This window comes from Apteryx mantelli, chromosome 16, assembly GCF_036417845.1.
Source record: "Apteryx mantelli isolate bAptMan1 chromosome 16, bAptMan1.hap1, whole genome shotgun sequence".
In the NCBI taxonomy this organism is placed as follows: Eukaryota; Metazoa; Chordata; class Aves; order Apterygiformes; family Apterygidae; genus Apteryx; species Apteryx mantelli.
In genome coordinates this window covers 20,774,739-21,058,667 of record NC_089993.1, presented here as the reverse complement: position 1 = coordinate 21,058,667, position 283,929 = coordinate 20,774,739, and the positions used below count along the sequence as shown (strand labels likewise).

Sequence of the window (283,929 nt, the reverse complement as noted above, 5' to 3'; positions counted from 1 at the left end):
TTTTGCTGTTTGCAAACACGGCAAGCGCTTGTGTTCGAAGCCCAGCGCTCCGGTGCCCTCGCCCGCACTGCCGCGCGCAGCCGAGCAGCCCCTCCGGCTTTCCTCAGCCTGGCGCCTGCTGCACGATTCAGGTCTTGATTCCTCGGCTGGTTTGCCTGGAACGGGCTTCCCCCCGCGTTGCTCTCCGACCTCCGGCTCTCGCGGGAGAGCAGGGCGGCGCGGCGCGCGGGAAGCGGCGTTCCGGGGGAGCGGCAGTTTTGGGGTCTGGGGGAGCCCTGGGACCAAACCGCCGTGCCGAAGCAGCACGCCGCGCGGGGCGAGGCGGCCCAGGGGGGTCAAAGCAAAGCCCGATGTTCCCGAATGCTGCTCTGCTCCCAGCCGGAAAGCAGGAGATCGGGACGTTACTGCATTGCACCCCTGGGAAAGGGGGAGCGAGTAAATCCCAGCTGGACACCATCACCCCCGATGCACCTCCAGGGCCAGCAGCAATCCCTAGGGACTCCCCGGGACACGCGGCAACGACAGCAGCACCGGGAATCCCGCAGCCGGACCGACACGCTCCCCCGCAGGACCCGAACCCCAGCGGTGTCCCGTGGGGAGAGGAAGCGCCGTTATGTGACGCCGAGTCAACCAAACGCTCCGGCTTCGTTTCGTTTCTCACCAGGCGAAGGGCCAGGTTGACGCGCTCCGGAGACAAACGAACGAGGCTTCCTAATTTATCAGGCCATTGTTCCCTTCCTTACGGAACAGGAAAAATAATTCCTGACCCTCATAGTCAATCAGTTTATGCCCTGAAGCATGAGATTTGATTACTTCACGTTATTATCTCAGCAGGCAGACCTAGACATTTCATTAATGGGAATAAAATTATCTATTCATTTAAAAAAACAAAATGCTTCTGCTTTGACCTTAAGTAACTTTCTGATTTTTCAAGCAGAAATCAACAATTAAGTGAAAGAAAATAAAAACCTTAAAAAGTGTAATAGCGGTATCTCATGTGTCAGAGGAAACATGCTTTCTCCAACAGTTTATGGCATTTCTTTGACTGTTAAATTTGATGTAAAATATTTTTACATCTCATATTATGACAGTTCTGTGCATCATTAAGAAGCAGCAATATCACTATTAATAGTTATGAGTAAGAATATTATGATCTCATTCAAAGTAGCTGTTCTTAAATCACTTTGGGCAGCAGCCATCAGCTAACACATTTGGTGCCCACTGAGAAAAAGCAGCCTCGGCTGGAGGCTGCGCTTCAGGATGATGCATCCGTGGGTCTGAAACTTGCTCGGAGCGGGATGGGATGGGATGGGGTGGGAATACGTTATCGCTGCCGGCACCAGGCAGAGGCTGAACCACGGCTGATGCCACGTGAACCCCCCCGCGGCTCCCGGGGGCTCCTTAACCAAATACAAGGAAACTGCAGCCAAAACGGCAGGCTCCTGCCGGGAGGCCGGCAGCCCGCGGAGGAGCCGCCGAGCGCGCGGCGGCGGCGGGAGCTGGGAGAAGCGCAGGGACGAGGAGCAAAGCGCGTGGGAAGAGCGAGCGTGGGCAGGGAAGGGGGGAAGCCGAGCGGGCGCACGGGCAGCCCTCGGCGCAGAAAAACCTCCTGACAGCGCCGGGGCCGAGGCGAGACGGGGACGGGAATAGCAGCGAGCAGCAGCCGCGTCCACCCCGGCGCGCTCCGAGGGACGGGGCCGGCGTGGGCGGGCGCGCGTGCCTGCGTGCGTGCAGGGGAACATTTGGCTCAGCCTTCGGCTGGCTGCGAGTCAGCGCCGCTCCGCCGACGGCCCGGCCGGTGCCCCCGCGCGCAGTCACGCGCCGCGCGCCCTTCCCCAGCCCTGCACCGGGGCTGCTCGGGCACCGCGGCAGAATAAGCCTGGTTTTACCCCGATCCTCCCCCGTTTCTCCCTGCTCCGTCTCTGGATGCATTTGCGGAACGCGCCACCTCCACCCCAGCGACCTGGTTAAACCTCAGGAAACCGAGACAAGCTCCGTCGGCCGGATGCTCAGCTCAGCTTTTCCCGGGGTATCGGAGCATCCCGGGATTTGAGGGAGAGCTGCTCTCCTGCCCCGGCAGGGAAGGGCAATCCCGGGCTGGGGACACCACCGCTGCCACGGGAGTGGGAATGGGAACGGGACGTCACCCACTCTGCCCGGCAGAGCCAGGGCAGGTAGAGCTGCTTGAACGACATCTGAATAATTTATTCCACAAAACTTGCAATAGTTTTCAAATAAATTATTCAGACAACATCTTTTAATTACTCAGCCAGCCATAACAGCCAGCAGGAACAGGCTTGGGAAGAGACGCTCACTTCAGACGCTCACGTCTCCAAGAGCAAAACACGGGAAGAAATACCACTGCGAAGCCCAAAGCGGGAGGCGACGAAGCCTTTTCAAGCGGCTTCTTCCACCCCTGGAAGTCCTGGCCGAAAGCTCGCCGCTGCTGGCAGAGCTGGGCAGGGCCCTTCCTCCGGCTCGGGTAAGCGGCGCATCCATGAGAAACGGGCCAGGCGGCTCGGAAAGGGCCGAGCGCACGGCGAGGGGCCGGATCGGGAGCAACGCAGCGCCCGGGGACGCGCGGGCTCTCCGCCGGGACAGCCAGCCCGGAGCCGGTTCACGGCAAGCCCCAGCGCCGCGTGGGGCTTGCTCGCGGCTGCTACCCGGGTTTCCGTGGGAAGGCAGAATGAACACGCTAGATGAATTAAGACCAGAAAGTTCTTTGCTAAATATGCAATACCATATGGGGGTTCGCTTTTTTGTTAAAAGAAAGAAAAAAAAAAGGCAACAACAAAACCCACTCCTACCCAGCTCTTAAAGGCAACCTCTAGGGGCTGCCAAGCCTTCACCTTCGTGCGTGGGTGAGCGGGGCCATTACGACGCCTTGAGCGCACTCAGAGCTGCTTCCCGTCGCCCAGCGCGCAGCAAAGGCTCCCAAAAACCCTGCTCGCCGCGAGGGAAGGGCAGAGCTCGGCAGCCCGCTCCCAGGCCCGTCCCATCGCGGCGAAACGCAGCCGGCTCCCCCGATTTCCCAGCCCTCCTCGGGCAGGGCTTCGGAGAGGGGGCAGGCTCCCGCGCCGAGCGAGCGCAGCCCCGCGCCGGCCTCCCTCCGGCAGCGCTCGCCATCCCCGTCTCAGAGCAGCCACCTCCCAGCGAGCAGCCGGCACGCGGATTAACACCCTTGTGCGTGCGCTAAAACATTTCATTAATACTCTGCAGAAGAATATATTTGCACATGCTTATATAATAGAGAAGGCACAGGACTCATTACGGTGCATCTTCCTGGGCTGGTGATTATTAATTAATGCACTTCCAGCTCGTTTATCTAATCACAGCATAATTGGTTTCAGTTTTGGTCAATGTTTTATTTCCTCAGCTTGGTAAATAGCGAGGATCCGGCCCCAGCAGCCCGTGCCAGCTCTGCGGGCGCAGCAAGGGGCACCGGCTCCGGGCTGGCGCTGACCCAGCTGCAGGGGAAAACCCGGCTCCGCTCGGACGCGGAAACCTTCCCAGGGGAAAGGGCCAGGGACTGCACAGCACCCGGCAGCGCGGAGGCAGCCACAACGGCCCCGTGCCCGGTTTCACAGCATCTCCCTCCATCAATAGGCGTCAGCCAGGTAGGAGATCCATCGCTCCGGTGGCCGAGCGACGTCGGAGCCGCTGCCGAGGGCACGGGGAGCGTGCTCGGCCGCTCAGCTCACCGGTGCCGGGCGATCCCGGGCGATCCCGGGCTCCGCGCCCTGCCCTCCGCCCGGCCGCTTCTCCGCAAGCTCGCTTAGAAACGGGAACTTTGTGCAGCTTTCTCTAAGGAGGGGAACAGCAGTTGGTTACCCAAGCATGCCAAGGATTCTCCATATCCCACGTACGCACCAGAACAGGTTCCCGGCAGCATGAACCGCTCCCATCCCTCCTGCCTGTTAGTCCATCTGGACTGCCGCTTCCCCGGGAAGAGGGAACAGCAACCGCCGGACCCACAGCTCTGCGCTCCGAGTCCCCCCCGGGAAACTCTTTGCACGAGCAAGATCCAGCTCCAACAGGGCAGCGGGGAAACCTAGCTCTGACCAGGTCAGCGGCAGGACGGGGAGCCGATATGCGGAGCCCTTCGCGCCACTGACACGGAACGGATCTCCGCGACAAAGCTCCGTGCAGCTTATGGGCGTCATTATCTCATCGTCTCCGGAAAGCGCGAGCTGAGAAGCAACAGCTTTAACGGACCCCAAGCCTCATCCGCGACTTGAGCAGCTCCTCCGCTCCCCAGACTCAGATATTCACATCTCTTAATACGACAGACTCAAAATAATCTGCACTGGGAAGCGTTTCTATTATGGAAGCAAAAAAATGTGCAACGCCTTGATGACATTTTAATTTGCTACAATTTCCCACTTTATTCAGCAGTCTTTTCCCTCTAATAAGATACTTGATCAAAGCCCAGAACAGAACACAGACTGCGACTATACGTTTGCTCTTGTCCAACATTAGCCAAATTACGCCCTGTCACACTCCATCACTTCTGCCTTCCGCATCAGGCGACGCGTATAAATACACCCACCGCGTCGCTCCCGCCCAGCAGCCGCTTGACGCCGCACCTCAGCCAGGCCCCGCGCCTCGGCCGGCGCGCGCACGGCATCCCACGGGCTGCGATCCGGCCGCGTTTGCAAGGCTCTTTCCTCTTGTTCTCTTCCGAGCAAACCGCATGTTAATACCGACTCCCGGGGCCCTTCCCGTTACGCTGCTGCCCCCAAAGCTAACGAGACCAGACCCACGGACACGGACGGGACAGCGCTGACCTGCTCCAGGGAATCCTCTCCTTGTGTTTAAGGCAAAACAAGGGGCTACAACAAGCCCTGAGACCAGGGGAGAACAACGGCAAGTATCGGGAGATTGGCTGGGCGTAAAGGGCCAGGTTCGCTAAGCCGTTGGGGTAAAAACCGCCCAAGTCACTTAAGCATCTTTAAGTGACTTTCAAAGGGAATTAAGAGCTTAATCTGCTTTGGCAACTTTGCAAGTCTTATAAAACACTTCTGGGTACCGAAACACTTTGTTTACCAGGCCCAAAGAATCACTTTTATTTCATCAAGCAGTTCAAGCCAGATCAATCCAACCCACACTACCTACTTAGCATGACGAAGCCGCAAGTGCGAGTTTGCTGTGGTTTATATGGTGGGTGAGAGAAACAGGGATCTCATTTTGCCATTAAAGGAGAAGCAAACCGAACGGAGCCGTTCCCGACTAGAGCGCAGCGGAGCGATCGCTCCTCAGCTGCCGACATTTCCGTCACCTCCTGATACTCTCGAGCTGCTTAGCACCACGAATTTAACTTTTCCAGGCTCTCAAAACTTCAGCTGGAAAATTCCATGCAACTTGCAGCTGTCTTTCTCAAAGTGAAAAAAATTCCAACTAACGTATTAGCAAAAGACTGGCATTGATGTAGGGAAGCGCTAGAGAGATTTATCTCCTGCAACTCTCCTTGAATCGCTTTCCACGGGGCTGAGTAGATGGAGGGTGGGAGGGTTTGGGGCTCAGGTCAGCGGCTTTCGAGGACGCTGTGAACTGAGAAGGGCAGGGAGCAACGACTGATGCTAATTTGGCACAGCAGGGACTGCTGCAAGAAGGCTTTATCATGCTTTAAAATAATGCACTTAGCAAGCAGAGCTGCTAACACAATTCGCCATTTCTAGCCAGTTGCTTGTGGTTTAATACACCTGCAAGAAGACACGTTTTCCCGTCACATGCATCCATTCCCTAAGCCTGGTCTTTGCAAAGCTGCAGAGAAGTACTTTAAACTCCAACCAGGCTAAATGCACAGAAATGCTGGACATTCAAAGGCATTTCTACTTCTGCTCAAATTCATCTTGTCTAATTAGGCATTGAGCCAAAGCCTGCTGCCTACCGCGACGCCATGCAGGAGGCCTCGCACAGCTGCGCTCCGCGCTCTCGGAGCGGGGACCAGCCAAGGAGAACGCCACTGTTTTATGAAACCACGCAGAGCTGATGCAAACCGAGCCCGATCCAGAGCCCACCGGGGGCATCCGATGCATATTTTGTGGCTTTTGAGATATCTGGGATGTCGGCTACCGAATTCGATCCCCCGCCTCCTCTACCCAAAGCTCCGCAGGAACGCTCCCGCAACGGCAGCGAGGGCGGACGCAGGTGCGCTCTCCCGTCTCCCACCCTACTGCTTTACGTCTCATCCCAGTTCTTCAGAGCTGAGAATGGGTTAAAACATTGAAGTTCAGCTTTTTCTTGAATTATTATCATAATTTTTACAATCTTAAGTGTCTGGCAGGCCGGGCTGTAGGCAGGACCTCACTGAGCCAGGGGCTGCAAAAGGGCAAAATGGGAAGAGAGTCCCGGCTTGAAGGAAACTCGGCACGACACCGGGACTTCTTGCTCTCTGCAAAACACCCGTCCCTTCTCTACGCCTTACCAAGTTCTGTGGTTAAAACCACACCTTGAAGCAGTGAGTTTCACAGTGGGAGTTTGCGTTAAGCTTAAAAATATTTTCTTTCATTGGTCTTCATTTTGTGAGATCAAGTTTGTGGGTATTCACAACGCTGATGGCAGCAGCCAGCATCGCAGCTGCTGCCTTAAAACCGAGACCGCCTCGGTGCTGCGAGCAAGGGACGCTCTTCAGTCTGGGGCAGATCAAGGTCATCTTTAGAAAGGGGGTTCAAATAGATGCAATTTTTTGGGTCACTGGTTAAACGAACAAGTCATTTTAAGCTGAACACCGCATTCTGTTTAACCAAAGAGCTGTGTTTTCCGTTGGGAGGAGAAGGTTGGCTCTACCAAGAAAAGGATTCACAGGAACACGGAGGAAAAAAGGAAAACATGCTGCCTAAAAGCATTTTGTAGGTGCGTGTCAAATGCTCAAAGCTGATGCAAACCACACAAGCGTTCAGTGCGGTAAGGAGCTCCTCGCTCGCCGTGCCGTGCCGGCGGTGCCACCTGCAGGCGCTCGCCCGGCTCGCGACGCCCGCTGCAGCAAAGCGCGCTGCAACCCCGGGCAGCAAGGAGGGGAGACCCGTCCCCGGCGCTGGGGAGGGCTCCCAGGCACGGGAAAGGGCTCCCGGGAAGGGGAAACCCTATCCACAAACCGGACAAGATCCATCCTTAAATTAGCTTCTTATCGCACTGCTCAGACCCGGGTCAAGGGGGGACCCGGACCGCCTTGCTCTGCAGAAACCTCGTCCCGCTTCCCTGCTCATCTCCACACTCATCCGGGCTTTGACAGTGCTCCCCTTCCTTCCCGCAGGCTGTCTCCATCCCTAAGGGATTAGCACCCAGTGGTGCCGGACGGACAGGGAGGGCCGCCGGGATTTTCCCCTGCAATCCCAGAGATGGGACATGCCCAGCCCAAGCCACGCTCCGGGCTCCAGGCGCTGCCGGCACAAGTCGCCGCCACTTCCCAGGCTGCTCCGCACTCGGTGCTGCCCTCGCCTCGCCAGCATCCCCGGGCAGCCCGTCCCCGGTGCGGGGATGGTGCCATGAGAGCTGCTCCCCAGCAGCAGAGCCAGGATCAAACCTTCGGAGTCGGCTCACGGGGATGTGCTGACATCTAGCGTCCGGCTTTCCGCGCGTTCCCGCGCCTGAACCACCGTGTTCCCAGGCCTCGGGCGTTGGAGCGGGCTCCTGGCTGGGGCTGCGCGCTCGGAGCACGCAGCAAATGAGCAAAGGGCATTTTCCAGCAAAGATTCGTTGCAAGTGAGAACTTCCTTCATTGCAAGTGAGAACTTCCAGCCAGGGCAACTCAGTTCTGCCTGTGCCCGTGCCGGTGCTCTGGTTCCCCAGAGAAGCCGCGCTCTTGCTGTTCCCATGGAGGAAACCGGTGGCCTTTTTGGCACACCCAGGCAGTGGCACAGACCCTTGTCACCAGCCCAACGCCCTGCGCTTGGCCGCAGCTGCAAAGCAGCTGCCTCCAGGCACAGGCATCGTCCCAGAGGGGCCGTGACTTTCCCAGAGCCGGGTTTGCCCCCGGCCGCGGGCGCAGGGCAGCCCAGAACTGAAACCCTCACGCCAGCTTTTTGCATGGACCTCAGCCAGGGCGTTTCAGGGCAGAGGCTGCTCGCCATCCCAGACCGCCCCTCCGTCCTGCTTTGCGCTACCTCTAAAACCAGCCCTGGCCGTACCCAAAGGGCCACTTTTCCAGGATCTGGCCTCTCCCAGCCAAAAACACGACAACACAAACCCACCAGTTATTTGGGGGCTGCGCCTCCGCGAGGCACCCGGTTGCTGGGGGAATGGAAATCTCTGCCGAGCTGCTGGAGGCGAGCCAGAGCGAGCAGCGGCAGCGGGAAGCGCCGTGCCCGCCCCGCGGTCGGCACGGCAAACGGCTTGCTTCGCCCCCCAAACGCCGGGCGGCCGAGCTCGCTTCGGGTCTGAGCGGGCGTTTCTGCCTCCCCTCCAAACTGTGAAACGGGAAGAGCCCCCCAAGCCCGCAGCTGCCGGCAGGGGCGGGGGGACGTCCGGCGCTCGCAACCTCCACGATAAGCGCACCAAGCTCTCCGCTCTCGAAACGCTCCCACTCCTTCATTAGCTATGCAGCAGAACTGGAGAGCACAGTACTTTTCCCTGCCGTTCTGGAAGAGCCAACAGATGACATGTTTTCACCAACACCTCCATAAAGGGCCAGAAATAAAACAGTCTTTCAAACGCAGCTGAAGGAAGAAAAGAAAATCCAGCTGCACAGAAAGAGGCTACGGGAGTTTCTCCCCCTGCCGTCGCAGCAATGCGGATGATGCTGGTGCCAAGACGCCTTCTGCGGTGGGGGGACTGGGGCTTTGCATGCCCATCCGCCCTAGCCTTGCACTGCGATGGCAGATTAGATACCAGCCCTGCCTCCTCCACCCAATGATAGGTACCTGGAAAGCAACACTCGTGTCAAAGAAAATGCTGTGCGTTTCACCAAAAATCTCCATTAAGAAAAATAACACATACTCTTTTCAAATTGTCACTGATATTTCCAATAACTTGATATTCTTCTTGAAGACGTTTCCGGCAGTGCTGTAGGCTGAAAGAGATGCTGCACTTACGTAATCTGGCCTTCTGCACGGCACGGTCAGACCACACCAGCCAGCAATTTTGGGCTGCCTCTTTCTGAAGCCATGGAAAAAATTTCCTTAGGCACAGCTGAAAAACCTGACTTTTATTTCTGCCAGCAATCCCCATTTCAGCATGCATCCACTGCATTTCGTTGTGCCTTTGCTGGCGAGGCTGCGAACCCCCTGCCTTCGGACGCGCTTCCCCTTGCAGAGGTTTCTGAACTAGGACTAAATAAACAGGTGGGATTCAGTGCGTCTTGCCGTAAAACACATTTTTCCTCACCTCACCTCATTCCTGCAGCCATTATCTCTTTCCAATTAATATCTATCTTCCACACGCCCATGGTCACGCACACACTGCTCCTTCAGAGTATTCCTGATGACATAAACCCCTGCGTGATGCAGCGGTGCAGGCACAAAGCGCGGCACTTCTCTGCACTCACCCAGCACACTCCAAACACACCCAAACGTCCTCTTCTGCAAGGCTGAAGTCACTTGTGGCTCTCCCGGGCTCTTCTCAGGCATGGCCAAAATGCACGGCAGCTGCTGCGAGCTAAGGACCAACGCTCCACTCTGTCCCCCATCATCCCGGACAGACCGGGCTCGGGCCACGCACCACTAAAACCATGTGCAAGCAGAGAAGGGGCAGGTGGGGCTGGCCAGGGAGGGCTAAAGCCCCCTGCTTTGGGATCACACACTTTACAGCCGTCCTTCCAGATCCCCTCTGCCAACCCTGTGCTCCCCAAGCGAGAGCGATTTGGACCAGAGCGGCGAGACCTCCACTGCCCGACAGCCCAAACGCCCGCTGCCTTGGGAATAAAACACTCGTTAGAGGGTCAACGAGCAGGCAGGACGGCTCGGAGCTAACCTCACCCAGTTAAAGCCAACCCACCGGACACGGTGGTGTATCCGCATCTCCTGCCATGAGCTGAGCCACCGCACAGGATGCCGGAGACCAGACTTCTCCGGGAAGAGCCAGGCAGGGCTACGCGGAAGGATTCGGTCCTCGCTGTCGAAGTCCTCAGGGCGACACGCGCAGGGGCCCGCTCAGGAGCAAGGCCGACCTTTTAAGCGTGGGCAGGTAGGTGGTATTTTGAGCCCCACAGTCTTGACTCATCCTGTGGGTAAACTTTCACAGCTGCGCAGCCCCCCCGTAGAGACCGTACCCACGCCGAGCTGCCCAGGTACCCCTAAGAGCTCCACGAGCAGGAACAGCAGCCACAGATCTCCTGCCCAGCTCAGCACCGGGCTCAGGCTTCGTGAGAAAAACCCCATGTGTTCGGCAAGCTGCATCCCCCCCCCCCGCCGGAGAGGATCCCTTCCCCTTCGCACAGGCGGCCGCTCATCAGCACGACGAGACATCTGCCACCAGCCCTGGCCCAAGAGGTCCAAGCTTCAACCTGATCTCTCCACACAGAGGACACGAGTGGCTTTGCAAGAATACAGCTTACGCTTTAAGAGATGCTTATGGGTCGGGGGGGGGGGGGAGGCGACACTTCCTGGGAACCCAAAATTTGGGTGGCAAAAGCCTTTTGAGAAGGTGCAACCCTCTCCCCTGCCACAAAGTGAGAACGGACAAGTTCTCAAGGTAAGAGGACAGGAAACAGGCATCTGGGACAAGGGCTTTTTCCCCAGAGACGGCATTCAGGATACCGGGACATTTATGGCTTATCGGGAGCCTCTGCTGATCGAGGTGTCTAATCGTCTGACTGCAAACCCTCCTTTCATCCCCCCCCGAACTTCTTGCGGGCAGGCGCCACGAGAGGGCACTGGCACTCCGCGTTTCTCCTGGCGATGCCCAAGCACGGGGAAGGTTTGGTTTCTCCTGCTCGGCATTCATCAGACGCGATCAGTCTGATCGCCCCCGGCGTGTGCATCAGCAAGAGGCAGCCAGCAGCCGCCCAGCTCGGCTCGCGGCGCTCTGCGCATCACCGCTGCGGATGCTTCTGGGGCCCCACGCGCCGCACGAGCTGCCCGCTAGGGCCCTGAGAAATAACGAGCAAATCCAGCGAGCGACAGCTATCCTCACCCGTCAGCGTAGCAGGGGGGGCTGACACCCACCGTTCCCGCTCTGGAAATAGGAAATACGCATCACAGTGACGGCCCCGGCCCCAAACAGCCTCAGCCCCAAGCGTTGCAGGGGATGACGGTACCCACCTCAGACGCTGGGGAAGGCCTTGGGCTCCCATTTCGTTAAATCAGTGGAAGAAGACTGCAAAGCTAAAGCAGTCAGATAAAAGGACTCTCCTAAGCTCAGACCAAGACCCGTATGGGTCCAGCTACCACTGGAGGCATAGAAAGACCAACAGGAAACAAGCGTTCACGCTCGCACGGACAGCGCAGAACAAACATTATTCTTTTTCACGCAGCACGGTTAAACTGAAAAGCTTTCTGCCTTCCCTTCCTGGGATGCTCCAGATACTGAAATTTTACATGATTCAACAAGCGATTAGAAAAATTTGCGATTGAAAAAAATCTAGGAAGGGCTAATTAACACAGATATTGCTGTGGCTCTAGAACGCCCTGAGCCACTGATTGCCGGAGACGAGAAGCGTGGTCTGGAGAAGGCTCGGAGCGTTGTCCTGCCTCACCGGGCACCGCTCTTGTCCCCAGCCAGGCAGCGGGTGCCGGATGAGCCGGGCCTCCGGCATGACCCGTCTCTGCTGTCCCTATGGGCACACACAGCAACTAGAAGACCCCTCGCGTAGTGTTTGTACTTCAGTCACACACACCTACCTACAACGGTTAGAACATCTTTTTCGATGTCAGCCCTGATGAATATCCGGCCCCGACGCTCGGTGTGGTCCGTTCCACATAAACTCGGGACGTTCATCACGCAGCGCTTGTGCACGTTCATCATACAGGCTGCAGGGGTGGAGGAAAAGAAAGATTCGCTCAGCACCTTCTAGCGTTTCCATCACTGCTCACACAGATGCTCGGAGCGGACTGGGAGGAGGAATTCGGCCTCCTTTCAATGGAGCACATCTGCGGGGGATTCTGGGGTAAACATATAGCAAACGGACCTTCAAACCCAGCTGGAGGCCTGGGGCTCCTGCAGAGCCCTGCACAGACACAGGGACCTACCGCTACCAGCACTTTGGTTGCAGGATCTTGCCTAAAGAGATGACTAGCCCTTTGTCTAATTACTCAGAATTTTAATGACTGATCAGACTTCTCTTCCATAACGCCCATGGCGCAACGCTAGGAGTTCAGCGGGATTCACCAGGGCCTACGAAGGGGTACCAACCCCCCCCCCACACCATGTTTTTACCTTTAGATATATTTTAAACGAATTCGTTTCTTCTTGGTAACATTTTAAAGGTGCTAATGAATACACTGTTCCCATAACAGTCAGGAAGCTTCTATATTTATGAGGAAGTCAGCACATGGTGAGCACCAGCGTATGCTGTTCCCCACAGACGGCGTAAGCATGTAAGCAGACGCTGTATATTCGCAGTCAGTTTAAATAGGAATGCACTAGATGAATTTGGAAAATAACTTCTCTCTCCATCTCCTCCTCTTCCTTCACCCACCCCTGTATAATAATTCCCCCCACCCCCCGCTACTCCTGTGCCCGAGGTCAGGCTTCCGCAGACCGAAGCGCTTTCTAGAAAGGCTGGGGCGCTCGCAGAAGACGGCAGGCACCCGCGCGGCCACAGGGTGTCAGTCGGAGCCGGAGCTGCGGGTGAAGCTGCGCTGGGGGAGGCAGGCAGGATCCCAACTGCTCCCCATCCCTGCCCCGGAGGGGTCGCTGGGGGCTTCCCCACCGGAGCAGGGACGTGCCTGCTCGTGCACGGTCCCCGGGGCACCAGGGAGCCTCGCAGCGTGGCGCGCGCCAACGGCCGGCCAGCAGCCAAAGGGAAGAAGCTTTCAGCACATCCCAGGTGGGCTGGGAGCCTCTGCCCAGGCTCTCCACGGTGCCGGAGCCTCCCTCCAGGCTCTGGCTCCAGCAAGCGTGCCAAGCCGCCAGCCACTCGCTCTGCTTCCTTTACTGCAACAACGGCCACCGATTACAACACTTACTGTCGCATTTCATCCCCTGGTGGATGAGCCCGTACAGTAACGACCCGCAGTGGTCACAGAAGGTGGGACTGGAATACGTGTGGATTTTAAATTTGTGTTTGCTCCGGGGATCCTAAGGGAAAAATAAAAGATAATATAGATTATAAACTTGCATCAAATATTGGCAGGTAACCAACATCCTTTGCATTTCACGTGCCAGCTGGCTTTGGAGGTACGGTTAATGGACTTCAGTCAACTGCCACCGACTGCTGTGGACCTTATCCAACAGCCACCAAGATCCGGTTTTATTGCTCTATGGATTGCTACAAGAATAAGAGAGGAATGCATTGGTTTGTTTGGAGATTTATTTTTTCCAACTTGGTCTTAGCATAGAAAACACCAGGTAAAATTGGTATGTAAAAAACCAACATAAGGCCTGGACACTACTCAAGTTCCACGTCAACCCAGTGGGGTAAGACAGGAAAAAATACCCATGATTTCCATACCCAATAAACATCTTTGTGCTCTGATGCCAACCACTTCGCAGCCTGCTCCTAGGGAAACAAGCTGCTTAAGGTACACTTCTAATATTAGGAGCTTTCTTAAAACCAACTGCAGACTTTACTGCAATCGCACAGTATGCAGTACGCTGGGAGAGCCCTGTTTCTTCTGGACACCATCTGCGGTTGTGTACAGACAGCACTGCAAACAGAGCTCTTAACTTCTAAGAAGAATCCATGGAAATTAAAGCCAAATCAGTTCAAATGAGAAACATGACAGTTTCTCAGAAGGGGGGTAGATTAACTATTGGAACAACCTACCGAGGCAGACCAAGGATTTGGTATTTCTTAATAAATTCCAGGGAAGACAAAACAATTCTGGAAGCCCTGACCAAGCCTCAGTTGCCCTGCAACTCTAAGACCCCTCTAGGCCGGTACTATGCAGGAGGCAGGACTGACCAATATGACTCCTTCTGGACTCGCAACGGTGAAGGAAGCGTCCATCCGAGTTACTGCGGTTACCGCAGGGAGCCGCGGCAGCGAACGCGGAGCCCTGGCAGCAGCGTGCTGCTTTCCGCCCTGCCCTGCGAAGGGAGAAGCCCCCCGGGAGGCCGGAGATGCCGACGCGAGCCAGGAGCCGCGCTGGGCAGAGCAAGCTTCAGCGTGGACGGAGAGCCCGAAGCAAGGAGGCTGGCAGACAGCAGGGCGCAGCCCCACGTCCCCCGGCGTTCGGCACGCTCGCGGGCGGCACACGCCGGCGGGTACGTGCTCGGGAGGCTCTGCCTGCCTGATCGCAGCCCTGCCGCGGATCCCGGGGAGCACCGCGCGGGACTGCCCAAACGCTGCCATCCCAACGGAGGGGACGCCCGCCCCAGCCGCTGCGGCAGACCGCGCTCCTGCGCCCGGGCAAGGCGAGGCGTCCGGGGGGGATGCTCCCTGGAGGCGCAGCGCTCCCAGCACGTCTGGAGAGAGCAGAGGGACGCAAACGGTCACGGGACACGGGCAGAAACCTAGAGGCCAGGGCCGAAGCAGGAGGGAACGTGTTGCGGCATCCCCCATGCAACGGCTTGGCTGGCAGGCGGCTTCACAAGCCACGAGCGGTTCCAGAGCCGCACGCTTGGGCTGAGCCAGGGATGCACCTGGGTCCAACCCTCTGGCACCAGGTACTCGGACACAGAGACAAAGAGCAACCTCAAAAGCCCAACAGACCTCGCTGGCTAATGTTCCTCAGGAATCCCAAATCTAATTCCGTGTCAGACCTCGCTGGTAGCAGCAATTGCATCCTAGCTGTGCCATGTCAACAGAAGGAGGACCAGAAAAGGCACCAAGGAGCAAGGGGAACCTCTCAGGAGGAGTGGAGTCAGGCCATTGCTAGCTGATGGACACCTCCGGGCTCTGCAGGCAGCAGCTCCCGTCGAACACACCACCTCTCTCTGTGCCGTTCTCTGCAGCCCCATGCAAAGCTCAAGACCAGCCCTTCGCCACCAGGAGCTGCGGCACCGCTCCGCGTGCAAACCCCCGGAGCTTGCTGCCACGGGCCCGGCCAGCCCAGGCTCTCACGTCGGATGGATTTCCAAGTGCCCCATCGCTGCCCACCCCCAGCCAGCCTGTGGTTAGGCACCTCCTGGCCCAGCTACTCTTAATGCAAGGGTGAGGGACAGGAGGAGGGTCACAGCTTTCCACACAGCACGTCCAGAGACACTTTCTCTGCTTCACTGCACCCTCCACGCCTCCTGACCCTCCACTGGCCAATCTGCTGAATTTGCTGGAAATAATTTCTCTGTCTCCCTCCAGGGAAGATAGATGGATGCAGCTGCCAAGTCCCAGTCCAAATATCATCAGTTGTTTTCTGACCTTCCCTCTTATTCCCAGGGACTCCTCGCTTAAACCAGAACTTGAAGCATACTCTGGCACCTGATCTTACACTATCACTTCTCATACCTTGGTGAAGCTCAGCAGCAACTGCTCTGTTTCCATTTTCTGGTGGGCAACCCTGTCTCCCTTCTCCTTCCTCCAGTCCCACTGCTCTTCTGTCATTGTAGCAAGAAGAAAAATCAGTGACACTGCTCCAGAGGTCAACAAAAACAGCAAAGGGGTGTAACATCTGGCTTAGTTTCTATAGCACCCTAAAAACCTACTTGTTATGAGCTTGGGCTACCGGTGGTGGCCTCCCAACCTCCAGACGCTCAGCTGGCTTTCGGTCCAATTCCCCTCAGCCTAGAGCTCACCAGACATGCAGTGAGGGGCCGTGATTTTGAAATCTCATGTAAAACCAGGGTCCTGAACTAGATCAAGCTTGTTCATGAGAGCTGTTGAGGGCTCTGAAGAACACCAACCCACTCATGTGCGCACATGACAATGTATTTAGGACTCCAGGTTCAGGTTCTTGCTCCTGAAAGCTTCATTTGCCCTCTTGTGCATTCCTTGTTGCTTTGCAAAGCACTCACCTGAGCAGACCAGGAAGCCAGGAGAGCAAGCACCACACCAGCAAACCACCAGCCGGGATATTCAGAGGGTGGGACTTCTCATGCTGGCATCCATTTCTGACAAGCACTCGTGTCCTTGCTCAGACAGGACACGTTCTTTCACAGTGCTTTTAAAAACCAGGATTCCCCCACCCCCTGCCATTCACTGGGGCTTTGTGCTTTGCTGCTGGCTGGGCAGTTGAGAGCAGCAACGTCCACACCGCTGCCGCAGCATCATCCTCCCGACTCGGCCTGCGCTGCCCGCAGGGGTCCTTGGCTTTCAAAGCAGCAATTCCTGGTTGCTCCGAGCCGGCACAGCCTGATGACCTCCCCGCCTTTCCTCCTTGTTGCTCTGCCGTAAGGAGGGCCCTTGAAGACAAGTTGCTCTCGGCAAGCCTCGCTTTTAACTTGAGCAGGGTTCAAGTTCCAAAAATCTCTCTCCTGAGATTCTGGAAGCAGGACTGAAGCAAGGGCTGAAGCCAATGCCAAGTATCTGCTGGCTTAGTTTCATCTCGGGTTAATTGTTTAAAGGTTAGGGATGAGGCATAGCTCCTGGCTCAGCCATTTGAGCTGACTAGCTTTTTAATGGTCTGGAAAGGCGCCCAGGCATTAGGAAAGACACCTTTTCAGGGCACTGTAAGCTAAATAAATAAAGAGTGGAGTCAGAACACAGCTAGGCTTAGCTGCCTTCCCCTTAAATTATTTTTCCCACCATTACCGCATTAAAGCTTTCAGTTAATCACGTTAACATGCTATGCGTTCTTTCACAACACTCCATCTCGCAAGATGCCTCCTTCTAGCAGCGCATTTGTCAGCTGGATAATGAGAAGCCTGAGAGGATGAGGGTTAACAATTAACCTGTCTTCTGGAAACCTCAGCTACCAAAAAGACAGTTCATTAAGTAATACCGTACTTTTGAAAGCCTTTTGCATTCCACAGAGACATGAGAGAGCAGAGAAAAGTTAAACGTGGATTTTAGGCTGCGAGAGGGAGGTGGAGGGAAATTTGCCCCACTATGAAAACTTCAGAAAATGAAAGCTCGAGGAGCTGGTCTCGCCGGCACGCTCTTCGCACTGGGGCTTCAGAGCCTGCGTCTTGCCCCAGCTCAGTCACTGCCAGAGCTGCCCGCAGAGCCAGCGGTGGGATGAGAGAGGGGCCGGTTAGTGCACGAGCCCCGGCCGGGAGCTGCGGCCACCACGCAGACTGCAGAGGCTGCAGCCCAGCGGGAGTTATGAGCTGGACACCGTACGGCGTGCAAGGAGCCGGCGAGCGTGACTCTGCGGGCAGCTTAACCCCGAGCACCGCTGATCAAAACACGAAAGGACGCCGCACTGATAAACCCACGCACCTCGTGAAGAGGCTTACAGGTTTGGCCAAGCCCTTGCAGAGGAAATGCTGTAAGCCGTCAAAAAGTCACCCTATTTGATTTTCTAATCTGAACTCTGTTTGCACAGCAGCTCAGGACTAGCTCCCTAATCAGCTTTGGCCTGTACAACAAGGAGCCCTTTAATTGGCACGAACCAACTACACGCACCTCCGTATCTCCTGGGACCGACTCTGACAGCCAAATGCATCAGGGCACGGGGCAGCGCTTACGAGTCCAAATGTCAAAATCAGCCACGGAAGGCATGCAAACGCCTCCACCCCTCAGATCGATCTGTTCTCTGCGTACGTGTCGGCGCGCTCCACGACAGCGCGGCTCCCGCTCCTCCCTGCTCGCATCCCGACGCAGGAAGCCGTGCAGACAGGCTCGGCACCGGAGCAGACGCTGGCAGGGGTCACGTTTCGGAAGACTTTCCAGGGAGACGATGCTGGGGACGCTACACGGGAAGCGTTATAGCAGCAAGACACAATTGCTAATTAAAGGGTTATTTGCACCCCCAGAGCATTAAAAGCCTCGTTCATCCGTTCACAGCACGTGCCAAGCCTAGGGACTGTCGTTAGGGCCCCTTTATTTAGGGAAGCCGCGTTGAGCTAGTACCGCATCACATAACCCGGAGAAGCGATGCCAGGCTGGTGCGCCCGGGCGGCTCGAGGCTCTCCGACGCTCCGTGCTGGAATGAGGAATGAGGATGCTGGGGAACATGTGCCGGAATGGCTCAGAGCATCTCCCAGGGACAAGGCGCCCGGGAAAATAAGGAGCCTCCTCTTGGCAGCATCCTGGGAGGATGTAGGCCCGCGGTCAGCCAGCTGGACACCGAAACACGCAGCGCATGCGTCCTGCGGAGCCGGGGCACGGCGCGGGCCGGGGGGACCCTCGCGGACGCGGATGCAGGGGGGCGGCGCAGCGTCTCCCTGCGCCGGACCTGGGGGAACCCTCCGGCCACCTGCGAGCAGCCCGGGCCGGTTGCTGTACCTCTGTCCTAGGCTTAATCCTTTAAATGAGCTTAAAGCAACGAAAACTGACATTGCTGGGAGCTGTGCAGAGGGAAGCAGCGCGGGGAGCGAGGAGGGTCCGAGGGTCCAGCGCCCCGCGAGCCGCCGCTCCGGAGCACCGCAGCTGCCTGGAGCCACCACGCCGGGCACCTCCCCGGCAAGGAGGGATTCTCCGCTCCGAGGAGGCACCATCCGTCCCTGGGGCAGTCCAGGCCTCGGAGGGTCGGTTTTGGAGAGACCTGGCACCCAGGGGCGGCCGAGGGCTAGAGCAACACAGACGAGCCGGAGCCCAGAGCTGTGCGAGGGTGACGGAGGAGCCCAGGCTTGGTGACGGCGCGGCTGCTTCTTTCAATACAAGGGAGCAGGAGGGACCTGTCTCATCTTGACTGTTGCTTTAGAAGATGCCAGAAACTCTGGAAATTCTGGATTTCATTTCTGAACAAGGCTGAAGTCTTTGTGCAAAGAGGCTATTTTGGTACTGCAGAGACAGTTAGAGATGACTAGATCACTGCTTATGCAGATGCTGAGAGACGTAAAACAAGAATGGTTAAAAAGAAGTTTGCCAAGAAAAGCAAATCTGCTCTTTCCTCCATCCTACCAGAGCAGAATGGTCTCCTAAAGAACAGAGCAGAAAAAGCTGTCTTTGGAGCAGACCTGAAAACCGCCATTAAGAGCGTTTTACTGCACTGAGAGGCTCAGACCTTTATGAACGGAGCTGCTGCATCTGTCACCGCGGGTGGAGGGATGCGCGCACGTCCTGAGGATGTGAGCTGAAATGAGTGACTCAAAGCGTTAGCCAGGGAGCAAGGGGAGCAAGTGCTGACCTCGAACTGGTCCCCTGCAAGTCCCCGCCGGTCGGAGGAGGCTGGCATTCGCGTCCGAACGCGACAGCGGGTGTCCAGGTCTGACGCGGGCTATTGCAATATTGCACCTCCGATTTGCGGAGCAAGCCTTGCAGCTTTCCACCAGACCCGCACGCGTTGCCTTCCACTCTCACCTCAGCTTGCCCCGGCCTCTCGCGGCGCGCGGGGCGACATGCACGACGATGCCGCGTGCGCCCTCGGCTCCGGGGGCCGAGCGCTCAGGCCTGCTCCACGAGGAATGCAAGAAATTTGATTCAGAAGCGAGCAATGGACTCACGGCCTTCAAGGTACTTTGGGTGCAGCCCAGCCGGACCCGCGTCTATGCTGGGGCTCAGCCCCTTTCTCCAGGGCCGCAGCACCACTGCGCCTGCTGAACGCCCGCATCGATGCAGCGCCGCTTTCCGCAGCCCTCGGACAGCCGTGCCGATACAGGAGCCTCTGCTCACCGATCGCTTGCGGCACGGCAGCATCGATTAGACCGGCAGTTCCCTCGCAGCTCCTAGCAGCCAGATGCCCGTTCGCTCCCTCCGTCCAGAGGATGCTACAGCAGACTCGTCGGACAGCAATGAGTAAAGGCAGGAGAGCAGCGGCACGGCGTCCCGCTCCGCCTGCGTCCCGTGCAAAGTCTGCGTCCCCGTGTCCTAGCCAGGCTTGGAAATGCTGCGCTGGACGCGGCTTGCGTTTTTATCTGCTTCTGCAGCAAACGCAGCTTTGCTTGGCGAAGAGAAGACGCAGATCGAGAAACGGCTTTGCCTTGCGAAAGGAGAAGGCGAGAGGCGGAGCGGGAGGACCAGACCTTCCTCAGGCCTCGCAGTCTAAACGAGGAAACGTTTTTAAAACGTGCCCAGCTCACTCGGGTACTTATTTAAAATAAGCACTGATGTTTCTTCGGTTTCCTTATGCTGGTAAAACAGTGTGGGCCCCCGCTCCCATCGCTTCCTCCCACACCACCGCAGCATTTGTCCTTGGCCAAAGCCATCCTTCATCCCTTGGGGCAAGCGGGCAGGCCCGAACTACACGGAGGGTCGAGGCTATTTTCATCTTTCGGACTTTCAAGATTTGCTGGACTCTACAGAGCAGCCACAGAAGTTTGCATCAAAATTATGCATCCATACTTTCCCTATCCCGTGGCAGGGAAAGCCTTAAATTATCTCTTTTGAAGAAGAATTAATACAGTTCACGTGAAGAGACTATTTTAAAGCAAATTTCATAGCACTTTAAGCAACATAATAGCAAAGCAAGTGCAGTCAGCTGTCATTATCTTGTACCTAATGAAATGCATCCAACGGACTTGCAAAAAAATCAAACCGCTTGCATCTTGCTCTCACGTTTCCTCTGGGGAAAATCCCTCGTGGTAGGCAGCGACGTGGCCGCACTGCTTCCTCCATCTATCCGGTGCCGGGAGCAGGCACCAAGCGCATCAGCGTGCAAGGGCGCATCGCTGAACGGCCTACGGACGTGGTTTGCTTTTGCTCACAACTCTTCAAATCCTAACATTCACCAGCAAAATTCACCCGACGGTATCGGGGGGTCACCTGCAAAACCAGCTGCTCCGGGGCACGAAAAGCTCTGCCGAGGTCGGCTCACTTGCCCCACAGTGCCCGCAGCCGGTGCCGCAAGCCGAACGCAGCCTGCCACCGGCAGCTGCTTCCCTGCCCCGAGTCCCAAGCTTGTGGTGCATTTGCAGTGCAGGAGAACAGCGTGATCCTTCCACATTTTTTTTTAAAGATAGACGGAAAGATTCACTCGCTCTTCCCCTCTTAGCTACGTTTCCCGTTTCAAGGACGCTTCCTGCTGTCCTAAACCCTTTCCCTTAAGCAACTCTCCAAGTTAATAAAAAAGCGGTGCCATAATCCAACGCAAAGGTCGCACATTCACCGCGACGCTGCCCGATCTCAGACGAGGCTCCCGGCCCGCAGACGGGCACCGCAGCCGCGACGTACCGCAGCCGCCGGGTACCGCCTGGGGGTGCCTTCGGCGGGAAACAGCTCCAAGAACTAGCAAGGAAACTAAGGAACGATTGAGCAAGAGTAACGCGGCTTTGCTTCAAAGGTGAGAGCAATCATAAATCATGCCTAGCATTAACGGATTCCACTGAAAGAAAGTTAGACAGTGCAGAGGACTACACAGCTCCTGTTGATGGCAAGGTTTGGGGCACAGGCATCGCGGCACCTCTTCCATCCGTATCCTGACTCCTTGGAAACCTGCTTCACTGCGCCACATTTTAAGAACGTTTTAACACTGTTATACCAATAAATGACATCAAAAATCCGCTGTTTAGTGTACGGCAGCTGGATACAACCTGAAGCAGGAGCGAGGCCAACGGTGCAGCGGCGGGTGGACGCGAGGTGCCACCCACGTGCAGAAGGCTGGACGGAGAAGGGCGAGCGGCGCGCGAGCGCGGTTAGCAGCACACAGCAGCCACCGCGCGCGTGGGCACAGGCCTCGCGGCCGCGATGCCACAACACCGCCCGCGCTGCTCGGTATCAAACACGCGGCCGCAGATAAAGCCCGCCCTCGACAGCTCTCCCTGACAGCTTCCAGCAAGCTAATATATTTTTATTGACAAGGGATCTCATCCGCTAGTCACACTGCTACAACAGCAGGGAGATGACAGTTATTCTCTTCTTGCTTCTGCCAACACCGAATAAAATAATACACTTCACCTCGGAACAGCAGAGGAGAGGAACTCGGCGCTTTCCCTGAACGGCGTTAGCATCTCAGCGTTGGCTAGAAGTGTTTATTGCATTTCACATGCCTTGAGAGCCTGAAGTCACTTTATTATTGTGCAAACTTTTTGCAAGAAACGGGTTTGCACAGCCGCCTTTGTGCACGCTCCAATAACCGACTTTGTGCGGCAGGGTGCACGGAGACCTTCCTGGCCGCCCCTCGCCGCGCGGGACGCTCGGCTTTCCACCTTCCCCGCCAACGACGGGCGCGCACACGCAGTGCCACCCGCCCTCTTGCCTCCGGGCTGCCAGGCTTCAGGCTCCCCGGCTTCCCCTCCGCTCACCGGGCTCCTGAGCTACTGGCCGGGTGCAGACCCAGCCCAGCTCTCCAACCCGCTCATCTAACCAGAGGCGAGAGAGGATGCAAACTTAACAGACCTAACGTGATATCAAGACACAGAGATGGATAGATAAGTCTCTTGCACACACTCACAGAGAGGAGGAGAAAGAGGGAAAGCAATTACAGGGCTTAAGAGATGTGCGAACCCGACAGGTGAAAGAAATTAGCTCCGGAGGAGCTGGGGAAGCCACCTTGCAGCAGAAGGGGCTGGGAGGCAGCAGCAACCACGTACATCTTCATCCCGCCGGAGCGGCCGGCTGTCCCTACTGGCACAGCGCGCGGTGGGAGTTAGCACGGGCACTAGCACAAGAGGCAGATGGCGAGCAACGAGACCTGGAGAAGTTAATTAGCAAGACGAGAGCAAGCAGCAAGTGTCAGCAAGGCACTGAAGCCCTGCGCGTGCAACCAGGCATTTGGCATCCCGGAGGTATACGGCTGCCGTGGGAGATCGGGGCTCCTGGTCTCTAAGGCAGGACCTAGATAACAGGGTGCTTAACTGAGCCTTCAGGAGGGCCCTGGTTTGACCGGCGCAGCTAGAGAGAAAGTGAAGCGAGCTGTGAACCAGACCTCTGCCCAGCACACGTGCAGATGCTGCCGATACCCCCCCAACGCTCTACCGTGCAAAGCAACTAGAGTCACTTCTTGCCAAGAGAGACCCGGAAAAGCAGAAACTTGCAGAAGCTGCTAATTTTCAGAAAGTACAAACGGTGCATTTATTTGCTCTGCTTCTGAAATCACACCGTGAGCTGTTACCACCCCACGCTTGCCCAAACGCTCTAGAGAACAAACCAGACTACGTTGCCACCTTTCATCTCGGAACATGCGCTCTTGTCTGCTAGTAGCTCCACAGGGCTCTGTTAGGACTCTGAGGACAGTAAGGCATTCGACCAAGCTGTCGAGACTTCTTCTGCAGTGCCTCCTCCGCGGCACAAGCCGTAGGGTTTGCTGGAGCGGAGCTATCCTCGTCGCATGCTGCCACGAGCGTCCATCTGGGACTGGTGACCCCATGCAGAAACGGGCAGGCGCATGCAGGAGAGGGAGTATGTACCGACTTGCTGCAAAGACAGCTTTTGACTCTGAAAATACTTGTATGTTCCATAGCTCTAACACATTCTCTATGAAATTTCTCTTTTGTTCTAAAAGAGAATGACATCGACGCAATATTTTCTTCAGTACAAACACACAATTCTAGAGCTTTTCAAGAAAGGAGGCGTTCAAGACAAAGAAAATGGTTCTGCCTCCAGCAAGCAGAGAGCATGGAAATACCAAAGGCGGCATGGTGATAGCATTACTGCCCTACAGCAAGCCCTTCCTAAAGCCGCAAATGCTGGAAAAAATTAAATGCAAAATGAAAATGAAGCTACACCAGCCTGTTACCTTCCTGGAGCCACTCAGGTGTTTATTGATACATCTTGATTAGCTGACCTTTAACAGGATAATGCAAAGAAGGTCATTTTAATGATTATTTTGCCTACAATTTAAATAATTATGCATTCTACTAATAGCTCCGACTATAATTAGGTTTGCCAACTGCATTACATTATACATGCCTGATTTCAGTTCCTGAAGACCTTGCTATATTTCAGAAAACTTCAGCTTGAATGGTCATGTTAACTCTGCCTCTTGCAAACAGGAGAGCTCAGGAGCATCAGAGCTCATAATAAACATTAGAATAGTTTAATATTGGAAAATGGTCTGTTTTGGCTGGCCATGCTCTCCAGAACAGCTCACCGGTTTTGACTTTGGGGGTGAACAGGAGAGAACACGACTCAGTAAGCATAACCAGAACCAGCAGCATTTGTTTTTGCCCCAAAACATCTGCCCTGATGTGCGTGGCTATCCCACTCAAGGGTTACAGAAGAATTGCTCCCAATTTCTCCTAACATCTGCTACCTGCAGAGCGTTTATCCCACCAAACTCAGTGTGCTCCCATCTCCGTCCCGCTGAAGCTTTTCAAGCCATTGCCTACCTGCAACTCTCACTCCATTTCTTGCACGACTTGCTGGCTTACAGCCAGCCAGGCCTGTGTAACAGACTGCCCTCAGCAAGCCCATTGCCCGAAACACAGACCGACTATAACGCCGTCAGTCATCAAAAATAAATAATAAAAAAAATCCAGTGATGACTTAAAAGCAATCTACAGTGAAGGCAGCAACAGCCCCAGTGTCTCCAGTACCAGCATTTATATTTAGAGCTTCATTCTCTGTTGTATGAGGCAATTAATTCTTACTTACAGACCTTATCATCTCTGTATAATTAGTCCTCCTTTCCTGGACAGAAGATTCATATTTGGTAGGCTTTTGCAAGGTTAAACATGCATACACATTCTGTTCAAGGAGGTTCAAACACAAGCAGATCAAACAGAAAACTGTTCCAAAGTAGGGCTATTTAATGATAACAGAAAGAGACTTCGACATTTCTCTGCTCTCCAGTTATTTTGTTATGCTCTGAAAAGTGTAAAATGTCAGCTTCCCCCCAAGGTTATATGCTGGATACACACACAAGCTACTCTTTCATAAAGCACTTAAGCATATACTTAGCTTTAAACACACAATAGTTTCATTTTGGTCAGCAGAATTACTCAGGTGCTTAAAATTAAGCATCCGTACACCATAAGCACTTTACAGGATGCAAAAAAGTTTTTCCCTTGACTCTCAAGTAACTGTGAAGTACTAAAAGACACAGAGAGAGATCAAGGGCCAAGGTTAATTTTTTTTTTTTCTCTAATATAATACTTTTTCTTGGCGGGCTCTGTCACTGGGAATCCCGGACACCAGCAGCCAGCTAGACTGAAAAGCCCCAGAGCAGCCTGGAGCGTGGCTGGAATTGCAGCACCTCTTATCCGCGGCTGCAGCCAAAGCAGCCCGCTGCAGCTCCTGCTCTGCTCTGCCCCTGCGGATGCCAAGGATGCGGTCGCCATCCCAGCAGAAGTCACATGGCCCGTCGTAATGAAGAACGTTGTAAGGTTTAAACAAACGCAATAAATTAAACTCATTCTTTCTGCAAGATTTAATTGGATTTTAATACTTGCGAAGGGAAAGACACTTACCAGATTGCTGCACTTACATAAAAAAAAACCCCATAGCTAAAATTGTTACAACCTAGATCCTATCGGCATTTGACATAATTATAGGTCGCTCTGGATTCATGCCGTGGTTATTAACGACAACAGAGCAGAGGAAAACTCAGACTTTGCACCAGTTCAAAACGAAGCCTGTGTCCTCGGTAGACAGGGCACTGCTATTTGCTGAAGCGGTTTTTCATCTCCCGATTCAAAGCTCCTTAAGGATTATATAGCTGTCAGAAGCTTCATTCCCAGCGCAGAAGGAACAAGTCTGCCCTGCGCGCGTCCCCCAACTCTCCCAGCTGGCGGTTCCCAAGGGGTTCCTAGTCTCCTAGAGGGTTTTCCCAAACGGCATAAAAATCCAGCTGCAAAAGGGCCAGTTTTGTTCCCTGTTCTAAATCCCGAGCATCTGCCTTCCTCTCTTCGTTTTCAGAAATAATGTATGAAAAATTAATTAACACCAGCTGGGCAGCCTTTACCTGCCAGCTGCACGAGCCACGGTGGCGACTCTTACCCAGCCCCAGCCAGCAGCAAGAGCAGGCAAGAGACAATTCGATCAAGGGCTTTTTTTTACTCTTGCCCTGGTATCAAGCGGTGCCTCTTAAAACGTGACAATTTTGTTTTAATTTAGACCTTTCCTTTGCCAGGCAGAGGCTACCCAAAGGGAAGCTACGACCTGCCGGACAGCCACGAGGCAGGACGAAACCCCCGCGGAGGGAAGTCACTCGCGATCAGCTCCCGCCGGGTGCGTGCTCCCCGTTTCTCCCTGCTCCGGTTTGGACAGGGTTAGCGGGGGAAAAGCAGTGTATGAGCCTTTATATGAGCCAAAGCTCTGTGCAGAGTCGGGCAAAGCACCTCCCAGGTACCTGCTGCCTTCCCCGCCTGCTGCGAGCTGCTATCCGAACGATGAGCAAGGACGCGGAAGCGGTGCCCGGGTGGGCAGGCAGCCCAGCTCATGAGCAAAGCCCAGGAGGTGGCATTTGGATCACAGCTTCCCCTGCTCTCTGCCTGCCAAACCTCATTTTCCTTGAGCAAGGTTAAGCGGTTTCAGCATTTCAGGATCCTTCATTCCAGCTCCCTCTGCTGCAATTGCACTCGCTGGCACCTTTCTGCTATTTTTGCATCGCAACAGGAACCGCTGCTTTCGGCTCCGCCACCCGCGAGCCGGGCACCGCGCTCCAGCGCACCCACCGCACCGCTGTGCGCACGACTGCCGCGGCGGCAAGAGGCCAGCAAAACCGCGGGTGCAGCACGCTGCTCCCAGGAGGGCCCCAGGCGCTCGGCTTCGATCCGCGGCTGTGCAAGCCTCGAACAAAGAGGCCGAAACGCAGCACCCGGAGCCAGGCAGGGCTCAGCCTCTGCTTACAAGGAGGGAAGCACGCGGATTCCCGCCCGGGCGCGCTGGAGCGCGTGACGGTGCAACGCTGGTGCTCCGAGCGCTTCCAGATCACTGAAAATAAACACGCTGATGCGGAGAACCCCCCGTCTGCACAACGCCCTCCAGGCTCCGGGGAGCCCGGCTCCCTCCTCGCCCTGCTGCAGCCACCCTCGCTCCTTGCCCAAAGCCACCCAACACCCTCCGCAGCTCCAGCGCGCCTCCTTCCCAGCACTAACGCGGGCAGGGAGGGGAGCCTGGAGGGCTCTGCTCAGGCAACATCTCCTCCTTTAGCTATGCATCCGCTAGAGCAACCTTATAAATAAGATTTCATCTCTGCATGCACAAACATATATATATATATATAAATGCATAGACATGTGTGTATCTTGTAGCCTGAATTAAGTCTGCAGGCTGCTGGACCTGCAAGAGGGTCTTGCTGCCATTTTCTTTATGAGTTTTAGATGATGGAGAGAACAGAGGAGGGAAGGTGGCAGCGCTAGAGCTAAATCTATGTGGCTAGAAGGAATTTCACAGCGTGATGTGACTTAGCAGGAAAGGTCACCGCGAAGCCTCCGACAAAGCCGGCTGCACGACGAGAGGCAGCGCAGACGCGCACCCCGCCGCCCCGGGAGCGCAGGGCGGGCGGTAATTGGACGGACGGTGGCAGGGCGCTCTGCCACTTAATCTACATGCTTAATTTCGGCCTTGTGCAGAGCAACCTGGACACGTGCGCGCGCAGGAGAGCTCGTTAGCTTGCCTGGGTGACCCAACTCAATTAGGAGGCACTTTCACACGGGGGCGGAGGGGAGTAAAATGTCACCTTTTATTGCTCTTGCTTCCTCTCCCTGTGCTTTCTTCACTTTTCCTTGCCTCGCTATGCCAGGCTCTGGCTTTGCAGGAGCAACACCAGAGGGAGGGAGGAAGGGAAACTCCCCAGGAAAAGCAAAAGCATCAAGTTGCACCGTGCAAAGCCACCTCTTCCCTCTCGGGCAACTTCACACCCCTGGACAACCCGACCGGGAGAAGCCCTGCAGCGATAAGGGCGGCGTGGTTGGGTTGGTTGTGTGCATGCACGCACGGGTGGGTGTGCACACACACACACACACACACCGACCCTGCTCCGGAGCACCCAGGATTTATTCCCTGTGAGCAACGCGGAGCGGGCAGCAGCTCCCGCTTGCACCTCCACGAGAAGACCCGGTTGTCCCACACACGGCGCAGACCCTGCGGGCTTGAGTCCCACCGCGGGGTCGTCCCACCCTTTGCAGGGTCCCCGCAGCCCTTGGCGCACCGGTGAGAAAAGGCCACCGGCGCCACAGCCACTCCCTGCGGAGGTTGTCCACGAGAGCCTGAGCTGGGAACGGCGCCTGCTGGGCGATCCGGGCCGGCCGGCCGCCTGGACCTCGCCGGAGGCACCTCCGTCGCACGGCGTGCAACCTGACAACGTCCCGAACTAGTTCGGCTCGGCGTGCTCCCGTTAGCTTCGGGAGAGGTTAGCCTCCGTTATCCTCCGCACCCGAGGAATTGCTCGCAGGGAGAGAGGAGAAGCTTGACCTGCCTCTTCTCTGACTCAACTCGTCCCACTGTTTGGGCTCCTGAATTTTTCCCCATTTCTAGGAAATCAGCATGGGGGGAAGAAACGCTCCTACGCTGGAATGAGAAGGTTTCTCCTGCTTATAAACAGACTATTAAAAAAGTAAATTTTAAAGATCACAAAGGAAAAAAAAGGTGTTGGGTGTCTTGAGCAGAAAGCCCGTCCCGTGCTTTTGCCACTGTTCCGGGACCTGGGGAACATCCCTGCTCCTCCGCAGCCTGCGAGCTCCTCCAAGCAGGCGAGGGAGGGATGCTGCCCTGCGCTCGAGGAGGTTCCCGAAACCCCTCGGTGAGGACACTGAGACCCCTGGGCAGGGCGAGGGGAGATGGGGAGGAGCAGGGGGAGCTTATTCACATGCATTATTTTAAGCACAAAACTTCAACACTATTCAAAAGAGGAACAGTTCAGAGCCCAAACCGCGGATGCAGCTGGTGCCTCCGAGGGGTGATTCAGAGCCCCCCGAGGTCGCCCGCCCGCCCGCCACAGCCTGCGTTCGCCCCCTGCCTCCTCCTTCCCGCTCTGCCCTGACTCAGGCTTTGCAGACGCGGAGGAACCCCAGCAAACCGGAGCAACTCCCGTGCAAAGGCGGCAGACCTCTCCCGCCTGCTCGTCACCGTGCGTTTAATAGCAGTGTGCTGCAGGGAAATTGCACGCTGCAAGGCTTATTTTAGAGCTGCCACAGCACGGGCTGAGGGTGCCGATCACCCGGGCCCAGGAACAAACCGCCCACCGACTGCTTCGAACATGGTCAACCTGTTAAACCAGCATCACGGTGGCCGATTCTGGCCTTCAGGTTCGTGAAGCAGTGTCACAGACTAACAGTCCACAGGATCAGAGCATTTTGGGATGCGTTAATCTCTCCTGGGTTGGCATCTCTATTGCATTTCCTTTTCCCCTCCAGTAACTGATTTTTAAGGTTCAATAGCTACCAATTCACTCTAATTAGCAGAAATCCCTGGGGAGAAGAAAGCCTTTAGTGAGGAAAGCAACAGTCATAGGCAAAGTGCCCAGGGGAAAATAACAAAACAAAAAAAATGAGAGCAAGAGAGAGAGAAGACAGTATATCTTGACTAATTGCCTGATGGGAAGTGGAAATAAAACCGGGCTTATCGAACTGTGCATAAACCAAACCGCAGTCCGTGAGACCAGAGAGCACCTCGGCCCCAGAAGGAAAGCTGGCAAGCGGCATTTGGCAACGCGCTTCTGCATCAGGAGAGCCTGGCTAAAATTCACTGGAAGAGAAGTCGTGGGAGAACAGCTTGCTCCGCGCACGGGTTCAGGATATCGCCCATTCCCAAGGCACACTCACCACCGCCCTTTGCAGGGCGGTTCCAAGGCAGCGGTTTTCCAAGGCTGTTCCTGCAGCACATCCAGCAGTTGCGCTCCCAGTATCCACGGAGCGGTTAGCGCAGGGCAGCACGGGCGCAAACCAGCCTGCTTTAAAAGAGACACCCGGGCAGGGCAGCTCTCGTGCCGCCAGTCTGCTGGGAACGTGCGAAAGCTTCACTTGCCTCATCCGCGCGCAGCCCTTCGTTAGCGCCTCGTTAGAGCTAGCGCTGCGCCAAGCGCCCTCTCGGCGGGCGAAGGAGCCTGCCAAGCAGGCAGGAGCGCGCTTGAGGGCACTGCGTTACGCAGCCTGAAGCGGGAGCGCTGAGGAGCAGCAAACACACGTGCTCCAAGTTTCCCAGGAAAAGCTTACGGCGCCTTTCTTTACCCCCATTTGGAAACGCGGAAGCACAGTCGGACCTGCAAGACTTTACGCAGCAGCAGCGGCTAGAAAGCTGGTCTGAGAGCGCCTGGCATTTCACACCGACGTTCATCCTGGATGAAGACGGATGAGTCGCCTCTTGGAAAGAGCCTCACCACGTTTGCCGCACCCCCGCGAGCGGCGGGTCAGGCTCTGCAAAGGAAGCAGCAGTTTCCTCCAACGGCAGCTCGCGCCAACGCGGGAAGGGCAGGGGACGCGGGAAGGGAAGCGGGCACCTCGGGGTGGAAACAGCGGTTCTCACGGGCAGGGCCCTCGGCTGAGCGCAGACAAGCTGGACGCCACGGGCTGTCCGATGCCTGGGTGCTACAAGACGCTTCCAGCGAAGCATCCTTGAGACCCCGTGGATTCAGCAGGGTTTAGGAGAACCTCCTCCCAGCCGGGGGCTCGGCACGTCCCCACCTTCACCACCGCCAGCACGCGGCACTCCGACTGCACCACGCTGTCACCCTGGGCTCGTACCGGAAAGGTGCCGAAACCCCCTCAGATCTGCCCTTCCCTGCGAGGCCCCTCCTCAGTCCCCGAGAGCCACCGTTAACCCAACGTCACGGCACGCAACCTCCACGCGGGCAGGGCGACTGACAACGTGTATTTAGCCTCCACCTTCGGCTCTGCGTTAGACTTCCTGCTCCCACTGCTTCTATTTTTAAGGGCGAGAGTTCTGGTGCGCTGTAGTTTCCCCCAATTCGATCTCCTTTCTCCTAGCTGTTCCCCGAATTAGCCAGTTTCCACGGTAAAACACAAAACCTGCCAGACAGACCTGAAACGCCCTGGCAGAACCATGCAGAGAAGCTTAAGCGAGCTGTGCCTCGCTACTCCATCTCTGTCACTCGCCCCCAAAAGCGCTGCGAGTCACCAGAAAATTAAGTCCTTGTGAAAATGAGGATGGGGAATTAAAGTCAGCTGGCTTTTTTCCAGGGTTTTTTTTTTGTTTTTTAAAGAAATCAGTAGGTACCTGTTATAATTCCTTCAGGTATCTCTCTTGTGACAAGAGGAATCGATCAGGACATAGATTCAAGTCTTGCCAGGAGAAAGAGGCAAGCCCGGGGAAGCTGGCCAAAATCTTCTGCTGGAAGACTAAAATAGCTCTTTAGCACTTAGCACTTTTATGTATGAAATTAACCCCAAATCCAAAAGGTTAATTCACATGGCAGACCCTTCAAACATAAGCAGAATTTTATTGATTGATAGGGAAACTGAGGCTGTGACTCAAGGGACAAGCGGGAGATGGGGCAAAGCTATGGACTGTCAGCCCCAAACTGAGGCGTCTCTGGATACCAGCACAGTCTCTCTGCTTTACTGAGAGCAAGTTATGGGATGATTTGAAAGTACTTTAGGTGTCTCAGAATCTGAGAGCCCACATCACTATGAATAGCAATGAGTTACAGGTGCATGTGAAATAACAGAAGTGTTATCAGCCCAAACAGCTAGAGCGATGTCTTCTCCACAGCGCTGGGAAGCAAAGAACGACCAACAGGCACAAGTGCTGAAGAGGGATTCACAAAACCCCAGGTCGCATTTCTGCTAGAGACGACGAGAGCAGTTACTTACATCAGAAGCAGGGCCTTTATCAGCGCCGGGGCAGGAGAACGTAACAAATTCATGGCACCGCTTGTGTACGACGAAGCAGCAAACTGCAAAGAGAAGACAGCAAAGGCGTCAGAGGTGAGTCGAGGGACCCGCACACGAAACCCGAACTTGAGGCTCCTTCACAGACATGCACTTTGTATGTGGGAGCATGCTAAAGCATTAAATATAATCTTCTGTTGCTTTATATAACATGGTTAATTAGCACCTGATTCAGGCCTTACTTCAAAACTGTGTTTTATGTTATAAACAACATAAATGCTATTAACTCCAATTTATCGGAAGAGGCGTCTCGGACGCTAAGACGGTTTCTATAAATAAATCTGTGGCAGTTTTTAAAATCTGATTGAATACTATCAGCTGGACCAGACGTTTCAGCAAAACTAAGCAGAAGCAGCGTTGAACGAACGTCAAGCGAGGGCTGGGAACCCACACAGTCCCCGCGAGCCCCCCGCCGCTCGCCGTAACGCTCTGCAGCAATCCTCGTGGATAGAAAGAGGAAGTCAGCTGGCGCACGGGGACATCTGAGCCGAAAAACACTTGCGTCCAAAAATGGACGATTGCGCTGATGCAAACACGCGCACAGTTTTCCTCCCACCACTCTGCTGTTCTCCAGCGCTGCCACAGCCGCGAGTTGGCAGTTCGGGAAGGCTCACACCTCTGCCTCTCCTCGCACACGGTGACGACGGAGTCGTCCTTCTGGAGGAGCACGGGAAAATTAATCCTAAAGTGCCATTACCGAGACTTGCAAGCGCGAGCATCCAGAGGGAAATCCCTACACCTTAAAGCAGCAAACACTTCCAGCGCACGCGGAGCCGAAGCTGCTGGCAGCATCTCTGCCGAGGTCTGCGCTCAAAGGCCAGACTGCTCCCCTAAACGTCGAGCGAGCACCCAACCCTCGGCCCTCGGCCTTCGGCCCAACTCGTTCTCCGAGACTCGACCCAGCCCGACCCACAGCATTTCTCCGGCGAGAAGCCGGGTATTTGGGTCTGGGGAACAGAGAGGCACCGCAGCGACCGCCTGCTGCGGCCGCCTCGAGCCCACGTTATCGGGACAGGGCATCACCTCCAAGGCAGCAGCATGAGCGGCCAGAGCCCCGTCGGGCCGGTGCTAACAGCTTGGCTCGAGCTGGACCAGGAACAGAGCAGCCGTTAATTTTATTAACAAAGCAAGGGCCATGCAGAAGTTGGGTTTTGGTTGGGGCAAGCCTGGACATCAAGCTTGGCTGGCTGGCTGGCTGTCTCGGGGGTCTCTTGAATGCTTTGCTACATCCTTTTCCCACGAGCACCAGTTACAGTAAGTGGAAGAGCAATTAAAAGATAAGATGCATAGTTTAAAGCATTTTAAAGAAATCAAACAGATAAAACAAATGGAGCAGTGCAGAAATGAGACTCAAGTTTCAGTTGCATGAATATAGGACTTCTGAGGAACAAGGCAAGTGACATTTGCCATCAAACTCACAATTCCCTTATTGCGACCTGCTACATCCAGCTTCAAATTTATTTTGCTTTCCAAACTTTTCATTATTATAAAAGAAAAAAAAACGGGGGGAAAAAAAAAACAGACTGTTTGAGAGCTGCCAAGACCGTTTTCCTCCTAGGGCCTCTCACTTGCTTTTCTGTGTCTAGCAACTAAATATTTTCTTGAAAACATTGTTCACCATTGCTATCATTTGTATACGGCGACAAGCATCTGGGAAGCAGGAAGGAAGAAATCAGAACTCTATTAGCAAAGATTTGCTCTGAAGTGCGTGTACAAATTTAATATGCTTCCAAGCCGCATTCACTGTCTGGAGGCTCCATGCTGATGCCTAAATCCAGACTGCAACAAGGGAAGTTTCCATCGGAGCTGGCATAATTTTAGCTTGACTAAAGAAATAAGATTATTATTAGGCTGAGCAGCCCTTCCTAGTGCCGCTCCTCCACCCATAAACATACAAACCGCAGCGTCCCCACGCCGTGGCCGGCGGCCCCCACGACGGCCAGGCCAGCCCGTTTTGGACCTCCAGCGAGGGCCCGGGAAGAAACAAGCCCCGAGGTGCTGCAGAAGATGCAGGTGTTGAGAAGAGCATCTGGCATAGACTGACTTTTTTTTCCCCTCCTCTGCTTTTTTAATATTTTGGTCTTCCTATAGGGAGCGTGCGGCACAGCCCAGTCTGACCGGGAAGATGTCACCAGCGCCTTACGACGGCTTTTCTTGCCGAGCTCACCCCACCTGGTACCGCCACGAGCTGCACGCCACGAGCAGCGTCCCGCAACGCCCTTGTCCGTGCAAGGAAGCGGCATCCCCGGCTGCCGCCGACGGCGTCGCCCGGCGCGCACGAGGTTTGAAAAGGTTCGCCTCCGTCCCCCCTGCAACGCCGGGCTAGGGGAGAACCTTGCCAAAGCAGCCATTTCTAGGTATACTCACCGTTTTACTTCTCACATAAGCCTCCCTCGAAGAGGAAAAGAGCAGGCTGTCAGTTTGGCTTTAGCTTACGGAAAGTCAGAAATCTGACCTTTCTGTTTTTTAGCTCTAGCAGGAACCCGCGGTGCTCTGGTTTCAGCAGCAAACGCCGCTGGATCCCGGGGCACCGGGCGGACGAGACGGGGGCCCCGCTGCCCCGGGCGCGTGGGCAGGGACGGGGCAGCCCCAAAGCGCTCGCGCTCCGCGGGCAGGAGACACAACGCACCACGCAGAGCCGTGGGGTGCAAAGACGTTCGATAAAAATACGCCACAAAACCTTAGGTTCTGCTGTGCGCGAGAAGAGTCTACAGTAGCTTTTTATGCTCTGTGTAACAGACGCTTAATTTGTTAGGCAGAGGTTAGGTGAGGGGGAGAAACAAGGAGGGAATACTGCAAAAGTAAGGGAAAGATGAAAACCGAGCTAAGTGATTGATGCGTACAGACATCAGAGAGGAGGACTGAAGCAGAAGCGAAGCACACGTGTGTGTGCACGCACAAACCCTGGACTAGCTCCTCGCTCTTGCCTTTCTCTAAAAAAGCTACAAAAACAGAAAACGCTTTAATTTTATGTTTTCACTTGCATGAGCAGAAGAGATGAAATGCCCATTTCTAATGGCAAGAGAGACTAGAAAGCCAAGGTCTGCGAGGCTCGAAACCATCCCAGGTTTTTATTACAACCTCTTCCCCATACTCTTTTAAGGTTACACTGGAGAGTTTAATAATTAAAGAAGGCATTAAATATACACACCCCGTTAACACCTCCTACCCTTTGAGCAGGGACCTAAAGAATACATTAGGAATGCAGCATTTTCTCTTCAGTGGAAAAATAATTGCAGTGTCTTCGAAACGTTACATATTACAGTTCAATTAAGCGATATCCAAGTCATTGTAAGTCATCTTTGGGACCACCGAATGTTTAGCAGGAGTAGCAGGTTCTTCAGCAATCAATATTAATACAGATTGTAATGAAAATCCATTTGGAGATGATGAAGCATAACCCTTGCCTATTTATCCAAAGTAAACAAGAAGCCTTCTGCTGATTGCAGTGGTGCGGGCTTTACATCCAAAACTTAGAATAAAATTTGGCAGGCCTTGAAAAGACCCATTCCAAACATCCACACGCATGCTTAGGTGAATACTCGATCTGTGCAAAAAAGCCAGCCAATAGAATTATTCAGGTATAGGGGCTTATGCAAGTAATCCTCCTGCCTTAATTCTTAAATGTGCATGCTTCCCAACAGATGCAAGAAGATTTAATAGATCTTTTCTCCTGTGACTAATCCAGTGCATTATACCGTAAAGAGATTGCTCAGTTTCCACTCTGCCGAGCAGGAGCCAAGCTCTGGCTTTCCACATAGATGTTCCGCAAGTGCATTACTGAGACAGGCAACTAGACATCTCTATACACGCACGTGGCAGGACTGCGGGGACGCACGCTGCTGTGCCACTGTGGTAGTTTCATTACACTTAAGGATTTTAAGACTGTATCTCTGTCAGTTTAGAAACTACAGTACAAGCAGCAGCTTTCCCAGGTTGCTAATTAGACAGTTAATTTGTAAATCTTATTATATGGATAATAAAGTTATCAAATTCCACTGACGAACTACAAGCGTCCTGAGTCATTTATATACAACAAAAACAAAACATTAACCTTTATCATTTATTATTGCATAACGCAAGACTGTTTACTGGCCCTAAATTCTCCTTTAGTGCTATCCCTATTACAGATATCTGGGGAGAAACCACTGTCCTGGGAGTGAAAAAACCAAAACCCTACAAAAGAGAAGAGGCAGAGTCCTTAAGCTCAGTTACTCTCTGCAGGCTCATGAGACTTGCTGGAATGCAGATTTTTTAATAGTAGCCCCAGTACAGTTCCTCAGACATGGGGAGACTTGCACCAACGCTTCACAGCAGGATCAAGCATCTCCATCTCAAACACAAACAGCTGGACACCAGCGTGAAGACAGAATTGAGAAGAGGAACACTCTTTTTTGGCCATGGCTTGACCAGTTTAAATGTGAAGTCTAACATTCAACACCATCTACCATTTATGTTATCCTACAAAAGAGTCAGGAGGGTCAACCGGAGGCTCAGAAGTCCCACACTCAGTCAGCCCCCTCTGCAACCACCACGTACTGGGTGCACATTTAGCCACGCAGGTTGGATCCATTTCAGCCATCCCTTGTGATCCTGGTTAAGTTTCAGGAGAGAACTTCTTACTGAAGAAGCTTCAGCCCTAGCAAGCAGAAATCTGCTCCCGCTTGGTCTCAGGAGATGACTAAAGGAGTACTATGGAAGTTGACTGCATCTTCATTACAGTTTCAAGCTTGGGGTTCAGAGCACCTGGCAGCAGTGGTCCTCCGTCACTGCACAGCGACACCAACGTATCGCAGCAGCGGAAGGTCTGCAAGAGTGACAGTCCAACCCAGTTCAGAATAAAAGGTTAATGCACAAAGGAAGGCCACGAAAACGGCAGTGTGACGCCAAGGCAGTACTGCGTCCACCAGAAGCCTGCTGGTAAGGGATGGGACTTCCCGCTCACCCAGAAAGGCCCAACGCTGCTCCCAGCAGAGCACAGTGACACAAACGCACCTCCAGTTTGCGAGTAAGTTTTATAATTGGTTCAAGCACTTCCCTGGAAGAAAGGTTTCCTGAAAGGCTGGTTTTCAGAGCTAAAACATCACAATAGCTACAGGGCACCAGGGTATTTTCAAACCCTAGAAACTAGCCTTATTTTGAAGGACGGAAAGAGAGAAATGCTGAAAGGTATGGTTTAAAAAAAGATACTTAGAGGTTTCTCGGCCTAGACCACAACTCAAAAATCCCCAATAAAGCTATAAAGCAGTTTCCCAAACTAATCACAGAACCTAACACTTAGAAAAACCTGTCAAAACATGTTTCAAGACTATAAACATTACAAAGTACATGTCCAGCTGCACCTCCAGCATTAGAAGGGAACTCCTGGGGACAAAAACGAGGGTTGCTAGCACAGCTCTGCAGTAGGCAGAACATCCATCAGCTCCAGGATACTGATAGCCAGCCAAACTGGGCCGTTTAACACTGGGAGAGAGTCAGCTGCCAAATTAAAGCTTAATTCAACAGCATGTGGTTGGAAGCAGCTGCATGATTGCATGGTTTGCAGCAATGCCACCAATTATTGCAGCAGTCAGAAGGCCCGTGGTAAGTCCTCAATAACAGCAGGTAGGACAAATTCAGCATTTGATGTCAGTGGATGGAAGTATTGCCGCAAGGAGCAGGGTAGAACCACCCTAACTGTTGAGGATTTGTCATCACAGACCCAAGCCAGGTGGCTAAGATGAGCTGCAAAGTGAATGCTAACCTCTGAGATGACTTCCGTCCACCTCTCTCCGCCTCTTTGTTACTGTGTTTTTCAGGGCAGACTGCCTCTGATGTAGTAGACAAGTCTCATCTCTACCTGGTTCGCAGCAGTCGTCCTTTCGGGTCAACAGGACAGAGTTAATAATGAAATCTTCAGTGAAAGAAAGAGAGAACAGAGCCTGACACCAAGCAAAGCGCAATTAGAGAAGCGTGCAAACTGCCCGGTGAATGCTGGCAGCAAGCTTCTGTAACCTTGAAGCAGCTCTAAGAGAAGACGGTCAGTCACAATTTAAGGTACGGTGACCCCCAACGCGTGGGAAAGCTGAAGCAAATGCAAGCTCCAGACACAGAGCTCTTGGAGAGCTGCGCGGCGCTCTGACACACGGGATTATCAGCGCAAGCCTAGCTTAACACATACGGGCCCATCACAGCTGTTAACGTTGGTAAGGTACCAAAGCGAATAGCTATTAACAAGGAATTTTCTTGCAGCTGTCACAGACTATTATTTACGGCACAGCTAGTCCTGCCTCACTGCTGCTTGGGGGAACAGGAGAGTCCTCCGGGCTTCTTCAAGCACATCCGCTAAATGCAAGAAAAGAGCCAGCCTGGCGCGACGCTGCAGCGGGACGGGCCAGCATCCGCGCCAGGCAGCGCCGGCTTTCGGGGAGCAGAGCAGCGAGCAGCCGCACGGGCCGAGGCCGCTGCATCGCGGGCTGCTGCTGGCGCGCTCCCACGCGGCAGCGCGGGGAAGACCAGAAGCAGCCCTGGCAATTGCTAACTTTACCCGGTCTAACGAGCACCGCAGGCAGCGCCGCCTTTGTCTGCCCGGATTTGCCGATAGCGAAGGGAGCGTTCGCTTGCTCGCTGGTGCCTGCGTGCACACCTTCCTTCCCATTCAGAGCATTCTCTTCCGTTTGCAAAACGTAAACAAATGAAAAAGAATCTCCCCGCCATATGCAACATACCTCACCTCACACGCTCCGACTCCGCTCGGATGCTTTTCCAAAAGCAGACAGTCGGGCAACTTGCCCAAAGACAGAACAATGCTGCAAGATTTGCTCTTCGAATACAAAACCCCTTCGATTCCAATGGCTTCTGCCCAGGAAAAGCCCTTTACCAAAGCACTAATTTGCTTATACTGGCACTCAGACTACTCGGGGAGCCAGCCTGGACTGTAGCACAGGTGTTCCCGGGAATATGAAAACCCAGAAAAGCCTCAAGGTTAGTGTTTTATTTGCAAAAAGCTTCCAAATGCCTGAGGCTGCCAAGTCCACCCAGGACGGCAGCACAGAATGGAGAGCAGCAAACACCCAAGCTTTGGAGGGGAATCTCTAACTGCGCTGTTACTGCCAACACGGACATTTGCCCAAAGCCGTGGCCAGTGCTGCGCAGAGCAGGTCTGGAGCTCAAGCAGCAAACAAGCTGGAGCTCCATCTGTCAGTGCTTCTTCCAGGGCTACCACACGGATGGAGCGGCGACCGCGGCGCAAGGCTCAGGGAGCTTCCCCTCAATACAAAGACGCGCAGCAAGGACCAAGAGGAAGAGTTTTTCTAGCCTGCAGGAGAGAAAGGTCCTTCAGGACCTTCCACAAGAGAAAGGCATTGGAGGCTGGGGGTGAGAGAGGGAGATCTCCTGCCAGCTTCTGGCAAGGAGCTTCCATTTCCAGGGGATGTTTGGTGCATTCTGGAGATCCCAGGCTTCTATTCTCATCCCGGTTTGTGATCTTGGAAGAGTTATTCTGTAGTCCGTTTCTCAGTCATACCTTGATCTTGCTCCGAATCAGCTCCTCAGGATGCTAGAAGCATGCTCCAGAGGGAAAACTGCCTTGCCCCATGCCCTGGGCTCAACGTCATGCTGCACCGATCTGCTCTGCGTCAGGGGCTGGAGGGCTGGGAGGGCAGATCACCGCCCAGGGTGATGAGCCACAAGTTCCGAAGGAAAAAAAGTAAGGTTCTGCCACCCGAAGTGCCACCATCTCCACACAGCCCAGAAAAGCACGGGGAGCCCCAAAGCCGTCTCCAAGAAGCAGCAAATCTCTAGCACAGGCTCTGGGCACCAGCCCCCAGCGGAGGGCTCCCAAACGCCAGGAGAGAGCGCAGACCTGCGACGCACCTGGCAAGCAGAGCGAGGCTGGCTCTAGATGATAAACCACTTCCTGACCCCCGCACGCTATCAGCTTGGAGCCTGCCACATGAGATTCGATTAGCCTCATCTCCCATACCAAATGCAGTTAGCCAGCAGGAAGGTATCCAGCCCTCCTCAAAAACTCAGACGCTATGACGAACGACTTCCTGCAAGAATGAACCCTGCCTAGCAACTGAACGCCGCAAAAAGCAGCGCTGCCTTTTATTTGATCTCCATTTGTTGCTCTAATTTCATTGTACGAACTCCTTGTTCTGATGCTCTGAAGAAGGGGCTAATCAATTTTCCCTAAGTCCTTCATGAAATGAATAATTCAGGGGAGTCACCTCTAATTCTTCCCTCCGAGTACATCTTTTCCCAGAATATACGGTCCCATTTAAAAGAAGCCCTTTGTCATTCTCCGTCGGGCAACAGAAAGTTTTGAAGGCATCGTGAACAGACGTAGCATATCAAATAAGGCAGAGGATCATTTGTTATCACTGATGGAGAGTTAACTGAGATACAATAAGGATCAACCAAGAATCCTCTAAAAATCAAACCCAGTGAAGAGTTAAAACCTCCCCAGAGAGTTGACAGATCCATAACTCAGCAGATGGCTCTAATAGCATGAAACTCCAAGATTACTTCAGACACGTATCAGTGCACAGCTACAATTCTGGGGAATTTTTCATTTGGATAATGTTTCCGCTTTCTAAATAACAAGATATTCAGCAAATAGATTGGAACTCTGATTATCAAAACTGGAGAAAAAAACAACAAAAACCGAAAAGATGATTTTTGAAGAAGCTTTACATTTATCCACCTACGCTGGGCAAACCTCTCAGGTCAGATGCATTAGTCCAGCTTTACCCCAGATGCACCGAAATGCACCACAGCCAACAGTAGCCCACAATTTTCCATTCCCACATTAAAAATATAAGATTTGCTACATCAAAGCCAGTGAAGCATGATAATCATAAAATAAGGGGAAAGAAGGTTTCCAGGAGGGGAAGTCCTAGATTTCTGACAGCACTTTGCAGCTTTTAATCATTTACAGCACATGCAGAAAAGCTGGGCTAAAATTTGTGCTATTTGGATTTAATCCCCAGCTTTGGGTAAAAGCATTCTGGAGCTTTTACAATGCAACAAACACCTTTAACTTCACATCAAACTTCAGTGTTTTTTCAGTTGTCAGCTCCAGAGACACAGGAGAAAAGAATGTGCTTTATCTGCAATTTTTGGACTTGAACAGTTCTTTTCTATATAAACCTACCAGGAAATAACTCCGACGGATCCGGATGATTTTGCAAGGTGAAGGGTTAGTCAAGGCTGACCCATGTCAGTCTTGTGCTTGTTTACTCCTTACATTTGAGCATGAAGCAAGACGTGCAGTGTGAGCTGGAAGACGCTCCCGAGGAGCTTGGCAGGCCACGAGCCGCTGGGGAGGGCAACGCCGTGGTGCTGCCGCGGGAGCGAGCTAGCTCCTGTGCAAGACGAAAGGGCCCCACTTTCCCCAGCACCGTCTCACCTAATTCCCAGGTTTGAATCTCCTCCTAGTTCCGCACTGAGATCCGTGTGAATTACAGGGCAAGGATGCCAAGCTGGTGATTGCATCTGAGCATTTCGTATTTTAAGCAATTATCTTTTAATTTCCAATTTATTTCTAATTATCTTTTTGTTTGGCAGTAAACTCCATGCTTACATTTTTATTTTTCTGACCCAATACTTCCCTTGGTTTGCAAGAGGAGCTACACAAGTCGAATCTTTCTGCCAATACGCTCCTACCTCCATCCTGGAAGGGCAGTAAATTCAGTACAAAAAAAATCTGGCCTTACTTTTCAGGTTTATGCCTGCCTTCACCATGGAGAAGCAATCTCAAGTCACAAAGAGCAACTCTCTCTCCTTCAAAAGACATTAGGCTTTCTGCTCATCTGCAGCATTTGGAGCGCAGCCCTGCCAAGGCAGCTTGCACAGCAGCATCTCCGGAGCAATGCAGAGCGTAAAAGTTATTATCGGCAACGGAGCTCACCGGTGAACGGGGGCAAGCGGAGAAGCGAGGAGCTGTCACTCTATTTTAGCAAAAGATAAGGAGGAGCTGCAGGAGGCAGAGTATGCAAAAAGGCATTTCTGTACTGTTTTGTTTCTTACAGGAAAGGCAAGAGCTTTTTTCTCCCTTCCCTAAAGGGAAAGGGAAAGGACAGCGGGCCTCTCTTCTCTTCCAAGAAGTCTCACCAGCCTTATTTCCCTTTAAGATAGTGATTGCCTGAACAGCTACAAAAATTTTTGAATCCAAAAAAGTGATTTTTATTTAGATCAGTTAGTTCTTCTCTGAAGAGAAGCCTTCATTACTGATTTGGAGAGGCCCTGCCTGTCAAACTAGTGCCAAGAAAGCTGTCATTCGGTGCCAGGAAGATAAAACTGCATTTCCTGGTATTTCTGATGAAAAAGCAATACGTATATATATATTTTTTAATCTACACTATCGTCTGGCCGTTACAAAAGCATCAGGCACTCTGTCCACCTTGCTCCCCAACAGCTGCCAGCAGCAGCTGCCGAAGCAGGACCAAGCACCACGGCACGCGCCGAAGCCTGCCACGTGCTCTGCCTCCTCCGGCCCCGGGGACGTCCTGCCCCAAGAGCCCCTCGGCTGCTGCCGCGGGTTCGCGGCCTTTTTTGGTGCCGGTTTCCCCTTTTCTGCCTGCCATCGCTGGTGGCCCAGGGGCTTCCCCATCGCCGCCCCGGGGACGCGGCTGCAACACCCGGAGCGGGGCTTAGCCTTTCGGGTGAGGAGTTCAGGGACAGGGGATTAAATGCCTGAAGAACAGGGATCCTGTCTGTCATGCAAAGACCCGTTAAGGGAAAGGCAAGACCGAAGCACATGCTAATTTACTGCGGCTCCTCAGCTGCTCATGCACCTGGTGCTAGTTCTGGGCTTTCTGCACGTCTTACTCATTCCACGGGAAGATACCTCCCAGGCTGCTGAGACGACTGACCTGCTCTTCTGCTTGCTTTTCCCTTTGGGAGGGAGGGAAAAAGAGGGGGAAAATTAGAAAAACTAGCTTTGGAAGGAGGTTGCGTCTGAAAAGTTTGAGGCTCCTGAAGGAGCAGCCCGTCTCCAAGAGGGGCATCTCTTCCAAAGCCGGCGACGCGGACCGGCCAAGGACGAGCCAGGGCCGGCCGGCACAGCGGCGCGCTCTGCAACGGGCACGTCCAGGCTGACAGCTATATTCAGAGACACCAAGACATTAATTTTACATTAGAAAGCCTCGGCCCTGCTCGGAGAAAAATGGTTCCGAATTTAAATACTTCATCAGCATTTCTCACATACCGAGCTGTAACAGAGATTCTTTCAGACTGAATAATTCAGAGCCACGTAAGCTCCTGGCCTGCACCACGCGCAAAGCGGCTGCCTTCCGGCGTGTGCCAAGGTGACCAGACGTCGCTCTGCCAGCCGTGATGACCAGAAACCACCGTTTCCCCGCGCCAGTTCAGCCAGTCGAGCATTTCAAGACCAGCTACAAATCCAGAACTGGAGGCTGCTGCGCTGGGGCAACGCAGCCTGGAGGAGCGGCGCTTCCCGGCCGCGGCGTCTAGCAGGAGCGAGCAGCTCACCGGCCCGCGCGGGGTCTGCAGGGAGGCACCAGGACTTGCCGCAACCACCAAAAGCCACCCAGAGAAGGACAGAGGACTCATGGGGGCTCTGCAGAGCGGCACCGGTGCCCAGCTGTGTCAGCCTGGCTCTACCACGGTCTCAGATCCCTCCATGAATTATGAGAGTCTGAGGACTCCAGCGAGAACGTTTCCCATGGTACCGATGGCCCAAGGATGGGGAGACAAGACACCTTTGGATACGGAGGAGTTTTGCGGGTGGGATCTAGGCTGTTGTTCTGCTGCCTCAAGCTGGGTATCTAGAGGGCTCCGGTTAAGGCTAGGGTCTCTTCTCCTCTCTCACCCTTCCGTTCACGGGCGACGGAGCCAAGCGGAGCCTTTCAGCTCGTGCCGCCTTCGTGGCCGGTGCTTGGCTGCATTTCCACAGCACCTCCCGCCCAGGGAGGCAGCGCCTGCTCAGTTTCTGAGATCAGCTGTGGTTACAACCGGCTTGAACGCAACAGCCGAACCCTTCGCAGCCCCCCAGGCGACAAGCCTCGCTGCTCCCTATAGCCCTCGCTCTACCGCCGCTCCGTCACAGCCACCCTCGCGGAAAGCAGGCGGGACACCCCAGAGAGCTCCAGACACGCTCATGCAAGAGCGTAACCACCCCCACCTCTCACACGTACACACGTATTCGCTGCACGGCTATCACTTAATCTGCGCTCTTTCCTCGTAAGGCGGTTATGACTTGTTGACTCTTTGAGCCCCTCCAGTTTCTCATGACCTTTTTCTGAAGCCAACAGCCGGATGAACTCGACACTTCCCACGGTTATGTCATGGCCCTAAGCGGTGGCTACCCGTCCTTGGGCATCAAGGAGGGGAAGGACGGCGTAGGAGACGTGGGAGTTCAAAGCGTCCTCGGTCACCCACGGCCTTCCGAGGAACAGCACAAGGCGTCCCGTCCTCGGTTCTCACCTCCCAGACGTGCAGGGTCCCACGGCAATCGCGCAAGCGCTTCCCTTGAGCAGCTGGTTTGTTCTGGATGCTCCGCTTCCACCTGCCGCAAGTGCCTTCCTTGCGATACTGCTGCGTTCAGGTTCATCCCAGAGGAGAACTGTCATTGCTGGCGTTGTTTCCCCCGCTGTCGCCTGTCGCTCCGCTCAGCGCAAGCGGTTCTTTTCGTACTAACTTCCCCACACAACTAGAGCACTTAAGAAAACACAAAGAAGGGGACAGTTTTGCAGAACCGTAAAAGGAAGAGCTGCTGCTCCCTTTTCACCTGGGGGGCACAGAGACCCTGCAGGAGACACGGGGTCAGGTCCCTCCTCTGCGGTGGCCGAGCCGCTCTTCCCTCCCGACTGCTGGCCGCTCCGCGGGAAGCCGCGTGCCGGCGGCCATCGAGGGAGCGCGGGAGAGCGCGCTTCCAGCCTCGCGTCCGTGCAGCCGCGCTCAGGTGCTAAAGCTGGGGGGCGGCAGCGACACGTTCGGCTTCTAGGGGTGACGCTCTGCCAGCAAAATTAGGCGAGTCCAGTACCTGCGGTGTGAAACGTGCACAACGAGCTCCCCACAACAGCTGTGCTGAAGAGCAGGGGGAGGAAGGCTACTCTGCGGTTCGCTTCTAAAAATGGCATCTTTATTATTCACTTTTCTTTTTTTTTTTAAGGGTTAAATATTTTGAGCCCAGCCATGCACTGTATTAGCAGCATTTGAGTACATATGAACAAAACATTCAAAAAATAGTCCATGGCTTTTATACGAAATACCAGCAATGAATTGACAACACGCTCTGCATGACAATGAAGGCGTCAAAGCCAGGCGGGATGGGGAACGTCAGTCATTCCGGGCGATATAATAGGTGTGGGCGGGGAAGGGGCCGCTGACAGCACGGGAGCTCGGCTGGGGGAAAAGATCCCGGCTCTCCCGCTGCAGGCGGCACGAACGCCCGGAGCCCCCTCGGGGCCGCGGGGAAAGACAAGCCGCGAGAACGGAGCTGCCAACGTGCCTCCCCGGGATTTTTGTGCAGTTTCTACAGACACCTCTTTCCTGCTTGCTCCTTTCTGTGCTCTCTGTGCCGGGTGCCGTTTCAGAGACCCACGCACAGAACCGAGGGGAACTGAACCAGCAGCGAAACTACCCACACAAGGGCCCCGACGGATGCCCTGAATGCACAGGAGGAAAACGCGCTGTTCTCTAATCTTTAATTATAGCCAGGTGACATGTTGCAGCAACACTAACAGGTAATTTCTCAAGCTGCAATGTGTTTCTTTCAACGTTAACGTCGCCTCTGACCTGTTTCTTGAAAGCCCAAATTACGAGCCGCACGATATCGCACGCAGAGAACCTCGTCACAGCCTCAGCCGACGGGAAAGACCCACGCTCGCTCCCGAGCGGGGCTGCCTCGGCTCTCAGATCGCGGATGCTGCTCCGGGAAGGCCGCGTGAACCCGGGGGACGTGGACCTTTGAGCTGCTCCGGTGGGGCCGCTTGCAGGTGTCGGTGGAAAAGCAGCCAGGTGCTGAGGCCGAGCCGACGAGAGGCTGCGAGAGGTGCCGGACTGGTGGACGAACTCACATTATTACCTTAAGCAAACAGCACGGACCGCGTTGAGGAAGTTCCATCTGCAGCACGCTGCGGCCCCGCTCCGAGCCGGCTCTCTTTGCACGGGGATGGGAGCTCGGTCCCCGCGGGCCTCCCTGCTGCACCCAGGTGCCGAGAGGCCACCTCTGCCCGCGAACGTGCCAGCTCCGAGATCAGACCCACCTTCCACGGGGCTCGCTCCGCAGGAGGCATGGCGGGACGCAGCACGCCTGCTTCAAGAAACCCCCAGCTGCACCCTCAGCATCTTCACTAGCAAGAGGTGAAAACCAAACGCTCTCTGGTTGATAAGGCATCTTGGGACCAGACTAACAGTCTTGGAAATCAGTTCTGGATTCTTACAAAGGCACTGGAAGGCAACAGGAAGCCGTGGCGGTCCCCGGGGAACTAACGCCGAGTCCTCCCAAAATCCTGGCTTGACTGCACCAGTTACACAACTCACCCGCTTGCTCATTTCGTGGGCTCGTTGTTGCGATGTGTTAAATTACAGATGGTCTCAATTAAAATCTAATAGATGGAAAGGAGGCTCGGGGAAAAAAAAAAAGAAAAAAGCAAGAAAAAAAGCACACATGACAAGAAAGAGAAGATCATTAAAAACTTGGCAGCCTACTTTAACTCTGGTGACCTGGTAATTTAATATTGTAATTGAAACTCAAGGTTGACCTCTTGAGATGAGGTAGAAATATGGGAAGGTATCCCTGCAGGATCGGTCCTGCCCAGAGAACAAGCCAAACATCAGGAAGAGGGCAGTTCCAGATGCAGATAACCCACCTCCATCCCAGTTACTGTATCTGCATCTCAGAGTCCCAGAAGATGGCTGCTAACTTGCTTTGAAGGCTCATTTCTTTTTGTTACAGCATATTAATCCTATTCAAGGAAGATAAAAACCCAGTCCCCAAAGCACTAATAACACAATCCAGTTAAAGCTGAATTTTGCCACTTATCTCCAAGGCAGAAAAGGGAATTTCACTCCATTTTTCTTCCTCTTATGCCCCCTTAAACGTAGATATTCGGAACATTCTCCTGTCTCCAAAGCCAAAGACCTGGGTAATTAAGTAGCAATGCTCAGATAACATTACCTTCCCCTTCAAATAAGCAAAGAGGCTTCAGACACATCTAGCTGGTTAAGGAATCTCCAATATTTAAACGATTTGCTACCCACACGTCATCCAGCCAACGACCGCCACGCGACCACGTACCACCACTTTCCCCTCACTTGCCCCATCCCGTCTCTGTTTTCAGCTTTGCTTTAAGCCTGGTGCACACATGGCTTTCCCGAAGCTTTGATGATGCTCAGCACAACAGGCTTAACATTCGGTACTCGGCCCCTCCTAACCTGAGGTTAATTTGGCGGTTATTTTAAAATCCCTGCATTTGATGGCAATATTTTGTCTCTCTGCCCTACCAGCATTTCAAAACACTCAACCCAGCAGGAGATTTGTCAGGCTTGTCTGACATAACCAGGGTAACCTTCAGTGATGCTTTCATAGATGTGATTTAAAATTAATGACAGTTTCTCAAAAGATGTCTCTCAAATGCGACAGACCTGGGATTAGCCTGTTACAAGTAACACGGTGTCAGACTAAGGAGAGGATCAAGAGACTCCCACAGCTACTGTAGGGAGATGTAGGCTGCTTTCTGCAAGTCCCTTTCATGAATCTTAGAAGGATCTGCAGAGGCAGCTGCTACCCAAAGTCCCATGAAAGCAACGGGATCTGCACAAATCTGTTTTAGGATTAGCGTGGTTTTATCTGCCTAGAAGAGCTGGTGTTGTGCAAGTGGCTGGTGCACCAGAAGCCACGGGTGAGCAACCATACGGGTGGCTCCAGCTTGACAACAGGGACACGCATCTCACTAAAGCAGGCAGATTAAGGAGACTTTTTGAGAAGGGGCAAACAGATCTGATTTGTCAAAATCATTTTCCTATATACATTACGTACTTTGCATGCATTCAGTGCTTCTCAGGATGATGAGATCAGGTGTCAGCCACATGCTTCCATTGAAGCATGTTTAAGTAGCTGACCTGTTACCACTCCTTTCTCACCTGCGTACCCATCATACTAACTGCACTAGGGCACCATTGGGCTCCAAGCAGACTGCACTGTCTCCTTGAACCTGGAGCACATTTGAAATCTACAGTTGGAAGTCAAAGTAGAGACTTGCATCATGCTCATAGATCTCTGGTCAACAGGCTTCATAATTCTGATATTAAAATTCATTCTCCAGGATGTTGGGGATCCAGAGACTGAACTACTTGTTCCTGAAGACTAAAGTGAGAGGAATTTATGCTGAGCGCATGTTGCAAGACAAAGTAGTCATTTCCTTTAGATATTCTATTTATGGTATGGAGCTGAGAAGATACATGAATGAGAAATTCCCCAAGCACTCTTGGCAAGAAGTGTCATTTCTTATTTCCTAGTTACCTTCTAGGAGCACTTCTAGTTACCTTCACAAGCACTTAGGTTTACCCTCCAGTAACTTACAACCAGGTGGGTAAAGGACTGGAGTTTTAAATTGGCCCTATCAATGTGAAGAATTTAAAGTCTTCAACCAACACAACATCAAGACTAGGTCATGAGCACAGAGCTACTGTAGAGCAAAGTTTGGGATGTTAATATATTGCTAGGAAGGCAGCATGGTATGTAATCTTGCTCCTCTCAGTCCCTTTGGATTTCTAAAAAACATCTTAAATACATGAGAATAATCCCAACTTGAGAAAATTATTAAAGTAAATCTATTCAAAACAATACAACAATGCAGGTGTTTATTGTATTCCACCTCATTTAAGGAGCACATTTTCCCTATATTAATAGCACATACACCGGTTAGCATCTAGATCCTATACGAGTCCCGCGGTATGCGGCAATATTTACTCCAGGGGTCAGATTCATCTCACTGTTCATTTGTGTATCCTGTCAAACCAACAGATCTGCTGCCCCATACTGTATTTCAGAAGGAAGTTGTACCAGACTCGATCTGTCTGTTTTACATTAAGTCCTGTGCCAATGTAACACAACCATATATTGGTACCACCACGCCAGCAAGCTCCCGCCTGGACTGCCCAGGAACGTTTTTAAATCTCTATCATTAAGTGGTTTTAAGTACAGACCTCCAGCAGGGACAGCTCAGATACAATGGCCTGGCCGTGGGGCAGAGCGTGCACCACTCCGGTCTCCTGAGGCCCGTTCCAGAGCCATTTTCTGTGATCACCAGCATTTCTGCACGAAAAGAGCAAGGTTCTCTTCTCCCCTGCATGTGCTAATTTCAAGAACAAGATTTTCCTCGGTGTCAGTCTCTGGGTGATTAATGCCATGTCATCTGGCTGCTATATTTCTTAAAGGCCTGAGCAGTCCTTCCTGGAGAAATTTTAGAGGCTCTCCAGAACAATTTTGATAAATACATGGCTGAGGCACCAGGATGACCCCTATGACTTGCTCTGAAGCGTCAGAGCTGCTGCACAGTCCTTTTGCTTTTCAGGAAATGCAGAAACAGAAGTCATGAGAATAACAGCAAAATATTTTTTCAGATGATATAAGAACTAATGACTTCCCTGCTGCTGCCTTTGCCTTATTTCTAAAATACTGCATCTTAGGAGTTTTTGATCTGTATATACAAAGTGATGGTTGAAGAGTTTCTTGAACACCCAGAAGAGGTAACAGATCAGTTTAAGCTCAACTGAAAGCAGCAGTTAGCCAGGGTCGTCTTAACGTGAAACTTCCTACATAAAATTTATTCAATATCGCAATTGTGCCGTGTAACTGTGCCATGATCCTAGGTTTCCTGTAACAAAATTCCGAACGTTTCTCTGATCTGACCTCAGCTCGCTGCTGGTTCTCCACCAGCAAAACATTTCCCCAAATAACTGAATGTTCTCCAACATCAGTCCGTTCCAGAAGGCAAGCACCCAAGGCACTAATTTGCCCTGACAGCACCGTTAAATGCAGGCTAATGACTCCTGACATTAACATACCTCCTATGCATGCAACCTATCAAAAAACTGACAGGGGCGTTCAGGGCAATTTCAAGATACTTTTCAGTTTCCCTCTGGCATTTCTGTCCAGCAAACTTACGCAAGCGTGAGACATGCTCTGCTCCAGCTGTGCGAGCCACCAGCACGGTGCTGAGCACCGCTGGTTTGTGCCTCTGGCTAGCAAGGGTCAGGCCACAGAGTGAGGAGGAGGAGGGAGAGGACGACTGCTATAAGCATTGAATACAAATATTTCCTTTTCCACTTCTACCCAACCAAAACGCAGGTCTCCCCACCAACTCATCCAGACTAACGAGCCTATCAGCCAGCGTGTGTTGGAGCTTAAAAGCCCACGAAACAGGCACAGGACGTGCCAGATGGCAGGAGGTGAAGGTCCACCTGCTCGAGCCCTGCTCGCGCACGGTGGCAGGTCGGGTTTCCAGCCCGGTTGCAGGGCGCTGGCCCATGGCACGACGATGCTCTCCCCAGTCCGGCCGGCATTGCCCAAGCAGCGTCCTGGCACCGCCCAGAGCAAGCTCGGAGCCCAAACACGGACATGCGTGATCCCTCCGCTCCGCCCCCCTCCCAAACCGGAGCGGAGAGCAGCGTACTGGACTTTATCTTGCTGTTTCAACCACTTCCTCTTGCAATGCTCCGGCAGAAGGCAGGTTCGTCTTCAGCAGCTCCGAAGCGCAGCAGGTGTTTCCTTTAGTTTCCAACTCGCCGGCTCCGGCAACGCCAGCCTTGCCCGTCGGCGGAGCGCGGCCCCAACCTCCGCTGCCGACGGCGAGCGGGGCGCCGGACGGAGGGTTCCCGGGACCCCGGGCGCAGCCGCGTGCCCCGGCCCCTGCGCCGGCTGCCGAGCCTGCGGCGGTGTTATCGAGGCAATAGCTCCCGTGGTGACTCACGCGTTTCCCCTCGCGCCCCACGCCGTCCCCACCGCAGCACCACAAAAGCACCATTACGCGACCGGGGAAGGGAAGGGAAGGGAAGGGAGGGGAGGGGAGGGAGGGCAACGGAGGGGCTGGATGGGTCTCATCACCCAGCAGCCGCCTTCAGCAACCCACAGGCTCGTCCAGAAGTTACACGTTCATTAAGTCTATTTTAAAATAAGGAAAAAAATAATAAAGCATTCTTTGGTCCTTAAAAAGATTATTATTTCCCTCGAGCAGAAGTGCCCCAGCAAACCGCAGGCATGGGCAGGGCATCCCTGGAGAGCAGGGACCAGCTATCCGGCAGCAGTTCCCGCCGAGGACAGAAGGTCCACGGCTGCCAGCGAGGAGCCAGCGCCTCGCGCCGCAGCACGCGGGGAGAGCAAACGCACGCCTCTGAGCACGAGCAGCTCCAGGAGACGTTTATCCACAGCCTTGGCTCCGCGGGAGAGAAGCAGTGGCCCGGTTCTTCGCACCGTAACGAAGAGGAGAGGAACGCCGGAGGAACCCGCCGCAACGCTCACGCAAAGCTGCGCCTCTCCGCGCGGAGCTTCATCCTAATACGACTGGCACTGCGGGGACGCCCTGGGGTAGCCCCGCTGCCGGAGCGCTTATCTGCAGATGCACCACACTGTTGCAAGATTAAAGACTGACAAAAAAAAACCTGGAGGAAGCGTGCTCCTGCCCTACGCCCGCACCCAAGGTTTTAGGGTGGCAAAGGAGACGCCCCAGAAGTGACACGGGGCAAGTGACGGCTCCGGTCGCTGATAACCAGGAGCAGCCTCGCCAAGCAGCTCCACCTGCGCTTTCAGCCTCAACCTGTCCTCCAGCAGAGGAAAAACGTACCTGCAGTTCACACTCGACGGCGTGGCGGGCCAGGAAGCCCCTGCCCGGTTTCCTCTCCGGATGGGGCCATGTCCCTCGGGTCCGCACCGAGCACAGCTGCCCGGGAGCTCGCAACGTAACCTAAGACCACCAGAGCTTGAACCAGCACACACCACCACCAGAACTTGCTTCTGCTCACGCTCGTACAGAGTCTTGGATTATTTCTTGTCTGGAGACCTGAGTATTCTCAGCCAATGCGGAAACCGTGTTTAATACCCTTTCAGAGAGCGTTTTCTTGAGGGTTATCCCCCCCCAAGCAAGGGGAGGAGGAAGCGGCATCGCCTCGGACCAGTTAACGTACATAAGGGACCAAGGAGCGCGTATTTCTACGGAAAAGGTGGTATCGGACCTGCCACCTCTGCCCGGCACGCCAGGGCGGACGTCTGGCCGGGCACGGTGGGGACGGCACGCGCCTGAACGCGCGCGAGGACGGGCTGCTGCCAGCCCTGCCTCGGAGGCACTTCCCCGCTTTCCCTTCCTGGGGAAGGGACCCGTCCCAGGTCACGCGCCAGGTCCGTGGCCAAGCGGGAACCAGCCCCAAGCCGTCCCGAGGACCCGCTCGCGGTGCGGCACGCTGCGAACGCACGCAGGTAACCTGCAATCCTGCAGAGCCGGAGGCATTTTTTTTTTTTTTCCCCCCAGAATCTGCTGGGGATTCGTTTACGGAACAAGTTGTTCTTATTTTTTTTAAATCCTGTTCAAGCCTACAGTTGTTCTCAGAGCTGCCTACCACATCCATAGGCTCGTAACGGCGATGCCTCCGCTGCACGCGAACGCATTGCAAAGGAAGGGCTCCCCTCGCCCGTGCGGCATGGCACGTGGCGTCGGCCCCGGCCGGTACCTGCATCGCGTCCCGGGGGGCTCGTGCAAAACCAGGAGTCTGCCAACAGCCCCCTATCGCAAACCCTTCGCGTCTCAGAGCGGGGAGGAAAGGACGTGAAAAAGCACCACGTAAATAAAGGACGCAGCCACCAGCCAGCACCCAAAAACAAGAGCCAGCAGCCCCAGCAGACCTCAAGCTCTTCTGAAGCAGTGAGCACCTCCGACTTTGCACAAGGGACACGGAAACTGGATGTTAGCAACATCCTGGGGTAAGAGACGCTGCGGACAAGATTCCCGCGGAAGCCGTCTGCCTGCGAGCCGAGCCGCTGCATAGAAGGGATCCAAGCTGCACCAGCCATCGCTCCGGAGACCCCTCCGGCTAGATGGACTCCCCATCCTCAGCCCGCTCACCCTTTAAGAGGGGGAGATCCCACCAGAGGCACCGCACTGGGGAACGTTCAAAACATTACCACGTTTCCCTGCTTTGCCCGTAGGAACGGGAAACGACAATCCACCTCCTTACCCAAGTTACAGCATCCCCCCACTGCTTTTCCCTCGTTTTCGGGCCTGCTGCTGCCGTTCTTGCTGCATTACTTCTCGTCGAATCTCATATTGTTAATTGAAGAAACTCCCACGCGTTCTGTACTTGGACAGCTGATTTCCTTGGAAAGTCTCACAGAGCGCTGCCGCCATTAAACCCTTTCCTCCCACCAGGAGGCAAGAGGGAGGCTGGCGGGGGGGGGGGGGGGGGGGGGGGCAAAAAAAAGAAAAAAAAAGAAAAAAAAATCCCTTGACGCAGAAAATTTCCAATCAGGGAAAACAGGCATTTATTAAAAGCAGGACTTTTCACAAGAGCGCGCGCAGCGGCGTCACGGGTCAAGGACGGCCTGAACAGACGCGGAGTCCGGAGACGGACACCGAGGCTCCCGGGCCACCAGCGCTACGCATGCCCCCAGCAAAGTCTCAGCTGCAGAACGATCCAGCTTTGCTCCAGAGATTAAGACTAAGAGTGCAAATGATTTGCCCAGGTCTGGAATAAACCAGACACTGACAGAGCTGGACACAAAGCTGCAAGATCCCAGCTCCGCTCCAGCAACTGAGTCACATTCGCTATCGCCAAACCTCCTGAAAATGCTCCGTCTCCATCCCCGCGCGCCCCGAGGGTGGGAGACTTGCGCTGACGGCTGCAGGGAACAGAGACCCCGAGCGACCGACGGCTCCCGGAACAGTGTTTGGATCAACTTTAGCCTGCTCTGTCTTATTTTAATTTTGCTAAATCCCAGACTCCACAGGGGAATTCTGGAAGGTCTCGTGGGTTTCCTGCTCAGGAGCCTGGACAACCCCACCCCAGCCAGGGGCATCCTGATAAGGAATCCAGCAACTTCCTATGCAAAAAAAAAAAACAGAGTTTAGTGAAACAACCCTTACAGCATAGCAGCTCCTGCAAGACTCTGGGTTGGTGGGGAGAACATGTTTCACCGCTCCGCTCTTCTAGACTCCGCTTTCCTTTGCCACCTCTCGTGCATGATGTTGCAGGTGAGCTAGACCCAGGCAGGGCCGAAGGCAGCAGGAGCACTGATGGGCTCAGCGATGGAGCCTCGGTGGTGGGCACCAGGGCTTCACCCTCTCTCCAAGAGCTTAGCTACAGCCAGGATGCGAGTGTTCACTCCTTAGGAGAGAGGCTTAGAAACAGGAAAACCCTCCAGCGCTGACCCTCGTAAGACAAGTGCTACCACACTTCAACCCCCACATGCCACGGCTACGTCGCTGCAGGAAAGGATGCAGATTACATGGAGGTTTTCGTTGTTTTTCTTCCCTTGAAAACAGGCCATTATCTCATGACAGTTTGGAGCACTATATGTTATTATACAGCAACATTACTGCCTTTAAAACATTCAAAGGGCTGCAGCTGGCAACATCTCTAGTGTACTTGGCATTCCTTCTGAGGCTATACAGATAAGATATTAAAACAACATTTCCAACATGCAGATTTATGGTGTCTACTTGCTCCTCTCCCTCCAGCCAAAGCCGTTGAGAAGGGGATGGTCACTGATGCTGCGAGACAGGCGGCACGCGGACACGGAGCGCGGTGGCACCGTCACCCTCAGGAGAGGGGCAGGCAGCTCCGTGCTGGGGATTTAGCTTCCCTCTCCCAGGTTTTCCTGAGGGGAAGGCCAGGATTTTGCACTTGGGTAAAATTCTCTCGCTCAGGGACCTGGCTCACTGAGCAGAGGGTACCAGAGCGCTCGACCCAGGTCGGAGGAGAGAGCGGGAATCAGACACAACCTGCAGTATCATATTAAGGGAAGCATCTTAAAAGACATTCGGGGGAGGAGGGATGAAAGGAAATCAGGCCTGCTTAGTATTTTTGAAGCAATTACTGTTTAGGTGAATTTTGCTTTAGCTCTTTCCAAGCGTCCAGTACGTTTGGCTTCTGCTTCACCTACAAAACTTCATTACGGTATGAATTAGATTTACTCTTCTTGGGCAATGGTCCTGTGCAATTACATGCCACTGTGCTCAATTAAAACATTATCTAGGCTGCCAGCTTTCAGAGGAGAAGAAGAGAGAAAGAGAGAAGAGTCATTTTATTTACATGGAGCTCTGCAAAGAGCTTTCTTGGCTCGCTTTCCACATTCATGTCCCTGCTGGCCAATACGACTTTATTAATGTTTATGATATGGCCTACTTTTTAATGCAACTCTGTCCCAGTGAAAGAATCCATTTGCATTTTTAATGAAATTTGGACAAGCAATTTAGCCTATCCCCCAGCACACTGGCCTCCGTAACCCTTGCTCAAAGCCCATGTATGTCAGCACCTCTAAGCGGAGGGCCACGGCTCGTCTTCCAGAAGTCCAGAGGTGTTTTACAGGGCAGCCTATCCCCCACCGAGGGACGTAATTTTGTCTAAAGTGTGGATTGCTGTAGCTGGCACAGGATCCACCCCATCCGCAGCACAATAAATGCAGGCTGTCACCAGCCAGCCCAAAGGCAGCTTTACGTTCAGTTTGCTTTATTAAAATAAAGCAACAAAGAAAAAAGCCACATATAAGATCCTAAAGGGAAAAATAAAAAAAAAAAAAAATTAAGCTTGCCTGAAATTTCTTGCTGGCTGTTATGTGGTGCTCTATATAAATGAAATAGGGCAAGTTTCAGAAATACTGAGTTCTATTTTGTTTGTATATCCATGGCAAGTCTCCTCAATCCACACAGGCCTATTCTCCCAATGTCCCTTTTGCTAGGCAAGATAAGAGAGAGAAACTTCTCCGCTAAGCCATGAAAAGTTGTCTGCTCAGCTAAGGGGAGAATTAGCAGAAGCTTCTAGTAACTCATTTCAATTTGCAGCATCAAATCATGTAGCAAGCAGCAACTCCATCAGTCTGCATGTCCGCCTTCGCCAGGCTTGATATGCGCACGTCTGCTTGCTTTGACATGCCATTCCTGCTGATTTCTCAGCTGCACGCGTTCGGTGGACGTTTTCAAAGCGGCTGCGCGCCGAGATCTGCACTGCAGTCCTCCCGCTTGGGTTTTAAGTAAAAATTTGATCCCCAGCTGAAGAAGAGGTGATCACCCTTTAACGGCGACACAGTTAAGGCCAGATAATCTCGCCAGAGCAGGAAAGCGAGCTCCAACAGCTGGATCTAAAAATCCATCCCGTCCCTCCAGATGTATTCACCTGAAGTCATCGGCGTTTCATTGCTCTCCTTACACGAGAGCGCAGCGCAGCATCACACCAACACGAGCCCCATCAGAGCCATCAGCGACAGCCTACAGTGCTCCCCAGGCCCAAGGAAAACCACAGAAGCGTCCCCAAAACAACTGCTTTGCACGCAGCTTCTTGCATATCCTCGCAGGAGGAATAACGTGCCTGCGAGCTAGAAGGATCCAAGGAATTGTCGGTGCTTTCAGAACGAGAAGGACCCGCATGCGCATACGTAAAGCCCCCTCCTTACAGTCAGGTATACGGCTGGGCTGAAAACAGACCTTTAGGGTAAAAAAAAGGGCGATTAAGCAAGACGACAGGAACTGTTGCACACTGCCCTGCAAGCTACTGGGCGCTCCTCGCCGTGAGGGAGCAACTCTTCTACCACGCTGCATTTGAAGTTCCCTGCAAAGCCACCAAAACGCTATTGCAAACAGCTCCGTGTTCACTCGAAGCGTTCAGTGGGTGGGGGCGGAGGGGAACAGCCTTTCTAACGAGAACTCATTTTAAAGCCCTCTCTTCTCACCGTCTTCCCGTGCTCCCCCTTGCCAAGCAGGCATGCCCGTACCCTGCAGAGGGATCGGATCCTCCGCTGCCACGCCGAGACGCCGGGGCCGGAGGAGCACCAGCGGAGCCGGGTTCGCCTCCCTGCCCGCCGCGGCTCCGCAGGGCAGCGGCGCTCACCGGCTCGCAGCTGCGGGCACCGCTCAGATCGAGCCTCAGCGGAGATTGGCAGCTGCTTGGGGGCGGCTTTCCATTTCTGAACGCGCTGCACCCGCTCCTCAGCGCATGATATAGTAATAAATATTTGGAAAGATTTGTTATTTTTACATAAACAGTAACAACACATTGCAGAGGCTCAGCTGAAGAGCCTGCTCCCTGCTGCAAGCTCCCCAGGAGCCTGCAAGGCTGCTCCGACCCCTGCCCCAACACCAGCCCGCGGGCCACCCCCGGGGACGTGCCTCCGCGCCGCATCCCGAGGGATGCTGCGAGGGACGCCAGGTGCGAGACTCATCCCAAGCTGTCGGAGCTCCCGATTCTTTGCTACAAAACCCGCAGCTATAAAAAGTCTCTCCGAGGTCTCCCCCCCTAAGTTCTGCCAGGGTGCGGTGTGAGGACCTTCCTCCAGCCATCTCTCCATCATCCATCTCTCCCAGCTCCGTTTTCCCAGCCCAGCCACCGCATCATGGGAGCTTTCTCACATGGGAGACCTCCGCCTCATCTGCAGCACCACGCCGCGCTCGCAACTCCTTCCCGATGTCCTACGTGTTCCCACCTCCCAACACCGGGGGATCCTGTCAGTTTTGCAAGAAAAACCTAGACGCTCTGGCACATAGCTTTCCAAGCTAGAATAAATATGGTCCCCCAGTACAACACTGCATACCACACAGGCTATTTATCTTGGAATTTATGTAGACTGAAGCCACAGAAAAGGAAACAGGTTCAACGTAGGACACTCTCACTTGCCAACCACCCCCAGTGAAGTGTTTCTCTGCCCCTCAGACTCAGGGAGCATAAAACACACTCCCACGAAAGGTGTTTTCCATAAAATTCGTCTGTTTTAGACCCTACCAGGATTCTAATTCGCTGCAGACGCAGTTTCCAACAGAGCATATTTAGATGGCTGAATCTCCTTCTTTATTGCATATTTTTCTGCATTACATCATGGTTCCTCCTTTAGCAGTTCCAGGATCTTGCTCTTCTTTCATCATTCCTGGGGCGCTGCCGTTCCGCAGTGGCCCAAAATGACACTTCTGTCTCCATCAACCCATTCCAACTTGAGTAGAATTATAATTAATGGCACTGCATTATGGTATTTTTTTGTACGGCAAAGGATGAATCCAGCATATTCACATTACCAATGGAATTATTTCCCCTTTGGACCTCCAAGTACTCTGGGAGCAGGTGGACAAGTAAGTGGGAACTAAGTGCTCCTCTAGTGCAAAAAAAGCCCTCCTGCTTTCAACTGCTAGATCTTCCCCTTCATGAACCACAGGGAAAGAGGAACAAGGGGCTTTGGAGACAGGAGCAGCACCTCTAAGCCTTCCTCTTTGCTGAGCAAGAACCACCCTATTCCCATATGCACCAGCTCACTCCAGGCTCCTAACGGCAACCCGCACATGTGCTTTCCCAAGCCGGCGTGCTGCGTGAGCTCACCATGGACCGGGCAGGGAACACACAGGGGAAACTCTCTCGTGCCAACCTAGAGACCCGTGCTGCAAGCTGCCCTCCGCGCTGGTGCAACCCGAATCAGACATGTTGCAATAGGAAGGCTCCTCACGGCTAACGGAATAGCAAAGCAATAACGCTACTGTAAGAGCGCACAGCAACGAGGCACCGCAGCTGCTTGACAAATATTTAATTACCCATCAATCCCCCAGGAGAAAGGCTACGGCCTCAGAGAGCAATAGAGTTACGAGAAGACCCAGCAGCACCCAAAAGTAAAAGGGAACTAACTAGAACTTGTGTTGCCCGTCTCGCACAGCATGCAGCCAGCCTCATCCCTTCCCTGAGGCCCTCCAGCAAGCCCACCGAGGCCCATGTGCAAACAGGGTACTGCAAGCAGAGGGTGGCTGCTAGCACACTTCCCAGAAAGGCAGCAGTGCTCCCGTCCTCCATCCACCCAGCATCTTCCTCCCTGCCAAGGCTCACTGCTGCTGCAAACAGCTGAAATTCAGTGATGCCTGAGCTTTATCTCCTCTCTGAAATCAGTATTTAGATGCCCACAGCCTCTCCGTTCACAGCCAGACCCCTTGCCTCCTACAACAGCATCCCCCTTTCTTACCATAGTCCCAATTTGGAGCCTAAGAACTGCACGGAAAATGTCAGCACGTAGGGGCTGTCATTTAGAAGAAGCTCTTTCCCACAAAGTTGTAATTCAACAGAAATGTTTTTTGCTGCTTTTATTTTTAATGCTGCTGAATAACTTCCCAAAGCAGGCAGAGCAAGTGGCTAAGACCCTCCAACCAAAGCGCACCACAGCGCAGGACTCTGGCCATCGTCCCAACACACATGCATGATTTCTATCACCAGCAAAACAAGTCACAGTCACTAATAGGGGATTTTAGGAAGCCAGAGAGAGCAAGCAAACTCCTAAAAGCATTTAAAAAAAAAAAAAAAAAAAAAAAAAAGCTACTTCCCAGCACTGAAGATTAATTCCTGTTACAGCAATATTCTTCTGAAGTCAGAATGCCCACTAAAGTGTGCCAAATTGAAGAGGCCAAATTATTTTCAGTTAGGCTGATGTAACCGAGGAGCAATTCCTCTGAAGTTGCTTGCTTTGTAAGACCAGAATTTGGCCTGCATCACACCCCGTCGCTCCTTGAACGCGCTGCTGACAGTCTCTCTAGGAAGCAAGGAACATTCAGGATGATGTTTGTTGAAACCCTCAAACCGTACAGAGTACCCAGCGTTTTGCTCCTCTTCTCCATTTTCATTCATCCCTAGACCTAACAATGAATCATTTTGGGTTTTTTTGTGAGAAGCTGTGCCGACTTTCCTACAGAAACAAGGCACTGTCCCAGATGCAACAATAACAAGAAAAGCTACAGATTTCTCTACCTACCATATCCACCCACCTGTACCATTGCCAGATTTAAAACGCACCACTTGCTAGAACGCCTTGCCTGAAGTTACGCTTTTCGAGTGAAATAATATTAAAGGAGCGCTTACTGAGTCAGGCTCCAGGCAGAGCAAACCACCACGAGCCTTTCCACCCGCACAGCGCTCAGGCCGCAGAAATAAGAAGAGCCAGACTTGTACTTTTTTGCTTTGCCCAATCTAAAGCATTCCTAGCGCTGGGAGCAAGGTCAGCCTTGCAGCGTGCACAAGGCGTCTTCGAGTGCTGCAGCAGCAGCCGTTCGGTGCCGGCGCGCCGGCACAGCGGCAGCAGACCAAGGTGCACATCGGCGCCGGCATCAGCACACCCTGCTGTGTGTGGAAAAACCTCCGCTTCTATACCTGCAACCTGTGCATGCCACAGAGACAACGTTCCCAACCCCTACGGTTTCGAAGAAAAACATCCCAAGTGCCAGTTGATGCAATTATCGGAAGCCAAACCACTCTGTGGCAACCTGAGAGGTCTAAATTATCCACGCAGGTGGCAGAGAGCTGCCCTGAAGCACCGAGAGCTTGTAAACTTTGCTTTTGGTAGTCGGTATTGGGGGGGGGGGGAAAAAGAAAAATCTCACTCAACCCCTTGAGAGTTTAGGCAGCTCTTTCATTAATTTAATGAAAGATATTCTTGAATTCCCTGCACAATCTGAAAGACTATTATATTCACAACCAAAAATCCACCCGAGTGTCTTAACTAGTAGAGAGAGGGGAGAAGAAAGAATTCAATCAGCATTCAAACACAAGAAAATCTGCTCCCATGGCAACAGCAGAGTTTGCGGGTGACTCTCGCATAGGTGCATAGGTATCGCACGCACGGATTTCTGCTAACATCCTGCCACCTAGAAGATGTGGCAAGTACCGGGAAGAGGAGAAGCCCGGCCGCGGCAGGGAGACGGCGTCCAGCAGGGATGGTGCACGCCGCGTGGCTCCTCGAGCGTGCACGGAAATAGCAGCACCCGACGCCACGCCACCGTGGCCTCGGGCAGGCCAAGGATTAACAGAGCTTCCCAAGAAAAAGCACACGGTCCAAGTCCTGCAAAAGTCCCGGGAATCCAGGTATAGAAGTGAGCTAGTTTTAAAAAGTGTTGTTCTGTCAGCATGGAATAGAGGGGCCGCTGCCATCTGCAAACAAGAAAGCGTTTAAACACCACTGAACTGATAATTTCTCTAGGGGAAAAAAGCATTTAATTGGACTTACAAGAAGCAAAAGTTCTCGGCATACAAGTATTTTGTCTTGGGAATGACAAGCAGCTCTCTCCAGTGAATTCCTGATTAGCCGGTAATACAATATTCAGATATCATCATTTCTATAAAGATTGGAAAAACCCATGACTAATTTTCAGCGGAATCAGTCTGAAGTCAACTTTCAGGTCAAATTTGCTAGGCGACTACTATTTTGTTTAATCAAAAAGTAGTCATGATAATGAAACGTAACTCCTGTTTCACCACTCCTATCAGATTAAGGTATTTATTTTTCAGCTGGCTCAGTAATGAGAGTGACCCGGTGCTACCACGGAACAACACTGAGGAAGCACAAATGAGCTCTCATAATACTTGCTCTTTCAAAGCTCGCCACACAAATAAGCTAATTTGGCTCTTTTTCCTCTCAGTCATATGGAGTAGATCTGGTAAAACAAACAAAAAAAAGCTCCTAACAATGTTAAGACAGAGAAGAGCTCAATTGTCCCCACATACTAAAGGCTGAGCGATAGGGAGGTTTACAGCAACGTCCATATGGCACAGTTGAGTTATTTGCATCTGAGAAGACAGACTGCTGCACACACAACGAGGGCAGGAGCTTGCCGTAATTTTAGCACACGCTGCCGAAACTCAGTCACAGGAGTTTCACCTTCACATGTTTGCAGAGCAAAAACTACATTGCCTACCAGCAAAGAGCCCGGCGGGCACAGCGCAGCGGCTGTTTAAGAGCACAAAGCAGCGCTGTCCCGGTCCATGTTCTAAAGAGTGGCGGTGCCAACAGCTCCCCCTTCCACACTGGCCACGACCACATCCACCCCTGGACCCACAAGCACCGAGGCTGATGTGCCAATGTCCCACTAGAGTCATCGGGAGCTGGTGCCTGCCTAAAAAGCGTCAAAAGTTATTGACTGCCTGATCTCCAATGACTCGGTAGCATTACTTCCCGAAGCACCTGTGTTCTTCAGAGAGATTTTCCACCTAAGTGCGGACCAAGCTTATTGAATGAAACTCAAAGGTTGCATCATAAAAGTTTGACTTTCAGCATGCCTGCCTGCAAAGCTACAAGAACATTAGTTCTGCGGTGCTAGCGGTGACAGGTGAAGTTACAGCTGAGCTAAGACAACACATCCCCGGAGACACGAAACCTCACCATCCAGCTTTAACTACTAGAAACGCCACTGAAGCTTTGCTTCAAGGAACAACTTCAATAGATTCGGGACTTCAGGTTCATACCAATAAGAACAAGGCAGCTCCAATCAGCCCAGCATGCTAGACAGGAAAGATGTAACATGTTTTAAGAGCTACAAGCAGGTTCGTTAACGGTGATTTTGATAGCACTGACCCAGCTTCCGCATGCAACCGCATCATGCTAACAGTGCCACCACCTTCACCTCCCTCCACAGACATGTTCTCTCTGCAGGAGTACTTGTGCACGGCCAGAGATGCGCCCATGGAAAGCCCTTGCTGCGTCATACCAGTCCGAGGCCTTATAAAGCCTCGTCACTAGCAAAGTTCACTTTAGTTTACATGCTGCTACGCTGCTCTGCTACAGGGCTGCCTCTAACCACTGCCCCAGGGAAATCAGGGCTTTCATCTCCGCGTCTAGTCTGCAGGACTACAGCGAAAGAGACTTCATGCAACCTCAGATCAAGCGAAACAACCCACGCAAATCAAGAGAGCACTTCCTGCCCACCCCCTTCACACCTTCTATCAGAAAAACCTTCTGCAAATGTTATTACCAGTTTCTGGTAGCAAGTCTGGAGCAAGGATTCTTTTAAGCATAAGAAATACTCGAAAGAGCAAGCAATAGTCAATGAAGCCATCTTCCCGCAGGCTGCAGCAGAAACCTCCCCTCGACAACAGCATTTTGACCTTGCCTGCCTAAAAAAGGTTCACCAAACTAGGGTTTAGCTGACATAGAGGCCCTAGAAAAGTAACTTCTCTAACCTAGTATTGACAGTTATTTTATCTTCAGCACTTGAAATTTTGGCTGCTACATGAGATTTTTGTTTGAAAAACGCCTCACAGGAACACAGACAAACCCAGAGCAGCTGAGAAAAACAGGTACAAGTGCAGAAAAGCCAGCACAGATCAAAAATAGCTCAGCCACCAGGAGACAGCTCCAGTCTCTTCTCGTGAGGAGGCTGCGATTAGGGGCATCAGTTCCTCAACACCTAGGGGTTGCATTTGCAAAGCGTTTGCTCAGCACCAAAAGCAAGAGAAAAAAATGACTGGGGCTTCCCACTGAGCGTGGTGGAGCTGAGCAGACCTGGCCAGGAGGTGACAGCATGGCCAGAAGGCTGCAGTAAGGATGGAGAGGTGAGTTACCCTCTCTCAGGACTAGAGCCAGGCTATACAAAATAGAGCAAATTGGCTGCGTCCGTCTCAACCGATGCCACGAGCCCCCTCGCTGCAGGACATGGCCGTGGTGGTCAGTCCGGACCCCTGCAATGGAGGGACCTGATGTCTGGGCCCATGTCCTGCTCTTGCATAAACTCGTTATAAAGTACCGATGGGGTCAGTCCCGGAGAACTTCTACACCCCCAGTCAGGAGGTTTTTCTACACCCTTTCATCCAAGGGCAGATGGATTGCTCTCCCACGTCAAAGGAGAGCTGGACTGAGTCAACACAGAGACAGGATGCATTTCCAGTTGACCAGCTATCGGGGGAGAGTCCCCAGCGCAGCTATCAGAGCGTGACAGAACAAGGCAGCATCCCCAGGGACACAGCTCAAGAAAGCTCTCTGCTAACTCGAGTACAGAAGTGGGAGAGCAATTAGGAGGAACAGCAACGAGCTTCTCCCCCTTCAAAGCCTTCCCACTCGTGAACACCTTCCATTGTGCCGCAGTGCCGGAGAGCCGCTCCAAGGCCTCACCCACTCATCCCGGTGCTCGCAGCCCCCGTTTTCTGCCTCCCACCCGCGTGGCCACCACTCGGGCTGCCCAAGCCTTCCACACCAGAGCCAGCTCGGAGAGACTCGTCCCTTTACAGGCCGCTTCAGACAGCTTGCAAAGAGAGCCGATAAAGATGTCATGAGGTTGCAGAAGGGCTGCGGATACAGGGGCTGCCCGTTCTTGCTGACGGCCAGAGATGGGCTATAGGAGAGCTGCCACTGCCAACAGAAAAGCAACTGAGCAAGCACCAGTGAAGGACATTTCCAGTCCTGGTCATAAACTGGGGGGGGTGTCACCACTGAAAACAACATTTTTAAACTGAGAAAGCATAGAGCAAAGAAGAAAAGATGTACAGCGGACTGATGAGCAAGAGATCTGCACAAGGGTACGTGTGGAGCTCCTCAAGGCTACCAAAGCCAAAGGTGGAGACTCACTCCCACGGTGCCAGCCATCACTAGGTCCTTAGGGGGATGTACAGTTTTCACTTACAAATCCTGAACTGCTCTCATAGAAAGCTTTATCACAACTGAATAAATCTAATTAACACAAACCATCATTTCATTGCTGCAGCTGTCTTGACGCGCCCAGTTCTGAAACCAAAAGCAGGCTAAATCCCACAGCACCAGCATGGAAAATATGCTCAGAAAAACAACAGTCCAGCCCTAAAGGGAGAAGAACAGCACAACGCGGGCCCAGAAACGGACCGTGCGGCAGCAACGAGATGCCGAGCGCAGCACAGAGGTAACTCTGCAAAGGGAAGAGTCCCGGCGGCTCTGCGTCCGCAAGCCTCAGGCAAAACCCCAAAGGCTGAGCACGCGCCAGCCACTTCCCCGCTTACTGTAGGGTCTGCAGGAACAAGACCAGAGAGCAGCTGGGTCCAGAGCGTCTAGGCTTCACTTCCCTCACCGACCACAGCTGTCTGACATCCTACCCGCTACCCCCCAGCACAGGCACTAATCCCACCCTGGGGAACTCGTCCTCGATGCAAGGGCGAGGAGGACGCTGCAAAAGCGAGCACTGGTCACACCGTGGCTTTGAGATGCTCTCAGAGACTGGGCAGGCAGGACACAGTTCAATCCTGGTCTCAAGACCGACCTGGAGATCAACCGTAGACTGGCTAGATTTTAGCTCTAGCCGCGCCAGATGCCAAGCGAGACTAAAGTCCAAACCAATCAGTGACAGCATCCAAGCTTCAGAAACAACTTTGGGGAAGCGATACTGCAGCTCATGCTTCAAGCCCAGAACGGGACTTCACAGAGCAACGCCTGGCCCTGCTCTGCTACTGCAGCTTCCGTCTCTCCCACGGGCAGAGAGGACTCCCGGGTCCTGGATCCGGGACGGCCTCGCACCGCATACATTCAAACACAAACTCAGCGTCTCAGGCACTGGCGTTGCCAAGCCACAGACCTGCATTTTTGTCTGTGGTTCGGAGGAACCGGGGGAGAACGAGGAGCAAACTGAACGCTTCAATTCTGTACGCGGTCAACGCTCAAGGCCTTTTTTTCTACTGCTGTGCAAGTCTGAGGAGCAGAAGCCTGCTGCCTTCGGGTCTTCCTCACACTCAGTCTGGTCCTGCTTACCCTCTGCCCCAAGTACAGCCAGACCTAGGCTTCCCCAAAGCCGTTACTCTATAATTAAACACAGATGCTACGTGAGTAAACACTGCACCAAGCTGGTACACTACCACCTCACCTCGTTTTCATTTCTGTTCTTCTCCTTTGATATGAAGTCATGTGTTCAAGTTATCAGAGAGCTGGAAGTGAGTCAGCACAGTAAACCACAGCCCAAGACTGTAACTAATTAAAACTATTCACTCAAACCAGCACGTTCCAAAATATTCAGGGCTCTAAGCAAAACCAATTTTGCATCGGTGGGACATGGCGAATAACCCGAAGACATCGGCTCCTCTTTGCTGCAGTAGATTGTACCAAGAATCAGCCGTACACCAACGCAAAACAGCCAGGGTTCAGGTGTCAGGGGACTGACTGCCTCAGCAGAGGCTGGGAGATGAATTTTGAAAAAGGTTTACTCCAGCGCTGAAGACTGCAGAAGTGGCGCTTCAGCTGGGGGAACACCTGAAGTCATTACACACGCACGGAGGGGCAACGGGGAAAGAGCGGGGTTTATACAAGGCCGAACAAACTGGTGGCCTCGGTGCTGCAAGTCAAGCCGGCACCACAAATGAACGGTAGTCCCATGCTGGTCTGTCCAAGAAGGGCAAGGAGGAGCAGGCGAGGCGAACGCCTTGCTGGCTTTATCCTCCCTGCCCAGTTTTCAAGAGGTAGGAGCGTTATGTGGTCAACGAGACTGAGACGTGGGTCACACAAGCAGGCTACGGCAGCAGAGGGAACTGAGCCCTCGTTGCTTCCCAAGACCCAAACCAGAGGTCTGCTGCAGCTCCCGGTGACCGGGGAGGACCCGAGCGCTTCACTCGGCGTTACTGAACAGCACCACTGTTGCGCATGGAAATGCTATGCAAATAAATGCTGGGGCACCCATTTGCAAAGCGATACCCGCAGGGACGGGTCTTAAAGCCTACGAGGAGAAGGGTGCATGGTTTTAAACGTTCCTGGGGAACTCCGCTTGCACGGCAGCCGGTAGGAAGAAGGCTCCCTTAGTCCTCCTTCCAGACACGCAACCCCACAGCCCTGGGAGACACCCACCACCCGGAAACATCACGTGACGACTGGAGCAAGCCCCTTCCCTACGCCTGCCAAAGTCCACACAGGTTAACCAGAACCGCAAGCTGCTGTCAGAAGTCTGGTTACTCAAAACAGGACACCAAATACACCTTTGGCGGAGCATGGGAGCAGGGAAAAACATCGGCTTTTTTATTCACCAACCTCCATGAATAGAAAGCATTTAAAGACCTCTCTACTGCAGTGAATGTTTCCTTTATGGAACGGAGATCAACTGTGAGAACATGAAGTCACATCCATTAAGTGCAACAGAGACGAAACAGGTCAAGGATGATAGCAGGGCTCACCAGCAGCTGCAAGAGTCCTTCAGCGCAGCCGCCACAGGACAGAGATGCTATTTGAACTCATCACTGCACAGATGAGAAGGTGTTGAGAAGAGCAGATAACTGATTTACAAGCATGTAGCATTTCTTTGGCATTGTTTAAGAAACACAGATGCTGAGTGCTTTGTCACACACATGTCCCTCCCAACCAAGGAAGTGAAAGCATAAAAGATGCAGGAACCCTATAAATAGATCTTTATTAAATAAATACAAACATGCAATAAGACCTGGGGTTTTTAATAAATGTTGACAGAAAATAACTAACCATCCAGCTACAAGTGCTGCAAAAATAACATCAGACAATTAGATAGCACTTCTAAAAATAGACTAGCTGACCTGTTACCACTTCTGACCATCAACCCCAGCATTCCCTGCAGAGAAGCTGCTAAAGTTGTGTCAAACCTCAAAATATTTGTCTTGCATCCAAAACACTGCTGTTTCCGTAAGCAACCCACCCCTCCTTCAATCTAGATCGTACAGAAATCTTCACAGAAGGAAAAATCGCTACATGTCAGAAACGCAGATAGATGAGTATTGATTGCAGTAACAGCAAAGGCTGTGGGAAGGTTGCAGAAGCGTGGCTGCAGTCAGCTGGGGACCTGCATAGCAAGAGGCATTGGCAACAGCCTCCCCTTTGAGAAGCCAGCAAGCAGGAAGGAGCAGGTAGCACTCAACACGCAGCGGCTCACGAATTTGAGAAGCCCCTCAGAAAAAAAAGCTGTTCAAAAATGAGGAATCAGGAGCCTTTGAAATTAGTCTATTGTTGCTTTACATTGGGTTTTTTTTTTTCAGCCAGCCAACAGCAATGCGTGCAAACACCACGCAGCCCCCGGTGCAGCCCCGGCCCCTGGCCGCACAGCGCGCGCTGGCTCCCCGGACAGCACGGGGGCTTTGCTGGGCACACCACGCAGCTCCCGCGGATCCTCCCTCACAGCTCCCACCTTCACTTTGCCTATTTTGAGCGCTGTGCTTCACATTCACATGAGTTGCATTGCTCTTGTTTTTTCAGGATGCTGAGAAGTTAGATTTGCTTTATGACTCTGTGCTACGAGTGCTGCTGGTGTCTTGGGTTTTGTAATTTCCGTGCTGCGTTGCTGGAGCCAGAACGCTGCACACATCCTTGTCTTCCAGCTTTCATAAAGACAAAGGTTAACTCTGCCTGAAGGAAAGCATACGCTCCTGACTTACGAAGGACCAACCGAAGCACTGCAGGAAGGCAGGTATGTGACTGTACCGAATTAGAACAGACTGATATGAACTAGCAAGTCCACTACTGTGCAGAAGGGCACAGGAATACACAGAAGTGATATAGACTATGTAGAGATCTAGACTATGTTTTTATCTGGGCATAATGACACCACATGGCTGAATGTTAACGCCTCTCGAAACACAGATGAGCCTACTCCATGCCCAGATTGGCAGAGCAGACTCTTGAGTTGGTTGCATCCATGCAGATAAATTTAAAAAGACATTTTAGACACATATGCGTACACATAACACATGCAAACACCTAGAAGCGTGTGGTTTGATTCTTCGCTTAAGCCTTTGGACTGTTTCAAAGACTTTGCTCTACAACCTAAAGGAGTAAAAAGTAAAAGTGAAAATTGAGGTTCTTAATATGACTCAGAGCATAACAATGTCGCAAGGTCCAAGCCTTCAGCCATCACTACCTAGAGCACAAATTTCAATAGCTCCCAGGTCACCTGTTACAACGGGAACGCGCTGATGGAATTAGAAGCGTGCAGCTGGACCACAGCTGAATTTTCAGTGCCTGGCCAAGGTCAGGTTTCTGTTGTGCAAAGCACTGCTCAACCTCACTTCAGCTAGTTTCACGCTCCCGGTTCTTTGATATCACAGGGCTAAATACGAAGGCTCCAGCGTCTGGCGCTGGTGCACTCCACACTGCACGTGACTGCAAGGCAACAAGGCTAACACCAGAAAGCTGAGCAAGGAACACGGAAAAGGGAAATGACCCAAGTTACGGATCACCTGGAATGCCTGTAGTTGTTGTGCTTGGTTAAAAGAGCAAGGCCTTGCATTGCACCCAAGAGCGGAGCGGAATATGAGCAACAAATGAATATTTTGCTGGTGCATTAAGTGGCCAAAGTACTCCAACTGTCCTTCCACCAGTAGCCCAAGAGCCACAAGCAACAACATGCCACATTCATGCATGTTGGTAGCTCTGAAGGCCCAGACAAACCACAAAGTGCTGTTCACAGGGTCGGAGAGAAACTAGCAGGAGACAAACCTTTTCCAGACAAACTAGACAGGTAACAACCCAGTTCTGCAGACAGACTTTTAAGCAAAGCGTAAGCAACTTATCCAAGGCTATTCTGGCAGAGGTATTCATTGCATCCAAAGCTCTGTCCTAGTCCCATTCTTTAACCTTCTGCTAATAAGTTTCATTCCCCTACTGATGAGGAAGAGTCATTTGCAGAAAGTTGCACTATTATTTCCACGTTACTTCGATACAGCCCTACTTGTGAAACACGGTGCCTGGGCCAGAGACTCTAAAATACACTCAAGGGAAGGGCTGATGCCACTAAAATCGTCCTGCCAGGATTTGCCATGTGCTGTCCAGTTTGAAAGCATCCCACAAGGCCTGTATTATAATTTCCAGTATTGATATTAGATGAGGCCATATAAAGGAGCCCCCAGACCAGCTATATCACACAGCAGCTATGTCTGTACATTCCCTCAGTGGACAACATCACTCAGCAACTGTTTTAAAGGCACCTTTCAGAAGGACCTTTTAGAAGTAGTGACACTGACCATAGAAATAAGAGAAAGCTGAGAATATTTCCCCCCTCGTAAGAGCTGTGCTTCCCCAGCACAGCCCCCTATGCAAAGCTTAATCAAAAAGAAGAATGAATCAACTTTCGCTTCCTTTTGAGGTGAGAAGAGGGGCCTAGCACCGAAGTTTGGTGAAAGGAGACAGGATATCAAATCATGCAGTGCACCAGGGAGGCAATGGCTGCCAGGACAGGCAGGGAGGCAGGAGTAGCCTGCGGTAATCCTTATGGACCAGAGTGAAAAACAGCACTGCCCGAGCTCGCCGTGCTGCTGAGGCTTTGCAACGAGAACACGCAACATACGAAGCAGCTGTAGCGCACAGCGTGCCGATGGCAGCCCACGCATCTGCTCACACGCGATGGATGCTGCGTGGGTTTGCACCACCGCTGCAGCAGCTCGGGTGCCCAGGAAAAGGGAGCAGAGAGCAAGGCGGGTGCCGCCGCCGCGGGGGACGGAGGGCAGCCGAGCTCGTGCTCGGAGGAGACCCTGCTCCCGTCAGCCGTTCCCGCCGGTTCTCGCCCCCAGCACACGCTTCAGGGAAGAGGCATCTCCATCCCACCCCCGCTGCCGTGGGGGAAACGGGCTGGGAGCTGCGGAAGAACAGGCATGTGCTACAACAGATCAGGAGACAGACTTAGCGCGGAACAAGCAGCATCCTGCATTTCTCCCTCAGCTCTTCCGCACGGAGCAGGGTAATTATCACGTCCTTTTCTCCCCTGCAAGAACAGCTATAAGGCAACTGTGGGATGTTATTTGACAGCATAGCTGAGCCCTGGACCTCAGAAGGGCAGACATAAACAGCATCCCGGGCTCTAGGCAGCGCGCAGCACCACGTAACAGTGGAGGAGCTGTAATTCTGCACAGAGCCACACAGAGCCCAGAGCTTCCAACAAGTTTGCTCAAGCACAGCTTGCTAAAGTTCATGCTTTGGCTTTTTATTCATCCAGCTCTGCTGTCTAAGCAGATTCTCTCATCTGCTACAACCTGTCCTTAAAAAGCAGCAGCCAGGCAGCAGGTCAACCCCTCCGGCCAAGCTCCGGGCAGCGTTTCCGCGCAGAGCTCCCACGCGAGCACTCACAGCCACGTGGGTCTCCTACTCGTGCCGCTTCTCTTCCCTGCTGTAGAGAGGGGACCACTAGCCACACACCCAGAGATTAACAACTTCAGTAACAAGGAAAGCAAAAAGCGAGTTTTTCAGGCATTTCAAGCCATCGCTTTCCGCAGCTATTTAAATACGAGTTTTTTATGCTGTCTCGTGTACATGCACCTCTCCCAGCAGCAGCGGCACACGCAGCCATACAGACGTTCCCGTTGTCACAGGCTCATCCCGCCCTGCTGCAGGGTGCAAGCAGCTTCCGGCAGCTGTCGCTCCCGACCCAAGGGCCGGCGGCGCGATCAGCAATGCCGAGCCACAAGCCTTCTCAATTAAGCTGCTCATTCCTGTGTAATAGCTTGGCAGCTCATATGCAGCAGGGCCCGGACACCAAATAAAACCTAAATAGAACAAGAGCTGAATGTGTAATAACCCAACCAAACTGGAACAGCTGTCCTAATAGGCAGCAACCTCCAGAAGGCCACTGCAGAGCAATTAGGAGCCCAGTGGTCTCCAAAGCGATGGAAAGATGAGATATGACTCCTTTATTAGGCATCCATCAGCCCTCATTTATTAGAGGAAAGACTCATCAAAACCAATAGGCAATAAAATTTAAGTACCAACACCAGGGGTCCATTTACACACACCTCCGTCACCATAAAACGTACAATTAGGCAGCCACTGCCCCAGAGTTTCCAGCACCCAGGCACACACTTGTGAACTCTTCTACATTTTGGGGTCATTTACTAGCCCCAGAAATTTTGTGAATAATCGGTGTTAAAAGAACCTGTTTGACCCTAGCCCTCCTGAGGGTTCAGTTTCGGCCTTGTTAATAATGGATGGGTAATAACGGCCCCTCAAAAAAAGCAAGGGGTATTCCAATGATTAGAAGTTCACGGTCTTGAAAGCGACCGTCTCGAAGCGCATCCCCGTGGAATAAAGATATACACACTTCAGGTCTGGCTAGAGACAATCAGCATTTTTCAACTGCTAACTGTCATTCCTAAAGCCAAAAGCTTTAGCACCCCATACAACTCAGCAGTGAGCTGACAGCTATTATTTTAGGAGTCTCCATATGGACCTATTGCAGCATCTTGCAGCTCTAATTTAGGGCACACGATGGCTTGGCGTGGATGGTTACGCTTCCATCCCACAGGTTCATTAAACAACGGAGTGTTTTCTCGCCAGCTTTGCAGCGGCACAGCGTTGCAAGAGCTCCGAGCTCTGCGCATCCCGCTCATTAAACACAAGTGGCTGCAGGAGAAAATATGAAAACAAAAACACTGCCTAAGAACACAAGCCTCAAAAGCATACCCAAAGGGTTAGTTTCTGTAGAGAGAGGGAAAAAAAGTACTCCGCTTCGTGCTGCTGAGGGGTGCTGGCTTGACCACACCGGGAGAACGGGTGCTCTTACAGGAGGAGAGGGCGCTTCTCGCTCCGAAGACGCGGCTTGCACAGTCACAGGCGTCTCCCGCCCCGAGTGCAAGACGTGCAAGAGAAAGGGCGCTGCCACCGCACGGCAAGCGCTCTGTTTGCAGACAAAACCCGCCGTTCAGCGGCAGCGATGCCCTGCAACTTCCCGTGCGCCTCGTCCTCCCACCTCAGCCACGCACGTGCTCCCCGGCGCTGCGGAGGCATGCCTGCTGCGCGGGAGGCGCCGCCGAGCAGACTGGCACCTTCGAGCCCGGAGAGCCGTTCTGCCGTACGCGCGTTCACGTGCAACGCGGAGGTGTGGATGCAGTATGCGGATGCAACCACAGCTCTGAAAGCAGCGGATGCCTCTCGGGCTGGGAGCGCCGCTGGACAGGCGCACGTCAGGCATCCTACAACGAGCAAGTGGGTCAGCAAGGGACAAGCATCGCTGCCGCTTGGTTTCAAGAAGGGATTCTCCTCCAAAGAGGGTGATGGCTACTCAGGCAACCAACACCTCCAAGGAAGCAGAGGATCCCTCATCAGCAGCGCTGTCAAATGCAGCCAGACATCCGAGCAGACGCACGGCACAACATCGGCGCTGAGCAGCAAGCGGTTCACGCTAGCCTGAGGAGGAGAGGGGCACGGGGGCAGAGCCGGGCAGGACCAGTCGCATCGGGACCTCCGTCACTCAGCCGTCTGCATGATTCAACACTCCTCTATCGGCGCCCAAGCTCGCTCCGCTTCTGCGGAAGTCCATCTGGCCCTGCAGGAAGGCTGCCTCCAGGCTCAAAGCCGTGAGGACTGCGCCCGTAAGCGGGAGGCACTGAGATGCCGCGGGGAGCGTGTGCCGCTTCTGCTGCCAACCAACCCGTTAGCACGTTTGCTGGCTCCGTGGAAGCCACCGGTGGAAAGGAGCACCGCTCTCCGCTCCCCTCTCCCCCCCGTTGCTTTCTTCACTAACCAGTCAACACCACCATCTCAGGTTTTCCAAGCGTTCCAGGGCTTGGCTGAGGAGGGTGAAGCCACCTCCCACCCCTTTGCTTCCCCCTTCAGAAGTTACCAGATCAGCCACATTATTTTGAACCGTCTCTAAATGCTGACATACCACTAGTTACTCACATGATTTTCCTCTCGCTTTTTAAAGAAGTATTTTTGTTTCACTCTGACATGGTGGAAGAAAAATTACGCCCAATCAGCTTGCGATAAGGGAGGAACTTGCAGCAGAACTGTGCAGTCTGAAGCACACAGCAGCCAAGGCACCAGATTCAGGAATAAGATAAGTCGGTATACCCCAGAGCTAGGAGGTGGCCCCAATTGCTGCCAGACGTAGTCTATTTGCAGCGTTACACCAACGTACAGAGACTGAATGGAGGGAAGCGTTACCAATCAAGTTTGGGAAAAGGAGTACTCCATTCAAATCTCCATGGTCTGGGACCTGGAAAAGGTCCAGAAAGGGAAAAAAAAAAGATCAAAGATATGAAATTGCACGTGGGGAATTACTGAGTGGGCAGAACCCTTCAACCTGAAGGAGGGACAACTTAGGGAGCCCAAGATAAAGCCTACAACAGCATGCCTGGTGAGAAGGGGGCAGTAAGGACTGGTAGCTTATTGTCTCTTCCAATACAAGAGCTAGAGGCCATCAAATGAAGCTAGTGACAGCAAGGCCCAAAAGCAAACGAAAGAGGGCAATTGCTCAGGCTATGAGAGACCCAGAGAGCTCCTCGCTCATGCGAGTCCGTGCAGACTTTGGGTCAGGTAGGTAGCACAGTCAAACCATGAGAAGCATCAAGACACCAAAACTCAAGCTATGTTGTATAAAGTTCATTTTACTGGTTCTAAAGTAAAGTATCTGAAAGGCAATTCATAGGTAACTATTGGATTCAGTATTTCTTTACAAGAATTGCAGCCTTATAATTTCTGCAATTAGAAAGGGAGTTCTTCTACAGTGATCTAAAATAGAAGTTTTTGTCATAAATTACTAGCTTTCACTCCCTTCATACCTGAGCTTAAACTGAAACTTAAATGGAAATTTACAGGAGAACTAGAAAGTGAGTCAGTCTGCCCTTCGCAACAGTTCATTTATTCTCATCCTCTTGGACTCAGTTAACAGTAACACTAGAGAAAATAAGTTTCTTCAAAATTTCCAAAACCCAGAACTGGGGGAGTTAGTTCTGAAAAGAAACTTGTCTGTGTCTTTGAAGCATCAGCAACACCTGCAGGAGGAATCGCCGGGCAGGGACGCTCTGCTCCGATTTCTGTTCCTGTTCAGTCAGCCGCTCCGGGAGGCAGGGATATCCTCCAGCTCTGTCCTGCACTGCTCAGGACATACTTTCCCATCCAATGTCAAGGAGGTATAGTCAGCACATTATGTCACACAGCTACTACCCCGTTTTTTCCTACCCACACAAGGGAATGATTCCCGTACCAGCCTGGGGAAACGGTTAAGACAGATCTAAAATATAAACATCTTGCCTAGTAATTTTGTTACTTGGGCCAAACTGTAGCCTTGCTGAAGGCAAAATAAATTTTGTCTTCTGAAGTTTGCACATTGTGAGGCAAAATGGCTGGAGATTTAACTTGCATTTGGGACAGGAACTGCAACCACTTGCAGCTGAGCTTTAGCAGATATTCAAAGGGGGGGGGGGGAGGAAAATCAGTGATACAGATTAGATCCTTTCAGAAAGTTTCCCAAGCAAGCTGAAGAGTTTGTCATGAGAAAAAAAACAGCCTCAGGTTCTCGAAAGCCCATCCGAGCAGAGTCCCCACGAGAGCCTGCAACCCCCCTGCCAAGCCCTGCCGAGGAGCGGGCAACACCTCGCTGCAGAGGCAGCTGGGTCCGTCCTGCAACCATCTGTTCTCACATAAACCCTTGGTGATAAAGCAATGGCCTTCAACTACTGAACATGTGAGAGTCAGCTGGCTGTCCTCGTCTGTTGGGGAGCACAGATGCGGAAAGTCCAGGGCAACACCCAGTCCAAGGTTACGGAGGCGCTCTCTCTTTTTGCGCTGGTGATGCTCAGCATCAGCTCGTGCGAGCTGACAACAGAGGCAGAAACAAAAGTTTGGAGGATGTGTTTCAAAGCGACTTATTTTCAAGCACCAGCAGAACTCGGATTCAGAAAACATGCTGCAAAGCCTCCCATGCAGATACATGTTTTCCGAGTATTCAGGTCAATAGAGAGACTGCTGTTAGACACAAAAAAATTTCTTTTTAGGTATCTAATAGGGGAGAATTTAATTCTGCTGCAATGTTAAGAAAAGCAAGCCATTTCTCATACAGTATTTGATGACAGTTCTTGTCCACAGCTGGCAGACAAGTATTCTCTTCCCTTACAGCAGAGTTAGAAGAGCAAAACATAGAAGAACTCAAACTCTAAACCGTTCTGCATTAAGGCAGATATTCATATAGTTCAGGGAAGGAAGAAATTTGAACTGCATAGTTTGAAGTTACTTCAGAAAGATTAAATGTCTACAAGGATTTAGTACTCAACGCAAATGCAAATCACCATAATGGTTTCCCAAGCAAACGAGCTATCGTTACATTTTTTCCAGTCCAGCAGTATCTTACTCTGAAGATCTAATAGCAGCCCTACTGAGCAGCTGCTAATTAAAGCCTCCCCTCCTGCCAAAACCCCAGATTCGGAGTCTCTAAATGACCCAGTAAGTGAGACTTTTTTCCACCTCGAAGCCCTAGGAGACACTAGGTCACCGAAGATGCGCTTTTCACCACCGCGCGTGGTTGTACATTCGCCCACGCTCTACGCAGCGACGGTGTCTAGGTGGCCAGGACGGAGGGGTAACGCGGACCGATACCCTTGGTACCTCCCTCCGCTACGCGACACGAAAGCGTTCAAGGGTTCAAAGACGCGGCACCGCAGCGCATCCCGCCCGGGCACGGGTCCCCCCCATCCCTCCGCATCGCCTCCAGGCCACCGCCGGTCCTGACGCAGAGCCGCACGGTCAGCGAGCCCCTTCCTTCCTTCCTTCCTTCCAGGCTCCCCGTTTCCGCTTTCCTTTCGCCAGGTGCCCTTACAGCCGCGGCCATCGGGGTCGGCGTTGGAGGCGCCCGCTCCCCAGGCTGACGCGCGTCCTCCAGCTCGCCCCTACCGCGCGGCGACACGGAGCGGCTCCGGGGGCCTGGAAGGACTTGGAAGACGAGACACGGCCCCAGCACGCTCGCCGGCAAGACGCCCAGAAGCGAGACCTTCGCTTGTTTCAGCACGAGCGCCCTCCTTCCACCCCGCTAAGGAGTCGCTGTTGAGGGCGTCAGGGCTGCGGGGCAGGACACCAGCTTTCTCCCTGTGACTCGGGGTCCCATCCCCAAGGATGATAACTCAACATGATGGCAGAAGGCTCCTGGGACAAAGCAGCGCCAACCTCCGAGACGGACGGCTCGCAGGACAAGCCGCCAGACCGCAGAGGCGCGGACGCTGACGTCCGAGGCAGGGAAGACGCCCAGAAGCGTACCCTCCACGTCAGCTCGGCCGCCACGAGCACCGCCGCTCTACTCGCAGAATAACTCGCTACTGCTGGAGACCCACAAGCCTCATTTCCAGAAGGCTTTGGCCCTAAGGCCGAGGCAAACAAACAAAAATTTGGAAGTTAATGGTCTGAGCTATCGAGATGGCATTTAGACGCATGACCACACAAACATGAATTAGTTCCGTTTTATGCCAATTCCTAGAGCAGAAACAGAAAAGCAGCAGAATCTTCTGTGGCACACTAAAAAAAAAATGGAGGGCAAAGCGGTCCGGTCTGGTCCTCTACTCCCCTCAGAGTTGTCCCCTCTTGCCAGCTCTACGATTCTCCACGTTCAATTACAGCTATGGCAGGAGAGACCACTTGGCTCTGATCAGTCCAGGAAGAGCCAGTTATTCCATCAACCTCTTCAGAAACTAATTGAACATGGAGCAGCTGATAATCTTTCCCTCAAAAGCTGTTTTCGTGAAGAAGCCCATGCAAAGATTGAAGGAGGCAAGGATAAAATTAAGCTCGTAGCAAAGTTAATCTCAACGATGACGACATAGCAAAGGGTGTTCCACAGTAAAAACGGCTCCTGGAGCTCAACACCAGGCTATAAATAACAGTTCGGAGGATTATTTCAAGCTGTGCATAAATCTCCCATCAGTATGAGAAAGGGGACAATATAGTGACTTAGCCTGAAGGCACCGGAGGGATAGGAATTGCCGGAGACACAGCGGCTCCAGCACCGTACCCCGAGATTCAAGGCGGCGAGCTTCGCGGGGACCACGCCGCCCCTCTTGGAAGCTCGCTGGCGCGACTGCGGCTACGCTCTGCTGTTTGGTGGGAAAGCCGCATTTCTCTCTCTCGGGAGAGCCTGGCGATGCAGGTTGTGCCGTTTTTATTGCTTTGTTAAACCTTTTCATCTTGGCTAGGTTAACGGCAAGTTACGGAGTATTTCTAAATCTTTGCCCCCCAAACCAAGTTAAAGCGCTTGGTGTGATGAATGCAAAGAAAAAGAAAAAAAATAAAATAAAAACAGATCACTGCCTCTTCAGGGTGGGCACAATATTAACCACCTGGACAAGCAGCCTCGTTTCGCTTGCAAGGCAAGTGTGACGGTCCCCCGCCGAGTAAAACACCAAGAGGTAACGATCTCTGAATCAGCCTCTCCCCAAACCGTCGCGCTCACAAAGGCAACAGATCCTGAGACGTGGTAAATAATGACTTTGCACTGCGTCAGGAGCTAATCCACTCAGTGATGCAAATTGAATTCGTGGGCCACTTCCCCCTCACTCCAGCTTCTCTCTGATATTATAAAACAACGTTAGTACCGACTCCCCTGACTTCACAGCTTTGTCACCGAACAAAGTTGCATTAAGCCATTCACAACACCAGGAAGACTTTCGCTTCTCTTCACAACCTCTCTTCTTCATTCTTCTATAATTGGAAATCATGAAAATGCATTTGTTCATGTGCTAAGTGTCAACTATGACATGTGCTTGCTGTTCAGGCCAGAATAAAGGTATTTAGCTGTTCCCTCTAAAGGTGAAGCTATTACCGCGACATCGTTTCACATGGCAACCCGAGCTGACAAGGAATCCACCGGCATGATCGGCTGAAACGCACCGACGTCACGGGTTAGGAGGAAGGGGAGCGTCTGGAGGCCGTGATTCAGGCATTACAATCTTTGTGAGCCTCCCCGTCGCCGACTACGTACCAAACGTAGGCAGACCGCAGCAAGAGGCAAGAGACGGGACTACGGAAAACTGAGGTTTTTAAATAAGATGCCCAACTGATGGCAAACAGGGCTGTCCCAAGCAACTAGCTGTTTCCATCACCCCCAAGGGAGCACGCACGCTTGCCTAAACTCACCTTGCGATCCCCGCACGTGTCTCGGGTGAGCCTGGCCGCGCCGGCGACCGCGAGCCCTGCTCCAGCCCAGTCGCTCCCACGACTTACCTGCAAAGCCCCGTTTCCCCCCCGTTTCCCTATCCACCCCGGAATTCACCGCTTCTGCATCCTGCTTGGAGCTAGTACGATTTTCTTGCTTAGAATATTTTTTCTGAGGACTTGGCACTTCCACCCAAGCAGGAAAGTTCACAAGCAGTCACTCTCTGGAAAAGTGCAGATTTAGCCGGATACACAAGAGCCAACGTAGCTGGAAGCGTACCGTAATGCACCCCGGGTTAACAGCTCCAGTAACTTGCGTGCACTACAGCCTGTTACTGTCGGGTCTTTTGGCAGCACTGCCTGTACAGCTAGGATTAGCAGTAAGTATATTCTGTTTGTAGTATTTACACAAGATGCATAAATCTGGCACAAAAGCGAGATTTAAAAATGGAAACAAATTATTTAAAATGAAAAGATGTAGCTCAGACGCATTAAATACTTAACACTTGATGCACTTCAGCTGCGGCAGGAAGAATTTAGCCATGGTGGCACGTGCGCTCGCAGAAATTAAACTCCAAAACCACGAGGTTAATAAGGTTGCAGGTGTTCACCCCAGAACACTTGTCAGAGCTGCTTTTCCTACACGACGGGAAAAAGCAGGACAGCTATAAACAGCTGAGGAAGCCAGCCCAAACCCCTCAAACACAAACAGTTTGAGTGGAGCCACAATTATGCCTCAGGTCAACTACGAGCCACAAAGAACCGGCCAGATAACACACGCGCTTTCTGACGGCGCACGCCATCCACAGCGGCTTGCGAGCAACCCTCTCGGCTAACACGTGCCAGCAGATACACTGTGCAGGCTACCGAAGGACGCAGGAGCAGCAGCAAGGAAAAATCACGTCTTAGTTAATAGCATTTATCAACACATAACAGGAGAGTAACTATTGCTATACTCCAAGTCTGCCAAGCTCTGGAAAGTCACCAAAAGAGAGGCACTTTGTAAAAAAGGACAGAAAGCGACTGGCTTCCATAGCACAAGGAAGAGTAACCTCTTCTCAGGAAGAGGACGATGAGCCCTATTCCGCCTCACACCGAGCGTTAAACTGCAGCTGACGCGGCTGCAGGGGAACCGTCCCGAGTGATTTATGCATTGCAGATCAGCATGCAGCCAGCAGGCAATACCCATCGCTGCCAGCAGATCCTAAGCTGAAGGATACTGGCAGCGCGCAGCTTAATCTGCACAGTGGAGCTGCACGAATACATCTGCCACGGTTTCACAAAATGCATTTCCTTTTAAAGAGAAACGGGAGCCACGCTGGAAGCAATGGCGCGAGTTGAGTTACTGTAGGATGTACGACCCCCCTATGGATTGGTCTTGCCTCCTCCCATATCTACTAACAGCTAAATAATCCTCAAAAGGAAAAGGAGGACTACTGCTTTCAAATTACCCGTTTATTTAATTATACACAATTCAGGCGGCCTGCTCGTAAGGAGAACATTTTTGTTTATTTTATTTTTCCAACGGAGGCTGGTCTAACAGCAGGGCTAATAAACCACTCGCAGCCTGTACTGAGGCAACCAGAAAAGAGAGGACGGAGTTCCAGCAAGAGTCGCAAGCCGCGGAGATCCTCCTCTGCTTGAGGCATGACCCACACCAGCCCCGGCAGCGGGAGCCCCTCTCCAGCGCCAGGCATCCCGCCGGCTCCTGCTGCTCCCCCGAGCAAGCGCAGGGCTTTGCTCGTTCTCCCCTTACAAACCTGCAGAAATATTTCTTAGGGGACAGCAGCTGTTTTAGGAGGCAACAGCCTCTGAGCATCTCATGGTGCATGGCACCGACCACCACCAGGACCCAAGCCAAACGGGCGACCTCAAAACAGGAGAAAGCTCCTTGGCTGGAGTCATCTCTTCGCTTCAGCCGTTCCAGTCAAGCCCCGAGCGCTTGCACCACGCGGACCCTGCACAAGGAGCAAGCGTTCAGGCTCTTCAGCACACCAAAGCCAGCTTTGGCTCAGCTCCCCCATCCAGCTCTCGACAGTCACTGCTGGAAACTGCGGCAGCAGCTTGCTGCAGTCTAAGCCGTTTGCTGCCCATCAGGGCTCCGCTCTTTGGGATGAGACACGATGGAGTGGGCTGACTAAACCCCCCGGGGAGAGGCCCCCACGGCTGCTTCTCTGCGTGCTGCCGGAGGAGCCCTCGCCGCTCCGGTAAACGCAGCCAAGCACTCGACTGCTTGTGCCCTTGCACAGCGTCGGGCGCGACGGCGAGCAGAGCACAGCTCGCCGGCCGGGAACGCTGCCTTCCCGGGAAGAGCTGCAGCCAGAAGAGCTACTTGTGGGAATTGCTTCTGTTTAATGCAAAGAATTTGGCTGCTGCAGAGCGACACACAACTGAAGCTTTCTTCCTCTCTTTCCCCCCCCCCCCATCCCTCCCACAGCTTTTGTGGAAAACTGACTCTTTGCCGACGGCTATTCCAGCCTGGCAGGACAGGGCCGGCCGGAGTGAAGTCTCCCCCCGCCCCAAAAGCGCTTTCTTTCCTGGGTGCATCGACAATAGTCCCAGTGTTCGGGAAACACTCCCTAACATTAGCTCCGATGGGAGCGAACAGCTTTGGGGAGACCTTCATCTTCATTCACTGGGTCCTTGTTTGGAGGACAACAACATTTATTGAACCCGTTTTACATCTCTGCTGGTAACCTAGCCCCTCTCCCTCCGCCCGCCCCCCATCTGCTTTGCCCCAGGGGACACCTGGCCAAGCCACAGCAATCCCCAACACCCACCAACCCTGGCTGGGTGGACCGTGGGGTGGGAAAAGCGGTCTCGAGCCGACACGCTCTTTCCTGCCTCCCCTGAAGCAACCCATTTCCACGGCTTGGAGGCAGGGAAGCAGCAGCCCACGGATATTCCTTCCCAGAGGGGACGGTGAAACCCAAGGGACAGTCTTCATTTCTTACTGCACTTGTGCCTGGACACCCTGGCCCCATTTCTCTGTTCGGACACAACATTTCAGTGCAATAGTTGAATTCTGGGGAGTCATTGCAAGGCTCCCGCCCTGAGGAGCGCAGTAGCTTTGGCTCCAGCAAGAGTTTCTGCCACCGTTCGAGGTCCAGGCTTATGCTGACACGCAGGATGAACAAGCGATCTGCCTCACCTTGTTTATCACGGCATCACGCGCAGAACGAGGAGGGTCTGCGGAGCGCTGCACGCTCTCTCCTCCCTCTCCCCTTCGCCTGGCTCTCAGAGACAAGGTGCGCAGCCGTCATAGGCAATGCGAGGGACACTGGTGACTGCAACGCAGGACAACACAAAGACATCGCAGCGGAGACCTCAGGCAGCACCCAGGGTCACGGTGCAAGGAGCCCTGCTTCTGCGGTGATGTTTGTCACCTCTGTTAAGAGCGAGCCCTGTGCAGATCTGCCTTGCATTTGCAACTCTTGAACAAAATGAGGAACACGCTGCCCTCAAGACCTACAGTCACACCTCTCCTACAGAGAGCTTGTTACTCACCTTCTCTAAACGGCTCTACTTTATGGACTTTCAGAATAATGATTCACGAAGCAAGACGAGAGGAATTAATCGCGCAGCACTTCAAACACCCTCCACTGCTGTTCTGCGTTGTCCTTCACGCCGGAGCCTTATCACATGCACAGAAAGGCTACCAGCCCACGGCCAGACTCTGGCAGGTCCAGAGCTCTGTTTATGTTAATGTGTAGCACTAATCCTCTGCACAGCTGGCTTCTGCAGGAAAAAATCCACCCAAACATTTCTCTTGGGCAAAATCCCATCCCACCCACCATCATATCCCTTCTCATTACCACGCACATTCGAATCAGAACAGGAGACAGCACTTTAACATTTCCCTTCTGATTGTACACTTTTTAATTACATGTTCCAAGCAGTTCTGCCCTGAACTATATTAGGGGCACAGTTAGAAGTGAATTTCTTAGTCACAGCGATCATGAGACTTATTTGCTGATAAATCCAAAGCAGGACTGGATAGCATTGATGAATGTTTCAAGCATTTTTACTGATTTTTTTTTTTTTCTTTTCAAATGAACTTAGAGCAACGATGAGCTATGCTGGCCAGTTGGGGGAAGGACTGCGACACACCAGACAGGCCAAACTCCTCTAGCCTGAGCTTCTAGATAAACCCCAGTAAGTTAACAGAATTCGGGCCAGATTTTAAGAAGAGATTCAAACCCATCTCCTGTTTTGCACCAGGAATCAAATATGCATGGTCTTGTCCTGTTTTGCAGCCCCAGCACCTTCCGCCAGAGCCGAGACAGGCAAGCGCGCAGGCACAGATCAGAGTGCCAAGACAAGGGCCAAGGTAGGCACGACCAGATCTGCTGCGCGGTCAGTCAGACGCCCGCGGTCACGGCAGCATGGAGCTCGAGCCGGGCAGCACGGAGCCGGCACCGCGTTGGCACAGCCTCGCTGCCTCCAGCATCCACGCTAGCTAGTTTAAGACACGATCTGAAGGCTTGTCACTCGTTGCAGCGCAGATGTACCCACTCCTCAGGCACCCAGGACTACTGGGTGCAAAACTGCAAGGAGAACACAAGCGTGGCCTGCTCTGTATTCTAGCATGGGTTTGGAAGAGCGATCTTTGCAGGCCTGGCTGCAGCAGTGGTCAGCACCGGCCCTGGAGCAAGGAGCCAACCACTGCCCCATCCAACCAGCCACGTGCTCATGGCCACCGCTTGGGTGCCTGGCGCCCTTCGTGCAGTGCCCTGAGCCACAGCGCTGGAGAAGGAAGAACACAAGCTTCCTGCTCGTGTAAGGATGCCCCGCCACCCTTGCAGGAGCCCCGGGTGCAATAAGCATCCGTAGGATTGCGTGCAACTTCAGCCGAACGTCCCTGCTCTCGATTAGCATGCATCCAGAAAAGCCTGTATCATTTGCTCAAAGGTCTCCTTAGGGACAGCCCAGGCATTAGATTTCACTGGAAGGCTCGATGACTTGAGAATAATAATCACGGAGGCTCAGCTACCGGGCTGGTTTAGACCCTGCAAGTGGCAGGCACCAGCGAGACTCGGCGCGCGCCCACCCGCTGCCCCCGCGGCGCAGGAGCCCCGCGCGGGGCCAGCCCAGGCAAACCCGCTTTTCCCAGCTTCCTATTTCTGATGGCGGCCAGCAACGCGCACCGAGGGAAGGAAGCGGACCGCTCAGTTATCAAAGCCTAAGATCATTTTAGCATGGCAGCTATCACAGCAGATGAGAGAGAAAAATCCACCAAGCTAAACTGCAAAGGCGGAAGGGAAAGAGAAACCACGTCCACCAAGAAACTTTAAATGGACTGTTCTGCGCTGTAAGGAGATACGAAGAGGGCTTAACATATCAAGTGATCCCTGCTGAACCTGATAGCCACAGACCCTACGCAGCGAAAGGTTGCTGCAATTTCAGATTTCCTTTCAAGGCATACCTCCTTCCTCAGTTGCTTTTCTGAACTGCTAGTATTAGAGCAGGAAAGAGCAGCATTAGGGAAACCACCTCAGGGTACAGGCTTTGAAAGAAACTTAACCATTTGACCAAAACATAAAGGGGTACATCTTCCCATTTTCCCCATCAGCTCTCTTTTTATTCATAATTCTGCAGAACCACAGGCCATCTGGTGCAGCGAGCAGGGGACCAGACCGACTTCCCCTTTCTATTTCTACCTGCTCCAAAGCACCACCACTGGCAGCCAAAGAATCAGGTTCCTCGTGCCCAGAGACTCCACTGTGAGAATACTGGCGATTGTATTACCACTGCAAGGCACACAAAAAAAAATCTCCAAAATTATGTTTCCAATTTCTGCAGCATTATATAATTAGCATCATTTGTGTTGCAAAAGTAATTGCAGTAACATTTTTAATTAGTCTATTTGAACACTAACGTTTCTCTAGTGTGCATAATATGTTGACACTAAATTACTGGGTTTGAGGCAACTCTGAATGATTGGAGTTTGTTTTGCTTTTGTTTCTCACTTGCTTAATACAGTCAATAAAGAGGCACATTGAAAGCCTGCATGGAGTTAATGGCGACAAACAAAACAACCTAGCATCAGTATGAGCTGCAGCTTAAGAGACCAGAACTGTTATGGGTTTCACTTCCGCCTGGAGGGCAGCAAAGATGTGGGGGAAGGAAGGGTGGGTTTTGAAGGCAGATAGCGAGAGAAATACTTGCTTAAAACCTAAGTCCTGCCTGACTTTCTCTAGCTGCTTAGTTTTTGCATCAAATGTTGAAACGAAAACACAAAATGAATGAGTACACTGGATTTGGAGGGGAGGAAGAAAACCTAGAAGAGGGAAGTATATTTTTTTTATGAAGTTTAGAAAGAGAAATGTTTGAGGAGTATCGTTGCTTACCCAGTCATAACTAGAGATAAGAAGAAAACATTTTTCCCAGAAAAGTTACTGCGCAAGATCTGAGCATCTGTTATTAAATGATGCTTTGCTCTCCCCCTCTCTCTCCAAAGGAACCAAAATCTTCTTTCCAAGATCTTTTCTGATTACTCTGCACATGTGAAAACAGTAACAGATGCAAGTTATTTTTTGCTCGTTGGTGAGAATCACATTACATGGCTCTTCACCTCTAGGTGAGCATTTCTTCCCCCTGCTCCTCCCAAATTCCTAAGGTGAAAATGCAGCCTAGCAGCTCTGACAGTGATTCCAGGTTAAGTAAATTTGGTTCTCGGTGCCTGTGCTCTCACCACAAAACCTGTAACACAACCAATACCTTGATCTGCAGCATCGGCAAGGAGACCGAGCGCTGCATGGACAGTAGGAGAAAGAGACCCCAAGGATGGCATGTAGGGAATATTAGCAGAAAAGACGGAGAGAGCTGTCAGTTCCCAGAATCTGCACATTCTGAGAATAAGACGGAAGAACGTCATTCTCTTGGGCTTCCAAACTAGCTCGTTTTCCTTTATCATTCTTAAAGCACTGCTTAGGAGAACTGAGACAGCAAAGCCATCAGCTGCAGCTTAAAGGCCACACATCATTCTTTCATGACAGTCCGCTGACAACAAGATGCTTCTCTCCCTCCTCACATTTTCCCCGGTGATGGCATCAGGCAGCCGGACCTCAAAATACAGGAAGGCGGAAGGGCAGAACACACGGATACCCCTTTCTCTTTGTCGTACGCGAGGTCACATCGCAGCCTGCGTACCTCCCAGGTCTGACAGGTCACGAGAGCATCGCCAGGAAGCCCCATCTGCACCTCGGGCTGACACGCAGCCAGCGCGTGCAGAGCTCCCTCCCAAAACGAGTTCACATTCCCGGCAGCTCCGGGCACACCCACAGCACTCCGGCGAAATCTGCATCTTCCGATGCTGCTGCGCCTGGCAGCGCAGTGATATTATATTATTCCGCAAGAATCCGCCCTGCTCCTCGGGACAGCGTGCACATAGACCTCCGGCTGCCCAGCAAAGACGTGCTTCCTCCCTTTAAGGGGGTAGTAGCCCAATAAGTTTTAAGATTTATGCAGGGAAAAGGAGATTAGCAAGCAGTTAAGTGGCATTTGCGGTACCCATTAGTATTTCAAGCTACAAAGAGCCAGCTTCTCCAAACTTCCTGCCGAAAGTCACAAGTAATGAGCTAATTAACAATCTAATTAGTGAAAATGTCCTAGAAAGAAATCAGGGCATAAGCGAAAACCTACTTAAGCAAACATGGCAATAGAAAACAGCTCAGAAATGAGACGGGCATATGTTTTAGCTACGTTTCCAGGCATCCCCTCTAAACAACGGAATAAAATAGTTGGGGAAGTTGTTAAAGTTCAACTAATCGGTATTCAATAAAGGGAGAGTTAAAAACTACAATTAAAGGCTTACTGTAAGCCACTTAGAGTTGAAGAAACAGAACCCCTAAACAAAAGTTAGTCCTGAGGTTTCTTCGTAGATATAACTTATTTATCAAATGCAACAGCAGTCGCAGCACAACACGCAGAACAACCCGAACAGTCTAGTGTTTGATGCCAGCAGAGCCTCATGAAATAGGATTCATATACGGCATGACCAACTGGTGCAAAGGATCCCAGTTTAATAGCTTGATCAACTTTGGGAGAAGGAGTAATGCCACGCACAGTGCCAGGCTTGGCACTCCTAGCTCTTTCTCCTGCCATAAAAGAAATTAAATCCCTCCTGGAGCTTTCCTTGGGTAGCTGTGATTTCAAAGCAGATGGCATGCAGTAGCGAGTTATAGCTCATGCTTGACTTTCTAACCTGGAAACGTTCTACATAGAGACACCGTGTGCCTTCCACCGTGGGATACCAACTGCAAGATGCTTTCGCGCTAATGAAGATCACACCCACAGTTTAAGTTACAGCAATCTCACTATTAAGAGCACTTTACAACGAGAGATCTCAAAACCTCACAGAAGGGGACATATGTAAAAACCCACAGAAGTTCATTGATTTAGGAAGGTATTCAAGGTAAAACTGGTCTACTCTATGTACTGCAGCCTGCAAAATTTCAGGATGCTATTGCAATACACAGTAATGTGCTTCTCGTGTTTGTAATAGCAGAATAACTTTGAAAGTGGTTTCTTAAGGCAGAAATATACGTCACAGACCAGTCGCACACCTTTGGAAAGATCACTGAGCACAGCATACTAGTGGGAATCCTACCGGTGTTACTTCAGCCTCTTAAAGACTCCTACTTCAAGGAACCGCAGGACAGAATTGCTTTGTTTAATATGGGGGGGGGGGGGTAGGTCTCTACGTTTGGAGGGCAATTGCCATGCATTAGCAAGTCTGGGACTATCCTTCCAAGTCCCATTTACTGACCTCATATGGAAGACTGATTTAATACTGGTTAAAAAATTTTAAACCTTGAAGCAAGTGCACAATTACAGGTTTGGACAATACTTCTTAATGGCTTGAAGAAAAACTTTTAAAAGGCACAAATTATCTGATACTGAACACTATAGGTAGAACTGAGCAAAGCACCAGAAATTAGACAGAAAGAGAGAACCCTGCTCCAGCAGCAGATGATCCCAGCTAGCCTTTTCTAGCACACTTCAAACTTCAGGGATGTTACATTTGTGTAAACATGCCCGGCATGATGCTGCATGCCCCATAAGGAAACTCAAGAAATGAATGGCTGTATAAACATAGGAAGACCCGCAACAAGAGACCTAAACTACACAAAGTTCTTCTGAGTAACAGGATTAAACTGCCCATTTAAAAAAACTCAGCATCTGCAGCAGGTACCAGAGGTAACCATAAGCTTGAATAACACCACTAGGACATGTTTTAGCCTTCGTATCTGCTTTTTCTCTCCTTGCCATCAGTCAAGGCCTTTAGCTGAAGGTTTGGGATCGGTGATAGGGATGTTTTTGGTATTTTAAGGTATACTCTTAAGGCAGGTGGCAAGTGCTATGGATGAGTAGCAGCATGATTCAGAGATGATTTGATTGGGCTGGATTTTACTGCCTGTAAGAGCATCTGCAGGGATGCTCCCGAGAGCACCGAAGACAAGAACCGGTCCCTCCCAGCGTCTCAGCACTGCCGCCGTGTCGCGGATGCGGGCCGCAGTAACAACCCCCGTGCCCGCGCCTGCCCCAGATTCCAGGTGCAAGGCGGGCAGAGTTCGCACCTGGAGACTTGGATCCTCTGCAACACCTCACAGCTCGGCTTTTGATTCTGTGCCACGCTATAATCCAATGGGGTTTGTTTTCTGGTTCAGATACAAATGAAGTCTGCCAAGACTAGCAGCTCTTGTGATATTACAGTTATACAGGGGTTTTATTCTCATGCAAAATACCTCGTCTTGGGATTCGGCTACTCGCCAAAATGAAACTTTACCCCAAATATTCTTAAGAGCAAGATTTCAGTGCCAGCAACTACAGGTGTCAGCCGTGACAATCTCGAGCCCAGACCTTAACCTCACACAGCTGAGGCCCACGCCATCGTAGCTAGGATTAGCTGTGCTGCCTGCAGCAGACACGACCTACAGCGTTAGGCTAGCAAAAAGAGCGCTGAGCACCCAGATAAAGTCAGGTTAGCTCATCTTAATTTCATGAGGGCACATCGTAAGTCCCTAAAAAGCCCTTCCAGAATAAAAACAAAGAATTCCGGTTGTAGTAACCTAGAAGCTGTTGCAACATATTTTGTTACAAAGCCTCACTTTTCCCCAGCAACACAACTAAGCCATTCAAGTTCTTCCAGACGGCACACCACGCCAGCGTGTACCGTTTGCCGTTAGAGCACATGTTTTCATATTAAGTACATCTAAAATGATAAACTTCCCTTTGCCTTTTTTGGGTGGACTCATCTGAGGTCTTCACCACTTATCTCCGGTAACAAAACCTGACCAGCAAGCGGCTTAAAAGCACCGACCAGTCGCTCGGTCGGTTACAAAAATGACTAAGCTGCTTCCCCGGTTTGGGCACGGCGATTCCCGTGCGGATGCCGACCGGACTCCTCTCCCTCTCCCTCGGCCGCGGCAGCGACGCTCCCCGCGGCCCCTTCCGCACCGGGCTGGAAGCGTAGGGAGGCCACGGGGGATGCGGGGTCCCGGGAGACGGGGCCAGACCCTGCCGCCCGCCCCGGGGGGGGGGGCAGGAGAGGGGCCGCAGAGGGCGGCGATCCCGGCCCGGCGGGAAGCACCCCCGGCCCCCCGCGGCGCGGCACTCACCTTGACACTGGAAGCCCTGCTTCCCGAAGCCCCTGCGGAGAGAGAGGCACCGCGTGAGCGCCACCGCCACCGGCACCGAGACCGGGACCGGACCCTGCCCGGCGCCGGCCCGCCGCTGCCCGGGACGGGGGTCCGGGGACCGCTGAGGGAGGGGGGGGGCCCCGCGGGGCCAGGGCAAGGGGGGGGGTCTGGGGCAAGCTGGGGGGATCCTGCAGGGCTGGGGGGGCCCCACGGGGCCAGGACGGCTACGGGGGTGGGGGGTCCCGGACAGGCTGGGGGGGGCCCCGCGGGGCCGGGGAGGGGGGCGTGTGTGTGTACCGGGGGCGACTGAGGCAGGTCCCGCGGGGGGTCCTCGGGGCGACGTTGGGGGGCGGGGGGGGGCACCGCCAAGGCGGGCTGAGGGGCGCGGGGGGAGCCGCCGGGCAGGGCCGGGGGGGCGCGGGGAGGAGGGGGGGGGGGTCCCGCGGGGCCGGGGCGGGGGTGCGCGGGGAAGGGGGGGGGGGGTCCCGCGGGAAGGTGGGCGGGGGCGGCGCTCACCAGATGAAGTCGGTGCAGTGGCTGCAGAAGGTGGGCTGCTTGAAGAAGCGCGCCGTGAACTTGTGGTTCTTCACCTCATGCACGTTCTTCTGCCGCAGGGCGCCCTTGCGGGCGAAGCGCACCGGGCCCTCCTCGCCCTCGGGGCCCGGCGCCGCCGGTGGCTCGGCCATGCTGCGCGCGGGCTCCCGAGCGCCGCCTCCGCCGGTTCGGCTCGGCCCGGCCCGGTTCGGCTCAGCTCGGCCCGGTTCGCTCCGCTCCGCTGCAGCTGGGGCCGCGGCTCGGGCTGCGCTCGGCACCTCTGGCTGCAGCTGGCAGCAGGCACCGACACACACCCGGCGCCGCCCCGCCCCCTCATCTACATAAAGGCGAGGCCCCGCCCCCTCGTCTGCATAACAGGCCCCGCCTCCCTCCCTCGTCTGCATGGCAGGCCCCGCCCCGCCGCTTCTCCGCGCGGCAGGCCCCGCCCCCTCCCTGCTGCTGCAGCGCGGGCCCCGCCCCGCCGCGCGCGCGGCTCGGCCCTAGCCCCGCCCACCCCCGCCGCAGGGGCGCGCCTTCGCCCCGCCCCGCTGCTTTGCATGCTCATTTGCATGGTGGGGGGAGGGAAGGTCAACCGCTCACCCCCTTCCCGGGCGGTGGGAGGGGGCGTGGCCGGGCGAGGCTCCACCCTCGCATCTCATTTGCATACATCACCCCCATCCCTAGGGCTGGCGGCGCCCAGGTGCATGGGGCTTTCAGGGCTCCTGGGCCCTCGCTCCCCGCCACCACCGCCCTCGCGGGGGGGGGGACATGCGGTGGCCCCCAGGTCGTGCATGAATAGTAATAAAAAACAGGGAAAATCCTGCCTTAAGTCAGTCGGAGGCAGCATCTGCGCTGGGCTGGGTGCGACCCCTGCCCGCTGTAAGGGAACGGCCTTTTCCTTTTGCCTGAACTCTGGGGAACAACTTTAACTGGAAAATAGTAACGAAAATATTTCCATGAGCAACAAGGATTTCTAAATTCCAGCTTGCGCTGCTGGATTTCGGCCACGCGATCGTTTTCCATCCGTGGACCAGGACCGTCCCCGCTCTGCTGCGATCCGGCCCCCCCATCCCACGAGCGCTTTACCCCCCAAATGCCCGGCGCCCCCTCTGGAATTACATGCCCAGGAGGTTTACCAGAAATAGGCCCAAAGCTGTGATGACGCGGTTGCTTTAACGGGCTCATTACAGCGATAAAGCGTAGCTGACCTGCCCCGCTGGTGCCGCCTTCCCCAAAACAGCCGGGCTTGCTGCTAACACCAGGCACCATGTGATTTGAATGCTAAGGCGGAGGAATTAATTGCAGGCATCCCTCCTCGCGCCGTGGTTTTGCCGTGGGACAACGGCGGGGAGCCTTCCCGAGGCCTCCCGCCGGGGGCGAGGGGAAGCGGCGGCCGCGGGGCGTCTTCTGCTTTGGGTGCGAGGCCCTGTTCGCTCGCGGCTCGCGCATAGAAATCGTGGCGCCAGAAATAACTCTTTGTGCGCGCAAAGGAGCGAGAGTAATAATGAAAATAATAACGGGTCATTTTGATTCCTTTCCCGTGCGCTTTCGTGAAAGAAAGTGGCCCATTAGCCTAAGTGCGCACCGCACTGAGCGGGTAGCCGTGCTAGGCTGAAGCCTTCTCATTTTAATTGTAAACTGTGTGGTTTGCTTATTCCTTTTTTTTTGTTGTTGTTCTTTTAATGCATGTACCCATTTCCAAACACAGCCCGCCTGGCTGCTGCATGTGAAACAAAGCTGCAGCGGAAACCGCTGCGAAGATGGTTTTAATTTCCCCGAATAAGTATTGATAACCGTGTTGGTATTCATGCGCGAGCTGTCTTTACTCTGCTGGGTCAAGAGGTATAAAAGCAGGTACAGTTCTGCTCTCAGGAGGATAGGTTTTTTTTTTCCCCCTTATTTTATCGTTTTCATTATTTAGCACGCTTAGAGTCACATTGTATGAAAGGCAGGATTTTTCAAGACCAAGTGAATTTTCATGGGCGTTGGGTATCCAGATCCCCTTGGCGCTTTGAAATGTCGGGCTGAACTTCCAAGCAGCTCCTTCCCCAAGGAAACGGCCATCGCTGCCGATGCAAGCGGAGTCCCCACGGGAGGAACGTGCAAAGTGGCTCCGAAGCCGCGCTCCCGCGGGACCCGCCGTGTGCGGAGCGGGGGGGGGCAGGCGGCCCACTTCGCTGCTGCTCCCGTGAAACTGCGGCGCACGTCCCGCGTTCTCCCCTCCGTCGGCTCCCGCCGTGCGGATGGAGCCGGGCGCTGGATGCAAACCCCGCGGTGGGCACCGGACCCCCCCCCCCCCCCCCCCCCGGCTCAGCCTCTGCCGCCGCAGGAGCAAAAGCGAACATTGCACCGACCCGGCATCCCGGCTGGCAAGCGCACACCCGGTTTTAGCGCTAGGAAATGAAATAACGCTTTTTTTTTTAAAAAAAAAAAGCAGCAATCAGCACATAGCTAACAGCTCCAGCGCTCTGAGGGGGGGGGCTGGCGTCATCCCTGCTTCCAGCTGGGGAAAGCGAGGGAAAAGGGAGCTTTGCCGCGTGGCCCCGTCGGGCGCGGAGCTGCGAGCCCAGCTCTCCGCGCGGGCAGAAGCGGCTCGCGTCCCCGGAACGGGCGGGAAGCGCAGGGGAGATCCCGTCCCGGAGCCGCGACTCCGGCGAGGGGGCAGGCGCCGTGCGGGCAGCCAGCGGCAGCCGGGCTACGTGGCCGAGTGCCCCCATCGACACGACCCGACGCGACGGCGCTGCTCCTTCGGGTCCAGGGAGGCGCCGGCTCGGCTGCTCCCCGCGACGCTTGGGAAGCGTTGGCCTTGCCGGGAAAGGGCGGCTTCCCCCCAACGCGCGGCCGCAGCCCCCTCGGACCCTGATGGTCCGTTTTCTGCTCCCGGCGCCACCGAGGACGGAGGGGCCCGAGCGGCGGCTCCCGCTCACCCCGGCCTTGGGGCTTTCCTGCCCTCTCGGCTTTCGCGCTTTTTTGCATATTTCAGCGCGCAGAGGAGAGAAAAAAGGAAGCAAGAGAGAATCTGCACTGGGGCGAGGAGAGACCTAGTTACACACCCACTGGAGCGAGCACATCCTTCGCAGCCGGCTCTTCGGCAAAGCGGAGCAGCCGAGCGCGGGAGCGCGAGCGTTACGTCAACCCTCGGAGCGCCGGGTGCCGGCGGGAGCAGCCGCCGCTCCCTCGGCCGGCGAGAAGAGCCGTCGCTTCTCGCAGGGCTCCCGCCAGCCGGGCGAGGAAGAGGAAGCCGGAGGAGGCCGGCGGCACTTCCCGGCTGGAGCTCCCCGGCCGCTGGGAGAGGCGCTGCAGGATCCGGGGCAGCTTTGCGGCTGGGAAGGCCGGGGCTCGTGCAAGAGCGCTGCTGGTTTCCAGCGGCCCCGGGGCGAGGGAAGCGCCGTCGCACCTCGCACACGCGCTGGGGCTGGCTGAACGTTTCCTGCTGCAGCCCGCTGGGTTTGCAGGGAGAACGGATTAATTCTGTTCCCTGCCCCCCAGAAACGGCCCACGCCAAACCCGCTCCCTGCGCGGCTGATTAAACAAAGTTTCAGCGGCGAAATCCTTGAGTTTTTGCCGCTGCTTCCCCGGCGCGTTCCGTCAATAGGCGGCTTTCACGCCCCGGGGCGGCGGCTGGGGCTGGGATTTTCCAGGGTCGGAGCACAAGGGGAGCTTTGTGCGGCAGTGGCGGCGGCGACAGCCTCGCACTCGCTTTGCTCAGCGCCGGGGCCCCTCTCCCTGCGGATTAGCTCGATCCGAGGAGTCAGCCCAGCTCCGGAGGCGGCGGAGGGCCAGTCCTCCACCCCGGCACCAGCCACCGTCGGGGGGGCCACCGGGCTCCTGCAACCCGCTCCCTGCTTTCCGGGCAGGGTCTGTGGCTGGTGCCGCGTCTCGGATGCAAAATCATTCCGCCGGGGCCGGGGCAAACTCCAGCGGCCGTTCCCCAGGGAACCGCGCTTCCCGCTCCTCCTGCCGAGGGCCGCCTGCTTCTCCGCACGCGGCTCATGGCATTGCTCAGAAAATCGTCTCGTCATTAAGTTATTCACCCTGCGAGGAGCCCGATTTAAATAACAAGGAGGCGCCGCTGGAGGAGGCAGGTCTGATCCCAGCGCTCCGCGGCGCCTTCCCGGAGCTCTGCACCGCCAGGGCTTTCCTCGCCACTCGGCCGGGAACCTGGGCGGCTGCAGCTGCTCGCTCCTGCCGGACGCAGAGCCTGCAGATGGAAACACTGAGCTGGAGGCTCCGGCGATGCCCTTGGCCTTTGCCCATCCCAGCTGGCCACGGCCAGGAAAAAGCTCAGATTTTCCTTCACCGCAGGATGGGATTTGCCTTTTCTTGCTGCTTTTATCACGTGCCGTTTTCCCCAGAGATGATTTTAAGACACGGGCAGGCGAGACGCCGCACCTTGCCGTGCACCGGAGGGGTCCCGCTGCCGGCGGCCCCCGCTCCGGGCACGGAGCCTGCCGGAGCCGCAGCAGCCCCAGCCCCGGAGCAGGGCGCTGCCTCCGCCAGCCTCGCCGGGGCTTCGCGTCTCCGCAGCCCGCTCCCCCCCGCCGGCCGCCTTGCACCCAGCAGGGCGCCCGCTCCGGGCCGGGAGCGCCTCCGCCGCGAGCCGCTTCCCGCGGGCTCATTCCGGGGCCTGGCCGGCTCCTGCCTCCCCCACGGGCAGCAGGGAGCTGATCCCGCTGCTCTCGGCAGCTGCGAAACGGGGCGGTGCAAAGGGAAGAGCCTCCCCGGTCCCGCACGGTTTGCCCATGAGCGCGGCGTGCCGCGTTGCCGGAGCTCGCGGGAACGCGCGGACCGCGAGCGCTTGGAGTGGGACAAAAGCCGGGGAGGGAAAAGCGATGAGAAGATTCTTGGAAAACAGAGAGCAACCTACACATCGATGAATTGCCAGAGATATTTGAAAATATTGCACCAAAGAGATTGAAAAAAAACAAAAAATCCCCAAAATATTCGCTGCTGTAGTGATTTAGAAATAGAAAGAACTTTTAAATGGAAAACGCTGGTAGGAAATTTTTCTCTCCGTTCTAACCAAGTGACGCATTTTGGCCAGGAGCTGTGACACTTATCGGGAATGCCACCGGCTGCCGGCAGGTCCCACGGCCGCGCAGAGCCGCGCTGCCCGGCAGCATCCCCATGCCGACAGGCACGGCCGGGGCCGATGCCGTAGGATCCACCCCACGGCCCGGCGCAGCATGGCCCGGGCTCCGCAGCAGCCGCGGGGGTTTCCGCCGGGAACGGCAGCGGGTCGTCCCGCTCCCGGCACGGCGAGGTTTATTTATCTCCCCCGTACTCCGGCGCATCTGTGTTTGTTAGTCAGATCGGCTCGGTTGCCATCTGGAGGAAGCTGTAAATTGTTTTCTGGCTTTTCCCGACCAACCACAGCTCCGGCGGCTCCTTCCTGCCCCTGCGCGAGCTGGGAGCTCCCGGCCCCGCAGCAGCCCGGGAGCCCCGGGAGCGAGCAGTCCAGGGCGGGCGAAGCCCTGGCGCTTGGACGCATCCCGCCGGTGCTCGGCTCCCAGCGGGGGCTGCAGGCTCGGGGGATTTTCCCTCCTTTCTGCTTTGTGGCCGATGCCCCCGTTGCTCCCGGCCCGGCAGCTCCTCCGCTGCTCCCAGGGGAGAATAATCCCTGCGATTCGCAGCGGTCACCGACGCCGGAGGAAGGTTTGTCTTCGTGAGCAGCTCCTGAGCCAGCTGCTTTCCCCAGCTAAACTACTTCTCCCGCCGAACTATTTCTCCTCTCGACCCTTCCGCAAAATCCAGTGGCTCCTGCCAGCCCCGGGGGCCTGAGGACGGCCAGGCATTCCCAAGCATCCTTCCCGCAGGCTGCCGCGCCGGGAGACGCAGCAGAGGCAAAATCCTTGGCAGTCCCAGCGCTTCCCGTCGGGGTCCCGCCTGCTCCTTCCTAAACAAACGTTCGGCAGGTTAAGTGCCATCCGGACGTCTTTTCCCCTGATTCATTCAAGGTGGAATCTCCTCCCCTGAAATGACCCGCAAGACTGTCAGCAGGTACCTGAACATAATTAAATCCTGCTGCTTTTCTGAATGTCCTTGGAAGTCTCCGGCCTGACCCATTTTGCTGCGGCTCCGTGAGCACAGTGCGCGCGACGGGCCCTGCCTGTTTTCTAACTCCAGCCGGCCGGGCGGTAAACAAACATTTCCCTGCCAGGGCAGCGTTGCAGCTCGATGTTCTCTCGGGTTTAACGATCAGACAATAAAAGCTATTGACACAGACTGTAATTAATACGCCGCAGGGAAAGGGAAAGGACAGTCCTGCGTGCCTCGGGGGCTGCTGCCTGGGGAGGCCCGCGAGGAGCTGGCCACCGCGGCTCCCGCCCGCCCGCCCGAACCTGCGGCCCCGTGGGTGCAATGTGCATCCCTGCAGCCCCACGGGTGCAATGTGCATCCCCCCGGCCCCGTGGGTGCGATGTGCATCCCTGCAGGTGCAATGTGCATCCCCTGTGGCCCTGCATGTGTAGTGTGCATCTCTGCAGGTGCAATGTGCATCTCCATGGGTGCAATGTGCATCCCCACAGCCCCGTGGGTGCAATATGCATCCCCATGGCCCCGTGGGTGCAATGTGCATCCCTGCAGCCCCACGGGTGCAATGTGCATCCCCCACGGCCCCACGGGTGCAAAGTGCATGCCCAAGGCCCTGCAGGCGCAACGTGCATCTCCGCAGCCCTTTGCTCACAGAATGGCCAGCGGTGCCTGCGACCCTGGTGCCTTTGCACGGGGCAGAGCCACGCGGCTCTGCCAGCACAGCCGTGGCGCCCCAAAGGCAGGCGCGCGCAGGAGCCGTGGCGCGGGACGAGGCCGGTGCCCGGGCGCCGCCACATGCCGCCGGGTCTGGCTGCGGCCACCCGCTCGCCGGCCCCAGGGTCGTCCGGCCCCGTTACATAAACGGACTTTGTGCTGCGCTCATCAATGTCGCCAGGCTCCACCCCGGCGCCTGATATCACCATTCCCATAGCAACGGAAGCCCTGCAAAAAAAGGAAGAAAGAGGGAAAGGAGATTAATGGAGGTGGCGGAAGGGGGGATGGGAAGGGGCGGCGGGGTGCAGCGCCGGGGCTCCCGCGGCACGTTTCCCCCCCAGCCTGGGCCGGCGCGGTGCTGCCGGGCCACGGAGGCTGCCTTGCCGGCACCGGGGCCGAGGGCTTTTCCATTAGCAGCCGGTGCGCGTGCTCGCCAGCCCCGCGCCTCCCCGTGCAACGCCGATCGTTTCGATGGAGCATTTGTTTTAATTTCCCAAATGAGGAAGCAATCTCGTAAATATTGTGCGGTAATTAAAATGGCTATTTATTGCGCAGCCTCCTGGCTGCTGCCAGCGCGGGAGCCGCTTGGCGCCGCACGCGGGGCTGCACCGCCGGGCTTCGGCTGCAAGCGCCGGCGAGAGCGTGCCGAGACGGGACGGGATGGGACGGGATGGGATGGGATGGGATGGGGCATGCAGCCGTGCACGCCGCTCTGCACCCCGGCACTGCAGGGGGGGACAGCACTGCACCGCGCAGCACTGCACCCGCGACGGGAGGAGGGGAATCCCGCGTGCTGTGCAAGATGGGGATTTCTGAGATTTCCCCAAGACGGTTCAAAATCCTCCTCCCGGGTCGCCATGGTGACCGGCGCGGGCGCTGGCCGAGCGGGTGCTCTCGGCCCCGGCGCCGCAGCCGCGTGCAGTGCGTGTGGCTCCCGGTGGCCGCGCTGCGGTGGGCTGCGAGGTGCCGGGCGCCGCTGCCGGCTCTGGGTTTCCGCCCTCATCACGTTTGCATAAACACAAATTAGTATCCGAGGCTTTGCACCGTTTGGTTTCTGTTTATTATTTTCCTCCCCGCAAACATTCAAACTGGCAGAAGCTGAAAAAAACACTTGGAAATAAGCACCCGTCTAAATCCGTTAAAAAAAAAAATCCGTAAAAATGTAAATTTTTCTAACTCTCTCTGTGCCGAATGAAGAAATGCTCCGGCTGGGAGACCCGCGCGGCTCAACGTCGCCCACAGGCGCATCCAGCCCAGCCGGAGCTGCAGCAATGGCGCGGGCAGAGTGTGGCCGAGGCGGCCCTGGAGCCGCTACCAGGCCCAGTGCCGGGGAGGCGCTGATCCGGCAGGACCTGGCCCCGGCACGGTGCTCCAGAGGGACCCAGCCCCGGCACGGTGCTCCAGCACGGACACCCCCTGCCCCCTGCTTGCTCCCAGCCCCAGCGTCCCTCCCTGGAGGCACCTTCCTGTCCTGCGTCCTTCCCCGGGGAGCCCGAGCCGGCTGATGACACAAAGCGGGAGGTCAGTGGACTAAGGAGGAAAAGCGAAGGCGGGGTGCGGGATGCGGAGACACCCCGGCTCCCTGCTCAGCCCGTCTGCGCTTTGCTCCGCACAGGAGCCAGCCCCACCGCGGGGCTGGGGCACCCAGTCCAGCTGGGGAGCCCCCCGGGTGGCAGAGGCCCCAGAGACGGGCGCGTGGTGCTGCTGGCTGTTCGTGCTCTTTGCACGTGCGCTACCGAGCAGGGAGGCTGCGCTGGCATTTGCGCCTGGCACTTGGGCTGCCGGGTAGCTAGAGCAGCGCAGGCTGTCGCTGTGCTCTGGGGCAGCGCAGCACGGTGCAGCAGGGCACAGCGCAGCAGGGCACAGCGCAGCGGGGCATGGTACAGCATGGCACAGCACGGCACAGCGCAGCATGGCACGGCACGGCACGGTGCAGCATGGCACGGTGCAGCATGGTGCAGCACAGCACAGTGCAGCATGGTGCATGGTGCAGCATGGCACAGCACAGCATGGCATGGCACGGCACGGTGCAGCATGGCATGGCATGGCATGGTGCAGCATGGCATGGCACGGTGCAGCACGGCACTGCAGCATGGTGCAGCACAGCACAGCATGGCATGGCACGGCACAGGGTGACACGGCACAGGGTGACAAAGCACAGGGTGGCACGGCACGATGCAGCACGGTGCAGCAATCCTGGCTCGCAGCTGCCACCTGGGGCACAGTGCCCGGCCCCGGACAGCGCCGGCAGCACGCAGGGAGCATCACCCGGTGCCCGGTGCCCCGTGGCCCGGCGCAGCCCACGGCACGGGGAGCGTCGCCCATCAGCACGCCCGTCCCGAGCTCATGGCGTGATTTTGAACACTTCCTGGGAACACATCCGAGACTCCCACTCCGTTCGCAGCTCCTCACTCCCGGCTCCTACGTGCACACGGCAGTTCCTGCACGCCGCCAGCTCCGCACGTCATCGCCCACCTCCACCGGGCCCTGGGCGGCTCCTGCCCGCCGCCCGGGACCAGGACCAGGACCAGGACCAGGACCAGGACCAGGACCAGCCCTGGCGCCCGTGTCCCGGTGGGCAGCGGCACCCTGTGGCCTCCCCGGAGGAGCGGACGGGGCAGCCTGGTGATGGGAGTCCCGCCAGCAGGCCAGGGCGGGCAGAGGCAGTGGAGGATGGACTAATTCCTGCTAGGAAATTCGGGCAGCTGGAGGCACCGAGGGTGACGTCGCAGCGGGGGGGGGGGGAACGTCACTGCAACGTGGCGCCCGGCAGCGTGCGAAATCTTCCCCCCGTTGCTTAATTCCCCTTTGCAAGCGCTGCCCGTGCAGCCTCTTCCCCTGGTGCGGACACTAATCTTTGGAACGAGGCTTCCAGCCGGAGCGGGATCCAGCCCTGCGCGGCCGTGGCACCGGGGCGGAGGGGCTGTGGGAGCCAGCGGAGGAGCCGGCGGGAGCTGCGAGCGGCCGCTCTCCGCGCAAACACCGGTGCTGGGGTGGGCCGGGTCCTGGCCGACGCCGGAGCAAAGACACGGATGCAGCCTGGTCCGACTCCAGCCGGCGATTGCCACCGTCCCGCCGTCTCTCGGCTACATGCCGATCTGCCGCACGAGCGACAGCACCGGGGACGGGGGTTTCCGCAGCTGCAAAGCCCCATTTCTGCAGGAATTCACGGCCGGCGCCGGCGTTCCCATGCGGAAGCACAGGCTCAGCCCCTATCTTATCTGGCAGAGGGAACCTGCGGAGACGGGCTGCCTGGGGCAAGGGCTCCGGCACAGGCAGATGGACAAAACAGGCTAAAATTAAACCACCTCTTATTTTTAAGGCTGCGATTTTTCCAGCTGCAGACTGGCAAAGAAAGCGGTAACAGAAGAGCAGAGCGCAAATTCCCAGATGCTTTCACAGGGTGGAAAAAAACCGGGGCTGGGCATGCTCCGAAAAGCCTTCATCCCGCGCTCCCACTGCAGCCGCGCTCCCGGCCTCACTGTGCGGCCGCTGCACAGGGGCACTGGGATTTTCGGGCCCATCTTTGGGGGAGCCTATTGCAAAAACCCGCCACCCTGCCGAGGGGACAACGCGAAAGGAAACATTTTGGGGACGGCTCCTTCCCCGGCGCCGGGGCCAGCGGTGGCGCAGGAGCGGGGCCGGCGGGGAAGGGCTCTGCCGGCTGGCAAAACGCCCTTTGCAAGCGGAGCCCGGCGGAGCGGGCGGATAAATGTCACCGAGCGCAAACACACCACTGAGCAAATAACCACCGCCGGGGAGGCCGCGCCGGGGCGTCGCGCTGCCATCACGGCCCTGCGACTGCTTCTTGGCGCAAGTGCCACTCGCTAATTACTGTTAGCAATTAGTAAATGCATTTTTCCAGCCTGTTTTCCATGCACTGCCACCGCATGCCCATCGCTCTGCAACGGGCACAGAGGAGCGCAGCGTCCCACCACGATCCGGGGTCAGGTCCGCTCCGGTGGGGACCGGGCGCCCCATGCTGAGCCCGTGCCCTGCGTGCCGGCTTCGCTCTCTCTGCCAGGGCTTCCCTCGGAGCCTCCCACTGCAAACAAATCGGGAAATATTCCCAGTGCTCAGGATGCCACCCCCCCTCGGAGAGAGCCTGAGCACAGGGCGACAGAGCTGCAGGAAACGCGCCTTGCTGGAAAATGCAGCGCAGCCCCAAGCCACCTCCGTCCTGCGGGGACGGACAGACAGACGGGAAGGCACCGCCTCCGCAGGGCCATCGCGTGGCTCTGCCGCAAGAGGAGCCGCCCTGGGCGCCTGCTCCAAGCGTCCCGCAGCAGCTGGGATGTGAGTGCTGGTGTCGTGGCCAACTCCAAGCGGCAGCAAGTAGGGACTCCTTGCATAGAGACGCCCGCAGCATTGCCATCGGAGCGCCCCGGGCTGCACGGCTGAGCGCCCGGCAGCACCGTCGGAGCACCTGGCATTGCCGTCGGAGCGCCCCGGGCTGCACAGCTGGGTGCCTGGCGGCACCATCGGAGCACCCGGCATTGCCGTCGGAGCGCCCTGGGCTGCACGGCTGAGCGCCCGGCAGCACCATCGGAGCACCCGGCATTGCCGTCGGAGCGCCCTGGGCTGCACGGCTGAGCGCCCGGCAGCACCGTCGGAGCACCTGGCATTGCCGTCGGAGCGCCCCGGGCTGCACAGCTGGGCGCCCGGCAGCACCGTCGGAGCACCCCACGGCCCCACACCCGGCATCGCCCGGGACACCCGGCCCAGTGGCAACTGCTTTCCAATGGCAGACGGAGCAGTGCCAGATGGCTGGCAATTAGCTGGGAGAAGAAAGGACCAATAAAAAAAATAACAAGCGACGTCTGCCAGGAGCACCAGGGAGCGGAGCGGAGCAGAGCGGCCGCCCTCCCTGCCGCGTGCAGGGATGCCGGCGAGGAGCGCTCCCTCGCCGAGCCGAAAGCGCCCGCTGGGGACGGTGCCCTTGCCCTGCAGCCGCAGGAAAGCGGCTTCGCTGTGTCCCCTGCAGCCCCCGGCTCCCGCGCCGCCTTCCCGCCCCGGCGGAGAGCGGGGAAGAGCCAGGCAAGCCCCGGCGCTGCGGCAGAGCCACGTGCCGATACCAACCCGGTTCAGACCCACGGCCAGGCCTGATGCAAATTTAACTGCATGGGAATGAGCTGTATTTTATGTCCTTAAAGCACGTTAAGTGCTTGGAAGTTAATTGGTATTTAATTAGCATAAATTAAGCTCTTCAATAATACTTGGGGAAAAACAACACAGTTTTACAGACGCTTTATTAAAAGTCGCCCGGACAAATTAAAAATGAGCGTGCCAAACGCCTCACCAGCGAAGCAGGGAGGTGCAGGCACAGCCGCGGGGCTGCCGGAGCCCCCGGCCACGGCCAAGCTGGGAGCACCGCCGCGCTCGCAGGGCACCAGGGCCACGGGTGCAAGGGCAGCCCAGGATCCCTGTGAAGCTGCGGCTCCAAACGCGCTTCCCGCGGGCCCCGCTGCCTCTCGGAAAGGGAAGACGGGCACCCAGGGTTCCCGCGGAGGTGGCTGCCTGCGCCTCGCTCCGGCTCCGTTTGCGCCCCCCGCTCGCGCCGCAGCGGCTCCCGGGGAGGAAGAAGCTGCTCCGCCGTTGTTCGGTTTGGCATTTTTGTGCTGTTGCCACGGCAACCGCCCTGGTGACATCGTCATGGCACGCGGCCCCTCGGGGGGGCTGCAGCCTTTTGCTCGGTGCAGGAGCAGCTGCTTCGGCCCCGCTCGCCCGGGGCAGGGCACCGCGGCCAGGGCTGCGCTCAGGCACCTTCCCACCCGGCTCCTGATATTCCGTTCGGGCACCGCCTCGCTTCAGTGCCTGCAGAGCCCCGGGCTTTTTAGACAAATACGTCTTTTCCCCTGCCCGCTTTGCTCCCGGCCTCAGCTCCAGCAGGGATGCTGCTGGAGCCCCAGCACTCATTCCTGGCGCTGGGCTCAGTGGGGCAGCACAAAGTCCTGCCCGCGGCGCGTCTTTCCCAAGGACAACCTCTTCCCTACATCCAGGTGGCAGGGCCACCACAGCTCATGAGAGCCGGGAGAAACACCAGGCATTTCCATTAACCTCAGCAAATCCCGCCGAGCCTTGCCGAATGGGGACGTGCTCCCGGGACGCGCTCAGAAATTTTTACCCAAGAAGCTAAAGTTTGCAAAATTACAAGCGACTGAAGCCAGACGACGTCAGGCGGTCGGTGCTCTGCCCGTGAACGCTTGCAAGGACGGGGCTGCGTTAGCTAACGAACCTCAGAGAACAGGTCACTGTTAACACGCAGCCTGCACAGCACGAACCGGGAGGTTCCCGTGGGGGATCCCGCGCGTGCCGTATCCGCATCCCGCCGTGCTGGGCCACGGGGCTCCCCGCGGGCCAGGCGACGGGAAGGCAACGCCGGCAGATGCGGAGACAAAACGGGGAGACCAAAAGCTGGAGCAGGGCAGAGCCCCGCAGCAGCCAGCCTGTGCCTGGCGCTGGCAGCTCCCGGCAGGCGCACGCATGCACACGGCAGCTAAGCGCGCCGGGCTTCTTAATTAATACCACCATTAAGAATTTAGACATCTAATAGCTTCGGCGCTCGTGAGTTATGCTGCACAGTCCCCAGGCGTTTCTACTCGACTCGGCTTTTCGTCGCCTTCTTGCGATTGCAGCAGGCTCCAGGCACGGCGTTCGGCACCCCGCGACCACGGCGAGGGATTCCCGGAGAGCAGCCGAGCCCCAGGCTGCCGGCAGGGCTGCGCTCGGAGCAGTGCGGGAACATCCCTGGCAGGACGGAGGCGGCGCACATCTGATCCCAGGGGACTGGCTGTCCTGGACCGTCAGGATGGGGGGTGCTGGACGGGGATGGTCATCGCGGAAGTGCCTCATCCTGAGCAGCTGTCGGCAATGCTGCAGCAGCAGGAGGGGCCGGGATCGCGGCTGCTCCTCCGGCCGCACAGGCCTTTCCAGCACCACCAGAACAACAGATGCTCGTTTGGGTTCAGTCGCTTTCTGTGGTTTCGGTAGTTTCAGGTGAACGGTCTCCCCCAGTGCTCACGACCGGGGAAAAGCAGAGGGGATCCCGGAGGAGCCGCTCCCGCAGCGCACGGAGGTGGAGGCAGGCAGGATGGGCTTTGCACGGAGCTGTCCCGGCTGCCCGCGGCATGCCGGAGCACAGCGCGCGCTCCAGCGCCCGGCCTCACAGCAGCAGCAGGCGGGTTTTCCGGTCACCGAGCAGGAGCCTTTGGGGAGGTAAAAGAGAAAAATCGGGATCAACGTCTCCACCTTTGCAGGCGTTGGAAACACGGAGATTGCGACCGCCCAGCTGCCCCCAGGCCTGGGTTTGCCCCGCGAGACGATGAAGAGGGAGCAGTGAAACTGCTGCGTTTGGGGACGGCTTGAATTGCCGTTTTCTCCTCCTCCTGGGGCAGAGGAGGCAAAGGAGCCTCAGACCCTTCTCCAGCCCTCTGGAAAAATCCACGACTGCAGCCGTCATCCACGGAGCAGGGAAACAGCGAGGGGAGCGCACGGGCCGGGCAGCACGGTTGGCGAGGCTCAGCCGAGGAGAACCCAGGAAAGCGGGAATTGCCCTGCACGGGGCCCCCCCGCCAACGCCACGTACCTCACCAGGGCGCCGACGACGAGGCCGCCGATCACGGGCCCTACCCAGTAAACCCAGTGATAGTCCCAGTAGTTTGCCACCAGCGCCGGCCCAAAGGCTCTGGCTGGATTCATGCAGGCTCCCGACACGGCACCTCTGAAAGAGAGCGCAGTTGCAGCCAGCGCGGTGCGGCACGGCACTGCTCGCCCCCAAGCACCTGCGCTTGCTCCCGGATGACCGAAAGCCAAGAGGGGAAATGCAGCCCGTGGGGTGGAAACGAGACACCCGAAAGCTAAGGGGGAAACCCAGCCCACGGGGCGGAAGCGAGAGCGCCGAGTTTATTTTGGGGCTTGGCTCTCAAGCAGTGAAAGCCCAGCGGCACGATGGCATTTACGGATTAAAGAAAACTGCAACAGATAAATATTTGCACACGAGGCTTGTGCAATGTTTGAATAGGAGCTCTGAATCCCGCTAGAGGGGGCGCTGCCTTAACTAAACAAGCCATTAACATTCATAATCGCGCGCGCGCTCGTTATCCGATCGCGGCGACATGAGAGGCAGCCCGCTCGCCCGCAACGCACGCACGCCCGTCCGTCCGTCCCGCGGCCGAGCTTGGCAGCGTTTCCCGGAGGCGGCAGGACACGCAGCGAGGAAGCGGCTCCGAACAAGCCGGCTCCTGTTTGCTTAGGGCTCCCGACCGCAAACAGCAGCCCCGCTCCGCTTTTATCAGCCCGGAACGGCTCATTGGGAAGATCGGCCTGGCCGGGAAGCTCCGCGCGCCGGGGAAGGACCCGGGATCTCACCCCGCCAGGATGTCGGCCGTGACGGTGAAGCCGATGCAGAAGGGCGCCAGCGGGGTCCTGGTCTTCTCGTTGAGGGCCCCCATGCAGACGGCGAGGACCAGGAAGGCGGTCATGACGATCTCGCCCGCCAGCGCGGCGGGGACCTGCCCGTCGGCGGCGATGCTGCCCACGGCTCCTCCGCTGGCGTTGGCGTACCTCTCGCCGGCTGTCGCCGCCTGCACGGGGGGGGGGGGAAGCGCCGCCTGCGTGAGCCGCTCTCCAGATTGCGGCCTTTACCAGGCATATGCGCGCGCCGCCGGGACAGCGTGGGCGGACGGAGCAGCGGGTTAAAGAGGAGCTAATCTGATCGCTTTCCTCCTGAAAGCCAGCCCTAAGCGCCTGGCAAATATAAACTCATTAGTAACGGGCTCTCAGCTTGCCCCGAGATAATGAGCTAGCGACCGCTCGCCCCGGCGGCTCCGCGGGAATCGACCTGCCGCGGCCGCGGCGGCGTGCAAGCAGCACCACGCTGCTCAGCGCCAGCCGCCTCGCGCTCCCGAAAGGGGCAACATCAGATAGAAACTCGTGTTATAGAACAGCGCAGTCAGTGGAAATGGCAGACAGCTGCGGTGCCTGCAAAAAGCTGAAGCTGCAGCAGCAAGGTGCATCGGCCTGCGCCTCGTTAGCAGCGATTGCAATCCCCCACAGAGCAGCTGCCATCAGGAATTAATCAGCCAAGCCCCACGGCGCTGCGGGGGCAGCACCCCCACGCTGGCAGACGAGCAGTGCATGGACCACGAGGGACTCGGGAGCAGACCCCAGGCGTCCGCCTCGCTGCACCGCCACGGGAAACATCAGTGCTCTTAACCGCAGGCAGCGGCGATGCCTCGACTCCCCCTCGCTTGCCCATCGCGCACCCCGGGGCGGAGCGGGAGGGGAGCCCCCGCGCCCCGGCCCTTCACCCGCGAGACCTTCCCCAAGTCCGTACCTTCGCCAGGGCGGCTCCTATCACCCCGCCGCAGAGCTGGGACACCCAGTAGGGAAGGAGCATGGTGATGTGCAGGGCGCCGACCAGCCAGGCGCCCAAGGACACGGCGGGGTTGAAGTGGCCTCCGCTGCAACGGAGAGGGGAAAGGAGCGTCAGCACGGGATTCGGCCGCTGCCTGCCCCCTTCCCTCTGCGGGGCGGCCGGTCAGGCACACACTCGCCATGGGCTGGAGCCACAAAGGCTTTTTAGCCCTTCCTGTGAGAGGGACTGTGCCAGAGAGCAGGATCTGGCTGGTCCTTTTCTCTGCTTGGAAGCAGCAGTGTTTTCGTACTGACAACAGAGCTCATAAGCCGCACTCCTAAAGCACGTGCAGGAGCTTCCTAATGCACTTGGAAGCACAGGTCTCAGGAGACCTCCAGGTACTTCCAGCTCTGCCAGGCGAGGTGCGAGGGGGAAGGGGTCTCTCCCAGCCTTGCACCGCGTTGCAATCCCTGCGCAAGGACCTGGGTGCTGCCGGCATTACACTGCTGCCTCCGCTCTTCAGCTGGAGCTTTGCTTGGTGCAGCAGCACATCCATCAGCGCTCGCTTCAGAGCAGCTGCTTGGAGAGCAAAGGCTCAGGGAGGAAAGCAATTCCCTCTTACATCCCTCCCCACGGTGCCCCTGCCTGCAGCTCCAAGGAAGCCCCGAGCTGGCCACGGCCGGAGAGCTGCTGCACGAGGAGACGCAGGGCAGGGTGGTGGAGCCGAGCGACCTCGGGCAAGCAGGATCCGCCAAGGCAGGAACTGCTGCTGACAGCATTCAAACGAGGAGGCAGCAGGGACCTTCTTCCTTCCTCACTCTGGTTCGTAAAGCCAGAGAAATCCAGGAGGGAAGCAAAGATGCTCTGAGGTCTCACATCTGCCTCCCATGCCGGAGCAGACGGCTCCTGCAGGACCCCGACAGCTCTCTGGTCCCCCCCGCCTTGCGGCAGCAGCCCCCAGGGCAAAGCGTGGCAGCGCCCGAGATGGTTCTCGCCTGTCGACAGGGGCCAGGGAGGCTGCAAGCAGCATTGCAGCCCTGCCAGCGGCGCATCCGAGCCTTTCCGACAGAGGCCGGAGCGCGATCGGACAGCCCTGCCCCGGCGAGGGGTCTGCGCTGCGCCCAGGGCTCGCCGGCTCCTGCAGCAGCAACCCCCCGCCTGGCGACAGGGCCAAAACCGTCCGTCCCCGAGAGCACGTGCAAGATGAACTCTGATACCTTTTAATTAAAACAGATTACCACGGGACACTCGTTAATGAACAAATTTCGTAACCAATCAGCCCTAATAATAATTGCTGTTGAAGCTGATGAGTCAGAGTGTCTAGGAACTATAATTATATCTTATTCTTCAGCTGTAATTAAAGAGCTATCATACGAGGGTAAAAACTTGTGGTGTTTAGCCTAGTAAACCTCTCAGCCGGAAGGAGATCTAGCTGCTGGCTGCAAATACTCTCGGGAAAAGCAGGAGCTAAAGGAGCTAAAGGAAAACGTCCTCGCGGATAGATGTAGGCTGGAGCAAGCTGGCAGCGAATGTGCACAGCCAGGCTGGCTCGTCTCCCATCTCCCGCTGAGGATGAGCATGGCAAAGCCGCCTCTGCGAGAGGCAGGCCAGCGGGGAGGGAGGCCAAGCAGAGCCCGTGCACCCGCTCGGTGTGCAAACCGCAGAGCCTGCAACCGTCCCTTGCAGCCCAGCTACTTCTCAGCAACTGCTGAAGCCCCACGGAAAGGTTTGCACAGGATCCCATGGGAAAGGGGGAGGCCACGGGACACCCATCACTCCCTCCCTTCGTCCTGGAGGACAAAGCACAGAGGCGGTCAGACTGAAGCAACGAAAAGCAACGCTTTTCATGCCGAGGGAGGCCTGAAGCCCTGGGTCTGCAAGGAATCACCGGCATGGGGCAAGCCGGCAACCCCGGCCGGGCTTCTCATCATGAAGCCACTTTGTGCCACCTCCTTCCCCTGCAGCTTTGTGGCCGCTTGGGCTGCAATGAGCATTCGAGTCCACCCTGGCGCAGGGACAAATCGCCAGCTCCTCACATGTCATTGCACAAGCGTCAGCCAAGGGTGTTATTCCCTCCTAATCAGGCGCTGATATAATATCAGTCACTTGGATCTGGGCTCGGGTGATTGCACGCAATCCTTAACCACCAGCCCTTTCCAACCCAGGAGCAGGCTCGTATCCAGGGCCAGCGCCCTGCCGAGGGGGGACAGCTCGGAGACGCCGTTTCCCACCCAAGCTGCGCAGATCCCATCAGGAGACCCTCAGAGAAGGGTATGAAATTCCACAGGGGCTATTTTAGCATCACTGTTCAGAGTAAATCTATATCTTCATTAGAGTCAAACAACACCTTCTTCAACTAGCAGGTTTGTCTAAGTGTTGCTTTAGAGAGCTGGAAACTATTTGTAAACAGAATCCAAAATTTCCACCTGAAGATAGGAGTAATTCATTAAGGGCAAAATGTCTCACTGTGATGTCCTTTTAAAAGGAAATGTCTCTGCTTTTCAAAATGATGTTTTCCTTCCAGTTTTGGCTTTTTTTTTTTTTTTTTTTTTTTAATAAAAAAGGGACCCCTCTCACCTGATGTTCCCCAGGACAGCGATGCTGAGCCCCAGGGCCAGCCCGTGCGCCAGGGCGGGCTGCAGCCTCCCCGTGCCCTCCACGTTCTCGATGACGGAGGCGCAGCCGATGAAGATGAAGAGCGCGCTGCCCAGGAGCTCGGCCACGCAGGGCTGCACGTAGCGCTCGTACCAGTTGGGCTTCGGAGGCTGGAGCCTGGGCACCTCGTCCACCTGCATCTCCTTCAGGGTGGTGGGACCGTGCTCCTCGGTGGCCATGAGGGGAGCTGGAACGAAGCAGAGAGCACCGATGGCCCCGGCCCCAAGGGTAGTGGAGCACACTTGGCACCAAAGACCTGCTGCAGACCGGGGGCTTGGAGAAACCAGAAACAGGTCACCCCGGCAAGTTTTTGCACGCTGTGAAAGCACCAGACTCCTGTCCTTCACCAAATCCCCCCTAGACACATCCCATAGCTGAGGAAAGACTCCTGGTACGGGCACCAAGCAGTCCTTCCACTCCCAGTTCAGCGCAGCCAGTCTGGAAGGAAGAAAATTCCAGTGTTTCTCACACATTTCCCTCCTGGGATACTCACCCTCTGCGTACTTGGTTCTGGGAGCTCCCGACGCCAGCCTGGCCCTGGTGCAGAGTGAGCAGTGCACCTGGAGAAATAACTTACTTATCTCGCTGAAATCCTGGAATGCTCCCGCTTGACGTGTATGAAGAGGTAATGGATAGGAGGCTCCAAAAAAAAAAAAGAAAAGAAAAGGAAAAAAAAGGCAATAAAGTCTGATAGGCCAGCCCCCAGGAATATAAAAGCTCTTTATCACTGCAGTTCCTTGGTTCAAGGTTTTGTTTTTTCCATGGATTTTTTTTTTTTTTTGGTTTAGGGATTGCTTCCAAGGCTGAAGATGTGATTCTTTTCACGGTGTGAGCTGTAGGTACAAGAAGCGCTAACACCTTCTCGAAGACCAGCTGGCCTGGTTTACTGGGCAGCTCTCTTGCTGCCGCTTTTGCTGCCAGCAGGTAGCACGTGCAGAGCAGCCCACGGCGTTGCGTGCACGCGGGCGCTCGTGCGTCTGCACGGTGCCCTAGGAAGTGGTCTGTGCAGATCTGGGGAGAGGAAAAACACTCCTCTGCCCAGAAAACATTTGAAACCCATATTCCTGACCAAGGCTCAGCTCCTTGTAAGAAAACTAAGCGTAAGCCCAGGCTTAGCATGAGACTCCGGCACAGTGTCAGAGCTAACCTTGCTGAAACGAGCAGGAGGGGAACCCAAGCTCCTCAGAGCCAGCCTAGCACTGAGCTGCGTCTGGATTTAAGCATGTAGAGCAGACACCTTCTTCAGCAACTGCCCTGCCTTTGGTAAGTTTGGGCTTTGCAGGCACACAGGATTTACTTCATATTACTACATTAACGCTAAGGGGCTCTAAAACCTCAAAGACAGCATCAGCATGGAGAAACCTGCCACCTTACCTCTTCCTACAGATCCCAAGGGGCAGGTAAAGTAATTATTTGCCTCAAATTACAAAGGAAGCCTGTGCAAACCACAGATCAAAGCCATTTCCCCTAAACCTCAGCCCATGTCCTGCCTAAACCAGAGCTCCTAAAACATGGTCAGCCAGCCCCCATGGCCCACTGAGCCCTGTCCAGGGACCATATCCCCGGGACACTGTTTTCAACTACAAGATTGTTGGCAAGGGTGTATAGGGACCCACTAGCAATGCTGAGAGTTGACATTGGTCCAATAGTAAAAAAAATAAAGTAACAAAACCCCCCTAAGGAATCACTGCACAGATTGTCCACAGCAGCTGTTCCTGGAGGGGAGGACCAAGAAAGCCTGGCTCAGGTCACAAAGCAGAGGATGTGGAGACACATGGGCAGGATGGCCGTGACGCCTCTGCCCGGCAGGGGATGTTGGGGACCAACATGCAGTGACAGGTAAAGCAGAAACTGCCCCGGTGACGGAAGGCCCACGTCCCTGCAGCACAACGTGAGCACTACAGCTCTTGCATCAACCGGCAGGAGTCTGCCTGGGATCCAAATCAAGATGCTAAATATCCACCAGGAGATGAGCACTGTGGCATTTCACCTCCTTGAGCAATCGTTTGCAATGTTTTATGTTTGTGGTGGGTAATTAAGGATTCGGGTTTATAGACTTTTTTTTTCTCTTTTAACTAAGGGTAAAGAACGCCATGGACTTTTTATGATGTTTTCACAAGACACAGGGGATAGGAAGGAAATTTCCACTTGCCTGTTGCTGGCCCTGTGCCAGAGGAGGGTCAGCCCAGAGCTAAGGAGGAATCACAGTTCAGGCACCTTTAAAGGAGCCTCTGTCAACTCTTCCCCTTCCGAGGTCTCATTTTCTATAGACAAAAGGTCTTGGCAGCAGGTTCACTGGAGATCACTGAAAGCAAGTAATGGGGTTGGCTGGTCTTTGAGGCTCCTTTTCCTTTGAAGCCTCCTATATGGAGCTGTGGAACAAAAATACTTACTTGATCCCATCTCCTCAGCTTGCAGAGCACAGTGACCTTGAGGAGGTTTCCAAGAGGTACCTCAAATCCATCTGTCATCATGCCTCACACTGCAGTCAGATGAGAGTTTTATTAAGAGGGGTTTTAACTTGGGCAAAAGGAATCCAGATTTGATTTACTTTTCAGGGTATTTATTATGAAAGATAAATACACGAATATCCAGATTTCATCTGGTGCTTAACAGCAGCTCTCAAAGCACTTTACAAAGGATGCTGGTATCACTGGCGTCACTTCGGCACATGGGAGCACCAGGAAGAGGCTGAGCTGCCCAAGGTTATCCAGCAGCATCTGACAGCACAGCCAGGAGGCCTGGCCGGATCTGCTGAGAGCCCATCTGCTGCTCTGCTGTGAGGCAACTGGCCATTTTCCACATCTGTTGTCGCTTGCACAGGTGCAGGAACTCCCCGATGGCAATGCCATTACACCTGGACAGAGGCAGTGCAAGGCCCAGACATTCAGGCTTCTGGAGATTTTCCCCAGAGGAGCAATGGTTTCAGAGCACTGGAAGGTCACAACCCAAAACGGAGGATTAACTCGGCGTCCTTGGCTTTTAAACATTTACCATTATTGTTTGGGGAACAGGGGTGTTTGTGTGAACCTCCTGAAGGAAATGCTCTACGTTCAAAGGAATTACTAAGCACAGGAATGAAACAGCACAAAACAGAAGTGCAATACTGAGGGAACTTTTTTCCTATTTGTAAAAGTTTCACACAAACAGCTCTGCACAAAATGCTAGTCAGAACTGTCTAGACATCTGACATCTGCCATGCAGGACTGAAAAATCATGAGAAGGTACTGGTTTGAAAAATTTCAGCAGTGGGTAAAACACTGACTGATTTGTTTTGGAAGATTAGAGAAAGCAATATTTTTTTGCAGGGCCATGGCTGATGTATTACTAACAGAATAGTTCAGTTAGGAGTTTCTTGCCTTTCTTACTGAAGGCCAAGGAATACTGCTTGCTTTAACCACTCTACCTCAGTGTAAACACAGTTACAAGGGAAGTAGTGCTCTGCATGTGTAATTCAAGTTAACCTTAAAAACAGGAACAAAAATAAAATAATAAAGTAATGACAATTTTTTCCAGTAGCACCTGTCAGCTGTGGCTCTTAAAGTGCTCTCAAGCACATAAAACCCTCATGAACTTCACCCTCACCTTGGGTGAATGAGGCCTAGCAATCCCTTGGCTCATCACCAAAATACGTATGACTTCATGTGACAGGGCAGGCAGGACTGAGGCAGAAATAAACCCTGACAGCACGTGCAAGGCAGACAGGCAGGAAAACACAGATTAGGCACATGGGAATTATATAGTTTTCAGCCATACTACAATGGGAAGTGCCAGAGGAGCGCATAGGACCAAGGGACTTGGATCATGCCTTGAGCAAGATGACCACAGGCAAAGCAAGAAACTCCTTGCTTGTGGTCCATGGAGGCGCCGAGGGAATGAATGACATTCAGCCCGTTCTGCGCTGCCTGGACCGCCCCCTGCAAGCGGCAGTTTACAGCAGCGATGTAAATGATCTATACTTATCATCACAAATGGAAGGGGTCTTGACAAAAATATATATAACCATATAAAGCTGTTCTACTAGACCCTTTGTGGCATTTGCGTAAGCATTTACAAGCAAGTCAATTAAGCAAAATACAAGTTACTTGACGTACAAAACATTAGGGAGCTGAAAGAATCATCTAGCTTAACCTGATCGTAGACCACAAGCACTCGCATGCTTTAGTCATAACCACAGTACCAGCGCAACGCCACACAGCACACGCAGATGGATCGTGCCATAGCTTGCATCAGGTCTTTACGCACTTGGATTTCTCTCATGTTTAACCTGAGCTGCGATTTCCCTGGACTTGTAACTGCTGAGCCTAATACATTTCTTTTGTACATTTTCCTCCACTGATTGCAGCAGACCCCCAAATTAAATTACATCTTAACATAACTCCTATGCTAATTCTGAGAGGAAGCTGCTCAAACACCTGTCTTTTGTTCAGGGGTGCCACTAAGAGGCAAAGAAAACAACGCTTTTCATAGCACCCTTTGCCCCTCACAGATAACATTAAAGACTTGGCAATCAACCTACTCTGCAATAAGATTAGTTCTGTTAGCTGCATACAAACTACACTGATGGGAAAAGGCGTGGGGATGAGAACAGATAAATCTGTTCATATTAGCAGACATTTATTTTTGTCTTTGTTTGTGCTTGCACTGATAATGCGGATTTGTCAAATAAGTGACAACAGCAACTGTCATTTAGTAAAGAAAGTAGTACACAAGCAACAGCTTAGAGAAATCGTTTTAGGAACTATATAGACACATTTTCTGATATCCATCCACCTGGGCAGAAAAAGTCAGAATACCCTTATTTACCCCAGCAGCTCCTAAGGAATGCTTCATTCTGCTTCTCCTTGTTCTATCACACAGATCCGTAGCCTCTCTTTTGGTTGTTTTTCTATGGGAAATGTAACACTCAAACTCAGTAAAGCACTGAAGCAGATACTTAAGATACATGCTCAAGTGCCATTAACACTGAACAATGCTTAACTGTAGGAATTAAGCATACGCAGAGTCTTTGTTGAATCAGAACTGGTATATTTTACAGTAAAGACTTTTCAGACTAGATATCTATAAAAAGTTGCCCACAATGTATTTAGGTGCTGCACAATGCTATTGCTACAAAGACTGATCCCATTATAGCCAGCATCTATGTTCAACTCTGTTTTAAAAAGCAATAAAGGCAGCAAAGGCAATTCATTTGACAGTGCCTTATCTTTACAGTATTTATCTTAGAGACTGATAGTCCAATGGTTACACAACTGTTACTGAATGAGAACTTGCAGAATTATTTGCAGCTAGTAGCAGTAATACAGGTTTACTGACCTCTGCACATTTAGAGATCCTATTGCATAATACTTTTACTTGGAATTGCTACAGTAATGCTTGAGCACAGATGGAAATTTCCAAGAGTTTTTAATACAGATTTACCATTTTCTGTTAGAAAACAGGGACAGATTTGGGTCAGTTCTGCAGACACAGAATAGACTGGTTTTGAGAAGGGAAAATAACCAGTAGGATGAAGCCACCCTTAGATCTTAATTCTGATACTTAAAAACAACCAAACTTTCAAAGAGGGAATGATGCTCCTAGTGCCTTTCAGTGCATGTGCACACCACCTTCCCAGGAATGATTAACACTTGGCTCCCAGGAAATATCCTGCAAGTATGATTACAGCAAAGCATTTCAGTCCTCAGTAACAGAGTTTCCCTATGCCACAGCAGCACAGAGACCTAAGAAATCTTGTAAGCACAAAATTAGGAACCAGGAGTTTTTGGAGAAGCTTGAAATGCTACGCACTAAGCTAGTAACTGCTTTTCATTCAGTTCCTACATAGAAACAGCTGGATACTTCCTACAAGGAATTGAATAACTGGGTTTTCTAGAAGGAGAACATTTCTTCTATTGATCTTTTAGAACTAAGTAGGCAACACACAGGCATCGGTTACTTAAATAGAAGACTAGCACAGTAGAGTCTTATGTCCTAAGCTGTGGTCGAATTTTGGGTCCCTGCTGGCGGACAGAGCTAGGATCAACACCCAGGAGTCAGCATGAGGATTTTCTTGTACCTGTCAGGAAAAATTTGTGGCAGGAATCTTAAAAGGCAGGCAAGGGCCACATGCTCTCACTCCTGCAGTTTGTCATGGCAACCGGACTTGGACTCCTCATCCTGTAAGTGCTTCAGAATCACAGATGCACAGAGATGCAAATAGGGTTAATAGCGGCTTGCTTCAAAAACAGTGAGCACAACTAGACAATTCTTTCCGCTGTCCCCATCCTGCTATTCACATCCCCTCCTAGAGCTCGTTAAACAGGCCATTCATTCACACACACCCACACACCAGCCCAAACCTCTCGGCTGCCAGAATTGTGCTCTGGCAGTCAACGGGTCATTCTCCTCTTAGATCTTTCTGCAGGGCCACGGTTTGCCTTTCTGGGGTCCTGCCTGGAGGCCACACACAGCCAAGCCTCTCTGAACGCACTGCACGCAGGGGGACAGCCCTATCCAGCCTGCAATCTAAACACAAGGACAGGGGAAAAGATGCAACTTTTCAGGTGCTTCACAACCAGTCAGCAACATAGCTAGGAACATTACAGGTTCCTTACCGTAGGAGACCTGCATGACAACTCTTCCTATTGTTTTCATCTAATCTCCTATTGTTACCTCATTTAGGGACAAAAAAACTACATCCAGTAGAAGAGAGGAAACTATCTGAAGTACCCTTAAGCGATTTTCAACAAAATGACAAAGCTGTGGCTATGGCATGGAGACCAGAGCTAAACTCAGGGCTCATAGGAGATATGCCAGTAGCAAAGACGACAGAAGTGCCCTTGTCTAGGGGTAGGTATCAACTAAGTCTGGCTGACAGCCTCTTCTGTCAGCACAAAGTGTCACTGGCATTGACTCCACCAAAGACCACCAATCAGCGGCTCAGGCAGGCAGTGCCAGACCAGGCAGTCACAAAATCCTTCAAGCACCAGAAGCTGCAAGCTGGGCAGGAGACTAAAGGGAATATATGGAGCTCCTGCACCGTAGTTGGCTGGTTGTGGAAGTGCAGTTGACTCTCACCTTGCAGTTTACTCAGGCTTAACTTATTCTTTTTGTTTAAACAAACCATTTGCAGGTGTGAATTCTGCTGTACTGTCAAGACCAATAATCTGGGCAAAAGGCTGTGTCACCAGCAGAAAATGGAGAAGAGATTAACCGAGCAGTTCCAGGGTGACACTACTGGCAAACAGTGATGCAAACCACAGCAAGAAGAAACAGAAGGCAAAGGCCATCTCTTTCCTCAAGAATGTTTCTCAGTCTTTTTCAGCTAGTAGTTTTCCAGCAAAGTAGCATTGCTTCAGCTGCACCAGGTACTCTCCAAAAGCAGATATTCCCTGAAGAAAGGTGAAAGATTTATTTATTTTAGTGTAATCATGAGCGCTAGACTGCCCCCACTCATCTTCTCCCACAAGTTCCCTACAAATCCCAAATTCTTTTGATCCTATTGTAACCCTGAAGCACAATACGACCTACTTTCTCCACCACGGTTGGCAATCAAGCTAAAAGAGACTCTTGAAGAGTTCTTATAGGAATTAGTACCTTTCTCCCAGCTATCTGCCAAACCTTTTAGCTAAACAGCTGTGAGACAAAGTCAGATTCACTCAGACAAAGACGGAGTGAAGCACCTATCGTGCCTTTCATCCCACTATAACAGTTTTCCTCCTATATTACATTCTTCAACGCTTCACTCAGGTGAACCTAAAGAACCCGATTAGCAGAAATGCCACCAGGATCTGCCTCATACCAGCAGACACCTCATTTCCAAATGCAGAAAGAATCAAATCACCACAAATAAGTGGACAAGAAAGACTGCGACCGATAGAGCACTGGACTGTCTCCTGTAGCGAACCACATTCAAAGCCTGTATGTATCAAAAAAGCAAGTTTGGTGGTTCTGTCTTGGATGTCCAATTAGCTCAGAGGGAACGCATTGGTTCCAGAGCAGGTAAGACTTCAGTCTGGTTCCCCCTCATAAAACTGGGGTAAAGATGTGTTCCAAGAGGCTCAAGGTGCACGCTGTCAAAAGGGCTTCTGCCAATATTAGATTTATGGTATAGATGGGTCTTACATGCTATTATGTGATTGTTCATTTTTAATAAAATGAAATCAGGAGGATAGTTTTGTTGCCACAGTGTTAGCATTAGTCACTGCACAAAGAGACTGCTGTAGTGCAGAGGGTGTTACAGGGTTTTTGATTTTTGTTTTAATCCCCGATTCTTACTAATGGAGATACTAACAGTCATGCAACCTGCCCAACTTTGCTATGAGCACATTTGTGGAACTTCATTTTGTCTTGTTTCTCACATCATATTCAAACGCTTCTGACACAGCTACTTCAGATGCTTTTTGCACCTTAATTCAAATCATGAGGTTTTTCAGGACAGACACCATCTCTGAACGCTCGTACAGCACTCAATACAGGTGTGACTAGCCAGCAAGTCAGATCAGAGCCATTTGCAGACAGAGATCAAGGAGCAGGATATCAAAGAGTACCGCAGGCAGAATCAGGCATCTTGTCAGAGCTGCATAGAAGAGTCTCAAATCCTGTAAGGTTAGTCATCCATTAATAAGTTTTTATTCCATAAACTGCAAAGAAGATAATTGCATCTATCTGAACACACAAGAAAGTACTGACTAGCTCTTATATACATTAGAATGAAAATTTTGAGAGATCCTCAAATAGTCAAGAACAGTTAGGTACATGACGAGGTTGGAAGAGAGGAGAGATCTGCTCCCCAGGTGCTGGAAAGCCACAGCACAGCAGAGCCAGCACCATGCTTTGTTCCAACAGCAACAAAAAAAATCCAAATTCCATTTTCTCAGTTCACCTGAAGCAAAGGGAATCTGAAATACAGCATCAACTGGCAGAACAACAGATCCCAGTTCAACCATGTTCCAAGCGCTACAGCCCATTCTGAAGAAGAAATTAAAACAGTCACTGTTGTTGTTTCAGGAGCATTCTACTGTTTCTTAAAAATGGAAACAAAGCAATAAAATGTCCAACCTCTAGTTATGCTTTTATAACATTACATCTTAAACCTCACAAATGACTCTGCAAGACAACACCCCCCCCACAGGAGCACAGCTCTCATGTGAGAGTCAAAGTATCTGCAGGTGGGAGGGTCTCATATGCTATAAGCTCATTAAAAGGAAGAAAAGCAACCTAATGGTCTGAAACATGATCCAAGATGTAATACTGATGAGATCAAAAAGTCCGAAGATGGCAGCATCCAAATAAAAGTTTTACCAGGATTTCAGACTCAGAAAAATACCTCCTGGGTAAAGGAAAAGGGCTGGGGATGAATGGGCATGAAGAAAAGCATCTCAAAATCCCAACCTAAATATACACCTGTAATATAACAGTTCTTTCAGAAAGCAGAGGCTTTTGTTTCCGAAGACTAGACCTCAAGTGTAGAACAAAAGAAAAACAAGTTTAACAGTCCAAACCAATTGTCAGTGAAGAGATTGTGTGTTATAAAGCCATCCCAGTTTTGGACAGCTCAAGACCTGGACCAGCAAATGAGTAAAACTGAGTAACAAGCTTTAGATAGAAATAAGCCAAGTTTCACAGCAGCACTAAACCACATTAGCAGAACCAACAAGTAAACTTTTACTAGATTTTGGTTCTTACCAGTAGAATCAGACCCGTATTTTAATGGAAATTTAAGTTGGTTTCATGGACTGCACATTCATAATAAAACTGCTGTTCCAAAAAATAGTGATTAATAGCAAGAGAGGACAAAAATTCTTTTACTTTTTCTAAAGCCCGTATCTCAGGCTAGGAAGAGACCCTTCCTGCTATTTTGTCAGCAGCACATTAGCATTAGCAAGCCCTTTCAGTTGTCCGACCCTGGCTCCTGAACAAAAACAGAAGGATACAGAGGGAGGACAAAGGTATGTTTCCATAAGGAATCTTTTCACAATTTTTATGCTCTGAATAGTTACTGTGGATATAATTTTGCACTGTTAAGTTTTTCAAATGAAGTTTCATCAGCATAATTATTCCTTGTGACCCTGATACTCTTGTCTTTTGGCAGTTATCAGTGAGTTGTCCTTACTTAAATCCAAGGTTCCAGTACTCACTTGCAGACCTTCAGAGGTCTATTTCTTGCACTGACCTTCTAAAGTGGTAGACACCAGCAAACTAGATGCTCGCTGCTATTCCTCCTTGACAGCCATCTGGACTGCTTTGTAACTTGTGCTCCACAACTCCTGCACCATGCTTAGCTGCCGGAAAGAATACCAGCAACAGCAAGTAAAGGCAAAACTGGCTGGATACCCTTACATCATAATTAAAGCCTTATGAAAACTAAATAGCAAGTGTTTCTCCCTCACCTGCAACATCTTGATTTAAAGTCTATGGGGAATAGGGTGCCAATTCAGGTAGTAAGAGAAAAGTGGTATCAACTACAGCATCTTATGCAGCCCTTTTTTATGCCTGCTGAATATCTGCTCTTTGCACAGCTACACAGGTCAACTCAGGAGAAACTGTGCACTAAAGATGGGGATAGAGGCATGCTGCTTTTTTCTTTTTCCAGGTCACTGGCATAGATGCTACATTTAACTAGAGAGTAAGTTTGAAGGATTCTGAGGTGGTCTAATTAAGACTGATTCATAGATCCTTGTTGAATTTAGCTCCTTGGGTTTATGTTAGGATATGACAGAGCAATTGCACAGTGGGAATGGAAAAAAAGAAAAGATTTGAAAGTCAGAAGAGTGTGAAACCAGAAGGCAGAAAACAGAAGCTGCAGGCCATTAAATGCAGCAGGCTAACTGCCCCCTGCTCCCCAAGAAACAAAGGTTCATCAGCAAGTCTGCTTTCCCAGTATAGAGAGCAGGCAACTGCAGTGGGAAACCACCCAGTGGCAAACCCTATAGCCTCTGGTTATAGTTGCTGTGCACAAGAAGAAACTTCAATGGTAAGGGGAAGAAGTGAGACAACTAAGTGACACTGTTCTGATCTCCAGCATGTGCAGAGAGAAAGGGTCAACACTTATGCAGACACAGCTTGCACATGCCTCCTAACAGAAGGGGGGCACAGCTAAGCTAAAACACATAAAAGGTGCAGGCATAAGCATACCATTGAGATTGTTATCTAGGAAGCAAAGGTTATAAGCTCCTTTCACAGTTGCACAAAGCCTCCACCTCTTCTCTTTGGGGGAGGGGGGTTTAAGTGAACACTCTTCATAGACAAGCAGAGCATTAACTACACAGTGCATTTCTGTGCCTTATTGAAGAGACCAGCTTGACACAGACATAGCAGCAGGGTACCCTGTAGCTACCAGCAACTAAAACTGGCATGTTACTGTGAAAGATGAGAGCAGTCATGTGAAGGCCATTTCCTTTTACTATTTCTGTACCTCTGAAATTAAGACCGTCACTTCTAAGAACTGTTTAGTTTTTCTGGAATCTCAGTGTCCTTCTCCCCTAGTCCTCCAGTCCAAAGCCATGTATAAGTATTTCCAAAGCCAGGCATTTTTACACTACGGAGAATCACAAACAGTACTAAAATGGTTTCATATACTTGCAACTGCTTAAAAAAATGCTCTTGTAGAGGCATTTGGTGAGATACAAATGATGCAAAGTCACTAGATCAGATATGAATAGGTAATTACTGATGAGTAAGACATTGGGCAAATTATAAATACTAGACATTTATTTTTCTTATAGGAAGGATGTAAGATTCTATTTCAAACAACAGGGTGGGGCTTTTTGTTCCCATTGAGTTTCTTTTAAGGGGAAAGAATAGGAAACTGGTGTAAAGATACTGCCAGAAGCAGCACACATGTAGATGAATGTTTCTTACCTTTACAATCCCAGTGCTGAACTGGCAAACTAAGCCCCTTCCAGTTAAATAAAGTCTGCTTTAACATCATCCAGTTTCTTGTACATCACTGACTAAGAATCATAGAGTCCTTTCTTATTTCACTCTTCCCCTACAAAAACAGACCAAATAGTGACAGCCTTGTCACAACAGTAAAGGCCTGGAGAAAGCCAGCAGGCTGACACTTCATAAAAATGAAACCTGAATAGAAAGATTAACCTTCACAATCAGCTCTGCACAGTGCAAAGAGATATCCAATAATGCAGCTCAGTACTGTTTTCTCACTTTCCTGTCACAAATACATTTTACACATCTACAAGAAGACAAGAGAGGAAAATAATATAATACAAGAACACTTTACTTTGTTTTAAGCTAAGGAAGGTGAGTTTTTAAACAGGAATTACTGACATCTTATAAAAGTCCGTCATTACATATCCAGAAAAGGAAGGAGAGTCTTGCTTCAGAACAGCTGCTCACAATGGGCAAAAAAGATTTATTAAAACTACCAAAAGCCAACAGGAGAGTCAGCATCTGCAGCACTGGTCACCTTCTTTCACTGGTGCTGCTTACACAGACGAGCAAACTGAAGTTGGCACATGCAAAGTCCCATCATTTCTTCAATCTTGTCTCCAGCAGAAGGCAGTAGCTGTGGCTTCTCCGCCCATGGCTTTCCTCAAGCAAATATATTAAAATGTGATGCTTGCAAGGCCTATTTGGAAAAGAAAGTAGGAAGGAGGGGGAGAAACAAGTGTTTATTGTTATACTGCCCATGCCTCACTATTATTAGAATAGTTAGGGAAGGAAGGATGCTTTAAGAAATTTATAAAAACTTAAGTGTAAGATTTGGTGGCAGACAAGGAAATTAGGAAGCAAGGTGAATTGTACTTTTTAAATCCATTTTTGATTGCAATGCAACAATGAAGGAGTACTGAAGTTATTCATGGTAGAAGAAACAATACAGAGGCTGTTAGAGGAAGTAACAAGAGAAAGCTGGGGAAAAGTAGCATTACTAAGTGCAGTAAGTTCACACAGGATGAAGAGCAAGCATTTTAGATTAAAGCATAACCAGGCATTAGACATTTGATTATTTCCTTTGACTTTTGTCTTTTTTGACTTCTAAGATATGCTGCATCATTCAACTTTGGTACACACAACTACCCTAAATACTTCTCTAATCACAGCGAAGTGTAATGCTGGAGACTCCAGGAACATTGACTACTGTGAAGAGGTCAGCTTTTTGGGCTTAGCTCCTCTAGAAATAAGTTCTCTATAACAGTCATCACTTTTAGCCATCACAAATCAAATGAAAATTGTTAATTTCTGCAGCTCAAAACTATAGAAGTTGTAGAATTCAGGTTAGGTGACACCACAAGCTAGCACCTCTGTCACAGCAGCAGCAGCACCACAGCATTGTAGATCTAGCTTTATCAACTGTCAGATGTTCTAGTACTCAGTCTGGCTGAGACAGATGCACAATTTTAGCAAAGATTCCATCCATTCATACTTGGTAAGGAACAGTAAATAAAATTTGTTCTTGAATACTGCTTTGTCAGAAGCAAAGGAGGGGCAGAGAGGGGGAGGAAAAATATAAACTGGCAGCTAGAAAGCTTTCTGGAAACAGTTAAGTCCCTGAAATTGCAGGCAGAAGTAGCAATAAACTGCCTACAACAGTCGTCTTTCTAACTCTTGACAATAATGGCTGCAAACATCCATCCTTTACCCAAACCACAACTCTTGATTTTAATATTTCTTAAACAGCAGCATCATACATGATGCTGCCTAAAGCATTAATCAAGTCTTTGTACCAAAGAAATTCCAGTCTAGGAGAGACAGAATTTTAAGAACAAAAGGAACATTTAAGAGTTAACTCAAGAATTATTTCCCTCCAGGAACAAGTAGCATGGAAAACATCAATCTTTTAGTTAGAAGTAAACAGGGACAGTGCAGAAGGATAAGACTGGGCTAAGTAATATAAATTTTGTTGTTGTTAGGACACTGATTTTATATATTGTATGTCCTTATGGTGCTTCACACACACAGGATTTGTAAACCTTTCAGTTAGCATGGATACTATAAAGCAGGCAGTTAAAGTAACTCATACAGCATCTTTTAGCGTAAAAATCAACTCCCCTGTACTGGACAGGCTTCTAGTTGGGCAATTCAGATGCCTATACAAACCCTCAGAAGGTTGTGGAAGAAACAGCCATGTGTCACTGCCAGGGAGGTGTTCACAGCCCCAACAACAGAGAAGCAGACCCCATTTCTGCTACAGGATATTTCTATCATACATCTAGTGTACATAGTCCCAGTCTTTCCACATAAGTTTTCAACGTGAAGGGTCACCTTCTAGACCTTGGAGAACATTACCCAGATTACTGCTGTCTTTTGAAGCCCAGCAGATGCAGTAGTGCTGCATTAGTTGTTCAAAGAGTTCCTTTTCATCTAGGAATTCAAGTCCTTCTATTCTGTAGGGATAAAATAAAAATTGTGATTTTAAATTGAAGTCTCAGTACAGTTTCATAACATACACATCTTTACTCCAGAGGAGCGGAAGATATGAAACATTAGTAGCGCCAGAGAGTTATCTTTGTAGTAAATGAATACAGGTACATGCCCATAATGAAAATACCACTGCTCCTAGCCTTTGTTGTCGATGTATTAAACTAGTGAGCCACAAGATGTTTTCAGCTTCTAATCCACGGAATTCTGTGTTCCAGAAATAATTTGCATAACTTCTCATGAATACCCATATTTCTTTTCTAACTCCTTTTACTACATCTATCTGGTCTTGTTGGATTTATGTAGACACAGTAGTATAGCCTAACAGAAGGAGATTAATCTTTAGCAAAGTATAACAGGAACGGTTTAAGATAATACTTTCTCCAGACAATTGCAACAAGTCCGTATCACGTCTTGGAAGAATGGTGGGGCTTTCTTGGTAGACCAGTGCAGCTCCTAACAACTCTCCCACATGAGCTCACGAAGTACAGACCAAATGATACATATAAGGCCCGAGGAATTTTCTCCAAAAATGGTCCCTATCTAGAAATCTTGATACAAGATATTTTAATGCCTTGCACCAAACAAATCATAGTAAACCCTACTTCTCCCAAGCTGTCCTTGCTTTAAAAAGTTTAACCTGGCACATTCCTCCCTCTCTCTAGGTTACTTGAATATCAGAGTGTTTATTTTCCACACTAAACACTTTGAAAGGCTGTGGATCAAGAGAGCAGCTTAGGTGCATCAGTTTGTAAACATACCCACAGAGGTACAAGAGCTGCAAAAGAACTGTGGGTCAAAGATGTTTTATAAATAGAAAGCATTATTTCCCTCATATTAATACTGAAGGACAGAATTTACATAACCTATTTATTGGCATCAGGAACAAGTAGAAGGAGATGAACAGATATAACAGTTTAAAATGCTGCAAAAGAGTACCAACTATGTTTCTCCACAAGTGCCATATGGTAAAATCCCATAGTCATCTCTCCTATTTAAATAACCAGTGATTTTCAGTCTCACCCGTTCAGTTGCATGGTTTGAGAAATCCCCATATGCAAATATTCATTTTGATCAAGGTAAGTTGTTTGACTAATTCAAACTATAGTTAATGGGTGACTCGTAGTGATTTACGCTTCATATTAAATACCTAGGAAGTTACTCATTAAAAACAATCCCCCCCCTTTTTAGTTCTTCTTTAATGCTAAAAAATTAACAAAAAAAATCAATGCAGAATTACTTAACACTCACATGCACAGAAATATTTTATGATAAACCAACAGATGACAATGAAAACAAGGACTTCATTTGGAAAATGAATTATCACAGGAAGCCTATTTTAATCAGCTTTCATTTGTGTGAAGCAACCATTCGGCCATTCAGCTAAGAAACGCCTCCCTTGGGTAGATCAACATAGTAAAAGCCGAACATTGAAGGCAATGCTTTGTATCTTCTAATGAAGGCAGGAAATATGATTAATGCCTTTAGTTATACTCTATGTACTAAGCTCTGTCTACAAACTCAGCTCTCTAGCTTATAAACACAATATGAACAGAAGACACAATCTGTAATGAGACAGCTGCACCGTTGTTGCGCATACCTCTCTCTACCTCTTAACTTAATAGGTCATAGCACTAGATTACTGCCCTGCCTTGGCTAGTTATCTAAATATTCTGCCAAGGAAGAAGGTAAAGAGCAGCAAGATGGGCCATTTTCCACCCACTTGTAGTAAAAAAGCAAATGGGTAAGTAGTGTTACCCAGGCCAGTGAGCCTAGAGCAAACACCTGGCTGTCACTCCCTTGGGGACATGAAAAGCAGCTGCCTGTTCTGAGTATTTTAGTACTCTCCTAGTGCTGTGGAGGCTGGATGTTCACAAGAAACATCTTAGGTACTGTAAAAACTCAACATAGCTTTTCTGTAGCGTCTATCTGCAAACTTCTGTCCCAACCTGCTTTATATCTCACCCAAATAAATCACCACTGCCAATCTACTCCTGTAGCGAGAAAACCTTCTGGATAGTTAATGTTGCTCCAGGCACTATCCTTAAGGTTCTGCAGGAACTTAGGACTCAGCCATGTTCCACCTAGCTAGCCAGCATCTGTACACAGCCTCCCTTCTGATACAGTAGGGGATCCCATACTACTTATCGACATGAATTATGTTAGAAATGGCATCTGAAGATGATTTTTGACTGCAAGCAAGCTATCAGCAATACCTTTTCACATCAGCCTGTGGCAAAAAGCTGTACACTTTCATCATATCAATGGCATGTGCAGTTTCCCAGCCATTTAACAGCAATCGTTCCCTCTGTAAAACAAACAAGCAGCACAGTTTTCAGAGAAACCAGTTTTTGCCCCAAGGATTTTGTAGGCCATCTACTTGACCTGTTCATTGAAGAACTCTACAGTCTTCTCTAAGCATCTGCTAACCACTAAGAGTACAGCGGGCTAGATGGAGCTGTGCTCTGATCTAGTGCAGTTCTTGTACAATTACAAAAGCCAGGTGATATCTAGCAACCATGGCATTAATAGCAAGGAATGATCATAATGTGGATGGGAAAGGTTTTCAGTAAATAGCAGCTGCCCCATCCAAAATCTGCTCTCGTCAGTGTTTGGAGCCTTGCAGTTTGCAGACATATTAAATTTAATATCAAACACACCAAGTTCTGTGCCTCTTTACCTGAGAGTCTAAGGATTTGCAGACTTCCACTCCGGCCAGGTTACACTGTCTTCTCTGCAAGTTCTCAATCATGATCTGTCCAAACCGATCTGTCATATTCACCTCAGATAGAGAATGAGACAAAAAGTGTTTCCCCTTTTTGAAAAGAATGTAATCACAGTGGAAAGGGGTAACTTGGTTAAACTCTAATCGCCTATGCTATAAAATGTGCAGGATAACATTAAAGCAAGTTTCATATATTCTCCCACCAGGTCTCATTTCCCACCGCCACAGCCTCCTTAGCTATGTCACTTTTGCAAGGGGACTGCCAGTTTAATGCTTTTAGTGACAATACCATTTCCTTTATGAACACAGGAACTATGTACTGGGAACTGAAGATTGACTCTGCTTTAGGTTGTCAGCGGCTTGGTTTAGATCTCTAGCAGTGATTTAGAATATGGAAGATTCTGTTACCAATTCCTAGAGCTACCCAATTCCCCTGAGGTGGTTTTTCACTTCCATACAGAAAAGTTCAGTTCATGCTGCGGTGATTTTTGCTCCACTTTACCCAAGAACTCTAATGCTATAAACTCATATTTAACATTGAGCATCATTTTTTTTACTTTGTCTTATCTAAAACAACATTTTACAGTTTTCTTCATAAACGCATTAAGTCTCAGTTCTTTTAGTTCAAGATGGCCTAGCAATCATCCTTCAGAAAAACTGTATATTCCTTGCATGAATATACATAATGAGCTAACAGTTCTACAAAATAAGACACATTACCAAAGAACTCCAGCAGAACCATTGCCTATAGAAAAGGATATAGCCTACTCTTATTTTACAGGCAGAACTCCCAATTTCAAAAGCAATTCTTACGACAATAATGCAGCTCTAAAAATGTCATTTTTGTTTTACCTGCTCATAATTTATAAACATTGCCACTGGAAAAGTGCTTGCTGCCCACTTCAAAAGATTTGCAGATTGTTGTGGCGTCATGTAAACCAGCACACATTCTGCTATCAGGAGCGTTGGCAATCTTTAAAACAAAAAACAAGAGAAGTATTTCTAGCAAAACAAAAATCTATGAAGAATTATTAGCAAGTCATTTCATGTGCCCAAAAATTATTTAAAAAATTCCACACCATTATGAACTAGACATTTAAAGCTGAATTAAATAATTTCATCAAGTGGACTAGAATGGGGTTTTCTGGAGCTGCCAAATTAACCATAGTGAACTCCTATGGTTACAAAACTGCACATTAGGAAACAATTTCCCTTAAGCCAGCCATGCTATGAACACAGAACAATCTGTATCCTATCAGCATCCTCTGAACTCTGATAGCATGAAGAGAAGTATACATTAAAATGCATTTTGGAAAAGAATCGCATCCTATCCACACAGTCAGATCTCTTTTAGACAGCAGTAAAACTATGATAAAGTACAAATACAAAAAAGTGTTTGCTCTTAAAATAAGAACGATAATTAGACAAATTTATTCAAGTATCAGGAAAAAAACGTTATGTATTACATAGCAAAATACAATCTATAGGTTGCATATTGCCTCTTTCACCCTTCCACAAAAAAATACATGATTAATTTTGCCTAGAATTAAGGTCTTTTAATTGAAAATTGGAAAGAACAGGAAACAAGTAATCGGGAACAGCAATGTAGACAAGCAAGATGAGATTTCAGAAGACGGAAGTGCAAAGATTTAAATGGCAATTTGATGCATTCTGCTTACCCATATGCTCTCTCCCACCCAGACAGATAGCTGCTATTTATATATCTTAGATTTGAAAGGTATGTCCATCATCCACTCTAAAAACTTACACTGCGCCCCTCTCAGACGCTTAAAACTTGAACAATAAAAGCCCAGACAGATTCCAGAGTTAAGTTCTCAGGAGACTCCATAACAATTGTTTTACCAAAAAAGTCTAGTTTTAAGCAGAGACAATAGAAACTAATTGCAAAGTTAAAACTCTAAAATAATTTAACATAGACAGAATTAGTTTTCATTTTACCAGCTATGCTCCTAGAAATCTTGACTCACCCCCCCCCCCCCAAAAACAATAGCGGTGGGGGATGTACACTTATCTAGGTACCATCCAGTCAGCATTAACAAAATGCCATTGAACCAATGAAGATTCCACTCAGGAAAAAGCGCAACTTACGAGTTTTTGATACAAAGGGGGAAATCATCTCTATTTTAGATAGTGATGCTCAAAATGCACTGGATTATAAATAGCCACCCTTCTTTCAATGGAAAGGGGCAGTGACCACAATGGTTTTAGCTTACTTTCCTAAAGGAACAGCTTATGCAATCATGCTTTGTGTATACATACATCTATGCATCCACATCCCCCCTCTTCTAAACTTTGATTCTATTAGCTAAATTTCAACCAAATTAGACAAAGGGGTAGAAATCTCTAAAAGAGTTAAATTCATGAAATGGAGAAGAAAAACCTTGCCTCTGAGGAGCTCTAAGGCAGAGAATGGCTGCTGTGGGAACTCATCCCCTATGGGACAAAAGACAATTAAAAAGAAAAGAGAAGGCCTTAACAACTGCCTGACCTACAGCAGTAGCTTTAACTTGCAAGGACTACGTATATCACAGACAAGCAACCACTAGAAACACGTTCACAAAAAAAAAAACCCACACAAAAGAAAACCCCACAGACTTCATTCATTCCAGCAGTTTAAGACCAAGAAACCCATAGTTCTTTAATGCTTCATCTTTTCAGGAAGATGAAAATGCATTTTGCAGAATGGACTACATAAGAAACACCCTTGTTTCAGGCTTGGACTACCGAGCAGTAACTGCAATAACAGCCTGCTCAGTTCAGTGAGGCTACAGGAGGTGTCTGCACAATTCCTTCTGCTCAAAGGGCTCAGAAAAAGGTAACCATGGAAATAGCATAATGATAACTGGATGCAGATACTGTATGTCCAAGTCTGACTTTCCACAGTCTGCTTCCACAAGCCCCCATCAAAAAAACAAAACAAAAAACACCTTACTGTATATCCAGGTTATGTTTCTTTAGCTTTTCCTCCAGATCTGATGAGAAACGGAGATCTCCTCCTATTATGGAATATCGACTGGAGTCTAGGCTGTGAGAATCTGCAGGTTTAAATTTTGAGAGACTAATGGTTACAAATAAGAGGGACGCTGAAATTACAAAATTGCTTAAAAAGCGAACAAAAAAAACACAAAGACACAGGAGCATAAGAGGTTGAAGTCCATTTGATTTGTTATACCTAGCAATTAACAGCAAACTCTTCTTCTCCAAATATTAGTTACCAGGTTATTATGTTTTATGGATTGTGCTATATTAGCATCAGAATCTGTAACAAGCCTAATCTTTTACTCTGCAGCCACTATAATGCAGATTGGTTATCCCATCTGTTACCATGGTTTCAAGGAATGCAGAGAGAAGAAAAAAGTGTGAGGATCAAAGACTTGGAGGAGAGGTTGTTTGAGAGGGTTTTCTCTATTGTTTTTAGTCTTTTTGGATGACCCAATATATCTATACATACTTCCTTCAATAATTCATGAAAAATTTAAGTTAAGAGTAACAACATATCAAAAATTAACAATACATACAGTTATATATTATATATGGGTATCAAACACAGGTTAGGTGTTCAAAAATTATAATTTAGACTTTTCATATGATCTTGTGATATTACAAATTTGGAATCACAAGTTTAGAAAAGGTATTCCAAGAAGCAAATATACTTCCTTGGCCTACAACAGGCAGCAAGCTCCTGTTAATGCTTTCCAACAAAAAGAAGAAACTAATACTAAAGTCAAAAGGCATTCAGCCATTGACTCTTACTAGCAAAAGCATAAGGAAGCCACTAGCAGCACGAGCATTTTGCTATCAATAGCATTCTGACATGCGGTTGCAGCCAATTCAAATATGTAAGACCAGTCACCATAAAAAGAATTTTACAAGTATAATATCAAAACCACTTAAATATGTAAAGTTGTCTGGAAATACATCAGATTGCTCTTCCATCCATGCTTTAGCTTTAACTCAAGAGCTGTACTACTGGAGTGAAGTCATGAGGATAGAACACCACATTCATTTTCCCCTCCTACAGCATGACAATCACAAGAAGCAGTAATATAACTAAACAGTGGAAAAATCCCAGAGTGAGAGATTAAAGTGGCCTTGTAGTGGACAGTCAATATATGTCTGCAGTAGCTCTCACTAGCTCTGGCATGGCTCCACCTGGAACCCCGCAGCACTGCTGCAGACGGCCACAGCTTCTGAACGGCCACGCGGGAGCTGATGTCAAGAGCTGGGCGAAGAGGGAAAGAGAAGCCGAGTGGCTGAAGAGACAGGATGAAAGGGGTTTTCCATTTCAGGAGAAAAAATTGAAAAAGCAATTTGCTAGTGTTTGAAGCACTGCTTAATCTAGAAGATGCAACTCCATCTAGTTTTCAAGTGACCAGCTCCCCAAGCATGTCACTAGCAAGTGCTGGCTTTCTAGCAATACTTCTGAACAGGTACAAAAAAAACCCCACAGAACGGTTCATGCAGAAAGTTGTAGGAAGAAAATAAGTTGTGCAGCAAATGATTCAACATTTTGAGTCAAGGTTTTTTCCTATGTACGTGTTCTATAATAGCTATACTACTTCCCACACCCTTCTATTTAAGTTATTATATCAAGGCCATGATAATGGCATCCAAAGGCTGAACAAAGATTGCTTACTGGTACAAGCAGAACACCAGAGGCTTTTTTTTTTGGCAGGGGGAGGTGGGGGAAGGAAAGTATTTATATACCGGTTTGCCTGCTGTCCAGATTTATCGACTTGAACATACTAGTATGTTAATTTTGACCAGAAATTAACTGCAAAAAATGTTTAAATGATCCATAATGGAAGCAGCACAAACACTTCACCAGAGATGGAAGTAAATGCCTTTTGCTCACACCATGATGATTTGAGCATTTCTGTCAGTGAAGAGCAGGAAGGAGCAAAAGCTCTCAAATTTTAAGTTAGGAATTCTCTAGAAGCACAGTTTCCATCATAACAGTTCAAATTTCAGCAATCAAAATTATTAACACTGTTTTTTAATCAGCCTGTATACACACATACAAGAAAACAGAAATCTGTTAAGCCTTGATATGGTGGGAGGGGGGACAGCCAGAGAAAGTAATCTGGGTGACCCTCTGTGCTAAGCTGTCTAGCTTGGAAGAGAGTTAAAGAATTGTTTTTGGAGATGTTGGTTGGGGGCAAGAAAAAATAAACAGCCATCCAGCCATAGTTCCAAGTTACCTACTGGAAAAAGCTAGAATAGGTTTAAGGGTGATTTGGCCCAGTGGAAATATTCTTTAAACCTTAAAGCTAAGCACACTTAATGCCTGGGAATTTCTTTAGGATTGCACAGGACTCCCTCACAGCAGAAAGCTGAGGAGGGATGGATTCTCTTCCTTTCTTCAAAAGTCTTTTACTCCAAATGCAATTACTTTACTTCCATTTCCAGTACTTGGCCCACCTGGTTCAGACAGAAAGTACTTGTTCCTCCACACAGCTTCCTGCAAACTTTCCTTGGCCCTCCACCGATGGTGGCTGGCAAACAACCACAGATGAAAATTAAGGCAGAGCTGCATGCATATTACACACAAGCTGATACATGTGTTAAAAATTGTACATTTTAAACATACCTGAGACCATCTCATTAAATATCTCCCTAATTCATATACATCAACATTTATGAACAATATTTCTATCTCAGAGGAAATCCTAGGTAAGAATATGAAATTTCCACAAAGCAATTTTTAAATGCAAGTAGAGGCAAAAGAAAAACAAGCAAGACGACAGAGTTTAAGCCCAGCCTCTTCTAAAATTCCTAAATTCTAAAATGTAAGATTTTCTGCCAGCTTCCATCTTTGGCCTATATATGACAAAATATCCTTTTCTGTATAAAGTCAAAGGGATGAAAAGATCAGGCTTTATTAGGCAAACAACTTCAAATTTTTAAATAGACTGACAACTGCTCCATCACATTTAGATAGCAGAAACTCACTTAATGCAGGGCAAAGAGAGCTGATGATAGCTGGAATCATCGTTGTTCCAAGCTTGGAGGCCAAAAGTCAAAGAAGGCCATAAACACCGCAGAAAATAATGCAATGCTAGCTCGTGGTCTTTGGCATCAATTTCAACTTTATTGCATTGTTTAATGCTCTAAACATGAAAATTTAAAGATATACTTCCATCTTGATGGAGCAGTATTGGTGCAAATGTATTTTACAACATAACCTACCTAGAGAGCCGCTCAAAAAGAAAAAGCAAACTTCAGCTTGGTAGTGCAGCCACATTGTCTTCACTGATTTCTTATTATTAGCAAGTTTCATTTAATGGACTCAATCTCTTTATATTAAAAAAAATTCCTTATTGAAATCTCACTCTTCCAAAGGCATCTCCCACAGTGACGTTCCCCCACACAGGAACCCCATCCCGCTCCACCAGCACTCGGCCCGCTGGCAGGAGCACTGCTGATGCTGCCTTCCGTCCTTGAGCTGGGCCAGAGGACAACACACCCACACTGCACTGACACACAAGGCAGTTCAGCAAGGACCAGGCATAAGGAAAAGCCGTCTGCAAATGGAAAAAGCTTCCCTATTACATGACCACACAGTGAATGTGCACTCTGCTAGAAGAGAAACTGCCCCCAGAAACCAAATTACTTATTTGAAAGGATTTACTTTCTATGAATAACTTTTCTGTCATCTTGCTTATAAGCTCGACTCTCTGGACAGTTTTTAAGTAAATAGGGACACCTTGTTGCAACTCAGGCCAGCTGTCCTAACGCTGGGACAGCCAACTTTGGTGACTTAATCCATTGAAAAATCTCATATTCTAAGCACTAATTCTCCTCCAGAGGCCAGTGTTTCATCATGGCTTTAACAAAGTTGATTAATCCTGATGTTCTTTTTTTTTTTTTTTTTTTTTTTTAGAGCACAGAGCTACATTATAGTTTTCTTTGTGATGCTTAGATCCAGCCTATTCAGTTTTGTACAATGTTTGTCACTTAAATACGTATGAAAAAGAATTTAGAATTACCAGATTCATATTTCATTTGAGAATTACCAGGGAGGGAAGAGGGAAGGAGAGAAAGAAAACCAGCCTCTCCATCTCCTAAACACAAAGACTCCTTTCAGCCTAGGGGCGTACTACCATTATTTAGGCATAATACAAGAGAGAATTTTTTGCTCTGATCATACAAGTGGCGTACTCTCCATGATTTTTGGCAAGGAAGTAACAATACAAGTGGTTTGAATTTAGATGTCATTACAGTAACTAAATGGTAATAAGTGTTTCTTACAGTTGCCTTTTGACCTCACTGCAATGAAGTTTCCCTTCACAGAAACATGCTAACTGTTATAGCAGCACATGAATGTTCAGTTTTTATGGTGGCCCTCAGGCACTCACTCCCCACATTAATCTGTGTACTGAAGAAGCATTACAGAATCATCAGTGCTTGAAGTACAGTAATACCTCTGCTACAAGAATTCAGAGTTTTCTTTTCTCATGCTATTCCTAGATTAACGTAACACTTTCCTAGACGTTTTCCAACAGAAAGCAGGCAAGATACTATTGATTCAAAGTGCTCTCATTAAGATTTATCCTAAGGTATCTTTGGCAGCTTTACAACTGGTCCATACAACCTATTCTGTAGGCTCTCAGTCATAACACAGTACTGGTTTCACTCAGACTGTTTGCAACTACAACAGAGCAAGGGTATATACCAAAATACAAAGAAATTCAGTCTGTCTTGTAAGTATAGGATCCTCCCCAATGCAAGGCATGCAAGTCACCAAGACATCAACATTTCTGACCTCTTTATTAGGTCACAAGCAAGTTTGGAAATGCAGAAAGAAGGAAGTTAAGTAACCAACTCCCAAAGCTGGACATGCCAGAGCCAGAAAGTGTGGATTCCTAAGTGGCACAGAAAGGCAATGTTCAGGGAAATGTAATTTGCACCTGCAAAGTAGCAAAGGTGGAGTACTATCTTCCTGACACTAGTGATTTCATTGTAAATCAGACAACATCACTGAACTTTGAAAACAATTTAACTTGATATTGCCACAGCAATGTCAAATCACTGCATGACTCCACTGCTCTTCCCTGGAGAGCTAACATTCCCAATGAAACGACAAAGCTGTTCAATGGCAAGTGTCATCTTGCTGCATTTAAGGGCAAAGAGTCCACAAATACCTGTACTTGAATTGCAAGCCATGCTGTCATTTCTTTCTCTAAAGGGCAAGGAGAAAGCAGATGTTGCCCTGAAGCCAAGAAAGTTGTCTTTTAGCACTAGTTCCCTGAAATGAAGCCATTTAGCATGAGAGGAAAAGCAGTAAGAGAACAAGAATCATGTCAAGGGATGTTATATCAACTCAAGCAACAAATTCCGAAGTACATGCACAGATTATTCCTAATATACAAGAGACAGTGTGGAACAGATTTAGGATAAAAAAAGACAAGAATGAGTAACATTGCACTATCCTCTGGAAACGCTGCTTCATTATGCCATATTACAATCCCTGTGACAGTTAGCATTCCCAGAAGTTTGACATTAAAACTATTCTAACAGCTGTATCAGGTCATACCAAAGATCCACCTAGTATAGCATCCTAATTCTCAAAGGCCAACAGCAGCTATCTAGGGAAAAGAAAAGAAAGGGCAAGCATGTGCTACCATCGGTGACATCTGTTTTCTAATTTTTTCCTAAGAATTCTAAAATTTGATTTGGATTTCTGGACCATTACCGAGTAGCAAGCTGATGCTTTTATGTATCTATTATAATCCCCCAATCTTGTATCTGGGCAGCAATAAACAGCCAGCAGCCTATCATTTCACACATAAGGCACACAATTTTTCACCCCCTGCATATCACTTCATCCACATGGAATTAATCACCAAGTCACTAGTTTAGTAAGATTCTTCTACATTTCTTTACCACTCTGAAGAGCTTGGTATTGCCAACAAGCTGCCACCTCCATTCTCCTAATCATTTCTTAGTTCCGAACAACATATCTCTGCACACAGATCTCCATCCCCCTCCACAATGAAAATTAACCATGTATGTCTACCTTTCATTCCCATTTCTTTATCCATGTGAGTGCCATTGCTTTCCCCCCACCCCAACAGCAGCTTAATTTCTTTGGGAACCTTTGGTGACAGACTCAGTCAAAAGACTTTCAGAAATTCAAGTACTGTATTAACTGGATGTCTTTGTCCAAAACGTCTGTTGATTCCTACAGAGAACTCCCAATAGGTTTGTGAGGCATAACTTACCTTTACAAAAGCCATGTTGACTCTCTCAATACATTATATTATTCATGTGTTCCACTAAGTCTGTCTGTTAGAGTTTCTACTAATTTGTCCAGTAGAGACATCAGTCCTACTGGCTTGTAGTTCCCTGGATTTCTCCTGGAGCCCATTTGAGTCAGTCGCCACCTTCCAGTTCTCAGGTACTAAGACAGTTTTAAAATGAGAGGGTATATACCAGTTAGTAGTTGAGCTATTTCATTGTCAAGTTCCTTTAGAACTCTAAGAAATCTCTAGGACCACACAATATTCATCTGACCGTTCAATTTGTCTATTTATTCCACAGCCTCTTCTACTGGCCCTTCCTTATGAGGCTGTTCCATTGATATGTCCTTCAAAGAGGGATTCCAACATGGAATTCACTCAAACTCATCTGTGGTTAAGTGCCAGTTAAAACTAGCATTCTGCAACAGATTTCCACCATCTCCAAATATTTGAACATTATGCTGTATGCCAACAATCTCAGTGTGGTGGGACCCATGCAGCCTGGCTGGGGTAAAATTGCTACTCTAAAGCTTTTAAAACCCAGCACTGAAAAAGAACAAGCAAATCACTTTAGAGAAATAACCCACTCCAATACATACAACAATGACATAATAATTGCAGCTGACTGCTATCACTTGTTAATTAGTAGCTTTCAGTTGCAATACACTGCTTGCAACTTGATAACTTTGCTGTTCTTCTGCTGTACTAGACGGATCTAAGCTGTTCAATAACACAAATACTATTAATCACCTCTAACAGACCTTGTATTAATGACTTTTTAAGAATGCTTATGCTGAATATCTCATTGTATCATACTGTCATAGTAAGCTCTCTTACCTGGAACACCGTGGTACTTAGAAACCCTTTTTCTGAGATGGGTCATTGGGTTTTCAACTTTTGAGACCTAAATTAGCAATGGAGAGTTCTGCCATTCAAATGGCATGTACAAGGTTGGTAAGTTAAGGATAAGACCCTTTAATACACAGCAATAAAATGTGCATAATATGCGTAAACATGCACAATCTAATCAGCATGTAGCAGAACTTTGGTCCAAGCTCAAGCACTAAGAGAGTCTTGGGGTAAAGCTCACCTACATCTGGCCGCTGGCAGTACGGGCACACCTTCTCACTCTTTGTAGAGGCAGCCTTTCCAAGCCCTCTAGACCCTTAGATAGGATTGTGCATACAAAAAGCACCAATAAAATTAATCATATCAGGAAACACAAGACCACCCTAGCTCTGTTTTAGGGCTACATCTGCTAACACAAATTAGTTGGTATCTTAGATGCAGATAATTACTGTTCCTCCTGAAGGGTCCAAAACAGCTACTACAGTGCAATATCTTCTATTCAGGCACTGAGAACACTACTGAGCAGAACACAGTTGTTTCACAAAGAGGTTTTTAAATTATAATCTTGACACAAAAACAATAATCCAGTAAGCCAAGACAGAGTACTACCAAACCACAGCTACTAAGCATAACATCCTCACTTGAAAACTATTTGGGATAATTGGTACCTTGCTGAAGGCAGGAGTATTTCTGATAGCTTGTAAAGGTGCCCTCATGAAAGCAAAACTTCCAAAACTAAAGTTTGGAGTATAAAATGTTAAGAAGTGGCACTGACTTCTGAGAATGGACTGTGCAGACTGTATTTCTACTGTGAAGACTCTGCTAAATATAAAGACTTGTGCTCTTAGAAAAAAAGACTGGTAAAAACAATAGATTTTTTTAAATCAAGTATACATGATCCTCAGTAGCATTTTTCCTTTTCTGTGACAGAGAAGAAAACACAAGTTAAACTACATGAGAGAAAAAAAAAAATTGGGGGGGCAGAACAAAATCCCTTAAAGAGAAAACATTTCTAATACGACACAGAAGCAAAAGGACAAGATACTAAAAGAAGAAAAAAGCCTTTTCTTTCCCAAATCTCTGTCCACACAGTGCTTCAAAATTAAAAGCCTGCCCACATAGCAGAACAAAGTGATCAGAAAAGTTTTTAAAGTGCTGCAGCACATTGCTGTCTTATTTTTAAGATGACTCACCTATTAGAAGAGACTCCCCTGAATGGGATTCCATAATTGGTTTTGACAGGGGAGGTTTTGATCTGTGGGAAGAAGGAAAAAGCATCTTTGAGCATTTAAGATTGTTTAACTGTGTGCTTAAATATATATACATATACGGACAAGAGAATATGTCTGCCATCTACTGGAAATAAAAATATTTGCAAGTTAGACTTAGTAATGTAGTTGCCTTTTATAAGTGAGGATACAACAAATCTGCCCTCCCTTGCCCCTCTCCCCCAAAAGGAAGTCATCAAACAAAAACCCAGTGACTTAAGCTTTGAGCTAATATCTCAAGAGAAATCCAGACCCTCTCTGCAGGTGTTTTCCATAAGCCTTAACTTATTCACTGAAACAGAATATTCAAATAAAGTATCAGTTATCCTCTCCCTATTTCAACATGCAAGTCTGGGAATTTACTGCCCTCTTTAGTAGTAAAAGAAGCAGATTTAATCGCCTCTAATCTTGATGCTTCCCCTATCCCTTATAATTTTCTCACTCAAAACTAAAGCCTGCTTTCCCCTCCGCTAAAGCTTCCACATAACTTCTCCAATCTGGAACAGCAGCTGGACAGTTTCATGCATGACTTGCCTGCATAATCAAAGCTTTATTCCAAATCCTAGAGCATGAATTGTTTCTCAGAAGGGAGATGTAATAATTAACATCCATAGCTTGTAATTCATGACATTCTGCTGAATTAAATCCAGTCTCATATAATACTTACTTGATATTATGTATTTTTCTTGCAACTATCATTGGAAAATCCACTTCAAAATATTTTCTAGGGAGAAGATTTTCATCCTGAGAAATGGAGTAAGAGTTTAGCATTAGGGACATTCAAGTTTCTCTTGCACATGAGAAAAAAAACATGCCTTTATGCTCCAAGAAGTTTTGGGTTCATTTATTTCAGCATTCCTAATAATAGTTAGTATACCTTAATGTCTCCCAGCTTAAAAAAATAAAAGTCAAGAGATATTAATATGTCCCCTAAGCATCAAGAAAAACTTAACTTCTTATGCTATGTGGCAGTCCTAGACATGAGATCACTGAAACATAAGTTCCAACAATATACTATCAGGATTTAAAAGAGCACAGTAACTGGAAACAATTACTACATTTTACCATGCATCTCCAGTATACTCTACAAAATGAGTGAGGAACAGTTTGCACAGGTTTACACAGAAAGCGACTAAATTCTACAACTCGTCATCAAATTGACAGCCGGACTACAAGAACATCAGTATTTCTCTATTACAAAAAAGTAGAAAATCCCTTCATTTCATACTGGCATGCATGGTTTGACACCCTGATAGATAAGCTGTGCCAAGTCTCTCCCTGCGCTGCAATCCTTTTATGATGAACATGTACTGCAAGTTCCAGCTTGTCAATCTAATGCATTTCTGAACAGGAGTTTAAATCAGTAGTCAGAACACTGAAGTGTAAGATTAACTGGGTCCCATCTTCTTTACCTTAATCATAGTATATCTGCTATTTACAACAAAAAGAAAGAGTTGGAATTAAGGGCCCCGCTAACTTTTAAAATCTCAGTTGCAGGAATTTTAATAAAACTGTGTACTGACATAGTTTTCATAGAAATGTAGGTAAGGGGAAAATTTCATGTCTCAAAAAAATTAATTATCTATTTCCCTTCCACTGACTGTAACATAATGATTTGTGACCAAGGAAAATGAAACTAGCTTCTCTGGACTTTCTTCCAGAAATAAATTGACAAAAGTATATGCTTATGAGAAGCTAAGATGCTTTAGAGATGGATTTACTCAGAATGATAACAACATTCTGGAATTATAGTCTGTCTGAATTATTGTGAATTACAAAGCAATAACTCACAAACTGGTAAACAGGGCACGTACAACCCTGTACATTGGCACCTCATTTCTGTTTTAATAATATAAGATTTAAAAAGTGAGATCCTAAACTTCAGAGGATACCAATATGTGATGTTCAAACTCTGTTCCTGGAAGTCCACTAGAGGTCACCTTCATGTCACACTCTTGGTAAAAGCCGGTGAAAACAACATCTCACCCTGCACTGCAATTTAAAGATACCTAAACAAATTCTAAGCAAGCTGAGGCAAAGTTCAGCCTGGACAGTCTGCCACACTACTTGGGCTAGCTGCACATGTCCACATTGTACTACAGAATACAGCACAGACAAGCCCTCAGAGAAGAGTGTTTCAGAGGGCTGCACAAATCTCCATCTGGGATCATTACTCTCAGCTATCATTACCTTTAATCTCCAGAACAGAGTATCCATGCCAGCACCAAGATTAACAATCTGACAGTTGCATTCTGTCTTCTTTAGGAAAGCCTTAAGCAGATAACTGACTCCATGAACACGAGCATAATAGCCTGTTGAAAAAAGTTTAATTTTTAAAATTATTATTTTAGCATAATATTGACTGATTAAGACACACTGAGATTTTTACGTAACTTTGTAAACTCCTTATCTATCAAAAAAGGTGTTTCCTGGGAAGAATAATACACTCTAAGATATCTAAGGTTGTTGTTTTTAATTACTAACAAAATCTGACACACTGAAAAAATGTGGTTCCTTGGGTAAATAAAGTTTTAGTCGAGTTTCACCTTGACTAGACCAGATTAATTCTAGGCAGTGTGGACACTTAAATCTTGCAGAGGCCAGAGCTGGCATATACCCTGCTGTCCTGGGTCAAATCAACAGTTTTGGTTGCTTTGTAGAGATTACTGTCCATTAATTGAGAAACAGAGACACTCCATTCAGAAGGCTGAGAGCAAAGGACAAGGTTTTTGATTAAAAGGATAATATTTAAAAGAGCAGATACAGTACGTAATTGCCAGCGTGAGAGTATTTCTATCATTCTTTTACACACTTCCTACATTCCATAATATCTGGTACGCGGAAGCTTTGTCAGCTGCTCTTCAAGACTTTTTAGGAATACATTTGCATTATCTTCATCCACATTCACATGCCAACTTGCCTCTATTGATTTCAGGCGCTTTTCTTTCTTTGGCTTGCCTCACAAAATACTGGATGTAAGGGTCCTTCCAGTAGCCAACACTTACAGCAAATCTGATAAGTGGAGGGAAAAAAAATAGGAGAAGAATTATGAAATAAGGCCATCAGGATTTACTCAAAGATATACAAACTGAAAAGGTCACTCTCTGACCTGTGTCTGTATATGGCCAAGATTTTAAAACCCTGCAGAACACACGGAACTATTTCAATTCAGAAGTTATAAACACTCTGGTTAAAATGCTGGCTGTTGCCATATTAAACAAGCACCTTTTTAATAGCCTCTGCACTATTTGGGGAACTTGCACAAGTGTCTTCACCACAATATCAAATATTTCCTTCTTGAGGACCCAGCCAACAGAGGAACTGTCTGTCTAAAGTGCCTTAGACCGTAGATGAAGTGTGTTTTACTTCTACACATCATGACTCTATGAACTGTTGCCACTTATCCCAGAGCTTCCAGATATCACTTTAACACAGACAATAATGCTATTCTAAAAGAAAATACTAGTTTTACAACCAATTTGAAAAGGTTATCACTCAAAAAAAAAATACATTATTGCTATACTGAAAACAAGGGAAGGGATAAAAAACCAGCAATGACAGAAATTAAATTCATGCCCATGTATAACAGGGCAACAAAATTCATCAGCCCCCCACTCAAGCTTACATGCTCCAGAAAAGATAATGCAAAGAATTCTGAAAAACAACAAAAAGCTTTTCCTGAGATAGGACATTATTGAAATATCAGATTTCCACCACAACTGTAATTCTCAACGGAGGCAGTTTTATAACTAAATTCTAAACTGAAAATAAGATAGCTGATTAATAAGAGGGCTTGAAAAGTTTATGTCAAATGAGAGGGCTGAAGCTATTAGATTCGGAGAAAGATAACTTCATAGCAAACACTCAACAGTCTTCTCAGGTGAGAAATGCTCATGACATTTTGAAGTTTATTTTTCTAAACACCATTTCTTTTATACAGCTTTAACGTATTTGTTTCCGACCAGAAGGCCTTCAGAGCCATTCGGTCACCAAGGCCCGCCCTCACCCTTGACGAGTAAAACTGGCAAAAGCGACCAAAGAAGCCGCTGCACCTTCCCCAGGTGCGGCACACGGGCAAAGCGGGGAGGCTTTTTGCCCTTTCCAAGCCGGTCCAGCGGGGCCGCCCCACGTTTCGCCTCCCCCAGCGGGGCCCAGGCGCGTCCCGCCCCGCGCTGCCTCCCCTCGCCCCCGCCAGCGCCCGGGGCCACCGGAGCGGCCCGGCCCGGCCCGCCCCAGAGGGCAGCAGCCCCGCCCCGCCTCCTGCTCCCCTCGGGCCGCCGCTACCGTTTGCAGACGGACGCGTCCTCGCAGGTGCCCCGGACCGCCTCGTCCGCCTCGTCGAGGCCGGCGGCGGGGAGGTGGTCGCGGGCAGCGGCCGCCATGGAAGGCGCGGGCGACGGGAGCGCCAGGGAGCGCGCCAGCCGCGGCGGCCCGCCCCCGCCACCTCCCATTGGGCGGCGCCCGCACGGCGGCCCCGCGGAGCTCGGCGGCGCGCCGCCGCGGTTGGCCCACGGCCTTGTCAGTTTCCACCACAGCCAACAGGAGAGCGCGATACGCACCGCCCCACCCAGGAAGAGTCGCCGCGTCGCGCGGCATGTCGGGAACGACAGTCCGGGCGGTTGCTAGGTGATACCACCTCGAGGCCCGCCCGCCGCAGGCCGCGCGGAGGGAGCGCACATGGGGGATAACGCCCGGGGTGGGGGCACACAGGGCAGTTTCCTCACGCAGCCTCAGGCCCAGACGCCGCTCCCGAGGCCGCTGGCAGAGTCCCCCCGCTCCTAGGCAAGCGCGGGGGCCGGCGCGCCTGCTTTTATCGACCGCAGGGCGCAGGGGTGAGGAGGTGTGAGGGGTGGGGCCCGCATCCGGGCCGCGGGGGCGGGACTTCCGGGTTCCCCCCCGCGGGATGTGGATGCCCCCCGGCGGCGTCGGGTGGGCGTGGCCGGAAGCGGTGTCGTGTTCCGGCGTGGGCGGGTTCCGGCGTGGGCGGGGCGCCGCGGCAGGGAGGAGGCCGGGGCGGTCGCGGAGCTCCCGCACGGTTCGTGGTGTCGGTGCCCGGCGGGAGGCCGGGCAGGTGCGGCCACCGCCATGAAGAAGCAGTTCAACCGTATGAAGCAGCTGGCCAACCAGACCGTGGGCAGGTGGGCGCCGGCGGAACGGGGCCTGCGGGCGGCTCGGGGGCCTCGGTGTCGCCGTGGGCGCGGGCGGCCTCCGCCCCCCTGGGCCGGGGGCAGCGCCCGGCTCCGCTCCGCTTCTCCGCTCCCGGTGGGGGAGGGGGAGGCCGCTCGGGAGGGGCCGGGACCGGGGAAACCTCCGTGTTTTCGGCTCCGTGCAGCGGGCTTCGGGGAGGCTGTTTGCAGGAATTTTACGTGAGCTCAGAAAGTACCTGGAAAAAGGATGGAGGGGAAAAAAAAAAAAAGAAAGAAATCTTGTACTGTTAGTGAGCAATAAAAGTGCTAGTAAGAAGCCTCCGGTCCTCGGAGTTTTGCAGCTGGGGAAGGGACTGGTGCTCCCGTGTCGGTAGCTGCCCTGGCTCGCGTCTCGCGTAGCGTTTTGTGTCGGTCTGTCGGGCTTTCTCCACTTGCGTGAAGTTCTCCACGCTTTCTTTTAGCTTATTCGAGCAACTCCTCGGCTTCTAAGACTCGCTAATGTAGTGTTAAAGAGAACAGAGCATGTAGGTACTTGAGCTGTTGTTCTTCAGTAGCGCTTTCTGTGTGCTGCTGTAAAAGCGCAAGTAGTTTGTGTGGTTCGTTATTTAAGGTATATGTCATGTAAATTGTTTAACATTGTAAAAGTAGAAAGCAAAAATTCTGTTTGGGTTAGTGGAGTATTTGTAATGGTGATAAAATGAAATTAAGGAGAATGTGGTGGTAGTGCAGTTCTTCAGATGATAAACTTGGCTGCCCTGAGTTCTTACAGAACTATTTGCATTTACACTTCCCGTCTGGTTTTTCTGTAGCTTTCATTTCCTCTGTTAGTATGCTTTACTGAGTTATTCTGATCTATTTCTCTATTGTTTTCACATTTCTTAAGAGGACTTCACAGAGTACCTCCTCTGTGGCTTAACTTTAGCAAAAAAAAAAACAACCCAAACCAACTAGTAAGTCTTGTACAAAGTTCTTTAGCCTGATTATATTGAAACAAAGTTATATACAGGAGTAACCAAGTGCATCTCTGTGTGTGCTAAAAAGGCAAATATAACTTTACTATGTTTATAATAGAGTTCTATAAAATTTGCCCTGGAAATTGCTTTCTGCTTCTAGTGAAAATTTAGTCTGAAATAGACTATACTTTCATGGCCTCCATTCCTATAACTCATGTGCTATGTTTATTATTTTTGAGTCCTCCTTTCATATAAAACAGGTAAAATGCGTCAGCTAATAGTGGCTAAGTAGCAGGTTGTAATAGGGCGCTTATTTTGCTGTCAAAGAGTGTAACTTCCAAACCAATCCTCTGTTCTTTCTTTCTCATTCTGTATAGAGGTTGTCTAGATGCAAAAATTAACAGATTTTTTGATTATGGGAGTGCTGTTCCCTGTTGGTATGACTTCTGGTCCCATAGCTCCAAATCTGAAATGGAATTTCTAGTAACCTGCGTTCTACTAGGATAAACATCTTGAGCTACTTCCCACATAAGAGGAAAAATAGGAATTAAATCTTGAGAACTGCATATATGTAGGGTTGGAAGCAGAAGTTACAACTTTCGTAATGACCTTTGACTAAATGCAGCTGGAAATCTGTTTTTATTACTAGGAGTCCAGTGGAAGGTCTGGCTATCAAAACTGTTTCACAATTGAGATTCTCAGGGTGTGGTTGTCTGTGTGCATGATTACTGTTCATGTTTCTTTGCCAGGTAGTCTGCTGCTGCATTAACAGCATGTGCTTAGAACAGTGAAGTTCTCTGCTTTTAATAAAGTACAGACAAGTACAAGTAATTGTTTTTCATTTAAAAACACTTTAAAATGACACTGGCTCATTTGTTTTGATAGTTTTGACATTAATAGTTACTTTAAATTCAACTTAAACTTTGTTTCTCTGTATCCTGTTTTAGTCAGCATGAAATACAAGTGCATCCTTATTGTCTCTAACTTTGCTTATAAAGTATTTTTTAATAGTAAGCTCCCCTAAGAGTGTTCAGCTAATAGTATGGATTCTTTACCCAAGAACATAAAACCTTTTTTTTTTTAATTGCACAGAAGTGAGAAGACTGTGAAGAGGGAGGAGAATTCTCAAGTTTTGACCAGTGCTTGTTGCCTTTTTTGCATATAAATTGCATCCTCATGCTTGTAAAGTGCTTTAAATTAACCAAATTGCTCCTGTGGTGGTTTATTTGCTGTAGTCTTACTGTTAACAAAATGTATTTCTTATTCTTTCGTTGCTAACCAAAATATTTGTGCCTTTCCAAGTTAAGGAAAAAACCTTATGTAATTGAAATCAGTTTTATCTCTGTAAATCTAACTAATTGTAATGAAACCCAAGAAAATTAGTTTATTTATATGGTTTGGGGATGGCAGGGAAAGAAACAAAACTCAGGAGGTTTGTTTTGGGTTTTGCCATGTATGATCACGCATATGTATAAGAACTATAAAAATAGAAATTTGGTGAAGATACTAAGTTTTTCAAAGTGCAGTGTATTCATGTGTGCAGTCAAGCATCATTTTTTTCCCCCAAATGTATTTTTCTTTAATTTTTTTGGTTAGTGCATCATCACAACTCTTATACCTAACTCTCAAGCTAGATGGTTGTCTGTAAAGAGGTTGAAGTAGTTCTGATGCGTGAAATGAATCATTTGCATTAGATGTTCACTCGGATACAAACAATACTTCAAATGGTAATGTTAATTTTTTCAAGGCTCAAAGTGCACAATATAGTGAAGGCTTTCATTTTCTGAGGTCAGAAATAATCTCTGGAAATGCTGCAGCATCTCTCTTCCTCTGGTTGAGGAGACCAGTAGGATGTCTTAGCCCTGCAGTATCGAATCAAGAAATGGAGCAGCAGGAAGAAAACTGTGCTGCTTCAGTTTTAGTGTTAGCAAACTTGAAAAATGCTTTGTTTCATTTGATGAATGCATTCAAATTGTCAACAGGGTCATTCTGAGCTTTATTTCCCAAGAGGGAAGAGGGGAGCATGGCACTGTGAGGCCAACAAGTCTTGCCTGTGCATTGATGATGTATGTGCTATAAGTTTGTTCTCATTAATGAAGGGGCGTTTAAAACAGGTAAGGATTTATCCCGTTGAGCTTGCCGTATGCATGAATGAGATTACAGTCAGACTCCTAAGTCTGGCATGACTGGTCTATAGCTAGTACTACAAATGTGTGGCTCAAAATCAGAGGAGAAATAACTCTTTAGCATGCAATATAAGAAATAAAAAAAAGATGGGCAGGAGCTTCATTAAGGCCAAGGAATGGCATACATGGGAAGTCCAAGTCTGCGGGGATAGAGGATATGGAATTATGAAATATGCCTAAGAGACTAATTAAAGAGGGGAACAGCGGAGTGGAGCAGGATTCCATGATAATTAGACATGGTGTTAAATATTCTGCAGCTATTATCTTGTGGAGGTTGTTGGACTTCTCAAACTAGAGAAGTATTCATCTGCTATTGAGTACTTTTTTCTTTTTTTTTTGTATTTGACAGTTTTCCTGTAAATGATGCAGCTGTGCAAACAAGCAGTTCTACTGAAGGGAACAACTCAAGCTCTGGTTAACCCATAAAGTAAAATATCAATTAATTGCCCATAAAATTCTGAAGGAAAGGGGCAATTAAACAATTTATTTAGACTTTCATTGAAAAGTGATAATTCAAAGCAGTAGCCCCCCTAATTTCATCGGCTGATGTTAGCTAACAGTTGCTTCAGAGAGGCTGTTTAAGTCTGTCCTAGGTAACTGTAAAACAGCCTCTTGATTGGAAAGTAGCTTCAGAACTCTTTTAGAGGCAGTTTTATTTAGAATAACTGAGTTACCAAATTATTAATCTCAGTGTGATAATGGTGGTTTTCATTACCCATGTCATAGATCTTTTCAAGAACTTTGCAGGAATCATAAAACTCTTTTTAATAACATAATTGTAATAATGGAATTGATTAATATCTTCCTATTTATACTTGCTGCTTTAGGACACATATAATATGTTAGATAATATTCCAGATTTATACATTCTGTCTCAGACTCAGATTCTATGTTGTTATTAAAATTGAGCACAGAGCTGAGCCAGCTGGCTAAAGGCTGTCTCCCGTAGTAGTTTTCCTGTTAACGACCTAAGAATGCAGTAGAGTGTCCGTGGTCCGAAACGCTCTGGATCACCAGGCCAGAATATGGGAACCTGTGTCTTTGCTCACAGCCTGGAGCTGTACACTGGATACCACTGGGTAGAACAAGGTGTCTGTCCGTACCTAAACCAATTTAAGAAAAACCTCTGAAAGTTTCCATACAACACTTTTTATTTCTGTCTTATTTGTTTTGCTGCTTTTCTACCAGGTAGTTGTTGAGCTCAAGAGTGAACTGGGGCAAGATTATATACAATGAAGGTTGTTTCTCTCTCTCCCCCCCCCCCCTTAATTTCTGGAGGCTAACCCTGGGACTTTCAAGCTGTTCCCCACTTGCTTGTGCTGGAGTTTTGGCCATAGCTTGAACTGCAGTTAGATCTGAGCTGGTTCTTTGTGTGTGATTAGCTGTGTATCTGCCATGATCAGGATGTCAGTTTTCTGTGCTGCACTGGTTCAGCTCATGGCGAATCAGTGATTCCTGGCAAGCCGTGCCTCTGTTCCCCTGCGGCCCTCAGCCTTGCGGCTTGTCATTTGCTTCCTGTTGCATGTGAGATGCTTCATGCATCGTTTCCAGGTGGCCTATGATTCATTAAAAGGTATGTGCTGAGATTACTTTCATTGGAATGTAAATATTCGTTCCTCTAAAACTGAATTTTGTTTGGAGCACCAGGGCTCTGTCTTGCCCATTGAGAACAGCTCTTCTGTTCCACGCGCACATTTCAGGTCTGTCTCATCTGGGTAGGATACTCTGTGAAATGAAAATCATCGAATCCAATTTGGTACATGCTGTGTCTCGCTGATTTGAAGAGCTGAGGTATTACCTTCCTATCATGTTTGTACCTTTACTTGGGACACTTCATAATCAGACACTGATTCTAAAATGTCAGCTGTGTTTTAGATTCAGAAATGCAAAGGATTAAGTTTTGTGTGGTGTCAATAAGTTAATTCTCCATATATCTAAGAATAACTGCTTCTCTTTTAGTTTTATATTCTTTATATATTACAAAGGGAAACTGAGATTTTGATTAGAAGCTCAGTAAGCATTCTGGCTTTATAGTTGCAATCATCTCTGACAAAAATAAGTGTTCTGAAGTATTGTCATTAAAGGCTTTCAAATGATACACTAATAAGCATTTGAACTACATAGCCAAATAATTCATATGAGAGATTAGTCCACAGAGGTATGTTTGTGTCATGCTGCTCAGTTACAGAAGAACAGGTTTGTAATTAAGGACACTTGTTAGACTGTCTAACAATTTTGCACGTAAGTTTGGCTTTCCAGCCTCTGGGGACACAACTATTACTGTTGTTCCCACCAATTTCTTCTTTTATCTTCTAGGTACATATAGCAAAATACCATACAGATTAAAAATTATCTTGTTCTGGCCAACTGGTCTGGAAAGTTTAGGTCCCGTGAGGTGATCTAAGATCAAGACTGATGACTGCATATACTTACTGTCTTTAGCAGAAATATTCCTACCTGTCCTTAAGCTGTTTTAGTGATTTAAAACATAGACCAGCAGATCTGACTGACTAGAAGTCTGGAGTAGGCCACAAACCACCTTAAAAAGATCGTTTTTATGCAAGAAGCTAATCTACTATAGCTTCTTTACTAGTTTTCCACTGTTTGAGTACAACTTCTTGTATACAAATAGATTTTTTTCCTTCATACCCTATACACATGACACTACTGTGACTCAACAGGAGTATTTTAAGGCATCTTAATAGCTTGCACCCCACATAAAAATTACTATGCTAAACTGTATTTAGTAGTTCTTAAAGCCACTTGACAATCTTTAGGTCTTAAGCTGGAATCAGGGATGTATTGTAGCATAATTATCACACTAAAGCAAGTTAAAGTGACTACTGAATGCTTGTGTATAATAAGGAGCTACTTGCATTTGATTCATATAGGGTATGTTCTGCTGAAAACTGATAATTTCTAGTAGTACTTCATGGGAAAACTTGGATGGTCTGAGTGTTACTAAATTCTTTCTCTCTCTCTCTCTCTCTCTCTCTCTCTCTCCCCCCTTTCCATTGGAGTGTTATCTATTGGATCTAGTTTTATTTTTTTCAGAATTGTTTTGTGTGTTATTACTTAAGGAAGTTCTCTTCCTGGTCTTCAGTTGATAATACTTTGAGAACTAGCTTTTTTGAGCATCCAGAGAGGTTTAGGAAAAAGCAATGCACTCATCTCTGATAAGTCCAAAACACTTCAACCAATATGATATTAATCCTACCTCACCCCTTTAAAAAAAAAAAAATCAAACTATTTCAGAAAGTATTTTGCAGATGCATAAGAAATTTCTGTAATACTTTTCTTGTTTTTGTGTAATAATACTGGTAAATTTTAGCCTGGTATTTTAAAAAGGTATTTGGGTGAGCCAGGAATTTTCAAGAAGCTTCATGTGAAAAACTTATATGGAGTGTTCATTGTCATTGGTTAAAAATTTGGTCCTTGAAAAATTAGTAAACATCACTGAAATATGCTCATACTTTGAGCAGGGGGAGAATTTGCTTTGCATTTGGTCTTTTAAGTTGACATTTGTCTACATCAGAGTACTCATGAAAGGAAGTATTTAACTATTATAAAAACTGAAATGAAAATTTTCTTTTTCTTATTTATCTCCAAATTAACTTTGAGGGCTCTTTAATTAAAGAAAATTTACTTAGATCTTTCTGGATAGAAGATGAACTCAATGGCCTATTTAAAGAGTCTGTGTGGATTGAAATGGGGAAGATTGGTTTCCTGAACATGTACAGACTTTCAGACTTCATGTATCTAATTGTCAAAGCCTGAGGGAAATGAAATGCATGTGAACTGTAAAGAACTTGCCTACTAACAGCAAGGGGACTGCATTATCTAAAAATCTGCGTGTTTGTAGAGTGTGGTGGTGGAACAGACAGAGGAAGGAGTCAGTAAGCATTATATTGACTGAAACACTGCAGTTAGCAAATGCAGCTGCCACAACTTTTTATTACTTCTTAGTAATAAAAACTACTTATAGCCCACTTCATAGGCTACTGTATGTGCAGCCCAGAAGTACAAAATTTGGAAATACCATTTCATGTAGAAATTCTCAGTCTGGGAGTCTGAGACTTAACTAAGCAAATGACTAATAGCTACCCTTTAAACACTGCTTCTCAGCATAAGTAGTATCAGCATGAGTTTCTTGGTATCTACATATTTATTTCTGGTATCCCTTAGGGAAAACTGACACAGCATAAAATTTTGTGCAGCTCAAGTCTGATTTTCTAACAAACTTTCAACAATATGAAAATGCTTAGCTGTTATGTTTGCAGTTTGTGTCTGCTTCTTGTGGTAAGACTTCATACTTATCAGTGTATTTGCAACTTCCATTAATGTAGCAAGGAATGGAATAGCTCGTTGATATGAATTGTGTTCACTCTGTGGTCCAGATTCAATTATTTAAGCATTAAGGAACTTAGGTCTGTTAGTTGTATTAATCCATGTACTCCTCAAAGTGGAGTTGCTAAAGCCAAGGGGAAAATTATCTGAATTTACTTAAGTTGAAGACTTTGTAGTGACTGTCTTCAAGCCAACTGTTCCATCTCAGCAGACAACTGAGCTGGTGAGTTCTCTAAAGGCTGAATGGCTGGTACCAGGGAGAGAACGTATTCCTGTACTAGATGGAACCGCTAATAAGAGGATAGATGATCTCTTGTGAAGAGATGGTCCGCAAACAAAAGACAGTATATTCTGGTCTGCTTTTTGGATGTTTTCTTTAAATTTTGTAAAGGCAATTATCAGTATGTCTTAAATTGTCAGGGATCAAGATGGTCTCATGTTAGTTTAAAGTCTAGGTTGTTAAGAATCCTTAAGATTAGGATTTAAGAACTTAAGTTGTTTTTAAGAAATGCCATTTCTCTGCAGAAGTAGTTCACTGTGGGAAGTGCCTAATGCTGCACTCGGATCATTGCAGTGTGCTGCTTTCCAGAAAACCACCATGTAAAACTTTCTAGATATTTAGTGTTGCACTTGTAGTGCTGTTATAAGAGCAGCAACAGGTCTTAAATCAGTGGGGAAGTATTTGCTCAGCTCTCAGCTTCAAAAGCCTCATCCCTTGTGATAAGATTCCAGAACACACACAAACATAAGAATGACTGAGCTGGGCTAAGTTAAATCTGTCTTGCTCAGCTTATAGTGCCCAAAAGCAGATAACTAGGGAAGAATTTAAGGCTCAAACAGACATGCAGTAATGTTTCCCATGAATGTTCTCACAGCCTCCAGCTATGTTTGTCTCGGGAACTTCCTAAGCTAGAGGTGGCTTCTGTGTGCTTTGTGCCTTGATAGCACCAGATTTGTTTTGTTCCTTACAGTGGCATCATTGTTAGCATGGAATTCTACCATATCCAAGAAATGCAGGATGTGTTAAAACTGTAGTCTGTTCTGCTTCTCTGAAAGCCCCAAATTTGACAGTTTCAACTAATCATTTTCACTTTAAGTGAAACATGTAGGAGGGAAACATGTTTCTCTATGCCTGCATTCCATGCGAATGAACTCCTGCGTGAGTTAGCCTATTTTTTCAAACAGTGAGTGTTACCAGGACATATGTAGCTTCAGTTATTTTGTTCCCCCCCCCCCTTATTAGATGCAGAAGATATCCTTCAAATATTTTTTATAAATTTTTGGTATTCAGAGATACTGGTTGTCTGGTACACGTTTTATGGCGTCTGCTAGGTAAACTAGATTTTTCTGCATATTAGAGGTTAAATGGCAAGTTTTTGTTTCCAATTACAGAAGCAAAACACTCTACCTTTGTTCACTAGGTTACAGGGGTTCCATATAGTAGGGCTTGTTCATGTTGGATAATTGAAGGAGGGTTAATGCAAATAGGTGAAGCAAATGAATATGGTATGGTAAGTTTTGAAGCATGTTGAATTGTTATGTGAATGCTCTTAGGGTTCAGCTGCAAAGAGCGAAGTCCTTTTCAGTTAATGAGAGCACTGAAATGGGGATTTAACATACTGAGCATGCAATGATTTCAGAATTGTCCTTTCTTGAGACTGTGGTTTCACAATCTTTTCAAGTCAGCACTATGCTGAAAGAGATGGTCCTGCCCTCTCGCATGCCGCCAGCTGCGTGTTCTCATACTCTTTGTGCTAGCTGTAGTCAGCATGCTGCTGCCTGATGAAACAGATCAGGGGACTGATTGAATACTAACTATAAAAGACTGATACAAATATCTTTGGGGGGGTTTTTGCTGGATCATCTCAGACTTGATGTTTTCCCATATGAGTGCCAATAAGGGGTAAGGAATGCACAGTCAGGGGTGAAGGGAGGATGTGCTTAATGAAAGCACAGACTTACGTTGCCTTAAAATGATCTGTAGAGATGAACAAAATGTCATTTTTCAGCACGGATATTTCTCTGGTTGTTCCATAAGGTTTGAAGGTCTGGGGCAGTGATAATGATTGTGCCAAAAATGGCAAGCTGTGCTTGTATCAACAGGGTGTTAGCAGAGCCTGACTCATCAGCCCTGTGCCTTTGCAGCTACCTGCATGAAGCAGTACGGGGAAATGGAGGAAACAGAGTAGGAACAGGTATATTGTACAGAGGTTTTTAGATGCATCTAGGATGGAGAATATGGTATCTGAAATAAAAGAATAGTGAAGGTGACTTTTACTTCAATTTCCTTGAGTGACCGCTGCTCAGAGAAACTGTCAGCTGTGCACCTGGTATCCAGTGCTGCCTTCTAAAGGTGTTGTCCAACTTTCCTGATGTATGCCTGTGAAAACAAAATAATCTTGTAACCACCTTTGTAGGTGAAGTCGCGATTCCTTAACTCTAACCTGATCTGATAGTGGCTTTTTAGAGGAAATAATTTAATATCAGATTATGCCAAGAGCTGAAATCTTAAAATAGTAATGATTGAATCTGTTAAAATAGCTAGAAGTGTTTTTACAGCATCATGTAGAAACAGCTTGTTATGTGCTGTAATGTGATACACTTTGAATTTATGAAAGCAAATGCCCTTCTTAGATACTTGCATGTATTTTTAGGTTCATTAACGCATAATGGATCTGTGATCAGAGCTAGTCTTTAGATTAGAGGTCGTTGCATTGGCAAATAATGAAATGCCAAATACATATGACTGTTTAGGATATGGCTAAATAAAAAGCATCTTAGTATGTTAGAAATATTATCTAATATCGTGAATAGTTTCCAGAAACAAGGTTTTATAGCTTGTTAAAATAAGTAGCTCTACTTTTTTTTTTGGTGCTTCAACAGAACCTCAGGACCCAATTGGCAACTGAGAGCTCGTTTTGCTGGGTAGTGTTTACCTGCATTAGTTAGCTGCACGGTGTTTACTGTGACGTAGTTCTGATCTGAAACCTGTGGGAGTTTAATAATGCAAGCTGAAGCAGGTAAGCTATGGCTGACCTCCTGTAATTCAGAACTGAGTAACTTCACAGCACTCGGTGATAACAAGTGATTTTAACAGGTAAGTGGGCTTCATTATGTCATTTTTCAGTGTAGTTTTGTTTGGGCTGCTTGATTACTATATGTACTGGTCTTGAAAAAGAGGCTAAATTTAACCTTTACCAACATTGTCAAGCTTAAAACAGTACTTGATGTCTGGACAAGAAAAAAATAGGAGACTTTCAAATGTATTTTTATCTTCAATGTTGCTTTTTTGACTGAATTAAAATGTTTTGATTGAAATATGTTCCTTAGAAGCAAAATAATTTAAAAGCCTTGAATTTGTAGTAATTATTCCGATAAATGCATGTTAAAATAGTAGTGTATCTTACCCTTGTACAATCCTGCTGTCTCAACAGGAAGCTAGCTCTCATAAATACAAGCCAGCTGGATGAGGTCACAAGTTCTTCTCTGAAGTAAGGTGGAGCCTTTTTTTCCTTGACACAGATTGTTTTCTTGTGAAGCTGATTGCATTGCAAAATGACAGGAATATCCTGGAGTGACTACAGCAGAGAGAATCGAAGAGCTGGAGGAACTGCAAAAATGAGCATGCAAAATAACTGAATCAATTTTACATGAGAAAGATCAATAAAGAGAGAGTTTCTTTTCCTTCTGTTTTACAAGTTTTCCTGCACCAGAAATCACTCAACTGAGATTTTTGTATAAATACCCTCTTTGGCTGTTTCGAGTATTTACTCTAGAAGCATCATTGGAATCTTGAGAAAAATTAATACAAGCAAACTTGATAACTTTTACAGCTGAGAGCTGCACATAAAAGGTAGATCATTGCTGAAAGCTTTGTTAATGCTGTTGGAGCATGCCACTTGTGGCGTGCACATGCATACAGAACCTTAGCAACTGATACAGTTTAGGCTGCAAAAAAACACTTTAGCCAGTGACAGGAGAATTAAAGTTGTAAGGTTGACTCTTCGTTTTGGAAGACAAATTGCCTTGCTTGTGGTTTGAAAGTTGTGGCTATTATGAAGTTGTGGCTATTACGTGGCTTTGGAAAGTAAAGCAGTTTATTCAAATGTCAGCCTTTTTCTGGCATCAGCACACTAGTTATCAAACAATCAATAGGAAAAATTAGTCCATACGATTAAAAGTTATTTTTCAGGATTAAAATGTTAGCTTTCTATCTTTCCTGCATTTTCAAAAAGAAATATATGAGCTAAACTGTTACAGCTTCTATTTCAATCAAACATTTAACTGGTTTGTCCTGCCGTAAGCTGATTTTAATACTTAGATTAAGTGTTCTGATCTGCTGGTATTTTTTATATGAACAGAACCCTAGAATAAAGTAATGCTTGCTTTGCAACAGCAATTCAAGTGTATATTAAAGAAGTGCAGTACAGGTTAAACCTTTGTTGGACTATTAGTCAGAGGCTCACATTTCATTCTGAGAAGTCTAGTGATAGAGTTAACTTTCAGTTTCATGCTTGAAAAGCATAAAACATAGTGCGAAACACATGTCAGGGTGGTAATGGCATAGTTCTACACGTTATATGCATGGATATGGTCGTGTATACACTGTATCTAAGCAACATAAAAACAGACTTCTATATCCAGTGTTGTAAAGCCCAGGAATGGGATGAGCAGTCTCAGTTGCAGTCCAATTATTGGAGTCAGCTCAGGTTAGAAGCTGGTTTTCCTGTTGATGAAACACAATTGAGGCTTCAGCCATTAGTTCCTAAATATGTATCGTGATCAGGAAATCAGTGCAAAGGACTAATTGTGAAATGATGGACATAATAGTCCCTTTTCTGTCCTCTTGTATTAGTCAACCTTGTATAATATCTGAGGTCCCGAAATTCCCTTATCATACTTTCTTACTGTTATTTTGCAGCTTTTAACTGTTTTTTTGCAGTTTTATTTTCTGTTCCAACTTTATTGTTCTGCTTTTTCGATGTTTTCTTGGTCATGATTCAGTTTTGTTCCTTTTCAAAGGCTTTTGTCAGTTTTGAGAATCCCTGAACTTGAAAATGGACCTCCCTGAACAGTATATTAAGTTAACAGTGTTATTTTTGAAATGTTCATTTTGTATTCAAGTCTTTTGACACTTGGGCAAGGTAATATGTAGCTGAAATGTCCTGCCAAAGTGCAAAAAACACTCGGGTTTTTTTTAGCAGTTCAGTATGTTTTGCTCATTCCTGTATTGCATATTTTTCCTGTTCACTCATGTCTGCACTGTAAACATTTTGTCTTTGCAAAAGACAGTGCTACTTCTTACAGGCTTTTCTAATGATTGACAATACAGAACTTCTAGTAAAAGAAATCGCAAAACTTTAAAAAGTCTGAAGCTTGTGTACAGTCCACCTATTTTGTAGTGGCCAGAATGGAAAATAACGTCTGGCTTGAAAGTTCAGGATGTTTGAGGGTGGGTTTTTTGATTTTTGTTTTTTTTTTCCCCTTTATAAAGGAGTTCTCGGGACAACAGGTGATTTGGCAAGGGAACTAGTCCTTGTCTAAAACTAAAAGCTGCCAAGCCCACATGTAGGAAACTCTTAAGCCTTTCTTTTATCCAGAAACATCAATTGCTGGCTTATCTGTATGTTTCAAGAAGGAAAACTGAATTAAGCTTTGTAAATGTAACCTTCCTGTCAAAACTTTCTGGTTCACCCTTCCATTTATTCCCACCCCTTCTTTGTACTTGCACAAATGAACGAGGTGGTAAAGTTGATCCAACTGAAAAATGGGTTTTCTTCTGCCAAGTTATTTTTTTCAACCAGATCGGTTCTTTGAGCTGTTGACTAGTGGACGTGCTTGCGATGGGCAGAGGGAGGCCCAAGGAGCTGATGATGGTAGGAGCACACTGCTGCTTTTTTCAGCAGCTTTGCCAGCTGGTGCCACTTCAGTGTATTCATGAATTGCTGGCCTCAGGGTGCAGGATCGTGATCATGAAGTAGTGATTTCTTTTATTGGGTATAATTCTGATCTGATCTGCATGTGACTGCTGTTAACGTGAGGGAGAGGTGTGAGGAAGGACCAGGGACATGTGCTGCAGCTGGGGAGACAGGAGCTGCTTCAGACAGGGCTCCTGAAAGGAGAAACCTTGCAGGGAAGCACGTGAGGGAGTAACCTGACCTTCGCTCCTTATCTTGGCTGTGATTTCATGGTGACTTTACACTGGCACAAATTCAGGCTGCTTTCAAGAGGCAAGGTGAGCAGCTATGGAGTGAGTCAGGGAAGTGATCTGGCTGCAGGCTAATTTACTACTGTTTTTTGGCCAGGTAATTTTCAGCTAGACCTGGTTCTCTCGTGTTACTCTCCGCAGAGCTGTGTGACTGCTGCTAGAGCACAAGGGAGGCGGTGGGAATTCCCGTTTTGGCAGCAGCTGCGTTTATGTTGGCATACAGTGATTGAAAAAATGCACCTTAGATTAAGGTGCATTAATTAAGGGGTAATGAATTCAATAATTATTTAGATTACCTTCTGCCCTACTACTATTTTTTATTATATCAAAATTGTGTCCACCTAATTTTAGATTAAAAAAAAAAAATTCTACCAGAGTAGAAAAGGTTGTTGCTTGCATGGAGGAGGGAGGGGCATTATCTGAAAGTAAGCTTTTTAATGTAAATAAATATTGGGCAATTAAATATTAAAAATAAATCTTTAACAAGATGCTGTGTAAAGGGTGTTCCATACATTTTTGATAAATTATAGTAACAACTACATGTTTGGAAAGTTAATGTTCTACAGTAATGCTAGTTAAATAGGGTACATTTTGCATGAGAAATTTAAGTTGTGATATTTACAAGGGAAAAAGCAAGGGACAAGATACCGATTTGATCAGTTTAGAAGGTTGGTCTTGCATATCTTTGTGTTGGTCTCAAATTTCCTGGGTGCCTCCACCCCCCCTAATTTGTGACAGCTTGACACAGGAGTTTTACTTTAGAACAAACATACAACTACTGCTAGATTTCATACTGATTGGATTTAACCATTTGGAATTTTAATCCCCCACAGCAGCATTTCACAAAAGTATTTATACCTTCAGAACTAAATGCAAATCAAATGAAACCAGATTTATATTGGCCTAATGTACATTCTGGGTTTTTTGAAAGTAGAAAAGAATACAGAAAAAGCCTTGCTAGCTAAATTTTTGTTAATGGTATGGAATAGTAGAGTAGCAATAAGTATTAAATTTGCTGGAAGAGTAGTCAGCTAGAAGCACTTAATTTTTATTTGTATCCAGAAGTTTAAAAAATGAGGATCCTCAAAGATTGTTCTCTGAAATATGTGACTTCCTCTATCAAGACAAAATTGCTTTAATTCTTGGTCTGCATTTAAACCACAATTATAATCTAGCCGTCTAGAAAGTTCAACTTAAATTTGTCTTTTTTTGTTGTGCATGTGGCACATAATTATCTATGTGGATTTGTTATATAGACCTGACAGTTTAAACAGTACTTTATCTTAAACTAAGCATATTTGGTTTAATTTTCTGTCTAATGCTAAAAGTAAATCTATGTTTTATAAGAAGGAGGTTGGAGTTCTGAAATGTAATGCAGGGCCTCATTGCTGTGACTGTACCTCTTAAAATGACCTCAAAATAGGTTTTGGCTTGAACTGCAGTTGTTCTTAATAGCTAAATTTACTAATTCACTTGGGAGAGGTCTTGGATCCATTTCACTTACTAAGGAATTTCAGATCCACTAATGTGAACAGTCTGTCGTGGGTTTCCCTGCAACTGTGAAAGAACAGTCTGCTTTCTTTCCAAGATGATTATCTTTTTAAAACCTGGTCTGCCTTTAATTAGAGTGGACAGGCTTCATCTGGTCAAAATTTAATGGCTGAGATTATGGAAGAGATCAAAGTTGTAACTTTTAGATTGAGTGACCAGGCAAGGTTTAATGAAAGAACTCAATGGAGAAGATTAAGGAAGACAAGCAGTAGAAATCTTTCACAGTTTGAGACTTGAACTGTTAGTTTTGCAGTTCCAAAGCTGCTAAAGACACGGATCTTGATTAATGAAATATTTCGTTGCACTGGAGGTGACGTACTGCTTTTTCAAAGCCCTTCTGAAGGATTAGAAGCACAAAAGCTGCTATAAGTGCATAGGTGACCCAAATTGTTGACCTGAGGATCACTTTAGTGTTAAAACTGGTTCTGCATCTAGGAACATCTATAGGAAGTAAGTTCATGAGTGGCTTTCTCCAAAATAATAATCTGTGGTGTGATTACTGCTACTGCCATAAAAACATCAATGAGAGGCAAGTTTGAGCCTGGTGACCAGTACAGAAAATGCAATGAAAGCAATCTTAATACTTGTGTAGAAGTGTGTATTGCTCATATGGGTGAGGAGCAGACTGGACCATCAGATTCAATGCATAGCAGGCAAACTTGAAGTCTGACTGGTGGCTGGTTATGAGAGGTGTTCACTGACAGTGCTGGAGAGCACCATCGTCATCATTAGCAGGTGAGATGCGGTGGGGCAGCTGCTGTGCCAGAGGGTGGGCGATGGGGGGACGAGCTGAAGGGACAGCTGATGGGAATGGTGCAGTAAGGGAAACCCAAGTGATCGAGACTAGCTCCTGCGTTGTTCCTCCTGGTGCTAGGCTGGTGTCGACATTTACAGTGGTGTGACTCGCTTTTCTAGAAGTTTATGGACACATGGAAAATACCTGTTCCTATTTTTCAGCACGCCAAAGTGGCATCTAGGACATCGTACCTACCAACGCATGGTGCAGGTCTGTAAACTGGCAGACGGGGAATGTATGGGGGAGAAACAAGGATGGAAGTTGAGAATATTGGATAAAAAGTTAGAGGACCATATTGTGCAAGTGTTCCCATTATTGAATTAACAAAAATCTTTCAGGAAAAGAAGGAATTAGAAGAATTGTATTCACTAAATAACTGAAAAATCTTTTCCTGATGAATTATGAAGGAAAGCTTTGTTTGATGGACGAAACATTTGGATTACCTTTTTCCCCCCATTATTTCTAATGTCTTTGCTTTGTCCCTTTAAACAAACACTTGGATACAGGGGGAAAAAATTGCTTATTTAATTCATGCAGCTAGTTTGCTGTCTTGGGCATAAACTCCATGAGGAGGCATTGCTTGGGAACTGAAAGTATTTGTGTAAAAAGATTTTTTTAATTATTATTTTTTCCAAAATACTGATTTGTTCTTCTGTTTTACAAATCAACTGAGATAAGATTGGCCAATGCTGTGAAACAGCAGTTTGGAATTGCAGGTCAGGTCCTCAAGTTGCCTGGGTTTATACTCCGGAGTGTGTAATTGGCCACTGGTAACATTGTGAGTGAGAACAGCAAACAACACTAAAGTGTCATTTTTACATTAAGCCTTCTTTGATATTGAAAAATGTATAGACACCCTTGCTTTAAGTGTTTTAATGGCCAGTTTAGGAGTTCACACTTTGTTTTAAAATCTTGCAATGCAGAATCACAGACATTTGACTCCAAAACATACAGACAGGTAGCAATTAATTTCAAGCAGGGTTCAACGTACAGTTCTTTCTCGGTGAGTGGCCAGCTTAGACTGCAGAGATGAAAGATAGTGACTGTCAGCATTCAGAAGTGATTTTAAAAGTGATATTTAAAAATAAATTGCAGAGTATTTATATTTACTTTGGGTCATGCTAGTATCTTTTGGAAAAAATCGAACTGCACCAAAGGTAATCTTGCCTTACTTTTAGTATGAGTGCTGTTTCTCTCATCGTGCGGACTCAAAAGGGATTAATTCTGGAGTTGTATAACATAATTTGGTTACTGTGGTGAGATATACTTGGCCAAATACATTTCTGCTCTGGCTTGTCTTCAAAATGCTATGTAAGTGGAACCAAACTCCTACAGTATATCTTACATCCAGAAAGCTGAATATTGGCACAGGCTGCCAAAAGAAGCAAAATAAATCCTTTGTAATAAAATGGTTTTGAAAAGTGACCTTTAATATATGTATCTACAAAGGCCACAATTGTAGAATTTATTTTTCCAGTCCCACAGATTCTCCAGCACACTTTTGTTAAAGATCTTATCTTGTGTTAAGCCTAGGGAAGTGCAAAAAGTAAATATGTTCAGCAACAAATGCTTTGTGAAGTGCATGTCTGTCTTTCAGTGCCTTGTAGAGTTTACGGCTCCATTCTGCCTTGTTTTGTAGAGCTCAGGTCTGTCTCTGAATAGGAAAGTGAGGGGTTCCTGTTTGCTGCATATTGGGAAGTAGCAGCAGATAAGGTTGGTTGGTGGTAGGTCTACAGATTAACTTCAAATTCAGAAGTCCTAACCAAGCCAATTGACTTCTTGCAAAGTAGGGAAGTGCACTATTTGCTGGTGTATGGAAATTGGACAGCTATATGTTCTTATGAAAATATGGGGAATGGGAAGTTTGCATGTTACAACCTTTAAATTGTTTTAAAATCAAGTTTAGGTAACCAGCATTCAGGTAAATACGAATGGCTACTGGGGAGACTTTATCTTGTCATCTTCTTCCTAATTTGGAAAACAGAGTTCCTGGATCACCTTGATTTTTTTTTTTTTAAAGGACAATCATCAAAATTGGATAAAAATGAAGCAAAATACTGCCATAAACAATGATGTATTTCACATTTGGATATGAATTGTAGCAATCATTTTATTAACTATATCGTTAGTGGCATTTACGAGTGAGTGTTCCCGAGTATTGGTGCTATTTTTCTGCAGCCTTCTTGAAAAGGAATCACTGAGTTTGGTCTTTTCTGGCTGTTTCAGCTCTCTTCCCTGGTCCAGATTTCTTTTTAATTTTAAAATGATTTAACATGTTTGATAATTAGGCTCCATAAAATTGGATTAGAAAATGTATGGTTCATACCACTTAAAGGAAGTCTGTTCCTGGAATTTAGCAGTGTTGAATGGGGAAAAATAATCTGGTAGTCTTGAAACATCTATAATCTAAGTTATATTTTCTATAAAGTCTTTCTTAGTGAACGTTAAAAAAGCAAACCTTTTAGAAGGGAAACTGTCATCTAATTCTGGATTCTTTGTTTTGGAACAGAGCTGCTGATTCTTTCATTTTTCCTGGCAACAAATGGTGTCTATTGTACTGTGGAAAGCAGGCAGGATGTGCTGTTAGTTCAGCTCTCTGCGAAGGTGCTGTGAAACGTTAACTCGCCAGCAAATGCTAATCTGGTTACTCCTAGTAACAAACAAATAGTTCGTTTAAGGAAAATCAAACAGCAGGGAAAACTAGCTTTAAGAGTCGCTTGATTTTTTTGTCTCATGTTTTGGGTGGATAACTCGTAGCCTCTGCTGTAATTTTTTGAGGATTTAAGAGCGCAGGCTTGTTCCACCATGAAAGCGGCCCCACGCCCCTCAGCATCACCTATTACCCCTCCCTCGTGCGCCGTCCACGGCACATGAGTCAGGGTTTCTGTTTCCACTTTGACATTTGAACTGAGTCACTTGTTCTTCTGTGACTGTCCAAGTCTTCCTGGCCCTTGGTGTCAGGATTGCTCTTGTTTCTGCCTCGCTCCGGTGGTAAATTTCCACTTGTTCCCTAGCTTGCGACCTACTTTGGAGATGGTCCCCGTGGTCGGTGACGGTGCTGTGACGGTGGGCAGGTTGCTGTGAAGCCAGCGAGCTCAAATACGGCTTAGCTGAAGCTTCACTTTTTAACTCCCCAGCTCTGATTTAATAGATCTTTGTCTTACACGTGCTTATATAGTTTTTGTCCCCTTGAAAGGTAGAAAATTTTATCTCTGGAATTCAGTTTGTCAGCTGAGTTTCTTTAATTTCTGCGTTACAGAATCAGAAAGTGAAAAGCTGTCCTCGCTGAGTTTTTTGGCTGTCCTTGAACAATATGTGAAGGATTTGACACTCATCGGTTGAGCTGTGTTCGGAGAGCTTAAAGCTGTGCTTTGCTACCTGTTCCCCCTGCAGAACTGCGTCAGCAAAGTTATTTGTGTGAAGAGCAAGTCTGGGGAGCTGATTTGGCTGAAAAGCAACTGTTTTTGCCAGATTATTTTCAGTCAGATCAGTTTTCTGAGCTGTGAGCAGTGGGAGAGAGGGACAGGGAAGGGACGAAGAGCTGCTTTCATGGATGCAGCCGTTGAAAAGGGCTCATCAAGCTGTGTGCTTCGGATGCTCGCGCTGGTGCAAAACGTGCTTGCTTGTTGTGGAAAAGTTCGAGCAGTATTTTTATGGAATTTGGTATCTGTACTGTTTTACCCTCATCATTGGTTAAGGTGGTGGTTATAGCTGTAACGAGTGATTGCTTTTAGTTTTGTTTTTAGAACTAGTCTTTTAGAGTGCATTGCTGCACTTCAACCAAAAGACTTGTAATCTTTATACCAGCTGATTTGTAGAAAGGTCTCGCCATAACAGGTATTAAGAGGTATCTTGCCAAGTGGTGTAGCGTAAAACTTTACCTTCAGTTCTCACAGTCCTTCCGTTCCCAGAGGACCAGCTCTCTTACTGCTTTCAGTGGACTGCTGCCAGGCTTGCAGCTATTTTATATTTAAAGCATGTGAACAGCTGAAGAGCCTGGGTATTTCTGCTGCGGTAACATGTAATGCTTGCAAAGAATCTCGTACGCCGAGGCCCTGCGTTCCCCAGGCTGCTGATCATCCTGTGGTCTTTGCTCGGTCTTACGTAACCGCTACCTTTGCTGCTGCATGTGCTGGGGAACTTCCTGAGCCGAGCGGGGCTGCGTCTCCCTGCTGCTGCCCGGGGTCCCGGGCTCCGGAAGCGCGCAGGGCAGCGCCAGTGCCGAACCGGGAATGGCTGGAGCCTCCTCGCACGCGGGGAGGGGCGAGGGAAGCGGAGCATGCTTTTTCAATTAGTAATGGTTTGGAGGAACACAGTTTTGCAATTGAGAGTTAACTGTTTTGACTGCGTTCAGTTTAACTACTGGGAATGTGGGACAGCCGTAGCTGCTGTCGTTCGGAAATCATGATCTTAGTCTGAGGTTGTCTGTGTTCATAATGTACTGTGGAGAAGTTTACAGCTTAGGGTTTTCAAACCGAAGGCTAGCTATTAAAACTGCTAGGTTTCCCTTTGTCCATAATAATTTTATAAAGCATCTGGGAACATTGCCTGCAACTAAATCATTCAGTTCTTAAATGGTTCTTAATTGCAGAAGACACTGTTTCTTCATCACTTCATGCTGTCTACTAGATAAGATAGGACCCAACAGTAAAAATGTGCTGTTACTCATATATTTTGAATATATATAAACTCCCTTAAGTTTAGATTTAAAACTCCACTGCTTGAGGAAGTCCGCTGTTCTGCCTGGTAGTTGCGAATGCTGTTCTCCCGCTAACGCTGAGCAGGGGTGGTCTTCATACGCCCGCCCTCGCGCTTCGGAGCTGCCCGCCCTGGGCGGCTGAGCTAGCAGGCAGGTTTTCAGACCATGTCTGGGCGCTAACGTGGGCCCAGCCCGCGCAGCAGAGCAAGATCTCTAGAGCAGAACAGTCGTGGAGGAGTTCATGTCCGCACGCATATGAAGCGCGTTGCTTGGACTAGCCGTAGCTTGGTCCCGTGAGCTGGCTGCCCTTCGGTGCTTGGGGCATTTCTTCTAGTTTCATCCCAAAGGTGTCTAGCTTGTTCCTCAAGCCTGATTCATGAAGTGAAACAAAACAGACAGTGGGGTGATCAGGAGGCTTGCTTAAAAGCCTGGAATAGCCGCACGCGTCGTTTCCAAAGGCAGGACTTCTGCTGAGGGCACGGTTTCACGGTACGGCTGAGCGGGGCCTGCTGGCAAAGGGACGTCTCGCCTGCCCGGCTCCCTGCGCTCACCGGAGTGCTCGGCAGGTCACGCCGTAAGCTAATGCAGCGCGCTCTGCTCTTGGGTTTTGCCGTGCTACGTGCCGAATCAGTTTACTTGATCGGGCGAATGGCAGATACAGCGCGAAAGAACAGAGGGAGGAAGAAGGCATCTTCGCTTTGGCTCGAGATGAATTAACAGTCCCCTGCTGCCGTCTTCAGTGTTTATGGGGAAGAATTTGTTTTACATGTTGTTCTCTCAACACATCGACAGACGAGCTGTAAAAAGCAGTGATTCCAGTTAGATAAAAGCTTCCAGCAACTTCAGTGGAGTCTCTTGAAGCGGAGGACGGACAGGCCTCGTGCTCCAGGCAAGCCGCACAGGCTTTGCCGTGAGCGCGCTAGTGTTTCATTCCCCGAAAGCTGTCTGATCCCCACTGTTTGGGTATGTACTACAGGTGTATAGTCTTATATATGTGTGTATATCTGTAAGCCTGGTAGTCCTGATATAAAAAGCATGCACTCTAATTTCCTTTCTAGGCGACTGCACCTAAGGCAGCATAAACTTATTTCAGACTATTTATGATGACTCTTGGTACTTGAAAATAAAGTACTGAAGTAGAATACTTCAAAAATAAATTTATCCATATGAACAGTGTAAGCAACTTGCAGTCCTCATCTTATATTTGCATCTGTTTTAAATTCGTTTTTAATGTTTCAGTTTAAGATAAATTGCATTCTTGTGCACGATGATAGGTGAAAGTTGAGTAGTCCAGTATTTCAGAGATTGCTGTTTTCCTCTTTCAACATTCAGTTATTTTGTATAGAATTTGCTAATTCTCAGATTAGCTGACAGAAGAACTTCCTGTCCCATGCGGCTGCTGTTGGATGCTAAATTTAAGCTGAAGCTAGTAGTACCTGATGTTCAGAGGGAGCTACAGAGACCATTGGTCACGTCTTCCCCTGCGACAGCTCGGTAGCGAGGTACAGGATGTGCTGCTGTCCCCAGGTTGCGTTTTCTGCTTCATGGCTGTGGTCACTGCAAAGTGACGTTGTTCAGTGGCTCGCTCTCGGCTTCCTCATTAAAGGTGGAATGTGGGCCTGCAGGAAGGGCGAGGTCTTCCCTCCCCGCGCTTCCAAAACTCGCGCAGTCATCAGTGTCTGTCTGCAGAGCAGTCTTGGCTTGGGGACTCCGTCCCGCTTCTCCCAATATGATGGGTAAAAGCAGTCCCCGGCTTCCTGCTAGCAGGCCGGCTAAGGGCCTCTCCTAAACTGCCGTGCTAATCTTTCGTTAAGCGTGTGGATGTTTTTAGCTAGAAATTCTTAACGCTGTTGGAAGTAAATGTTAATTATTCTTAAATATCAAAACTAGAACGCTTCTAATACTTATCTTATTTATACATGGTTGCATTTGCTGGTGTAAGAAGCTTGCGTTTTTGCAAGAGATACCCTGAAATGCATTGGTCAGCAAGTGCGTGGCAGGCAAACGCAGCCGGTCGGCCCGCTTCCTTTTCAGTGGGGAACTCCCTGAGCTTCGGTCGGTCCTAGCACCGGATCCTGTGCCGTCTCGGTCAGGACAGGATTCTGCCTGATACGTGTTTGAAGACAGGCTGCAACTGATGCCTTTTTACATGCATTGAGCCATTTTTTACCAAGCTGCTTATCTTAAATACCAAGTCAGTCTAAGATAAGTCTAGGTTAGGTACAAAACTAAAATGGTGTGCCACTTGCTGACATCTTACAGAGTTGGTGGCGTACACATTTTTTAACAGTAGATAAAAGTCTAACTTAAGCTGATAATGAAAAGCATCTGTTTGCCTGTGGAAAACAGGACCAAGAAGAGAACAGTGTTAGCAGTGATAAATACAGCCTACTTCATCGAGCCTTTTTCTTGAAAGATGTGTGCAGTGTCAAATTCAGTTTTGGCAATAGAGATGGCTCATCTCTTAGGGAGTCTGTTAAAGGACAGAAAAAATCAGCTGTTTCAGAACTTTCTTATTTGTAAAGCAAACATCAGGCACAGCACTTTGTTCCCATGAAACATTTAGTATCTCTGTATGCTTGCATCAAATCAGTTAGCTGATGTAAGTAGTTGCTATTTAAGGTCGGTTTGTATTTAAAATCAACACACTTAAAATCTGTTTTAAGATGTGCTGCTATAGCTAGAGTATTCTTACCCTGTGGTTCTGTGTAATCTCCAGTGGGATTTTGCGTGTATGCTAAACTGAAAAGTCCAAAAACCTCAAATAATTGCTTTCTAACAGGACGTAGTTTTGATCGGGCATGGTCCTTCTGTTCTGTGTTTGTGGAAGAGAAGTTTATTAATCTTGTATGAGATTTTCCTAAAATAAATATTGTTATTCTTGCGCTTTATGTTGCTATCAAAATATCTAAGTGGCTTTTGTCTTACTCTTGTTGGGGTTTTGAGCATTACTGTGTTTCAGTATTTAATTATTAAGCACTTTATGGATCACTCATTGTCCAAGCAGGTGATGTGCCACGAAATTGAAGTCAAATATCTTAAAAAAAAAAAAAAAAAAAAAAGGGGGGGGGGGAGGGAAAAGTGGATGAATCTTATCTTTAGAGGCATTCTGCGTATTCAACCGATGAAGTACATCAATAAAATGAACTTTTTGCATGTGACCAGCCTTCCAGTAGCTTATTAAACAGACTTTAGGATCGGAGGGAAGTCAATGTATTGGATAAGAAACCGTGACAGAGAGGGAGTCACCTTTTCAGAATAGGAAACTTGAATATTGGTATACTTCAAAGCCATATATAGCAATAGACATGTAGTAAAAGCGAACAGCCATGTATAAAAGATCAGGGATAAAATAAACTTATTTTTGCTAGATCTACAAGCTAGAGAAAGATAGGAGAAAGCAGTGTAACAGGAAATGAGAATCAATACTAAACAGATCTGGTTCAACATTAAACAATTCAAAGTGTATGTATAAACTGGGATTGGAAAAAGATGTGGAACAGCTTAAAGGCTTGGGTATATATGTAACAATTGTTAATATTTTGGCTGGGAGTATGTGTAAGCATTCAGGTTTTTTTTTTTTTTTTTTGAGAGTAGACCTTTATCTGGAATATTATTAATTTCTGATAATCTTTAATAATAATCTAAATCAATAGAAAAGATCTAGGAAAGTCAGCAATATCAGGTAAGAGGAGACTCCTGATGAAGGATGTGCCCAAGGAAGATCATGGGAAGGTGGTAGGGCTGCCTTTTCCACTGACTGTTGCTGATTCATAAAGCTCTGCAGTGGTGAAATACAGAAGGGTAAATTTGGCTGTCCTGCTTTTCTCATATCTATATTCCTTTACGTTCAGATGTGTTGATTATGTTATTGATTAACAGCGTGGAGTTGAATTCAGATTACTTTAATGCATGTTTTTATTCAGGCGACGTTATTCAGGATTCCCGCTGGTTTTTATCAAGCTGCGCGCAGTCTGAAATACCTCTTGAGCCTGTGACGAGCTCGGTGCGGTGGATGAGCGTTGGGGAACTCTCGGTCTGTGCAGCTCTCCCTGCCTCCGTGTGCTGCACGAGCGAGGGGTTTATTCCTTGGCAGTGGCCAGGAACCAGTGCTATGTACCCCACTGTGAACATGGTGTTGATTGCTGTGGTACTTTTATTAAAAAATGTTCAATTTATTATAATCCCACTGTGACCATTGTTGCAATCTTTGACCTTGAACATGTTCGTTAGTTTGACTTTTTTTTTTTTTTTAATCCCCCTTTAGGGCTGAGAAAACTGAGGTACTGAGTGAAGATCTGTTGCAGGTATTGTAACTCAGTTAATATGTATTTTTTAAATGTTCTTTAAAAAGTTTGAGCCTTCTGAGTTTTGTGGAGTACCTATTGTGGGGAAAACAATTGCCCTCAATAGGGATGAAAACAAAAGCATCTTTGGCTCTGACTTCTCTGCATGCAGGAAAAACTATGATATAGTTTGAAAAGCTAAAGTACTTCTATTTCTAAAATCCTATGGTATGGCTTGTTAAAGTGAAGGATAAAGCTTTTTGCTTTTAATTAACTGATCTAGCTTGTTAAACTTAAGAACCATTAGCACTAACAACTTGCCAGTCTTTCTGGCAGATTATGAGCTGGGAAGAAGTTGTGGTTAGGCACAGCTGGTGTCTGTCTTATTTCATTATTCTACTTTAGGAAGAGCTCAACTTACTTCAGCCTTAAGAGAAGCAGCAGAGGATATGCCAATTGCTTGCAAATAGATACTGTCATAATTTCTTCTAAAAGTCTGTAATTGTTCTGAATATACATAATGCTTCTTGTTTAGTTTACAGTAATTATTCTCAAATTTATTATGTATTTTTAAAAATATACCATCTAATCAAAGATTACATTTGCAGTGGAATATTAGTTGCAACTATTAGATTAACTAGGTTGACTGATCACATGAAACAAATTTGATTACAAACTTATTCTTCTATACTGGTTTCTTCCTCTGGTTATTTCGATGGCAGAATGTAAGTTGGCAAGGAGAGTCAGATACACTGGCTTGTCCGTGGAACTTCAAATGTAATGGTTATTTCAAATTGGTTGCGAAGCATCTTAGTATGCTTAAGTTTGAGACCTGGCTGTGAAATATGGAGACCAAATATGAAAAAAATGGAGGCAGCTACTTTTATTACAATTTTCTCCAGCTGATCAGATTGAAGTAGAAGGAGGAGAGAATGTACCAGGCTTAAAACTTGGTTTTAGTGAGAATACATGAGATGATCTTGAATAATAGTTAAATGAGCAGAATAGAAACAGTTTAGCCTTCTGTCCAGGGGGCAGCTTTACTTGACACACATTCTAACAATTTGGCAGTGTGATTGCTAATTTCTAAAGAGGAGCTTACAGTTAAGTGGCATGAAGGATGTTAAAACACCTTGATAGCCTTTAAGGGCCCATATGTTTTCTTGCTTAGCTGCAGAATAGTAACAAGAAGTGAAAGCCAAAAGCTCTGCTGCTTGTTGCCAAAAAAATTTTGCAAGCAAGGCTTTCCCAGGCACAGAACAGCCTGGCTACACCCAAATGGAAGAATTTACTCACTTGTTTGTTTGTTCTTGGGGGCTTGTGGAGGGGAGGGAGGTTCTTATCTAACTAAATTGCTTAAAAGCTTGGTACTGTTCATTTTATAAACATGTTTTCAACAGTGTTCCTTTCTATGTTTAGCTTGAGCTTTGACATAGGATTGCAGTAGCTTTTTCTGTTTTGTGAAGCATAATATTCCATTTCAAGTATCTCTGGTAAGTGTGTTCCTGTCTAAAGAGGAGGAATATACTTCAGCAGTACTGGAAAGGCATCTACAATAAACCCAGGTTCTGGAATGCGCTTATAGTGTATAATAAACTAGTTGTATAATGTTTTGTGCACTGAAGACATCCTGTGGGTACAGACAGTTTGGCCTCTAGGTCACATTTTCAGTTTAAAGATAGCTTAATGGAGATTAATGTCCTTCATGGTTTTCCTGATGTCTTTGAGCTAAAGAGTCGATTGGGGGAAAAAGTATGTTACCATGAAGTTTTGGAGTAGTGTTTCTCCTGTCAAACTCATGCCCCTTGTGTTTGGCATTCAGACCCTCTGGAAAAAGGCTGTCAGGAATATATCCGCTCCAGGGCCTTTCTAGGGAACAGAAGCCATCATGCATGGCTGACAACGCTGCATTGGTACACTGGGGTCTGTGAGACGGTTCAGTTAACTGGATGTTGCCATGTTTCATCTGTGGATAAAAACCTGTGCTCAGTATTTTAAGTCTAAACTATATGACCTTGCAAAGGTAAATGTTTTCATAAATAGGGGATGGTTTAGAATGTGTTGGTCATCTTAGCACAACAGAAACTCAGCTGCAACACTAGACGTAAAACAGTACCTTCTTGTTCCTGTGTCTTCATGCAGACTTTTTAAAGTGGACTTAATTTTGAGATTGTTACTATGTGCTCAGTAAGAAAAAAACCAATGCAGTTCTCTGCACCTTAATCTACCATAATACTTTTTACCAAGCTTTTTGAGCAGCTGCCTTTGGGTTACTCTTATGGCCATCAAAAGCTTTTCATCCCTGTAGTGTCTCATGTAGCCAGTGAGACTTCAGTCCTCCTACACTGGTCCTCCTCCTCCTCACCAGCCCTCCTACACTGATTCTTTTCTACCATCACTTCAGACTTAAAAGGTGCTGCCCTAAAGTCCAGCAGACAATAAGCCTGGCTTCTGGAGCTTCTCCAATCTAGAACTTACCAAAACAGCTGCTTCCCTTTTCTGAAATTTCAGGAAATAAGGGAGCCCTGTCCTGCGTTTGCTTGTGTGTTCCAGGATGGGGTTCCCACGTCGAACAGAAGTGATTCTGCGCTGTTCCTCACCAAGTTCCTTCTCTGCTTCTACATCTCTTAGTTGGCAATCGTTTTCCTCACAACTTTTCTCAGTCTGCATCTCTGTTTTTTTACTAGCTGTGTTTTTTACTAGCTGCTTTTGTTAGGACCTAATTACATCCCTCCAACTGTAGCCACTTTAGGAGGACACTGAAAGGGGTGTCCATATTCTATCACAGCAAGCAGTATCCATAAATACCAAATAAACCTTTTGGGAGGAAAAACAAGTCACTCTAGTCTGGATGCATAACGTTCTAGGAGAATTTGCAGCATTTCTGTGTTCATTAGAACATAGCAATTTGCTGCTTGTGGAAGAGCCAACTGATTGTATACTTCCTGTTTTAAAACCAGTTAGTGTGCACTTAGGAGAACTAACGCAATGCGTAATAATTTAGCTAGCACTAAAATTACTTCTGTATGTCAGAGCTGATCTGTATTTATGTATAGATATGAAACCTGGGGAGAATTATTGCCCTCCTGAAAATGTAACAGAAGAGATTTTAGAGCTGTACTGAAAACTTGAGTTTGTTCAGACTATTTTTACAGATAAAAACTACGTGGGGAGGTTTTTTTGCTTTTTAAATATAAGCCATTCCAAAGGGCCTCCTTTTAATCATGGTGAGTCATCAAAATGCAGATAAACTGCATTCCTTTGGCACTGTGCATAGCAAGCTCAGTGCCATAAGCAGTTCTATCCCAGTGCTTGTGCACTTGGAGGCTTTCAGTTGTTTGCTTTTGGTGTGTTTTTTGAAATAAAATAGTCAGTTCCTTACATAGAATCCTTTAAAAGAGCAGTTTATTAATATATATCTCTGTCACATTCACATTGCATATAGCAAGTCATGTTTCAAATATGCTATGGTAAACTGAACTCCTGTTTGTGCATTGATATCTGCTATTTCTTTTTTCCTTCCTCATCCCTTTTGAATCCCATTAGTTTCTCCCTGAAGATATTGGAACATGTAGGAACTTTCTCCTTGCATTTAATAGCCAGAAAAGAAAACCTTATAGCAGACTTGAAATATTTAGGTTTGGGCTGACATAAGGAACTAGTCACATGTATCTTAGCCTTCTACTTTACAATATTACAGTGAAAGAATATTAGAGTTTTTTCAGAATTTTCTCCATGGATTAGTGTCTTCGATACCTGCATGTTCTGTTCATCACAGACTCCAGATGACAAGTGTCAAACTGATTCTCTCCTGCTATGACAAAGAGCAGGGGGAGAATTTTCTCCCTTTACCCTTCTCTAGTCTTGTGGACATTGCAAGCTCCAACTGAATAACCATGCCCCTGAGAACAAAAGCAATTTAAGTCTCTTTCCAAATGTGTTTGCTGCCAGGCACTTTTGCTAAGTGTCTGAACGCCTCGTAAGCTGTAGAACTTGAAAATATGCAAGCCAAGACCAAATGTGATATAGAAGGAAGATTTTCTGCTGAGGCCAAGAAAATAACTTCTGTTTTTTGTTTCGTTTTTCTTTTCCCCCCTCTTCCCCCTCCCACAAACTAGATTGAGAGACGCCTTGACACAGTGAGATCTGTTTGTCATATTTCACAGAAGCGATTAATTGCGTGTTTTCAGGGCCAACATGGTACAGATGCTGATAAGAGACATGTAAGTACTACTGCTCTGTGGCTTGTCTTCTGAGACTAGTCTGAATCCTGTCTGGTCTTTTGCATCCTGATCAGCCGCTATGCCTCATATTGTCCAAGAAAATAAAACTCTGTAGAGTCATCTCATATGTCAAGTTAATTGGTAAAATGCTATTTGTGATACACCATCCAGATCTAATAACTTGAGCTTGGAGTACCTCTGTGCTGTCGAGACACTTGCTCATTTGTGCAATGTGCTGAGTGCTTGCAGCTTTCATAAGACCTGACTAAGAAAAGAAGATACTCTAGAACTCGATCAGGTTTCTTATGTTTAGAATTACCTATGTGCACTGATGGCTAAAATTAAGCCATCTGTTTCTATATGTGTGATTGATTTCTGACCCTTAAGTTTCTTTAGGAAAAGCACAGGAAAGGCTTTTAAGAAATGTTAAAACCAGAAATGATTAATGTTCAAGCTTTCTCCTTTTAATGAAAAATAGTCCTTCTGAAAATACAGGGACAGAGAATTAACCTCTGCAGGGAGGTGAATGACAAGCTACTTAAATTTCAAGTGAAAGCTATTTAGCTGTTTTTGACTTAAAGCAGTTTACATTTTGAGCCAGTCATTCCAGCTAAGACTAAGTGAGAAGAAAGTGCTTTTTATAAGTATCTGAGAACAAGAGTCTTGAGAGCTACTATTCAAAGATGTGCACTTAAATAGGCTTGAAACTTCTTCTGACTTGGCATTTTCTTAAAGTCAAAGAATGAATTGGATATGTATATAATAGAAACTATATGAAGAAGAGAAAATTTTAGGGGATGTATTTGGAAAGCTGGAGAGAATAAGTAGCACTAAGTAAAATATGCACTTTTCTTTCTGTTCCATAGAAAAAGCTTCCTCTAACAGCTCTTGCTCAAAATATGCAAGAAGGATCTGTCCAGCTAAGTGATGAAACTCTGTTGGGGTAAGTGTCTGGCTTTTTATTTTTATTTATTATTATTATTATTTTTAATATAAGTCGCAGTCTGCCATTTTATTGTCTGCAGAGCTATAGAGACTTTGGCTACAAAAAGGCAGCTTTCCCCCCAGTGAAACTAATATTTCTAGGCTCCTTCCCTAATCCATAGGGAGAAAAAGCGAGCAAACATTCCTTCTTGAGTGATCCTGGACAAGTTTTAAAATTGCTCTGAATTGCATTACAGAGGATTCTGACACTCTCCACTGTTCATGAAGAACCCAAATTATCTATCATAAAAGCCTTTGAAAACGTCTTCTCTTCTTGTAGATTAGTAAAATGCTTGTTAACTCCATTTAAAATTTAAAATATAAATACTGCATTCTGCAGGTTTGCGTTAATGGCTTCTGGCTTAAGATAATGCTAATTGCCGTGTCCTGGCAAAGTGCAGGTTTCCAACTTTCATGGAAGCGTTTGAAACAAATTGACATCAATGTGCTAAATTCATAGAGCAAATGTGTTTCCATGTGGCTGATGGACATACTAATGGAGGCAGTGGAGAATGTCCTAAAAACCTGTGTGTGCGTATTTGTGAGCTGTTGCAGGAATTTTAAATAAGGATGAAAATCCTAAAGTAAATAAGGTTTATCTTTAGAACAAACTTAAAACAAAGGTCAGATCAAGAATTTGGAACCTGAGACTGCATATGTGATTTCTTAGCTTTGTGGTGTTAAGAGATTTTTTCGAGTTAAAGGTACTTAAGAGAAAATTAAATACTACATTGGTCAATTTTCCTGCATCTGGTAAAATGGAAGAATGGGCTTTGAAATAAATTCTAACTTCCCCATTCTTGGGGCCCGTATAAGAAGAAGATTTAAAGCCACCAAAAATATTTAAATAGTTATCATAGGATCATTTTAAGACAAAGGTTTAGTAACTCTCCTCAGCTGTCCTAAATTTGCCAATGACAGCGTAAAGGCATCTTGCTTTTATGCCATCAAATAACGCCTTGCTTTATCTGACACAAAGTTCCAAAAGGGTAGCAGAGGGTACAGGCCACAATTATTTTTGAATCTTTCTTCCTTAGTCGATAATAACTCATGTTACAACAACTTCCTATAATTCTTAAAGGAAAATGCTAGATACATGTGGTGAAGCAGAGAATAAACTGGCAATGGAACTCTCTCAGCATGAAGTACAAATCGAAAAAGAAATTTTAGATCCACTGAATCAACTGACAGAGGTAAGTCACTTCCCCCGACTGAACAAATAAGTTTGGATTTATGTATAAACTGAGCAAAAAGGTTTATCTCAATGTTAATAATAAAACAGTTTTAAGTAGTCATGCATTAATGCTGAAAAATGAGTCTGAAATCTACAAAATTTAGTAGTCACAGTACACAGTTTAAAAATAAATACAAGCCTTGATTTCTGGTTTTAGTCGGAGATCCCTAACATTCAGAAGCAGAGGAAACAACTTGCAAAGTTGGTGTTGGACTGGGATTCGGCAAGAGCAAGGTAAGAATTTAATTTTAATGCTAGGTTGTTCTCTAATCATGTTAACTTCTTGTTGGCATCTCATGGTGTCTGATCCGATACTGGTATTTGCTGCTGAAATGCTGCTGTACATCTGTTAATACTTGCAAAAAAAGACAAACTTACATTTGAGTTATTCAGAAAAGGACTTATGACTTCTGGATCCAAGTGGAATCAAGATCTTGGAGCTCTTTCATGCCTATGTATATTTGGAAAAATGCTGAAGATTCATCTCTTTTAGTTAACGTACATTGTCAGCTTAAGTAAAAATTGGCATCTGGAAAAGCATTATGCTGCACAGCACTGGAAAGCAGCCCTCTGGGCTTGGTTTATCAAGGCTACCCAGCTTCTTTGCAACTGCTTAGCGTAGGCTTTTTTATGCTTCCCTTAGGTTCATGGAATCAGGATGCCATTAAACTTTTAAATAAAATAAGATTGAAACTATTTTCTGCTTCAACATACTGTGGGTACAAAACTGGACTTAAACTGTCATGGCAAATTATGTAGTACTTGCTGGGACTGGTCATCCTAAAATATCTTAACGCCCATGTTGTAGGTTGTAGAGGCTGCAGGATTTCTTGTGGATTTTTATAGTTGTTTGATTATTTGTGAATTATGCCAGCTATATCGTAAATGGCAGTTTGAACACTCCACAAAGTTCCGTTGGGGAAAACTTCTGAAACTGTTGGGTTTGTTTCTTATCAAAAGAAACCAATTTTAGAAGGGACCCATAAATGCAGTTTCTTCTGTAATTATAGGTTTCAGTGAATGACTGAAGCCTTCCTTCCACAGGTATAACCAAGCCCACAAGACTTCAGGAACAAATTTTCAAGTACATCCTTCAAAAATAGAATCTCTTAAGGAAGAGATGGATGAAGCTGGAAATAAAGTAGAACAATGCAAGGTAGGAAATGAGTCCTGTCCTTTACATGCCTCTCACTAGCAACTGTAGCAATCGTCATATGGCTGCTTCTGTAAACCTTGCTTGTGGAACTGGCTATCTGATTACTGTACTTGCAAACTAAGTGGTTGTTAGCAAAATGTATGTCTTGGAGGTATAGTTAGTGCTAGCTGAATTTTGTCCGAATTGCTTTAACTTAATGAGAAACTTTGTTTTTTGAAGACAGGCATGTTACATTATTTGCTGTTTTAGTCTGAAACAATTAGAGAGAACCGTGTCTTAGCCTTGACTCGGATGGTCAGGGTGTCAGGCCGCTGAGTAGCCATAAAGTGAGAGCTGCCTGGATGAATTTCAAGCTGCTGACATACAAGGAACATTCTGAGTATTATAGCTTGGAGCAGTTCATTTGCAATTTCACTTCTCAATTGTCAAATAGTACATTTTACTACAGTTGTGCTGAGCCCCAAAAACCTTTTAGTAGTATTTGTCTTTGCATACAAAGATCGGCTATAAATAATACATTGCCATACGATCCAATTGCTAACTTTATTGGGCAACTTCTTTGATATATAAACAAAGTTAAGCAAAATTCATTCAAAATGCCTGAAAGAAAACAAATGACACTGTTTAAAAGGATGCTGCTAACTATTCAAAAATGAACTGCACTCTATTACCTAGATGATGTACCTTGACTGTAACTTCACAGTGCACATACCTTCTCTGCAAGTAGTAGAAAATAGATTCTGTGTTAGATATAGGCACCTAAATAGGTTAGGTGTTCTTAGCCTTTTCTGCTTTCAACCCTACCATGAATGAAGAGGTGCAGCTGCCACTAGTTCATCCCATAAGCCTATCGGGAGTCTACCACTGAGCGTGTATAGAGTGGGTGGATTACTGGCTTTCTGTGCTGCCGGAGTCAGTAGTTCAAACTTACTGCGCGCAAAGTAAATGTACTTGGTTCTCTCTTTGCATGTAACCTGTAAATTTGATTTACAGTTTTGCATTCCTCCCTCCCCTTTTTTTTCTTTCTTCAAAGGATCAACTAGCAGCGGACATGTATAATTTTGTGTCCAAAGAAGGGGAATACGCTAAATTCTTTGTTATGGTGAGTATTCTTTTTCAATATCACTTTGATTACAGCACTTCTGTGTGTAGATACTCGATTCTCAAAGATTACATTTCATGTACTAAACCTTCTAGTATTGTATTATATGCTCATCAGAAGCTAATGCTGTTTTTGTTTTTAAAATGTGGCTTCTGTTCTCAGTTATTAGAAGCACAAGCAGATTACCATAGAAAAGCATTAGCAGTCTTAGAAAAGGTCCTCCCCGAAATTCAAGCCCATCAAGGTAAAGTAACCTGTGCTCTGGCTGATGCTTCTCCTTGCCTGTGCCACCTATGCACAATGTTCTCCTTTATCTCAATTCTTTGCATGCAGACTTATTTATTAAGGCCATTTTGATCTACTTAACAATTTTACATTCACAAGCATAATTTCCATCTTTGCTGCATTTTCTGGAATTCTCCAGTCATATTTTAACACACTAATACAATATTAAGGATCTGTCTGATACAGGAGGGTAAAGGAAGGATTTTTGTTTGTTGCACTCATGCGTTCTTTCTTTCCTTGATATCATGTGACCTTTTGCTAATTCATTCCTGGCTCTTTTGGCCAGCAAAAATTTCATTGTGAATTAGGAATTGTAAGGTCCTTGTTTCTTAAATGATTACTAGGGGATTATCAGAAAAACTCCCCAGATTCTATGGAGCTGACTTCTTTCCTGCCTCTATACCATCCCTTTTCCACGTGTGCACATTGCACTGCAGTTGGCTGATTGAGTGTTCAGATTGCTGTGCTAGATACCAGTTAAGCAAAGAAGTGAACGAGACAGCTTCATTCCTTCTCTATGCTACTAAGCTCTTCATTGTCAGCACAAGTTTAGGTGTATCAGCTACTTGGTTTGAAGATGCGCTGTGAGCTGTTGAGTATGCTACCTAAATACTGACTGTACTGTCTCTTAATCTGTTTGCTTTGAACAAGAAGTTTGAACAGAGTCTGAGAAAAGTATATTTTGAGCTGAACAAGACTCTAAAGTATCTTGAGTTGTGGACCACATGCAAGTTGTAAAAACTGAACCACTAAACTGAAGATATTGAGACATATGAGAGTATTGATGAAAGATAGTATTGAATATCTGTACTCTATAGATCTGATGGGAGGCAAGCTAATGCAAACAAATGATGCTTACCCAGCGTCAGAGGTGCTTTATGACTGTCTGGTAGGTTATCTGTTTACAGGATATAGAGCCGACTGCTTGAGATTTTCTTTATTTCTTAGTTACTTTGCACAAAACTTTTCATATTGTGAGTGCTTCAGAAGAGGTTATCGTTTTGAAAAGGCATGCTAGGAGGCAGTGTGGCCCAGAGTCGAAGAGCAGGACATGACTTCAGTTACGCAAATTACTGCGTCTTTGAACAAATTACTACGCTCTCTCTTCCTAATGTTTGCTGTAACTTGCCCAGCTGGGGAAAGTGATGTGCTCCTCATGATGTGTTACTGAATGTTTTAGAGCTACATGAGGGATACAGTTGATGTGTTTCTGCAAACACAAAGAATAAATTAAATCCTCTGCAGAAACATCACATCTTCAGAGGAGTCTTACAAAGTTCTTTGACTGTCTTAACCTTTTTTCCCCATGGAAGAAATAATGGATGTGAACTAACAGTTGTTAACCTTTTTATATTTGCATTTTTCAATTAAAATAGCAGAAAAATATGGGGGGAAAATAACTCGTAGGAAACAGGGAATGTACATACCATCTGGAAAAACAACTATGCCAATTTTGGCTTTCAAAGCTAAGCCACAATCAAGAGAAATTAAGTGAATTGGAAAATTTGTGGAATTGTTACAGTGATGGGCTGTTAACATAGCAATTCTCATGTAAGACATTGGGATTCTTTAAATAAGCAGTAAACTTTGTGTTAACTTAATAGTTCAGTATATATCTGTGCTGAATACAGTTAAAACTTTAAGAACGGCCCAAGTCATGCAATCTGGGCAAAACTTTCTCAAAGGCGATTGCAAAGCTAAGCCTTCTGGAGTCTCGACAAAGCAGAATTAGTGTAATTTACAACCGTGTGACCACGTTGTTGCCGAGTCCTGGTGGGACATGCACCTTCCAGTTATACAGAGGATATGTGTGATGTGCTATCCAGAAAGAGGCAGAAGTATTTTTACTTGAGAATACCTGCAGGCTCATTTTTCTCTTTACTCATGATATGAGGGATTTTACCAATCAGGGCTCTAAACTTCTATTGCGTTCTTAAAATTCCTTTGCTGTACTAGAGGCTTTCTTCTTTTCTTATGTGGAACATAATTCAAGTTATTCTGTTAGATATATTGCTCAGTGTTTTGATACTCTCCAACTAGACAAATGGACTGAAAAACCAGCTTTTGGAACGCCTTTAGAAGAGCATCTCAAACGCAGTGGTCGTGAAATTGCAGTCCCTATTGAAGCCTGTGTAATGATGCTTTTGGAAACAGGAATGAGAGAGGAGGTAGGCCACACCATTTCATGCCCTATGAATGAAGGGGAAAAAGGAGCTCAGTGAAACTAGCAGACTATATTTACCTCTGTATGCTTTAACAAAATGCTTAAGGTTTTTTTTTGTTTGTTTTTGTTTTTTGTTTTGTTAGTGTAAATCATAAATCTCTTGGAAAAGCCTTGGACACTATTTGAAATACCTTTGAGATGTAATACAACTAGAATGAAAAATCAAGAAAGGGCCAGGGGTGAGAGGGGACTAAAGAATTATCAGATAGCTGTAACACATGAAGAGCTAACTTGGTCATAACCATATAGGATGATGATACTGAAATTGAAACTGCTCTGAAAAGAGACTGATATAACTTTTACTATTTCATGCTTATAATAACATGTTGGTATCAGTCAAATACATCTGTTCCTTATTATGTAGGGCTTATTCAGAATAGCTGCTGGAGCCTCCAAATTAAAAAAACTGAAAGCTGCCTTGGACTGTTCAGCTTCCCAGCTTGATGAATTTTATTCAGACCCCCATGCTGTTGCAGGTATTGTGAATGTTCTGAATCAGAACCTGGTATAAGTTGATATAATGGAAGTTTATTCTGTTCATTTACCTGTTGACCTGTTGCAGTATAAGGTGTTGCTCTCTGTGCAGGTAAACCATGAATGAAAGTAAATTGAAGCTCGCTCCATTGCATAACTTAACACAGATCAAGCATAGAGCATACATACTAATCACACTTTATGTATTTATCTCTGCAGGTCAGAGCTGTGTTTAAAATTCAGGTGATCGTAGTAATTCCAGTATCATATTTCTTCTCATGACAGGAGTGTTAACACAATCAAGGGAGATTAGAGCCATATGTAGCTTTAATAATGTAGCTGTCTTGCAGAGGGATGACTCAAAGTTTTATCGTATGAGTTTCAAATTACAGTAATTACCAGATGACTACTTGTGTTAAGTGCTGAGCAGATATACTGCAGAAATGTCAGGTCTTCCTACTGTTTCACTGGGATTTAGGTCCTGTTGCACAGATAAAATTGCAAATCTAGGGCCAAAGTTTTAAATGAAGTCTCAAAGTGTTGGCTAAGGTTTGTCTTTTCCTGGTCTACATTGCAGGTGCCTTAAAATCCTATTTGCGAGAGCTGCCAGAACCTTTAATGACATACAGTCTATATGAAGAATGGACGCAAGCTGCAAAGTAAGCATACTAAAAATGGATGTACAGAAAATATTGCACACATTTTTATCAAATTTCCGTATCATATATAAACTAAAAAGAAAAGTCCAAGCTCACACAATTGACTTTTCTGATCTAACTAGTGAGTATTTGGTGTACCATATTATTTTAAATTGTGTTGTAACTAACAGTAATTGTATTAAAACATGTTGGTGAAACACCTTGCTATTTTACACTTAAACACAAGGGCTACTTCAGGCTATTGATTGCATAGCATTGATGCTGTAATCAACTTTTTGTTACAAGGAGAGTTAATTTGGGAATTTGAAAAGCAGGTTATTGAATAACTTTCTATTTAGGCCTAATAAATACTGTTTTACATTAATTAATTCACTCTTTGTTCATGGAAGAAATCACCATTTTCTGATCTGAAAGTATGATGTAATAGAAATGTCTTTTCCTTGCAGTATTCAGGACCAGGATAAGAAGCTACAAGAATTGTGGAAAATTTGTAACAGGTTGCCTAAGCATTATCATGCTAATTTCAGGTATGAATGAGCAGCTGTTGACTTCCTGCACAGCAGCATTAGTGCTAGGGCATCACCTGTCTCAGAGCTGATCAACTAAAACTAATTCAGTTTTTTCTTGGCCACATTCCATTAGAGCATTCTGTTTTATATATCAAGTAGCTAGCATGCTTTGCTTTGGTGAGAGGTATAGATAGATAGATTTTTTTTTTTTTCAGTCAGGTTAATTCATTACTGACTGCAATGAAATGGTGATGCTTGGAACTCATCCACTTAAATGTCATAGTGTTGGCAGTAGTTTATGACTTTTCACCTGCTATGCTCATATTTTCTAGGTTTAGAAATATCACCTGGATGCATCTTATGCATTTTATTTTTCCTTTTGGCTTTACCTTTTGGGAATGAAACAGAATAAAACTCTGGCTCTTAAAAGTGTGGAAGTTCCATTACATGATATGAAAATAGCTGTTGATAGGCATTCTCTACCTAAAGATTTTTTTTCCGAAAGCGTAATACTTTTGGAGGTCACTTTAAGGTGGGAGATGTTTTCCTTTCTACCAAACTCAACACCTGTGCTTCATGAGTTAGAAGCATAGCAGACAACTACCAAGCAAAAAATCTGATAGTCTTATTTCTGTCTTTTGGGAAGTTGTCTTTAGGAGTTCTTGAAGTTTAGCTTAGTTGTTTTCACCAAGCAATGCGCTACATTTGTAATGGCCTCTCAAATGAACAGCAAAACTATTATTTGCCATAAAAACTAATTATGTCCTAATATCAGCAATGTACTAGCATATATTGTTGTGTGGGAAGAGTTCCTGCTGCTATAGTTCAATGATTTCTTTCCTTTTTGTAGGTATTTAATCAAATTTTTAGCAAAGCTTGCACAAAACAGTGATATTAACAAAATGACACCCAGCAATGTTGCAATAGTCCTGGGCCCCAACTTGTTATGGGCAAAGAATGAAGGGTAAGTTGTTTTAGAAATGCTTCAAAACAAAACTTATACGAAGGTGCAGAGTTTCTCATCAGATTGTTCTAAATCATGCAGAGTATTTGCCTAAAAAAAATAAATATTTTAAGCATGCTTTCTCAAACTGCACATCCAGATAATCTTTAGATGTGCATCTTTTTAGGACTCTTTAATGCTATAAACGTTATTAAATATTCTGAATTTCATCAAAGTGTGAAGTTGCCTTTTATGTAGTACTTAAGAGTCTTGATACATCATGCTTAGCAAAATTTGCCATTTAGGCAAGATGAAAACTTCTTGTATTTTCTTACTGTGGAATTCTGTATAAACTGTTTTATGAATTTCTTCCACAGATCCCTTGCTGAAATGGCAGCTGCAACTTCAGTCCATGTGGTAGCAATTATTGAGCCAATTATTCAGCATGCAGACTGGTTCTTCCCTGGAGGTAAATTTTTGTCATAGTATAACGAATTTTGTATTCGTGGTAGCCCTATGCAGGTAAAACTTCAATAGTTTTTTTCATTGAGGCACTGTTTTGTAGATGCATGTCTTCTGATGCATTCTGTCTTTTTTCCAGATCAAGATTTCAATGTGTCTGGGGCATTTGTTGCAATTCCTGCTGTTAATTCAAATCACTTGTCACACACTGGGAATGAATATGAATCTGGGACACTGGAACGGAAGAGGCCTGTTAGTATGGCTGTAATGGAAGGGGATTTGTTGAAGAAGGAAAGGTATGCTTCGTTCTTGGATTAATTTTCAAACATTAGCCCACTCCTGAGAGCTGGACTACTAAGGAGGTGGTAATTGGACACACTTGTATTGGTCTCAGGAGGAGAATTTTATGGAAATAGTATAGATAACACTAGTGATTTATTTCCCCTCATGTTGTTGCAGCCTGAGGAAGGTTCAAAGGTAATGTACTGGTATTTCCTTCTGGTTATACTCAATGCATGATTAAAAGCCAAGCAGATAATTGCTGCTTCCAGTTACCATCTTCCTGTTACAGATCTGGGGGTCTGAAATCCAGAGACAGAAGTGTGTATATAGTAACATCTATGAGTATCTAACTTCTGATGTTCCATGGCTTCTTTCCAAAGCCCATAAGCTGAGGTGGTGTTACCTGGTGCCTTCATGATAAGACTTCTGATTTGATGATGGTACAGTATACCACAGCAGACAGTAGAATGCTTTAAAAAAAGTGCTGTTTTCCCATATAACATGTAGTGTAATGCTCATTTATTATCACTCATATCATGAATATTCAAGTGATGTGCTGTTTTGTTTTTAGCTATTTATGCAAATGTTAAATTGTTACCTAAATGTTAACTATGGTTAGACACGTGAATTTATCAGCACTGGCAGAAGGAAGAGAAGAAAATCAATTCAAGGTTCACTGTCTTTAATACAACAGGGATAAAATTCACTTTTAGAATTAATGTGCTGTGTACATTCTGAAATTCATTAGAATTTCAGTCTGTTTATCCATAGTTAAATAGGGGTACTTTTCTTTTTTTCTGCTTTAAACAACACAAATCATAAAAGCGTACATCCAGCGGCCTTATTTGATAGTCTGTCTTGAAGTATGTACAAGGACCTAGAGGTTGTGTGTAATAAAAACAAAATTCATTTGGCAAAACATTCAAAGAGATACTCCGGTACCTAAGGAAATATATGTATTAACATTTAAAATTACTGAGTCGTTCGACCTCATTGTCATCAATGTCTGTCTTCAAATGTAATTGAATAGTTTGTCCCACTTATGTTTAGCTTACCCCTCTGTGTGGACAGGCCAAGTATCGTTGCATGTCTTAACATTTATGGTGTTATATGCAGAAAGCAGAAGCTTTCCTTGTTGCTGCTTTGCATGCTAAGCAACGGGGGTTGCCCTTGTCTTCGTGGGTTGTAACATCCAGTTGTCCTGGTGCTTTAGTTATCTGGAGTTGGCTTGCATGGTGTGTTTACTCTTTCTTCTTTCTGTAGCTTTGGTGTCAAGGTTATGGACTTCCAAGCGAATCCTCGGAGATGTGGCACTATAAATAGAAAGCACACATCCCCAGCTTTCCAGCCACCCCTTCCACCCACGGAGGCTGGCGTGCTGGCTCAGTCTGGAGCGGAGCAGCACTCGCAGGCTTCTGTGGCTGAAACAAGCCCAGGGGGTGCTGGCTTTGCTCTCTCTGCTGGCACAGCAGAACAGTTACAAAGTCAAGGAAATGAGGATATCAGGTAAGAGGTATGGCTTCTGCTGGCAGTGGCTTAGCAGGCTGCTTTAGCAACAAACTGATATGTCAAATGTATCTGCTTCATAAAGCACCTCTTCTAATTAGAGTATATGTTGCCACATGTAAAGTATCTTCAGATATGGGCAAAAAGCACTATAGAAGAGATCTCTAGCTACATGTATTTACAACCTTAATTTGAACATCTGTTGTGGAATTGATCTTCTAAAATAAGAGAATACTTGGAAAAAAACTATCATGAAAAATACTAAAAAACTGCCCTTCTGCTATCTGCCCTACTGCAGCGGTATTGACTGCTGCAAGTCGTACTCTAGAGGTGTCCGTGCAACCTGGCTGTCAGTTTCCTGCTGAAAGAACAAAAGCTAGCAATGGCAATACTGGAAACGTGTTGGGGCTTGTTTGGTTTTTGTACGTTACCTGGATTTGTGTTGTCTTTGTCTGTAGTGAGTGTTAGTGATGATCAGACTTGCTTGCTAGCAAGCTGGAAGTCAGTTTATCACATTTCAATATTAGTTTCTTTAGCGTAAGCATGTATTCGGGGTTTTTGTGCTACGTAATATTGAGATGCTGTGCAATCATATCCCAGGTATTATTATATGTGGATTCCAAGACTAGTTGCTGTAGATTTGCATCTTCCCTTCATATAAGGTGAAAGCAGCACTTTGCTTTCAGTAGTCATGTGGTCTGAGAGGGACAGCAGACCACACGTAAATGCCTGTAGCGCTCTCCACATATCAATCTCCCACACAGATTAGTACAGTAAAATACCACCATGGAGTTCTACAAAGCACTGACTCTTCTGCATATAACTTTGTTGTCAGCAGACATTTTTGCAAATGTGTTTGTGACAAAAGCCACCAGATTTCTAACTTTGAAAATACTTACCACATTAGAGATGTTAACAGTTCAAGCAAATGCAAGAGTAGTGTAATTTTTCTAGCTTACCTGAAACTTGTTTAAAGTGTATATTAAAACTTTTTATTTCATAAGTACAGATGATTATTTAAGGGAGCTGGGGTTTTCTGGAGCTACAACTCCTCATTCAGATACCTCCTGCAGACTAGTTTTTCTTCCACAGGTGTCTTCTATGGTATAAGGGCCTAAAATGAAACTTTGAATGTAGTGTCTAAAAGCTGCATTTAAAATCTGCACAAACTCTGCCTTGAAGTAATTTAAAATTTAATAACAGCATCTGGAGAAATTAGTATTATAGTGTACCAGTAGAAGTGATTGAAAGGTGTTTAGTTGTCTTGAGATGAGTAAAATACTGCAAGAGATTCTAAGTACAGAGAAATGAATGAAGACTGCAAGTGCATAGGAAGTAAGAGGAGGGGGCACTGCTTAGTAGCACCTCAGTTAGCTCATACTTGAGTACTTTATTTCCCCAAGTCCTATCGCCTTCACGGCCAAAGGTCAGGAAGAGCCTGACTTGTCCTGACCTGAATCTCGGAGGTTATGCTGCGATAGCTCCCTCGCAGACAAAAAGCTCCTCGGGCTGCCTTGATCAGCTGCAGCAAGGTAAAAGCTAAACTTCAGGTAGAGTGGAGGGAAGGCTTCGGCCAGCCAAAGAAATATAAAGAACCACTGCTGTCTCCACGCTCTGCTTTTGCGGTCTTTGGAGCCTTCTGAGGGCTTCCAACGGCTCCAAGGTTTTAAGCAGTGAGGACTGCATCCGCCTTGTCTGTATACTATAGTAGCAAGCTGGTTATGTCTTTCATGGATTTCTTTTTTTTTTTTCTTTTTTTTGGGGGGGGGGAGGGGTGTTGGTTTTTGTTTGTTTTTCCTGACAGAGCTTCACAGATTGCCCTCACTTAGTCCTTAGTAGCTACATATACCAGATAACTGCCAATGAATTTGATGTGATGCTGCGATAGGACATTTTAAAAAGGCTGTTACTAGGATGATAGGTATATTCGGGGGAGGAAATGGGAGAATTAATTTATTTGAACTTTCACGTTGGGAGACTTTATTTAAAGGATTTCCAAAGGCACTGAGGATGCTATGGCATGGAGACTGTACACTTGTTATGAGTATTTCATTCAAACAGGTATTGTGATACTGCAAAACCACTTGGATTCCCAATTTAATTTTCGTAATTAATAATCTGTTGTACAGATTTGCCTGAAACCTACGTGGGAGCTCTTTGAAGAGCATTAGGAGTGTTCAGTCTGTTATTAAATATCAGCCAGTACAGAAATTTTTCTAAAAGACTTGAGGTTCAGAAGTAGAACACGGTTCATAATGTAAACCTTAACGGGTGCAGTTCATCTGGGTGTGGCATTTTACGATCACTTTCTAATTCATTTATTTAACTTTCAGTACCTCAAAACCTAAGGACACTGCATCTTCAGCTACTCCTCCACCCCCAAGAAATGGTGGACATGCAGGCACTGTCCAGAATCAATCAACAAGTAGCACTAATCAGCTTTCTGTTAATCAGCCACAGAATGCAGCAGGTCCCAGTCCCCATTCAATGAGGCGAGGTGTGTGTTTTAATTCAGTTTTAAAACCACTAAGCTCCAGTTCTTAATGTACTGACAAAATGTTTTCTAAAGTAACTTTACCAGTATCTCTTGTCCTTTATTCCTGGCAATGGTTTAATTCACCTACATTTCACTAAGGTCTAGCTAAATGCATCTTTGGGCTCTTTCATGAATGCTGGTAGTAATGTTACCAACACTATTTAATTAAATCGCTTAAAGGCTATTGATTAGTAAACCTGTGTATGCATTTTGGTAGCTTCATACGGCTATCATTTTTATTTGATAATGCACCATTGTATTTTGATAATATACGTTAATATTCTTTTGTCCTACTAATTCATATGTTTCAGGAGTTTGCTTTGACAATACACAACCATGAAATGTCATCTCTTATCTTAACAGCTGTTAAGAAGCCTGCACCAGCACCTCCCAAGCCAGCCAATCCACCACCAGGGCAGCCAGGAAGTCAAAGTTCTGCCTCAGCTGCTCAACCACCTTCTGTCTCTCCAAAACCACCTGCTAGAAGTTCTTCTCCTCCTGGTCAACATGCAAACCAAGGAGCAGTCCAGACCTCCACTTCCCAGGTTTCTGCACCTCGGAGATACTCTAGCAGCCTTTCCCCAATACAAGCTCCCAGCCATCCACCACCACAGCCCCCAACACAGGCTACTCCTCCACTGCAGCCCAAATCAAACAGTCAAGCATCTCCTCCTGCTGCACCTAGCAGTGAGCACGGACCAGAGCAGCCCTGTTACACTCCTCCGCAGACTCCAACACCACCCGATACACCCCCTCTAGGAAAACATAATACTAGTTCCCCACTGTCACAGCCACAGCCATCTACTCAAGAAACCTCACAGTCTCACTCTCCTCCTCACACTGGTACGCTGCCAAGGCCACGGCCAGTACCAAAACCCAGGAACAGACCTAGTGTTCCGCCACCACCTCATCCTCCTACTTCTCATTCAGCTGGAGATGGTGGTATTACAAATGCCACGCAAACAGCTTCCAAAATAGTAACAGGTAAGTGGATTATTTTATCATCATCAGTGTCTCCTCAGGGAGCAGAAATGAAGAAAGTAATGTCTGTAGCTGTAAATTAGCCTTTTTTGGAAAATGTAGAAAGTACAAATAACAATTAAAATACTTAATTGCTGATGCCCTATTAAAATACCCATGCCTGTTGTGGTGCACCAGGATTGGGGGCAGCATCTTCCATAGTGAAGGTTTTCCTCGAGGGGCAGAGGGGAGTATGTATTAGTTTGCTTTATTTTTTCCTGCTTTGGAAGCAAAACATTATTACAGCAACAAAACTATTGGGCTTTCTCAGGCCTCTACATTATGGCAGTCTGTCATGCTTATGCATCTGTTGTTAAAAAGGCAAATCATTGGAGGAGGGAGATGCAGCCCAAGGATAGTGTATTTCAGCATATGCAGAAGATAAAATGCCAAAAGTGGCCAACGTATTTTGGTGGGTTTGATACCCATTGTAATAGAGAAGATACTAATGCAGTGAATGTTTTACCTTGAAAACTAAGCCTTCTGATGTGCTTTTAAGTTGGATATACAGAAGTTGAAGAATCAAATATATTAATTATATGTAATAGGTCAATTTCTAGATACATCTTCATATTTTGAACACAACCTTGTTTTTCTGTTTTGAGATGTGAAGCATAGACAACTTTTTTGTCTTCTCATAGGAACTTCATGAAGCTTGTAGTTGTTAGATAGGGGTAACATTCATTTAAATATTGGAAAAAATGCAACTGAAGACAGGGTAAAAACTAGCAGATCTTGAAATGTTCTGCTGAGTCTCTGCTTATTTTAGGTACTTTTGAAGGAAAAGGCAATGAATGTAAGAGACTAATGCTTTTAAATCTACTTCTATTCAGTAATGGTTAAAAACTTTCCAATGATGCTGCAGTGTCTCTAGAATAAGACTAATGTTTTGGAATGCAAAGTTTATTCTGATGCCTAACAGCTGTACCCCATGATGCCTTCACAGGTGGGGATGGTTACTGCGAATAAGGTTTGTACTGACCAGAAACATGCAATATAGCTAAAATGCTCCTGCACAGCAATATTTTATTTGTAGCTTTATTTTGTATATGCGCTTTGGAATATGTGCTCTCTGTCAACCCTGCATTTTATCTCATTACCACATAACATTCTGTTTGTAAGAGATATTAAGACCTATGCTTAATTTTAATAGTCCTGTGAACATTGTTTAAGTTAATCCCTAAAACAAGTCATAAAAATAGCCATATCCCTTAAATGAAGTGAATAACACTTTAAAAGTGTTGATGCAAAGGCACCAAAACTACCACTCCAGGAGTAAAGTATGAAGCAGTGACCTGTTTAAAATAAGTGTGTTCCCATCAGTGCAGGCAAATGTTGCAGCTCATGTTTTTTCTTCAATTCAACATTTTGCGTGTGGGTTTTTCTTTTTAATGTAGCTTTCACTTTAGGATTTCAGTTATTTTTTAACTATTTAGGATTTATTTGTGCAAAATACATGCTCATGTGACTAAATAATCCCTTTGCAGAAAAGCACCCAGCAGCATCTCTGCATTCTGGCATGTTTGCATTTGCATTCTGTCAACCCAGGCCTCACTAATAGTACTAGTCTGTTCAACCGTAACTGCCAAACAATACATATTAATAATCTTACTATTCATATATAATGGTTTAGAGGTGATGCCTTTTTAAGGTAACAACTGCATGACAGGCTGAAAATGTTGAGGCTGCATTCCTGAATTATCTCAAGATGTGACTATTAGCTTTCAGGAAAGATACTGAAATTAGTATTGGATTGACGAGTCAACTTGGAAGTACACTTTTTAAATAAGAGAAACTAGCAATAAATGAGCTTTTAAACAACTGAAAAGTAGCTCTGCTTTTTAAAACAACAAACTCTTACCTGATCATAACCTTGTTCTTTTGTCAGTATCCCTAAAATAAAAGGGCAATTTATTTCAAAACCAAATTCAGAAATAAGGCTGGGGTTTGGATCTTTACAGCACTTGCACATGAAATGAGATTGGAAACCTTGCTGATGAGTCAGACTTCAAGAGGCTTAACCATATTTTCTAAGTCCTGTTTCATAGGTTGACTGCCTCTTTTTTCATTTTGGAATTTTTCTGGTTCTGATGCAAAAGCTTTAATGATAGCAGACACTTAAGCAGAGTTTGTCTTACCCCAATTTAACAGGAGAAATATTTGCCCTTTAAGTAATATCCAGTTGCTCTGCAGAGCTGCTTCATTGAGGGACAAAGAGGAGGGGAGTTAAGTTATATGAACAAACCATCTGCAATAGGACATTGATTGGCACAACTGCAAATATATCTGAATTGTGAATTACAACTTAAATGGTGAACTGCAGGGATAGCTCCTTTTCAATTCAGTTAAAGGCACAACAGAGGTACACTGGACCATCCTGTAGTTTGGATGCATTTTAAAAAATATATTGAAATCAAGGTCTGATTGTCAACTTGTAGTGTTAAAACTGAAAAAACTTGCTATTATTCCTTTCAAGTGAAAGAAAGCAAATTGGCAGTGTAAGCTGTGTAAGGTAAACAATAGTATGAAAGCTGCCATGCAGCAAAGTCAGTAAAGGAAAGTTAACACTAATGGATTCTCTAGCAAATCTGATAAAAGAACCCAGAAAATCTAGTACGTTTTGCAAAAAAAAAGGGAAAAGTTGAAAGTTGAACTGATACGTAGGTTTACCTACAGCAGTACACTCAGTACAGGATCATCTGCTTTTTCCAGATCAATTTTTTTGATTAATATTTGCTGAGACTTAACACCACAGCATATTACATAAGAATATCTGCTCTAACATTTACACATGCACATATAAGCATTTATTTTTAAACACTGATACTATAAACTGCCTCACCTAATTTACAGTGTGAAGTAACTGGTTTTTAATTTAACCTTAAATAGTGGAGCAAGGGAAAACATATGGGAATAAATGTCATAATATCAGAACTTGGAATCCTGAAGTATTTTCAGGATACAGTTGAATTCCTTTGTCCATGTATTGGACTTTAGTAATGCTTCAAATCCTATTTATGGCTTTAAAGTAATGAGCCCTAGGAAAGAATATTCTAATCAAAAATTTCATTAAATAATCTAGATGTTTGACCAGCATTCAGTATGAACTGTATTGGAAAGTTTGATGGTAAGGAAAAGGCATATGATTGGCCAAAAATGTTGCTAATTCATAATCATGTGTGTGCTAATGGCCACTACTAACCTGTCACAAATAACACTGCTTGCTTGCATTCTCATTAGTGTAGCATGCAAAAAGAATGGCTCTGGTTTATGCTTGCTCTTACATTAACATACTAAAAGTATTGAAGACTAGAATGTATAAAGTTGTTCATGTTTTGACTGGCCAGTTTCATGCTGTATGTTTTTCACTTAATAGACATTTATACCTGGAAATTCATGTGTTTTATACAAAAGTTCATTTTGTATTTGAAGTAGCTGTATCATTTGTTTGTCACAATCAAATATTCCTTTTCTGTGTCACCTCACATTTTCAGTTACCTCCTTTTCTGGTTCACTTCTTAATATGCAGTAGTGGTAGGGAGAACTTCTGTGCCTGCCTCTGAAGTTGAAGTACTCCTTTTCAACTGTACTTTAAATGAAAATCAACAGTACAGTAGGTACTGCTAGCTACTGGGGAGAGTTCAGCGGCCCAGCTACTTAGATTCTGTGCTCATCTCTTCTACAGTCAAGCTCAGTGCAGAACATTTTGAGTAAGCTGTTGATCGTTATCATATTACATCAGATAACAATAGTAAAAATGCCTACAGAAAGATACAAAGTTTAAAGTTAATTTTAAAAGTACTTACATTTTCATCTGTTGTAGAAACAAACCCTGTAGTTGGGATAAAAGGGAGCTGCCAATGTTATGAAAACTTGGTTTTGTGGATCAGAGACTTATTTTAAATGCATGAATGTGAAATTAAGTGAAAAGGTTTGGTTTTAAAGTATCTCCAGTAATTGTTTTCTTCATTGCTATCAAAGGCCTACTGAGCAAATAGTGTGACCTATGTGTCTTCTCCTATAAGACTGCTTACTAGATACAGTTCAGTAACCAGGACATTGATTTATTTATTTAAGTGACAATAGGGGCTGGGGAGAGGAATCTAAGATTCACCCAGATGATGGATGTAACGATTTGTAACAATACTGATGGTTTGTTCTGTGCCTTCTGGTTGATTTCACTTATGACTGAAATACTAACAGTTTCTTAGCAGAATATGGTACTCTTCTCCCAAGGCTGTGATATGAGACTTGGGAGAATATGTATAGATCAACCCTCCCAAGAAAACATAAATCCTGGAATTTATGTTATAGGAAAGGTTATAGAATCTTTGAGTTTCAGTAATAAGGATGAGGACATCTAACAATCCTCTGCAAGACAAGCCAATCAGTGTCAGACACGAGTTCTGCCTACTAAATTAACAGGATCATTTAATACAAAGTTACTGCAATTCACTAGCGTACTGTTTACCCTTAGACAACAGGACCCTTACCGAAATAAGGAAGCAGGGGAGGCTGCACTCAGACTTCTTCTATTTCTGCTTTTGCCTCTTCCATGTCGTTTAGCACAGAAGCTTTCAACTTAGCACAAATCACTTACAAATGTGTAAGTTTCAGACTTAATGTTTGAGATGTGGTTTGAGATCTTTAAAGGATGCCTGTCTATGCCACCTGAGTGTAAAAAAAGTCTCTATTTGGATTCTTTATTGACTTATGTGATCTAAATGGTTTTCCATTTGGAGCAGCTGCTGTGTTGTGATAGGCGATGTTTCTGCTGCAAAGTCTGTGGCATATTATAAATTAGCTTTCAAAAATACTGACTTAATATTTTCATTTACATTTATTGTGAGCTGTTCTGGATTTTTCTGGTCTTCTAACTACTAGTGCAGTCAGTCACCAGAAGTGCAATATTTGAAGTCATTGGCTTGGACAAAATTCTCCCCCCTCATTAATCAAGGGCAAAAAATACAACGTTCCTGTAATGCACAGGAAAGAAGTTTAGTATGCATTCAGTGCCTTTTTTGGGGGGGGGGGGGGGGTGACAGTGCCTCCTTTTGACACCATACATGTTCCCATCACTTCTAAAAAATCTTAGGTGGTGTTTAGCTGGTTGATCATCTAGATGCCAAACTTCTTGCTGAGTGACCAATCCTGATTTGATGTCAGTGTCTGAAATGAAGTATCACTTCTACAGGGCACTGAGGAATCTCATATCAAATTATACTTGCTTTCTTCCATTCTTGAAAAAGAAATGTTTTTCTCTGTTATGTACATGACTAAAAAGGTATGTAGGAGAAGCAACCCAGCCATAAGCTTTATTTGTTTGGCTTAGCCTTTTTGTGTTCATGTGTGCACATGCACATATGTGCCAGCCCTGTGTTTGAAAAGCCTTTGATCTGTCCTTTCCATTTTCTTTCTAAGGAAATGTACCAGAAACACAATATTGAATAAGATGTCACTGTCCAGACTGCTAAATTTCCTATTCCATTTTTTTTGTGCAGACTCTAATTCCAGTATTCAAGAACCACTTCAAAACCCTTCTTCAGAGCTTCTTACAGAGACAGCAAGCAAAGAACTGCACAACCACCTCATGCTAGATATTGACAATGATACAGAAAGCACTGCTCTGTAAAGTAAACTCTAAAACTTTCAACTTTCCTCTCCTGGTGGAAAACTAACAGACCTAACAGTGAAAAGCTTCTTTTGACGATATGGCAAAACTGTATAGAGTTTTGACTTGTGCACCACTGAGAAGGTGACTTAGCCATTCAGAAGAAGTTTAATGATCTGTGTCTGAACAATGGTTTTCAAAATCTTGAATGGAAATAATTGATTACTGCAGAAACTTGCATAGGAAGCATAATTGCTGCTAATACCAATGGTATTAGCAGAAATTCCAAAATGAGAAGCAGCAGAACATTAGTTATTTAAAGTGCATGTATTATGGAAATAATCTTCTTAATGTCACGGTTAGACTTTTATTTCTAGTTCTTAGACATTACAAGGAGATGCCTTGCAAGAGACATTCCCTCACTGATTTGCTGCAGATTCTTGTTAAAATATGAACCAAAAAATGCCAGAGTGCTCTTGGTGACTGCTGGTTATCAGTTGCCAGTCAAAACTGTGGATGTATTCTAGTGCCTTGAAGGACTGTCATACTGTAGAAGGAAACTTACTGTATCTTTAACCATTTCATTGCTCCTTAATGATCAGTACTTAATCCTTATTTCATAGTTATTTGTATTAACCAAACCTGCTTTGTTTATGTGAAACCTGAAACTGTTTCAGAATAAAACTGTGGAAGAGTTTTTGCTTTTATTGAAAATGGTTGAATTTTGAAAGAATTTTAGACATCTGTTTGGATTCATCAGTTGGGTGAACATTTATAAAAATTAAAGATTGTATTTTGTCAGCTGAAGGCATATTTATTCAAGTCTCCAAACAACATTGCTGTTTCTGTGGTACATTTGAAACAAAAGTTCTACACTGGAAGTTATGCAATTATGCCCTGGGCTTTTTAAACTAATGAGTCACTGGCAGCTCAGCTTGATCTTCTTTTAAGCAGCATACTGGGAAATGAATGTGCATCTGTTCCTTAATGTGTAGACATGAATGTGTCCAGCTGCAAAGAAGAGTGCTGGATACAGCCCATATCATGCAAAGAAATGTGATGGGGCAGGCCATACAGTTTCTGTGAATGAGAGGGAGGGAGGGGAAGAGAAGACTAGTCACTTGAGAAGGAATTGAGATAACATTCATATAACTAGCTAAAAGTAATTTACTTAACCTCTGAATTCCCTAATACTCTATAATACATCTTAGTCAAGGTATTAAAAGAGACCGCAGGTTCACCTGTGAAATAAAACTGTGTTTCCTAAAGACCTTGACAGGATACATTGTACTTGGTGACTAAATATATTTATCTTGTCACCATCTCCTTCGTGCCACAGTTTGAAAGTATCAATGGCTGCCCTGGTTGTTTCCTATTTTAGACATCTCTAAATAGGAAAGATCCATCCCATTAGTAGATGTAGACCTAACTTCCTCTGTTCCTACACTAGCATTGTAACAAACTCCTACAGCTCTAAACTCAGTGTTATGAGCCAGAATTCTAGTTCTGTGCCTTAAATTGACCTTCATCCCTAAAACTGTAGGCAGCGTACCTGAATCCATAGCAGGTTGCAAAGGATTTAAATACATTCTCAGAAATTCTTCTGGACTTGCACATTCCTCAATGTTACACAAATAGTTAATTGTCTCTGCTGGGATTAGCAGCTCAGGTGCAAGAGTATGCAGATTGTTATTCAGATTGTCACTGTTGTCCTTGATAATAAAAAGTGTATTTTAGTACAGTTACAATAAAAACAGAGCTATGACACAACTACAGTGAAGGAAACTTGCCAAGAACAGCAGGGCTGGAGTTGTCATCCCTTGTTTACCAAATATAACTTTATCCTTTATTCTTAAGAGTACACAGCAATAAGGAGAGTGTAGAAAGCAACATATTACTTCATGAGTGACATTTACTGGCTTTAAGCATGTTAGTACAATTGATTAGTTTAAAATGGCTGCACCAAATAAAAATAAAATTGTGGACTTCCTTAACATTTTAACACAGCGTCTAGAATTCTCGCAGGTGTATATGCTTGTAAACTGTATTTGAAAGACAAGTACATCTGCTTACTGGTGTGGTTTGGGGGGTAAAGCAAGTAAAATTCTTATAGCATAGGTATTTAAAGTTTACCTCGAACATTTTTGGAACATAGGCTGCCAGTTTGAAGAGGAGAGTAAGACACTCTGCGACTACCTCTACTGTAGACTGTGATTGTGTTGCATCTTGTAGATATGTCACAGGAGGCGTCACTGTTGTAACATACCAGTCTGGGAACAGTCTGGTTGGGATGTTATGCGACACCACTAAAACTTTAATTTCCTGGAGTAAAGCACTGAGTGGAAAGAGTGAATTCCATCCTTAAGTACAGCAAGGAGTTTTTACCAGATGTTTGAGTTTCATAAGCTAAGCATTGATCCGTTTGCATTCCAGAGCTATGCTACAGCATTATATGCATACAGCATTATCATAGCACCTTCTCCCCAGTCGTTTTAAATTTTGGATCTAGCCATAGGAAACTTTTTCATGTTGTACTGCAACATACTGTGCAGGGTTATTGAGCAGACTGTGAAGGAACAATTTTGGTCAAATGTCACAGTAAGAAACAGGCAAAAGAGCAGCAGGCGTTTAATAAATGCAAGGGTATGATGGTAGCTTTCTTTGACAGAAACTCCTTTTACAGACAAGAAAATTATGTGGCTTTCATGAGCCCAGATTTCAGTGAATAAATAAGGGGCCATAGAGGAACCTATGTACTGGTTAAGCTAGAGAAGACAATAATTGGTTGAACTCTGTGGTAAGTGGTAGGCAGTGTTGAAAGTGGAAATAGCAGGCTGGAAGGCAGTGACTAACACTCTGAAGATGACTTTAGAATTCTAGTATGTATATTTACAAGTGTTTACAAAGCAGGATACAGAAATCATGCAGGCAACTGGAACTAAGGAATGAATTTTCCTATTTTCTTAAACCTTTCAACACTCTTGACAGTTGAAGTCTTGGCAACTTGAACATGAACTTCAATGCAGAGGACTGTGCAAGAGTCCAGTGTCACCTAGCCAACTGCTCCCTGCATACAGAAAGGATGCATGTCATATTAACTTGAAAATGTTATTTACACTGTGGTCCACAGTTATTCAATGCGAAAATAAAATAAGTTATCATAGCTAATGTTCAATTTAACCTTAAAGGAAGCATTCTACCACTTCTGTTACAAATTTTCTTTCAACTAAGCTAATGTGAAACACTTACTTATGTCCTTGATTTTGGAGAGAAGCTAAATCTTGGATGATAAGATGTATTGTACCAATGCAAGACTGCAAAGGAAAAGGGAGAATTTTTATGAAATTGCATATTACAAAATAGTTGTGAAAACAAAAATTCATCAGCTGCCCTGTAAATGGGCTTTCCCTTTGAGTTGCCAACACAGAGGACAGAGCATATTGTTCCTACTAGCTCTGGCAAAGTTGTCTGACTGTCAGAATAAAATTCTGGGGTAGTTACCTGAAAACAGAGTGGAAAAAAATCCAGAGGTAAGCTACCAGCACCACCACATCATTATTAAGGTCCTAGCTCTTATTTTAACCCTGTGTATGGAGTAGGATGTGACTATTCATTTGCAGCTAGCTGGATCTTAGAACCCCAGTTTGTATAAATGTGAATCAAGCTACTTGATCCCAAAAGGGATTTACATAACTTACCTCTATTACATGAAGAACACAACTGGAATAGAGAAGAAGTAGACCTGAGACTTGTTCTCCTGAGTGGCATTTTAATGCATTTTCAAACAGTCTTTTGTGGTAACCTGTTTCAAAAGTAAAATTGGCAGTTTGTCATATGGCTTATAGTGATTGTTCCACCAAGTTAGCATTGTATGTCCTATTCCATATTCTTCTCTCTGCTGCCACAGACAACAGATTCATAGATTATGCTTTTATTATTCAGAGAAAATGTAAAAGCATTGTTAACATGGGAATCTTTTCTTGACATATGCACCGACACAATTCATATTAGCTCTTAAAGCTGCACCAAAATCTGCAATATTTGTCTTAAGTGGCTGAAGTGTGAAATTCCCATTAGCATTTATTTACTGTAAAGATGTAGTTACATCTTTGTTGCTGTAGTTGCTTTTAAATACATTACCTGAAGGCCCTGAACGTAGAGCACTTCAGAAGTTTTGCATGTGCAGTCAAATTCTTGCCTCTGCTTGACATTGGCACTAATATATTTATTTATTAAAAACAACTTTATGTATCCCACTCATCAGACAAAACATTCAGTATACATTAATTACTTTGCTGAGAAAGTCATACTTGAAAGTTGGTTGTAAAAGCAGTATTATATTTTGAAAATGAAGTCTCTTTTTCCCCTCAGGGATTATAATACTTGTGTCTTATTTGCTAAGGAAGGATCCTAAGTGATAATTCTCTTTATGTTATTTAACAAAATGGTATTTTTTTTTTATTTTCTGTGCTACTGCAAGGCTTACATGCATCACTGCTGTATGCTGTCCATACTGTCACTCCATTATACATGCAATGCAATGAGCATGACTTTGGTATGCGGCACTTTGCTACAATTATGCAATATTTACAGTTTTGATGTAGTCAAAGAGATTTTATAAAAGATGAGAATGAAATACAACAATAGAATGTCACCTAAGAGATCACGTAGAATACCAGCATGTGTATATATAATGCAAGCTATATTTAAGAATCCTTTTCAAAACTTGAATTGAGGATAAAGTCAGCTCCCTCTGGTGTACAGCATCAGAACTACCCTTTACAGTAAAGGGAAACTGTTAAGTAGTCAGTGAAACCAGAACTTCCGTATAGTATAGGAAGAAATTTGCAAGTTAATTTCTCATGTCTTTTCAGTTCAGTGTCATGAAACACCATTTTTAGTTGTGCACATTGGTTTCACTTTTTATGCGTCTTTGGTTTCTAAATCCTAAAAGGAAGTACAGTCATACTGCAGCTGTGCGTGCCAGAGCCACCCCCTGCCCCGTATGAACTGGATTTTCAACGAAACTGCTGCCTAACTCGGTAGTTAGTTCCTTTATCTTAAAAATAAAGGTCCTTATGGGGCTGGTCTGAAACCCCTAACATATCACATCCTGGACAGAGAGAAGGCGAGTGCATTGCACGCCAATGCAAGGGCAACAGGTACCCGCATTTAATCGGAGCGAGGGGGAGAAAAAAAGCCTTCAGGATGAGCAAGGGCGCACCCGAGGACGACAACCCGTGTGCCCGCTGCAGCGGGTAGCGGGGACGGGTCTGCGGGCGAGGGCATGCCTGGGGTCGCGCCTGTGCGGCGCACCTTGTGTCACCGCGCTGCGACAGCTTTGCCGGGGAGCCTGGGGGTGCCCGCACCGCCACATCCCCCTCTGCCCCCGGGCGCACCGCGGCGGCGCTTTGGCGACCCAGGCCGCGAGCCGAGGGGCTGCGGGCACCCACCTGTGACCCACCTGTGACGGCCGCCGCCTCGGCGCCCTCGCCCAGCTGGGCCGCCACCACCAGCCTGTGGAGCGGGAACCGGCTCTGCGGACAGAGAGGGGCGAGGCTCGCTCACGCCGCCGCCGCGGCCCTGGGCGCTGCGGGCCCGCCGGGGGCAGAGCCGCCCCCCCACACACACACACACCCCCACCTGGCCCGCGACGTGCAGCCGCTCCAGCCGCGCCGCCAGCAGGCTCCGCCGCTCCAGCGCCGCGGGCACCGGCGAGTCCCGCCGCCCCCGCGGCGGGTGGGCGCCCGACATGACCCCGAGAGCCGCGGAGCACCGGCCGGGGGAACCGCGACGCCCGGCGGAGGCGACGAGGGGCAGGAGGCGCTGCGGCGTCTGCGGAGCGCCGAGGGGCGGCGGCGCGCGCGGGGCCGTTAAGGGGACTGAGGGGCCGCGGCGCGCGCGGAGCCGTTGGGGGGGGCGGGGGGGCCACGGCGCGTGCGGAGCCGTTAAGGGGACCGAGGGGCGGGGCGGCGCGCGCGAAGTCACTGAGGGGCGGCGCGGGCTACGGCGCGTGCGGAGCCGTTGAGGGGACTGAGAGGCCGCGGCGCGCGCGAAGCCGTTGAGGGGCCGCAGCGCGGCGGAACCGTTGAGGGGACTGAGGGGGCCGCGGAGGCGCCCGGCCGCCGCCTGGCGGGCAGCCCCCTCCCCGCCCCCGTCGCGCCCGCCTCCGCCCACGAGCGCCGCACACCGGGCGGGGTTGCGGGGGTCTCGCTTTAATGAGCTCGTCTCCAGCTACACAGAAGCCACCAGCGGACACCGTTTGGTTAAGCTCACGAGAAGCAGGCCGAAGTACAACGCTAACAGCGCGGCCCAGGTTATGTTTCCTCCTGGCTGCCGCCTCCGAGGATATGTTATTTAAAATGTTTTTATTGACCCTGGTGGAGGGTTTTTATCAGCGTTAAACTGCTCACAGAATAGTTAAAGGCTGTCCAGAGAAGGGGAAGCGGTGTTGTCAGACACACGCGCACCATCATCCCCCTCCACCAACTCCAGCGGTGCTTGGTGTTAGTTGGTTCTTTTGCTTTGCTCTCTGTTTGGGTTGTTTTAGTTCTTTCAGGTGTATTCGATTATGTTTTAACACTGCCGATCCTGCAGTTTCTGGTTTCTATGCTGCGTGCCGGCATTAGTTAGAGTCAACTTGCTGGTCTGCCCCTGCCGCCTCGGTACTGTGGTTGGTTTTGTCATACTGCATGAAAGACTCACGTATACGCGGACAATAAGAATTACGTTAACTTCAGCACAAACTCACAGGAATGTCAGTGGACCCAGTGCCTGCTGATCGTATGCACGCTTTTGTCTACTGCACGTCCGCCGAGGAAGCTGAACCACCACGAGCTGAGTCAGTAAAGCACCACTCGCTACTGCCACAGAGTAGCTCGCGACAAACGTTGGTCCTCCTTTATACCACTTAGAGACATTATTCAGTCCTCAAAGGAGCCAAAACAAAAGGAAATCAAGCACATCATAGCTGGTCATAGAGGCACAAACGGGAATAGAATCCAGATTTCCTGAATTCCAGGTAGTGCTTTATCCCAGTGAACATAATTTAAAGTTTAAAATAACCAAACAACCCTTTTCTGCCTAGATGCCTTCCTCAGCTCCTTACACCTACCCTGTTGTTTCCAGTTTGGGTCCGGTTGTGACGGTGCTAAGAAGGCCCGGCACCTTTTCACAACTGGGTCTCTCATTAAAAATAAGGAAAGTATTAGGGAGGAGGATCTCTATTCTTAAAAAAAGAAATAAAATTTAGAAAGGATTACAAATTACATTAGCCCTCTGCTAATTATTATTATTTACACCAGTTAAAATTAGTTGATGTCACCTTGAATCAAACAGCCAACTGCTATGCAAAGTAGGCCCAGAGGAAGAGCCCGGCACATACACATAATATCAAGTTGATGTTCAGGATGTGTTTCACCAAAGGTTTCTCGTCCAATGAAGCCACTGGAGGTTCAGGTTTGGTCGGCACCACGTTCTCAGAATTTTCCTGTTTGCGCTCCATCCCACAGAGCCACAGAAAGATTGTCATCAACTTAGAGCTCTTTTTGGTATTAGTTGTACCTAAAATGACAATAAATAGTGAGGTAAAAATGTCACCGATATAAAACAAATCCCACCAATGTATCAGTATGATCCTGTACAGCGTGTTTTGGTATTACTGTACAAAAATGCATCATCATTCATTAAATGAATACAAAAGCCCCACCAAGATGAAGGAAGCCCTTCAAATAATAGCTGCTTGGGGCTGTAGTGTCTGTTTCCTTCTTCCCTGGAGATCTGAGTTCAAATTCTGCTGTTCTCAACATTTTAAGAAACAATAATAGTAGACCAAGCCTAAAAGCTTATCTGTAACTGCTTGATGCCCATCAGCTTCCATTTGCTTGTGCATGCTCTAGTCCATTTAGGGTTACTCCAAGCCACGCATTTGTAAATGGAGTTCTCCCAGCTTTGGTGTGGGTTAGGGCATATGTAACTAAATGCTAGGAAGGTAATGACAGCACACAAAGAAAGTGAGACTTCCCAGCAGTTGGGAAGTCTGTGCAATAATTCATTAACTTACTGGCCTTTTCAGCATCTTTTTTTAGGTCTCAGAAATACACAGCAAAAGCTGCATAGTTACATAAATAGTGTCCCAAGCTTAGCAAAACAAGTGATGATAATCATCGCTGGAAAGTGCAGAATGAGTTGCTATGCATGTGGGTACCTAATACCGACAAGTACAAGTTTTAAAAAATGTAAATCCTCCTTCACTGATCTGTCAAGTACTCCGCCCAGGGCTCTGTGTTCTCCCTGCTGCTAGAGCCGATCAGAAAACATCACTGAAAAACAGAAATGGAATTTCATGAAAATAATTGTGACTGTCTTTTGCCCCCCCCCTTTTTCTCAACCAACTCTCCTTGCAGCAGGTGCAAATAGCGCTAGTCTCTAGTGCAGGATAACGGGCATGGCTCTCTATCCCATCTAGCTCCTTTCCTGATTTCAAGCATATGTAATGCCATCAAGAGATGTAAAAGAAACTAAGCTTATGCTTAGCTAAAACCATCATGTAAAAACCTCTTAGCATACCCTGAAGATACAGAAATCCAGAGGAAGCAGTTTTAATATTTCTTGTCTTCAGAGCCTTTACCTAATACCTAGGATTGTTAATTTTAGGTGTTACTGAGTATGGTGTTGGAGCACTTACATTTATTATCATTTGAACTATTTTCAGAGGCAATGCTTATATCAATCTGGAAAGCTGGACGCTCAGCTTCACACACTCCGTTTCCAGCGTCAGGGGAAGTGCTGACTGCTAGGTCTTGCTTGACTGGTAGATCCCCACGTGTGAACCAGGTAAGCCGACTTATCTGATGGCATGAAGAGTGGTGTTAAAGAAAACTGCTTTCATGGCTGTTTAAAGGACTACCTCAGCAGTATAGCAGCTTGGAGAGAGAATACTTTTTTAAGGGATCAAAATCTGTTCCCCAGCTGTGTTGGAGCAGGTGAGCAGTTAAGTGCTCTCTTGGTAAGTACAGAAGTGATGGCTGCCATTGGAGTTCTGCATGTTGATTTTAGTTTTGTATGGAACATGCTGGCTGTTTATACAGATATACTCGCTGAAGGATGGTATTCTTCACTTTTTGTTACTGAGGATGAGGCATTTCTGCATGGGGCCACCACTGGATGTAGACTGAAAGTGGGTCAGTGGGAGAAGGCCAAGAAGAGAGCAAAAGAATGGAAATTGTGGCCAGTGAGGAATGATTCAAAGAACCGGGGTTGTTTAGAAAAGAGAAGACAGATGGGAGATATGATCATTTTCTTCAAATATGCAAAAGACTCATTAAGGAGGAATGTTCTTGATATCCATGACTGGCCGACAGTAAGGAGTGAGCACAATTTGAAGCTAGAAAGATTCAGGTTGGAGATGAGGAAAAGCTTCTACTGAGGTGGCACATAAGCTCTTGATTTGATCGCACACCTCTCCAGGCACTTTCCATCACTGGGGATTTTTAAGAATATGTTAGCCACAGGTCTTTCAGAAATGTGTCAGGTATAGTTAGTGCTGTCTTGAAACAAGAGGATGCGCCAGCTGTATGACTTCTAAAGGTCCCCTGTGGCCCTGTTTTCTACTGTTTCTGTTTTTCCGTAGCCTTAGTGTGTCTATAGAGAATAGTCAAACGGGCACAAACCTGTTCCAGAGGAAGTATGCTCTCTGCCCTTGATTTCTCTTTTCTGCAAGGAAAAATGGTTCCTCACTAAATTAATAAGAGAGTTGATAAAGATGACCCAGAAGCTGGAATTTCTTGGAAAATAGAGGGAAAGAGCTAATTTATCATGGGTTAAACATACATGTTTGGACTTAAGAATGGCTCTTAGCATCTACTGTTGACCACTCGCCGGGGTGGGACTCTGGATTGATGGGACCAAAATCTTAAATGGTAAGGCAGCAGGTTGCTGGAGCAGAGATGGAATTGCGTTATAGGTTATTGCAAGCATTTTCATAAATAAAGAATGAATGGAAACCTCGGTTTCCACATTATTCATCTCCACGTTATTCCCATAGATGTAATGTGGGACATCCTGGAAACAAAAGTAATGAAAGAAATCTTAGGGGGTGACGCACCATTTCTTCCGAGGGGGGTTCTGTGAGCATGCTCACAACCAGCACAGTGATTGTAGAAATCGCAGCTAGGACCATGGAGAAGTAGAGATAGTGCATGTATTTCACCACACCTGGTCTGATGTCTGTCTCTCCACACTGGGGCTCTGGATAAATGAAGTCCAGCACCAATCGAATGAAGCCCAGCAGCAGCCCAATCACCAGGCCCCAGAATGCACCCTAGGAAATGAAGGTTATTCTTTACTGGAACAAGAAACAAACATCCACTCAGTACCCTTGTCTGTTCTTAGGCTATAAACTGGCCAAGCTTTTTCTTTGCTGTATTGGGGGGGGGGCTTCCCTCTCTTTCCTTTCGTGCTCTTGCTGCTTATCGAGGTCCGCTGGTGCTGTTACAGTAGCCTCATACCTCTTTTGGGCGGGGTCAAATGGCTCCTTAATTTTGGTATGGAGGAAAGATACAACAGCTTATGCCAGAATACTTTGAAGAGTGATATTTGTATCCCAATGGTTGTCTTAGCCATGGGGTGCTTTCAACTACTCCCAACGAACAGAAGCCCTGTTAGGGAAGAATTCCCAGATACTCCAGATACTGGCTTTCCCCTTTTCCCAGCACCAGTCTTCTTGGCGGAACTGTAGGTTTTGCACTCCTACTGCCATTTCGTCTGCCTCCTTAACTCCTTGGGCTCACTTTGCTTTCGGTAGGCCCCATGATGCAGATGGTACTGTTAGTACCATGATAGTCCATGTACTAAAGAAGTGCATGGCTAATCAGCCCCTTACTGGCTCCAAGATTTGTGAAGGACCCTGCTGTTGAGTAACGCAGTCATCTCACTCTTTCTGAAATGACAGTGGAGTCTGGAGAACAGCAGGGAAAACTCCCTTCTGCCAGGGGCTGATTGTTGCTTGGGCTTTGCAGTGGACTGAGTGCATTAATTCTCCCGAACACCACAAGAGCAGATGGAACTGCACCCTGGGGCTGTGGTCTGAACTGCAGGACTCTCATGAGGACAGAGAGACCACAAAGGCAGCTGTGCTGAGCGCAACAGAGTTGTTACCTTTTCATTTGCTCTTTTCCAGAAGCAACCCAGAATAAACACCATTGCCACTGGGGGCTGCAGATAGGAGCTGATCGACTGGATGTAAATAAAGAGCTGCCCTCCCTGGCCAGCCTGTACCAATGGGATCCACAGGATGGATACCACAGTGAGCAGCAGCACAAAGACCCTGTGCAGGAAAAGGATGCTGTTATTGTTAGCTGAGACCTTTCTTTTTCAGTTGTTCAGATTGCACGTCTCCTAGCAAGAGCTCTTGTAATAAGAGGGCCTCCACTCCAGTCCTCCAACAAACCTGTGCAATATGTTTCTTCCCAGAATTCAGCCCTTCCTCGCCTGTATTGGATCCCTTGCCCATTTTGCAGCACCACTCAGGTTTCCCCAGGCATCCTCTCTGCCTGTTCGATTCATGCCTATGCTTGTGTATCTTGGTGCTATGAAATCTTGGTTTTGCTCTACTGGCGTTGACTGACTAAGCCAGATTCTCCCCTACCCATCTAATAAGAAGAGTGCAAGAGTGGCTCCAAAGAAAAATGTCTGACATACAGGGGTCAAATTCTTCTTTCATTTTTTCCCGTTTGATGTGGAGCAATGGATACTGAAGATACTATACAGGGGCAGCAGGGAACAAGGTGTGCTGAGAGGTTTCTCCAATACTCAGATTCTGATACAATGTGGCATGTCCTAGCTTTCCTTACCTGCCAATGATCATGAGCTCCCACTCGGAACAGCGAGGCCGTAAGTGTTTCCAGAGGTCCATGGTGAAAATGGTACTGGCACTATTAAAGATGGAAGTCAAGGAGGACATAAGAGCTGCTATCATCACTGACATCATCAGGCCCCTAAGTCCTGGAAGCAAAAGGAGAAGTACAGCCATTCAAAGGACAGTACAGGTAAAGACCATGTCAGGCATCTTCGTGAACAAAAACTCTCAGATAAAATCTTGCAGCTTCCTCCCTTTGTTCCGACAGTACGGCCCGCACCAGGTCCTCGGGAGCCTCAGGCAGGCAGCAAGGGGATTCACAGGCGCAGTGACTCAGGCTTCTTCCTTTCTGAACTGGGACTGCAGAGTCATTGCTGGCTGACTGGGAGGGTTCAGCTGAGTTGTAGAGAAAGCAAGAACCTATCTATTCACCATTCTGTGATCATGTCCCCCTTGGGGTATCTCAGTACTTGGCTTTGCAGCTCCCAGTCCTTAGAGGACTTGCTACAGCCTGGAGATGGAATTGGATGTGCTGAATGTGGGATACATTGCTTCTCAGCTAGGGATAGATGGCAGATAGATGGAACCATTGTAACCAGTCTGGACTCCTGAATGACACCAGCTGTAGGATGTCCCTGAATTCTTCTCTGAACTAGAACAGACCTTAAAAATTGTTTTTAGTCCTGATTTTAAAATGGCCAGTGATAGGGAGGCCCTGTGTACATTGCTTTAACGGTTGATTCTTCTCATTGTTAAATATCTGCTCTTTGTCTTTCATCTGAATTTGACTGGACTAGACCTCTGGATACTGGATCTTCTCCCATCTCTCTTGTTGCATGCTGTCTCTTACCACTGTCTCATCAAGCCCAATATAAACCCCACTGAAATTATAGTTGCAGGGTACTTTCCTCTTTGCACATTTCTCACAGATAACTAATCTACCCGTGCCAGCACTGATACCAGGCTCCTTACCTACAGGCAGAAGTTCTATGACCAGCTTAGGGTAAGCAATATCAGAACAGCCAGATGGATTGCCACAGATTTTTCGACAAATTTCTGGATCTGCACAAGCCACCAGATCTAAAATAAGCAAGGGGGAGGGAGAGGCAATATTCAGTAATCACCAGAAACAATTATATCTAAACTATAAGCTAGTCTACTGAATGTTGTAAAATGTTCTCTGAGATACTGGATATTGGAAAGCTTGGAAATCTTCCAGCAAATAATGCAGAACTATCTCAACACAGTGAGAGAAGAGCAGCACCAGGCTTCCCCCTTTTTCCTTTTTTTTCTTCCTTGCAAAAGATACTATCAATAGAAGTAGCTGACCTGTCTTGTATGTCTGCTTCTTCTCTCGGAATGTTGCTCATTTGAGAATTAAGGCTATCCACCCACTTTTGGCACACTTCTTTGTGGATAGGCATATGCACATGTTCTCACCTAATGAGCAGTTTACAGCATTCAGGGCTTGTAAAGGTGGTATATTAGGTGGTATATCAGGCTTTCTCTGAGTGCCTCAAACTTGAATTCCTGGAAGAGTAACATTTTGGGTGCAGGAGGGGCCTGAGTGCATGCTCAGAGTGCAGAAGAGCAGCTACAGGTAGCGAGCTGAGAATAGATCAGCAAGATTGCTGTGAGAAAGGATGATAGCAAACTGCTCTAGCACACATAGCGGTGCATTTTAAAAGTATATGTCTGGGGTCTCCTGCATGAGGATGTCCTGTTTGTATTTGAAGGAAAATTTCTTCATATTCTGGGCATTTGATGCATTTCAACCTTTTAACTTATTCTGTAGAGCCTGTTCCAGCCCTGTAGAGTAGTCGCAATCAGTGACAAATAGAGGGATCAGTTCTCTCCTTCAGCACTTACCTGGGAAGAGAATCCGGCTGATCATGCCTGGCATTACCATCATAAAGAGGGGCAAAATTTTCAAGTAGGAGGTCATCAAGGAGCCTCCTTTGGCATGAGAGAGGTTTTTAGCAGCAAGGGACCTTTGAACGATGACCTAGAAATTAAGAAATCTGTTTGGTCCGCTGTCTTGCGGAGAGTAGCTAGCTGTAGATGTGGTGCTGATTTCTGTCTGCAGCTGGCCATGCAATCTCTGGCAGTGCAGCGTGTTACTCCAGAGTAAGAGTTCACTCTCAGCTGCACAGATAGAACAAGCACGCTGTCTGTCACTGTTGTAACATCTGCAAGGTGGGGAACACTCTTTACTCCACACTCAACAGAAACTTACGGCTGGATCATTTACTGCTTTTGGCGCAGACTTCCTGCATTATGCACTTGTATACTTTGTTCTCCTCTAAACTATTGAAATCTGAGAAGGATGAAAATAGAGCTTGGCTGTGTCTTTATAATTCCTGCTTCAGATCCTCTGTGTCTTATGAAAATGTAGGCCTGGAAAGCACTTTTTGCGTCATCAAATCCAAGCCCTTGCTTATGCAGTATACCATGTTATATAATCTCTTTCTTAAACTAATCACACCCCATCTTAGAATTTTCTTTTCATCTTCTTTTGTTGGGGACCTCCCTGACCTGATAACTATTTCTTGTAAATCCAGTAGCCCTTCTGTTAAACCAGACAGAGTCTTAAGCTAGCAAAATGAGTTAGATAAAAGAATACTACACGAACATCAGAAGATAGTTTAGGACTTCACTTTTGCTGGCTCTGATGTTCTCACTAGGAGTGATAGCTATCAGTCCCCTGGAAAGTTGAAAGAGTGTGAATTCACAGGTGATTCACAAGAAGTGAAAGGCTGGAGTTCAAAACCTTTCTAGACTGTGAATTAGACTGGGATTAACCACACACACGCACACACACACACTCCCTCCTTTTTATGTTGAAATTATTCCCAAAACTCTTAGTTGTGCATATCAAACTTTGCTGCTTTGGGTTTGAAACCATCAAATTTTACGGAATTCCTATCAGAAATAGAAAAACAGTCCAGATTTTATCACAAATTTGAGGTTCGTAATTGGATTCAATCACCCAATAACATGTTCTTGAAACCAAACAAAATTGCTGATTTTAATAAATAAGCAGTAACATACCTGGTCTGTACACCAGTACCACAGAGACGGGATGGTCATTCCTACCAAAACTCCTGGCCAAGGAAGATCAGAGGTAACAGGGTCTCGAAAAATGTGAAAAGCATCTTCTCTTGGTAAACCGCAGCTACTGTTTTCCTTGTGGTTGCTAGGAATAGCATCGAAGTATTTTGTCTGCAAACCTTCAAGGCCACCAACTTCAACAAAGCCTAAAATAGATCATAAGAAGTAGTTATCACTTCTTAACAGGTTTGTATTCTTATTTTCAGTCTCCGTAGTTTGCTATGGGTGATTCTCCACAAGCATTCTTTAAAATCAGAAGCTATTGACTTTAACATGGGGCTGGATGATAGCTTAATACTGTGAGTCTGCTGACTAGAGAAGTTGCTTGTTCCTCTATAATATTATTTCAGAATGTAGTTCTTCTTTAGATACTTTTCATGGACTAGTCCATTTTTACCACATAAAGAACTAATGGAAGATTATTTTTATGCACATACATTTTAACAGGAACATATTTAAAAAACAGTTCACAGAACATCAATTAAATAATCTGTTGTAGTGATCAAGCATGTCTGTAGTATTTGATAAAGCATCTATCAGAGTTTTAGTAATAAAACCCCAGGGAAATACTCACTGAAGATCATGAGAGTCACAGCCCCAATCAGCATGATGAAAGTTTGCAGAGCATCTGTATATATTACAGCTGCCAGGCCACCTATAGAAATGAGAGAAGCAAAAAACTGTGGGAAATTGGATTTGTTCTGTGTCATAGCATCCCACAATTTAAAAAAAAAAAAGACAAATAGTGTAATCTGAGAACCTTGCCTGGCATGCTGTCATGTTCTGTAGAGTGTTTTGACCATGTTGTGGTGTAGTTCGACCAATTCCTGTGCATGACACTTTGGCTGAAATATCTCATGTTTTGAATCATAATGAGTCACCCTTTGACACTAGAACGCCAAAGTCCAGTATAAATACTTCTACGGGAAATGCTTGGGAAAGCTCCAAGACAAAACCCAAGCTGAATAAGGAGGGAAAAGGGGATCTTTACAAGCAACATCACCAGGGGTGAGCGGTGGGAAAGGAGAAACCTTTATTTGTTTGGGATTTGCTTCTTATGCCATCCATGGCTTTTTTCCATTTGGCCACTCATAAGGTGTGAAAGGGCACCCAAGCATTGACAGTGCTTTCCATTTTCCACTGTTCTTCATGTCAAGCACTCATACCTCCAAAAAGCCCAGGGGGAAAAGGTATTGTACAAATGCCTTGAGTACAGTTTCTCCTTATGCCAGGGCAGACATGTATCCATGTCTTGTATGGCCTTATAAATGGCATTCATTTACTCCTGCCTGGTGAGTAATTTTTTCGAAAGGTGAATTATCAATTGCTTTTTTTTCTGTTGTCCATGCTCATGGCAAAGAACAGATTGCACAGAAAATACAGGGCTCCTATCACAAGCGTGAGGATGCATGGTACATTGTATGAATATACTCAGCTCACTAAGTAGGATGTGTAATGCTGCATAATGTCTTTTGCATGATCTGAAACTCAGTGACGTACCTGCAACAGTGTAAACGGCTGTGATTGCCAGCAAGCCTATAACAGCGATATAGAGGTCCCAGTGTAAGGCTTGCTGAATGAAGAGGGCCCCAGCATACATATCGACCTAGTGAAAAAGATAGTTATCACAGTTGCAATGATGATATTGCTATGGCCCTCTAAGTTGGTAGTGCCAGGGAACATGAATGTTAACCTGACCAAGCTGCTGCTTTTAGTGAGACCAGCTTGGTCTCTTACTGCTTGTGACTTCCTGACTTCCTCGATGTCGTCTCCAAATGGCACATCCCTCTGCAGCCCCAACCCCTTCCTCCTGTACATTAAAACCAGGCTCAGTTTAGTGTTTAGATTTTATTATTATTGGCTTGGGGGGATGGGGATGAAACTATCCCAAGAAGGGTATTGGTATGTGTTGGGTAGGCTTCTCTTCCCCAGAGCAATGAACAGGCGGCTGAGAAGTCAGTGAGCTGACTGGGTAGAGCTGCACAGGCTGAAAACTGGAGCACCCTTATGGGCAAACACTCCCCAGGGTTTTTTAAGACCTGCCACCAATCAGAGCTCCGAAGTTTGCCATAATGTGAATTCCTTTCTGATGACACAGTGACAGAGATTGCTGCTGACAGTGACCTGATAAGGAAGAGTTTCCTCAGGACTGGGGTGTAACCAACTCAGCAGCCACCTTGTCCTGCAACTATGTGAAAATGCTGCATTTTAGGAGAACTTTAGGATAAGCAAACTTCAAAACATGGAAAGACAGATTAAAGGCATCTGAGCGATCCATTTTCTCTCTCAGGAATCATATCATTAGAGATTTGCATCAAATGGCTGATGTTTTTCTAAAGAGAACCGAGTCTAGCTACATGGTGCCCACAGGAATACTGGGAGTAGCGTCAGTTTCAAAAGGAACATAAGCAGGCATGTGTCGGACTGCTCATCCCGCTTTGGCCCTGTACATAAAGGAAAAACACTGGCAGGGTCTCTTCTGATTTTACCAATTCATGCACTGTTGCATAGTTAATAAATAGCTAGTGAGGTGTTGCACAAGGGTTGATTCAGTTATTTATTCAAGGCACTATATCAAACAGGAACAATAAATTACTGAACTCCTTTCACCAGAAGGCATATCAATGCCTACATTGTTGTTCATCTTGCATATAACAGTGTTTGGTATCCATGCAGGGAATAAATATACAAAGGGAATAAACCAGGTAAACTAGCCAGACATATGAAATCTAACAACAAACACATCCGTGCTGACCACTTAACTTTTGAATGGATTATTGCTCAGCATATTAACCCTTAGCTTTCCCTCCTGCTGTAGCAAGTGTGCAAATCCTTCATGAGAAAAAAAATTAACTCTTTTTGTTTAGCTTCTCAAAATAATTACAGTCTGTCTTCCTCAGGTATTTTTGTAATACACCTTTCTCTGTTACTATGAAGAAGGGCCAACAGTTGCATTTCTCAGTTTCACTGATCAGTACATACTTTGAAAGTGAATTTAATTCAGCCTGCTTTAATTTTTTTTCTACTTACTGATATTTTGGTGAAGATATAGATGAATAAGTAGAGAATAGCTAGGAATATCTGAATTCTCTTGCCTCCAAAACGTTTCCGCAAGTACTCTGGCATGGTAGTAACCTATGTGAGAGAAAATACTGTTAGAAAAGATGCCATACAGTTACCGCCATAAATCGCAGAAGGCTCATTCACAACACCAGTGTGGAGGTGGGTAGTTCGCACTGACAGAAGACCAGAATATTCCTGTCAGTTGCCCTGTTTTGTATTTGGTTCTCAGCTGCCCACTTATGCCAGTGTAACAGCAAACACTGACTTTGCTACAATGGCTCTGTAGAAACTATGATATGAGGGTCTGCATCTCCTTGGAAGATGGTGCAACTCTATCCACTTTATTCCTCCTTTATCTGAATTCTGGCCCCCATGCCTGAGCCCCTCCTACTGCTCCCAGGCGATGTCTAATCTGCACGGCCCTGGTCCTGTAATAGTCCAGACCATAGACCAGTCTAGTGCACCATGGTTTGCTCTCTGCCTTCCAAAAGAAACACAGGTGCACTAGGGAATAGTTAAACCCATGAGCCAAACAGGTGGTTTAAAAATCAGCAAATCATTGATGCACACAAGGCATCCCATTTACTTACTCCCGCTGCTATATAAATTGGAAGGAATAGCCAGGCCAACACCAAAACGCAAAACATCCCCTGCAAAACAAATGGAAATGAAGGTCAAAGATGCTGGTCATTGCTGTGATCAGGTGGATTAAATACATACACCCTGGGGACACAGGGGCTCAGTTAGCTCTCAGAGGCCTCAAACCACTAACAGCTAGTGGTGACTTCTAGCTCACGCAGTAGGAGTCTGAGCCTTTGGAGCTGCCAGATCTAGGTCCTCCCGTGGTGATGTGTGGGTACTTAGTGAGGAGCTGCCATATACAGCATGAAGACAACTACGGCATCCTGCGTAGTCACCACTTTGATCCTATACTTACCCAAAGGTGACTTTGCCCAATGGTAACATGTCAGAGGATTGGATGTCTCCTGTCCTCTAGTAAGGAGATACAGCTGATGGAGGGCCCTTGCTCAGCTATTGAACAGACCCAAACAATCTTAGTTCAAAACTACATAATACAGAAACAGCTTTGTGCTCTCACAGAGCTGCAGGTGGATGTGTGTTAGTGCCGCATGTAATGACCCCAGCCAGCTTCCAGCATTCTTGAGATGTGCTTCTGCCATGCCACACTCACATTCCACTCGTAGGCTGTTGCAGCGATTCCTGATGCTGCTCCTGATCCAGCCAGACCTATGAAGTGGCCACTTCCAACATTGCTAGCAAATAGGGATGCACCCACCTGGAGAAAGAAACAGGAAGTCAGATCTGGCCTTGGCATAAAGCATTATTCTCAGGCCTGGTGTTGGACAAGGATGTAAATGGGGTGGGCTGGTGTTCCAGTGCATGCATAAGCCCCTGTGCATTTGTTCCACAGAGGTTATACAGTGACCCTGTACCCTCATGCCTGACTACAGGGGACATGAAATCCTTTTCACCTTCTGTCACCTTCTTTTTTTGCCTATATGCTCAGTGGCTCTGGCACCTTTCTCCAGGTTCTTTCACTCCTTCACTGCCTACTGCTCATTTGTGGGCATGTTTAGGACCATCCTACTTCCAAATCTATGTCTAATTTTTCACGCAGGAACAAAGCAGCAGATGAAGGTAACATGGAAATGTCAGGTCATCAAACCCTTATTAATACACACTGACTTACCAGACCAACCCCAAATGAAATACCCCACCTAGCAGACTGGCTCAGTGTAAAGCTGCAACTGCCCCAGGGACCTAACAGTTAATTCCTGGAAATCTCCAAATCAAAGCATGCCAAAACAGACAGGCTTTGCAAGCCACCAAGTAGGATCTTGCAGGGGGCCAGGGCTGTGACAGGTATATTGCAGCAGCTCCATTTCCCTTGAATATGGAAAAAAAAGCTGGTATTATAACTGGGCCTTTGCAAAACATGGAAGTTGTCTTTTGTTCTCGGTGGAGAAATAAATTCTGCTGGGACAGAAGTGCTTTTCTGCTTACTATAACCTAGGGGCACAAGGAGTCTAACAAAGATACTTACAGGCCACCAAACCATCTCTCCTCCAGCTAGAAAGTAGCCTTTTACAGTGCTTCGCTGTGTCTTCCACATGGACTGGGAAAGCAGAAAAACAGAACAAAAGTTTTAGCAACCCCTTTAATTGCTGCTGAGAACATTACCAAGCATGTGGCAATTTTCCTAGAAAACTCTGTACTGTCATCCATTGAAAGTGAATAGATTTTTTAGGCTAAAAAATCTGCAGTTGCTGCTTGGAAATTCTGCAGGGCTGTAGAAGGACGAGGGGAACAGCCACTGTGGTGAGCCATGCACAAATTTTTCTATCATATCAGCATCCTGATTAAATGTTTTATGCAATAAGGAGACAACATCACTCCATATCCATGAGGTATCCAAGCAGATTTTAGACAAGAACTATGGACATCTCTAATTGTCAGGTGCAGCCAGGAGAAATGCTAGATATTGCACATATTACTCGTGGACTCCTGTTCTTCAGAGATTTCAGGTACCTTCATACAATACCATCAGAGTTATGCACCACATTTGAAGGGAGCAACTACTCATCTTGTCTTATGACAGTGGCTTGTCCTTTGGCTATTACAAAAGCCATGACAGAAAGATGTCTTTCTGGCTTAATTATGTATGAACTGTATTTTTAATTTATGGAATCTGCTGTCAGGACCTCACTGTGGACAAACAGATGATTTATAGGACAGCATTTGTGTTGAATTCCTTCCTGGTTGAACAAAAACATTATTAGTAGTAATACTTTGTACTTACTTACACAGTGTCTTCCATACAAGTGTTCTCAAAACCTTTGCAAACAGTAGAGCTGAACAGCCCTCCTTTAGAGTAGTGAGGGCACTTCCCCAGATTGAAGTGAGGAAAAGGACCTGTAAACTGTGTTTTTCAGCTTGTTCAGTTGAATTCAGTGAAGTGTGGCCTGATTCAAGCCAAAGTAAAATAATTTGAGACCTGAACTGCCATATTTTTCAGTATAACAGAGCACATAAGAAAGCTTTTAATGGTATCTGCTTACCCACAGTCCAACAGCCAGGACAAATACAAAGTACAGAACAAGAACAACAATGTCCACAGAGTCCAAGGTCTTCTGGGGAAACACATCCCACTGGGGAGTCACAGATGATGGAGTGCTGCTGGTGGTCTCCATTATTTCTTATGCAGGATGAGTACTTTTTTTTTCTTGATGCATCTACCTGTTAAAAAATGGGTTTCGTGGTTATGAGAGGATGGAGTACTGTGGCAGCACAGTGAAGATGTTGACTGTTTCTTGAATAGTTCAGCAGTTATCAGCACTGTGGTTTTGACTGTGGTGCTGTTCATACTAGTGCTGTGGAGAGGGCTCATATCTGACATTTGTTTTCATTCATGAATCCCTTTCATCTGTGATGTGAAGGAAGCTGTCAGCAGTCAGGCTAACTGTGGATTGGTTAGATTTCTTTTGACTTGGATAATTTGCCAGCTGGCAGAGAAATGGTATTTCTCTTTAGAGAGAAGGTGTAAATAGCTGAAATAGCCAAAGGAAAGGTCTGGGAAGTGGCATAGCAGAGGGATCCTGATCCTGCTATCATCATGCAAATCTGGCATCCTTCAACACGGTGATACTCTCAGTGTGGGGGGAGCGAGAGAGCAGCCCTGCTATAGAGGATGGGAACAGGTGATCTGAGGAGCCTGTAGCTCTCAGTGCAGCAACACTGCCTGGACTGGCCTTGGTGAGAAGCTACTACTGCAAAAGTGCCCGTGAAGAGCCGTCAAGATGTAAATACATGTGAACTGTTCCAGGAGTCAGTGGAATTTTTTTCTCTTAGCCACAGAAAGAGCTGGAGCCTGGGTACAGAGAGTGTTTGAATTTCCTCTTGAGTAAGTCTGAATTCCTGGCAAGCAGACACTGCCCTCTCCACTCCCTTATCAAGGACACAGAATGGCAGTGTATCACCAAGCAGAGAGGCAGACGTACCCTCTGCAGTGCCGGAATGAGCCTGGAGGCACCAGAGATGAGCAGCAGATATCACTGATACACAGTGCAGCAGTAACGGGACTGGCACAAACTGGCAGAAGACTGCCTGTGCCTGGTCTGGTGTTCCCACCTACTCACAAGTCTGCAGAGGCATTTTCTGAAGGCAAGATACTCATTTATTTCCCACATAAATAAAAGCTCGTTTTCTTTTCCAGAAATGCCTAATGGGGAAAGTGGCACCACTGAATGAGCAATCCCTGCAAGAGCTCTCTGGACCCTTTCAGGGTTCCTTGTAGTGTAAATCTGTTGCTCTTTGGAAAAAGAGGGCACGATAAAGCCCATGCAAGGAGGCTGATCGGGTATGTGAATTGATAGTTTCTCTTCTTCTTTTTCCTCCTCTTTCATTTCCTCATCCCGGCTATACCTTGCTTTGAAAGCAAAATGTGCTAAATGGCAGTACTGGGGAGTCCCAGGGCAGAGGTGGTTTAGCGTGGGCAAACAGTGACCTCAAACAAGCAGCCTCTGGCATGATGGTGGCCTTTAAAGGTCACACAGGGATCCCTGTGATCCAGCACCTCACTGCCCTGCTCTCCAACCAAACAGTGAAAAGATATAAAATGTTCATTCTCTTACCCTGCAAGCCAAGGAGACCGTTCCTTTGAACGGGGCAGATCTTCCACTCCCGAGGCTCAGTGCTGCCTTACAGCCAGCTCAGATCTGGGCTTTCATACAGTCATTTCCGAGACAGCCAAGCCAAATGTTTGCTGTTCCTTGGTCCCTTGTCATGCATATGCAGCTGGTCAGGTTCTTTGGCCTCTATTGCACTTGAAAGGTCACACTTAAAAGCTCCCTCCCTCAAAAGGTTGGGAAGCATCAATTGAAAAAAGGTGGGGCGAGAGAAGGCTGTGTGGTAACTTGCCCTGCCTGACCCATGACAGAGGGAGTGTGTGCCCTGCACCAGAATTCAGCTCCCTACCATCGATGGTCTGATCACTGTGCTGTGAAACTTGGAAGAGAGGAGAAGTCAAACAAGTTCTTCCTCTGAACATCCAGCGCTCTCAACAAAGCACAGCCTGAAACAGCCACCTTGTTTTTTGGTCACGTGTTTCACAATCTCCACTAGCTTCACCCGTTTGTTAATATATTAAATTACAGCTTTGACCAGCAGCTGAAAGCTGCCCTTAACTTACCTGTTGCCTAAAGAATTGCCTGAAGTGCAAATAATTATATTATACATCAGTGGCACTGCAGTGTACTTAATGCCTAGATGTGTGAAAAAAAAGGAGGTAATTGATTCATAAAAGCTTGCCCAACAGCTTTGCATATTGAGTCAATGTTGCAAATGCACTGGAGATTGAAATACAGAAATTTCATTCTGCTGGGCAGTATTCAAAAGTGCAAGTTTTAGCCTGTATCCCTCTTAAACACACTCCTCTAGCATATTCTCTGCCTGAAGGACTAGTACAGGACTCATGCATTTACACAAAGGTTGGGCAATAAGCAGTTTTCCAGTCCCATACAGTCCCATTAGCTGTTTTCCACAGCTGGCAGATTGTGTTCTGAGACATCAGCAACTTACAGCACAACTACCAAAGATGATACACGGCTGTATTCTCAGTGACTGACAGTAGCGCCAGTACAGGGCTAGGACCTGGGAGTTGCATCTTGACAGAATCTTTTCTGTGCCTTAGAAAGCCCCTGGATCCCACAGATTTTTAATTCCTGGGAACTTTTGTCTTGCAAGGATGCAAGATACTGACAATCAGATGATCAGTAGTATCTTACCTCTTTAAGAGGCAAAATATCTTGGCTCTCGTTGAGTTTCTACTGGCATGCTTAACCTCTAACTTGGAAAAGAAAAATGCAGTTTGGTATGCCAGCCTTGGGAAGTTGCTAACCCTTTTTAACACCTCCTTTCTCTTCTATTGCTCTGATATTGCTATGTTTCTTTTCATCCCAACACATTTCCCATATCACAGCCCATAGCCAGGTGTTTAGCACCTGCAATACAGTTACCACTATACGCTACGTATGCTCAGTCTCATACAGGATTCAGCCTTGTATACAGGAGTTGCTTTGTGTCTGTTCCTCTGAAATGTTTCTCTGATCTGGGCAGAACACTGCAAGCATTTGTAGTGCCCATCAATAAAGAAAAGAAATCCAGATAAAATTCCAAGACCTGAGGTGTGTCTATAGGTGCTTGTTTAAAGATCTTTCTGCAGGTTCCCCAGACACAGCAGTGAGACTGAGCATTAGAAAAAAAAAACTAGTAAACTCTGTTGCTCTGATTTCAAATTCTATCTGTGCCATGGCCCAGTGGAAATTTTGACTGTTTTGTTAATTCAGCTCACAGCTCTGTCTCCCTTAGTTCCTGGCACAAGCTGCAGTGCTTTCCCCGCCAGAGATTCTGAGGAAAGAACATCCATGGCATTGAAATGAACCTGTTGAAGCCAGCCCTTTATCAATGGTCCTGGGAGAGACAGCAGCCCACGTGGGTATCTGGTAGCCCATCGGATTTGTATCACTCTGTCTCTTAAACAAGATTTTTTTAAAACATTCCCAGTTCCTTTCACCTTCTGAAATCACCACCAGTTGTCAGGGATAAAACTCAGTCTAGAAGCAGAACCGAACCCACAAATCAACCAAGACCTCCCCAGACACGAGGTAGAAGCTGAAAGGGAACTTACTGCGTTCAGCTGGGTCTCATTCTGTTCACTTGCACTAGGCACCACCAAGCTTCTGCCAACTGACAGGCAGCTTAAATATTGCCAGAGAATCGGGATTTGCCAGCAGAGCTGTTAACAGTGTCACAAGGAACGAGAAGGAATATTTATAGTCAAAGTTAAACTAATTGCCCGAAGTTACTCTTTCAGTCCCCTGCTCCTCTGTGAGAAGTGTATTATTTTCACTATCAGGGCTCATGGGTCAAATTCCAAAGAGTGCCATTCTCTTAAGCAATCTGTGCAGCTAAAGAGGGGACAAGTAACAATAAAAAAAAGTTGGTCCTGGTGTCCTCTCAAGCTGACATCACAAGACATAGTGGGGAGCTGACAGCTAGTCCTGTGTCTAAATTTATGACTAAGCCTTACAAAGATTAACATTCATCATTGGGCTGGGGTTCATAACTCATTTCTGAGTCTGTACTTAAATTCTAGAATTGGGTCCCCTTCTGAGAACAGGTTGGAGCTTTTGGCTTTGGCATCATCTGTCTGAAAAACCTCATAACCATTTACAGTCAAATAACATGCAGAGAATAACGCTAAAGAGGAACCTTCCAAAATAGCAAGAGGCTGGGGCAGGAGGCAGTTCATATACATCTGAAATAAGGGGTGCAAATAACCTCATGGCAGCATTACCTGAGAACCCCTGTGTCTGTGAGCATTTGGCAGATAACCAGCTAGCTAGAAGGGCTCTTTGAACATGGGCACTATTCCATTTACAGGCCTAATCCACTTCCTGATGGTGGAGATATAAATCAGAATTTTAATGTATGTAATTCTCTAAGGGCATGTTTTACTGGTGAGTCCTCAGCTCTTCCGTAATGCCATGGTGAAAGTCTCAGCCAAAGAGGTAGAGCTGCCTGGGGGATGCAGATCCCACACCACCACACATTCTTCGCAGTGCCTGGGTTTTTCTTAGTGAATAGGACCTCCTATCACAGGTTCTGCTTTTTTGTGTGTCTGTCTCCCGCTCGCTCGCTTACTAGTCATTTAATGTTGCAACCAACTGCACTGATTTTACCAAAAGTTTTGTGAAATTTTTCATTTCCCTTAAAATCTCAGCAGCTAGAATCAGAAATTCGGTTTTCACCATTACTTCTTAATTTTCTAGATTGACAATGGAAGCAAGTTAAATATGTAAAAAAAAATACAGCCCAAAGCCTAAGAAACCAGAACACAAAGTAGGAAAACCTATAAGATTTGTGGTTTAATCTTATTGTTTCACACTCAGCTCACAATTCAAATGGACATAACTAAAGGTCTTTGAATCTTGTGATTGGAGATGCCTTAATTTGCTCTGCCAGAATTTGGAAACTCCAATTTTTCTAAAATTGTGATGGAACAATGCAGAACCTCAAGGGCTTCACATTCAGCATCCAGATGCCTTGTGCTAGCTCCCAGGCAATGCAACCTTTTTGCTTACTTCCAGCCCCTCCAGTTTGAAGGTTAGACTTCTATTTGTCTCTTCGGCATCTTTCATGGCACCTGGAAAACAAATACAGATCATGGCACTTCAAACCTTTTTCAAGATACTTAGAGGGCAGGTTCGGAGATGTCAGCCTGATATTATTTTATTCTAGCCAGTACACCTATTGGAGCTGTGATCATCTCTTCACTATGACTTCACTACAGCTACTCATTTTCTTCTTGAGATTTTCCATTTCTTGCAGGAAAGATTGAAAATCCTCCACTATTCCCAAATGTTAAACATAGCCTTAGATTATCATGGTCTCTATTTTGCTGACACTTTGAGAGGATGGAACTAACATCTCTGAAGAGGAGGAGCCAAATCACGGCTGTGTCCCCAACACTGATCATGGGACTGCTTCATGAGTTATTATTTCCTTTTCAAGGACACACTTTCCTGTGAACAGGTCGATGACCAAGGCTGAAGTATAAACTCTGTTAAGGATTGGCTGTACAAGGATAAAAGGAGAGGTTCCAGACAGTACATTGTTTTTCTGGAGAAAAAATTATTTAATGCTTGGAGTTATCAAGAAAGAATGAAACAACGTGTGTGTGACTTGAACTGTGCTGACTATCATGATGTAAAAAGCTGTGAAGGAGGCTTCAGGTCATAATTCCTATGGGAGTTTATAGTTTGCTGCGGCTGCACAGGCCATCGGTGGATAGCTGTGGCTGGGGGACTGACCTAGAACGTGCTTCTGGGAGGTCTCACAGATGCACTAGACAGCTTGAATTCCCCAGGGGCTGCAGAAGAGCCAGGCTTTATCAGCCAGGAACAGTTAAAGGAGCATTAGGAGAGGTTCCAGCACTTTAAATATATGTGCCTGGTGAATGACTTCTATCCATAACATTTTTGTTAACTCTGTTCAAGTCATTTTACAGTTGTCTCTGCTGTGGCCTCCAGAAAGGAACTACTGGTTAAGCAGATGGCTATAAACAAGCTAAACTACAACCAGGAAATCTGATGCAGAATGAGTCCCTATCTATCTTCTGTTAGCACAAAGGCAGATAAATTGTTCCAGGGACATAAACTCAAATTCAGCCAAGAATTCCATTTCAGAAGTAAACAATTCACTGACTCATACACTCACTAAATATTTTCTTCTGAAGGCTGCAGAAAAAGTCCATGCTATTTTAAAAATTTGCTGCTAAAATTCCTCATGCTAGCCTGAATGCTGACTCACAGGCAACATTTTTCAGAATTATGCAGTTATTTTCCCCATACCACCCAAAACTAAACAAGGTCAGATTCTGCATCTATCCCTTAGAGATGTAAGGGGCCAATATTAAAATGGGCAGTCACAGAAGTACCAAATACAGAATTCCTCACACCTTCATTCTACAGCTGTTGTACAAAGCATTTTTTAACATAACATAGATTTACATGCAGTCAGGAGGCAGAAGGCAGTAGCTTTATTTTGGGAATAGCACATAGGCATTGGGTAGAGACTGAATTGTGACTATACATAGTCCCATTATCAAATAATATAACCATATCTCAGAAGTTCTGGTTCTTTGAAAATATTCACATAAAAATACCAAAGGGATTGGAGTTCTAACTATTTTGGAAAGTTACAACATGTAGCAAAATCTATATACAGCATTTTCACATTTTCAATGACAGTTTCAAAATAACCTCCAGTAGTTTAAATATTTAATATGTTTTTAGAAAAAAAAAATCAACTGAATGCAATGTGAAACATCCAAAACAGAAACTGGAGATGAGTATTCATTGTCCTATCACCACCATCAGTGGAGAGAAAAGACAGAGACAGACAGGGCTGGGCCTCCGATAACACAATGCTATAAACTACCTGGCACTTAAAGCTCTATAAACTGAAAAGGCTCGTGAAAATATACTTCACTTTCTACAGCAGAGTTTAAAAAAATATTGAAAACCAAAGATTTGATGGTCATAAATAATGACATAAATTGCCATAAATAATGCACCAGCTGGTGATTCTGTACTTTCAGCTGCAGTAAGAGCTCTTGTTCTGCCATTAAAAGTGAAGAAGGTTATCTAAGCTACGGCTTTGCTGGAGTGCTTTGACAGCGTAGGATGTTTGAGCATGTCAGGTTTGAAAGGCAACGGATGCACTTTGCACAAAGTAATGCCTCACAATATTAACGCACTGTAATTTCACTGCCATAAAGCTCTTGGGGCACTGTGTCACCTGAAGGCGCATGTACTGACCACAGAATGCTGCTAGCCCTTTCATCCCAGAGGACGTCTCAGAGAATTAAATTTATCTAAGTAATAATCAGGGGTCATTGAAAGATGGGCGTGTATGCTTCTGGAGTTCCCCGACTATATTCAGCATGCAAGAATGGTCAAATCATATATTATGTCAGATGGACTCAAAGGACTGCAGCCCTCAGGGATGAATGAAAGAGGGCATGCGATACATTTCTCACTGGTCTCTGGCTGGCCTCAGAAGCTGTACTGCAGGCTTCAAAGGACTCCCATTAATGTTTAGACTACCAGTGGTTCTGTACTTTCCAAGGAGGCCCCAAAATACTTGGGGATTTATGCCTCCTGGCAAGTTCAAGTCAGTCTAACGCTGATGATTGATATTAAATTCTCAGTAAGATTTCATTATCTGTCAGTTATTGCCACACCTTTAAGCAAAGTTGACAGCCAGAAAGGACTCTGGGCCTTTTCTTGTTTTCTAAAGCAACTGTGTAAAATCGAACTGGATCCATATGTGCGAACATGTAGCTGGGCCCTAAAGGTTTCTGGAAGGTTGTTTTTCTTTCCTTTGTCACTGGCCAACTATGGCAGGGGATTAAAACCTCTGGGCTAACTCCTGCCCTCTCCACTCAGCCGTTAAGGTCAGTGTAAAACTCCAGCCCCACTTTACACTTCTCAAGTGCAGCTGGGCTTGGAGAAGGATCTGAGACTGGCTCATCAGCAGTTCCTCCTACGGGTGCCAAGGGGAGCTAGCGCTGAGGGCAGCTCTTGTTCCCATGCGCTCCCTTCTTCGCCTGACCTGCTCCTGCTCCCTATGGAGTCCGCAGGTGTGATCCACTCCTGGCCCCTGAGGCTGTTAGGTGGAAGCAGTGCCTGCCTGGGGAAGGCCTTGGGCTGTATTCTGCAAGGAAGGGAAGACTCTGCGCATAGCCACACAGGGGCTATAAGAATATGGAAAGGTCTCCAGTGATTGCTGGTGCCAGTTAGGTGTGTTCTGGAAATGCGGGAGAGTGGGGTTTTATCCAATTGTGTCTGAAATCCGTGATTCAGTAATATGCTGGAGATGGAGGATACTAAGAAAGATGTTGTCAAGGCTAATGCAGTGTTTCCCTTCATGCACCTGTTCCTCACCCTAGCATCCATCCGTGGCCCATCTGTGGTGCCTTTTCAGTGTCCAAACTGCCCTTTCCCCTTGGTCCATGGTTCTGCTTGGTGCTAGCAGGTGACAGCAGCATATTTACAACCAAACTCAACAGGAGCAAATTGCATTTTGTTGGCAATAAATGGTTGCACCTCACATTGTCACAGGCCTATCACCAGGCAAGGGGGGAGGTCATCCTGGGGCTGCGCTGGCATTCACCGACCTGCACATCACCGAGAGCCCGCTGCAGGGAGAGAAAGGAAACAACAGAGGAGCATCAGGCAAAAGGCAGCTGGCATGGACAGTGAGAACATTTCAAAGGTACTAGCCACCAAGGACTTAATTCTCCCCTAAACCGCCCTATGACACCATTTCTGAAATTAGCTAGTATTGAGAAGTGCAGGCAAACAAGAGTGACCCTAATGTGATTAGGAGGCAGAATCAGGTTTGGCTTCAACTTCCCTTTATGGGAAATGTGATGCTTATGCAGGGGGCTGTGCCGAGAGCCCCACGGGCTGGACTCCTTAGTTCAGGCTGGGGTGCTTAGATGAGAACTGCATGGGCAGCTGCTTCATCGCCCGTTCTGCTGTAGCTGTGCTTCATTTCTGCCCCCAGGCTTTCCGCTGGACACATTCATAAGACTCGCCAGTCATTCCATCTGCTTTGTAGTGCTGTGACACAGCCCTCTAACCAAAAACATCAGACAGTAAAAACTTCTGTTTTTCTCTCTGAAGTAAACCCTCATCTCAACCTCCTGCACCAGCCTGTCAGTCTCATTGTGTGTTAAAAAAATTGCATTTTACAGGCATTCAGGTACATGTGCTCACTAAAAGTTCAGCTCATTCCCATAGCTCACCTGCAAGTAAAATACTTCACTAACATTTAACAGGAACCCCCTTGCTGGCTGGCTTTTAAAAATGCAACTCACCTCGAACTTGCTCATGAATTCTGCAAAAATGCCAAAGAAAGCTTCAGAAGTTGTCATTTTAGAGTCTTCCCCAAAAAAGGACAACACCTTGCTGAAGTCTTCCATGGCTTTGTGCTGCAGGTCATCCAGAGATCGCATGGCAGGCTGGGCACTCTCCAGAAAGGACTGAGAGAAATGGCTTAAGGGAAAACAGCCATACTGCGGATCCAGTACAGATTATAATCACTTCTGCTTATATAAAAATAGCTGGATTTCACCTAAGGTCTAAGTAAGGACCTGCTGCAAATGCAAGCTAAATCCATACCCTAAGGGAACCTGCTTTGCATGCATGGCTGTCTCTAAGAACACCTTCTTTGGAAGGAAAGACAACTCTGAAAGCTTTGTGGCCTTGTGGAAAGAGGCATATGAACTGGTGGTCACCATGAGAGCCGTTTTCTTTGCTGGCTAAGAATGAGTAGCGGGTGGAGTTCTTCACCATGCTTTTCACCAGGTGCTGAGATGGTGCTTTGTTACCAGCTGGACACAGGATTGCTACTTAGGGATAAATATAACAGGGATAAATATAACTAAATGATATAACAGGGATAAATACAACTAAATGATTTTACTTGAAGGCAGTAAGTCATACTGGTGATTTGCCCCTTTTACAGAAGGATACAGTCATCACAATTGCAAATCTGTCCTCTGCAGTAGCTGGCATGTTGCGACAGGCCATCTGTATGTCACTAACGGTGGTGTGAAGGTCATTAAGGTCTGCTGTTAATGTTCTCTGATTCACTAAATAAGAAGAGAGGATTCAACAGTGTCACCGAGACTTAGCTCTGATGTTCTTGCTGTTGTTAAACTGGGGCAATAAGCACAGGCCGTCAGCCAGGATGGTTCAGGCTGCCTGGAAGGTGCATGTCCCACTACGCCCTGCTCTACATGGCTCTGCGCAGCCTGTCTGCATTGCATCGTGGGGGAGCTCCGACTCCAGGGCACGCTGAGACAACTAGACCTTCCTGCTGGCCTCTAGCAGTTGCCATGGGCTGCTGCTGGGCACTCGGGGCGAGATGTACCAAGAATCTCAAAAGGAGCCTGGGACTTGCCAAGTGCAAGGAGCATGCAGGACTCGATGGCACAAGGGCAGTTATGGATACACAGGTACTTTGACTTGGGAGGGGAACGTAGTGAGTGCACTATGCAGGATGGTAAGACAAGAGGTAATATCCAGATGGCCTTTCATGGCATGTAAAAACTCCGTATCTGCTTATCACAGCACCAGCATTCAAGAGAACGATAAGCAGTTCAGACTGCTTGCTATCTTGGGCTGTTAAGCCATAGTGTCTTCTACAGCCAATGGAGAAAGTGAATTGCAATGTTTGTTACAAGGATTTAGATTACATACTGCAGCTATGTCTCTCTGTTGCCTATATGAGAGATAAGCTTCACAGCCTTGGATAGCAAATGGTTTGAATATGGTCTGTAAGGTCTGAGATTGGGTATAAAGGAGTACAAGTTTGTGCAGCAGTGAATATTCAGTAACAGAAGCATTATTTAAAGAAAAGTTAGGCCAAATAAAAAAAAATCAACTAGGAAAGCTACAGGTATAAACATCAGGAGAAAATTTAAGTCTCCTCACCTGAATTTTCTGCTTTATCCATTTTAAGCACTAATTCCCAAGGGAATTATTCATAAACGACAGGGGAGAGGAGACTGCAAGGAGAACGCAGCCCCACGGTTCGCGTTCAGCCAGCTTGTGAATGTTGTGAATATCATCAACACAAGTGGATGATAATCCCAAGGTCTATGTGACTTTTTTTATTACAGCTAACCAAGTCGTACGATCCTAACTCAGTGTGACATGTCTACAATTGGACTGTGAACTCACAGCATACAAGGTGTGGTACACTGTATACCACACACTATTACAAACAGTAATAATGCTGGCATCAACAGAGGTTAGGCCTGTACATCAAGGATGAAAGGAGAGAGAGGCTGGGTGGAGCAGATGGGCATTCTGCTGTCTTCATCATACTCTTCTGTCCCTTATTTGGGCTCAGAAGGTATGTCTGAATTTGGTAACCAGACTTTTTCAAGTTTGAAAAAGGTTCAGTTCAGAGACAGAGCCTTGTCTAGACACTCCCAGCTATGGCAGCGTGTGACAGATGGGCACTCCTGCGTCACTAAGCTCATTCCTTTCTAGCCTAGTCCGCTCACTCAGCACCATTTCTCATTTGTTTGGGCTGCTGTCCCTCTCCTGCTAGTGCCAGTGTTGTGCAGTTTGTGACCACTTTTATAGCAGTACAAAACCAAGGGACAGTACAGGGAGACAAAGCAGTTTACTGGCCCCATGTGTTCCGTATTCTCTACAGATGCTCTTTGTTCATTTACCTTTGGCGGCGAGCGGCACTGTAGGAAGATCCTTGGCAAAGCCCAGAAGTTCTGGGAAATGTTGGCTAAGTGATTTGGCGAGAATGTGCAGGAAGGTGGATTTCCCATCAACAGTCTTGGTTGTGTTCAGCTACAGCAAAGCAAACAAGTAAGAAGATTCCTATGCAGAAGAGAGTGGGTTTTGCCAAGCATTCAGTTTGTCTGTGGTTACCAAAATACACAGACACTCCTCTATTCTGCTTGGTTCACCCTGCATTTACATGCATGGCAATTCCCAGCCACACTAGCTGAATTAATGTTTAAATAAGATGTTTAATGTTTACACAGCATGTTACACCCAGCTTAGTGGCATTGTTCCTCCTTCCCCAAGCCTAGGAACTGTAACTCTGTTTCCCACCTCCCAGGAATCCCTTCTAGCCCATGCCCTGCCAGTACATACCTCAGCTACCCAAGTGGGATAAAACCCCTCATTTTCTCCCATCCCATGGCCACAAAACCATTAGGTCTGGCCAGCTTAGCACCTGACTGTAAGCCTTAGATCCCAGCACAGTAATGCACTAGACCATCATTAGTGCCTCTCTGAAGTCAGTCTTGTGATACAATCCCTACCTTCCCACTGGTACCTCTCTCTGGGAGCCACAGCATTCAGAAGCCCTTGTATGAGGGCAAGCTTGATAAATGGGTCACTTGGAGCTCCTGGAATTCGTGCCTCCTGCACAAGAACAAGCATGCTTCATCTCCTTACCTCAGTGAGAAAGTTGATTTTAAAGCCTGTTGTTTTGCTAGTCTTGGGCTGCCCGTTGTTCAGATAGTTTCCCATCGCCAGCACAAACTGCAAAAAGAAACCTGTGTGAAAGACTGACAGTGACCTCCAGCACCTACCCTGTCTCCCATCTCCCTTCTCCTCTTGTACTTGTTTTGGGGCCAGAGAGACCTACTAAGAATGCAATATGAACAGAGATAAAAAGCTTCCATCCACAGTAAGCTGGGAAAGCATCCTCCTTTGTGTCAGGTCAGTTCTGCTAAGGGCCATGGTACACATGCTCATAGAACATCATAGTAAAAACTTACTAATTCATTCAGTGTGTTATGTTAGCTGGATGAATACATGTTAAAGACAAAACTTCCTCTGGTTCTGTGCACACTGTTCATCCTATCACACCCATACATGGCAATCATAGCACCCTGGGAGGACTAGAGCTGCTGATGTGCCCATCAGCATGGCAGCCCCAAGGCACAACGTGTGTCTGATGGGGCAGACCGTTCTCTTCTCTGGCAGCATCAAGCAGTAGGTTCCCCGAGTGGCATGTGCTCCTCCTGTAAGAAGCCTGCACTAAACCTTCATCAGCAAAACCCACATACTTCCAGCTACAGGAACTGGTCCTCATCCAACTCCTTCTGTTATATATCTTCAGAAGGGGCTAGAAAGCACACCATATTTGCCATCTGCAGATCCAAATTTCCAAAGACCTTATAAGAGGGCATTTGGATGCTTCCATGCATGGCTTATTTTAATGCTGCCCAGGAGCCCTTTCCCCTCTCCTGCAGCAGTCCAGGAGAAGGTCTGTGCTACAGAGAGCTGCAGGAGAACTGCATGGTCAGAGAGTGGCCTGGAGCATCATGACTCACATTGAATCAGCTCCCCTGCCACTTTCAGACTTTACTATGCAGATACCCATGCTTTGTTAAAATGTAAGGAGGAATTTTGTCTTGTATTGCAGTCTTAGGCTTTGGGTGTGCACAATTTGATTTTGCCATTTTATTTCTCAATAATTTCCCTTTCAGGACCAGGGCTAAGTCTCTAGGCACACTCTGAGATCTCCCTGCCTGCAGGATAAGGACTCTCCAGCTGAGCAGTAAGTAGAGCGTCTAAACTCTCTGGGTCCAAAAGCCTTTTTTAGCTCTTATGTGGAGATCTTTAAGGCATTCTTTTAAAAAGAAAATAGGAGTCCAGAGCCATGTTTTCCCCTCCAGATTTCTCCAATTCCTTATGCTGTGGCTTGCAGCATTTGAGGTACAGGACCCTCAGGCTGAACTTTCTGGAAGGGGCTCCTGACTTCCCTCACCTGGGAAAGGCTAGCTGTGCCTGGTGAAGAACAGAGGGATCTCAGGACCTGCCCTGAGAAGAGGCCAGAGGAAGGCTCCTTGCCTGGATCTCATCCTGGGGCTCTGTGAATTTCTGCTAACTGCAAGTTAATGTGCAGCTAACATCGCCTCCCAAGCACTTAACTAGGTGTTATAGGATTACTGGGCAGGAGCCATTAAGGAGTTTCATCTCTCATCTGGAAATGTTTTTTGTCACACCATGTTCTTATTTATCCCACCTGCTTTTTTTAAAGCAAAACCAAATGAATTAAAATTAATTTGGTGGGAATCATCTAAGTAGAGTCAGAGGGCAGCTGCAGCCAGCTAGGATGGAGTTGTTCTTTTCTGCATGCATGGTGCCCCTCTCTGCACCGCTTGTCTCTGACCTGAGGACCTCCAGAAGGCACCTCCTCACAGAGTGAGGGGCACGGTGCGGGGATCCCTGCCCTGCGCCAGCGTACAGCTAGTATGAGCACACTGCCGTACAGAGGGGCTAGCCTGGGCTACACACAGCGCTGCCTGTTCACGCAGAGCATATTGTCTCGGCATCAACATAGTGTTATACCACTTCTGGCTCCAGAGCAGGCTTGAATGACAGCAGCTCAGAGCTCCCTGCACGTTCTGTATTGTACCACACACGTACATGCAGACATAGTGACTGGACAAAACCCTCATCCTCAAGCAGCAAAAGATAATAGAGCCCTTTCCACCACAGCTAAAGGAAAATCTCCTTAGTCTTTGTCAACAGTTTACAGCCTGTGAGAAACATTTGGGCAGTCTGGTTTCTGGGCTGCTGTGCAATCGGTTTGTTGGAACTGCACGTTCTGCTGCAGGGTTACTGGGTGGCCGTGCGAGACCTGCCTGTTGCCAGGGTTCACACAAGCTAAAACAGAGTTAGTTGTCAGGGGAAAGAAGCCGTGGCTGAGCTGCATCAGGAGGAGGCCAGAGGACAGCCGTGGAGCTAGAGCAGCACTTAGGGCTCCAGCAAACTGCCTTGCTGCTTGCAAGCTCCCTGATGGACACTGGAGGCCCCCAGTGGCTGTCACCAGGAATAGGGACTGTTCTGACCTCCAAGATTTTAGCCAGCTTCTTGCTGCTTTTCAACTCTAGAGAGGCCTTGCAGATACACTCATAGCTAGCTTTGATCTCCTCTGTCTTCTCCTGCAGAGTGCTCTTAAAATGCAGACTGCGCAGACGGATCTTATATTCTGGTACTGATAACATCTGAGAACAAAAGAAGAGAAAATTACTACTATCGCCATTAACTGAGTCATCCAAATCCTACCTATATGGTGTTCCTGGCAATTTTCCCTGCACTTGAAAGCAATATACACTTGCTTAGCACAGGTAACACAGCAGAGCAGCTGGGGATATCTGCTGTAGCATTAGCAGACCGCATCCAGTTTGTTGCCACAGGCAGAGAGAGGTTTTATGCCAATATCCACAAGTGACTTTGTCAACAGAAAGTAAGTCAGAACTGGACAAAGTCACTCTTACCATGAAGTAAATATTGTGGTATGCTTGAGCTGTAAAACAGCTACTGCTGGGAGCTTCCCAAACACATGGCAGCTCCCAGACACCTCAGGCATCATCCCAAGCCTAGCTCAGAGGCAGACTGGACCAGTCCCACTGCCTCTTCTCATCCCTGAGTGCACAACATACAGTACTAACAAGCAGATCAGAGTCCTGCTGGCTGCTTCCTCTTTGCTGTTTTTCCTCCTCTACAACTCTCAGCAGCACATCCCAGAGACGCTGCATATCCAGGCCTCCTCGCTCCCCAGAGTACACCACTGTGTGCAGTTACCTGCAACACAAACTGGTCCGGCTCACTCAGCTTGCTGGGGTTTTCCTTGTAGTTCTGGTATTGCTGGACTTCTTCTCCATCAGGGGCGTACAGCAAGAGCTGCTTGATGTGAGAAGGCTCCAGGCGGTCAGTCTCCATCGTCATGAGGATCTGGCGCAGCTCAACATGCGAGAGCTTGAGGTGGGCTATCAGGATGGCTAGAGGAGGAAGGAAGGCACATCACTTGGGAGAAGGGGAGGACCAGACTCCAGGGGCTGACTGTATTGGGGCAGGCTGCCTTACAAAGCAGGGCCAGGAAGAGAAGCTCTGAATTGCTCTACAGTGCGAGAGGGATATGGATTTCTCCATGTGCCCACTGTGGCACAGGGAGGGAGTCAGCCCTGGGAAGAGGAAGGGCTTTTCACTCCCTGAGGCCCCATGACCTCTCTGCAGAGTCTGCAAGGGGGCCCTGAGGAGTCACTCTGGTCCTGCAGCCACTGGCCAGGACACTGCATCATTTTGCATGTGCACCACCAGCCTGCATCAGGTATAAAAGCTCCCAGGCCCTCCCTAACGGGGCTGCACTGGAAACTGTCACTGAGCTTGGAGACGCCACGACTCTGTCTCTTGTGCTCAGAGTGCATTTGAGTAACAGTGTTGGATAAAAAACTGGTCAACAGACAGCAATAGAACATGTCTAAGAGAGGAGGACTTCGGGGTCAGGTGCTGGAAAGTCTAAACCCCATCTGCTCCCAGTCTGCCTTACCTTAGGCAGGTTCAGAAGAAATGGACGATAGAGCCTGGGAGGGATTCCCAGAACCTCTTTCTCTCCCACATCCCTCAGCAGGCCAGGAGAGTCAGGGTCTCTACAGGATCCCACCAGGCCCTTCCACCCCTTTGTACCTACCAGAGGCACATCCTGGAGGAACTGCAATAACCTTTTCTTTAATGGCTGTGGGTCTGCCCCACACACCAGTCACTGCCCCATGTGACTGCGTGAGCTCTTCCCCTTCTCCCTCTGCAGGCTAATGAGTCACATCCCATCTCAGTCCTTTTTTAAAGCCTTGTCTTTGGCCAAGGCTGATTCCCAGCCTAAGAGGAACACTCTGGCAGTGGATTCTTCTGGGCTACAAGAACAGCCCAGACAAAAATAGGAATGCTGGGATGCACTCATTGAGCCTCCTTCCTTTTACCTTTCCAGTTCTCTACATCCCTGGACCCATCTCTGGGTTCGTTTTGGGGGTACGTTCACTGTGATGTTTACTTACATGTGTTGTAGGCCTTTTTGTGGGACAAAATTTCAACCACGTCTTTCTTTTTAAAGGATTCAGGCATGAGAGTTGGTTCTGGAAGAGAAACTGAAAGATTTAATCATGGGTAAGGACAGGCTCAGCCGACTCCAGCAGGAAGAAAACTGCTGAAAACAGTGAACTCATGAATGAGAGAGAGGAGAACTGATGCTTTGCACACAGCAATGGCTCCGGGAATCCTTGAATTCTGAGATTCAAAGATCTCCTGAATGGAAGACTCAGTTGGAGCTGAAAAAGGTAAAACAAGAGGTAAAATACACAGACAATCCTAGATTACCCAGAAACATCTCTGAAAAAGACAGCCCCTGAGAACAAACCCATTTCATCCCACTTGCACTGTCAAATCCCATTTGCATCTTCCTGAACTAGCATTCCCTGCTTAGCTCTGCCAATGTGTGCCATCTGGTATCAGGTTCATTTCAGGTCAGCTCAGACATCCCATTCACATTTTACTTTTCTGAGTAAAAATGAGGCAGCCGAGTCTGCCCTTCTGGCGGCTCGGTTTCACTTCCTCTCCTGTCCAAAGGACGCTGCTCACCCACATCACATCACTGCCAAGCAGGTTCTGCGCAGCCCATCCCTCCCTCAGCACATGTGCACAAGTGTGCGCACAGATCTGTCGCTCGCCCTGCTCTGCTCTGCCCTGAAGGCTGATCTCAGCTCCCGCGCCTCCCTTCAGACAGCGCATGGACTAGGTCAGGAGTGCCCCTGAACGCCACCCATCCCTCAGCGCGGTTGGACTGGCCACCACTGTTTGGCACCACAGACTGGACTCATCCTCTGCGTTTGTAATGCCTGGTAACCCCAGTGGAACAGCCCAGTTGTTGCATCTATAGGAAGGCCCACGTTTAAGAGCTATGGGACAGAGTGGTACCCAACATACTACCGAACTGAGGGTGCGCTGGCTGTACTGTCAGCTAGCATTGGGCCTCACATGTAGGTTTTAGGGAGAAAAAAATTACTATATATGTAACAGGAAGAGTTACTTGTAATGCCCTCTATGGACAAAGATATGTTTCATGGTTTTTTCAGGCCTTAGTTCTCAAGGCAACAGAGCTGCAATTCTTTCCTTAATTTGCAGTTGGCTACTGTTGCTTTTAGCATAACCAGGTATCTGTGCATGCAAATAGTCAATTAGGTGCCCAGCTGACTAGTCACATGTGCTGTTATCCTAATACACACAGACAATAATAAGCAGAGACTGTGTACAAATTGTTACAATATGTGGTGCAGGTTTAAGTTTCTGCTCTATTGCAAAACAGGCCCTTCGGGGCAATGAAAAGCATTTTTGGCATATAAGCTTTCCCATGCGGTATGGAGGGTGGCTAGGCACAACAGTGTAAGAATCAGGCTGAGCGCATGAGGACTGGGAAGCAGAACTGAGCATAACAAGGAGTGAAACCAGCCAGCTGAGTTTCACTGCCCAGATTGATTGAAATGCAGAAAGAAAACAAACAATGGCAACCGAGAAAATTAAGGGAGACTGTAAAATGATCTCCACCTTAATAATCTGCAGTGCCATCAGTCACAAAATACTGAGTATGAATTCTGTGCTGACAGTGGTGCTAGAACTAGACATTATTTTATTAATCATTTCCTTTTGTTTCTCTCTTAGCGTCTCTTATCTCTCCTAGTACCAGGACTGGTTCTAGTCACAACGCTTGGCATTTACATGCTTACTTGTAGGTTTCTGTGTTCCAAAGTGCAGCTCCAGGTCAAGGTATTTGACCATATCACTCAGCTTGTCATAATCCGAGTCTTCTCCAAGCTGCAGGAGGAGAAAGAGTCAGTAATGTGCTGCCCAGGGGAGAGCCGTATATTGTCCACCTGTTGTGTACTACATTCCCTCCTCCACCACTCTGAGCTCTGCATCCCTGTAAAAACCCAGGACACATTGATGGCATTTCCCTTGTAACTGGAGATTCAGCCATTATAAATCCCTTGCAGAAACCAGAGTCTGGTGAATCATTCACCTCTTATCGAGACAGTTTTACATTAGTTGCTAAGCACATCCCATGGGACCCATTCTCTTTTCAGAAGAAAGGGAGAAACCCAGAGGTTCATCCTTTCAGCATTTCCTTTCATCTCTGCAGCTGGCATCACTGCCCCCCTGGACTAATTTAGCTTGCTACACACAGCTGAAATTCTACAAAGTAATACTGCTGTTTGCATGCTACTTGGGCAGGATTACTTTACTAAAGCACAAAATGGGAATGCCAGAAACCTCAGGAAATTTCCAAAAAATTCCAAAAAACACTGGGAAGAAATATCTTGTTCCCTGGAATGCTAAGGGAAGAGGGACCTGGACTCAGGGATGGAGTACTTAAAGTGCTTGCCACAAGGTGAGTACTTGTGGGACTAGAAGATGATCCTACAGTTCACTTCTAACTGTTCAGGGCATGAAAAATATGGCACATCTAAACATACTCTTCGCAATGAGAAACACAGAGGCTGGAATTTAAATCTCACTGAGGTCAGCTTCTTCCCACAATGACTTAAATCCACCTCGAGATTTCTGCATCACTTCAAGTCATCACTGCATTTCTGCATCACTTCATGATAACAAAGAATTAGCACATCTAGCTTTCACATCTAGCCTCTGTTTTGCCCTCTCAGAGTTCTCCCCCTGCCTTGGTGCTCTCTCCATCACTCCTCTGCTTTCAACCAGGCTTGCAGTTCCCCCTTGATAAAATCTCCTACAGCTGCTGAATGAGTCTGAAGGCAGCTCCTGCCCATGTCAATCCAGAGAGAGGGAAAGCAAGCAGTGCCCAGGACACTGCAGGAACAAATATCATTTCAGACGATTTCTAGCCACAGTCACCAGTGAGCATCTTCTCATTCCTTCAGTTTCAGTCCAAGCAATTAAAAGGATGAAAAGAAATATGAGGCTTTCTGTAATATAGCATCTTCAGAATTCTTTCCCTTGGCCAAGGTATTGAATTTGTGGCCTAATAAGTGGTTAAGACCTGATGCTCTGGGGAAGGAAAGGACAGACCCCCCCACAACGCACTGAGCAAGAGAGAAGGGTTGTACACATGGATGTTCCTCCTGACCTGTGCAGTGAATGCCTCAGCACAGGTCATAGCCAACAGCTATTCTCAAGCAAACTTTGCTGATGCAGACCTGTCTGGACCCATGTCACCATGCCCCATTGCCTCCCCACGCCTGGGCCATACCTGTCCCCAGATGGTCCCTTCCGAGTTCTCCACCTGCTCCCACCGCAGCCTCTTGACACTCATGTGGTTGGACTCGCTTCTGCGATGCACCAGGCCCCGGTGCAAGGGGGGTGCGCAGGGCACTGGTGGGGGTGGCGGGGGAGGTGGTGGGGGCGGGATGGGGTGCAGATGGCTCATGAGGGATTTGGGGGCAGGCGATGTGCTGGTTTTCGTGGATTCTGCTTTCCCAGGGACTGGCTGGGGGTCATGGAACTGCAGCGGGGGGGGTGGCGGGGGCGGGCTGAGTGGCGGCGGCGGGATGTGGTCCGACAGGGTGGAGTAGGTCAGGGAGCTCCCTTCATCACTGCTGCTGATATACTCGCTGGTGCTGCTGACATCGTTGGTGACATAGCTGCCCTGGTCATCATGGAAACTCATCTAGGTGAGGAAAGAGAAGGGAGGCTGAAGCAGGAGAAAAACCCTTACTGCCAGCCACAGGGCAAGGTTTGCCCAACCTCAACCACCAGCAGCCAGCCACTGGACCGAGGGAGAGTCCTGCCCTCCCTCGGCACGCCTGGATGGGCAGCCCTCGCCTCCCTCCAGCCGCTCGCGGCCTATCTCGCTCTGCAACCTGCACAACAGCCCAGGACATGTCCCTGAAGGCTCTGCACCATACTCAGGACAGGCAGCCCCAGGCTGGCACAGCAAGGACTAACACGGGTTCGCCCCATGGCCAGGATGGACAGAGGAGTCTATGCATTGAGCCGCCCCCAGTGCCATGCTCACCTCCTCGTAGTCATTCTCAGGGGTGAGGAAATCATCCACGATGGTGACCCTGTGTCCCAGCTGCTCACTGAGGGCATCCAGGAACCGATCTGTGTCCCGGCTGCGTGGGGGCCTGGAGAAGGTGAAGAGCTTCTTCCGTCGTGACAGAGGGCTGAGCGAGTAATCCCCGTGCTTGGGGGACGGGGCTGGGCTGCTGTCAAGGCTGACGTACGGGTTGGACTCGGTGCTGCTTGGGGAGGGGATGCTGCTGTGCAGGTGGTAGTAGCACTGCTGGGAGGGCCGACGGTCGCTGTGCCACGAGATCGACATCCCTGGCTTCCGAGCACCTGTGGGGACACAGAGCAGTGCAGAATGGGGTCCTCCCTGTCTGGTGGCACCGAGATAGCAGGCGGCCCCTGGAGCTCTCCCATCCGTGAGCTGCAAAGAGCTCCAGCACTGTGCTGAATGTGGCAGAGTGACCCTGAGATAAAGATGCAGCCTGCAGAAAAGAGGGATCTCTCTGGGCAATGCCCTGCGCTGCACCAAGCGGAGGCTGCTCAGCTCACCCTGGGCCCTGGAGCTGGAGGTCAAATAGCATTTGGTTATTCCACATACTGTGTTGCCCTTCTGAAGATGAAGCTTTGCAGGGGCTATCACCGGACTTACATGTGGCACTTTTATTGCTTTCCTATAAAATGGTACCAAGTGAAAGACATCTTACCCTCAGTCTGCCTGTCCAGCATCACCTACTATTGTATCAGCAAAAATAAATAAATAAATAAATAAACGGCCTCTCCCAGACACAGTGGAAAATGGACTGTACCTGCAGCATGTGCTTGGTCTGGGGCAGGAGGTGATGCTCTGTGCATAGCAGCATTACTCCTCTTTCCAGCAAAGCTGCCAATCAGGCGGTTTTCTAATTCTGCATAGACAGCCGACATCTAAAAAAAGGACAAAGAGCTGCTTTCAGCGTCCAACTCTAGAAATGTCTTGCAAAATTCCCAGAGACCTGTGATGTCCTGGAGACAGGATGTACATCCATCACTGACCCCTGTCAGCCCCTGTTCTTCTATTTTTTAAAAACCTGCTTCTCACAAAACCAAGGCTACTTCCCCTTTTCTGAAGCTTCCCAAGAGCCTTTCACTCACGAGGCTGCAGGAAGACACTGCCAGACACCAGCGTTATTAAAGTTAACTCATTGCCCAGGTAATATTTTAGAGAAGAGCTCTAAGGAAAGGATGCTGTCAGACACAAAAAAAAGCAAATATTTACATGCAGACACATCCTACATGCATTCCCTTTATCTGCTTTCCTGTGTTAACATAAGAGTGTCAAATTGCTCAGCCTCCCTGTGAAAGCAAAGGTCCCATATTCATCAGGCAAGTTGCTTCTCAGAGACATCTCTCCCTCCCAGCCCCTGCGAAGACTGGCACAGCCCTGCAGAGAGCGTGGCTGCACAAGAAGACAACAGCAGTTCACACCATTTTGGGGTTGGGAGTTTCTGGGAGGGATGTGCCATCACCAGCTTGTCTCTCTCCAGGGATCAGCCGAACCGGGACCTCCACAGTGTCACTCTGACCTGCTGGGGAAGGAAGAGACAAACCAGTCAGGAGCCCTGTGGGAACACCCTCGGACTCTGCACATGCCTCCTGCAGCCTCTCAGGGCTCACAAGAGTCCTGATCCACAAAGGTCATGCCATCAGCTGCTTGGGCCCGGATCCTTTCCTCACGTCACTTGGGTGTGCAGCACAGCACTGTAAGCTCCAAGGTCTGAAGTGTCCTGAATGAATGACACGAGGAGGCCTGGCTGCCCACTGTGTGGGGGTACATGTGAAACAAATGCAGAAATATTTTAATTTGGACTTAGCCGAGAGGCAGCAGAAGTCAGCCAAGCAATGAAATACGGCGTGTGCTAGAATACAAGCACAGCTGAGACAAAATCCTCCTGTGACTTGCCCTTTACTTCCCTGTATTCAATTTTTTCCCCTCTATAAAATGAGAATATTATTTATTTCTCAGTCTACCCAACTGGTAGATTTGTGAAGCTTCCTATAAGTCCTTAACATCTGAGCAGTGCTTTGATTACGGTGTGTTTAATGATGTACTTTACTAGTATTATACAAACTGACAGGGCCAAGTGAGTGTTTCTATCAGAATATTAAAGGTAAGAGAAATTATGTAATTCCTATTTATGGGTTTGCGCTATATAGAGAACTCTCCAGGTATCGAGATATTTCAGTGCCATAGGTTTTTCATTTTTCTTGGCTGCTTCTCCTTCAACCTCCCTGTTACTTGCTGGACACCAGGGCAGTCACAGTCACCATACATTAAAGTCAAGATCACAGTTTCTAAAACCTGGTTCTCCCAGATGCAGACACCTGGGCAATGCTGGTCCCATGCCTGCCGCCCCGGCAGCACAGAGGGAGTCCGAGATGAGGCTCAGCAGCGATGGGAGGAGGGGAAGGAGGTCTGAACCCCAGACAGGGCTCAGGTGAGCTCACTTGGAGTTCAGCTGATTTGACCAGCTCCAAATTAAACCCTGGTTTTCCACAGTTACATCTGTGGAGAGTTTCTGTTCAGAGGTTAATAGTTTGAGGTAGTTCAATTTCTCACAGAGAAGTGTTCAGACCCCTGATTTATTTAGAAGGGTGTATGAATGACTGGTGGGAAGAAGCAGTTTATAATCCCTGCCTTTTTCAAACTGTTGGAGAGCAGATGGAACAGATTCACATTTCCTTTCAGCTACAATATTTTTATCTCAACAGTCAGGGCCAGGTTCAACACTGCTGCAAGCAGGCAGATCTTCAGAGAGCACAGTGAAGCAGCTCCCACTCACACCAGGGTTGAGTTGGACCTGTTTGCTCAGGTCCAGCTTTTAATGGCAAAAAAGAAAGGACAACCCAGGACTGATGTGTTTGGTGAAAAAGGACTCTGGAGCGTGGCTGTCATCCTGCTGCTAACAGAGCTGCTGTCCCAGAAAGCTTGTCATAAACACAGAGGTTCAGTTGCAGCTGTTTCCCACTGATCACCTCTATCTCCATGACAAAAATGACATTTTTAAACAAATGGAGGAAAGTGAATTAGAACCATCCTGGGCAGGATGCACTTCAGTGCCTTGTCAGGCTTGGTGCTGCTTCATTCAAATTATTATTAGCACAACAGCTCAGGGTCTGCTCTGATTTTTCCGCAGGGCAGCTGAGGACAATGCTGCTCCCCCCACCCGCAGCTGGCGAGCATCTGTCTGGGGCAAGAGGCTTCTCTCTGTCTTATGCAGCTGTCTGGGATTCTCTGTGGTGTAATCAGGAACCAGAAATCCTCCTCAGAGGCAGGTTAGAGGACTTTTCCCTGGCGAAATGTCTTGGAGTAGACTGCTCTGACAGCAGCCCTCCCCGACAGTTCAGTGAGACTCAGCTTCCTGGCAGGGGTGACATGTCCACAGAAGAGCATGGATGTTGGCTCTTAAACTCTGTTGCCCTCCATGCAGCTCTTGTGTTGGAGGAATGTGGCTGGTCGCAGTGGGGGAGGTCATGTTCAGAAGTAAAAGCAATCACAGGTTGAGTGCCTTTTGCAATCAGCGCCAACTAGGATGATGGAGGAATAGGCAGGATGCCATGCCCAGCCATCTGGGAGAGGAGGACAGAGATCTGAAGGACTGAAAACATAATGAGCAACACAGGGTTGGGAGGAGAGGTTTAGAGATCTGAGGGGGGGAAAGCCCTGCAGCAATATTAGGAGGACAGGATTTTCAGATGGATGGGGAGATATGGGGCTTACTCTGAAAAGAGGGAAGGTTTGGGCCATGAATGAGTTTCATCAGGTTGCTCAAAGTGCTACTGAACCATGATCTCTTTCAGAACCAGCCTTTCTTCTTCACATGGGTTTCACAAATCCTGTTTTACCTATGCATTTGATGGTGTTCAAGACGGTTCACAGGAAAACTAGAAACTCTGCACCCTAGGACTGAGGGCTCCGGCCAGCTGGAGTTGAGCTACATTTGTAACACTAAAGTGAAGCTCATCGTTGGAGGTATGGTGAGGGGAAATGAGCAGAATTGTTTTGGTTACTGCTAACCCCTTGGACTGATGACCCTTGCAATTCTCTTCTGAGCATGGAAGGAACTGGAAACAGTGTACAGCCATAGCCCAAGCAGCTTCATATTGGAATTTCTTATTTCAGCTGTTTCTGAAAACATTGCTTTCTAGCCAAAGACTGAGCTCACTCTGTGCTAACTTGCATCTTTTGCCACCATTCACACTCACGAGTACAGCAGGATTTTGACTTGGAGCAAAGCAGAAGTACAGTACAGGAACAGCCACCAGGACCCCCAACTCCCTCCTTCCCTCAGAGGGGTTCCTTGTACAGCCCTGAAATACCCACCTGCTGCTCCCCCTTCCTCAGGGCGCGGGGTTCGAAGACTTCCCCGACACAAGGAAGCTGCTCGGACAGAACTGCGATGGCGTTCTTCTGCTTCTGGCTCAGCTGCAATGGAAAAGATGCTTTGTAAGTCACGACCTGTCTGCACAGGATACAGCAGCTTCCACTATTACTCCTCGCCATTGCACAGGGCTACCCCAGGACAGCCGGACTGGCAGCTGCTGTCTAAGCCTCGCATCAAAGACCATGACCCCAGCATGGTCTGGGTCACCATTTCATGCACAGCCTCACTGGCACTGCTGCTGGCAGAAGCAGTCCTACCTGCCCCAGCTGTTAGCCGTTCAACCCCATCCCCATGCTGATGCCACCCTGAGCTGGATAGCTAAGCAGGTTACAACCAGTCACCGTGTGACCACAAAAATACACCTGCCAGCACAGAGCAGGGAGAGGGATGGATGCCCAAAGATGGGGCAAGTGCAATTGTTTCTTTTTCCAGCAGCACTGGTGTCCACCAGCTTATTCTGCACATGAAACTCCAGCCCTGAGCTAGGCTGGTCCACAGGGATCCAGCTAACTCCTTCTTCCTGCCCTCAAGGGATAAGATGGGAGTGCAAGGCAGCACTGAAATGCTGCCTAGAATAACCATATTCTCAAATCAAGTAGTCTGTGCTGTAGTTCAGTGTGACAACTCAGAGAGGCTTAGACTTACAGCAGAACAAAGATACCAGAGTATCAGTCTTCATGGTATCAAACAGACCAGTGCTTAGATAGCCTGATACACAGAAACATCAGAGATAGTCACTGAGTTTGGAATAAGTCCAAATGAAGAACTAACCCAAATTCAGAGATCTCTGGCCATCGTGCTTCCAAACACTGATACACATAATGCACCAAAACATTCAGAACTTCAAATGGTCAAAGATTGTCTCTTTCACACATGGGAGCACCTGAGAAGCTGCAAGGAATCGGGGACCAGCGTGCCAATCAGGGACAACAATCTGTCTCTGAAACAATGTGGTCCTGGAAGATTTACTCCAGCGCTCTCCAACATTTACTCCAGGTCCTCTGTAAATGGCTGGGGTTACCTACTTTTTATTCCTAAAACACAACTGCAAACTGAAAGTGTACGAAATTCCTCCTGAGATCTTTTGATGTTTATAACTTAATTTTAGGATCTAAATTGTTGGGGATATATACAAATTTCTGCACATTTGGCCATTATTCTGTGCACACAATGGCAGTTATAATTAAGAGTGCAAATTAGGTGAGCAAATACATAGCAATTTTCCATGCACAGTAGGGGATACTTGCACCAGGACTACAAGAGTTGCTTCTCCCTATGAGGGGAAAGACTGTGTTAAAATAACTGTGTTCCTCAAAAAGCATCTCTTCAAATAACACCTCTTTCACACAATTTTACCTATGTCGAGTCTAAAATAAACATACCAACAGAATGTAAATAGTTTAGAATAGAACAATTTGAAAGTAATTAAGAAGCCCAAATCCAAAGATCAAAACCTTTCATTCCAGATTTGCCCTCCACTTTTTTGCTGTCTAAATGCAAAGCCCATAATCCTCATCAAACCACAGCTGGTTTGTATGTTGCCCAGCAACAACTAATGGTGGTAAGAAAGAGAGGTAGACCGCAAACTTCCCCACCATGAAAGACAATGAGAATTGCTAATTGCATTCAAAATCTCCTTGACAGAACATTTCCTGGCAGACGCTTCTGTGGCTGAAGTGAAGCACATTTCCCACTTCCTTGCTGGTATGGCCAGTTCAAGATACTTAACTCTAGCTGACCCTTAACTGCACTGTCTGTGTGTCTAGGTGCCGGAGACATCCTGAGAGACACTGCAGTCATCAGTTATTTTACCTCTCTTCTCCGAATGCCTACCCCTAAGCCACCTATCTTCTTTTGAGACTTTTTGACCTCTGACAAACTAAGCAGATTCCAAAAGCTTTTGCTCCCAAAGATAAGAACCTTCTTTCCTCCTATTGCAGGGTTTCCTTCCAAACTACACAGTTCCGTGGTGCAGAAAAAGTAACTTTCAGTCTCATATTTACTCATCAGTAACAGGAGCTAGAAACAGGCTCCTGCTTCTGCGCTGCTCTGCACCGCGCACAGTCACCTCCACCTCTGGAGCAGTGCTGCCCTGATCAGAGAGCATCTTCTGTCACTCTGCAGGTACGTTGGCATGCACAGGAGCCAGGCAGGGCAAAACCAGCAGCCGTGTTTCAAACTGAGAAATCAGGTGCTCCCTTACCACCCTCAGCCTGCTCGGTCTGCAGTGTGCAACACGCACCGGGCCAAGATCCCTAGGGAAACTGCAAGGCACAGCAGGTCCATGCCAGGGCACAGGGGCTTTCCTCTCACCTGCCAAGGACTTGTAACCAAGAAACCTGGCAATCTTTTGCTGGCAGTGCTCCTGCTCTTCATACGTCAGCAGCTGGTAGATAAACTGCCAAATGACTTGCTTGGCTGGTGTGTCCAGCACCGGGTACACATCCACAATAAGAGTGTCAATATTCCTGTAAAATTGGAAAGAGAGGGCTAGGAAATGAGCACATCCTTTGCTGCATCCTCCCATCACACAACTCCACAGGTCTCTTGTACTTCCCATCCTATCTCTAGCTATATCTCAGCTGCCAGGCTTACCTCTTAGACTTTGGCATAAACATACAAGCCATTTAAAAGCAGAGATGCCAGACCCCTAGCAAGGGACTCAGCCCTTTAAGGTGAGATCTCTGGAAGTGTAGTTCTGCAGACAGTGCTAATGGGGAGAGCAATCTCCCAGTGACTGGCAGCACCTGCCAGCCAGGCTATAAAAAGCTTATGACTCAGCCACTCTATGTGAAGCAGGAGGGCTGGGTGGGATAACTGGGGAAATGCTGGAGAAGCCAATGAAGTGGGTCTGGGGTGGGAATGAGAGTGAGCCAGAAAACAGAGAGAGAGTCTGGAGAAGAATAAGATTTGGACAGAAGAATAACAGGACTGAGCACCTGATTCAATGAGAAGACCAGAACAACTGATGGAATTGGAGGCCTGTCCCAGAAGGATTTGCTTTCCTGGGGGCTGGGTCTCAGGTGAGGAAAGCCAGGTCAGAGAACTAAAGATGGGCCTCTCTCCTATTAAGAAACTGAGGCAGAGATCAGAGGTTACAGCTCATTGCAACTATTGCATCTTTAATGTAGGAATAATATTAGGGACTTCCTATAAATAGTTGAAAGAAGGTTGATAGGAACAAATGTTACCCTGATGTTACTCAAATGGACTGTTGCAGCCTTATAAAGAGCAGGGACTAAATGTGGGAGGGAGAATTGAAGGGTGAAGAAATTCAGATACTGGAATGACTTCCTTGATGCAGTGGCTTGCACTGGCAATGGGGCTCTTCAGAGGCCAGCAGGGATTGGGAGTGGAAGGAGCTGTCTAGAGCCTCCCAGAATTTCTCTCTTAAGCTCTTCTCTAGCTTTGGGCTAACTTACCTTTTCTATGAAGCTTGATACACCTCTAGACTGTCACAAGCCTACCTCCCAATCAGAAAAGTTAAGGTATTTCAGAAGAATTGCTGAGAATGTCCTGAACAATAATTGCTAAGCCTGGCTCAATGGGGCAAGCTGCCTTCCAGGTGAACTGGCTTGTAAAATACAAATTGGCTGGAGGGCCAAAAATAAGAACATGGATGTCCTGACTCCCAGGCTTCTGCATTCACCACTGGGAAATGCTTGTATCTGCGTGCTGAGGCTGCAAGCAATGTAAATTTAGTATTTGGGGATTTCGATCCTTGTCATAGCAGTTACAGTTCACAGCTGGCTAGTCTGGGACAGGCACAAAATTAGGTCACGATGTCCTGCTGTGACATGGAGCAGCTGCTGCTGCTTTGAATCATCTGGGGGAGGTACAGGCAAAATGAGCCAGGTGGGGGAGAGGCTGGGCCTGCCCTGAGGCCCCTGGTGAGCCGATGGTCTCTGCAACCAAGCGCTCTGGGGCTGGCAGTAGCAACAGTGCCCAAGTAGACCCCCAGTCCTGGGGCCAAGCCCCATGTGCAGCTCTACACCGGGAAGGAAACCTGGAGGCTTTATTCTTAGTGCTCAGGCTCCAATCTTTGTGTCACTGAGCAAGGGCAAGTATTGCACTAGCTCTGTATTTCCTAATTGCTAATGATGAGGGCTGGTATCTAACCTGCAGCACCCTTTAATTAGTCAGAAATGCCTGACTGGGGAATCCATGTGGAGAAAATGTAGTTGCAGGAGAGTCCAAAGCAATGAATTCTGCTTTTTCAGGGCATGGCTGGTGATCACTGGGCATCAAGAGGACTCGTTCATCTGGTGCCAAGAGGCGGGGGTGGCTTCCTAAGCCCTGCACAGGACAGTGTAGCCCTGAGCCTTAGCAATGGTGTGGAGGCAGTCTCAGTGCTTTGTGTTTAGTATTTTCTATCATCTCTTAACATCTGTAGCCTAAATACTGAGGGGTTTATTGAATTTCCTTATAAAATGAAGGGATCAAATCCTCTGATCCATATCTGTCTGTATACAAGCAATATGCTGCATAAAGGCAGCAGAAGTCTGCCTGGGCATGGCGTGAGAGTCCAGCGCTTGGCAATGGCCTGCGTATCTGCAGCCTGTGGTGGGAACCGGGCTCCTGAGGAGCAGCTGGGCAGCTGTGCTTGGTCAGCTCAGCAGCTGCAGAAAGAGGCGGTGAGCAGCATCTCCCAGGGCCTGGCAGGGATGGCTGTATCACTGTGGTACAAAAAGGTTAAAGATCAAGGGCAGAAAACAAGGTCACTATTGAAAATCCTGAGTCCGCCAAAGGATCGGTTTCAACCCCTGCAACAGGGCAGAGAGGATGTGTTCAATTACAGGAAGAGAGCTCTGCCAGCTACAGCCGTTCTCGCGCTGCGGCCAAGAGAATGCTTCAGCCAAAATGCTGAAAAGAGCAAGGAGACAGGAATAAAACATGGTGAGAATTTACTGAAAGAGGCAGAACAGGATGTGCTGCTGTCATGGGGCTGGCTGGACAGCAAGAGAATCCCGTGCGATGGTGAGATCAAGGTCATTTTTATGTGGGATTAAGTGGTGACTGAATTAACCTCAAAAGTTAATGGGTCTGACCTGTTCTTGGGCAGGACACCAGGCAAGAAATGGGCTTGTGCCTCAGCTCTTTCCCTGGGGGATATAGACTGGGGAATATACAGCTGAGGATATTAGAGAAAATAAGCACAGCAGAGCTCAGTGGTGACAGCCTCTAAATCCAAGATCTACTTTCTGCATCAGTGCTTTGATTCAAGACTCGCTCTTCGATATGGACATCGCTACCAGTCCAATTATCAGCATTAAAGGAACGGAGCTGCTAACAAGTTACCGATGTTGAAAGAAGCCTTCCAGTGCTTTGCAGATGGTATAGCGCTCAGGTGGTGTGAGCAGATGTTCCAGCTGCTGGTTGAAGGTCCTTCCTTGAATCTTGATGCTAGAGGGAAGTATCTCTGCAACCCATTGCAGGGAGGTGAGAGCGGAGGAGGTGTTCGGGGAGTCAGCAGAGTCAGAGTCTGCAAGGTGCAGGTAGAAAGAAAAAAGAAAATTCAACAGACAAAGGGTCTTAACCACAGGTTAAAGGCTTGCACTGAAACCAGGATTCATCCCTGGGGACCACCAGGGCAGCTGCACCTGAGTACAAAGGGAAAGGATTTGTTTAGTGACCTGGGAATGTCTCTGTCTCTTGGGGAGGAGCAAGAAGAACATGAGGCCCCAGTAGCAGCCCCCAGCTGCACCCCAGGAGTGCTTTCTCCTGGATTGATGTGTGCCACCCTGTCTAAAGGGGCCTGAGCGAGAAAGTGCTTAAAACAAACTAGGGTAAGAGCTGTATTGCCATAAATCTGCACCTGACAGTCCTTGAAATCTCCTCTCTGCTTCGGGCTGCACCTGTAAACATGAGCAGTTAGACCCTGTGGGCAGCCTGGACCAGGCTGCCCTCAGCCTCATGGGGAGCCTTGTCTGAGCAGCAGTTTCTGCCCAATACGTGTGTCCCCAGTCCCTGTCCATCTGCAGCCCGAACTGCTCGCACATTGCTGGGCTCTACCTCCTGTTTTTACCAGTTTAAACACCTTTGATAAGGGAGACCTCCAAGCACATGAATCTCCACTCTATATTAATACAAATCCTGATGTGTTGATACATACATCATTGTCTCAGAATAAACATTTCTGTCACTGAAAAGCAACATGGCGAAGAAGGTGAAACAGCTTATCAAAGGCTGCCTGACAGCTAGAGGAAGTCCTGGCCAGCACAAAGCTAATGACTGCCCTTGCCTTCCTCCCATGCTGGGAACTGAAGGAAGCAGAATATGCTGCAGTGGAACTTGTGGATGTTTCAATAGGTCCGTGAATCTACAGAAAACAGGCAGAGATTTTTCTGACTTGTCTACTCTGTTGGATGTAATCTGTCTCTTCGGTCATGCTGCTTCTACCTTTTTCTGTAAACACACGCAGATAGTATTCCTTCTTTTGCTCTTTGAAGCCTCTGATCAAGTTTCAAAGCAGTTGACAATAATCATTGACTTTAAGAGCAGTATCAGTCAAGAGTTACACGTGGGTAAACTGAGGCATAAAAGGCCAGCTTACTTTGCCACCCTCATCCTGCGCTGTTCCTGCTGCCACAGCGGGGCTGCCTCTGCAGTGAGCCGAGGCCTGGAACGGCACAGAGCGATACCGCACCGCAGTGAGAGCTGGAAGAGGCAACCCAGCCGAGACTGCAGGGACACAGAATGCACTTATCCACGTAGGAAGATGGCCAAGGCATCAGGACTAGAAATCATATCCTTCCTTGGTCAATTTTTGTGGGGGGGAAAGTGGTTTGGGTGTCACTGGATCTTTACCAGCAAGTAGTGAGGCTCTTGGTTTTGTTTCTAAGGCATACGCAAACAAGTTAGTAATGCAGGGCTCCTAACCCGAAGCTCTGGAGGGAAGAGTTCTGGTCACTAACTCCTGGGCCTATGTGTTACACAGCAGCTTTCCAGTAACACAGTGGGCCTCGTGTCCTTATGCAGCTTGGGAAGCACGGTGACTGAGCTCCCCTTGGCTGCGGTCCTGCACCGCCACTGAAGCCACTGAAATCGCATTGATAAGCACTCGCAGTGCCCCAGACATCCTGATCTCTCACTGACTTGCTCACCATAGGTACGCAAGCTAAATTATTCATAAAAGCAGCAGTTATACTGAACAGGACAGTCCATACATAACTGTGATATTGGCACAGCGACCAGGTATGCACAGGGTTATATTACTTTCAAGTACACAGCACAGACTGCACGTAAAGGACAATGTAAAGGGCCAGCAAGGACAGTCATACGGTACAATAAACCCTTCTGGAAAGTAGCCAAGTCCGAGATTAAGCTTGATCACAGAAAGCCATCAGCCACGTGCTCTGGCTGCCCAGGAAGGCTGTTCAGACCCTTGGGGAAGGAACAACCCTCCAGGTAAATCTGGAGCGGCGTTAGGCTCAAAGCAGTGTTAAACATGCTGGGTATACATGAGATACTTGGCGATTTCCTCCAGCAGGGTTAGCAGCGCAAAAGGGCAGTGATTTCCCCCGAGACGCTGGGAATCAGGAGTGAACACTGGGTTTCTGTAAATCCACTCCCGTCTCCTCCCCCACACTCTTACCATTTGAGAAGTTGACAATCCCTTCTTCCACCACCAAGGTGGGCATCGCCCCACTGCCCTGCAGCATCGACACCACCTTGTCATGGGAGCAGTTCCTGCAGAGGCACAGGAGAGAGCCCAGATAAGACGTCCTTCCAGGCCGCCTTCCCCACGCGAGCAGCTTTGCAGGAAGCAGCTTGCAAGGCAGCAGTGGTGCTGGTTGGTAACCCCTGGGCCTTGGTGAGGAACCACACGTGAGTGGGAGGGATTCCTAGACAACATCGCCTCAGCTGGCTCCAGGGAACTGCGAGGAGCCAGGGTAAAATGGAGTTTGCAGCTGCCTTCATTTATCTTGCAAAAGGCCTCATCTGGCTGCTCAGATGGAGACAGAGTTGCAGCCGGGCTGCAGTCTCCTTGAACTCTGGCTCTTTGCTTCGTTCTGTCTGTGCTATTCAGAGAAGAGCCTTACCCAAGGGAGAGTGTGAATCACACCATGTAACTCAGGGCTCTCAGTTGTACCTGCAGCACGGAATAACTTTAGGGCATGCATATGAACACCCTGTGGAGCTGTTATGGCAAATGATGCCAGCATTACCTTAAGCTACACTCAGACTCCATAGCTGAACTTTCCATTTAAATGATACAGTGCTGTGGATCTCTGTTTGTCTGTCCTAATTTTGCATGAAAAGAAAATGCAAGTTGAAAGTAAAATGCATTTTTGGAGACAGGCCAGTCTCCTCGGAGAAAGGAACGAGCTGACCCGGGACAATGCCTGCCAAAACGCAGGCTCAGAGGATAATCTTCAAATAGGTCTCCTCTATTTTCTGGCGATGCTGCATCAGCCAAGACTTTGCTGTATCAGCTGAAATCTGAGAACTTGGGCACTGACAGAAAAAGCATCAGATGTGTAACCTTTAAATATTCATCATTCTGTCTTATCATGTAGCCAGTTCTACCCTTTGCTCTTGTTTTTGTGCAGAAAGACCAACCTGAGAAAACAGGAGCTGCTGTCACTGTATCAGGGAGGTGCAGAATGAGCTCTGGTTTGATAGAATTTGATTATTTTTGTTGTATGCAAGTAATGTAGGGGAGTATTAACTTCTAGGTGGAAATGTGATTGCCCATGTGGTTTTAAGCTTAGGATCCCATTCCAGAAATGATCCATGGGTTGGTTAGTACTCTCTTCCTTTCACGAAAGAGCCCCTGCTATTTAACACATGGAACTTAATTCACAGTGGCTTGAGTCAGGGTCTCCAGGTGATTACAGTCAGTATGCCCGTTATAGTATGTCATGCATTATACATGGCTATTTGCACTCTTAAGTAAAGGGAGGGAAAGGAAGAGCAGTTTTATGAGAGAATATTAAAGGAGAGACCTGTATGGGACAAAAGCCCTCATGTACCTCAGTAAACAGCTCTCAAGGATATCCAATTCTCATCTCTTTTACTCAAGAGGGAACAAATGAACACAGCTATGCTTGGCCACACTCTCCAGGACCCCCCATGAGCCATCTGGCACAAGTCATTTAGACAGTCTCTTACCTCATGTCCAGACCATTGAGAAATAAGATTCGATCTCCAGGTTTGAGAGCAGCTTTCTCAGCTGGGCTTCCTAAGGCACAGGGAATGAGAGAGGTGCTTTAGCTAACGGGTCCCTTGTTTTTGGTGGTGGGATCTCAACTCTCCAGCCACTTTGTGCCCAACCATGTCCAGTGAAGACCATTGAGGGGAGGCCACCACTGTACCTAGATTATCTGGATGGGACAGGGCTGCTTCACTGGGCTCAGCAATGCCAGTGTCCAGTGTCTGTACGCTGGTGGCTCAGCAGGTGCAACATGGATCAGTATCTGGCTAGCTTACATTTCAAAAGCAGATGTGATTTCAAACTATTCACTGAACACAGGTATTCTCCACCTTCTAAACATGAAATAGGGAGTGCATAAAGCCAAACTAAACTGTGCTGAAGATACTAATTATTCAAATCAGGAGACTCCATCACTGAGGTTCCTAAAAGTCCATTTTGCTATTTTCCAGCAAACAGCAAGCACTTAAAATTTAGAGTTCAGGCTATAGATACATAAGTATCTTTGAATCTTATGACTGTTCACTCAAACAGAAACATCTTCCCCAGCACGCAAATTTAATTTCTCTATGTTAATTAAAAGTGACTCTGAGATCTTGTCCAAGCACAGCTGGCCTCTTGTTTCAGCGTGGGACCTGCTGAAAGGGGCCTCAGCTCTGGGAAACGCTCCTCCCAAGGGAGTCACAAGAGAGTCCTGGACTCTGTGTCACAGCGTGGGTACACGGCGCCGCTGTGCATGGGGAAGATGCTCTGTGGGAAGAGGAGTTTCCCCAGGAGAGGCCCTGCAGGCCGAGTCCCAGCCGCCCCTGGCCCTCTGGGCTCTGGCACGGTCAGCGCCTGCAGAGTTTGCACTCTAATTCTGGTCAGAGCGACTGGACAAAGTCTAGTCTCACCACGTAATGGCAGGTTTTCTTACCTGGCAGAACAGACTCAATCCATACCGGGGCATGTCCACGTAACGTGAAGCCAAAGCTTTTGTTGCCTTTATAAACTCGCACAGTTCTGCAGGTACAAAAGCAAACATGAAATCAAAACCCAACATATATTTGGTTCTTGTTCCCTTCCCCAGCCTTCATCAAAGCCCCATTAGCCTGGATATCTTTAGAGTACCCACTAAATCCTTGATACTCCCTGGGACCCTGCAAGATCCCCTTTGACACTGGACTGAAGCGTCTTTCAAATGGGATCTCCGATGTTGAGCCGCAGGGAGACAGGGTCTGCAGAGGAAGGTGTGGGTGGGTTTGGCGTGGCCTCCTGGCGGGCTGTCTGGCACACAGGCCTGAGCAGTGGAAAATGTTGAGTGCTGCAAAGACCACTGGTCCCCGGCTGGGGAACAGGGGCCAGCCAAACTCTTGCTGATGCCCACAGGAGCGCTAATGCTTCCTGAACTCCTCTCCATCCCAACAGGTACAATGGTCTTTACAAAGCTGCAATGTCACCACGCTCTTGTGCTTTCCCCACTGACACCGTCTTTCTGCCGATGGACTGATGGACCGACAAGGGGCAGCGCGTTGGCGGACGGAGGGGGCAGGGAGCTCTCCTGTTCCTTGCTTGGGCCCCCTTCCTGGAGCATCTCTAGCTCCCTGGCCACCAGCACTGCTCTCCTGCCCCCCAGTTGGGCTTTGGTGTGGTTCCCTGTCTCTCCAGCACTGACAGCATCTCCTCTCTGCAGCTCACTGGTACCCTGGGGAAGGAGACAAAGTCCAGGACACTGAACTGGCACATGGCAATGGGAAGTGGAGGGATCTGAAAGACCCAGGGGATGTTTGAAATGGCCCAGACGAAGCCTCTGGGAGGCCTGGAGGAACCCAGATGCTGCCAGGGCAAGCTGAGGGTTAGCAGATGCTCCCCGCCTGACGGGCATGATGTGCTGTTCCCCTCAGCTGCGACACCACTGCACTTCACGCTAGGACCGGCACAGCAGAGCTAAATTTTGCAAACTAAAGCTTAACATGCATTAACATGAGAGCTCCAGCATCGGGCAGGTAGGGGACTCTGGAGACAGGAAAAGACACAGATGTTTTAGGGGCAGAGCCTTTGAGCACTGACTCTTGCACCGCCTTGGAAATTGCTTTTTTAAGCAATTAATTCATGAATTCATAAAACCACAGTCCAGTCCTTCAAATCCAATATGTTTTTGAAGTGAAGACATGGGATATAACATATATATTACACAGATAGACTAACATAAGAAAATACATGTTTTGGGGAGGGGTAAGATTTATTAGGCTTATGAGAGAGAAATTAAATTCAGCTAGGAAATTTTGGAAGGAGTATTAGGAAATCTTCCTGCTGGGAGACTGATTGGAGTGGGGAGCTGTTCCCCACAGGGAACTGGGGGAAGTTAACATCACTGAGATCATTTACAACGAGAAAGCCTGTCGTAGGGACCGATGCTGGGCTGGCACAGGGAGAGACTGGGTGGAAATAATGTTGGATAAGTCACGGCAAAAAAGTTATTCAATCTGTAGCGTGAGAGACAGCAGAGATCCTCACAGGAAGGTGCGCTCGAGCTGAACACCCCTGGAGATGGCAGATGGAGGCAGGGGAATAACCCGTGCTGTGCCTGTGGTGGCACAGTCCCTCCCTGGAGGACTCCCCAGCTGTGCGGACAAGCCAAACCTCGTCTATCTGTTTGAGAGATGGGGCTGGGGACGGTGCAGGAGCCCTGCTAATCGTGGAGAGTGCGGCAGGGCTCCGCTGCTTTCCAGGGCTGCTGAGGTCTGGCCACGTGGGCAGAGGGAAATGGATTAATCCCCCAGGCACCGGATTGTCCTGCCTTCCCCCCGCTGCTGTGTCCTCGGACCCAGACACCCGTGGAGGCAGTGCAGGATGATGCAGCCTCTCCTGTGCCTGAGCTCCCTGCAGCCCCTGGCACGGCCGGGCATCCTGCATCCCTCCGGCACGGCCAAGCACCCTGCATCCTGCTCGGGATAGCCTCTCGCAGCCAGTAGCCTGTGAGCGCTGGCTCTGCTCCATGCGCAGCTCCTCATAGCCAGCTCTACAACAGCGAGGGGGCAGAAAGGGCGGCCTGGGCCCGGGACATTGGGTCCAAACTGGCCCGGCCTTCAAGAGGGAGAAGTCTTTGCTCACCTCCCCGCAAAAGGGTTCCACCCATTCTCACACTGAAGACATCCCCTCTGCTAGTGCCTCTCCCCTTCCCCTGGCGTCTGTCCCCCTGCTGCCATCCACCGAACATCCCCCAGCCACGCGGACCAGACCCTGCCTCCTTGAATTTGAGGGCTTCCAGGAGAGGTGTTACCTGCGGGCAGCCCCCGAGGCCACATTGCTGGTGATCAGGGAAGTGGTTTTCCTCAGGCTCTTGCTGACCTCCTCATGGCTGCGGGGCACGGAGCTGGCCCGGGTGGACACGAGCAGCCGCTCCTGGTGGTCCTCGCTACGGCTGCGCCGCAGCCGGTTGCTGTGCTGCTCGCTCTTGGAGCGGCACAGTTTGCTGATCAGGCTCTGCGACACAACCTCGTCAAACCGCTGCCGGTGCTTCTTGGGGATGAAAATCCTGGCAAACATGACAAGGGAGGCAAATGAGGAGCAGGGCCGAGGCGGCCGTGGCCCTGCAGCTCCGGATCCAGCAGTACCTGGGAAAGCAAAGGTCAAAGCGGCCTCCGGCCCTTCTCGCACAATCTTGGCCTCAGTCCTGTCCGGAGCTGCGAGCACCGGGGCATGGAGCCACGCACACCAGGGATGCCTGTCTCATCTCCGAGCCCCGTGGCAGAGTGCCGCCCCGTCCTTCCCGCGGCTCTGTGGGAGCAAGGAGGGTCTGATGCCCTGTGCAGCAGCGCTCGGGGCGGCGGGGTAGAGCCAGGGGACACGTTCCAGCAGAGACCGATTCAAACAGCTCCGTTCCTCCTCGCCGTGCGTCCCATCCGGGACCCCTTCAGCTGCCAGTCCTGGTATCCTAATGACAAGTTTCAGCTTGAGTCCCAAACTAATTATTTTCCCCCATTGGGAGCTGCCCAGGCAGCCGGGACTGCGGGGGGAAGACCCGTGCTCCCGGGGAGCCTCTTCTGCTGCAAACCCACCAGGTTTGGTCCCTCGAGCTCTCCCAGCTCAAACTCCGGCAGTTCGCCGCGGCTGAGGGGAGCCGCCGCGCTCCCTGCTGCTGCGCAGGGCTGTGACTCTGAGGCAAGGCTCAGAGAAGAGGGGATTTTTAAAGTTGATCAGCCAGATGGCATTCGGTTGTGACTATGTTCTGACAGCAAAAGCAGCATGAGATCATTTCCCTTCCTCCAGGCGTTCGCCGTGTTCCTGATGTTCAGGTGTACGGACGCCCCCACGCGAACGCCCGCGCACGCCGACGGTGCCGAACCGCCTCCTCCAGACCCGGCCTCCGCACCGGGACAGTCTGTGGCCACTGAAACGCTGCTCCCCACCTCGTCCCCCAGCCCCTCTGCTGAGAGCCCTGTCCCCACCCCGGTGCTCATCTCTGGGACTCCAGCCTTGACTTTTGCCAACCTCCAACTCTTGCCGTGACGAGGCGAGAGAAACGCACTATTACCACGGTCCCCTGGGTCTCCCTCTGGGGGACACTGATGCCGCGGTGACAAGGACGAGGACGGTAACATTGCACATGAGGAAAGACCACCAGGAACTTGCTCCATTTGAAGTCACTTCCTCTCCGCCCCATCAGAAGCAGCTCTGCCAAGAACCAAGCAGCCTTCACCCGCCGTAGCATCCCTTAGAAACCTCATGTGATATAGAGAAAGGGATCAGCCCTGTCTCATCGGATGCTTGTCCAGGGCCAGCAATCATCCCCCTTAGGAGCACGTCTCCTGCTGGGATATGGATATACAGAAATGCCTCTGCACGGGCTGGAAGGTGCTGGATTTACTAGCTCAGAGCCCCCCACAGGAAAAAGAACGTTTCCTGCTTGGGCACGTGAGGAGAGCGCGTTACAGAAACACAGCTCTTAAATTACTTTCTTCTGCATTTGCTCTTTGCTTCTGTTGTCCCTTCCCTGGCAGGTTAGTCAAGGTGAATCAGCGCTACCGCGCAGCTGCTGCGCCGTCCCCGTGGAGCGCGGCATGGGCCAGTGCCGCCAGGGGTGCAGGCTCCCCATGGTGCTCACGCCGGCTCGGCCCCGGCGCTGTTCCCACATCGCTCAGACCCCGCTGCCGCTCCTCACGGGCCGCGGCGGGCCGGCTCCGCGCGGTGGGCAGCCCCGGGGCCATGCTGCCCTGCACCAACCCTCGCACATGCGGGCGCGCGGTGCTCCCGGTCTCGCCTTCCCTGCTCGGACCGGCAGGTTTCGCTCCCTGGGAGCCAACACACATCCCAGGCTTGCTGTAACATGGGGAGATGCTCTTCCTTCTCTTTCTTTTCTTCTCCTTCTGCCATTCGAACGGCGAAATACTGACACCCCGTTCACCTCCTCCCACCCTTTCCGTTTGCACATTTGGGGGATTCTCGTTATCTCCTAGTGTTTCTATAGCAACTGTCCTCAATATACCCACTCTGGTGTCTCAGTATCGCAGCTGCACTCGCTCATTAGACAATACTGTCTTGCGAGGTTCGTTATTGTTCTTCACCTCGTTGTTAACGAAAACGCGCTCCATACATTAAGAAAAATTCTGACACTTGCGGTGGAGGAGGGACGCCAGCGTCACTTCCAAACCGTCTGCGCATCGCATTTCCCACTTAGCGCTGGCATTAGTCGGGCTGGTCTCCAAGCTGGCTTCAGATGGCCCAGAGCAACTGGGAGCTCCAAGGAGCTGCGCCTTCCTCCCGGGAAGCACGAGGCGGCCCCGACAAAGGACAGCTGTTAACGGAGCGCGACCAGAGAAGTCGGGGCCTGCTTGGCCCCGCGGGAAGGAGCCCTCTGGCCCGTCCCACCCCGAGACGTCCTGGCAAAGCTTGCCGGCCGGCTCACTGGGCATCCTCGGAGAAGGAGTGTGTCGGCTCCAGGCAAAACGTTTGGTGCCTGCTGCCTCCCCTGTTGGAAGCGTGGGGCTCCCGGGGGCTCTTCTCCATCATTCAGGTGGCTTTACCAAAGGAATTTGAAAGCCTGCGTGAACCCAGAGCAGAAGAAAGGGGGATGCTTCAAATCCCCAGTCTGCCCAGGACCATGACGTCTTTATTTCCCTCGTAAGGAAAGCCAATGCTCAAAATAACAACTCATGCTCTAATGATGAATAGGAGCAGACAGATCACAAGCAATCCTGAGGCTGACATATGCTCGTGTTAAGCATTTGGTGATAATTTAAAGTAAGTAACACATTGGTACAATTCACAGTGGATTTGTGATTAAGCAACAAATAGAAAAGGGTGAAATCATGCTAATAAATATTTCACCCGGCTGTAAGCAAGCCTCTGCGGGAACACGGGCTGTCGCATCCCCACGGTAAGACGAGGAAGGAGGCACGGAGCCAGCCCGCCCCGGGGCACCGCACCGGGTCTCGGCCCTGCCGTTGCGCTGCGCGTCCTCCTCCTGCGAAGGAGACGTCCAGATTCCCGGCAGGCAAAATGAGCAAGTTCTCATGTAACTTTTCCTCTTGAAATCCGTACGGCTGGCCCACTTTACACCGAATACTGCTTAGCCTGCAGGCTAACAGACACCAGGGTTGAGAAGCAAAGCGCAGCTCCTTCAATAAACAGGCACAAAGACGCGTTCCAAGTGTTTTGCTATAACTTAGTGCTAGAAGTAAGGAGGTGAGCTAAACGACAGGTAAAAATAATCCTATTAAATATTTTCCTTCTGCAAAACCCTTTGCAGAGAATTTAATACTGAACTGATTAAAGCTGTGCAAAGGAAGGTGTTTCCAGTTTGGAAGGAACCAGGAGCCGGAAAGGCTGCAGTCAGAAATAAAGCCTTAACGCTGCACAGCCCTGGAGCCCCGAGGTGTCCCACAGCACCGGGCCAAGAGCTGTGCCGGGACGGGCAAGGGGACCGGCACAGGGTGGGAGGCGCAGCCGGCCGGCAGGGCTCGTGCCAGCTCCCTCAGCACGAACCCGCCGCTGCAGCCGCTGGGTCTCGCGCAGCAGCGACGGCCGGCAGAGGAGCGAGCTCCGAAGCGCCCAGTGGGCTTGGGGCACCGCGCTTCCCTCCTGCGGCTCAAACGCGCCGGCCGCGTCGCTGCTCCTGCAACGCACCCGCAGGTGCAGAGCGACGTGGAGACGACGGGCTTCCAGTGCCAGAGGAGACCTGCAGGGTTTGGCCGGGAAGCGGCTCCTTCCTTCCCCGGTTGGTCACCGCCGGAGCGTGCAAAACGTGCCGCGCTGTCCCAGCTCCCCCGAAGGGCAGGCGGGTCTCGGGTTTCCCCGGGGAGAGCAGAAAGGTGCATCGATCCCGGGAGTGGAGCCCCCGTCATCGTTAGCAGGGAAAAGGCACAGAAATGAGGCACCAAACACATCGGGCATCAGTGAACCGGTGTGAAATCTCTGATGCGTTTTGGGCGATGCCCAAGCCTGAGTCGCTCCCAAGCTCACCCAGCTGGATGCCCCCAGCAGGAGATCGATCGCCAGGCGGGTGGCCTGGCCACCGCCAGTCCTGCATCAAAGCAAACCTGTCCGTGCACAGCTGTGCTTTGGGCCCCACAGTCCCCATCCCGAAGACGTCCCTCTCCAGAAGGGCAGTGCCAGAAATGACAGGAGCGGAGGGCTCAGTCACCCCAAGGGTGGCCTCGGGGCCCTGAGGAGGCTGGATGCCCCCACGGCTCACTGAAGCTGGGCAAGTCAGTGGTTTAGTATATGCGAGGACCTGCAAAACTGCACCTGCTCAGATCTGGTCCTTAACGAGGGACCTTCCAACGAGGCAGCGCGTGGGATCCTCGGGAGCCCACTCCGAGGCCTCACCCTTCCCCACTGCAGCCCTGACGCTGCCCACGCTGCCCTCCCCGGCCCTGGCACGGGCTGATGGTGCCTGGTGCTTAGCAGGAGACCACAGCTATTTCTGCGACGACCCCCCGGCCCCGCGTAGCGCTTTGCTGCTCGGCGGGACAGCCGAGGCACAGAGCCCGGCCGGGGCTGCCGCCTCCCAGCAAACCCTGCTCGGGGCAAAGGGTGCCCAGATGCATCTGCTCCATTTGCACCCATCTAACACATCACCTTCGGACCAGGCGAAGACCCTGCGTTTCAGTAGCCCCGTGGCCACCCGGGCCAGCGCCTGCCTCTGACCCCGCAGCTGCAGCCTGCCGCGCCATTTGCCTGGGGCAGTTGGAAATTTCCCGGGACAGTTCTGTCTCCCTCTGCTCTGAGACATCCCTCCGAGCTCCCCACACTAGCCCCTGCTGCAGGAGCAGTGGCCCTTCCTCGGTGCCGCCCGGCTGGGCCCAGAGCAGCCGATGCCCCGTGAGCCGGCACGTGCCTGCGCCTCTCCCTGGAGCTCGCTCAGAGGAGCCCTGGCCCTGGTCTCCTGGCCAAATCCAGGCACGTCTCCAGGCAGGGCCGGCCGCCTGCAGCACTCAGCAGTGCACAGAAACCGCAGGATCGTGGTTCAGCTCGGGATGGAGAGGACTTTGGGCAGCCTCCAGTCCGACCTCCTGCTCGGAGCAGGGTCAGCCACGACCAGGTTGCGCAGGGCTTTACCAGTCTGGGTCTTGAAAAGCTCCAAATGGCCCCAGTCCCGGCATTTCCGCACCCAGCTAGCCGGCGCCAGGTCGGGCAGTGGGGGGTGACACCGCTCGCACCCCAGCCGAACCTGGCGCCTTCATTGCGCAGTCGACAGCAGCCCCGCGAAGGGTTCGTGGCTTTGCCAGGAGCCACAGCCCCGGGCTTGGCAGCGCCGGACCCGGCTGCAGCCCCCGGCCGGGCTGCTCCCTCCCAGGTCGCTGGCTGGGGAACGGGACAGGACGGGACGGGACAAGACGGGACGGGACAGGAGGTCGCACAGCAGCTGCAGCCTTTCTGCAGCACCCGCCCTGGGGACGTGGCGTCCAGCACCAGCGTTAAACCTAGCAACAAGTGTGCCTGAAACGGAGATATTTTTCCTGCTCCCTCGGCTCCCCGTGGGAGGGCTCGGGAGCCGTTCATGTACCATCCCCTTGCCTTCCTCCTCCTCTCCCCTCCTCCTCCTCCCGGGCTCGGTGTCGGCCCTGGCCTGTTCCCTGTTGGAAAGGGGCCAGCAAAGGGGCCCCCGGCCCTGGGCACGGCGGGGTCCCTGCGCCCGCTCCCCAGCCAGGCTGCTGGAGGAGTCCCGCAGAGCACCGGTGTCTTAACCCTCCTCTGTAACGGTGTCAGGACACGTTATTTAACAGGGTTCAGTCAACGTCCTCCAGCACGAATGTGAATTCAGGACATTTTCCAGGCCACGAAAAGCCCTAGAGGGCTGCAAATTGCTTCGCCTTCAGACCCCCCCTCGCAAACCACCCCGTCAGGGACGGCAGCACCTTCACGCAGGGCAGCGCGTCCCGGCTCTGCGCGCGGGGCTGGGAAACGCACCCGGCCAGAGTCGCGTCCGTCTGGGCCCAGCATGGACCAGCCCCGGCCCCAGCCCCAGCCCCGGCCCCTCAGCGCTGCTCTCTGCTGCTGTGAAACTCATGTCAGCAGCGGATGTTTAGCAGCACATCTCAGTCTTTGTCACAATCACTATTTTTAAAACTCACAGTCAGGTAATCAGCAGTTTGTCTGTTAACGGATATTCTTATTTCTTCAGCTTACACTTGCTAACAAGATCCCTCCTCCCTCGCCAGCAGCCCTGCACCCACTGCAGCACCCTGGAAAAACACCTTTGAAAAGTGCACGTTTCCCGCAACGGGAGCTGAGATCCCGCAGCCGGTCCCACTCCCACCCCTGCCCCGCTGCTCTCCGCGGTCCCCCGGCCTCTCCCGAGCGCAGGGCCGCGCTTTGGGGATGGACGGCTCCTCCAGCCAAGCTGCGCAAACCCCAGGCCCAGGGACAGCCTGCCGCATCGCGCCGTACCGGGAGCTCCCACCCCATCACACGCCTCTCGCACCATGCAGCATCCCTAAAACCCCTCTCTCCCCGCTGATTATCCCCTTTGGAGAGTTGTGCATCACAGGCACGGAGCCGAGACGGACACAGATATGCTCTCCCAGCCTCTGCAACCCCCACCCCGCATTTTTCATTTTAGTTTAGCTTGGCTCCTTCCAACTTCTCGGCGCATTGCTGTGATGGGGAACGGTGTTCCCGGCACGGCCGCATCAGAGCCGGGGAGACGTCGTCTCCTTGCCCGGCTGTGCCACGCGATGCACAGGAACAACAGCTCGGGAAGTCGCCGGTGAGAGCAGCCTGCGCTGCCTGTGTGGGTGGCACCCATCAGCCGCCTTTGCCAGGGAGTGAGAGACATTCCCATTAAATCTAGTGTCATGCATTATATACGGAGAAGCAGATCAGAGAGACATACCGAAAATGCCGAGAGAAACTCCGGTCCTTTCCCATTTGTAGGGGTGCGATACGAACAAAAGGGAGATGCTTCAGCTCCTCATGCAGATGAGGCTCAGCCTCGGCTCACGCCCACGACGCGGCCGGATCCAACAACGGAGCCGCGCGCCAGCCGGTGCCCCCCTGCCACTTCACACCCCCGCGGTGCGCGGGGACGCGGCCAGATGGACCCGCTTGCCAGCAAACTCTACCTGGGCTGGCTCCCTGCCTCCCCTTCGCACTTGCCTTCCGTCTAGCACTCTGTCCCAGGGCTGAGGTTTTACCATGCAGCGAGTGCCTCCTTTTTTTTTTTTTTTTTTAATCAATTCTGCTTTAATATCTGCTTTGTTTTCTCTTTTCCCGGTGCCTTGAGAGATGCACCAGCGGTGTGCCCCAAAAGTCGGCTCAGAAGCCTTTTGCTTTCTCTAAAACTGCCGCCTCTGTAATTTCCAGCTGGAACTATCTTGTAACATTGCTGCGCAGAAAGGAGGGCACGGATCCTCGCGAACTCCGGAGGGATGCCTCGGCGGCGCTAATTAGTTGACTTCTAAAGTGCTTCTGTTTAAATTACACGCTGCTATAATGGGTGAGAAATCTTAAAGGAAAACAGCGACTGCGCTGCACGGATTGCTTCGCCTCCAGGTTTAGCGGCCGGCGAGCTCTTGCCAGCTGGCGGCGGCTCTGGCTGCAGCCTGAGCTCACGGGTCCAGACCTCTCCCCGTTTGCCTTCGCACCCGCTCCGGGTCTTCGGGACCGGCTGCGGCCTGGCTGAGTTCAGTCCCCGGGGAGCGCCTCTTTCGGTGCCCGCAGGAGGCCGCGGCGGGCGCCTGCCGCCCCCGAGCTCCCGCACCGCGTCTCTGGCAGCTCCTGGGCGTCCATCCTGCCCGGTGCCCTCCCTGCCGGTACGCCGCTGCCGCCCGAACCCAGGAATTCCTCCTGTGCCGCGTGCGTGTCCCAGGGCCAGAGCGGGAGCAGGCCTCGATTCAGCAAAGTCGTGAGCGCAAACCTTGCCTGCTCGGCGCCGTGGAGCACCACTTGCCCCCGGGGCAGGACACCAGTTCCGTGTGCCTCGTACACACCGTGCTCGCACAGGTGGCAAGAGAAGGGCCCGGGCAGGGAGCCTGCTGCAATTATTCGGACAGAGAACGGGAGCAGGACTGAACCCCTGGTCCATAAACTCCGAATAGGCGGCAGGACTTAAGGCCGGGGCTGCGCAGACCTGCACGGCTGCCTGGCACGATGCACATTATTTACACACAACGGGAAAAATACTGTAATTCCAGAAATTCCTAACGCAGCCCTGAGAGGTAAAATTCTGCACTGTGAATACCAGCTCCTCAAGCCTCTTCTGCAGAGTTAGAAAGTAAAATCATTCGGGCTAGAAGACAAAAAAATCTTTAATTTAAATAATGCCATCTCTAAACAGAGCACTTGTATTTGATAAGGAGGATACGGAGCTTTCCAGAGCTGCCACCCCAAGACATGATCTGCGGTAGCAGAGGAAGGAAAAGTGAAAACTATATGGTTTAGCACTGAAGCAACCAGCAAAGACCTGACCTTGAGTCTGGCAGATGTGCAGAAACACACGTCCCAGGGTGGATTAAAACACTGAACTACATTTGGATTATATCGACATTGCGCTGCATAAACAGCTACCAGTCTGGAAAAATACTTCTGCCCCAGCAGTATACTGCAATGCTAAAATTCACACACTTTTGCAATAGAAAAGTCTTTCCCTGTTTTACCCATGTAACAGGACTTTTGGTTATTGAATTGCACAGATTTTCTCAAGCCTAATGTACTTTTTCTTGTCTGGATTTCTCTACCGATTCTTAGCAGACTGCAGCCAGGCTCTGGGCACTCATCCCACAGTGCGGTGGTGGCCTGTAAGAGCTGCAGGGGACAGTTAGTGGCATAAAAAACAAATCAGTTCCCTCTTTATTGGGATTAAAAACACATGAGGGTTTCCAATAGTCTTGGCTTTTGCTAACTAGCTTTCAATCTGGAGCCGAAGTGGCCATGCCAATACCCACCAAATCTTTTCCTCTCTCACCGCCAGCGCGGCAGGTTACCCTGCGGGAGGGCTGCTCCGAGCTCCCCGCACACCGCCCGCTCCCCCTTTGCGGCGCGCAGAAGGGGGGCTCGTCGCCGCGCGCGGCGAGAGGATGCTGCTGATTGCACCTTTCCTGCGAGACAGACGCTGCACAAATTACACCATCCCTGTGCGGGGAGCGGCGAGCCCTCCGGTGCCCCGGCAGCGCAAAGGGGGCTGAAATTCCGCGGCATTTCAGCGGTTTCACCCATGCTAAATTTTGCAGGATTCAAAGTATTTAGGGATGTTATCTGTGCGTGTCCAGGAGAGCTGGCCCGGGAACACGCAGCCCCTCTGCCCGTGCTCAGGCGGAGGTGGCAATCAGTCAATCAGCCGTGTGTGCGTGTGTGTGCGTTTGCAGTCCCTGCGCTGGACTCCAGCCACCGGCAGCAACACCACCACAACACGGGACACACGGGCCTCTCTAAAGGGCGGCGCACGAGAAGGATTTGCAAATGGAAATTACTACTCCAGCTTCTGTAGCAAGCACAGAACTGTAATTTTCACACAATGGCTTTTTTTGTGTACACAAGACTATTATCCCCTGTAATGGAAGGCTCAATAATTATTCATTTGGCCACAGATGTTTTGCAGATGTGACCCGTTATTATCATTAAATAGAAATGAAGGCCCTTTTCCACCTGAGCACAGCAGGCTTGGGGCTGTGGCGGCCGCTTGCCGGGGAGGGGAGCTCGCCCAGCCCTTCTGCGGCCTCCCCTGCTTCTCCCCAGGGACAAAGCCTGAACACAGCGAGACAGTGCTGAGCGCCAGGCCGTAACGCCATTAACAGGTCGGCAAGGGCTGAAGGCAAGGCAGAATGACGACACCAGGCTTTATTTAAAGGTTTGCGGGAGCCCGTGAACGGACGGGACCTCCCGGGCCCCTGGGTGCCACAGGGCGATGGGAGAACACAGCCCGCGAGCGGGGCCAGTCGGCTTTTATTGATGCAGACGCCTAAGCCAGGGCGCCAGGAGAGGCACTGCCGCAGCGGAGGGAAAGGCACGTTCCAAGCCCTCCGGCGCTCCGGGACAAGCTCCCCTGGGCTCCGATTTCCCCAGTGCCCTCGCCGGAGAGCAGCTCCCCGCACCCAGCGCGGCGCAGAGCGTGGGTCTGCGGTGCGGCGGCCGCTCCCGCCGCGAGGGCCAGCTCGGCCAGGGAGCCTCCGCGCGGCCCCGCCGGCACGTCCCCTGCGCAGCCCCCGGCGAGCGCCACGCTGACGCCCTTCCCGTGTGCCTATTGCCCTGTGCACGCTCTCTCACGCTGTGCTGTCCCGCGCTCGGATGACTATTGATCTCGTCCCCGAGCAAAAGGCCGGTAAGAGCTTCCCTGGAGCCAGCGCCCGGCTCGCGCTCGGAGGGGGTGACCTTCCCTATTAATAGAGGAGCGCTGGGTCCCTGGGGCTCTCGCGTGTCACCGCAGGCTCGCCCCGATCCAGCAGGAAGGAGGGGAGGTCCGTGGGCTGGCGGTGGCTCTCCGTCATGGGCAGCAATGTCACCTTCTCTCAGGCAACGTAAACCATTGAGAGCCGATGGCTCTGTCTTTCCACGGGAGTGGACTGGCAGCCTGGCTCCGGAGCTGCCGAGGACCCGGAAACATTTCTTCTGGAGACAAAAGAAACGCCCAGAAGGGCTTTTTTCTGTAGCCTCCATCCTTACTGGCATCAGCCAGCAGGTATTCAGAGACGGTGGCCAAATGCCTGCTCACTGCAGACTGCAGAGCCACCCGGCCCAGCTCACGCACCGGCATCCGTGCCGCGGCTGCTGGCGTCAGCGTGGGAAAGGATGTGCGTGGCAGCGTGGCAGGACGCTGCTGGGAAAAGGCCGCAGCGCTGGAGCAGAGAGCCCTGCGAGCCCGGTGCCGCGATGCCGGCGGCAGGCAGCTGTGCCAGGGAAACCCAGGGCCTGCAGGCGGCTCCCACCCACCGACGCGCCCAGCACCTCCCGTACCACCATCTGCAGCTCCGTCTGTCCCGGCTCCTGCCGCGCCGCCGCTCCATGCCCGCGGCTCGCTGCGTGCAGAGGGCTGTCAGGCACGCTGAGGGCTCACTCCTCCTCCGTCCCGCATCTTGGGGCCCAAAGACGGTTCCTGCAGCAGCAGGGGGGAGCCCAGAGGCTGCTCTAAGTTCCGGCGGGCAAGAGCATCCCCGGGGCTTCCCTGCCTGGCTCCGGGCGCTGTGTCACAGGCTCGCTCCGGGACCGCAGCCAAATCGTTCAGTGTGTGCATGCCCCGTGGGCGAGCTCGCGCACCGGCGCCCTGCGGGAAGCCGGGGAGCTGCGGGCTGAGGTTTCCAGAGCGCTTAGGCACGTTCCTCTCCCGGGAGCAGGTCTGAGCGCCAGCACGCCAGCGGCTGAGACCTCTGCCAGGCCTTTGCCCCGGGCTTAGGCCGCTGCGGGAGGTCTTGGAGCCGAGCGCGCTTTGCTGTGCATGCCCCAAGTTTCTTCTGCCTCCAGACATTCAATGTTAAAGCAGCTCCTGGGACACCGGGAGTTTTGTCACAAGCTACTGCGGGATCGGGACCCTCTGCTTTTCGACGGCACAGAGAGCAGCGACGCTTCTGCTGCCATGTTTGTTGTCCTGCCCGTGTTTCCTACAGCGCAGGCGGAAGGGCAGCACCCCAGCTCGCAAGGCTCCGGAAGGCGCTCCTGCTGCCGCCGGCCGTGGGGACAGGCACCGCCGCTCAACGCGCGCCTGCCGGTTAGGGCCGTCGCCGACTCTGTTAAGCTCTTTGGTTTGGGAACAGCAAGGAAGATCCGTTTTTTTTTTGTGTTTCATTCAAGAAAGCTAGAAAACATACAGACCAAACAACTTCTTTCCAAAATAAAAGTTGCAAATCAGTTTTAATATGCAGCCATGCTATGCTGATATAATCTGCATTATAGGAGTTTGATTTCTCAAAGCAAATTAATCTCTTAATAGATTTTGCACTAAGGTATTTTGGTCATGACCTATTTGAACTCCACCTGTATAAGAGGAACTCCACTCCCACTTATCATCACTCTTCCTATCTGGTGGCAGATCTTTTTCTGCTGCCCTAATTCCTTTTTCTGGGCAGTTTAACATATACCCAGCTAGAAGATTAGTGATTTTTTTTTTGAGGGAAACAAACAAGAAGCTGCTTTTCCTCCATTATCTTCCTACTTTCCCCCCAGCTTCATACAGTATCTATCTGCATGGGTTGCAAGACAGCAGCACACTGTTAGTTTGAAGTTTTAAATGCCGTATAAATCAGCAACAAGAACGAAGCAGATTCAGTGGGGATATTGTCTGTATCTCCTACAAGCTGTATTTTCGCACAAAAAGAGAAGGAAAGCTTTCCCCCGATCCTGGAGGAGCAGATAAGTGGGGAGGGGGAGGCAAGCACAGAAGCGGCACAATGTATAGTGTATAAATCCTGATGGCTAAAATGAAATTTCTTATCCAGAGAATGTCACAGATGGCTGGAGTGTTTTAATACAGGAACATGCCAAGCAATTTTATTGCCATGAAAAACAACCTGAGAAAAATAGATTGTGTTTGAACCATTATTAAAATGAACTCCATGGAATTCCTTCAGTAATCAGAGAACCCCTGACGGGCAGCAGTTTTATCTTTGCCAGGGATCAAAAGTGACTGCAATCAAAAGCGCACACGCCGTAGCCCATGCCCAACAAGGCACCTAGAAGAACAGACTGCAGATTTTACTTAAAGCTTTGTTTCCCCCCCCATGAGCAGAGGCTGTTTAAAAGGCAAATAGACCATAAACAAAGAAGAAAAGTAACGAACTATTGCTAACTACATTCTCCCTGCAGCAGAAAAAAGCGCAACAGAATGACTTAAAGAAGATACATGACAATATACAATAATCTAAACAACACGAGAGTTATCATCTAATGAATTAATACGCGCAGGGTGTGAATGTGGTGCACACACGCACCCAGCTACTCAAATTCAGGTTAATGGGACGACGTCTGTTTAAGCACAGCATCAACACTGGTGTTTTATACACAAGGTTTCCAGCACTGAAGGTCAATGGGGAGAAAGGGGATCTGCATTTTCATCACTTCACGGTTCCAGTGCAAACAGATGTTTTCGAACTGAAACCCTGCTGCCGGGCAGCCCGGAGCGCGGCACGGGCATCTCCGGCGCCGCCGCTGGCACTGGGGAAACGCGAGCCGCAAACCACAGAGACACGGCGGCAGGCACCCGGCGCTCCAGCAGTACCAAAGCCCGTTTCAAGGTAGGTGAGGAATCCCATTTGTGATGCCCAGCTCTGGGGGTGACTCTGTCCCCCAAAGCAGGGGGGAAAAGCAGGCAGCTGCTCCGAGGGCGCTGCAGAGTCCCCTCGGTGCAGGGACGGTGCAATTCCTGTGCCGAAACTGTAGCCCTGCCCTGGTTTGAAAACAACTCAGAAATAAGGGACGAGCTGAGAGGCGCCTGCACCCCGGGGATGCCGAACTACTCCACACAACACAGCCCCCGCTCCCATCCCGGCTCCGGGGTGCCTGCTCCGCTCCACAGCCCCCCGACGCGTTCGGCACCACCGCGGAGGAACGGGAGCGTAAAGCCCCTGCTGCTCACCTGGGACCAGACCCAGGCTCTGACATTCACAGCTGACGGAGGAATACAAAATAAAAGGCTTCCCGCTATCCCCCACCCGGCCGAGCTGCGATGCGCTGAGTCTCTGATGATAGCAGCTCCCATGCAATAAGGATGCTAAGAGTTAATTAACTTTTAGCACATCTAGTTTTTGCAGTGCCTGGGGTTGCTAGATTGAAGTATTAAGCTGCTTTAAAACCATTCCCATCCTAGCCCCCCTTGGGTCCCCAGGAAAGGTCTGTTCGTTACTTACCCAAGACAGCTCATCTTTCCCTCTCGCTGCTGTATTTCATCATTCTTGAGCAAAACTACAGTTGTGCACTTTTACCATATAGACCAAGCATATGGGCAGGGGATCTGAGCGCAGGGAGGAACTGGCACAGCACGTGCATTATCCCTGCTATCCACAACCAAACGGATGAAGAAAATGTCAGCAAATTAAAATCTGCAGGAGCTTAATTCTGGACAAATGGGATGAAATCCATTTGAGCTGGAAAGAAAAAAAGAAAACTCAAACAAAAACTCAGTCCTAGGACAGAGAGGAGGAAGAGAGGTGTCTGCAGCCCCTGTGTCTCTGCAGAAAGGCAGTTTCTGTGCTCAGTCTAGGGGTCTTGGGTTACGCTGCAAACCAGCACCTTGCGGGAACACATTAACTCCCTGGGGGAAGGGGACCCGCAGAGGAACCATCGAAGCAGGAGGGCTGGCAGCAGCAGCGTCCCAAAAATAAACAGAGCCGGTGCAGAGGGAAGATCCAATCAGGCTAGAGCGAGGGCTAGCAGCATCCCGGGGATTTACAGGCTGCCTTGCTCGGCACAGGGCATGCCAGCACCGAGAGCCGCACGGCAGCCAGGGCTGCAGCGGGAGGGCGGCGTGCACGGCGGGCCGGGGGCTTCCCACGGCAGCTCCCGTGCACCATCCTGCCTGCCCGGGCAGCGCGTGAGGAAACTGTTGGGAGACTTTCTCCTCCCTCATCCGCAAGGGTCATGGAGCCCCAGTCCCCAGCCGATGGGAAGAGCCATCACCCTGCCACTAGCAGCTGCCGGGAAGGGGCTCATCCCAGCCCCTCTTGGTGGGTTTTCTCCTGGTTTTGCATGGTGAGAAGGCATCAGAAAGCCCTGACTGCTGAAACCCCTTGGAGTAGAGGTCTGTGGGACTCCCACATCACCGTAGCATCCCAGGGAACTGCCAGGCCTGGATGTAGCACTGGGAGGAAACTGGGATTCAGTGTTACTGCAAGGGGCTGACTGCTCTGCTGGTTGGGTGGCCTGGGGTGACCAAACTGCTACAGAGACCGGGGAGAGGGCTGGGGTGGCAGGACTCTCACACCAAGGCAGAGCTCCTCCTCGGTCTCACCGCATCCCTATTCATCAAAATAATTCACATCCATAGATAACTCAGAGGGAAACAGCCCTTGGAGGACTCCCGTGCCCGGGAGCTGAGCACTGGGCTGCTGCGAGGGGGAGAAGGGCAGCCCTCGCCCAGCCTGGACTGCGCCACGCGTGCGGTGGGGCTGGCCCAGCGGGCCGCGCAACGGGCCCCTGCCCACAGCCCTTATCCCTTCAGCATCCCACAGTCGTTCGGGCACAAGGTGGGGACTGCAAGGGAGCCATCGGCACCACGATTTCCCGCACAAGGGAGCGCTTGGCAGCGACAACGGGGACAGGATGTTCAGCCTTCTGGTTACTCAGGCGTCTCGTTATGGGAAGACCTTTCCCCCTGGATTAGAACCACCACCTCTATTTCCCACACTCAATGAAACAGCCGTCGGCAGGTGACAAATCTCCGCAACGTGAGCCAAAGGACGTCCCTTCCAAAGGACGTTTGCTGAATTAGCTCAAATTAGCTCAGCTTGTCCAAGTCACATTCCAGGCTGGGGACGCAAATGCCACCGAGCACATCCCTGCACGAGCTCCAGGCAGGCACGGCGGGGTGACTGTGAGTCACGGGCGAAACCACTGCCTCCCTCGCGGTGCCATGGCACGTCCGGCACCGAAAGCCTCGGTGCAGCCAGGTTCAGCAAGGGCTCCAGCTGCTAACAGCGCTTGCGGCCACCTCGGGAGCACCCGGGGCTGGCGAGGGGGCGGCAGCTGAGCCAGGGCAGCGCGGGTGAAAGCAGGGGAATGGGGCAGGAGCCGGGAGGGCGGCGTGGGAATCCCAAGGGCTACGCCAGAGGCTCAAAGCCAAACCCCCAGGTCATCTGGGGGTCCCTTAACCCCAAGCCTGAGACTGTTTGGGTCCCGTCACTGGATTTAGATCCTTTCTTAACAAAAAAAAAGCAGAACACCAAACAAACTGTCTCCAGCTATGTGGAAATAACTCAGATGAATTTACAGCATCCCATAAACCTAGAGCACATTGTAGCCTCTCACCACCTTTCAGTGAGTTATTAAAAGCATTAAAAGCTCTTGCTCAGTGGCAAACCTGTTCAATGACAAACTCCAGCATAAGCAGCTCATATTATGCAGAAGCAGCAAACACAGAGCTGCTTATACTTGCCACAGACACATCCTCAGCTAGGAAACCTGGTTTCTAAAGCAACTCTTTTCTCTTGAACTCATTTCATCAAGATTAGATGGTAAATCTTTTCCCTAAGCTAAATATTTCATTTCCATTAAACCGAGATTAGCTGCCTGATTTACTGAGCATCTTACCCCAGCCCCAATGTTAACCTTTCACACTGGGGCAGGGGATGATTATGGGGGTTTTAATCTGTTATTTTCCGAACCAGCAGAGCCATAAGTGGAAGCTGCCCCGGCAGCTTTGTTGTTCTGGGACTCGGGTGCTGCTGAGCGGGCAGCATCTCGGTGCTCCCCGGGACAGCAGCCAGCAGCTGTGGGAGCGTCGGGGCTGGCCACTGCTCTCCCCCGCTCCTCGCTTACGGGGGTCTTCGGGAAGGAGACCTCCCATGAGGAAAACCCGCTGTGCCCCACGCAAAGGGTGTTGGGTCCAGATGGAATAAGCACATGAAAATTTAGAAGCTTATTTAAATCCCCTCTGCAGAAAAAAAATCCCATATAATTTCACAGGGATAAAGACAATGGAGTTCTCCAAGACTTTCAAGGCATCTCTGTCCATCTTATTAAAGAGCTTTTCTGTTTTTTTCTTTTTTTCTTAATTGAGACTAATTTTGAGATTTGCGTGACAGTCCCGCTCAGCACCAGCCGACTCTGCCCCGAATGCTCCCGCCATGGGATTTGCACACCCAGTCTCCCCCTTGCACCCACATTCGGCAGCCACATTCGGCTCCCGCTGGGGCGGCAGAGCAGAGAGGCAAAACAGCGATCCCAGCGGGGGCAGGAACAGGCCTGGGGGCCCAGCTTGGCCCGTGGGCTCGCTCACACCCCAGGGGCACCAGCAACGTTTCCCACCGCCTGCGCTCCGAGAGACGGCATCTCATCAGTGCCCAGGCACAGCCAGCGCTGCAGAGCACAGGGGTCGAGCAAGCCCGAGCGCTGCGTCCGTACCCATCTCCTGGCCGGGCTTTGCCCACGGATGGCGGTCCTAAAGGGGCTCCGGAGGGCCCGTGCACGGCCCGCCACAGCAGAGCCGCTGCGAGGAGCACGGGGGGATGCCGCGAGGCCGGGGCCACCCTGGGCCACCCGCTCTCAACGCCCTCCCCACCGCCGGGACCTCTGCAAGCGCGGCTGAGACCCTGGCACAGAGGATGTTGTTATGGTAACTGTAACATCTTGCAATTTCACTGATTAAAGCAGGAATTGGAAAGCCAGGCCCAGAGTGGGGCCAGATGGAGACCTGATTCCCTAATGGCCATCGTCTCTGCCTGACCATAATCCCCATCACGTGCCCTGGGCACAGACAGCGTCTCGCTGTGCAGACCCACCCTGCTCCCTGCGAAGAGCAGGCAGACCTGCTGTGCAGACGGCAAGCCTGCCCGGGTCTCGCCGCGGCGGGACAGCTCCACCAAGGGCAGCAGAGATGCTAGACCGACACCAGGACGAATCCACCAAGGACCCCGAGCCCTGTCCTCACTTAAAACCCCACCTTGCACCATCCCAGCAGTGCAAAGAGGACTTAAATGCAACAAAGTTATGTATACAGTCACTGCAAGAGAGCCAAATCCAGACAAGAATTTGGCTTCCAGCTCACACCCACAGATGAGATGGGATACTTCCATCCTCGCATGGCCGCAATGCTGCAAACCCCCTAGATCCCCCATGGCTGATATTTAGCAGGCTGCATTTGGAGCGACAGCTCAGACCAGTCTCTGCCACTCTTGGAGAGAAAGAACTTCAAAGACAGCAATTTTCCTTCCTCCCCTTGATGTGAGGATTCAAGCTGTGCTGAAAGTGCCAGATGCAGAGGGAGAAAACGCTGTGAGCTGAGTGCAGCCGCTGGCCAGTGGGGAGAGCGACCCGTGCGCACAGTGCGAGCCAGAGCCAGGCACACGCTGCAGCACGTGCCGCAGCAGTGGCACCACGCGCACGTGCTGCCCCGACAGACACGCGTGCCGCCACCTCCGCATCCGCACCCCGCGCTCTGCCCTCGGCACCGGCGCACGCGGGCCAGCGTGCAGGGCAGCACTGAGCAGGGCACACGCAGCCCAGCCCACCCGAGACGCCAGGGTGGACGTGCATTTAGAGCCAGGACATTTTTTTGCTTGCCTGGGTAGGGGATTCTGTGCTTAATCATTTCTAGCCCTGGACTTTTCTTGCACCCTCATGAGGTGTTTTCAGCTGTGCGGAGGGCAATGCAGAGACAACGCCTGAGGGAAAACACTGCATGCTCCATTTCCTGCTAATTTAATCAGGGGGTCTGTCAAAAGAAACTCTGTGAGCGCTCAGCTCTCCTTTCCTGACCAGCAACCCAGGCACGGCGAGCAGGGAAGCTGCGTCCCCTGAAAACACCACGGCAGCCCGTGACTGCGCTTCCTCTTTTCCTCCCCTAGGAACAGTGACTCTCCCCCACTTTCGGGAGAGCACATTAGCCTGACAGGACGGGTGGCCCCTTGCAGTGCTCCTGGCCGGTCCATCCCTGTGACAGGCGGCATCCGCCAGGACAGCACACAGCGGGCCAGGGCTGGAGCTCAAGCGTCACACGGCTCCCGCAGGGACTCGTGCCTGACGGTCATTGTAAATGCCAGGCCCTTTCCGAGGCTGCCGGCAGACGGGCGATCCAAGGCTATGGAGTCCGGCCATCACCCTCCAAGGACGCAGGACAGACTTCCCTGCCTGGCAGGCGAAATTTCCCTGCCTGCCTGTTGTGGGGGTAGCTCATGATAACTTTAAGTGAGCAAGCCGGGTTACTAGCAGTCTAGACGGAGCTGTTTATCCTGCCAGGCACCGGGATGAATTAGCCCATGCTGAGCACCATGCTGCTACTTATGGTCTCCAGGAACCGGCCAACCCATGCACCGCCAACTCCAGCATTTCTGCACCGTGCTCTGCGGCACAGATATCCCTGCCCTTTCTGCCTTGGCAACGGCACCTCACGGATCAGTCAGGATATTGCTCCAGCACTAGGAATTAGGAGGATTAGAGGAACGTCACGGGTTCAAACGGGGTTTCTAAGCAAGACCGAGCAGCACTCGTTCTCAGCCCTGTTTTCCCCACGGCTGCTGGGAAGTTGCACACTCTGCCTTGCCTTCCACGCGCAGCCAGTGGCCCCAATGCAGACAACTTGCCCAGTGGGTTTGGGAAATGTGGGCACGGGACCCCCACGGCATCCTGCCCTTCTGACAGTCCCAGGTGCGAGCCAGGGCTAACTCTTCGGTGCTGGAACGGGTATGAACGAGATGGGGACCAAACTCCGCAGAGAATAAAGGGTGCAAACCACAAGATGGGGAAGGAATCATTCAGTGCCGACCACAAGGACTTCTGCTAAGGGGAGGAAATCAGGCCAAGGGAGAGTGGAAAGGCTTCGTGACTACAAGCTGCACTGACTCAGGATCTCTCACAAGGGAAGTGAGGGCAGCACTCGGGAGCGCGAGCTGACGTGCAGAGACTGCCAGGATCCTGCAAGCACGTGGCCAGGCTTGGTCTCTGCTATCCTCTCCCAGATGAGACTGTCACTTGTGCATTGCACCATCTTCCTGGTCCTGCCAGATTTCCTTGGCCTCTGTGGGGGTTTTACCCCCACTGAAAATGTATCATGAACATATAGCTACTTCAATTAGCAAAATTACCAATCCGTGTTTGACAGTCCCAGAGCACCCATGAATGTGTGACCCACAGATCTGGCCAGATCCCACCTCTGGGACACAGCAGACAGGTGCAGCTCAGCCCAGCGCTTAGCCCTGGGGGAAGGCAGCCCCACGACCCTGACAGAGATCCCCAAAGCCTGCTGGCAACCCTCAGCTGAACCCTAATCTTCAGTTTTCTAATTGTGGAGCTTGATTTATCTCCTGGCCCAGTTCTTGAATAATTGCCAGCCATTCTGCAACTAATTTAATTTCCCTTTGAAATGATGTGCAAAAAAGGGAGCCGAGTCCCGTGTTGTCGGTAGATGCAATGAATCAGTGAGCCTGGTGACCACTAGGTCACTGCAGGGATGGGGACAGCAGGCAATTTCGTGCCTCTGCGCGCTGCAGAAGTGGTGCAGGCTGCTGGCCGCTGGGCAGACACGGAGCTCTCCTTCCCACCATGTCATGAGTGTTACTGCAGCTATGTCTCACACTAGATTCAGTGGTCTGTATGCCAGGACCACTGCGCGTGGACCCACAGGCTGTTACACGTGGGATAGTATGCAAGGTCTCCTGATGCCAGCAGAACAGGGCGAAGCAGCCAGGCAGGCTGCAGGGGTACAATGGTCCAGGAGACTCCATCAAGCTCAGTGCTCGGCTGCTCCCCATCGGAAGGGGGAAGTCCAGCACTGCTGGGTCTCTGCCCCAAGCAGCGAGCAGTCTCAGCTGCAGTTGTTTCCCTCTAGTGAAGATGAACTTGTCTCAGTGGAGCTACAGTCCCACCGGGAAGAGGAGGTGACCCTCCCAGGGAGCCACTCTGCACCTCCAGTGCTTCCCAAGGGAAGCTGCTCGCAGAGTGAGCAAGGGCAGCTTTGTAGGGGGAACTTTATAACCGAAGCCTGAGCTGCTCAGCCACTGTACGCTCATCAGCAGCAGGCTGATGCCCATGTTTTAATTACCAGCATGGCAACATGAAGGTTACTGACACTCTGTACCTGATATTGTCAATAAGAAGCTGGTGGGACTCTTGGGTGAGAACCATGCAGAGGGCATAAGCCAAGTATTCTACCTTCCTCTCTGCTGCATACTGCTTCAGGATGGTGAAAACCTTCTCCTTTACCTCTGGCTGATCACCAAGGATTTCATCTACCTACAGAAGGGCAGGAGCAAGAAAAGAAGAAGGAACAGACATTAAGCAGCAGAGAAATCAAACATACATATACAGGTACAGACTGTATAGAAAACACATCTTGTCTATTTTTAACACCTGGTCAACCAAAGAGAAAGGAATCAATGCAGTGAGGAAAGTGAAACTGCTGTCATCAACCGATCACTAAGCATTACTGGGGCCTCATGCACATTACAGCTACTGCTGTTCTGCATGTTATAAATATCACACTGAAAACATCGGTGTCACAGCAAAACCCAGAACTCTGTTGCTTCACAACTGGTCCCCTGCACAGGCTGCAAGAGGATGCTTTTGGCACTGCTGGGCTTGGACCCAACAGATCATTTTGGAATCTACCCAGCAGAGGACATCACAATGTGTTTTTAGAGGTATTTAAGTCTCTAATGACACCGTGATCCTGCTAAGTGACACTTTCTTGCTGTTAACTCTTGGAAGGCTGCAGGGAAATAGGGAGAGGGAACATGTGTGTGAGCACAGACAGTGGGAAAGGACCTTGCCAGCTCATTAGTTGCTAGCCACTGCCATGTCCACTCCACCTGAGATAGCCATAATGGGCAGACTAATTAGCTAATTAGCATCTAACCAATTATCCTGCACCCAACCCATGGGACCCTCTTCATTAGCCTCTTCCTGGCCCCCTGATAGGAGATGGTGGTGACTGTGGCTGTTCCTTGCCCTGTTGCTTGGTTGGGCAGTGGGTGCTGGACACTGTTGGTGATGCTTTGCTCGAAGCCTACTTGATCCTCACCAGGTACAGCAAATATGAAGGATGCAGAAAATTTTCTTTGCCACAAGCCTGCAGTCCCTGCATCTGTGTTGTACTTTCCTGCTAGTTAATAGTTTTGTGCTGATAGTGGGTTTAACTGTTTCCCTCCAGCTTTGCGAGCATAGGTGGGAACCACCAGTGAGGGCAGTCACCCACCCCTCCCCTGTGTGTGCCACTGTGTTTGTATCTCCCTACAAAAACAGCGCAGATGAGCTGGAAGACAGCTAAGAAGCCTCATATGCTGGATGAGCGAGACCCCTTACATAAGAAAGGGGAAGAGTCGTTGCCTCCTGGCGCTTGTTCTACTTTGAAGCTCTCCAAAGATGGTTATCGCAGACACTTTAACCTACATCACAAACCACCAGGTACTTGTCAATTTGTGAGAGCCATCATGTGAACGCTGCTGAGATTCCCACGAAGCAGCAGACCTTTCAAGGTTATTGAATCTGGGGCATTAAAGGCAGCAGTTCCCCCATGGACAGATTCACGTGCTTTTTGATCTCAAGGTCCAGCATGGTACTGACAAAGAACTCGGCATTTTTTTCATGCACCAAATCCCAGGTCCTTTCTGTTAAATTTTTGCCCAAGGCAAGACTGAAGGGCTTGGCACAGTAGGAACTGTGGTGTTGTTACTGTTGCTTGTATCAATACAACTCTTCAGCATATTTCTGCGCGTGTAGGGGGAAAAACGAAGATGTTGACCTGGAACTGAAACCACGAGCATCTTTATCACTTCCTGGTAATGCCCCTAGGCTGCTGTTAGGCTCGACTTGCACAGCACAGCTCAAATCCTGGCCCTGCTGCCTTTATTAATGTTACTAATTCTGCCATGGGTCTGTTTGCCAAATGAGCCCTATTAAAACAGGGGCTCTGTCGAATGAACAAGTGTGGGAAAAGGCTCCATATCTCCAGCTCGCAAATGATATAAGACATGGGAGCCACAAGCACCCTTAGACCTTCCAGCCTTACGCCAGGGCTGGGACAGGAGTACCTGGGTGCGTGTAGAGCAGTTTCCCTGACCCTCCTTTGGCACCTGGATCATTCTCACTGGCTCTGTCACCAGAAGCACCAGTGAGAGCAGAGCTTCCAGGTAAAACAGGGGGTAAGGCACCTTGCTGAGTTTTGTGTTTTTTATGCATCGTATATAAAATTAAGCTACTTAAAACATCTGAGCCATTAACTCCCCCTAGAGAGCCGTTTGCCAGCCAAGCTGCACTCCAGCGCCTGAAAGCCAGCAGCATGCAGTGCTCTGCAAACTCATTTATGCTCCGATTCTCTGGGGTGCCACAGGCCATCGCAGATGGGTTTGTTCAGAGGGAAGGGACGCGGCAGAGGTACTGCTGCAGGAGTGAGCGGTGTTTCATGGATACAGTGACAATGTTTGCAGGACCAGCCTGGAACCAGTTCCAGGGTAATCCTGTCGAGACTCGCATGAAAAAGGACTACAAAATTATCTGCTTGCTTGCTTAAAAGTGCTCTCCCATGATCACCCATGATCAAGTGTGGAGCAACCTTCCCAGCAGTTGTTAATCTCCTGTAATCAGTGGGTATCTGTTTCACACGCAATACTCCACCTTATGAATCCAAACCTCAATGCATATTTGTGAATCTTTAATTTAAAAGCTGACTGAGGGGATTCGGCTGATACCCATGAATCTCTTTATGAATGTCTTGTTCTTTTATTAGCTCAGGATCAAAAAAACACAAGCCTTGTTATTTTCATAACAGTATTCTAAAAGGCTACTTTGAAATGGAAATTAGAAAGATTATAAATTTGATCATGGTTGTTTTTTTAATTAGCAAGAGGCAATGTGTTTGGTAAACTACCCACTAGGCAGCCTTCAGGAACACAATGAAGATGTAATCACATTGATATTTTTCCCTTGCAACAAAGTAAGACCTAAAATGTCTACAGGATGGCATGCTAAAACTTTAAATGAGTATCAGATACTCCTGAGTAAGAAATGTGTCCCCGTGGATTTCCATTTGACAAATGTTATGCTTCCATAGTGCAAAAAGTAATAAGTACTTGGGATCACCACCCAGAGAATCTCAAAGCTCTTTGCAAAATTTATTTATTCTCCTCGCCATTATTGAAATACGGGTAATTATTAGGCTCCTCTCTCAGACACTGAAGCCCTGAATCTGCACCCCGCAGTCCTCTGACCAAACCGAGACTAGTCCCCCTGCATCCGAGCCCTCTGGCAAGACTGGCACATGCCTATGGGAATCGGCGAAACCCTCAGTACTGAACTACAGCTTTGCTGATTTGTGTCTGCTGAAGATCTGGCCATTGGGTTTTTGCACTGAGAACAAGCCTTAAGCTCAAATGAAATTCCAGGGGCTTGAAATCCCCAAACCAAAAGTGTCCGTGTTCCATGCAGCTCAATGCCCTCAGTGCTAAGGGGAAGGGCAGACACATACATGTGTTATTCCGGCTCTCTGGGGTGCTGCTAATTCTCTGGCCAGCCACGGCTTGCAGAGCGTGTCCGCGTCTGCCGCAGCCCAGAGCAGCCAGGTGCTCAGCACCCCGACAGCCTGCCTGACCTTACCTTCTTGCTGAATTCCTGCGCTTTCCGTTTCCTCTCCTGGTGGATGGCCTCAGCACTCTGGACAAATTCCCGCATGCTGCTGTTGGTCCCTCTCTGCAGCCGCCCGAGCCTCAGCAGCCCCAGCCTCAGAGACCTCCCTTGGCAGGACTGGATCATGGTAGCTGCTGCTTCATAGAGCTTCACCGGGATCCCGTTGATTTCTAGCACGTAATCCCCCGGCTTGATCCCGCACGTGGCGGCAGCTGAGTCTGGGATGACGCTTTCCACTTGCAGGGGGCCGCTGCCGCTGCTCACCAGGGTGAAGCCGAAGCATCCCTGGGGGCCGGGTTTGAGGTCCACCTGCTGCACGCGGGAGACCACGCCGATGCTGGGGGGCACGTTGCCGCACCGCCTCGCCAGGCCGATGAGCGCCTCGCAGCTCAGGGAGGAGACGGGCTGGCCCTCTATCTCCAGGACCTGGTCCCCCGGCAGGAGACCGGCCACGTGAGCGGTGCTGCCCTCTTCTACAGAAAGGATGTAGCAAGGACCATTTCCACTTATCTTGAACCCGAACGCCTCGGGCCAGCCCTGGTTGGTTGTCGGCATGGTTGCAACTGGAAAAGAAGGGGGGGAGATAAGGAATTGTGCTGTACTCTCCTTTATTAATAATGTTAAGCCCTGTAGATACCATGTGGATTCCTTCGGGAGTGTGGGCTCTAGTCCCTGCTCTGTCCTTGCGCCTTTGGAGAAGAAATGCTCCAAAAGGGGATTCTTTTGTTGCTGTTTTTTTTCCCTAAAAATGGCTTTTATTCTTCTATTGTTGGGCTGCCAGCAGTGCCAGTGCATTTAGCAGCGAGGAAGCAAGTTGAACTGGATGAAAAGCCAATGTTTAATCTGACATCCAGAACATGAGGGGAGCCCTTGTTTCACCTGTTAGTTATATATACATAATCCACCTTTCCCATGGAAATGAGTTTAGTCACTTGCTTACATTTACCTGTCTAGCAAAACGATTATCTCATATTTCTGGCATGCCACGTTAATAAATAGCTCTTCTAGTAATTTGAGACAGCCTTATTTTAACTAACTCATCCCAATACTCAGTATTTCCATAGTTGCAAACTACAAAAACATTTTAATCAGAATTTGGCAGATCCTCTCAGCCCTCCTGGGAATATTTCTTTTTGTCCACCCAGGACCAAGCAAGACTGAAGTGTCCTGTGTGTAATATTAACCTGATTAACTAAGTGTGATTTTAAGACAGCAATTTTTCAAAATGGATTTGTCTGTGGTTACTTTGAAGTTAGAACCTGCCTCCATGGATTCAGTGGGAGAACCATGTTCAAGGAGAAATCAGGCACATCAGCCACTAATATCTGTAGAAGTTGTCCATGCCTAAGGTGAAATCGGACCATCTGATTTTCATGGCTTACTTGCAATATAGAAAAGCAACATTCTTGGACGCTCTTTCAAAGCTGCGTTGGACTCTCGTGATGTGTAAGTACTTGCATTCATTGTCCATTGACACTTACTAAATTAATTTGCATGCAGATTTTCACTTTATTTGAACTTGGCTGTCTGTGAAGATGCTTTTTATTCCCACATTTATTTCACTTGTGTAACTTAACACACATTAAGCATTTACAAAAATGAAAAAAAGACTATTTTATCTGGTTAAATTTTATCTTATAGAGACTGTGAGGACTCATAAACACTGATGAAATATCCTCATGAATGCATCTTTAGTTTTGTGCTGTTCAGATCAAAAAGTCAAAGTATGAAAACCAAGATGTTTCTAAAAGGTACCAGGCACCCAGTTGCAAACAAGTCTCAATGGCAATCCTGTCCTGAGACAAACCAATAATTCCCAAGAGAGAGGAGCCAACAAGAAAACTAGTTTCAAGCCCTCCTACCTAGCAGGAGGGAAGCCTCCAACCTCTGCTTCCCCCAGTTTTGGGATGCAGAGAATGGTTATGCTCTGCTGGAAATCAAGAGATTTGCAAAGAAATGAAGGACAGTTACATACCTAAACGATACAGCAAATCAGGGGGAAGAGGGTACCTCAACCTCATCTGCACTTATGTAAATTCTTCTTGTCTTAGTTTTCCCTTTAGTTTTCCCCAGTGTTTGGAGTTCACCCTCTATCTGCACCAGTCACTCAGAGGCACAAAGAGCAGAATGCAGCATAAAGGCATCTCCTGGCTTATTTACCCCAAAGTGGCTGCCTTCTGCCTTTGCTGTGCTCACACAGCTTATTCGAGTAAATCAGGAAACTCAGGACTACATAAAGGCAAAGACATCATTTCACATCTTCATCTTATCACTGTCAGGATGGCTCAACTCTCTATACTCTGATCTGAATGACCAAGAGACGTTTCTTCTTGGGAAGTCTTCCCTGCATTGTCCAAAATTCAGCAGAGATGAAAACACTGTTTAATATCCTATTACAGTCCAAAGAGATGAAAGACACATTTCTAATGTTCAGTTTCAGCAAAGATAAGATGGAACAGCTTGCTCTGAGAGAAGAATCTTGAGGGCAGGCAGAGAACACAGCATTACTACAGAAGACTGTATTAATAACTAGTCTGGTCTGTTGTTGCAAACAGCTACTCAATACTGTATGGTAAAGGGCACTGGAAGGGTCATCTTCCTAAGAAAATATTAAAAGAACCAAACAATACGCTGTAACAGACATCATAAATGTAAAAAATACTGTCCTTTGTACAGCAGTGCTGATAAAAATGATACATAAGTCAGGTATTATTACTATTTAAAGAGAAAACAAAATTGTTGGAACATATCAACAGGTATAACTGTCAAGGACAGGGAGGCAAAAGTTGAGGTTGAAGCACAGAGGCAAGTTTGGCAACAAGAAGATGAAATCCATCAGAGCGCAAGTATCACTAGCTCCTGGGCTGCTGAGCAGAAGTTTTGAACGCTAGCAAGAGCCATCCAAGCACAGAGAGAGCCACAAAGAGAGCGTCGCCTCCCCAGGCCGAACACTGCACACACCCGGCAGAGCAGCAGCAAGGGCAGAGCAGGCAGCACTGAGCTCTTGTCCCTACCAGTTTGCGAGCAGGTAAAACACTTACAGAAAGCTGCAGCCATTCGAATGAGCCTAGCAGGGGTCTCACCACGAGCAGGCTTGTCCCACTAAGGGCTTGAAGCTCTCTTTTCCTCCATCTCCCTTGGAAGTGTATCACCTACCCACGCAGCTCCTGACTCCTTGAGGCAGCTTCCCAGCTCCAGTGTCCTCGGTGCAGCCTTCCAGGGGTGCTCGGGGAGGGGAGAGCAGCCCGTGCACTCAATGTCACAGACCCGCAGGAGTGGGCAGAACAGTAGAACACTGGTGGAACGTGCCGCTCCGGGCAGGGGCTTGCAATCCTTCAGGCAGGGGGTTGTTTTCCCCCCTTGTCACATAAGGCAGCCATTATAATGCCTTCCCGATCTTCTTACTCAAGAGTTGCACCCTTCCAGGCACTGTGAATTAATGGCAGGCACGAAGATAGGTCCTTCATTCCATTCTAATTAGCTTTATTTTCATTGCAAGGAGAACTATGGACAGACTAATTACCATGTTGCTACTGGTGAGTCTAGTGCTGACCTGAGACTGCAGATCTAAGTGGAATTAAGACCTGAAAGGAGGTAAAACAGATTAGAGTTCACGTAGGGAGATCCATTGCCACACAGGCAAATCTGCATAGACAGTGGCTTAGCAAAGCAACAGAAATGTTGCGCTCTGTCGTAGCTCCCGAGTGGTAGGCTGGGCATGTTCAGACTTATTTGGTCCTGTTACCAGGTGATTTGGGTAGAAAACTGGAGACTTTGGCAGTCTATGTCTGCCAAACAATATGAAATTTGCTGAGGTGATTTTTAGGGTCTAGACTAACTTTCTGGTGGATCATCAAAACTGCTCGCTCCAGCAACACTTGCTCTTCGTGCTATGGAAACCGAGGACCATTCTCATAGCAGGGAATAGCTGAGAGTGTCTCACAGGGCACAGCCCCCCACGCTGGCACAGGCCCCACGTTAAGCTGCTACTGCTGATTTTCTCCTTTGCATCCTCAGCACTTAGGGATCCCAGAGCTTAGCGAGCTAAGAGGTTTTAGGGTATTACATCTCCTGCTGCGATACCAGCAAAAGTGGGAGTCTGCGGCAGGGATATTGCATCCCATTATGAACCACACAGCAATCACGTCTTCCCTTTAATGTACCAGTGTGGGCTGGGCTGTCGGCAGTGTTGGGCTGGATGTGGAACAGTCTCCACAGGAAACCCTGACTTGGGACACTCGACATGGGCTTGAATAATGCCTTGGGAAAGGGAGCTGTAGGGAACTGTCCACCTAGCTAGAAGATGAGCACAATGTGGCGGAGGTTCTTCCTCTCACTAATGCCCTCACTGGTCATAAATGTGTCACTGCTGCAACAGACTTGGAAACCCTTCCTCCTTTGGTCCTCTCAGCTCTGGTCCTCACGCTCTGCTCAGTAACAGCACACGAGTGCCCAGGCCAGGGTGACGTTTTGCTGGAGACTGGGCATGGCTTCATGTGATGTCTCCACTCTCACAGGGGCTGTTCTTTTGCAGAAACCGAATTTGCATAACACAGTGTCCTCAGTGCACCCAAGGGGAATGTCTCATTCCACCAAAATGTTGACTTCCGGGAGTTTTCAGAGGTGTTATTTTTAATAAACTATTGTGATGCATGTGCCTGCTATTTGTGATGACTGTGACAGTCCTCAGCCATCTCTACTCCGGGGTCCGATTCCCAGGCTGGGTTTTATACATGGCTGTTTTTCCTACACAGATTTTCAGAGGGATTTTTTTGTTTTGTTTTCATGGTTGTTCACAGAGACATTCCTCTGTATCAGAAGAGCACCACCGTCTAAACAGCCTTTTCTCTTGTTATTCCCCTTTTCCAGGCCCTGGTTTCCTCTAATGCTAGTACTCTTGTGCAGGTTGCCACATTCCCAGATGTGAAGCCAGAAGAAATGGATGTGATTTATGTTATCACAAACATGTGGGTCTCTGAAGTCAAAAAGCATTGCCAGTCTCTGCCTAATTCAGCATGGGCTCCCATCACCAAACTCAGTTTGTGGTCTGTCACCAGAATGGATTGCATTTGCTCTGGAGAAGAACGGATGCTGCAGGACTAAGATGCCATGGCAGAACTAGAGGCCCAAACCAGCATGAAATGATTTGTTATAATCCTGAACTGGGCTGCAGGTCAGAGATGCGACTCCTCTGCAGTGTAATAAGGTGGCTTAGGACTGGATCGGAAGCTAAGGCTACAGATTAGGATCAGGGTTCACTGGCAGACTTGGTGAAAGTCGGTGGCGGTGGAGGGAGGGGTAATGCTGGCCGTAGCAAGGGGAAGGCCAGTGCCGAAGTGACTTGTGTTGGCAGAAGTGTGGGAGGATCCCTGCGGTACAGTTGGCTCCGCTTCCTCCTTTTGTGGGCAGCAAAGTCACCCAAGGTGAAACACAAATGTGGAGCGCAGACGTGCTCCTGCTGCCGGTGGGCTGCGACCAGTATGTTACCAGCACGCCTCATTAGCCTAGGAAGAATTTCCTGATTAGAGAAGAACTAGGAAACCATGATAATTTGTCACTGCCTCTGTTAGGCCTGGGAAGTACGAGCACCTAGCGACAGGTCCTGTGTAAACGATAAAAGGAGCAGTGCTGCCCTGCTCAGACACCTGCCGAGTGCCAAGGAAAGGCCAGCGAGCGCTGTGACTGCCCAAGCGTCAGGCTGTGACAACTCCGTTCACACAGGTTCTGCACAAGCACGAATCTCCTCTTTACCAGCTGAAATGCACCAGCCGCTGTTCGATGGTGCCTGCACTGCCCTCCCGTGTCGACACAGAAATGCACACTCCTACAAAAACGTCAGGGAATCTGCTTAGCTATTAAACTGCCCAAACACACAGAGAAAAACTGTGATGGGTATTCAGCTCTTAGCGAGTAATTGCTTCCTTTCCCACTATTTTTAAGTGACTAAATACTTTAAAACATTGACAGCGAATTTTAGTCCTTGCAAGAAATTAATTATGGAATTCCAGGCTAAATCTATGGCTAAGAAAAAGACTGTTGTCCTTGTAGACCTTCTTCCAGACTTCTGGATCTGACAAAACTTTTAACTGATTTTCACAGCGTTTAGATTGAATGAGCTCCATCTCTGTCAGAGTCAACCTACTATTAAGGTATTTACTGGCTGTTTTGTCCCTGAGCACAGACTAGAAGGCCACTTTGAGCAAAGCTCAGCTGCAGAGCCTGTGCCAGCGCCCTGTTCAGAGGCTCTGTGGTACTCACTGTAGTTACTTCTGTTAGTGCAGCCAGCTATGTCTCTGTGCCCCAAGAATATGTTTTAAAACTCCGTGGGGCACGCTGCAGACAAATGAACTACACAGTTTTGCACCACACTTACACCAATGCCAGCGGCCCAGTCAAGGGCCCCTTTATACATTGCCAAACTTGCAAAGTTACATCTAGTGTCGCAAACAAATCTACACTTGTACTTGGAACAGTATAAAAATTTTGCTTGCTGTCAGTAGGGGGGAAAAAAGGCTCCTTCACAACGTTCTCTGGCAGGAGCAAAGTGCCTTGGGCTCTACGGCAGGACTCTAGGCTTGTCCTTGGGCTAGGCTCTAGGATAGCTGTGCCCCGTGAATTTAGGCTGCATTTCTCCCCCTCTCGATTCTAGTTTGGTGCGTTGTTGGTCAACAGCTTACCAGGGAAAATAAGATCCCTTTCCTGAAAGTAACCTCATAGCCACTCTTCCTGACCAAGCAAATTATTTTCCTCTTGGTGCAAAAGCATTCCTTGTAAGGCTTACCTGTCTTGCCCGAGATCTAGCCAGCAGCAGACTGGGACCAAGGCGATTAGCTGACAAAATCATCACAACAGCTTCAAAGCTTTTGGATCAGTTACCTGATGGCAGTAACTGGCTGAGTTTCTATGGCAAATTCTATCCAGGTACAGTAACCTAATAGGCCATTCATTAGCAGGCTGACCTAAAGAGTATTCTGGAGTACAGAATGTGCTGGAGGTATGGGAACGGTTTCAGTTAACAGTCACCACGAAGGGAACCGGCAGAGGACTTCCATCTCTTAAAGCTTTAATCCATTTCAGCCTAGTTCTGGATGCTCTCCCTGCAGCTACTGGAACAAATTCACCCCTACTTTTTACAGAATATAGGACGTGCTGGTTCTAGAGGAGGCTCCTCACTGCCAGGGAATATAACACCCAGAGCTCCTGCAGAAGCCAGAGGGATTTTGCTTAAGAGATTTCACCAATGAATAGGAGGATTTTTTTGCGAATTCATAAAAGCTACACGGAACAGCATGTGACAGATTGTAGTGTTACACAGAGTCTTCTCGGGCAATTGCTACCTTCTAGATCGTAGCTGCAAATACTTCAGGGCATTCTTTGAAAATAGGGGACTTGCATGTCTTTTCCCTTCAGCTCACATTATAATGAGCTGCCCTGGGCCATAACAATTCCAGACACAACTTTGGGATTTAGCGAAATGATTTGACCTTAACTTTTACTTCTGTTGCTTTAATCTTCCTTTTCTGCTGTGGAGAAAGGAAAAAGGCCTGTAATGAACAGCAATACTGCCCTTTGAAACAGCTTCATCTGCTTCAGGAACTGACAGCTGATTTCTAGCTCAATTTAGAGACACTTCCTTGTGTTTTTGTCTCGTGGTAGCTACATGTTATATTCATGACACTGTTAACTAATTCCCTTTGCGTTTTACAGAGCCCATTCCCACCACAGAGCTGCCCAGCCTGCCTTGGCTCGACTCATCTGAGTGCTGACAAACTGGGAGGGCTGAACTCTGAGTTTTCAAAACACTTCCCTAAAGTGTCTTTTAAGTCCCTAAACACTGTCTTTTAAGACTGGGTGTTTTTGAACTTCTGAGGCAAAACATGCTGCAGCAGGCTCCAGCCCCAGGGGTGGTTCCCCCATTAGCTGGTTTCCTCCATTCCTTCTGGGTACATTTGTTCTTCCAAGGACAGGGATTTGGTCCTGCAGCAGCCTCAGTTCTGCCTTTCCTCCAGCGGGTCTCTGCGAGACTAGAGCTAAAACCCGGCTGTCTGCAAGCCCCATCTCAAGGGAGGGATCGCTGCTTGTGTGCACTACCGAGGACGTCCGCAGGGCTGGGAGAGCCGCTGTCACCTTCTGTCCCCGTTTCGCCTCCAAGCTATTCTCACGGGCCTCCATACGGCGGTGTAAAACGGAGTCAGATTTAAGCCGTTTGGGAGGGGCCGGGGCGACCAGGCGCCAAGTCACCTCACAGGGGGCCGCTGCGAGGCGCGCGCCGCTCCTCCGGGAGCGCAGCCGGGATCTCTGCCGCCTGCCCAGGCTCGGCCCCCTCCCCCAGGCTCGGACCGTCCCCCAGGCTCGCCGCTGGCTCCGCGGGGCCGGGGGGGGGTGGGGAGGGGAGGAGCAGGCCGGTCCCGCCGCACTGGG

At 48.6% G+C, this 283,929-nt stretch overlaps 7 protein-coding genes across 16 annotated transcripts in view; 1 reads left to right on the top strand and 6 right to left on the bottom strand.

The window, feature by feature from the left end:
* The window catches only part of PRKCB (protein kinase C beta), a 137,553-nt gene extending 47,656 nt beyond the window's left edge, over nt 1-89,897 (bottom strand). Inside the window, exons 1-5 of the mRNA XM_067306271.1 lie at nt 89,647-89,897; nt 89,110-89,141; nt 31,669-31,751; nt 13,065-13,176; nt 11,778-11,906 (exon numbers count right to left, since the gene is read on the bottom strand). Of these exons, the coding sequence (XP_067162372.1) occupies nt 11,778-11,906; nt 13,065-13,176; nt 31,669-31,751; nt 89,110-89,141; nt 89,647-89,816 (526 nt within the window). The 5' untranslated portion in view covers nt 89,817-89,897. The remainder of the gene's footprint in view (nt 1-11,777; nt 11,907-13,064; nt 13,177-31,668; nt 31,752-89,109; nt 89,142-89,646) is intronic.
* An 11,722-nt stretch (nt 89,898-101,619) lies between these two features.
* AQP8 (aquaporin 8) lies at nt 101,620-109,057 on the bottom strand. Of its 3 annotated transcripts, XM_013944743.2 has the most exons (6): nt 108,915-109,057; nt 108,344-108,608; nt 105,746-105,872; nt 104,779-104,993; nt 103,997-104,131; nt 101,620-103,616 (listed from the first exon to the last, which is right to left on the bottom strand). In XM_013944743.2, exons 2-6 carry the CDS (start codon nt 108,598-108,600, stop codon nt 103,574-103,576), a joined length of 777 nt encoding a protein of 258 aa, XP_013800197.1. In that variant the 5' UTR covers nt 108,601-108,608; nt 108,915-109,057; the 3' UTR covers nt 101,620-103,573. The 3 variants fall into 3 exon arrangements, with proteins under 3 accessions (XP_013800197.1, XP_067162246.1, XP_067162247.1); XM_067306145.1 differs by having other exon boundaries at nt 108,344-109,057; XM_067306146.1 differs by lacking the exon at nt 103,997-104,131 and having other exon boundaries at nt 108,344-109,057.
* A 7,953-nt stretch (nt 109,058-117,010) lies between these two features.
* On the bottom strand, nt 117,011-141,318 carry LCMT1 (leucine carboxyl methyltransferase 1). Of its 2 annotated transcripts, none has more exons than XM_067305953.1 (11): nt 141,172-141,318; nt 139,808-139,899; nt 139,078-139,199; nt 137,555-137,631; nt 136,813-136,874; nt 128,461-128,563; nt 126,360-126,480; nt 125,463-125,564; nt 124,999-125,090; nt 122,627-122,748; nt 117,011-120,992 (listed from the first exon to the last, which is right to left on the bottom strand). In XM_067305953.1, exons 1-11 carry the CDS (start codon nt 141,267-141,269, stop codon nt 120,970-120,972), a joined length of 1,014 nt encoding a protein of 337 aa, XP_067162054.1. In that variant the 5' UTR covers nt 141,270-141,318; the 3' UTR covers nt 117,011-120,969. The 2 variants fall into 2 exon arrangements, with proteins under 2 accessions (XP_067162054.1, XP_067162056.1); XM_067305955.1 differs by having other exon boundaries at nt 122,651-122,748.
* Nucleotides 141,319-141,882: 564 nt separating this feature from the next.
* Nucleotides 141,883-193,071, top strand: ARHGAP17 (Rho GTPase activating protein 17). Of its 4 annotated transcripts, XM_067306631.1 has the most exons (22): nt 141,883-142,025; nt 167,042-167,081; nt 171,179-171,283; nt 172,150-172,226; nt 173,349-173,460; nt 173,659-173,735; nt 174,546-174,657; nt 175,691-175,759; nt 175,922-176,003; nt 178,085-178,212; nt 178,633-178,744; nt 179,320-179,401; nt 179,848-179,928; nt 180,761-180,874; nt 181,231-181,322; nt 181,455-181,611; nt 182,861-183,103; nt 185,437-185,600; nt 186,003-186,623; nt 187,606-187,629; nt 189,742-189,786; nt 192,161-192,244. In XM_067306631.1, exons 1-20 carry the CDS (start codon nt 141,973-141,975, stop codon nt 187,626-187,628), a joined length of 2,544 nt encoding a protein of 847 aa, XP_067162732.1. In that variant the 5' UTR covers nt 141,883-141,972; the 3' UTR covers nt 187,629; nt 189,742-189,786; nt 192,161-192,244. The 4 variants fall into 4 exon arrangements, with proteins under 4 accessions (XP_067162732.1, XP_067162731.1, XP_067162734.1 ...); XM_067306630.1 differs by lacking the exon at nt 189,742-189,786 and having other exon boundaries at nt 192,161-192,245; XM_067306633.1 differs by lacking the exon at nt 187,606-187,629.
* Nucleotides 193,072-193,167: 96 nt separating this feature from the next.
* Nucleotides 193,168-198,024, bottom strand: LOC106486188 (testis-expressed protein 47-like). The gene is made up of 6 exons (XM_067306566.1): nt 197,724-198,024; nt 195,969-196,072; nt 195,520-195,584; nt 194,404-194,605; nt 193,823-193,982; nt 193,168-193,350 (listed from the first exon to the last, which is right to left on the bottom strand). The coding sequence occupies exons 1-6, from the start codon at nt 198,022-198,024 to the stop codon at nt 193,313-193,315; spliced, it is 870 nt and encodes a 289-aa protein (XP_067162667.1). The 3' UTR covers nt 193,168-193,312.
* A 595-nt stretch (nt 198,025-198,619) lies between these two features.
* SLC5A11 (solute carrier family 5 member 11) lies at nt 198,620-217,126 on the bottom strand. 4 transcript variants are annotated; one of them, XR_001292849.2, is made up of 16 exons: nt 217,008-217,126; nt 213,382-213,559; nt 212,367-212,438; nt 210,892-210,951; nt 210,269-210,373; nt 208,739-208,844; nt 207,813-207,893; nt 207,179-207,384; nt 205,997-206,132; nt 205,100-205,207; nt 204,123-204,273; nt 203,428-203,596; nt 202,376-202,591; nt 200,957-201,119; nt 200,477-200,591; nt 199,784-199,833 (listed from the first exon to the last, which is right to left on the bottom strand). XR_001292849.2 is itself a non-coding variant. In XM_013944751.2 (15 exons), the coding sequence occupies exons 2-15, from the start codon at nt 213,511-213,513 to the stop codon at nt 199,616-199,618; spliced, it is 1,923 nt and encodes a 640-aa protein (XP_013800205.1). In that variant the 5' UTR covers nt 213,514-213,559; nt 217,008-217,126; the 3' UTR covers nt 198,620-199,615. The 4 variants fall into 4 exon arrangements, 3 of the variants coding, with proteins under 3 accessions (XP_013800205.1, XP_013800207.1, XP_067162378.1); XM_013944751.2 differs by lacking the exon at nt 200,477-200,591 and having other exon boundaries at nt 198,620-199,833; XM_013944753.2 differs by lacking the exons at nt 200,477-200,591; nt 200,957-201,119 and having other exon boundaries at nt 199,707-199,833.
* Nucleotides 217,127-222,011: 4,885 nt separating this feature from the next.
* Nucleotides 222,012-276,063, bottom strand: GRID2IP (Grid2 interacting protein). The gene is made up of 22 exons (XM_067306275.1): nt 275,479-276,063; nt 271,967-272,121; nt 251,093-251,347; nt 248,747-248,832; nt 247,791-247,860; nt 246,271-246,365; nt 243,975-244,158; nt 240,990-241,144; nt 238,616-238,717; nt 235,720-235,817; nt 235,062-235,179; nt 234,260-234,585; nt 233,495-233,911; nt 231,999-232,086; nt 230,277-230,366; nt 229,030-229,226; nt 228,294-228,449; nt 225,886-225,972; nt 225,141-225,270; nt 223,426-223,544; nt 222,768-222,932; nt 222,012-222,083 (listed from the first exon to the last, which is right to left on the bottom strand). The coding sequence occupies exons 1-22, from the start codon at nt 276,061-276,063 to the stop codon at nt 222,012-222,014; spliced, it is 3,750 nt and encodes a 1,249-aa protein (XP_067162376.1).
* Between the last annotated feature and the right edge of the window lie 7,866 nt (nt 276,064-283,929).

What these genes read in the sequence shown, in the direction of transcription:
- SLC5A11 (XM_013944751.2), bottom strand. Translation starts at nt 213,513, where the DNA reads ATGGAGACCACCAGCAGCACTCCATCATCTGTGACTCCCCAGTGGGAT. An exon ending in GGTACTGGTGTACAGACCAG is followed by an intron (nt 206,133 to 207,178) that starts GTATGTTACTGC and finishes CTTAATTTCTAG; the next exon opens with GTCATCGTTCAAAGGTCCCT. An exon ending in CAGCCGGATTCTCTTCCCAG is followed by an intron (nt 205,208 to 205,996) that starts GTAAGTGCTGAA and finishes TGCTTATTTTAG; the next exon opens with ATCTGGTGGCTTGTGCAGAT.
- LCMT1 (XM_067305953.1), bottom strand. Translation starts at nt 141,269, where the DNA reads ATGGCGGCCGCTGCCCGCGACCACCTCCCCGCCGCCGGCCTCGACGAG. An exon ending in AGAAAAATACATAATATCAA is followed by an intron (nt 136,875 to 137,554) that starts GTAAGTATTATA and finishes TTCTTCCCACAG; the next exon opens with ATCAAAACCTCCCCTGTCAA. An exon ending in TGTTTATAAATTATGAGCAG is followed by an intron (nt 125,565 to 126,359) that starts GTAAAACAAAAA and finishes TCTCTATCTGAG; the next exon opens with GTGAATATGACAGATCGGTT.
- ARHGAP17 (XM_067306629.1), top strand. Translation starts at nt 141,973, where the DNA reads ATGAAGAAGCAGTTCAACCGTATGAAGCAGCTGGCCAACCAGACCGTG. An exon ending in TGGGATTCGGCAAGAGCAAG is followed by an intron (nt 173,736 to 174,545) that starts GTAAGAATTTAA and finishes TTCCTTCCACAG; the next exon opens with GTATAACCAAGCCCACAAGA. An exon ending in TCCCCATTCAATGAGGCGAG is followed by an intron (nt 185,601 to 186,002) that starts GTGTGTGTTTTA and finishes TTATCTTAACAG; the next exon opens with CTGTTAAGAAGCCTGCACCA.
- LOC106486188 (XM_067306566.1), bottom strand. Translation starts at nt 198,024, where the DNA reads ATGTCGGGCGCCCACCCGCCGCGGGGGCGGCGGGACTCGCCGGTGCCC. An exon ending in GTGTTCTTCATGTAATAGAG is followed by an intron (nt 195,585 to 195,968) that starts GTAAGTTATGTA and finishes TTTCCTTTGCAG; the next exon opens with TCTTGCATTGGTACAATACA. An exon ending in ATGTTCCAAAAATGTTCGAG is followed by an intron (nt 193,983 to 194,403) that starts GTAAACTTTAAA and finishes TTTATTATCAAG; the next exon opens with GACAACAGTGACAATCTGAA.
- GRID2IP (XM_067306275.1), bottom strand. Translation starts at nt 276,063, where the DNA reads ATGCCGACAACCAACCAGGGCTGGCCCGAGGCGTTCGGGTTCAAGATA. An exon ending in AAACTCCCAACCCCAAAATG is followed by an intron (nt 235,180 to 235,719) that starts GTGTGAACTGCT and finishes TCCTTTTTTTAG; the next exon opens with ATGTCGGCTGTCTATGCAGA. An exon ending in AATTCATGAGCAAGTTCGAG is followed by an intron (nt 222,084 to 222,767) that starts GTGAGTTGCATT and finishes CTCTCCCTGCAG; the next exon opens with CGGGCTCTCGGTGATGTGCA.
- AQP8 (XM_067306145.1), bottom strand. Translation starts at nt 108,894, where the DNA reads ATGTGTGAGAAACACTGGAATTTTCTTCCTTCCAGACTGGCTGCGCTG. An exon ending in GCTGTCCTGGGGAACATCAG is followed by an intron (nt 105,873 to 108,343) that starts GTGAGAGGGGTC and finishes TCTCCGTTGCAG; the next exon opens with CGGAGGCCACTTCAACCCCG. An exon ending in GTCGTCGGCGCCCTGGTGAG is followed by an intron (nt 103,617 to 103,996) that starts GTACGTGGCGTT and finishes ACCTCCCCAAAG; the next exon opens with GCTCCTGCTCGGTGACCGGA.